This window comes from Scleropages formosus, chromosome 6 (genome assembly GCF_900964775.1).
Source record: "Scleropages formosus chromosome 6, fSclFor1.1, whole genome shotgun sequence".
NCBI lineage: Eukaryota > Metazoa > Chordata > Actinopteri > Osteoglossiformes > Osteoglossidae > Scleropages > Scleropages formosus.
Genome location: NC_041811.1, coordinates 21,817,688 through 22,060,284, shown reverse-complemented (window position 1 = coordinate 22,060,284; position 242,597 = coordinate 21,817,688). Strand labels below are relative to the sequence as shown.

General features: G+C 42.1%; 10 protein-coding genes, 1 long non-coding RNA gene and 107 other non-coding genes across 134 annotated transcripts; 5 read left to right on the top strand and 113 right to left on the bottom strand.

Annotated features, from left to right (window-relative positions):
• The first annotated feature begins 6,024 nt into the window (after positions 1 to 6,024).
• Positions 6,025 to 21,704, top strand: aif1l (allograft inflammatory factor 1-like). The gene is made up of 6 exons (XM_018740460.2): positions 6,025 to 6,186; positions 6,422 to 6,483; positions 11,445 to 11,511; positions 14,183 to 14,224; positions 15,309 to 15,471; positions 19,915 to 21,704. Exons 1-6 carry the CDS (start codon positions 6,162 to 6,164, stop codon positions 20,000 to 20,002), a joined length of 447 nt encoding a protein of 148 aa, XP_018595976.1. The 5' UTR covers positions 6,025 to 6,161; the 3' UTR covers positions 20,003 to 21,704.
• Positions 21,705 to 26,252: 4,548 nt separating this feature from the next.
• Positions 26,253 to 33,711, top strand: cacfd1 (calcium channel flower domain containing 1). Of its 2 annotated transcripts, XM_018740459.2 has the most exons (6): positions 26,253 to 26,686; positions 26,819 to 26,990; positions 27,921 to 27,993; positions 28,152 to 28,277; positions 29,447 to 29,554; positions 30,132 to 33,711. In XM_018740459.2, the coding sequence occupies exons 2-6, from the start codon at positions 26,870 to 26,872 to the stop codon at positions 30,220 to 30,222; spliced, it is 519 nt and encodes a 172-aa protein (XP_018595975.1). In that variant the 5' UTR covers positions 26,253 to 26,686; positions 26,819 to 26,869; the 3' UTR covers positions 30,223 to 33,711. The 2 variants fall into 2 exon arrangements, with proteins under 2 accessions (XP_018595975.1, XP_029108503.1); XM_029252670.1 differs by lacking the exons at positions 26,253 to 26,686; positions 26,819 to 26,990 and having other exon boundaries at positions 27,685 to 27,993.
• Positions 33,712 to 35,012: 1,301 nt separating this feature from the next.
• On the bottom strand, positions 35,013 to 38,637 carry rexo4 (REX4 homolog, 3'-5' exonuclease). The gene is made up of 8 exons (XM_029253169.1): positions 38,165 to 38,637; positions 37,710 to 38,014; positions 36,551 to 36,703; positions 36,264 to 36,457; positions 36,018 to 36,106; positions 35,864 to 35,938; positions 35,689 to 35,763; positions 35,013 to 35,590 (listed from the first exon to the last, which is right to left on the bottom strand). Exons 1-8 carry the CDS (start codon positions 38,399 to 38,401, stop codon positions 35,447 to 35,449), a joined length of 1,272 nt encoding a protein of 423 aa, XP_029109002.1. The 5' UTR covers positions 38,402 to 38,637; the 3' UTR covers positions 35,013 to 35,446.
• A 782-nt stretch (positions 38,638 to 39,419) lies between these two features.
• LOC108927263 (formin-binding protein 1-like) lies at positions 39,420 to 107,245 on the top strand. Of its 10 annotated transcripts, XM_029253165.1 has the most exons (19): positions 61,383 to 61,531; positions 62,675 to 62,790; positions 67,782 to 67,838; positions 68,090 to 68,237; positions 75,350 to 75,412; positions 76,563 to 76,667; positions 80,329 to 80,343; positions 85,032 to 85,160; positions 85,387 to 85,533; positions 85,852 to 86,046; positions 88,220 to 88,408; positions 95,043 to 95,057; positions 95,273 to 95,308; positions 99,201 to 99,310; positions 99,403 to 99,535; positions 101,619 to 101,743; positions 101,874 to 102,016; positions 102,113 to 102,271; positions 104,484 to 107,245. In XM_029253165.1, exons 1-19 carry the CDS (start codon positions 61,490 to 61,492, stop codon positions 104,489 to 104,491), a joined length of 1,935 nt encoding a protein of 644 aa, XP_029108998.1. In that variant the 5' UTR covers positions 61,383 to 61,489; the 3' UTR covers positions 104,492 to 107,245. The 10 variants fall into 10 exon arrangements, with proteins under 10 accessions (XP_029108999.1, XP_029108998.1, XP_018595969.2 ...); XM_029253166.1 differs by lacking the exon at positions 61,383 to 61,531 and adding an exon at positions 39,420 to 39,955 and having other exon boundaries at positions 102,113 to 107,245; XM_018740453.2 differs by lacking the exon at positions 80,329 to 80,343 and having other exon boundaries at positions 88,313 to 88,408; positions 102,113 to 107,245.
• Positions 107,246 to 108,115: 870 nt separating this feature from the next.
• Positions 108,116 to 112,865, bottom strand: tor1 (torsin family 1). 2 transcript variants are annotated; one of them, XM_018740443.2, is made up of 5 exons: positions 112,424 to 112,865; positions 110,128 to 110,393; positions 109,670 to 109,845; positions 109,307 to 109,434; positions 108,116 to 108,994 (listed from the first exon to the last, which is right to left on the bottom strand). In XM_018740443.2, exons 1-5 carry the CDS (start codon positions 112,626 to 112,628, stop codon positions 108,750 to 108,752), a joined length of 1,020 nt encoding a protein of 339 aa, XP_018595959.1. In that variant the 5' UTR covers positions 112,629 to 112,865; the 3' UTR covers positions 108,116 to 108,749. The 2 variants fall into 2 exon arrangements, with proteins under 2 accessions (XP_018595959.1, XP_018595960.1); XM_018740444.2 differs by lacking the exon at positions 112,424 to 112,865 and adding an exon at positions 111,336 to 112,112.
• A 2,331-nt stretch (positions 112,866 to 115,196) lies between these two features.
• trnag-gcc (transfer RNA glycine (anticodon GCC)) lies at positions 115,197 to 115,267 on the bottom strand. Its single transcript has one exon. It is a non-coding gene; the product is annotated as a tRNA-Gly (tRNA).
• Positions 115,268 to 115,487: 220 nt separating this feature from the next.
• On the bottom strand, positions 115,488 to 115,558 carry trnag-ccc (transfer RNA glycine (anticodon CCC)). Its single transcript has one exon. It is a non-coding gene; the product is annotated as a tRNA-Gly (tRNA).
• A 158-nt stretch (positions 115,559 to 115,716) lies between these two features.
• On the bottom strand, positions 115,717 to 115,787 carry trnag-gcc (transfer RNA glycine (anticodon GCC)). The gene has a single exon. It is a non-coding gene; the product is annotated as a tRNA-Gly (tRNA).
• Positions 115,788 to 116,007: 220 nt separating this feature from the next.
• trnag-ccc (transfer RNA glycine (anticodon CCC)) lies at positions 116,008 to 116,078 on the bottom strand. The gene has a single exon. It is a non-coding gene; the product is annotated as a tRNA-Gly (tRNA).
• A 158-nt stretch (positions 116,079 to 116,236) lies between these two features.
• On the bottom strand, positions 116,237 to 116,307 carry trnag-gcc (transfer RNA glycine (anticodon GCC)). The gene has a single exon. It is a non-coding gene; the product is annotated as a tRNA-Gly (tRNA).
• A 220-nt stretch (positions 116,308 to 116,527) lies between these two features.
• On the bottom strand, positions 116,528 to 116,598 carry trnag-ccc (transfer RNA glycine (anticodon CCC)). Its single transcript has one exon. It is a non-coding gene; the product is annotated as a tRNA-Gly (tRNA).
• A 158-nt stretch (positions 116,599 to 116,756) lies between these two features.
• trnag-gcc (transfer RNA glycine (anticodon GCC)) lies at positions 116,757 to 116,827 on the bottom strand. Its single transcript has one exon. It is a non-coding gene; the product is annotated as a tRNA-Gly (tRNA).
• Positions 116,828 to 117,047: 220 nt separating this feature from the next.
• trnag-acc (transfer RNA glycine (anticodon ACC)) lies at positions 117,048 to 117,118 on the bottom strand. The gene has a single exon. It is a non-coding gene; the product is annotated as a tRNA-Gly (tRNA).
• Positions 117,119 to 117,276: 158 nt separating this feature from the next.
• trnag-gcc (transfer RNA glycine (anticodon GCC)) lies at positions 117,277 to 117,347 on the bottom strand. Its single transcript has one exon. It is a non-coding gene; the product is annotated as a tRNA-Gly (tRNA).
• Positions 117,348 to 117,567: 220 nt separating this feature from the next.
• Positions 117,568 to 117,638, bottom strand: trnag-ccc (transfer RNA glycine (anticodon CCC)). The gene has a single exon. It is a non-coding gene; the product is annotated as a tRNA-Gly (tRNA).
• A 206-nt stretch (positions 117,639 to 117,844) lies between these two features.
• On the bottom strand, positions 117,845 to 117,915 carry trnag-ccc (transfer RNA glycine (anticodon CCC)). Its single transcript has one exon. It is a non-coding gene; the product is annotated as a tRNA-Gly (tRNA).
• A 158-nt stretch (positions 117,916 to 118,073) lies between these two features.
• On the bottom strand, positions 118,074 to 118,144 carry trnag-gcc (transfer RNA glycine (anticodon GCC)). The gene has a single exon. It is a non-coding gene; the product is annotated as a tRNA-Gly (tRNA).
• A 220-nt stretch (positions 118,145 to 118,364) lies between these two features.
• On the bottom strand, positions 118,365 to 118,435 carry trnag-acc (transfer RNA glycine (anticodon ACC)). Its single transcript has one exon. It is a non-coding gene; the product is annotated as a tRNA-Gly (tRNA).
• A 158-nt stretch (positions 118,436 to 118,593) lies between these two features.
• Positions 118,594 to 118,664, bottom strand: trnag-gcc (transfer RNA glycine (anticodon GCC)). The gene has a single exon. It is a non-coding gene; the product is annotated as a tRNA-Gly (tRNA).
• A 220-nt stretch (positions 118,665 to 118,884) lies between these two features.
• On the bottom strand, positions 118,885 to 118,955 carry trnag-ccc (transfer RNA glycine (anticodon CCC)). The gene has a single exon. It is a non-coding gene; the product is annotated as a tRNA-Gly (tRNA).
• A 158-nt stretch (positions 118,956 to 119,113) lies between these two features.
• Positions 119,114 to 119,184, bottom strand: trnag-gcc (transfer RNA glycine (anticodon GCC)). Its single transcript has one exon. It is a non-coding gene; the product is annotated as a tRNA-Gly (tRNA).
• Positions 119,185 to 119,405: 221 nt separating this feature from the next.
• trnag-acc (transfer RNA glycine (anticodon ACC)) lies at positions 119,406 to 119,476 on the bottom strand. Its single transcript has one exon. It is a non-coding gene; the product is annotated as a tRNA-Gly (tRNA).
• Positions 119,477 to 119,634: 158 nt separating this feature from the next.
• Positions 119,635 to 119,705, bottom strand: trnag-gcc (transfer RNA glycine (anticodon GCC)). The gene has a single exon. It is a non-coding gene; the product is annotated as a tRNA-Gly (tRNA).
• A 220-nt stretch (positions 119,706 to 119,925) lies between these two features.
• Positions 119,926 to 119,996, bottom strand: trnag-ccc (transfer RNA glycine (anticodon CCC)). The gene has a single exon. It is a non-coding gene; the product is annotated as a tRNA-Gly (tRNA).
• Positions 119,997 to 120,154: 158 nt separating this feature from the next.
• trnag-gcc (transfer RNA glycine (anticodon GCC)) lies at positions 120,155 to 120,225 on the bottom strand. The gene has a single exon. It is a non-coding gene; the product is annotated as a tRNA-Gly (tRNA).
• A 220-nt stretch (positions 120,226 to 120,445) lies between these two features.
• trnag-ccc (transfer RNA glycine (anticodon CCC)) lies at positions 120,446 to 120,516 on the bottom strand. Its single transcript has one exon. It is a non-coding gene; the product is annotated as a tRNA-Gly (tRNA).
• Positions 120,517 to 120,674: 158 nt separating this feature from the next.
• On the bottom strand, positions 120,675 to 120,745 carry trnag-gcc (transfer RNA glycine (anticodon GCC)). The gene has a single exon. It is a non-coding gene; the product is annotated as a tRNA-Gly (tRNA).
• A 206-nt stretch (positions 120,746 to 120,951) lies between these two features.
• On the bottom strand, positions 120,952 to 121,022 carry trnag-ccc (transfer RNA glycine (anticodon CCC)). The gene has a single exon. It is a non-coding gene; the product is annotated as a tRNA-Gly (tRNA).
• Positions 121,023 to 121,180: 158 nt separating this feature from the next.
• On the bottom strand, positions 121,181 to 121,251 carry trnag-ccc (transfer RNA glycine (anticodon CCC)). The gene has a single exon. It is a non-coding gene; the product is annotated as a tRNA-Gly (tRNA).
• A 158-nt stretch (positions 121,252 to 121,409) lies between these two features.
• trnag-gcc (transfer RNA glycine (anticodon GCC)) lies at positions 121,410 to 121,480 on the bottom strand. The gene has a single exon. It is a non-coding gene; the product is annotated as a tRNA-Gly (tRNA).
• A 220-nt stretch (positions 121,481 to 121,700) lies between these two features.
• On the bottom strand, positions 121,701 to 121,771 carry trnag-ccc (transfer RNA glycine (anticodon CCC)). The gene has a single exon. It is a non-coding gene; the product is annotated as a tRNA-Gly (tRNA).
• A 158-nt stretch (positions 121,772 to 121,929) lies between these two features.
• On the bottom strand, positions 121,930 to 122,000 carry trnag-gcc (transfer RNA glycine (anticodon GCC)). The gene has a single exon. It is a non-coding gene; the product is annotated as a tRNA-Gly (tRNA).
• A 220-nt stretch (positions 122,001 to 122,220) lies between these two features.
• On the bottom strand, positions 122,221 to 122,291 carry trnag-ccc (transfer RNA glycine (anticodon CCC)). The gene has a single exon. It is a non-coding gene; the product is annotated as a tRNA-Gly (tRNA).
• A 158-nt stretch (positions 122,292 to 122,449) lies between these two features.
• Positions 122,450 to 122,520, bottom strand: trnag-gcc (transfer RNA glycine (anticodon GCC)). Its single transcript has one exon. It is a non-coding gene; the product is annotated as a tRNA-Gly (tRNA).
• Positions 122,521 to 122,740: 220 nt separating this feature from the next.
• On the bottom strand, positions 122,741 to 122,811 carry trnag-ccc (transfer RNA glycine (anticodon CCC)). Its single transcript has one exon. It is a non-coding gene; the product is annotated as a tRNA-Gly (tRNA).
• A 158-nt stretch (positions 122,812 to 122,969) lies between these two features.
• Positions 122,970 to 123,040, bottom strand: trnag-gcc (transfer RNA glycine (anticodon GCC)). The gene has a single exon. It is a non-coding gene; the product is annotated as a tRNA-Gly (tRNA).
• Positions 123,041 to 123,260: 220 nt separating this feature from the next.
• Positions 123,261 to 123,331, bottom strand: trnag-ccc (transfer RNA glycine (anticodon CCC)). The gene has a single exon. It is a non-coding gene; the product is annotated as a tRNA-Gly (tRNA).
• A 158-nt stretch (positions 123,332 to 123,489) lies between these two features.
• trnag-gcc (transfer RNA glycine (anticodon GCC)) lies at positions 123,490 to 123,560 on the bottom strand. Its single transcript has one exon. It is a non-coding gene; the product is annotated as a tRNA-Gly (tRNA).
• A 220-nt stretch (positions 123,561 to 123,780) lies between these two features.
• On the bottom strand, positions 123,781 to 123,851 carry trnag-acc (transfer RNA glycine (anticodon ACC)). Its single transcript has one exon. It is a non-coding gene; the product is annotated as a tRNA-Gly (tRNA).
• A 158-nt stretch (positions 123,852 to 124,009) lies between these two features.
• Positions 124,010 to 124,080, bottom strand: trnag-gcc (transfer RNA glycine (anticodon GCC)). Its single transcript has one exon. It is a non-coding gene; the product is annotated as a tRNA-Gly (tRNA).
• A 221-nt stretch (positions 124,081 to 124,301) lies between these two features.
• trnag-ccc (transfer RNA glycine (anticodon CCC)) lies at positions 124,302 to 124,372 on the bottom strand. Its single transcript has one exon. It is a non-coding gene; the product is annotated as a tRNA-Gly (tRNA).
• Positions 124,373 to 124,530: 158 nt separating this feature from the next.
• trnag-gcc (transfer RNA glycine (anticodon GCC)) lies at positions 124,531 to 124,601 on the bottom strand. The gene has a single exon. It is a non-coding gene; the product is annotated as a tRNA-Gly (tRNA).
• A 220-nt stretch (positions 124,602 to 124,821) lies between these two features.
• On the bottom strand, positions 124,822 to 124,892 carry trnag-ccc (transfer RNA glycine (anticodon CCC)). Its single transcript has one exon. It is a non-coding gene; the product is annotated as a tRNA-Gly (tRNA).
• Positions 124,893 to 125,050: 158 nt separating this feature from the next.
• Positions 125,051 to 125,121, bottom strand: trnag-gcc (transfer RNA glycine (anticodon GCC)). The gene has a single exon. It is a non-coding gene; the product is annotated as a tRNA-Gly (tRNA).
• Positions 125,122 to 125,342: 221 nt separating this feature from the next.
• On the bottom strand, positions 125,343 to 125,413 carry trnag-ccc (transfer RNA glycine (anticodon CCC)). The gene has a single exon. It is a non-coding gene; the product is annotated as a tRNA-Gly (tRNA).
• A 158-nt stretch (positions 125,414 to 125,571) lies between these two features.
• trnag-gcc (transfer RNA glycine (anticodon GCC)) lies at positions 125,572 to 125,642 on the bottom strand. The gene has a single exon. It is a non-coding gene; the product is annotated as a tRNA-Gly (tRNA).
• A 220-nt stretch (positions 125,643 to 125,862) lies between these two features.
• On the bottom strand, positions 125,863 to 125,933 carry trnag-ccc (transfer RNA glycine (anticodon CCC)). Its single transcript has one exon. It is a non-coding gene; the product is annotated as a tRNA-Gly (tRNA).
• Positions 125,934 to 126,091: 158 nt separating this feature from the next.
• On the bottom strand, positions 126,092 to 126,162 carry trnag-gcc (transfer RNA glycine (anticodon GCC)). Its single transcript has one exon. It is a non-coding gene; the product is annotated as a tRNA-Gly (tRNA).
• Positions 126,163 to 126,383: 221 nt separating this feature from the next.
• On the bottom strand, positions 126,384 to 126,454 carry trnag-ccc (transfer RNA glycine (anticodon CCC)). Its single transcript has one exon. It is a non-coding gene; the product is annotated as a tRNA-Gly (tRNA).
• A 158-nt stretch (positions 126,455 to 126,612) lies between these two features.
• trnag-gcc (transfer RNA glycine (anticodon GCC)) lies at positions 126,613 to 126,683 on the bottom strand. Its single transcript has one exon. It is a non-coding gene; the product is annotated as a tRNA-Gly (tRNA).
• A 206-nt stretch (positions 126,684 to 126,889) lies between these two features.
• On the bottom strand, positions 126,890 to 126,960 carry trnag-ccc (transfer RNA glycine (anticodon CCC)). The gene has a single exon. It is a non-coding gene; the product is annotated as a tRNA-Gly (tRNA).
• Positions 126,961 to 127,118: 158 nt separating this feature from the next.
• On the bottom strand, positions 127,119 to 127,189 carry trnag-gcc (transfer RNA glycine (anticodon GCC)). Its single transcript has one exon. It is a non-coding gene; the product is annotated as a tRNA-Gly (tRNA).
• A 220-nt stretch (positions 127,190 to 127,409) lies between these two features.
• On the bottom strand, positions 127,410 to 127,480 carry trnag-ccc (transfer RNA glycine (anticodon CCC)). The gene has a single exon. It is a non-coding gene; the product is annotated as a tRNA-Gly (tRNA).
• A 159-nt stretch (positions 127,481 to 127,639) lies between these two features.
• Positions 127,640 to 127,710, bottom strand: trnag-gcc (transfer RNA glycine (anticodon GCC)). The gene has a single exon. It is a non-coding gene; the product is annotated as a tRNA-Gly (tRNA).
• A 221-nt stretch (positions 127,711 to 127,931) lies between these two features.
• trnag-ccc (transfer RNA glycine (anticodon CCC)) lies at positions 127,932 to 128,002 on the bottom strand. Its single transcript has one exon. It is a non-coding gene; the product is annotated as a tRNA-Gly (tRNA).
• Positions 128,003 to 128,160: 158 nt separating this feature from the next.
• Positions 128,161 to 128,231, bottom strand: trnag-gcc (transfer RNA glycine (anticodon GCC)). The gene has a single exon. It is a non-coding gene; the product is annotated as a tRNA-Gly (tRNA).
• A 221-nt stretch (positions 128,232 to 128,452) lies between these two features.
• trnag-ccc (transfer RNA glycine (anticodon CCC)) lies at positions 128,453 to 128,523 on the bottom strand. The gene has a single exon. It is a non-coding gene; the product is annotated as a tRNA-Gly (tRNA).
• Positions 128,524 to 128,681: 158 nt separating this feature from the next.
• On the bottom strand, positions 128,682 to 128,752 carry trnag-gcc (transfer RNA glycine (anticodon GCC)). Its single transcript has one exon. It is a non-coding gene; the product is annotated as a tRNA-Gly (tRNA).
• A 222-nt stretch (positions 128,753 to 128,974) lies between these two features.
• Positions 128,975 to 129,045, bottom strand: trnag-ccc (transfer RNA glycine (anticodon CCC)). Its single transcript has one exon. It is a non-coding gene; the product is annotated as a tRNA-Gly (tRNA).
• Positions 129,046 to 129,203: 158 nt separating this feature from the next.
• Positions 129,204 to 129,274, bottom strand: trnag-gcc (transfer RNA glycine (anticodon GCC)). The gene has a single exon. It is a non-coding gene; the product is annotated as a tRNA-Gly (tRNA).
• Positions 129,275 to 129,488: 214 nt separating this feature from the next.
• On the bottom strand, positions 129,489 to 129,559 carry trnag-ccc (transfer RNA glycine (anticodon CCC)). The gene has a single exon. It is a non-coding gene; the product is annotated as a tRNA-Gly (tRNA).
• Positions 129,560 to 129,717: 158 nt separating this feature from the next.
• On the bottom strand, positions 129,718 to 129,788 carry trnag-gcc (transfer RNA glycine (anticodon GCC)). The gene has a single exon. It is a non-coding gene; the product is annotated as a tRNA-Gly (tRNA).
• A 220-nt stretch (positions 129,789 to 130,008) lies between these two features.
• On the bottom strand, positions 130,009 to 130,079 carry trnag-ccc (transfer RNA glycine (anticodon CCC)). Its single transcript has one exon. It is a non-coding gene; the product is annotated as a tRNA-Gly (tRNA).
• Positions 130,080 to 130,237: 158 nt separating this feature from the next.
• On the bottom strand, positions 130,238 to 130,308 carry trnag-gcc (transfer RNA glycine (anticodon GCC)). Its single transcript has one exon. It is a non-coding gene; the product is annotated as a tRNA-Gly (tRNA).
• A 220-nt stretch (positions 130,309 to 130,528) lies between these two features.
• On the bottom strand, positions 130,529 to 130,599 carry trnag-ccc (transfer RNA glycine (anticodon CCC)). The gene has a single exon. It is a non-coding gene; the product is annotated as a tRNA-Gly (tRNA).
• Positions 130,600 to 130,757: 158 nt separating this feature from the next.
• On the bottom strand, positions 130,758 to 130,828 carry trnag-gcc (transfer RNA glycine (anticodon GCC)). The gene has a single exon. It is a non-coding gene; the product is annotated as a tRNA-Gly (tRNA).
• Positions 130,829 to 131,048: 220 nt separating this feature from the next.
• On the bottom strand, positions 131,049 to 131,119 carry trnag-ccc (transfer RNA glycine (anticodon CCC)). The gene has a single exon. It is a non-coding gene; the product is annotated as a tRNA-Gly (tRNA).
• Positions 131,120 to 131,277: 158 nt separating this feature from the next.
• On the bottom strand, positions 131,278 to 131,348 carry trnag-gcc (transfer RNA glycine (anticodon GCC)). Its single transcript has one exon. It is a non-coding gene; the product is annotated as a tRNA-Gly (tRNA).
• Positions 131,349 to 131,568: 220 nt separating this feature from the next.
• Positions 131,569 to 131,639, bottom strand: trnag-ccc (transfer RNA glycine (anticodon CCC)). Its single transcript has one exon. It is a non-coding gene; the product is annotated as a tRNA-Gly (tRNA).
• A 158-nt stretch (positions 131,640 to 131,797) lies between these two features.
• trnag-gcc (transfer RNA glycine (anticodon GCC)) lies at positions 131,798 to 131,868 on the bottom strand. The gene has a single exon. It is a non-coding gene; the product is annotated as a tRNA-Gly (tRNA).
• Positions 131,869 to 132,089: 221 nt separating this feature from the next.
• On the bottom strand, positions 132,090 to 132,160 carry trnag-ccc (transfer RNA glycine (anticodon CCC)). Its single transcript has one exon. It is a non-coding gene; the product is annotated as a tRNA-Gly (tRNA).
• A 158-nt stretch (positions 132,161 to 132,318) lies between these two features.
• Positions 132,319 to 132,389, bottom strand: trnag-gcc (transfer RNA glycine (anticodon GCC)). The gene has a single exon. It is a non-coding gene; the product is annotated as a tRNA-Gly (tRNA).
• A 220-nt stretch (positions 132,390 to 132,609) lies between these two features.
• Positions 132,610 to 132,680, bottom strand: trnag-ccc (transfer RNA glycine (anticodon CCC)). Its single transcript has one exon. It is a non-coding gene; the product is annotated as a tRNA-Gly (tRNA).
• A 159-nt stretch (positions 132,681 to 132,839) lies between these two features.
• Positions 132,840 to 132,910, bottom strand: trnag-gcc (transfer RNA glycine (anticodon GCC)). The gene has a single exon. It is a non-coding gene; the product is annotated as a tRNA-Gly (tRNA).
• A 220-nt stretch (positions 132,911 to 133,130) lies between these two features.
• Positions 133,131 to 133,201, bottom strand: trnag-ccc (transfer RNA glycine (anticodon CCC)). Its single transcript has one exon. It is a non-coding gene; the product is annotated as a tRNA-Gly (tRNA).
• A 158-nt stretch (positions 133,202 to 133,359) lies between these two features.
• Positions 133,360 to 133,430, bottom strand: trnag-gcc (transfer RNA glycine (anticodon GCC)). The gene has a single exon. It is a non-coding gene; the product is annotated as a tRNA-Gly (tRNA).
• A 220-nt stretch (positions 133,431 to 133,650) lies between these two features.
• On the bottom strand, positions 133,651 to 133,721 carry trnag-ccc (transfer RNA glycine (anticodon CCC)). Its single transcript has one exon. It is a non-coding gene; the product is annotated as a tRNA-Gly (tRNA).
• Positions 133,722 to 133,880: 159 nt separating this feature from the next.
• Positions 133,881 to 133,951, bottom strand: trnag-gcc (transfer RNA glycine (anticodon GCC)). The gene has a single exon. It is a non-coding gene; the product is annotated as a tRNA-Gly (tRNA).
• Positions 133,952 to 134,171: 220 nt separating this feature from the next.
• Positions 134,172 to 134,242, bottom strand: trnag-ccc (transfer RNA glycine (anticodon CCC)). The gene has a single exon. It is a non-coding gene; the product is annotated as a tRNA-Gly (tRNA).
• Positions 134,243 to 134,400: 158 nt separating this feature from the next.
• trnag-gcc (transfer RNA glycine (anticodon GCC)) lies at positions 134,401 to 134,471 on the bottom strand. The gene has a single exon. It is a non-coding gene; the product is annotated as a tRNA-Gly (tRNA).
• Positions 134,472 to 134,691: 220 nt separating this feature from the next.
• On the bottom strand, positions 134,692 to 134,762 carry trnag-ccc (transfer RNA glycine (anticodon CCC)). The gene has a single exon. It is a non-coding gene; the product is annotated as a tRNA-Gly (tRNA).
• Positions 134,763 to 134,920: 158 nt separating this feature from the next.
• trnag-gcc (transfer RNA glycine (anticodon GCC)) lies at positions 134,921 to 134,991 on the bottom strand. Its single transcript has one exon. It is a non-coding gene; the product is annotated as a tRNA-Gly (tRNA).
• A 220-nt stretch (positions 134,992 to 135,211) lies between these two features.
• On the bottom strand, positions 135,212 to 135,282 carry trnag-ccc (transfer RNA glycine (anticodon CCC)). The gene has a single exon. It is a non-coding gene; the product is annotated as a tRNA-Gly (tRNA).
• A 159-nt stretch (positions 135,283 to 135,441) lies between these two features.
• Positions 135,442 to 135,512, bottom strand: trnag-gcc (transfer RNA glycine (anticodon GCC)). The gene has a single exon. It is a non-coding gene; the product is annotated as a tRNA-Gly (tRNA).
• Positions 135,513 to 135,729: 217 nt separating this feature from the next.
• Positions 135,730 to 135,800, bottom strand: trnag-ccc (transfer RNA glycine (anticodon CCC)). Its single transcript has one exon. It is a non-coding gene; the product is annotated as a tRNA-Gly (tRNA).
• A 158-nt stretch (positions 135,801 to 135,958) lies between these two features.
• On the bottom strand, positions 135,959 to 136,029 carry trnag-gcc (transfer RNA glycine (anticodon GCC)). Its single transcript has one exon. It is a non-coding gene; the product is annotated as a tRNA-Gly (tRNA).
• A 220-nt stretch (positions 136,030 to 136,249) lies between these two features.
• Positions 136,250 to 136,320, bottom strand: trnag-ccc (transfer RNA glycine (anticodon CCC)). Its single transcript has one exon. It is a non-coding gene; the product is annotated as a tRNA-Gly (tRNA).
• A 157-nt stretch (positions 136,321 to 136,477) lies between these two features.
• trnag-gcc (transfer RNA glycine (anticodon GCC)) lies at positions 136,478 to 136,548 on the bottom strand. Its single transcript has one exon. It is a non-coding gene; the product is annotated as a tRNA-Gly (tRNA).
• Positions 136,549 to 136,768: 220 nt separating this feature from the next.
• Positions 136,769 to 136,839, bottom strand: trnag-ccc (transfer RNA glycine (anticodon CCC)). Its single transcript has one exon. It is a non-coding gene; the product is annotated as a tRNA-Gly (tRNA).
• Positions 136,840 to 136,997: 158 nt separating this feature from the next.
• Positions 136,998 to 137,068, bottom strand: trnag-gcc (transfer RNA glycine (anticodon GCC)). The gene has a single exon. It is a non-coding gene; the product is annotated as a tRNA-Gly (tRNA).
• A 220-nt stretch (positions 137,069 to 137,288) lies between these two features.
• On the bottom strand, positions 137,289 to 137,359 carry trnag-ccc (transfer RNA glycine (anticodon CCC)). Its single transcript has one exon. It is a non-coding gene; the product is annotated as a tRNA-Gly (tRNA).
• A 449-nt stretch (positions 137,360 to 137,808) lies between these two features.
• Positions 137,809 to 137,879, bottom strand: trnag-ccc (transfer RNA glycine (anticodon CCC)). Its single transcript has one exon. It is a non-coding gene; the product is annotated as a tRNA-Gly (tRNA).
• Positions 137,880 to 138,037: 158 nt separating this feature from the next.
• Positions 138,038 to 138,108, bottom strand: trnag-gcc (transfer RNA glycine (anticodon GCC)). Its single transcript has one exon. It is a non-coding gene; the product is annotated as a tRNA-Gly (tRNA).
• A 220-nt stretch (positions 138,109 to 138,328) lies between these two features.
• trnag-ccc (transfer RNA glycine (anticodon CCC)) lies at positions 138,329 to 138,399 on the bottom strand. Its single transcript has one exon. It is a non-coding gene; the product is annotated as a tRNA-Gly (tRNA).
• A 158-nt stretch (positions 138,400 to 138,557) lies between these two features.
• trnag-gcc (transfer RNA glycine (anticodon GCC)) lies at positions 138,558 to 138,628 on the bottom strand. The gene has a single exon. It is a non-coding gene; the product is annotated as a tRNA-Gly (tRNA).
• Positions 138,629 to 138,848: 220 nt separating this feature from the next.
• On the bottom strand, positions 138,849 to 138,919 carry trnag-ccc (transfer RNA glycine (anticodon CCC)). Its single transcript has one exon. It is a non-coding gene; the product is annotated as a tRNA-Gly (tRNA).
• Positions 138,920 to 139,077: 158 nt separating this feature from the next.
• trnag-gcc (transfer RNA glycine (anticodon GCC)) lies at positions 139,078 to 139,148 on the bottom strand. The gene has a single exon. It is a non-coding gene; the product is annotated as a tRNA-Gly (tRNA).
• A 220-nt stretch (positions 139,149 to 139,368) lies between these two features.
• On the bottom strand, positions 139,369 to 139,439 carry trnag-ccc (transfer RNA glycine (anticodon CCC)). Its single transcript has one exon. It is a non-coding gene; the product is annotated as a tRNA-Gly (tRNA).
• A 158-nt stretch (positions 139,440 to 139,597) lies between these two features.
• trnag-gcc (transfer RNA glycine (anticodon GCC)) lies at positions 139,598 to 139,668 on the bottom strand. The gene has a single exon. It is a non-coding gene; the product is annotated as a tRNA-Gly (tRNA).
• A 220-nt stretch (positions 139,669 to 139,888) lies between these two features.
• On the bottom strand, positions 139,889 to 139,959 carry trnag-ccc (transfer RNA glycine (anticodon CCC)). Its single transcript has one exon. It is a non-coding gene; the product is annotated as a tRNA-Gly (tRNA).
• Positions 139,960 to 140,117: 158 nt separating this feature from the next.
• Positions 140,118 to 140,188, bottom strand: trnag-gcc (transfer RNA glycine (anticodon GCC)). Its single transcript has one exon. It is a non-coding gene; the product is annotated as a tRNA-Gly (tRNA).
• Positions 140,189 to 140,408: 220 nt separating this feature from the next.
• Positions 140,409 to 140,479, bottom strand: trnag-ccc (transfer RNA glycine (anticodon CCC)). The gene has a single exon. It is a non-coding gene; the product is annotated as a tRNA-Gly (tRNA).
• Positions 140,480 to 140,637: 158 nt separating this feature from the next.
• Positions 140,638 to 140,708, bottom strand: trnag-gcc (transfer RNA glycine (anticodon GCC)). The gene has a single exon. It is a non-coding gene; the product is annotated as a tRNA-Gly (tRNA).
• Positions 140,709 to 140,930: 222 nt separating this feature from the next.
• Positions 140,931 to 141,001, bottom strand: trnag-ccc (transfer RNA glycine (anticodon CCC)). Its single transcript has one exon. It is a non-coding gene; the product is annotated as a tRNA-Gly (tRNA).
• A 158-nt stretch (positions 141,002 to 141,159) lies between these two features.
• Positions 141,160 to 141,230, bottom strand: trnag-gcc (transfer RNA glycine (anticodon GCC)). Its single transcript has one exon. It is a non-coding gene; the product is annotated as a tRNA-Gly (tRNA).
• Positions 141,231 to 141,450: 220 nt separating this feature from the next.
• On the bottom strand, positions 141,451 to 141,521 carry trnag-gcc (transfer RNA glycine (anticodon GCC)). Its single transcript has one exon. It is a non-coding gene; the product is annotated as a tRNA-Gly (tRNA).
• Positions 141,522 to 141,679: 158 nt separating this feature from the next.
• trnag-gcc (transfer RNA glycine (anticodon GCC)) lies at positions 141,680 to 141,750 on the bottom strand. The gene has a single exon. It is a non-coding gene; the product is annotated as a tRNA-Gly (tRNA).
• Positions 141,751 to 141,970: 220 nt separating this feature from the next.
• On the bottom strand, positions 141,971 to 142,041 carry trnag-ccc (transfer RNA glycine (anticodon CCC)). The gene has a single exon. It is a non-coding gene; the product is annotated as a tRNA-Gly (tRNA).
• Positions 142,042 to 142,199: 158 nt separating this feature from the next.
• Positions 142,200 to 142,270, bottom strand: trnag-gcc (transfer RNA glycine (anticodon GCC)). The gene has a single exon. It is a non-coding gene; the product is annotated as a tRNA-Gly (tRNA).
• Positions 142,271 to 142,490: 220 nt separating this feature from the next.
• Positions 142,491 to 142,561, bottom strand: trnag-ccc (transfer RNA glycine (anticodon CCC)). The gene has a single exon. It is a non-coding gene; the product is annotated as a tRNA-Gly (tRNA).
• A 24,578-nt stretch (positions 142,562 to 167,139) lies between these two features.
• LOC108925094 (uncharacterized) lies at positions 167,140 to 172,843 on the bottom strand. 2 transcript variants are annotated; one of them, XR_001965380.2, is made up of 3 exons: positions 172,436 to 172,843; positions 167,739 to 167,808; positions 167,140 to 167,631 (listed from the first exon to the last, which is right to left on the bottom strand). It is a non-coding gene; the product is annotated as an uncharacterized LOC108925094 (long non-coding RNA). The 2 variants fall into 2 exon arrangements; XR_001965379.2 differs by having other exon boundaries at positions 167,739 to 167,805.
• On the top strand, positions 169,504 to 187,025 carry egfl7 (EGF-like-domain, multiple 7). 2 transcript variants are annotated; one of them, XM_018736840.2, is made up of 9 exons: positions 169,504 to 169,746; positions 178,809 to 178,989; positions 179,102 to 179,227; positions 179,977 to 180,089; positions 180,504 to 180,599; positions 180,823 to 181,014; positions 184,998 to 185,074; positions 185,994 to 186,156; positions 186,789 to 187,025. In XM_018736840.2, the coding sequence occupies exons 2-9, from the start codon at positions 178,910 to 178,912 to the stop codon at positions 186,806 to 186,808; spliced, it is 867 nt and encodes a 288-aa protein (XP_018592356.1). In that variant the 5' UTR covers positions 169,504 to 169,746; positions 178,809 to 178,909; the 3' UTR covers positions 186,809 to 187,025. The 2 variants fall into 2 exon arrangements, with proteins under 2 accessions (XP_018592356.1, XP_018592357.1); XM_018736841.2 differs by lacking the exon at positions 169,504 to 169,746 and adding an exon at positions 172,850 to 172,980.
• Positions 187,026 to 188,039: 1,014 nt separating this feature from the next.
• Positions 188,040 to 206,591, bottom strand: agpat2 (1-acylglycerol-3-phosphate O-acyltransferase 2 (lysophosphatidic acid acyltransferase, beta)). Its single transcript, XM_018736870.2, has 6 exons — positions 206,019 to 206,591; positions 200,319 to 200,452; positions 196,993 to 197,168; positions 196,355 to 196,450; positions 193,257 to 193,329; positions 188,040 to 192,325 (listed from the first exon to the last, which is right to left on the bottom strand). The coding sequence occupies exons 1-6, from the start codon at positions 206,192 to 206,194 to the stop codon at positions 192,168 to 192,170; spliced, it is 813 nt and encodes a 270-aa protein (XP_018592386.1). The 5' UTR covers positions 206,195 to 206,591; the 3' UTR covers positions 188,040 to 192,167.
• Positions 206,592 to 213,207: 6,616 nt separating this feature from the next.
• dipk1b (divergent protein kinase domain 1B) lies at positions 213,208 to 227,096 on the top strand. 4 transcript variants are annotated; one of them, XM_018736820.2, is made up of 5 exons: positions 213,208 to 213,948; positions 219,235 to 219,369; positions 222,793 to 222,900; positions 223,042 to 223,218; positions 223,550 to 227,096. In XM_018736820.2, exons 1-5 carry the CDS (start codon positions 213,880 to 213,882, stop codon positions 224,360 to 224,362), a joined length of 1,302 nt encoding a protein of 433 aa, XP_018592336.1. In that variant the 5' UTR covers positions 213,208 to 213,879; the 3' UTR covers positions 224,363 to 227,096. The 4 variants fall into 4 exon arrangements, 3 of the variants coding, with proteins under 3 accessions (XP_018592336.1, XP_018592337.1, XP_018592335.1); XM_018736821.2 differs by lacking the exon at positions 213,208 to 213,948 and adding an exon at positions 216,692 to 218,396; XR_001965378.2 differs by lacking the exon at positions 213,208 to 213,948 and having other exon boundaries at positions 218,637 to 219,369; positions 223,550 to 224,492; positions 225,113 to 227,096.
• Positions 227,097 to 227,179: 83 nt separating this feature from the next.
• mrps2 (mitochondrial ribosomal protein S2) lies at positions 227,180 to 231,533 on the bottom strand. The gene is made up of 4 exons (XM_018736823.2): positions 231,457 to 231,533; positions 231,022 to 231,153; positions 230,527 to 230,656; positions 227,180 to 230,136 (listed from the first exon to the last, which is right to left on the bottom strand). The coding sequence occupies exons 1-4, from the start codon at positions 231,479 to 231,481 to the stop codon at positions 229,599 to 229,601; spliced, it is 825 nt and encodes a 274-aa protein (XP_018592339.1). The 5' UTR covers positions 231,482 to 231,533; the 3' UTR covers positions 227,180 to 229,598.
• On the bottom strand, positions 227,485 to 227,614 carry LOC114910795 (small nucleolar RNA SNORA17). Its single transcript, XR_003797800.1, has one exon. It is a non-coding gene; the product is annotated as a small nucleolar RNA SNORA17 (small nucleolar RNA).
• LOC114910794 (small nucleolar RNA SNORA17) lies at positions 228,203 to 228,338 on the bottom strand. Its single transcript, XR_003797799.1, has one exon. It is a non-coding gene; the product is annotated as a small nucleolar RNA SNORA17 (small nucleolar RNA).
• A 2,318-nt stretch (positions 231,534 to 233,851) lies between the features above and the next one.
• Positions 233,852 to 241,813, bottom strand: LOC108924958 (protein phosphatase 1 regulatory subunit 26-like). The gene is made up of 2 exons (XM_018736637.2): positions 241,678 to 241,813; positions 233,852 to 239,616 (listed from the first exon to the last, which is right to left on the bottom strand). Exon 2 carries the CDS (start codon positions 239,557 to 239,559, stop codon positions 236,170 to 236,172), a length of 3,390 nt encoding a protein of 1,129 aa, XP_018592153.1. The 5' UTR covers positions 239,560 to 239,616; positions 241,678 to 241,813; the 3' UTR covers positions 233,852 to 236,169.
• Positions 241,814 to 242,597: the final 784 nt, after the last annotated feature.

The window sequence follows — 242,597 nt, the reverse complement described above, 5'->3', positions numbered from 1 at the left end:
GAACAGTACTGTAATGTCTGATAAACTGACGTGAACTGAATGAAAATGAATGAAAAAGATTATGGGAGTGACCTTTATTACTGTCTGGTTCCATCAAGCAAAATATTTGTTTCAGCCTTATATTTTATACATATTTTATAAATGCATATGAATAATTAATAACAAAAACATTAGGGATCATTAATTTGGTGTAACCATTTAATTGATGTAACACACATTTGTGTTCTTGTACTGTTGGTAGAAATTGTCTCAAGGGATTCCAGATTTTAAGAGTAAATCTGTACAGCTTTGGAAATACATCACACCTACAAGAAAAGTCCTGATTCTATGACATCTCATAGTGAATTTCATTTGTTTTGTCTTTACCATTTTTAAAAGCACCAGGTTCTTGGAGGCAAAATAATAGAAATGTCACCTTACTCATCATCTTCTCCGTTTTATCTTGCAATTGCTTCTGTCAGTTAATGTAAGTAACCAAAATAAATTGTCAAACCAAAACATGGTGAGTAGAATGTTGTCATTTTAATAAAAAACATGTAAATATCAATACCCATATGAATAAACCTTAACTGGTAATTGGGAATATCTGTGGTCAAAAATGATTTCTTTTACTATTGCTTACATTTTTGTTCTTATGTATTATTTGCATTACTTACTATAAAAAAATCACTTAGAAACCTGAGGTGTTGGTTTTGATCTTCTCTGGGGAAAAAATACAGCGCAATAAGTAGACAAGTTAAAATAAAATCACATTCAGGCATATAATTTAAGTTTCTCCCAGATAATTGTGTAACTACTTTTCAACAGAGTAAAATTAACTATTGAGCACTGAATTAAACAATGAAAAAAATATGGTTGTTTTCAAGACCACAACATATCTTGTAAAAACATCATTTTATGAATGTGAAAATAAATTACTTAAAATACTTAAGTAAAATGCGTATACTCATTCAGAATTCCATGTGTATACTCATTCGGAAAATTGAATGTTTAACTTTATCAAAATAGACAATAGTATAGTTTGCTATGGAAGAATTGTTTTATTTCAGGCAGTATAGAGTGTTTGGCTGGCTTCAGAGATTATGCACACATAAGAATATTTAATATGGTTATCATTTATATTGTACAGTCCTACAAGATCTGTCTAAAGTTCTTGGTAACGGTACTTGTAAATCTTATCTGCAATATGTTTAAGAGGAACAAGTTTAATCTGGGGCTGTGAAAAGATAAGGAAAAAACATTGTTCTCAGTTCTGTCTAAATGTCTAAATATGGAAACACTGTTGTATGATGTTTTTTACGTATTGAAGTTATACGCTTAACTCTATAACAAAACATACTATTTTGTATTCATAAATTAAAAACAGAATAATATTTTGCCACGTTTGTTAGATAATCTGCACATGATGAATCCAACAACAAGAGGCAAGTGATCATCCCATACATTAAAATAGACCATATATTACACACACACACAAATTGTCTGAACAGCTTGTCCCACACAGGGTCGCAGGGAGCCGGAGCCTAAGCCGGCAACACAGGGCGTAAGGCTGGAGGGGGAGGAGACACACCCAGGACGAGACGCCAGTCCGTCGTAAGGCACCCCAAGTGGGACTTGAGCCCCAGACCCAGCAGAGAGCAGGACCTGGTCCAACCCACTGCGCCACCGCACCCATTTATTATAGTTTCAGCCAATGTTTATAATATTGCCATCCATCATCACTTTTTGTGTTCCTTGGGGTGCCTCCAGAAGAGCATCTAGTGTAGCAGTGTACTGGTCAAAAGGCCTAGGTTTAGATCCCCCATCCTGCTGTAACACCCATGATCAAAGTTCTTATGTTGAGCTGACACAATAAATTTACCCCACTTCAACAGTGAATTTTGGAACACCTGGTCACCTATAGACAGTGACCATTAGCACTGATGTCTCACAGCCCCTGGGTTGTGGATTTGACTCCAGCTCAGTCTATGCAGATTCTCCATGTTTCCCCCATGTCTACGTGGGTTTCCTCTGGGTGCTCTGGTTTCCTCACACAGTCCAAACACATGTACTTTAGGTAAACTGGTGCCTTGAAGTGAGCTCATTGTGTGTGTCAGTGTGGGTCTGAATGAATGAATGAATGTCTCATATCCTGTGCTTCTAGAATAACCTCCAGATCACCATAGCCTTGCACTGGACAATTGGCTACTGGTAATAGCTGGATGGGGAAATTAATGTATTTATGTCCACTTACGCTACTGATTCTGTCTCTTTGTTGTTGTGACCCACTTCTGTTCTGTTGCTTTAGAAAGAAAATAAACTCTAAGTGCCGAGCACAGCAATGTTCCCAAAAAAAAAGCACCTGCATGAGACCATCCATTTTCTAATTCTGTTCTTTTTTTACTAGTGATGGTCGCATTGTCTCAAATACGTTTTTAAATATTGACATTTTATACATAAGGATATACAGTATGCTTGAAAAACAGGTATGATGCACATAAATGAATAATTTCTCTCAGTCTCTGTTAAGGATAATTTCAATAGCTGCACTGATTTAAGATAACTGTTTAAAAGTGGATAAAAACACCATTCCAGAAAAACTGTGTCAGAACATCAGTGACGTCGCTACCTATAAAATTTAAATCAATCAAACAGACTTCATTAAGCATTTTATAAATAGCAGGCTATTCTTGACTGACCTCAATCTCTTCATACTTCTGGTATGTCACTCATGTCAGCAGTTTCGAACTTCCAGGTGATCACGTGACCGTTCTGTCCCTCCTCCTTAGTGCCCTCAATTGTCTTAATTTTATTGTTTATTTTATGTGCCACATATTATCATGCTCCTTTTGAATGCTGTTCACAGTACCCACTGTACTAAATGTTTTGTGAATACCCTTGACTTTTCGAGTTTACTGTGATCCTCTTTGTGGCACCGCGATGTACCGTATTACTGTTCTTGTCCCCAAATACACTGTGTTACTGCAGTCGTTAATTTTTTCATGCCATCTTTTAGTAATGGTGCTAGTAGAAGTGTTCACTACAGGTCACCATTGTCCTTGTGTACAGCCACGTTATCAGTTCACCCTATTGTCATGGTCTGCTCATATGCAATATTTGCATCCTTATTCTTGCCAGCATTTTAGTGGCCCCAGTTCACCAGAGCTGCATGTCTTTGGATTTTGGGAGGAAACCAGAGTACCCAGAGGAAACCAACGCGGACATGGGGAGAACATGCAAACTCCACACAGGCTGAGCCAGATTTGAAGCTTCGCCTGAACAACCCAGGTGCTGTGAGACAGCAGTACCACCCGCTGCACCACTGTGCTGCCCTACTTCCTTTCTGTGTCAAGAATTTTCTTTAATTCTGTCATGGTGCAGCAAGGTGGGCTCTGACACCGAAAGCCATGCTGTCTTAGGTTACATATACTGTAAATAGAAATAAAAACAACATTTCGGTTCCTAGCTTCAGAGAGGATCCTTTAGGCCCACTAGATGGCCTGACTGTAAACTATCTCTCTGCCAGGACTGACTTCCTGGGAAAACAGTAATGACTTCTCTAGTAATCGGGTTTTAAAAATAAAAAACAGCTTTGCATTTTTTGCCAACGCGGGCGGCCCTCGACTTACTGTCGCGTTCCGTTTCGAAATGTCCGCTTCTTCGTAAGTTGAAAATCCCCTGATACTATGAACGATAAAGGATAAATAAACAAACAAGCATGAATGCTCTGTTGCATAATAGGGCTTTGCTATGATTTGTACGTTGCCACGGGTGTGATGGCAGCATTTCCCAAGCCGAGTTATTACCAGAACACTAGAGGAGAAATGGGTGCCGGGTTAATCCAGCCTATTGTGTCACTGCTAAGGAATGTTTTGATTTCCGCTGATTACTACATGTATGTTGTTAGGTACAGAAAACAGACAGAAGATAAACAGGAGATACAAATATTCCTCTGGGGTGGGCAGATCAGTTACGAAGGCCCTTGCTTTGCTATGACGCCAGTGCACTTTGCATGAAGCATAACTTAAAATGTTTTTCATCCAATTTGAATAGACATATTTGGAATAAATTTGAATGGGATGTCTGCCATTCCTGAAATCCATAGGTTCAGAACGGTCTCAGAATATGAAATACCTCAGTAACTGTTGCGGACCTCTGGTGTGAGATGTTAGCCTTGAGACGCATGGTAATTCACATCAGTTCAGTGCATTTTGCACAGCGCTCCTCCCAGCTGATTAAGCAGGAGAAATTCACAAAGGATAGTGCACAGAGCACGGAGCGGGATGCAAGAAGTAGTATTATTAATAACAGAAATGACACAAAGCTGGAAGCATGAATAGAAAAAAATGGATATTGCAGCATAGGGCAGGGATACAGCAGCAGAGTTTTGCTAATTTTCTTCAAGAACAAGATGCTTCATATACAATATCCTACAAGAAATTAATGGAACCTTCCTCTGGTTTTGTGACAACTGAAAAGGGACAGCAGATAGCATCGTGGTTAGAGCTGCCACCTTGCGCTGCAAGGATCAAGGTTTAAATCCCACCTATTACGGGAGAACCCTTCCACAAGGTACTTACGGTACCCTGAATAGCTCCAGTAAAAGCTACCCAGCTGTAAATAAATGTGTAAATCACTGTAAGTGACAGTTTTTGGAGAAAAGTGTCACCTAGGTTCGGTGAATGTAAATATCTCAGCACTGCAGTGACCAGCACAGTTTCTTAACCCCAAAGAACATTTTGGAATAAACAGGGTGAGCAGCAGAACCAGGGCACAGCGCTTTTCACAGTGGACCTTATTAATGGCACTGAATTCTCTGGAGTGCAAATACAGTATATTAAAACCCTACATTTACTTCAGAGCTTCCAAAGGTTTCCAAAGTTTTGAAAGGTTTCCAAAGTTTCCAAATATTTAAGAGAACAGAGAACTAAAGCAGGTTGCATGGGGGCACAGCGGGTAGTGCTGGTGCCTCAAGGCTCATATGTTGCCCAGCTTAGTCTGTGTGGAATTTGCATGAGCTCCTTTGCTGCTCTGGTTTCCTCCCACAGCCTGAGGACATGTGTTTCAGGTGAAACAGCGACTCTGCGTAGCCCTCAGTGTCTGTGTTTGTGAATGTGTGCAAGAGTGGCTGCCCTGCAATGGACTGGCATCCTGCTCGGGGTGTTCCCCCGAGTAGTCTTGCGCCCTGTGCTCTTGGGATAGGCTCCAGCCCACAATGACCCTGTCAAGGACAAGTGATTAACAAAAGTGAGTGAGTATAATTAAAGTGTCATGGGTGGCATGGCAGCACAGCAAGTAGCGCTGCTGTCTCATAGCACCTGGGTGGTGCGAGAGAACATGGGTTCGATCCCTGCTCAGTCTGTGTTGAGTTTGTATGTTCTCCCTGTATCTGTGTGGTTTTCCTCTGGGTGCTCTGGTTTCCTCCCACAGTCTAAAGACATGCTGCACAGGTTCTCTCATAGTGTGTGAGTGACAGAGAGAGTGTATTCCACTGATGCATGGATGAGTGACCCAGTGTAAGTAGTGTATCTAGCAGTGTAAGTCACCATGGTGAATAAGGTGTGTGGGCTGATAACACTACACACACACATTTTCAGAACCGCTTGCCCTATACGGGGTCGCGGGGAACCGGAGCCTACCCGGTAACATAGGGCGTAAGGCCGGAGGGGGAGGGGACACACCCAGGACGGGACGCCAGTCTGTCGCAAGGCACCCCAAGTGGGACTCGAACCTCAGACCCACTGGAGAGCAAGACCTGGTCCAACCCACCGTGCCACCGCACCCCCCTATCTGGTAACACTATATACGTAGAGTTCATTGGAAGTCGCTTTGGAGAAAAGTTTCTGCTAAGTAAATAAATGTAAGTGTCCTTAATATTAAAAGATTTTTACATGTGTTAGTTAAATTCCAGTCTTGGATTTGGACTTGTGAGGAAATTTACCACAGCTGCTCGTGCAGTAACGGTCCAGAAGGCGAGCGGCCTACTTAGGCCCCGTGCTATTTGTTTGCGCAGTTCCACTAGGGGCCGCTAGGGGGCCGCCGAGAGGATATGAGCGGAGCGCGGCGTGGTGGAGCGGAGTAGAAGGGCGCGCAGTTCGCCATCCGGCAGCGGTGCAGAACCTTTGCCTGCGTCCCTCCGAACTGTCCTGTCCCGCTGCGCTGCACCGCGCCTCACCGCCGCCATGCCTTCGCACCAGGACCCACAAGGTAGCGCGTGGAACACGGCACTTGGTCGGGGTTTGGAATCGCGCGGGAGGCGAAACGTGTATTTGCGTTGGAATGCGCGGTATTCAACCGAATGTTCACCCGAGAACGCGCTCGCTCGGGGGTCGCGTTGGGGGGGGTGTGTGCGCGCGTTCTCCACCTAACTGTTCCCGCTGCGCTTTTTTTGGTGATTTCAAAAAATTAATGCATTTTGTTTCTTTTTTTTTTTTTTTTGTAGGGGGGAAGGCGTTTGGATTATTGAAAGCCCAGCAGAGAGAGAAGCTAGAGGAAATTAACAGGGTAAGTTAGTCGTGTGTGTGATTTTTAAAAAAAAGAAAAAATTCAGTAATGGGTTTTGACAGAATTTTGTGTAACTTGTTGAAAAAAGGTGTATTTGTGCGTTGGCCCGTTGCATGTGAGACTGAAAGGTGCGAACAGGGAGGGAGTAGTGTGAGCTGTGGCCCCCCCTCTGGTTGTGCCCATTTAGGTTCTGTAGAATTTCTCACTTATGGGCTGTGGAAGAGGCAGATCCTCTCCTTTAATTTAAATCCGCACCGGTGCCCGCTGCTGTCGGGCCCCTCGCTTGTTGCGTGGCTGTTCCGGCTGCTTTTTGCCCCAGGACTCAGGAGCCAAGACCCTCCCCCGCCCCAGAACCCGGAGGGCCTCTCGAGTCCCGCCGCCCGGCCTGCGTACGCGGGGCCCGGACTCTCCCTTCCCGGTCTCCGGACAAGCGGGAGGACGGGTTGTTTTGGGGATGAAATCACCCCGTTGTGGGGTGTAGTAGTAGTAGTAGTAGTAGTAGTAGTAGTGGTGGTGGTGCGTTAACTACGCCATCTGGAGCTGCTGCTCGGTACCTCGGCCCGCTGCCCATCTCGCACAGACAGAGCCTCATCTGTTCCCCTGCCTGCGAGAACACGCTCGTTGTGGGGTGACTGGGGTTTTGGCCAGAGCAACTTGTGAGTCACTTTTTTTTTCTTTTTTTTTTTTTTTTTCCTTCCTTCTCCAGAGGGAATCGTGTGTGTGTGTGTGTGTGTGTGTCTGTGTCTGTGTGTCCCACATCCTTCCCTTCTTGGATGTGAAGGATTATGGTGGCAACGATCACGCTGTTTGGTTTCGATTATGGAGGCGTGACCTCGTGGTTCGTCTCTCCTGGATACCCCGTTGCCGCTCGGTCGGTTCTGCGGATCCGCGTACAACTAGCCTCCCTGTTCACGTATTGACCAAATCGGGCAAACCGCATGAGCTCCAGCGCCCTTATGATGGCTTGAAACGGATCATCTACTCTGGCTGCACACTAAACAGCAAGGAGAGAAGGAATGCCTGTATAATCACTTTCCTCTGCTTTTACATTCCTTTGCTTGGCAGACTTTTTTTTCCTCCAAAGCGAATGCCAATGAACTCTATGTAGTGTTATCAGCCCACACACCTTATTCACCGTGGTGACTTACACTGCTAGATACACTACTTACAATGAGTCACTCATCCATACACCAGTGTAACACACTGTTTCCCATTCACACACTATGGGTGACTTCTAGTCACCAGACCACCTGAGCAGCCTGACTGTGAACTGTGGGAGGAAAAGGAATAGGGACCCCCCCGGCCGAGAAAACCCATGCAGACACCAGGAAAACTTGACACAGGCTGTGCAGGAATCGAACCCACATCCTCTTGCAGCACGCAGGTGCTGACAGTAACGCTGCTTGCTATGTCACCATGCTGCCTTTCGACAAGCTTGCGTGGCAGTGTCATCTTTAATGTAATGTATACCGAAGTCGAGCAGAAATGCAGGCATTAGACACCTCAGTGTGAAATACAGGGCAGAAATCGTACAGCTACAGCCGTGAATGTGTGTGTGCGGTGTAGATAAAACATGGGAGTTGCTGCATGGGAAAATGTAGCCAAAGGAGAGGAACAACCAGACATCTCAAGGAGAAGGCAGTAATTACATCTTATCTTATGTGTGTGAGTTCCAGGTTGAACTGAAAGGAATAAAAACAAACATCAGACATCTTTGGTAAGTTTGGTTACACATGTAATTGTGGCCTGGATGTAACCGAACCCCCCCCCCCCCCTTTGTTTTGCTTGTTTGACTGGGGTGAGGAACGCGTTGGTTTCAGGCCCGATCAGAGCAGTGTGTCAGGGATCAGTGATCGTTCCCTTAACACACAACATTAGTCAGACTAGTTAAAGAGAACATTATTGACTCTCACCTGTATTCAGCCCAGTGATGTCCCCCACCCCATCACATAACTCTATCCTTGGTATATTTATACAGGACAGCTGGTGGTGTAGTGGTGAGCGCTGCTGCCTTGGGATCCAAAGGTAGCAGGCTCAACCCCTACTTCTGGCTGTAGTACTCTTGAGCAAGGTACTTACCCTAAATTGCTCCAGTAAAATTACCCAGCTGTATGAATGGGTAAATAATTGTAACTTTAATATTGTAAGTCGCTTTGGAGAAAAGCTTCAGATAAATGTAAATGTTGTCAATGATCAGCTTTAGGTTTGCTGGGTCAAACATCTGTTTCTTCCTTTGCAATTTTGAGACTACCGTGGAGTCGCCATCACTAATCTTGAAAAGATTGGCCTTGTTAACCTATCATGTAACTGAAGTGTTGGCGGGTTATCGTTTGCAGTGTGCCAGTGGATGCTGGAATGGCGTGTTGATCACTTGTTGGCTAATAAATTGTGTGGCGTTTGGAGGCATTGCCTTGCAATAAAAAGATGTGGGTTTGAATCCCTCCTCCCTTACGTGTAAGTGTCCCGGACAGAAAACGCTCTTCTGCCTGGTCGGTGGTACCATGTGCAAGACCTCTTGTCTCAAGACCCACTTCTCCCCAATATCTTATGTGCATGATAAGCATGTATGTGAATTCCCCCCCCCCCCCCCAAAAAAAAAACTATATACAGCTACTCCAGTAATATACACAGGTCTATACTTTGGCCTGTGACAAGTTGACTGTACTCAATCACTTATCAATCTTTCCTGTTGATGTAATACGCTTTGGAGAAAGCAATCTACTAAATTAATAAATATAAATGTACCCAGCTGTATAGGTAATTGCAAACATGGTATACAAGCCTAACAGTAAAAGTTGCCTTTCACAAAGGCATCAGCTAGATATGGGTTAATAAGAATACACTTAGGGTTTCTAATAAATCAGGAATTTGGGGTGGGGAAGGGAGTTGTTTGTCTCAGGCAGCACAGAAGAGCAAACTGGCACTGGCTTTGGGGGGGATTTATCATGTCTTTAGCTGTGATTTTCTTTTTACAACATCACTCTCCTGTGGGGGTGCTTCAGCGGTGACTCAGGCACGTTGTTCTCCCTCCTGTTCATGACACGTGGATGTACTCGAATGCCCTTACTAAGCATCTCGTACATCTCCCAGACACTCCGACACTGATGCCAGTCACACCAGCACTCTTGCACCCTTTGCGATCCACCCACACCCACCACATATGGTCAATATCCCCATGTGACTTCATCTTCTTGAGGCAATGAGTCTTTCAGACATTTTCTCATCTGAGCCTGTTATAATTTTGAAAGCATGTGTTGGCTTACCTGATGCAACTATGCTGTTTTACCACTTTATTTTTACTGCTTTTTTTGGTATCAGAACAGCTTAAGCAGCTTTCCCCCCCTCGACTTCATCTGGTCACCTGCTGTCCTGATGGCTGTGATCCTAACACCTCGAGATGGCCTTGTGCATGAGTCTACCCGTAGGAGTCTCCTCAGTCGCCCCCGCTGTCAGTGGGGCGCTGGCAGCTATTGGCACTTAAAGCTTATAGGATAACAAAATTTGAAACCTGCCAAGTCCAGACTCCAAAAACCTCACACCGATCAGTCTCACTCACATTTTTTAGGAAAGTTTTAGCATCTTGCCCCCCTCCCCGACCAGAGATCTCGACACATCTTTGAGAATAAAGAATATGAGGCCTCAGGTCTCAGCTAAAAAGGATTAATTTGCATGTGGCCTAATTAAGTACATGATTGAAGCTTCATCTTGTCTGCAGTTAACTATGCTTGTAAATCTATTGCTCAGACAATCTGTTGGTTCTTTTTTTAAATTTGATTAAGAATAGAATACTTATGAAAGGGAGAGAAATGGTGTACAGTTGGTCCTCTGCTTATGACAGGGTTCCAGTCCAAGAACTTCATCCTAAGTCAGATGCCTTATATGAAACATGGATATTAAAAAAAAAAAAAAAATATGATATGTTGTATAATGGCTTTCACTTATGTCAAACATAACACTGCGAAGTACATTTTGAGTAATGTCTTCACTTTAGTTTCTACATTTGTCTTCTCTTTTTCAGCACTACTGGAATGTTCACTTCTTTCTTTCTAGCCCTTTTAATTTATATATTTCCTTTTAAATACAACAAGAAGGGAATTGTAGACAATTTTTAAACAAAATGCAATCACTTTTTGACATCAAAATACTGAGACCCAAATGATAAGGATTATTTTAAATGGGAGAAAAATGTATTCCCAGCCCATCTGAAACCCCAAAACTTTTTCCCTCAAATATGCCAAAAATGCTGCAAAACATCTGTATAATAAAATGTGCATTTACTGTGGTGTTGGAGTGCTCAGGATAGAGAAAACAGAGGCTTTAACCAATGGCAGTCAACTCATGATTTCAGCATTATGTAAAGTTAGAAAACTTTTCTTGCTAATGGCTCTGCTGTCTCCCCAGCTGTTCCATCAGGAGCAGCTGATCTTGGTTTCTGTAAGGAGGGAAAATTCACCAATTGCTGCCACCATCTCCATAATTAAAGGATACCAACGTACTGGTTAGAGCTGCTACCTTTAGACCCAAATACCGGTGGTTTGAATCTTACCTACTGCTGTAGCACCCGTGAGGTGCTTTCACCAGAATTGTTCTAGTGACATTATCTTGCTTTATAAATGAGTTAGAAGTTGTAGGTAGCTTACCATTGTAAGTCATTTTGGGTAAAGTGACATAAAATGGCATCAGCCACACTAATACGTTGAAATTTTTTACTCAGCAGCAACTGAATGTCCTTCACCTTGATTAGAGTATGTGGCAGTTTTTAGACTGATGAAGGGATGTAGGGGATGTTTCATATTTCTGAAGCTGAGAGATTAACCGCTCTATTAATTATGTAATTTGCTCACTAATGTATTGCATTGTGTAATGCTTTAGCTGTTAAATGTGTGGAACTTTGTCAGCGATATCACAATGATATCTTACTGATATTTTGATGTTCATAAGTTTCTCTGCCTTTTTTGCAGGAGTACCTTGAGGACCAGAAATACAGTGATGAAGAGGACCTGGCTGAAAAGCTGGATTCTTTCAAAAGTAATGTTTGTGTATCTGGCACATAACATGCTGTCCTTCCCAGAATTCCTTCACCCCGGCTCTTCCTTTTATGGTGCAGTTTCAGTTTGCTACAAGGATTGATTGAGTGTATATGGCTAGTATCGCCCTTTAAAATTTAAGCATAAAAAATGAAAAAGATGATGTATCAATAATGGCATGAAGCAGTATAGCTCTATAAGTGGGGCTGATCCTCAACTCTCCTTATACAGTGGCTATTATCCATGACCTAAAAAAATGGGAGAGTATTGTCTGCTGTTCCTATATCCCTCGCTCTGCGACTCGTTTCTTTCAGACATCCGTCCTACTTGTTTACTGCATGTGCCTCTTCCTATTTGTCAAAGGGGAGGCCAGCAGGGGTGGAATCGCTGAACTGCAGCAGCAAAGGAATGTAAGGAAGACTTGAGATTGCGTTGCTCTGTGCATCCTTCCATCCTGTTTATTTTCGAAATCAGGCTCTGGTGAGAATGTGGTTTTAAAGACATGCAGAACACTTACTTGTGCGGTTCAGTCTTGGCACAAAGCGGCATTGTGGGTTTTGGCTAACCCCAAACAACTTGTAGTTTTGGAACCTACAGCTTCTGCAGGAGCCTAAGACTAATATTAAATATGAACATTGTTCATGAGACGGACTTTGCTGGTTTCTGTTTGCCTTCCTAGGCTTGTTACTCTGCAAAGTTTTTAGAATTCTTATTTCGGTCTTCATGTGGACTATTCTTGCCTGGCTTGCTTGTGGGGGTGAAAAATTCCTCAACTAGAATGCCAAGATTGTGAAAAGAAAAGGGTTTTGTTTGTATTTAAAAGATGTAAATTGCGAGTAGGGCCTCCAGACCGCCTCCGCCCCCACCCCGACTTCTGAATGACATGTTTGTGCTGGCCTGACAAACACAAACGTTCATGGCCGTTGTTGCTTTTGCTGCCTTTTGAAGGCACATCTGAGGCTGGGTGGAAAAAGGGGAGAGTAGGAAGCTGCAGTGTTTTTTCTTCTTCCCACCCCGGAAGGAGAGCCAGCATCAGTCTGCTTGCTCTGGATGGGATCTGTCCTATAGGCTCTGCTTTTTTGCACACGAGGGCCACAAATTGGGTAGGGAGCAGAACACACACACACACACACACACACACACACACACACACACACACACAGACCCCTCTTGTGATGGGATAGGGAGGAAATTTGGGACCCTGGTCTCTAGAGTTCATTAACAACGTTGGCATTGTTGCGCTGTGTGGCGTTCACACGGTGTAACAGTTGCAGAGGCTGAGTCCGCCTGGAAACAGTTGACCCTTTGTAACCGGAGAGCAACACGGGTTAATGCAAAGATCTGCCTGAAGTGCCCCACTGTGTGCACTGTTTGCCTGCTCAGCTACACACGTTGTTGTGTGTTACCACATGGTGTCCCACGGGGTAACTCGGCGGGGGGAGAAAAAAATGTAGACTAAACTGCAGTGGCCTTTAAGTGTACAACAAGTACAGGTTGGAGCATGGCTTTCAGTCCATACTTTTTTCCTTCCCACTCATTGTGCAGTTTCCTTATGCTTTATTAGATCGTCATTTTATGTTGATGAAAGTGGGGAAAACTATATTTTAATTTTATATATATAATTTTATAAACATGTCATTTATTATTTTAATGGAATTGTACAAGAAAATTTGCTCCCATAAGCTACTGCATAGTTACTACTTCATCAGGGTTGCATTGAAAAATTCCTTAAAGACTACACAAATCTTCACAGAAATTATTTTAACCTGTTAAAATATTCTGAGGAGAAATTTATTCCTACACTACTTCATATCTTTAATCCTACCATGACAAGGACTAAAGTAGGACTTTTTTTTTTTTTTTTTTTTTTTTTTTTAAATGTCACCTGATATCAAACCTTAGCTGCTTTGTATGTCAATGTGATTATAACTGGTGTAAATTGGTGTAGATTTGTTGGAATAAATAGTGTCTTGCGTAGAATTTGAAAAGATCGCATGTTGGATACAGAGGCATTCCAGTGTCCTCCTCCTACCTCTTATCAAACACTTCCATCGGTGTGCTTCTGTCTTCTGTAACTGAGCTTTCACACAGCTGAGTCAGGGCTGCTCTCATTCTTACGTTACCTGTAGACTGAACTAGGGCGACACTTTCCCCAGCACACTCATTCCCACTGCCCCGTTTTCCCTTGTTGGGTGTTCAGCTGCTGCTTTGGATTCCCAAGAGTTACGGAAGTGCTTACACACACACATGTGCCCATGTGCCTCCTGTGAGCATGCTAGTATGGAGGGGGCAGAGCTTTGTGCCATGAAGCACACCATTATACTGCACCCTTCTCCTTCCTGCATTCCTACTGGTCTCACTCTGGAAGTATGATTTGATGCCACATAATAAGCTTTGCACTGAGTATAGCCACTTGCACACAACTGCCCTTGTGCCCCATCATTGACATTGGTAGCAATTTAATTGGAACACTGATCAGCATGCACCCCCCCCCCAGAAGGTCAGTTCATAAAATCTTTGGAGAGATTTTAGTTGTTTAGGGTTCTTGAATATGACCTATTAGTCAAAATGAGCTTTGAATTTGGCAGTTAATAGGTGTGGCATAATGCAAAACAGTATCTGTTTTTTTCTGGTTTTGTAATTTTTTTTTTTTTTTTTTTTTTTTGTAACAGATAAATATGCTGAATTTGACCTAAATGACCAAGGGGAGATCGGTGAGTACATAGCCACTCTTGAGTGTCTGTTTTATTTCCTGATGCTTTAGTAACTAACACTTGCACTATTCTCAACATTTTCCTTTTAATGGAAAAATTTATGTACACTGGTTTCTCATATTGCATGTATACAAATTTTCAAAGATAAAAACATTTCCCAGGTGGCTTTTTTTTTTTTTAATGGCATTTTCTTAGCTGATCTATTTTCCAAAATGTACAAAATAAGACTGGCAGCTTTTGACAGTTATTAATTGGCAGTAAAACACATCAAAACAGTATGAGTTCTGCTGGGACCATGTTGAACTGTGATCACTGACCAGGTGCCAAATGCTGCATGCTTTTATTGCCATTAAATGGCAGACTGAAGATCATATTTTTATTTTCAGTCATTTTAAATAGGTTTTAATGTTGTCTGAAATTCGCAGTGGGTTGGACCGCAGTCCTGCTCTCCGGTGGGTCTGGGGTTCAAGTCCCGCTTGGGGTGCCTTGCGGCGGACTGGCGTCCCGTCCTGGGTGTGTCCCCTTCCCCCTCCGGCCTTACGCCCTGTGTTGCCGGGTAGGCTCCGGTTCCCCGTGACCCCGTAAGGGACAAGCGGTTCTGAAAATGTGTGTGTGTGTGTGTGTGTGTGTGTGTGTGTGTGTGTGTGTGTGTGTGTGTGTGTGTGTGTGTGTGTGTGTTGTCTGAAATTAGTCAGTTTCTTGTAAAATATTGCGACTTTAACCAAAGCTTTTACCAGTCCTAACTCAAATCAAGAAGGTGTCCATTCTATTGGACCATTTGGATATTGTTAGGAAGTTGTGGAAATGTTTTTAATTTTATTTTTAAGTTAACTGAAGGCTTACAAGGTATTTTTTTTTTTTTTTAAAAATTGTTTGATTTTCAGACAACTAGCAACTAAATTGAGGAACATCTGTCAAACTATTTTTGACTAAATTAATGATGGCTTTGAATTAACAAATTTGAGACACAAATGGACTTCTAGTAGACTAACGCTTGTAAATGATACTGCTGGGGAGGAAATCACAAATTTGAATGCTTTTAATGTTTTACTGTGCTATGTACTGTGTTCTGTTTATATATTAGACATGATGGGGCTGAAGAGGATGATGGAGAAGCTGGGTGTGCCAAAAACCCACCTTGAGATGAAGAAGATGATTGCAGAGGTGACTGGGGGCAGCAGCGACACCATCAACTACCGTGACTTTGTCAAGATGATGCTGGGCAAGCGGTCAGCTGTGCTCAAACTGTGAGTGTTAGGAGTGGGAGGGAAGTAACGAGAGGTCTGCTGCCTCAAGATTGAGGGTGTGTGAGTCTATATACACATTTATATGTGCTACTGTGTGCAGTGGCGCAGTGGGTTGGACTGGGTCCTGCTCTCTGGTGGGTCTGGGGTTCAAGTCCTGTGTGGGATGCCTTGTAATGGACTGGCATCCCATCCTGGGTGTGACCCTTCCCCCTCCAGCCTTTTGCCCTCTGTTGCCAGGTTAGGCTCTGGATCCCCGTGACCCCATATGGGACAAACGGTTTCAGGTGTGTGTGTGTATTTCCACCCAACAAGGCACCTGTTCCCCAATTCCTCCAGCTGCAAAATTGCTGGTAAAGCTATAAGATGCAGAATCTGACTTGACTTTGCTTGCTTGCACCTTGTATCACTTTATGGTGGCAGGGAGGTTTTATGCTGCTCAGAGACTGATGTGGCTGCTGTGCCCCTTTCTCTACAGCTAGAACAGGTGCATCTGGCTAACACTGATTCACTCATCAATGAGAATTTGTTTGCATAAACACCTACAGCAAAAATGATCAAACAGCTTAAGATAGCCGTGATGCTAAGTTGCAGTTTGTTTGCCGCTCGGGGACCACCATCCCTTATGTAAACATTGTGTCCCAGCCAAGCACTGTTTTATTCACCTAATCAGAGCCTTCATGATTGTTGGTTACTTCAGCAAGATGTCTTGGTGTTTCCATACTTAGCTGGCATATGTAGCTGTGGCCTGATTTTTTTTTTTTTTTTTTTTTTTTTTTTTTTTTTTTGACAGCTTATAAATTTCCGTGTATAAAGACTAACAAATACCAGAGAGCTGGCAAGTTTAATAACAAGCTAGTTAATGCCCAGCTTTTCCAAATACCATTTTGACTCTGAGCTTATTTATATTTATTTGTACAGAAGACCTGTCATAGTTTTGTTTGATCTCAGGATAATTAGGGTCAGCTGGTTAGAGCTCTGCTTTTGGACCCAAAGGTTGCAGGTTCAAATCCCATCAACTGTAACCTTGAGCAAGGTACTTACTCTAAAATTACCCAGTTGTATAAATAGTTAAATAATTCTAAGTAGCTTAACATTTTAAGTGACTTTGGAGAAAAGTGTCAGTTAAATGAATAAATGTAATTATTTCCTTTACGATAGGGGGTGCGGTGGCGCAGTGGGTTGGACCGCAGTCCTACTCTCCGGTGGGTCTGGGGTTTGAGTCCCGCTTGGGGTGCCTTGTGACGGACTGGCGTCCCGTCCTGGGTGTGTCCCCTTCCCCCTCCGGCCTTACGCCCTGTGTTACCGGGTTGGCTCCGGTTCCCCGTGACCCCGTAAGGGACAAGCGGTTCTGAAAATGTGTGTGTGTGTGTGTGTGTGTGTGTATGTGTATTTCCTTTACTAATTTAGTTGTTTCAACTGTCTTGGTGTGAGGCTGCAGTACTCATCTGCATAGTTATCCATTTATGGGTACTTTTTTTTTTTTTTTACTGGGACAGTTCAAGGTGAGTACCTTACTCAGGGGTACTACAGCAGGAGAAGGGATTTGAATCTCTAATCTTGTAAAATGTGAGCTATAAACACATAAATCTTCCATAAGATGTAATTAATTTACCTTGGCTCAGTACTTTCACAACAAACCATGTTTATATGACTATGAGGAAGTTACAGGTACTGTCATGTGATACAAGTTACTTTACAGAGATTTTCCTTCAGATTTTAAACTTGTTAAATGGATGTTTGTAGACAGAATCTGGTGAAGCTGAGCTTACTATTGTGGGAGGGGGGAAAACAAGTAAATATAACTTTCTGTTGACTAGAGTTTTGGGTTAGTGTATGAAATTTTGACATTTTGAACAAGACTCTTTGGCACTACTTTTTTTTTTTTTTTTTTTTTTCCCCCCACCATAGTATCTGTGTGGTTACAATAACATAAGTGTCACTGCCCTGACACCTTGCTGTTCCAGTTATTCTTCAGTTCAGTTACTGTGACATTGACACACACATGTACACACACTTGTTCGTAGGCTGCAAATCTTACATTGTATGCAATTTTGTGTCCAAGTCAGCGATAAGCTGCATAGAAGATAAAGCCCAAGAAATCCCTCTATAATCCTAAACCCACTAATCATCATTGCATGGAATACATTTTTCTCTACTTCACTCCTTCAGATCCTTATTTTGTCAGTTGACCTGGAAATTTTAGGACTTCACCATAATCCTGTCTGTAAATAATTTGATCAGAAACAAGTACATTTCCATCTTCCCAGTGCACTAAAACATAATGGAATCCAAGTGTTTTTAAATGCTCTTATTTCATCCCCATGCCCCCATGTCCCCCCTTTCTTTTCTCAGGGCTCTTCATAGTTGGGAGAATTTTATGAAACTTTCAGTGTACATTTCAATGTAGTACAACAGTACATGTTTACTTTCAAAAGTTATCTAATCCAATGTAATGGCTTTTTTCATTAACCTTCAGCATTCTTTAAGGTGAAAGTAACTATTTTATGTGGACAACAGATCCTTTTATTTTGTTCTGCTTGGCATCAGTATGGACAACATCCAACATGGCAACTAAAATCCAGTGCCAGTTTGGTGCTCTTTTTTTGTGTGTGTTTCTCTACCTCCTTAGAGAGGAGAATAACTTTCCAAGGCTCCTATTCCAAGCCTTTCTTATGAAGCACAATGAAGAGAGCAGTAATTAAGAGCATAGTTTGGGTTGGGTATAACAAATGAGTTTTGTAGAGGTGTGTGTGTGTGTGTGTGATTTTCTCTCTTGTTGAAAGAATGAATTCACACAATTATAGTACTTGATTTGTCAGATGAAACCCTGTGGAAAACATGCACAGATTGTACACTGACATAAGTTAATGTTATTTAACTGGTCATGAAGAGATGCAAATGTTAGAAAAATCTGACTTCTGTTTAATGGCAGTGCTAACTTCATTAATAGTTTTCAATGCATTTGAGAAGCAGTAGTTTCCTAACACTGACCTGGTGCTATCCCTCCCTTAATCCACCAAACCTGGGGCTCACTGAAAAAAATGATACCTTCAGTTGCCATGACAATAAGCATAAAAATGACTGCCTTTTAAAAATCCATAAAAATTGATCATTTGAGTCTATAAATCAGTACTTAATTCTGTTTTACAATCTCCTAAACAGCTGTAGTTTCAAGACATCTGTCTTGAACAGCTATCCTAATGGAATATCTTGATTGTATGTGGCTGACCTGAGGATCCTGGCAGTCAGCAGTGGAGGGGTATGGACTGCCTGAGAATGCCAATTAATGAGGCTTTTGAGATGTGGAACTGGCCCACTTGACCCTTTGTGTCCAACTCCATTAAGAGTGACAAGATGGCAGATTTTAGAAGGAAGTGGAAAAAGTGAAAGAAGTCCCCCCCCCCCCCCCCCCCTTCACCCTGGATTATGACCATAGATATCCAAATACTAGTTATGTTGCAGTAATCCCCAGACAGGAGGCCCATTTATCACATTTGAACTTTTATAGGAGGGGTTGCAGTTTATATAGAACTTACTGGGGACAGTTTTGTGAATGGCTGTGGCCTTGGAGGACTTGGTCCTGTAACTTGGAGTGTTTGCTGGGTCCTGGTTTATCTGTAGGGATTAGGACTCTTAGAGGCTTACAGAGGCTAACCCAAAAAGGAAAGTAATGACAGCTGCTACGTGTAGAACGGCTCACCATCTGCACTGTTGTCCAGGGATAAACAGGCAACACCTGGGAGAGGGTTTCATCCTCAGCGGAGTTGAGTCTCTGTTGCTGGATGTGGCAGCTCTTCTGGGTTTCTCATTGCAGCGACTCAGGTTCGTCATGCTTAATCCTATTGTAAGGGCTTCACTTTTCAGGAAGTCTGGTAAAAGAAATTATGGACTATGAGTTTTATTTCTGCTTTTGAAAAGACAAAAAATGATCTGTTGTAAACCCACTAATCTAAAGTACAGTACTCTTACCCCCCAAGTCTGAATGTGTAACTGTGTTATTTTAAATGTGGCTCAATGCGAACTTAATGTCTTTCTCTTCCCCTCCTTTAAATTGCAGATCTGTTTTGTCCCAGGAATATAATGGAGTTGCCCATGTCACATCTTGAATTTCAATGGTGTAACTTTAATTGGAAGCAGGTTATTATAAATGGGTCCAAATACTGCTTGTTCACAAGACCTTGACAAATAATGTGCATTTCTTTCTAGTACTTCCAGCTTTTTTCGTAAAGGGGTTGTATTCTTGTATGCCCCACTGGAGACCTCAACATGCCAGCTGAGGGTTCCATGGTGATCATTGCTGTGCTTCCCTTGGTTAAGCTATGTCAGCATTAACAATTACTCCATTTCTTCTTCTCTGGTTTGCCACAGCACTCCTTCTGTATGACCGTCTTTGAACGTCATCTTCTCTGAGTGACATGTCCTCTTCCTCTCCCTGTCTTCTAGGGTTATGCTTTTTGAGGACAAAGCCAATGGTGCCACCTGTAAGCCAGAAGGACCCCCACCCAAGCGGGACATCGCTAGCCTTCCATAGGGAATGGGCAAATTATGGGTACTTGCGACCTTAGGGACTACCCCAGTGCCCGCCAGTCCAGCCAGTGTCTTTCATCCTGCAGTGTAAATAGCCTTATTGTGAGTCAGGCTTTGGGACTTGAGGAAAACACTAGTACACAGTAGACAAGGAGAGATGACTCTAAGTGTGAAAATTCTATATTTGCTGTGAAAGAGTAATGCCAGTAGGCTTTTTTTATATATATATAATGGGTAAGAACATGTATATATTTATATTAAGGATACAGATGACAAGCTTAATATTTTTTAATTACAGTTCTTAACTCATCTTAAACCAGAGGTAACTGAATATTATTGAAACAATGCTCTCAATTTGAGGGGGTTGAAAAGTTTGCTATTGTGGCATCTCCACCTGAAGGCTGGTGCTGAGAGCAGTTAGACCCAAGTGTGTCTAACAGTGATGTATGTGATGCTTGTGACTGGATGAAGAGTGTTTCGATGAGGCTTTTCCTGCAGAGCTGTCAGCCACCTATACTTCTCTGAGCCTGCATGCATTTTGCTACTCTATACGCTTGAAGTAGGCACTGCTCAGCTTCTCTCGGAACATTCAAGAAGCTTTGCTATTTGAGCAGCGAGAACATGGTAACGCACTGCGCTTAGGTGGTAATCCTCCTCTTTGCAGCACAGGTATTGTTTCCCCATCTGCTGCTGTTTCATTGTGGAAACTGCAGCTGCATTTGTAGATTGTTCTCAGACAGATCACATGAGACATAAAAACCAGTTTTATTTTAACCTCCCCCTCTCATTTGAAAACATCTGAAGAAGCATTTTTCACCTTAGTCTCTCTACCAGAGCTAAAGAAGTAATTTGTTGGATTAAGACCGAGGTAGTGTTGCTATATTTCTCAGATGTGAGAATAAATTATACATTAGTGCAACTATAAGAATGCATTTTAAAGAGAAAACAGGGTATGTTTTGATATTACTACAATGTAAGTGTGAGGCTTGGATCTATACAGTTGATGCTCATTTAAAGTAATGTCACAAATTGGGTTTTTTTTGTGCTGCAAAATTGCTCAGGCACATTTCGGAAGACTGTACTTTGACTTTGTATCTGACTAAAGGTTTGTTCAGCTATTGCAAACCCCAAGTGATAGTGTACCAGCCAGTGCTTCTATTGGTGCGATATTCTTCAGGTAAATTTGTTGCGAGGGGTCGATGTGAAATGTCAGTGATAAGGCTGAAGACGCGTTCTTTCGAAGTGCCTAAAATTGGGAATGCACATTAAAGGTGGGAAAGGATTGACGTAAGCAATATTTTTGTGGCATGTTTTGAATTACTTTTTTATTTTTTTAATGTTTGTCTTTATTTTTATATTTGGAGGGAATGTGATGTGACTTTAATGACATTCCAAAAACTCCTAAACATATAAAGTGAACATTGTCAAGACTGGCGTAGCAAACTGAATCCCTGCCTCAGCAAACCTTTGTTAGTGATGTAGTATTGTGACATTCTTTGCTCTTTCCTTTATCGATTAACCTGTAGAATTTTTAACGCGTGCCTCATGTTACATAAAACACTGAAGTCTGATTTTGTAATTTATTAGACATAGTCTGAAGCTTGTTAGCTTTTTATTTCCATATTAATTTCTCAGTGGGTAGTTTTGCAACCCTGTAAGAAACATCTTTTCTGCAAACACCAAAGGAATTAAAGTTCTTACTGAAACATTGAAGTGTTTATTTTATAGATATATATTTTATATTTCTTGAAGTGATTTGTGATGCAGTATTATGTTTTGTCGGCGACGAGGCTGAAAGGGAAATAAATACTGTGTTCTATGGACTACTGTATGTGTTGTGGTCCAACAGGGAGAAATCAGGTTCTAAGCAGGATGTTCATGCACAAAACAGAACAGGGAACCCTTATTAATCAAGGTTCATACATATATTTAAAAGCAAAGGCATGTTTTGTGCACTTGAGGCCTAGAATATATTTTAGACAACGGCTGTGCTCGCAAGAGCTGTGAGCGAGAGCTACACATTTAAAATGGGCCCTCTTGTCTGATCACCCCCAGTATGCTCTAGGAGCGGGATGCTACAAAAACCTGCAATTGCTTCTGGGAACATGGTTCATGGTCTGTTCTTTAAATGCAATTTTTTAAAGGGATTACACTGCACACAAACACCTATGTGCATTTTGGGAAATACTATACTAGTGACCATGTCAAAGTAAACTGTACAGCTGTAAAATCTTTCATTGATTTAGCATTTGCATTTCTAATAATAAGATTCTGTGCTGTAGGACAGAGGTGTGTGTGTGTGTGTGTGTGTGTGTGTGTCCTTAAATGACTTACTCTTAGCACAGAGCTACAGTGTTCTAAGGTCTAACCAGCCCGAGGGGACTCTCATCCCACTGCACCATGCACCCAGGGTTCCCTGCAATTGGTAGGATGTGACAAGGCATTGTGGGTGACAGGCATGGTAAACAAGCCTGATTGTTGAAGAGAGAGAGAGAGGGTGGAGCGATCACCCTCCTCCAGGGAGGATGGGGGAAGGCGAGGCCAAACGAGGTCACGTTAACAAGTGAAAGTGATGAAAATAAAATGGCTACTGCAGTAACAGAAGGCAACTGATGTGCCAGCAGCAAGTTGGCAACTGTCAGGCCTCCACTTGAGAATGTGGTCCAGGATTCAAGCTAAGGTTTATGAGGTTTTTAATTGGTATCTTCAGCTCTACAACACTTTCCAACCTCGTATTCGGAGGCTCTGTTCTTAGATCCTCTCTGTGGGAATTTTATGAAGTGTAATCTAATGGACAGTAAAGAGAAACTAGCCTTCACTGTATAAAAACCAAGTTTCTGTATTTGCCAAGCATCCCACTTTTTCTGGAGTACTGGGTTCCTCTCAGATCAGAGAAGTATTTCAGCTTTAGAGCTGAAAACTCTTCAAAGGGGTTTAGTTCTTGCATATTTCCAATTTTTTGCTGATAACTTGTACATTTTATGAGGATTTGACTTCGCAAACAAATTTGCTGTGCAAATATCAAGTGATACCCAGTTATGATTCAGAAATGTGTCCAAGGCCCCTTTTTTTCCCTACTAGGCTTTGACAGAGAAACACATTGTGTGACATGTCAGCTGGCTGCTTCATGATAAGGTCAACGCATGTGTGACCCCTAAGTCACCATGTGCTCGCAGGTGGCATTTCTCCTGATGTGGGCAGACGAGAGCTGGTGCTTCCAAAGCATTTTTCTTGGGAAGTGGATCTTGCATATTTTTCCCATTTTAGGCAAAGTCCAGCACCCCTGAGGCTGCCTATTTTTAATGGCCTCCTTCAGGAGCAGAAGGTGCCCTAGTGTAAACAAACACTTGGGTGAAATAAAGTGTGACATGTATTATTATTTACATTAATCCAATGTGACCTACAATTTTTCATATTTACATGGGTAAATGTTTGACTTAAGTGGTTCAGCTGAAGGACCTTGTGAAAGTTACAATAGCACTACTAATCTTTAGGCAACAAGTCACTCCTTGTTTCCCATAATGAAGGTCAGCATTACAGTAATGAGATACTGATGACTAAAAGACAAAGATTTTACACTTGTCATGCTATGATTCACAGCGGTCAGCATGATGGCACAGCTGGTAGCACTGCCACCTCACAGACCCTGGCCTGTTTGGGTGTTGGTTTGAATCCAACTCTTGTCTGTGTGGAGTTTGCATGTTCTCCGTGTGTCTACATGAGTTTCCACCTAGAGTGCAAAGAAAAGCCTTTCGGAAGAGTTGGTGACACTAAATTGCTTGCAGAGAGTGTGTTTGCGATTACCCTGTGATGGACTGTTACGCCACCCATGGTGTAGCCCTTCTAGCGTAGCACCCAGTGACTCTGAGATAGGCTCTGGATCACTGTGACCCTGACAAGCCAAAGTGGTTAACAAAAGTGTGATTCACAGTATTGGACAATGTAGTGGTGCGCTTTGTTGTGCAGATTTTTTTGCTTTGCTTTGCTCTGCTGTGCAGTGCCGCATGAGAATCCGTGACAGGATTCGGGGAAAGGAGAGGTGACCTTATCGCCTGCTGAGTGTGTGCTTACTAGACCGGTTATGCAATTGGCGGGTAAAGAGAGCAGACAGTGAGCGGGAGGTGGAGCTGCGCCGGCTCTTGTTTCCTGACCCCTGGTGACTAATGGCTAAAGCTCTGTGTACTGGACCTGGTGCAAAGGCATATTCGAGAAGCTTACTCTTTGTGCCTGAGCGGCTTTGGCCAGTCTCCTCTGCTTTATACACCGGTACTTGCAGCGTGAAGAGGGGGTGAGCCTTGTGTGAATCATCACTGCCAAAGCCAGAAGAAAAATGCTTCAGGAAATACACAGTAACCATTCAGGTTTTTACAGATGCATGGTAAACGATTTAACTCTTCAGTGCAAAAATCTATGGTACAGACTCATTGCTAGAAGTGATCTTCTGTATCTTATTTTCACTGGTAAAGTATTTAACAGCTGAGTAAAGGATCACTATAAAAGCACACGCTACAACTGCTGTGATTCATCTGAGGAAGGGGGTGATCTGCATTTTGTCTTTGGCCATTAGCCCTTTCAGTTCTTTTAATCTGCTAATAAGAGAAAGATGAGGAGGGTGGCTTCTTCATATGCCCATTAACTGGGCCTTAGAATTACTGTTCTGGTAGCCTCTGGCTGCCCCTGGAGTCTGGGATCTATAGTGTCTTGTGCGACTGCTTCTGAGGTCAATAATCCCATAGTTCTATTTAAATAAACTCCAAGGAATGACGTTAATAAGAGCCAAGATCTCATTCAATGTTTAAAAGGTTAACTGCCAACTCCCAACATCCTTAACGTGTTTTAAAGTCGCTTTATTGATCGGCCCACAATGTTAAACCTTTATACTAACAAAAGCACCCACCTTTCCATGGAGACCAGGCTGATGAATAAGGCAGAGGAATTTTATTCAACAGTCTTTAATTGCAGTGAGAGGTTAATCACAATAAAAGCTTCTGTAAAACTTGAGGTTTTCCTTAGCGCTGGATGTTAAACAATAGGGAGTCTGTTTGATGTCCACCAGAAGTCTTTAACCCAACAGCTCAGGAAAAGGGAGTCAGTCATGAAACAATTGGCCTGAAGCTTATTTACACCGCTGACCTTTCGGTGTGAAAAGACTCTCAGGCCAGAAGGCTGGAATTTTCAGTATTATAATGCTATTTGCTCACTTTGTGTTACATTCACACCTTCAGAGATCTGCAGCTACATAAATGTGTAGAAATGCAATTACTTTTATTTGACCTTTATGACTTCTGGCACGTAAATATAATTTTGAACTATTCCTTTTTCTCAGTTCTGTCTTCATAAACTAAAATGCATATTAACTGAAACAGAAACATCTGCACCGTGTGGGCTACATCTTCAGCTGTATCAAGACGAGAGAAATTTATTTTCTGTAAAATATATATTTAATATTTTTCCTTGTTGAAATCGAGCGGAATGCCAGGTTTTTAGAACTTGGTGCACACATGTAATTAACCTCGAAAAGGCTGGAGCCATTGGTGCAGAACCCAGCTTTGGAACAACACTGCCATCCTCTGACGTGCAAACATTGTCTCCAACAGCTGGTGTCTGACAGCCTTCATCTCGCCACCTCATTTTGTCTGTAAATGCTCCATTATGACTTTCCAGTGAGTTACAGTAAGACATGTTCTGTTACTAGAGCCAGAGTAAACCAATACCCATCTAATTAAGAAAGCGGACGTATGACTTAAAGACAAAAACAAAAATAATTATTTCCTCAATTAAATGCAGCTGTTGCCACAAGTGTACAGTTAAAGTTCACTGGGACAGTGCCAAAATCTGAACAGTAATGTTGTCATTTAACTTTTAAGTATTTTCTGTTGGGTAAATAAAGAGAATTGACTAAAAAATAATCAAGACTCTCACATTTGGTGCTGAATTTCTAGTATAATGAGAATTGATCTACTGTGCAGAGCACTCATTTAAGCACACAACATGAAAAATCTTGTCTTTACATTGCACAGGAATTATTTACAAGAGGAATCAGAACTTGTTAAACTAAAGCTGATGGATTTATTGAATACTAGAATATCACTGTCATCAGTCTACTTTTAATTCACTGCCTAAAGTGTACTGTACTGTTAGTACTGATTTATGAGTTCGTTTGTTCACCAATGTACGCGTAAAAACAATTTGTATTTTCGTGCATAACAAGTCTTTATCACGCATGCGCAGTCATTTATTGTCCCGGATCTGCCCCGTCTACCGGAAGTACTTAGAAACGTAAACATTGACGTATATTGTTTCTGAGTCACCCAGAATGCACCGCAGACCAGGGGTCTTCCCAACAAAGAGAGAACGTTTCTGAAGAAATTAAAAGAAAATCTAAATTACTGTGTCATTTCAGAGTAATACACTACAAGCTACTAGTTTACAATAAACACCTCGACTGACATGCCGTTGCGACTACGTTCGTGCTGTCCATGAACGTGTTCATCATAGAGCGCAGACGACGAGCAGCGTATCGGCGTTTCATTTGTCCGTTTTCTCATACTAGACTTTGCGTACCTTACTAAAAAATAGAGCGGTCAGTCTAACAGGGGAGTAACTTGAGTTTTTGTCACAACTGAAAAATGTCGGCGTAAGTAAGTGCTGTTATCGCTTTGGGGAGAACAGTACCAACAACCGCGGGGTGAGTATTTTGGCTGCTCTTTACGTGGCGGCCTGCTGTACTAAAAAAAAGTAGAGCCGAAACTCTGTTGTATGTCACGTTGCGCTTCGCTTCGGGTACCAACTGCTCTGACGTGCTCTGTGTCTGTCACAGAGAGGCGGTAGTAGACAAGCGCTGCGGCTCGGACGGGTTCGCTGGAGCGCCATGAGCTCCGAGGAGCAGCCAGCGGGCGCCGGCAAGGCCTCGGGCGCCGATCCGCAGGGAGACGGCATGTCGTGGTGGTACCGCTGGCTCTGTAAGATCGCGGGAGTCCTCGGAGGGATCTGTAAGTACGGCGCATGTCCGTCACCAGGCCCTGTGTCTGTGTCTGTACTGTGGAAAAGCCCCGCTCCCGAACAATATCATGTGTGGCGTCATTCAAACGCGTAGAATGTTCTCGATCAGGTGCTCGTGCAGTCAGTTGTACTACTAGTTATTCCGTGCTGCTGGAGATGCGCAGAGAAACATGTGACCTCTCCAGTGGGCATTGATTAATTTGACTCGTTGGCTGGACGGGAGAAAGACAGTAAAAGATTTTAGAAAGTATGTGTTCGAGTAGTTCTCTTAGTGTAGTCTGATGAGTTTGAATTTTTACTTATTGATAAGGCTGATGGCCACATGTGTAGTTTAAGGCAGAGCAGGTCCTCTCTCCAGAGAAGGTGCAAGTTTTTAAGGTATTTAGTGTGTAGATTTGAGTATAGAATAATTGTCCCAGATTTTCTGGACTGTTCAACTTTCCTACACTTCCTTAGACTCATGCAATAAAGCACAGTTCTCGTAGAACTTTGTTTTCTGTCGCTTTCTGGTTATCGCATTATTGTTTGATATTCTTAAATGAATAAATGAATTGCATATTCATATAATTTTTTGGTAATAAGGTGCAGACTCGACTGTAATGACCGTAACGCGTCACACCCGATGCTTGTCTCAAATCCTCTAATCTTCCACATATATTAATTGCGCTATTAAGTGCTTACAAAACAGGTTCACGGAGCAAACGTGAGGGGAAAAATGCCTGATCGCTTTAGAGAGAACTACAGAACTCGACCAGCTACCTGTGAAATACAGCAAGCGCAACAGATCGCATTGAAAGCGGTGTCTGGGTTGGTTTGGGTGTTTAAACCTAGGAAATTCAGACAAGCCGGTGCCGTTCAAAAGTTTTTGAATGAAGTTATCGGAATATCCTTCCGTTGCTCACATTTGCTGTTTCTTCCAGCTTGTGCCATTGCTGGAGTGTGGAACTGTGTCACCGTTAACCCCTTAAATATTGCAGCAGGAGTGTGGATGATGTACGTACAATCATTGGTTTGACTTCTTCTTTGTAATGTGCAGTCATTTCAGTGGAATTGCGTTTACATTTACTTCAGAACACCAGAAATGGTGCGTCTTATGCCCTTTGCTTTGAGTCCCCTGTGCAGTCACAGCGAAGTATCCTCCTGTTTCTCAGCTTGAACGCTTGTGTGCTGTTCCTGTGCGAGGTGCCCTTCTGCTGTCAGTTCGTTGAGTTTGCCAACGCGGTGGCGGCGCGTGCCGACAGACTCAAACCCTGGCAGAAAGCGTTCTTCTACTGTGGGTGAGGGCAGGCTTTCTGCTGTTCCTTTCAAATTTGTCATCTTTAATAGGAAAGGGTGTGACCGTGGTCTTCTGTTCGTGCAGAAGAGTAAAGTCGTTGCATCGGCTGAGGGTTAGATAACACGTTTTCAAATTCAAGTTTATATATATATATAAATAAAAAATATACACACACTCATACTACCTATAAGTGGGTAGCCTACTTATAAACTTTCAGCTAATGCACTTTTTCCCTCTGACAGACTTTTTTAAGAAGTAGTATTTTTTTTCGCAAATAGAAGTAGCCTGCAGTTCAAATTGCTCGCCAGAGCTTCACCTGATCCACAGACAGATAGCTATCATGAATACAAAGTGCTGCCTTAACTTTTGTCAGTACACGCCTCTAGCTCTCTCCCTTGTTCTTTGTTCTACTTTATTTACAACAAGTTATAAATACTTTGCTTGGGAACTCAGAATTTGCAAGCATGTCCTTGCTTGCGATTCACCAGAGGGGAGGGACCGTCGTCGTCTGCCAGCCTGCTCTCCACGAGCTGCTCGGTGGGAGAGACAGTCTATAAGTAATGATGAGCCCCTGGTCCACTTCATGTCATATTCAACTAACTTTTTGAGTAACTATCCAAATCGTGGTCCCAGTTACCTTTGTAAGTAGGGGACCTAGTGTATAGTGAGGGCATTATATAGAATGGTTACGTTTACAAAAATGTACTCAACGTTTATCAGAAGATAAAGACTTGAAGTAAAATATTTATTCATTTGAAATAACTGATCAAAATGAAATAAAATGGCATAGATGTGGTTTATAAACTGATTAAATGGAATTACACAGATTTGTGGGAATTTATTTCTCATTGTTATGGGATTTTGGGTGTTTAGTGACTAATAAGTTATATTGAGACTTCAGGCAGAATTTTAATTGTACCATGAACAGATTGAAAAGACCAATACAGGCCTACTAACTAAAGTCCATTTGAAATGGGGGGGTGGGGGGGCACATGTGGTGGAGCAAGAACCAGAGTTGAGAACCACTGTATTACCTGTAGAACAGTACTGGAATGCTGTTGCACTATGTAAACATATCCCCAAAGCTATCATGGTTTTACATACAGTATGATTATTTTCCCCTATAGTTATGCTTTAAACTTCATGCTTCACTCTTTTTTTTCTGAACAGGATGGCAGTTTTTCCCATTGTCCTAAAACTGTCCTTCACCACGTTGTTTGGCAATGCAATTGCCTTTGCAACAGGAGTTCTATATGGATTGGCATCTCTGGGAAAGAAGTAAGATGTTTATCCTGCTCTGTGTGAAAGAATTGCAAAAATGTTATATAGGAATTGTATCTCCTGAAATATACTTAGTGAGACACTTTAGTGGATATGTATAATGATTTTCAACTAGTGCCAGATTGCCACTTTTCATGATGTTTGCTTTGACCTTTCAGTGCACTGTTAAAATGTAATATATTCAGATTAATTAAAAAAAATCCAAAATCCAACATTGTTTAATGAAAAATGCCAGGTAGTGTACTTTTAGTGTGCATACAAACTACTCTTCATGTGTATTTTTTTTTTTTTTTTTTTTTTTTTTTTTTAAAAAAAAAAAAACATTCCCAACAAAATTGTTGTAATTGACATGCTGGCCCTTCTAGTAGTATTTATACTTTTTAAAAATAATGACAGCACTGTAAAATTGTAGTGAGTCTATATGCAGCACTGCTGTCTGGATAAGGCAACCACAGTTACCATTTTGGGATGATTATTTCTTCTTCATTTCCTTCCTGAGAGCACTATACAAATATAAATTGATTTGAATTACATGTAAACTTAGTGACACCCCCCCTTCACCACTCTCTCCCAGGGGGGATGGTGTGAGCTACGCCCGCCTCCAGCACCAAAAGCAGGGTGATGAGGAGAAGCTGACAGGGACCACAAACTGGGACGGACAGTAATGCGTTTTCCAAAGTCAGGAAGCAAAGTGCACCTTGTCCCTCTCCTCCCAGCACCCAGTCTGAGCTGCTGATGCACAGTCACTTACTCTAGAGTGCATCATGTTGGTTAGTCTTGTCCGTTTTTCTTTTTGGTTTTCATTTTCCAAATACTTTCCCTATTTCTTTTTTATATTTGTGAAACTAGTTTTGTTTCCCCATCTTGTGAAATATGTGCTGATCAGTGACTGAAAGGTATTTAGTTTGAAACAACTTAATTTCTAAAGCAAATTTCATATTTGAAATTGCATGTCATTAACTCATTTTGCATACATTTCTGTGAAATTCAGGTTATCCAAAGACCCTGAAATAGTCATAAGCGGGAAATGTTATATTAACTGGGTATATAACTGGATCTGAAACTAGATACGAATATATTGATTAGAATGACTAATATGATAAAACATTTTAATCATAGTTACTGTCATTTGTAGGTACTGGAAATTGTTCTCGTTGGGCATGTAATCTGAAAGTAAAGGGCAGTGGGAGAGTTCCCTTAAAATGTGCATGGTCAGTTACTTCGAAGCTCATATATGCCCAATATGTTAACTGTTAAATAATGATTTTTGGGTGCATGAATAAAGTAATTTCTGATTATGGAACTTTTAAATGTTTTGCTTGATAAGGTTACTAAACAAAGTGGTGGGAGTGAGTTTAGTGGTTTATACAGACACAACTGAAAAATGAGTTTTATAGCCATTCTGCTTTAAAATTTCAGCTGCTATTGTTTTCTTATAATATATTGCTTAATTATTTAATTGTGGGATGTTTCTGCTTAACCAAGGTGTTGCACAACTTGAATATTTTTGTCCTTGATTCAGGGAATTTTGCCTGTGTGTCTGTTTTCACTGTTCTACAGGATACTGTGTCGTCATGAAATGAATTTAACTATACACTCAAGGTGACGCCTGCCATCCTTCTCCTTACATGTGCAGGTAGCACAGTGGTTAAAGTTGACTTGAAGGTACTCCCTAGTTCTGCTGCAGTACCCCTTACCAACATACTTACCCCGAATGGTTCTAATTAAAATACCCAGCTATATAAATGGAAGAGGTGCTGTAAGCATCAGTGAATAAAACTGAGTTGTACAGGATTGTTTGAATCGTGCAATAGACTACTATACAGTGTTAGCTACCATTTATCTATCTTCTAGAAAAGCAAAATGATCTTAGAGGTTGCAGTGTCTGAATCAGGCTCACTGGAATATGGATGTGCGCCGCATTATCCAGACTTCTCTTTGTAGATTTAATACTTTTAATTTCAGTAATATAATCTAAGCCTTCACTAGCTTTTTAACTTTATATTTTGGGTCTGTCAAAAAGGAATTAATATATAATGGGAGGAGTTTAAATAATGTTGCATACAGCATTTAAATATAGAAGGTAATTTACTTTTGTTGGCTCAAGCAGAGGAATGCCCTGAATCTGGCCAGAGAGTGGAGTTCATGTTAGCAACCCCAAAACACTGAAAGAGTTCAGACATCAGAAGCCTCTTCCATACCTTCGCTTAATAAGAAAACTATGGTAGTGGTTGCTGTGACTGAAATTTGACTTGACAGCACTCACACTACCCTTAGATGATGCAGATGTTGCTAACGCTCCTATAATGTCTTACAATGTTAAAAATGCCACAAATGGGAAAAGTTCTGCACATGTAAGTGTTCAGGATGTTCAGTGTCATCTTTGCCATCTAGTTGACAAACTTGAGTGACTGTCAACTAGATCTCTTGTTTAGATGTACTGCACCTGCAATTGTTTTTTTTTTTTTTTTTTTTTTATGTATCATTGCTATGTAATTTTTGCTCTTTTTGCTTGTCATTATATAGTTACCAGTTAAGGTGCATGACGAATTTTCTACGGCAGAATGTAAGGACAAAACTACAGTGAGGGAAAACATACGTTTACAGAGCCAGTACTCTTGTACCATGTGCATATCTGCTTGGAAAAATCTTTTGATTTCCATAAGGTATTTTTTAGAAGTCGAGTTTGTGTAATGTGCATAACAGCTTTCGAAAACCTTTGTCAAAAAGCTGACACATAATCCAAAGCAGTTACCATGTTCATTACTGATTTACACAAAATTTGTGCTGAAAATTAACAAAATGGACACATACTAGGTACACCTCACAAAGGTGACAGCTTCTTTGCCAACCACTTTGACTAGATATTTCTGTCACTCCAAAATTCTTTGCCTTTCTGTCACAATCAGTGAAAGGTTACTATTTAAACCCCCATTTATTCAGTGTGGAAAATCATATATAGGTAAAATATACATTATGTAATATTTTAACAGCTGAATAAAACTAAAAATGACAAAAGTATTTGTCTCCACAAACTCTTGTTCACTGATTGTTGACCAGTTTATGCCATAAATGTGCAACATCCATCATGCTGCTAATTTAAGCTGTCTTTAAATCTATCATCCAAGTGAGATGTTTGCCTGCTGTGCTTTAATCATCAACACGAGACGACACTGTGGAAACAAGCTGTATTAAGGTGGTCCTACATTCCTATTATGCTTCATGGGTAAATGGTTTGCATTCACTACAGACAGGAATTCCATGAAGAAAAAAAAAACTAGGATGTGTACGAATCTTGGAAAATTCATAACCATTTCTAACATAAGGAGCAAGTGTATACTGATTTTATTGGAAACTGTTATATACTTGTGCAGGGTTGGCAACCCCGAGAAGCGTCTGCTGCAGTTCATGCTGGTTCTGCTTTCACCTGAGCCACTAAAATTATTCAGTTTTGTTTATGATGGAATGTGCTACACAATTTAAAGCACATTAAATGCCCTAGTAAAGGACATGCTATGTAAAAGCAGACAACTCAGTTGTTCAAGTGTTAAAAATAAAAGAATTTTTATTAATTGAAATAGTCAATCTGTTTAATCAGCAAAATGAAAGGTCTTTACTTTCATGACTGCTCTTATTACTCTTGAATTAGCACTAACTTGGTTTAACACTGTTTGAATATGATGGCATGTTTGCACTACTTGTACTCATGTATTCCTTTCAATAAAAGTCCCAATCAATGAATGGTGAGTAAAGAGCTCAGATGGAATGAAAACAATTTCCTACTGCGGGTGAAGACGAGGGGTGCTCACTACTCCAACGGTGGAAAATGATAAAATCAGGGCTTACTACTACTAGTTATGTGTTCCACATAACTGTCAAATAATACTTTACAATAGTTTTATCTTTCATGGCATGAGGATGGTTACAAATCTTTCCCTCTAATTTCAGGTCATTTTGTATAAATCACACACAGTTGGAATTATTCCATGTGCCCTTACGTTGCTGCTGCATGAGTGATACATGCAAAACCACACAGCGATACCCATTTTGGTAGTTTTGTTGTATTTGTTTGAATGCTGAACTGAATTTAACAGTCACTACTGGATTGTTCACTTTTGTTCTTGCATAATAAACTTTGCCTTTGTAAATTATAATACCTGTATATTTATTTCACGACCCACAGCTGCAAGTTACTATTATTGCAAGAGCTCAAACATCCAATACTGTACATTTTTAAGAATTTGACATTTGAGCATGCATAGCATAATTTTTGTGATGTTTTTTAAAACCATATCAAATGTTTTTTTCTTTTTTACATTCTGTAACAAATTCTGTAATCACAAAAATGATGCTATGCATAATACACAGCTACAAAAGCAATCGTTCAGGAAGCAAACTGCAGTGCTAAGCGCGCAGCAAATTAACTCACAAGCTACAAAACTTCGACATCTATAAGTGATTTTTATATTTTACCATTTTTTAAAAAAAAAATTTACAACCCTTCACCTTAGTTAAGACATTATCGTTGTAAGCTGATTTAGTTTGTCACCCTTCTGCTTCCCCGCTTCTACCTGCCTGTATATTTTGTTAGTTTAGCTGTAATGTGTGACTTGTTTCTTCTGTTGAATGTTTTGAAAGATCACTTTAAGGAGGATCGTTGCATTGGCTCCCGGTCGCTTTTAGAGTCGATTATAAAATCCTATTTTTGACCTATAAGGCAGTACATGGCATTGCTCCGGCATACCTTTGTGAGATCATTAATTCTTATATCCCAGGAAGATATCTCCATTCATTAGAAGCAGGTTACCTTAAAGTACCTGTGATCAATAAGACCTCAGTAGGAGGTCGCGCCTTTAGTTATAGAGCACCTAAACTGTGGAATAGTTTACCAGTTACTATCAGAAATGCGCCATCTGTTTGTTTTCAAATCCAGACTAAAGACTTACATGTTCCCTCAGGCATTCCACCTCAAAATGTAATTCCACCTGCCTTGGTTGATTTTTATCACCTTTATAAAAGTGCATATTAAATTTACTTAAGTAACAAATTACTCTGTTCTATCTTCTTGTTGAGCACTACCTCGCTACATAAGACCTGAGGAGACCAGCCAGTGGTGACAGACAAATCCCTTGATGACAGAGGATGATGTCCATCTGCCATGACGAACGAGACATTCCATACTGAGCTGGGGACCCAAGATGCCATTTAGCAACATAATCATTAGTACTTGTTACACTGGCTGACAATTGTTACTTTCTAGAATGCCAAGGAAGGGTGGGCAACCACTGGCCTGTGGACCCCCAGAGGTTTTTTTTCCTCCCTCAACCTTCAGTTGGGAGTTTTTGTTCCTTTCCCCGGTGGCCAGTAAGCATACTTATAGCTCTATAAAAAGTACTGCATTATGGTAGCCATTAGTTGACTCTTCTTTGTTTGTATGTTTTTCTTGCCTTGTGCCTGTGTTAAAGCACTCTGTGTCACTGCGTGAGAAGAGCGCTCTATAAAAATAAATTGAATTGAATCACTTCAGACAAAAAGAGTCAATAGCTAATCTCTGTATTAAGTGTAGTATGTGATTTCTCCCATGGTTTTTGTCTGAAAAATACATATTTAAAATGGATCTCCACAGCCTGAGCACTGCCATTTTCATCTGTTTCCTGGATGCTCCACAGAACAAGACATCCATAAAAATAAACAACAGCACAAGCTCTCAATACATTTCTTCGGTATTCCTGGTCTACAGCAGCTGCAGACTTGTGTATGTTAAGGAGGTGTGGGTACTGGGGTTTGATGTTGCATAGGTTTTGTGTTCCACACAAGTGAAAATGTTTCTCATTATATCATCTCCTGTGTTAGTTACCATGCCAACAAACACTTTTCTTCTATAGATTCTTAACCACTGGATTTATTCCTTGGAAGCCTGGTTTTCCTCTCAAGCATTTCTGGATCTCCATTTTTGTGGCCTTCTTTAATTGACTTCTCCCACTCCTTCTTTACCAGTGTATACAGACGCATTGTTGCCTGGGCATCTTGGACCTGTAAATGTATGACCACATTTTAGGATACACACAAAAACACTTAGAGAAAACACCAAATATTTATCAACTGGACCCAATAAATTCAAAACTTCTTACGGAAGAGTGTTCGCCTTGTTGGACTTTGATGTTGAGAATCTTTTCGCAGAGAAGTTTAAGGGAGGGACGACCACTCTGAGACAGAAAGAGGGGGGGGGGGGGGGGGGGGGAGATAAAACTGGCAATGATTTCAACCAAATCTGCAATTTCTCCCCATCTCCTTCATGCTTCCAACCTTCACAATTGTCTTGAATGGCTTGTACTTCTGGGTGTCACGGATCTTCTTCTTTGGATGATCCAGAAACAGAATCTGTCACAGAAAAAGAAACTCGTTTGCAAACACTGAGCTATGTATAAGCTGCCAAACAAGAATATATAGCAGTACATACCTTGAGGTCATTATGAATAGCATGGCCCACAAGAATTCTTCCCTTTAAAATTTCAGCAACCTCTTTCTGAACAATCTCCACATTTTCACCTGTAGAGGTATATTTAAAAAGGTACGGTCAAGTCCCAGTACAGCCGTATGTATAATATTTCTGGTATACAACTAATCTTTTTAAAACTTTTATTTATAAAAAGACATAGCAGTAGTAATTGATATAGTAAAGTCCAGACACTCCTTTCATACTCACCATGTTCAATGTCCTTTGGACGAATACCGCTAACCTTGGTCCTGTAGTCGGTCACTCTTTCCGTAGGCTTCACGTACTTGTCATAGACACATTTCCCAAACTGGTTCACCAGAGAAACCCGAGCTACTATGCTGTCCTGCCCATCGGGTCCAACTCCAACCATCTCACAGTCCATGGCCACTGCTTTAGTCAGCCTTTGAGATTGTGAAAGGAAAGAAACGTGGAACACGGAACCCTTTTCGAACACAAAAATCACAAATGGCTGATGAACAGAACAACAAACTTACCCATCAAAGGCACCGCTCCGAACAAGTGCCCTTTCTGTAGCCTCGGCATCTGGCTTTTTTATTCCCTGCCGTTTGCGAACTATATCAGCAGCCTCCGCACCCACCGTGGCTTCGATGTCATCTGGGTCGACATCATCAAACCAGATATCCTCTCTGTTGAAGAGTACATTGGAGAAAAAAAATTACACAAACAAACAAAGCCACCAAAAAGGGGTTATGAGACAAACATACAACCACAAACCCCTTGTAGTAAAGAAAACGCAGATTAAGCAAACAGATGGAAAATTATCTTTGAAATATTTACATAGTGTACTTCTTCGTTCAACCTACAACATTAGACAATGATCTATTGATTATAATCGACTCTACAATGATTTACCCCTTTACAGAGTGGGGTGTTCTCACTGTATATATTCACGTTAAGTACCTTGATCAAAGGTACCACAGCATGACTTGCAATGTTAAAACTACCAACAATCACACACACACACACATTGCCTGAAGCCGCTTGCTCCAGGTGGGGTCGCGGTGAGCCGGAGCCCAACCCGGCAACACAGGGCGCAAGGCTGGAAGGGAAGGAGACACACCCAGGATGGGACGCCAGTCTGTCACAAGCCACCCCAAGCGGGACTAGAAGCCCAGACCCGCCGGAGAGCAGGCCCTGGCCAAACCCGCTGCGCCACCGCGCCCGCCACACTACCAAGAATTATTTACCGAGCTATACAGCTGGGTAAATTTTACTGGAGCAACCTACTGCAAGTACCTCACTCAAGGGTACTACAGTCGGAGGTGGCCATTCGCACCCGTGACCTCCGAGTCCAAAAGCTCAAGCAGCTCTAACCACTACACCACCTGCTGTCCCCATTCAGTATTACAGCTGATTGAAACAGGCACCGTGTGTTTAATATTAAGAAACAACACACTGGAGCACACACACACACATTTTCAGAACCGCTTGTCCCATACGGGGTCACGGGGAACCGGAGCCTAAATTATATAAACAACAACAACAGTGGGGAATGTGGAAGCTTCCACATTCCCCACTATTGCTGTTGAACTTGCCCCTCTTCTGCGCTTCAGCAGAAAGGGTTCAAAGAGGGAAGCGATACTGAACAGGAAGAGAGAGAAGCACCGCTCTGGCACTGAGTGTTAGTCCTACTCGGTTGGTTTGCAGTCACTGTCTCCGCCCGGCCGGCTCTTCTTGCCGGGCGGCAAACTCGTCCCTTGTGCCGGCCAGTGGCCCTGGGCGCTCCGTGCAGGAGGCGGGACGCGGCCGGGGGCCCGGGCAGCCGGACCGCCGTTCGCCGCCTTCGCCGCCGTCTTCCGCTTCACGCTCCCCTCGGCGCCTCTCCCACCGCTTCCACCGACTTTGACTTTCTGCTTGGCCGAGCCGAGACCGGCCTCCGTGTCCGCGGTATCCCCGGCGGGGTTCTTGTTGTTGGCGCTCGCCACCAGTTTCAAAGCCTAAGGAACAGCCCGCAATGAGAAAAACGTGAGCAGAACGAATGCAGCATCATCATCATCATCATCATCATCAGCATGGCACACGGGTTTATGATGATTCTGACGGCCACGTTTTGCGAAGTAGACCACGAAGATTAGATTTCTCCTCACCTCTTGAAGCGTTTTCCAATTTGCCGAGAATTGCTGGGAATCCTTCGGTGGAAGAACGTTGTCGTTGTTGTGTGGTGTCGCCGAAACCTTTTTCTTGGCATTCTTCAAATGCCTTTTTTTCTTTTTATTCTTCTTCGCCTTTTTACTTTTCTCGACTTGAGGTGAAGAAGGCTGCTGTGGCATCTTCGCTGTGACAGCGGAATGGGTCCTTTTCGTCTCCAGTGTAGACACCGACATTGATTGTTCTAGAAACTTCTTTCGTTTCGATTCAGCACGATTTTTAACGAAACTTAAACTTTCAGCTCAACATGACATCACAGATAAAACTGTACAGGCCTAGGCCCTAGCGCTCAAAAAGTCAAACAGTACCATATTTCAGGAGCCTAAGTTTATCTTCTATTGAAGTGTTAAAACTGAACTTTACTGTACATAACAAATCTAAGAATAATAAAAACCTCGGGTAAATAAGCACGAACCGTGCACTTAAAAACACGTGAGAGCACGCACTTCCTTGACGTGCATCACTGAAATATGTCTCACGGGAAACACACGGAGAGTCCAAAATTGTAATTCCCTAAAATCAGTGTGGGTTTAATCAAGTGTGTATATGTATTCAAGGTACATGCACCAATACTAACATTAATAACAGCGATAAAACATTAAAAATTGAGGGATTGTCCCGAGAAGCACCTTTTATTAGTCTTGGTTGCGTGATTTGCCCGTGTTCGACAAACATGTACCACCAGGTGGCAGTTTTTCACGACGAAATCACAGATCCCGCGCCTATTTTTAAAACCTAAATATTCGTTCAGTATCACTATGGATATTTTTTATTTAGAGGGTCAGACTTACCGCAACTTCCATTAACATATTTCACGTTTTTAGAAGCACGGCATCTTTCGGTGTAGAGAAAATAAACGAATATATAATAAATGAATATGTTTATTCTTAATATAGATGTGTTCAATTTTCAGGACGAATGATCATGTCGAACTTAGAAGTATGTGTCAAAGGTAACGCTGGAGTCTTTAAATATGATAAGCTTTAATAGTAAACTATGACACAGAGTATATAACATCATATTATGATACAGTACTTTATTTCACGTGCTTTATCCTAAACGCAGGTACTAAAAATAAACAGCATCACACACACTGATATATTATAACTAGAGACGCTGTTCACCTATTTTCCCTTATACCATTTAATAAAGCTATTGTGGATGATGAAAAAAAGACTCTTTTCTAATATATTGAAGCTGGTAAAACCGAATCTCACATGAACTTTGGGCCATTGGGGTGAGATTTCCCCTGAACAATTTCAATTTGCACTGACTGAATGGAAAACGAAGACAACACGGCCAGAATGTCTTCCTGCTGCAATGAAACGCATACATAATACTAAAACAGAAAATATTCAGATATTCAGTATGTCCATATTTTCACTAAAAGCGTGCGTGCTTTCTTCATACAGGACGACCGTTCCTCTACGCTTAACCCCTGTTTTACCTCGCGCTGGGCGCGCGCTCCCGCGCAGCTGTCAGCCACCGAGGCGCGTGCCCGCGCGCGCTGCGCTCCGTTTGAAGATTACGCTGCGGGTCCTGGCCATTTTGTAGCAGACAGAATGAGGAGGTGAGAGAGCTGCGCTGTGGGGGGGAGAGACTGATAACGCGGGACGTGTAGCGCTCAGAGAGTCTTGTGCAAAACACCGACCTGCAGCTCCACTCTGCAAAACCGTGGATTACAACGAGGAAACGGCGCTAGAACCATGAGCTGGGGGACAGAGCTATGGGTAAGTCGCACTCACTCACGCGCATCTTTTGAAATGTGTTAATCATGTTTTAAGAAGGTAACGGTTCAGGAACGTCATTGCGCGAGAGCTCATTGGGAGCGCGCAGCGGCGAAGCTAGCTTGTCCCGTGCCAGTCTTTAGCGCGCGCGTCCTTAGCCGGACTCGGCGCGCGCTGCGCTGGGCTCGCGGGTCACGTAGCTGCTGGAGATGCGTGAAGCGACTAGCTCCTCGCCACATTTCGCCGTTCCTCTGTCAGCGTACACAGTTACGCACCGGTCAAAATTCCCGGGCGATACCCAATATTATGGTTTTCTCAATTTCTGCCTCTACTGTGAATTTGATGCCGAAAATTATTACCTCACAATCCGCCGCGGAAGCAAAACTGGCAATGTTAATTCACAGTTCGACCTGTACTGTCTACATACCGGATAAAAATCGTGTGGATGTAGAAATACAACATGTCTTCGGCATCGCAAATCCAGGCAGTATCAATCATTCAGCCCGTGATGATGTATAATACATATTTATATATACACGCCCAGGAGGATAAGCAGCTTGGATTGTCGCACTGCAAAATCATTGCGAAACTACATGTACTGTGTAACACAGGATATTGCACATATACGACCACAGCACAGCAGTACAAAACTAATTTTAGATTTATAGCTGCACAATTATATGTCGGATGACAGAAAATATGCAGAATAATGATTATGTGACACATGGGGATTGTGGGTGAAATGTAATGGAATGGTAGTGGCTTTGCAAACAGTGTGATGACAGTGAACATAATGATAAAGGAGAGTACATTGATTGAAGAAGAAGAAGAGCCATATTAAAATAAATGTCACAGGCAGTGGCAGTGTGTGTGTGTGTGTGTGTGTGTGTGTGTGTGTGGGGGGGGGGTGGGGGGGGGGAGTGTGTGTCTCCCACACGAAATGGCCTCGCTCAGTCTCACCTGAACCATGGGAGATGCCAGACCAACAGACAGTCCATGTCAAACAGGGTACGGACCACAGGTGTAACAAGGCGAGGGCGGAGGGGACGTGTCCCCCCCAGTCCTCCGTCAGCTTTGATGCCCCCCCCCCCCCCCCCCCCCCCTTTTATTTACTATTGATGATCTTTTTCGGTTGTGCAGAAATTTTGCAATTTATTACACCCAGGTGTGGACCGGTCATTGGGAAGGAAAGCCAGATCTCTTCACATGACTACGCTTTCATCCTGCAAAGTATCAAAGAAACTGCAGTAGAATCTGTTAAATCTTGAGAAGATTTTCAAGCGCAGCTTCAGTATTCTCGGTACGCTTCGTCCGAGGGAATAATGAACTTCTGGGCATCGGTGTTTCTAGGTGTCATTCATTGTCACGTCGCACCGTGAAGCGCAGCCACCGCAGCGGGCGAGTTTGTCCGTTTCACAGGTCTTTTTCACTGCTTTCTCTTTCTGCAGGGCGGGAAGAACTGCGTGACCCGTGCAGCGGTGGCCTTTATGGTCAGCCTCGCTTGTTTGCGTGTCTTCATACTCGAAGTGCATACGTTGGATTTGCCCTATATTATGCGTATGTATATGGTGGTTCAGTGTAGACGGGACAGTCTGGTGGAGGCGAATTCTTGAGCTCTTACTCACGCGCTCCCAGACACGTCTGCTCCGGGCATGTGTCTTAAACTCCGGCCTGGGAATAGAAAGATTAAAGGACTGCCGTTGCTATTTTTACTAATAAGTAGTAAAGGCCAATAAAAATTCTCGGTAACCAAATTAAACTCTTTGAGCTCCTCTGCAAACTGATCAAGTGGTGTGGCTACTGCAATAGAAAATGTGCTACAGACTGAGTAGGAAATTTTGTGGCAGGCATTTGTGTGTGTGTGTGGGGCTTTTTTGCATGGAAACGGGTGTCGGTCCTGTAAATAGAAAATACAGCAGGCTTGACGCAAAGCGTGCAGATCAGAATTTGCATTTCAGGTTGAAACCTGCGAAAGTCTTTTACTTGGAGAATGCAACAGCAAGTTGCGGAAGAGGGGGATTCGTGAATACCTCGTCTGCTCTGCGACGGACACGTCGTGCTGCAGCGTTTCGTTTTCATGTGAAGAGCGTAGTTTGCTCTTGTGGGAAGGGGTTGGTGATGGAATTTTTTTCGCTGCCAGTGATGTTTTGGGGGTGACGTTAATACGACGAATAGACAAGGACAAGCAAAACGCCTGCGTTAATGTTAGAACGTGCAACATTTTGCAAACTGGATGCGTGGTGTTACAAACTTTGAATTGAGACGCGGAGAATATGCTTGTGCTGGACCAAGTGGGACTTGTTTGTGCGAGGCTGACACCGAAACGTCAAAGCGATGATGACAGCGACAGCCGCTCCATCATGAAAAATAACAGGAAGTAAACTGAACTTACCCTTAGTTACTAGCCGCAGTTCTTTGCCATTTAACCCTTACATAGTGACAACTGGTGTGATCTGAGTGGAGGTAGCTGTCAGCAGTTTTGTGTTAGTTAGCGACCTCTTCGTCGGCCCAAAGCTGGTCCTAGGCTCTCCGGAGCAGCACTCGCTTTGTGCATTGACAGTAGCGGTTAAGTGGCTTTAATAGTTTAAAACCTTTCTGCTCCACCGCATCAGTTTTTTTCTTAGCGATCCAAAGGTCTGCCCTGGTTCCCAACTCCCCTAGCTAGATTTTTTTTCCCCCATTTTTTCAGTGTTAGTAAAGTTCTGATTGAGGCCCCTTAATTTTGAACTTTAAATGTCCTGGGCTGCACTGAAGAAGAGCTCTGCCGAGCTGTCAAGCCCAAAGTAAAGCCATCTCTCGCACATTGCGGAGACACCTTGGACTCTTGCCTCAGCTGGCCGGGGTTGAAAAGCGTCTCCGAGAGACACAGTGAAAAATCAGGAGGGAGATGACTAGGACCCAGTGAAATTGCTGAGATGCTGCTATCAGGAAATGCATTTCCTTTGGTGACAACAGTTAAACTGTTACAATTTTTCTCAGTTACACTAATACGTGTTTCCTGAGTGTCGCTTTTTCCTCAAAGCAGTTGAAATAACAGCCCAGACAGTACTACAGTTTAAAAATCAGTTAGGTATTAATTAATTTATTATCAATAACTTGTCCAGTGCAGGGTAGCAGTTGCGATAACTATTTGAAAGTGTCCTTACATACTGTATCCGAAAATATATCCCCAGAAACTTTAAGACCCTGGTTATTGCCTACAAATGCATCAATAGAAATGCTCCCAGCCATCTACAGGACTTGTTCATCTGCTACACCCCAACCAGACTGCTACACTTCTCTGCATCTGCCCGCTTGTTGGTCCCATTCACGAAAGGTAAAGCACAGAGGTTCTCGGCTCTGGCTCCGTTGTGGTGAAACGACCTCCTCCTCTCACGCAGAACTGCCGAATCTCTGTCCACATTTAAAAAGGGTCTTAAAACTCACCTCTTCCAGACTCACTTTGCTCATAATCTCTTAAATTCATGTAAGGAGTGAATGTTTTTTTTTTTGCAATTGCTACAACCGTTTGTCCCGAGCAGGGTCGCGGTGAGCTGGAGCCTACCCGGCAACACTGGGCGCAAGGCCAAAGGAGGAGGGGACGCACCCAGGACGGGATGCCAGTCTGCCGCAAGGCACCCCAGGCGGGACCCCAGACCCACCACATAGCGGGCACAGGCCAAACCCACTGCGCCCCCCCAAGGTGTAAATGTTCATGCACTATAACTTTAAGATCATCCCGGATGAACCTTTACGTAGCTACTCCTGTTATGTAACGTAAATTTTTATATGTATCTTTTTAAAAAAATGACCAGGAGGGTTATCAGAATATTGGTGATTCCTGTTCAAGTTTTATGCAGCTACTCGTTTGATGAACATTGTTTCATATGGTTGAAAGAAACAAACTAATTGCACTTAAGAATCATGCGTCTGCATCTACGTTTCTCTTTCTGCTAATGTAACTCACACATTGTATTTTCCATGAGATGTATGTCGCTTTGGAGAAAAGCGTCCGCTAAATGAATAAATGTAAATGTAAAAGTGACATTTATTACACAAAACTAAATTGCAAATGTACACAAGTTCTGGCTACAAAAATCAGTATACAGCAGCATGACAACATCCTTCTGGAATTACTTTTCGTCTCCATCCTCCTACAGAGAAGCGTTTTCTGTACATGGACCAAAAAAACAGTGTATAAGGCTTTAGACTTAGGTTGTCTTGATCTTCAGCAATAGAACAAAATAGTCTTGTTTATATTAAAGTGAATGTGTACTCTCAAATTAGCCTCAGGAGCTGCATCGCAAAGTCGGGAGCAGCAGTGAGGAAGTGGAGCAGCTGTTCTGTAAGGCTCAGCACTGGGTGGATGGAGGATCACAACTAAGGAACATGAGGAACAGCAGATTTCTTCTAACAGCAGCAGTGCAGGCCAATCTAATGTTCTCATATACATTTACTTTTATACATTTAGCTGATGCTTTTCTCCAAAGTGTTCAGCGTTAAGCTGTTTGCAACGTTTTACCTATATTTATGTATGTATATAGCTGGGTATTTATTTTATAGGTTTTATTCGGAGTAAGCATCTTGTTCAAGGGTTCTGCAGCATAATCCAAGATTCAAACCTGTGTCAGAGTCCAAGGTAGAAGCTTTGTCCACTAAAATGTGGCAAAAAAGTTTGTCAAAAGTTATGGCTTTTGTGGATTTGCTCTAGGGGGTGTGGTGGTGCAGCGGGTTTGGCTGGGTCCTGCTCTCTGGTGGGTCTGGGGTTTGAGTCCCGCTTGGGGTGCCTTGCAACAGACTGGCGTCCCGTCCTGGGTGTGTCCTCTCCCCCGCCAGCCTTTCACCCTATGTTGCCGGGTTAGGCTCCAGTTTGCCGTGACCCCGCTTGGGACAAGCGGCTTCAGCTACTGTGTGTGTGGGTTTGCTCTTAATGTTTCAATACACATGTACTGTTTAACATGACGGAGGGGGCGTGGTGATGCAGTGGGTTGGACCGGGTCCTGCTCTCTGGTGGGTCTGGGGTTCGAGTCCCACTTGGGGTGCCTTGCGGCGGACTGGCGTCCTGTCCTGGGTGTGTCCCCTCCCCCTCCGGCCTTATGCCCTGTGTTGCAGGGTAGGCTCCATGACCCCGTATGGGACGAGCGGTTCCGAAAATGTGTGTGTGTTTAACATGACTGATGTTTTTCGTTTAAAATGATTACTTCACTGTCGGTAACCACTTGTCCAAGTCAGGGTTGCAATGGTCCGGAGTTTGTCCCCGAAACACAGGGCACAAGGCTACCAAAGGTACACCCTGGATGAGAGACCAGTCCATTGAGAAACAAGTTGTGATGTACACATGAATCATTTGCTTTTGGAGTTGTATGTGATAACGTTTGTACCATGGATGTGAATTTTGTGCAGTTGGAACAATTTTGTATTTTCGGCTTTGCAGAATCTTCTTTATCATCAGTACCGCGTGTCACATCTGCTGTAAGCATTTCTGTTTTGAAAAACATCCTGCTTGCTCTTCAGCCTCTGCGGGTTTGGGTGTCCGACCACACTGTCTTTATCGTACTTAGCAATGGAGGAAGAACTTTAGGCTTCAGTGGCGGAAACAGCAAGATTTAAAAGTCTTGTCAGGGTAGGTTCACTACTCAATTGTTCTTTCATCAGAAGTGTTAAAGAATGGCCTAACCGTGGTATTGAAACAGCTGAAACTTTGCCTTTACTTTGCTGGATCAAGAAGTGTGGTAAGACACTGCATCGCACTGCAATACTGTGTTTTTGCAACAGTTGGTTAGCATTGCACCATGAGTGTTCTTCCCTCTTAATTTTTGCAATTCCACATTTGAAGTAGATAATTAACTTAGGTTTTGCCTGGTTTGCTTTATGCAATGCCCTGCTCAGCCGTCAATTTGCCTTCTCAAGGGGGCAAGTTGCTCACTAACCACTTTTTCCCTCTTCTGAGGAAGGAAGAGAGTTGGCATCCGAGCAAAGCCACACTTCCTCCGGCATCAGTAGTAAATTCAGTTGTGACCCGGTTACATGTGCGACATGTACGGATGTTGCCTAATGTGGGCCTTTGTCCATCTTCTCTATCCCTGTACATTTCTTATTACACAAGTAGTGCAATGAATGAAATAGGGGTGACGTTTAAATTGAAAGCACCTTTGTTTACACCTTCCAGCCTCTGGAAAGGTGTAAACAAATTGATTTAAATTCTAGCATCATTGTTATTATTCTCATTTAGCTGATGATGGTCTTCAGCAAGAATGGTGTTAATTCTATTCCTATGTTTCCTATGTTCACACATTGCATTGCTGGCCCCAGCCTGACATAAATATAACTTCACTGGAACTATAAACGGTTAAGTTGCAGATAAGGAGTTTATGTTGATTAAGACAGTTGTTTCCTATAAAACCACCCCTGACAAATGACATGTATCAGTGTTCATAAGTGTCCTCTCATACACTGTATTAATTGTTAAAGCAAAGACTTTATTATTACATGCATTAAGATTCGTGTAACAGAAAGCTTCAGAAAATGGAATCTGTATTGAGGTGATGATGGAATTTTCATTAGACTCTCAGATCAGAATATGGAGAAGTTTCGTTAGACGAGATGTGATTGTAGGGGGTGCGGTGGCGCGGTGGCGCGGTGGGTTGGACCACTGTCCTGCTCTCCGGTGGGTCTGGGGTTCGAGTCCCGCTTGGGGTGCCTTGCGATGGACTGGCGTCCCGTCCTGGATGTGTTCCCTCCCCCTCTGGCCTTACTCCCTGTGTTACTGGGTAGGTTCTGGTTCCCCGCAACCCCGTATGGGACAAGTGGTTCTGAAAATGTGTGTGTGTGTGAGATGTGATTGTTTTACCCTTTTTTGGGGAAATAATAGAGTGAACATTTTGGTTATTCATTTCTCTAACGTATTTTTTCCAACAAAAATCAGCTGGAAAAGGCTGTAATAAGGCCCAACTTGCAGAATCCTAATTTATGAGGAACATAAAACGATATGCATGTTTTTAATGTGCGATTCTCAGAAACAAGTGCGGCAGTTTTCCGTCCCACCGGCAGCCATTCTAAGCCCTTTTGTCCTCTTTCTGTCTTAATTTCAGCAGCACTTGTCTCAGAATAGCTAATTGTTGTTTTGCGCAAGAAACTGTTAAGTAAGGAGGCAAGCACCTTATGTGTTTACCCTCCCTCCTGGCCGTTCGCACAAACACATCCATTGAGGGAATAAGTCAGATGTAAGAAACATGTGATCGCTTCTCTTTAAACTCTGTTTGGAGGAAGAAAGGCCGCTTCATAACTTCAGAACATTTTTACGTGCAATAAATTGCTGTTCTCTTTTTTTTCCAAACCCTGACAGTGAGAATCCATACTCGATAAGATGTTTTAAAAAGCAAAAAATCTGGTTCGCATTCTGAAAGCCCAGGTTTATCTAATGGTAGGAAGTCCCAGTTTAGCCACATTTTTAAAAGCTGGTTTAAGGGATTCGATTCAAGCCTCACACCTAAACTTGCGTCTGTGCGAGATGCGCGTTGTCATATACGGTGTGAAGAGTGACACGTGTTGGTAAACCAGTGGTCTTATGAAAAGGAAGAGACGTTTAGTTTCCCATCTGAAGCGTGTAACTCATGTTCCATGCATGACACGGGGCCGTGAGGTTGAAAGCTGGCTTTGAGTGTTTCACTTCTTAGTGGCTGTCAAAATTCTGAAGAGGATTTCGATCAGGGAACTCACTCCGGGTGTCAGAGAGCCGTGGACGTGTGTAAGATGGAGACACTTGTAAAAGTTCAGCAGCTGAAGGTGAGCTCGATGTTCTGCTTTGTTCTTGTCCTGGCTGCTGCAGTTGACTTTTGACCTTTGTGTCATATCACTTATTCTATATAGGGCAGTTAGGGTATTAATTATAACACAGAAGCATACGTAGCGGGTTCTTGGTATCGGTTTTTTTTTTTTCTTTTGTTTTTGCTTCAATTTCACGGGTGATGTTTTATTAATAGGATGCAGTGGTAAGCTGCATTTTACATTGTAAGCTTTTGTTTTATTAAATAGGGACCTAAATAGTGCAAATGTTTCATTTCGGCTCACTATTCTGGTGCTCTTGAGGTTGTTCCTCCAGGTTTGATTGTATCCTCTGATTTTGTTTGCCATTCACAACACTAGTTGTGATTCTCATTGACTCGTGTGAAAGAATGTTAAACGTTCTTCCTCGACAGACACCGCAAGGAATGCTAACATTTAATTGAAACCACATTCCAGCCACCCCTCCAATAAAGGCCAAGTTACGTCTCTCAAACTGTTTGGATGGGAGAATGTTGTTCTCTCAGGAAAATCGAGGCATGGGTTGTGTGTGCACACTTGTTTGGTCACAAAGTGGACGTCTTCCTCTTCTCTTGGGTGCGATGTTGCTTTATCATGAATGAAAAGAGGATTGACTGCTGCTGCTGCTGGGATGCTTTCCTTGTTTTTCATTCCTCTCCCAGTTATTATCCAGGCATTTCCAGGTCTGCAACCTCATGCATTTCCTGCTCTGACCATGTCCTGCAGGGGGTCATCGGGATCGACATGACGTGTCCCAAGGGGCAATGGGCGGTAAAAGTGTCCTGCCGTGATCAGAGTTATTCACCCACCCGATCACTATGGGTGTTACTCATGTTCCCCTAGGAGGGATCGAACTGTTTTGACTTGGTTCCTCTCTGGTTAGGGTGCTCACTATTTATGTTCCCATAGTTGAGCTTATGGACTTAACCTCACAAGTGAGACAGATGGTCTAGAAGTGTCTAGGCTCGGTGCCAACTGTAAGAAACCATTGCTTGACTTGTTTTAGTTCCTTTATCTTGATCCTTTTGCAGACTTGATGGCTGAGCACAACTAAAAATGAATATGGATATCACAACCAAAGGGCCTTTTAATTAAGTAAGCTTGCATAGTCCCTTTAACAGCTATGGATAATAGCAAAACTGAAACTGGAAGTGAATGGTGCCTGTATTTTTGCAGAAGTGTTTGCCCAAAGTGCATTTCTGCTCCCTCTCTGCTGTTTCCCAGCAACCATAAGAGGTGCAGCGTGAAAAATTTTTTTGAACTGTTAGGCGAAAAACAAAAGTTTAGTTGCATGGTTCGACAAGTCAAGCGACCAACCATCACATAAGCCCAGATGAGTAAAACTAGGCCTTACCGGCATATCATGGTGCCTGATGCACAAATAGTAAAAGATTTGTACGCAGATCCATTTATGAACACTTGTGACATTGGAGAAGTTGATTCAAAGTGAGAGAAACGTGTGCTTTTTCTTGTGATTCCTCTAGTCTGCTGAGGCGCTGCTGTAGATGCATAAAGTGAAGATGGTGCAGTTAAATCTTTGACCTTAAATTCCGTTTCAAGTCTCCTGCTGGAGAAATGATCTATACTATAATTTTATGCTACCCCGAAGCAAAAAAGAGCAAGGGAAAGCATACTGTCATTAGAAGAGGGAATCCACATAAATGAGCGTACTACTCGCTAAATAGCCATCCCTCACTCCATTATCATTAACTTCTTGTTGAGTGCAGGGTCACGGTGGTCTGGAGCCTTTCCTGCAATCATAGGGAGTCAGGCAGGATAAACCCTGGATGAGATGCCAGTCCACTGCAGGGCAACGACACACACACTCATTCATTCATATACTCAAAGTGCAAACCTGAAACGTGTCTTTGAGCTGTGGGAAGAAACCCACACAAACTTGAGGAAGACATGGAGACTCCACACAGACTATGTCAGATGTGGAGCCATGTCAATCCCTCCGGAGGCACCAGTGCTAGCTGCTGCATCATAGGGCCACCTCGCTCATTACATATGTGTTCATTAAATATGTAATTGAACAGGTGTCCATATCTGCAGTACCGGTGTTCTTAGCAGCCCTTTTTTTTACTACCAGTCGATGCCAGTGTCAAGCCAGATACCGTCACAGTGTAATTGTGAAGAATAGCCCATCTTGGGGGTTAATTGTTGTGACTCAGTGGTAATTGAACAGAGCCATCAGAGCTGATTAATTCTGACTTGTCTTTTTCTAATCTGGAATAGTGTGTCTCACTGTTGCAGCTTTAATTTACCATCACGTGGTCCCATAGTCGACACTTGCTGTGCTTCCGCTGTCCAGTATCTATCTGTGACAGTATTATGTGTTTGCTACGCTGAATGAACAGCAATATCTTTTGGCAGGGTTAGATATTCTTTGTTAAATTTCAAGTAATCCTGTTCACTTTCCATGCAAATTTTGTATCCTGAATAAGGATATTTGTTGAAGTTCCTCTATTTTTGGTTAGTTCATTTTTTTTTTTCTCACCTACAGAGAACACACTGGTATTAGTTCCATAAACGTGAAATGGTTTACATGGTTCCTCTTTTTAAAGCCAAATTTTTATTGCACCTTTTAAAACAACGGTTGCGATTCGATTTTTATGAATGATTTTCTATTGCAACCTTTTCTGACATCTTATTGGATATGTTAATGTACAAAATGTACAGCCTATCTGGATAATGAGATGAATCCCTTATGTTTAATATCATTTTATGCGCTATTTAATTCCAGGTCCAGGTTAATAAATGAGTATACATTTAACATTTAGGAACAAGGGGTAACTGTCAACTAATTAGGTTTTTTTTATGATTTCATTTTACTACATCTTGAACAATTAGGCAGAAGTTAAATAATAGTGTACTGGAAAATGAAACATCACTCCAGATATAAGAGATTCTTTTTTGAATTTTTGGTCTTAGACACTGAGAGCTCATTTTAGCCAGATATTCTGTATGCTTTTCCATTATTATTTGTTGTTGTTGTTCTTATTATTATTATTTTGGCATTTAAGTATATTTTGGAAAAATTTATGCAGATATTTTTGATTTTGGACTTTTCCCTTGAGTAGTGGAGACAGAATTCTGTGATTTATCATTCTGCTCTTAGGTTCTTTTTGTAGAGGTTGAAAGATGATTGCTTTAGCACATCAGATATTAAATGTATGTGTAAGAGGAGTGGAGAGTGAGAGATTTCTCTCTGCAGCTTGGCGTGCTGGGAGGGACAAGACGCCAGCCAGACGAGCTGGAGAGGAGGCCCTGGGCAGGAAGTCGTTGCGATTCCTTGATAGGGTGCTGTGCAAATGGGGGGGGGGGGGGCACCGAGGGCCACAAGCACCGGGGAATGGGTGGCTTGAGGAAGAGCGTAACAGGCCGTGTTATTGCTTATCATTTCTTTTCATTTCCTTAAGTGGGGAGAAAAAAAAATAATAACGACTGTAAATCGTGAAGGATGCTTGCAGCAGATACAGGGTGCAGAGAGGCCTTCACTGTTATTCTTCTGCGGCTCCTGCTGGACGTTTTCATCAGTAATTGTCTGAAGCCAAGCAATATTTTCAATATAACTAAACAAGTACACTTCATTTAAACCACATTTTTGTCTATTTTTGGTTAAAATGCACACAGCATTTCTTCACTTGAACAAATCCATCACCTTGAAATAAGTTTGTGTGGAAACAGAGATTTCAGCACTTTGGAAACAGTGATTTTGAGTGTGTTTGAGATACGATTCATTTCCATTATGAATGAAACAAAAACAAACGACGCCCTATTTGGAGAACAGTTTGCTCTCGGTGTACTCCGAGATGACACGTAACACGTAATTTAAGTTTTTTGCCAAATTGTGCACCGGATATAATGCAAAAGTCCGATGACAGATGAACAAAAGAGAGCAAAGTAAGTGCAAGTCGGATTGTGAGGTGGAATGTCCTTGTTAATCCCTGCTTCCATCCTGCCTTATCCCCGAACGGACCGCCTCACATTGGCCTCATCGCATCGCGTTCTCCTAATGGACTGTCCCAGCCAAAAGGTTTCCCAGAAGCACCGCTAGCCTAGCCATTTTAGGCAACAACGTGTGGTGAGAGCAGACTCATGAGAAGTAAACTTGTAGGGGGGCTGTGTGTTGTGTGTGTGTGTGTGTGTGTGTGTGTGTGTGTGTGTGTGTGTGTGTGTGTGTGTGTGTGTGTGCGCGCTCTGTACGAGAGCGGCACTCTTCCCTTCAGCCTTTCTCCTCGCGCTCACCTCTGATGTTTGTCTGTTAACATAATAATAATAAATACAATAATAACAATAATTATCATTTTTATTATTATTTCATTAAAAGTATAGTTATGCTGCTTATCTGCTTTTTTTAGAGCATTTGTATAGCAAATGTCTGAGTAGTTTAAAGAGTTCTACCTAAGGGCACCTTCTAAGACTTGAACCAGAACACACTTCAGGATCTTTTTTTTTTTTTCCTCAAGCATTCTGCTACCTGCTCCCTCCATTGCCTGTAAACTGTTTGGTTTCAACTGCACCCTAATATCTGACTAGCTGTCCATCATTTCGTACCGTTTCCTGCGACCATTTGCCCACCCATCATCATTACCTGCTCGTCCATGCAGGGTCGCGGTGGTCCGCACATTATCCTGGAAGCGCAGGGTGTGAAGGAGGGTACAACCTGGATTGCACGACACTCCATTTCAACGCAATTGCATAGATGCATTTATTAATTCAAGCCCACACACACACGATGGGCAATAATTTATAATCTCCGGTTCATCTGAAACACATGTCTTTGGAGTGTGGGAGGCAACCAGATCACCAAGAGGACACTCGCACCCAGGGAGAACATAGAAACAAGCAAAAGCCAAAGAAAAGCACCACGTCAGGGGGTTAAAGGTCTCGCTGACGTGATGGTTGCAGGTAATCAGCTCCTAATGTGACCGCTGAGCGGCCCGAACAGACGGCAGATGCACAACATGCGCAGTGCAGTTGTCGCCACAGCTCCTTGGAAATTGATGGCAGCTGAAAATACTGCTTCATTTTTCAAGTAGAACATGTCTCAGATGTACCTGTACAACTTTTCCATCCGTCTTTGTCTTCAGTCAGAGTCTCATTTACCCTGAGCAAAGCAACGATCGGAACCGTACCGCGATATTTTATGGGTCGTCCGCGTAAGGTTTTTCATTTTAAATGCATTTTTTTGGCCCTCGTTGACAAAGCACGGAGTGTGAGATTTACATGGCGCCTGCGTGTTGCTGGAGTAGACGGGGAGCAGAGGGTCCCATCAGGAGAGAAATGTTCAGCCCGGCAGCAAAAGCAACCCAGAATAGTGCAGCGAATGGGGCTGTGTTCTTGCTGGAAACAAGCTCCCTTGCACAAATACACGCACATATACACAGGCCCTGGGGGTTAGGGATCGAGAGAATACGGTAAATGGAGAATATACACCCATTCCTCAGAACTGTCAGAGTGAGCTATTAATAAACCTTCCATCCAAGCACACTGTTTATACACAGCATGTGTACTTGTACAGAAATGGCAGGCAAGTTTTAGTTTATTTTTTCTTTTTCTTCGGCTGCGTGTTGTGCCTCGTGTTCCGTCTCGGATGTGTGCACTTCGGTGTGAATGCACTATTGCAAGACTATATAATTTCATATATATGTGGGCGTCATGGTGGCACAGCAAGTAGCGCTGGTGTCTCACAGTGCCTGGGTGCTAGGAAAGGACATGGGTTTGATCCCCATCTGTGTGTAGTTTGTGTGCTCTCCCCGTATCTGAGTGGGTTTCCTCCGGGTGCTCTGGTTTCCTCCCACAGTGAAAAGATAAGCTGTTTAGGTTCACCCATAGCGTGTGAGTGACAGAGAGAGTGTGTTCCACTGATGGATGGATGAGTGACCCATTGTAAGTAGTGTATCTAGCAGTGTAAGTCACCACGGTGAATAAGGTGTGTGGGCTGATAGTAACACTACATGGACTTCGTTGGAAGCTGCTTTGGAGAAAAACATCTGCTAAACATGTAAATGTACAGAAATCACTATGCACATTTTTTCTTTAAGGTTCTGATATAAAATGTGTGTTCATTTTCTCTTCAGAGTGCCCACTACAGTCGTTTACAAGAGTGTGCTTTTTTTTTTCGGTATATTAAATATGTAAATAATTCATTATTACATATAGAGCATCTAGAATTTGGAATAAGTATACACTCTGATCTTTTGACGTTTTGACACTGGACATTAGGGACATTAAGCGTTATATAAAAAATTACCATTTGAAAGACCGTGGTCCCGAAAAACAAACTAAAATCCATGTGGAATTCAAGAACATCGGCTTGCGGCACTAAATCTTGGTGTCCCGAGGCATTAATCGCACAAAACATTCCGATGTTTAATCAGATTAATAACCAAACCAAACTTTCTTAACCTACTCATTCTGTGGGTTTTTAGCAGGTGTGTAGTACATGCTTTATAAATAAAACAGTAATTCTGTTCTTATTCTGCATCATTTAGTCATTCCAGTTGTTATTTATTTATTTATTTATTTATTATCTTTGAAAATGGATACTAGGTTTAGTCTGGCAGTTCGCAAATAGTGTTGTTCAAGTAAACTGTATTTGAGTCATGGGTTTTCTGGTATTCTTTACTTTGATTTTTCAGGTGGATTATAATACACACACACACACACTTTCAGAACCGCTTGTCCCTTGCGGGGTCACAGGGAACCGGAGCCTACCCGGCAACACAGGGCGTAAGGCCAGAGGGGGAAGGGGACACACCCAGGACGGGACGCCAGTCCGCCGCAAGGCACCCCAAGCGGGACTTGAACCCCAGACCCACCGGAGAGCAGGACTGCGGTCCAACCCACTGCGCCACCGCACCCCCTTGGATTATAATATTTTATTATAATTTGTTAGATCTCAATATTCCCGTCCCGAGAAGTGACCTTTTCTAACTTCTTAGACAGTTAGCGTGGTTTTAAAACCTTCCGGAACAACAAATACCTATTCAGTTGTGTCCATTTGAGAAGGAGCTGTGGATGAAGGATGAGGACAAAGAAAGTGAGTTACGCAAACGTGCTTCTTTGCTGCTGTATCTGTTGTTGTCCATGTTAGTTGGACAGATTATAACAAGGTTTAGTTCATCATTTTAAAAATGCTACTAAATGAAAACACTGCTATTTACACAAACATTTTGTGACTGTGATATTTTTCACCAGGAGTATGATTTAATTTTTACACGGTGAGATCACAAAACGTAATGTTCTATATCTGATACTGAAGCCAAAGCTCCTTACTGTACTCTTTCAACTCATCCTATGTATTTCTTTGAAAATCTGGAGCAGTGACAGTTCTTACAGTAATGGTTGGTTCGCATTTTCGTTCAGGACAATATTACGTGTCACATCATGCTCTTAGTACGTGGAGGTAAATTGCATCGATTGTTTGCATCATCTCACCCGCACTAAATATGGGTGTGCGTCTAAAACCGCGTTTAAAATTACAGCGTACAGTTGATTTCCATATGACTTCAGATGGGCTCCTTTTGATAGTTTACAGTGTCGGAAGTGGTGTTTCACTGCCTGTTTTAGCGCCATTCGTTTTGTGCTTCGTGTGAGCTAACTGAAAAAGGCAAAGGATCGTTTTTGGCTGGTGTCCTCCAGTGTTCGTTTCGCAACCTCATCCCTGATCCGCTGTCACTTTGTTGCTGCAGGTACAGTACGATGTTTTTGCCCAACAGATAGATGAAAGAGCTTCCTATATTGCTTGTCTCAAGGGACACCGGATATTTATTGGAACTGACTGGTGCTGCCGCTGGACCAGCTACAGAGATCATTACACTTGCTGATAAATGATCAATAGAGAAGTTTTACTTGTGATAATGTAGCTTCTGCTTGGTTCCTCCCGCACGCCGAAAGTGGGTTAATAAATTCAATAGATGTCAGCTGCTGGAATGAAACTACTGTATGTAGAGTCCATTTGCATGGAATGATTTTGAGGCTAGTAAGTGGCTTTTTTGTGTGAAGGGCCACTGGAGTTCAAGGGGCCTTGCATATCGCAAAGGCAAATGTTTGTGGCCAAAGCTCCAGCCTACCAGGCTCTTTGTCCTGCGGTCCTTTCCGGGAGCCTCCCACCCTCCCCCAGCCCACCAAGGGGTTAAAGACCTCTCTGAAGTCGCATTGTTCCGGTCAGCATGAAGACAAAGATGCTGTGTGTTGCGTAGGGAGCTCAGCATTTCTCACAAATATTTTTCTTAATGGCACAACGCCTACGGGGGGTGTGTGTAAGAGGCACTGAAACTCTGGGAGGGAATCCCAGTGGTGCGGCGCAGTCCGCTCTTCTTATTTTTTCCTTTTTTTACTTGCGCAAATATCAACACTAAGTTGTCAAGGCCTTATTCTTTTTTTCGCCCAACTGTAAAAGGCTTTAGCGGTTTGTAGTGTGACAAATTGCTCTGAGCCTGGTGCAGCGTATTTTACGAGTGACCTTGGTTTGCCTGGGGAATCTGCTGCGGTTTAGCTCAGTATTCATTCCCAGGCTCCCTCAAGTTCAGCCTGCATCTGTTGAAATCCTGGGAAGCGGGCAATGCCTGTTCTTCGCCACCGATAAGTCACCATATGGAACCGTTCCTTGGTCCCGTCTTCAAACTTGGAACATCTGCATCTTCTTAGCCTCTACTTATGTCCTCTCGAAATCTGATTGTAAAGGGCAGGCCGTAGCGGATACTGCGCTTTTACCAAACTTATGAAAATGTTTACGGTGTAACACTCGCTCGTAGACTTGCTGTTCTTGCGACTCGGTCTGAGTACAGACATTTTATAGGTGTCGAGCTTTTTGCCAGCATCGGTGCGTCAGCCTGAGCGAAGGGCTTGTATTCCTGCTTACATTTTCTGGATGTTAACGCTGCTTTTTTACCTGCTCTGATACGTCCAGTTATGAATTGGTGTTTTATTACTTTGATTACTAGAAGTGCTTGCTCAAGATGGACGTGTTTTTTTTTTTTTTTTTCCATGTTCTTAATTTTTTTAGTAGAATATTTAGATTCCCTTTCACGTTGTTTACAGGTCACGTTTGGTGCTCCCAAGTTTCGATGAGTCCATTAGTGCTACTAATGCGAGCGGAGTGTTGTTACCATGGAGACAACAGTGGAATTAATAAAGAAAACTATGAATGGTGAAAAGGGAATACTGGACGAGGAATGTTGCATATGCTGATTATATGGAATTGCTCAGCAACTGGTGCTGTTTGGAATTGTGTCTTTTTTTTATTTCTTTAGCTGACACTTTCGTCCAAAGCAATTTACAGTGTCAAACTTGTATGCATCCATCTCTTATCTAATGGGGTTAATGCTTAATTCTTAAGTTAATTCTTAAATCACCTCATTAGGTGAATTCATGTTGTAAAAAAAGAATATGTCCCCAAACAAAAAATACCACCTAAAATAAATTACAATTCCTAAATAATGGTATTTTTTTTACCCACGTTTAAACAGCAATGTATTTTGTAATTATTCTATTTTCATAATTGTTTCATTCTGTCACTTATGTTTCAGATTTTTAAAACAAGTACTATTAATCGTGTAGGAGAGTGAGGACTGTTAGTGTCACCTTTGGACTTTGATTTATACCCCACAAAAGAAACACTTTTTTAAGTCCTGAAGTTTGAGAGTCATGGGTGAGTGCAGCATCAGAGCTGGCTTCACTTAATGTTTTTTTTTTTTTTTTTTGTTTTCTTTTTTTGGCCCCCCTTCATGCTTCTCTTCCCATTTTATCCTCTTTGTTTTTTTGTATTTTTCTTCTTATTCTGACACTGAGACACCTTTGGCAATTTGTCAAAACCATGTGTGAATTTTCCTGCACTTGACAACAGCCTCTCCTTACAGCAGCGGGAGTGGGATTATATATAATATAAATGTAATTTTAAGAAAAGACGAGTATTTTTACTTGTTATTTTGAGGGAAGTCTGTATTATGAAGCTTTTAAGGATTGCTGCTTAGGGGTAAAAAACTTCTTTGTGTTGCTCATCAGGTGTGGGTCCAAGTTGCCACACCCTCGAAGCGCCTTCCATCTAGTGGTGAGAGTGTGAACTGTGGAATAGGGAGCAGCCAAACATCATTGTTCACTGCTATGTCACATTTTGCCATCCTTTTTAATGATGAACGAGTCAAAAAAAGATCACCAGAGGGTTCAAGTGTTGGATGAAAAAAACAGCCAGTCAACAGCAGCAGACAATCAGTTTTACTGACTGTATGTTTAGTCAGTATTACATTTGTTGCCGTCAGTCATTTGATCCCATTTCTGCCACCATCCCAGCAAGCATGTTTCTTAAGATGAGCACGGTTCTTGATACAGACTCTTTACTCACTTAACTATTAAAAAGCACTTCAAGAGCAAAATGTTACAGCAGTATTATATAGATAGGTGCTTAAAATATTTTTGCAATGATATTGATATGATAGTACATTGTTGGGCAGCCCTTCATCCTATTGTACTGTATTTTTCATGTAACATGACTTTACAATGATAGTGACGTTAGATGAATGTTAAAATAGACATAGTTAGAAATATGTAGGTTTGAAAAAGGCAAATTTATTTTAATGCTTTTCATGTTTTGCAATATTACATTTTTTTGTTCATCCTTGTAATAATCCCAAAGAATATCTGTCTGAAATAACGTTGCTTTGTTTTTGAGAGAAGTGAGGAAGGGCCCAGTACGCTTGGCAAGGCCGCTCTGAAGAGAATCCTGCGGCAGGGATTTGCCCCACACAACTTTTGGAAACTAAATATAGTTTCATGAGATTTCGGAGGAGAGTTATAGGAAATATAACAAGGGCTGGACTTCTGATAAATGGGAGGGTGCTTTGTTCCCTTTGACCTCTTTTCCTGATGTGACAACAGTGGGCTCAGCTGGAGTTTCTTCCCCCAAAAAAACTTCATGATGTTTATAGCCTTGTTATAGCAGTTGCAGTCTAAACGTGTAATCCCGCATGACTTTAGTTGTGTTTTCATTTTTTTATTTTCATAAGTTCCTACAATATAAAAAAGGCAACAAAACCTGCTGTGATTAACAACACTGTTTTCCTCCATATTTGTGGTGAGTCAGAGCCTTTTGCTCAGATGGGTGCCTCACTCTGTTGCTTACTTTTTTCATATAATCTCATGAGGTATAGGTGCTATAACTATGATTACCCCGTCTGTGCGCAGTACAAATACTAGAAGTGAATACCAGAAATGTAAGCAAGCATCACCATGTGTTAAATCATAAAGGAAATGGAATATATTTACTTACTGCTAATTTTTTTTTATTGCAAAATGAACGTGTAACTCGGTTAAAGCAGTATTTTAAAAGGAATATGTCGCTGCTGCTATAGACTTGCTAAGTTTTAAATAGCTGACATTTAATTATTTAATTTCAAATACTTTTGTGCCAGGTTAGGCTCTGACTTGCCGCGACCGTGCTCGAGACAAGCGGTTTCAGCCTCTGTGTGCGTGCGTGCGTTGTGTACTTTCGTAACCAGCTGACATTTTAGCTGTAGTTAGTTAGCAACCTCAAAACCTGCATCTTTCAAGTAGACGATAAAACTAAATATGCTTTGCCCGGAAACTGGATAACTAAATTTGCTTTTGTAACTAAACATTAGTGTTTTTATGTAGCTATTTACGGCATTAATTACATTTTGAATGGAGCTCAACATAGAGTTTAGGAATTTGTAACCCCACAAATAATAGTGCCAGTATATTCATATTTTAACCTACATACAAGTGATTAACGATACTTGAGATGTGTTTTTAGAACAAGTGCAGTATTGTTTGCGTTGTCCCGCATAATTTGTTCGGATTGCATGAACGGGTGTTATGTGTCAGGATGCCTCAGCATGTGTCCTCCATCAACAGGATGTTTTTGTCTGTCCAAAGCAGAAAGAGTAAGCGCTTTTGAAGCAGCAGCTCTCAGACTGACAAGGGATATCAAATTGGTCCCAACATAACATCAGCTTCCTTGTGCGTTAAAACCCCATGTTTATTGTTATGAGTGCAGCGTACCATAGGAGCTTTTCTGGTAACTATCATCGATTTCGGTTGTCATTTTGTGCTCAGTTACCTTCCGACTTTAAATTCAAATCACTTTGACTTGCGCTTTATGTTTGTGAATCTCATCTCCTCAGGTTAAGGTTTAATAATTAATTAAGGTTACCAGCCACCTTTATTCACATATAATGTGCTGTAAATTATACGTTTGACATTTTAAGTTGCACAATTTCATGTTACCCTACTTAACTTTAATTATGCTGTTTAATGTTAGATTTTGTCAAGGGTCAAGGATACAAGGGCTTTCAGTTTAAAACTGAGGCATATAAACTTTTTGACCTGAGTTCAAGGCATTGACCAGTGTCCTGGTGACCAGGACCTCCCCCCTGTGCAGGGACTGGAAGTGGTCCTGATCTGAAACCTACCCACCAAACGGGAGGGATGACGCTGTTCCGACTTGGCAGAATGAGGCCTTAAGAACAGATGGAGTTGGATTTGCGAGATTGCACATTATTACATTACATACATTATTTAGCTAACACTTTTCTCCGAAGCGATTCGCAGCGTTAAGCTACGTACAATTACTGTATTTACCCATTTATACAGCTGCGTAATTTTTACTGAAGCAGTTTAGAGTAATTACCTTGCTGAAGGGTACTACAGCTGGAGGTGAGATTTTAACCTGCAGCCTTTGGGTGCAAAGGCAGCAGTTCGAACCACTATATTGCCAGCTGTTGTATGTTATGAGTTTTTTTTTTTTTTTTTTTTTTTTAATATCTTTTGAGGCAGAGACTGAAAAAGGACACTTTTCCTTTCTTTTTTGCCAGGTGTGTGCTCCCCAGGAAGAGCTTGTTTTTCACTGATTTCAGAACAGCAGCTGAATGTTAATTTTTAAATTATCTTGTATCGTTGGCAGAATGTGTGTGGGTAGTGCTTTAGACAAATTGATGAAGCAGAGCAATGACTTGTTTATTAAAGTTAAAATATGAAATGGCCCGATCAGCGGTTGCCATCTTTACACGTGAGGCTGGAAGAGACCATCTCATATTAGCACCCAGTTGTTATTGTTATTTATTTATTTAGCATTTACCAGATGGACTTAAAATGTTGGGTACTGAGCGACTGCCAATGACTTACCTATTTATATACAGCAGCTGGGTAAATTTTTAGTGGAGTAATTCAGGGTACCGTATGGGAATTCCAACTGCGTTTTTCCATTTCAGGGGAACACCTCAACCACTATGATGTGCATTTCTTTCATTTGTATTAGAATTTGTATTGAAGTTTGTGAAATGTGTATTTGCATTCCCCTCCAAAAGGGATTTTTTTAAGGGATTTTATTTAAAAAAAAAATAGAAAGACTGAATTATTTCTGTTTGAGTTTAGCCTCTTGCTAAACATTTCTCTTTTAGTGTTTGTATCGACCATGAAAATGGAAAGGCCTGAAGCTCTGAGCTTTACGTCAGCAGTAACTCGTAATTGCAGGTGCTTTTCACGATTCTCTGTCTTGCTGCTGTCGGAATGTCGTGTTTTCTGTCTCTATTGGCAGTTTAACTGCTCTATGCTATTGGCTGTGTTCGAACGAGAGCGTTTTCGAGTGCGCTGGTTTTCGCCCACATCCTGTAGGTTTCAATTTGTTTGGACTACATTTTGGTGCTGAAAAGTTTGTTTCCTTTACCTAGCGGAGTTTTGTTTTGTTCAAGTTCTAAAATGTCGAAATAACTGGATTTGACCCGGCAAGAGATGGTTGAGCAGAAAATGGGGCTTTGTTGGAGCTACACCGAGGTGAATTTTTGACAACTATTTCGCTTTTTACTACTACATTGTGGCGCTTGTGTTTCTTGCATCCTGCTGAAATTGTACAGGAAGTGGTGCTGAGACAAGCAGAGGCTGCATCACTGAACAAATTCTTAAAGATGCTTTAATTGTAAGAACTGTTATCTCTGAAAAAGAGAATCATTTTCACCGGTGCGAGCTTCATCTCCATCGTTTCTAAAGAGGTGTTGCCAAACCACAACTGTCAACTGTTTATAACACTTTGGAGCGTAACCATGGGACCCAATAACCTCCAAAAAATTAAAGCGCTCTATTAATTGTGGTTCAAACCAGCAGCGAGACTGAGTAACTGCTCAGACCAGCTATAAGCTTGCGTGGAGTATTTTGTCTCCTAGCAGCATGCATGTTGTTTTTTTTTTTGCTCTTTGTTCTTCTGATATAAAGGATAACCCTTAGACATGACACCTGTTTTTCACACATACAAATTTTACCCGCTCTCTGGGAGATAATAAAAATAGTCAACACCTCATGGATATTTCATGTACTGCAGATAGACATTGTAACCTTCTATTCTTATTTATAATCATAGTATAATATAGAGTAAATAATTTAGAATACTGCTATGGATTTTTTTTGTCAATGTCCTCCAGAATTGAAATAAATGGGAATATTGTTTGCAGTGATGCCAAAGTTGAAGGGAAATGTTGTTTGTCCTCCTGTCTGTTGAAGCAGGTGGCCTGTCTAATCCTTAAACGATTAAACTGTGTGAATTGGTGGTCAGGAAACTGGACACAGATTCAGTGAGCATGTTGACTGAAATGGGAGCGATTGTACAGTAGCAGTGTGCACTTGAGTATCATCCTTTACCTGCGCTTATGGAAATCCCTGTGAATAAATGGAGAATATGAAAGGCACAACCTAAATCCCATTTGATGATGCACTGCATAATGGTTAGTGAGTGTTGTTATGTAATCATATGATTTTGAACAAACTTCTTAACCTTCCTGTATAGCTGATATTCTTGTCATTGCAAAATGGGCACTAATGTACTAAAGTGTTTATTGGAAGTGTTCTGTAAGCAAAATGTTAAACATAAAAAGTTGTACCATCGCAGCATAAAATAACTTATGTTTTCTCTGTTCTGTTTTGCAGGATCAGTTTGAAAACTTGGAAAAGCACACGCAGTGGGGCATTGAGTTCGTCGAGAAATACACCAAATTCGTGAAAGAGAGATCGGAGATTGAACTCAGCTATGCAAAGCAAATTAGGCAAGTGAAAGAAGTACTTTAATTTGGCAGCGGAGAACATTCCTTTACATCATTTGTAATCGGTGGTACGGTTGATAATGTTCGGAGCTGATGCTATATTTCCTATAGTTTTGGTTATGGTTAAGGTATTGTTTTAAGAAGGGAGGAGCTTATACTATGCAGTATGCTAAATGGTGACGAATGTAAAATGGTGATTGCTCTTTTGCGCATCACTGATGTATTAAAGGATCGAGGCCTGATTTACGTAGGTGCCTAAGCTTTCCTTTGCTAGACAATGTGCAGAAAATGAGTTCTGCAGTCACGAGCTCGGCCGAAACAGGAAGTGCAGTGGAAAGAGCGCGTGTTACTATGGTCGCCATGTGTTTGCAGATCTCTGTAGCCATGACCCAAATTTTCCTCCCCTTTGTTTTCTGTTCACCTGACAGCTCTGCAGAATGACCCGGTAGAAAGCGGTGTCCCCTTTGCAGCTCTCCGGGGGTTTTCGTTTAGACCCTACAGCATAATTCCTGTCATCCGTACAGCAAAAAAAAAAAAGAGCTCAGGTCATCTGTTACTCAAATGCAATATACTTTCAGTCTGATTTCTTAAAACTCTCTTATCTAGTTCCAAATGTTTTTACGTTTCATTTGTTAAGGAATGATCGTATAAGAGAATGCAATGTAATTCTAAATAAACTATCTATCAAACTGTCTTTGAAGTGGGTGACAAAGTGTGTGACAGTTTATGCAGTGTGTTTTTTTTTTTCTTTTTTGGCTGGCCCTATGTGCTCTGCTTTTGTTCTAAAATACGTACATATGTCTGATACTTTCAGGTAGCAGTGACCGTTATCAGTTTACTTCAGTAAAAAATACTGCCTTAAATAACCTTGAAGCCTTTCAGTTTCCGTGAAAAGAATGCTCCTTTTACATAAAATTGATGATGTAGGCGTGCCTCTGACCTTAGCTTTCCATTACTGCTTTGTTACCAGCCCAGGACGTTTATGTATTCATTTTACTCCAGAATTTGGTTTCGTGAAGTAATCCTTGGCCTTTTCAGAAACTGTAATCCAGATCTCCGAGTTTCTCCGTCGGCAGCAATTGCTGCAGATCTGCCGTATAACGTGCAGTAAAACAAACGGCAACCGTGGGATCCCACGGCAGATAAACAGCACAGACACTGTCTTACCAGATGTACTCATTTGATCCAGGTTAATTCCTGCTCTGTCTTGCTGGTGAACTATAGCGCGGGCAGAAATGTGAAACGCGCTCTGCGGCGTCTGACTGAAAGCAGACAAGGAGGGATGGACCGAGAGGAAGATTTGCCTAGCAACTGAGAAAACAGCAGGGAGGCTCTGTGGGGGAGGATTCGAATCATTTGCAACTAGGAGGACAAGGCAGAAAAGGGTTTAAGCATAACAGCTCTCTAGGTGCAGTGTTTGTCATATGAGTCACGATGTGTTCATGTCAGACTACAGTATATAGATAGATATACATCATATGCATTCTCTCCGTTTAGGAACAGCAAAATAAAGTCTTTTGTGCGCACATTTTTTGGACTGTGCACGTCACTTGTCTTCCATCCCTGTTTGGCAGAAGGTGCAGTGCCCTTCTGTATCTATAACTTGGCAAATAAACGTGCAGAAAATGCGATGCCAAAGAGGAGAAACAGTAGCCATCGGAGAATGAACAGGTGTAAATGTGCACCTGTGTATGAGGTTAGGAAACTGTATTCATTATGTTCAAATATTGCTAATATTTATTGCGGGCAAGGGTCTTTCTTACACCACTAAAATCGGGAACGCGATCCGGCACGTGATGTTGCTGCGTCAGGACAGGAAGGGAGACACTTTTCTGCCTAGCAACGGAGCAGACGCCAGCTCCGAGCGTGCGTATGGGGGAACGAGGATCTCGGTAACCTGCAACCCGGAGTACCACGTAAATGACAGAGCAGGGCGTGTACCGAATGGCTCGCGAATTTCAGAACTAATGGTGTTTTCTTTACATGTCTGTGGTGTTACCTTAATTTGAATTCAACTTTGACACATGGAGGATTGCCAAGCGCTCTACACCACTCATCCCAGACACTCTCACGGTGTATTTAGTGACGGACAAAAACCGTGTTTAATGGAGCTGCGTATTCTTTGCATGAGTGGAGACTCACAATTTGCTGTACATTTTTCTACCGCAGAGCGCCTGGCAGGATGGAACCTGCTCCATTGGCTGCATGGTTAAATCTTACTGGCTGCCTTGTTACGGGTTGCTGGGTAAACTCCAAGGTGATGATTGCTGGGGGCTGAGTTTCACAGCGAGAGGCAAAATTAGGTCAGCAGCTCAGTGTGTCCGTCGCAACTGCACGGGCGCCCTTTTCCGCCGACCCCTTTCATTTCCACGTATTGCGGAAGAAAAAAAATCAAAATCCTAACATCAACTAGCTGCAGGGGAACAGCGAGTTAAGAATATTTAAACAAGCACAGCTGTCTTTTCCATGTGCGGAAATGAAATTGTGTCGACAGTACTGTCAATGGCGCGGAGAAGGGGAATAACGTGCAACAATGGGCCTAGCAGAGCAAACAGTCAGTGTTATGTGAAAAATTGAGTTGCCCTTGTTGCTGGTAGTTTTTTTTTTTCTCCCATTTAAAAAATATATAGCAGAAGCACTATTTGAGTATGTTTTAGTGTATATTGATGATTTGGTCTTAGTGTATGGTTTTTATTATGTTGTATTTTCGTATATTTTCAATAATGATATATGTAATGATGCCATTATCCACAGTAATATGCTTGTGAGAAAAGGTTTTGGAACTCTTTGCAATTATCTGAATTTCTGCATGGATGTCTCCTAAAGTGTAATCTGATTATTATCTAAGCCATAATAAATAAAGACAGGCTTGTTTAACAAACCATATATACAACATTTCACATGTCCATATCTTTATTAAATAAATGGGTTGAATAGTCAAGTTGATGGAAAACAGTCAACAGTTATTGATGGAAGAAGTATGTGAAAATATACATTTTCTGTGAATTTAGCTATTAGTGGCATGTGCTTTGTTGGCAATAGCCCCAAACAAATGTTTTCTCTAGCTGCTGAATCGGCCTGTGCAACAGTTAGGAGGTATTTTGGCCCATTCCCCTGTTTAAGTTGATGTACATTCTGGGATATATTGCTTAAATGGCCCACTTCACATCATGCCACAACATTTCAATGGGACTGAGGTCAGACTCTGACCTGAATATTTTAAAATAGGGAATTTCTTTGGGTTAATCCTCTGTATTGTTGATTTACTACTGTGTTTTGTAAGATTTTCGTGTTGCGTAACCTAACTTCTTTTGAGTTTTAGACTGCAGACGAAAGACCTGAAATTTAACAGTAGAATTTCCTTATTCAAATTAGAATTCACTGTTCCCTTAAAGATTACAATCTCATAACCCCACAGCATTATACTTCCTCCACCATGCTTCACAGTTGGTGTAAGATGTTTTTTTTTTGTTGTTTTTTTAATTCAAACATAGCATTATGTACATTTACCTAAAAGTTCCACTTTTGTCACATCTGTCCACAGAGCATATCCATGTTAAAGTTATTGTTCTTTAGCAAATTTTAGACAGACAGCAATGTTCTCATGATTAGTGGTTTCCTTCAGTCACTTCCCATGAACATCACTCTTGTTCTATTTGTTTCTTATGGTAGACTTAGGAACATAGATGTTATCAAGAGTAAGAGATGCCTGCAGACCAGAGAGCTCTTGCACTGATCTTTATAGGATGCCACTCCTAAGGAGAGTAGCAACGGTCCTGATTGTTCTCCATTTGTAAACACTCTGCCTGACTGTGGACTGATGGAGGCCCGAGTCTTTAGAAATCCTTTCATAACCCTACCCAGTCTTATGAGCTTCAACAACTGTTCTTCTAAGATCCTCCGAAATCTCTTTTGATTAGACAAATATGACACTTAAACAGAAGTCTGTTATGAAGAGCAGATAACCGGAATTGTGTGGTTTTTTTTTATACAGCAGGGCAGGTAAAACCCTTAAATGAATTGAGTGATATACCTGACTCCCTAACTAGAATACCTGACTCCAATAAGACTGCTTTAAGGTGTCATGTTTGCAGAGGTTAAAATACCTTTTCCATCAGTGACCTTGTTTGTTTAATTCACTTTTTCCCAGTAAAGACATTGCAGTGTAAAATGTTGCGTTGTGATGTTTAAAATGACTATATTATTATAACTTAATAATATAAATAGCTTATGGTGGTTGATTTGATTAATGTAACTTGCATTTTATTAACTACACATTTTATGAGCATGTTATATTTTTATGAACACGTTACCCACAGATTATTCTCAATAGGACTGTAATCCATAGTGGCATATTTACGTACCTAGTTGTTGTCAAGTCTTAACTGGTCAGAAGTTGGTCATCCAACGATGCTGTATTTTGTTTTCATTTCTGATTCAGTTTTTGGGAGTGTTGGTCAATAAGAGGCCACGGTGATGTATGAAATATGGTTTTGGGTCTTATGTGTATGTTTTGACACTTTTACATCATGACTTTTTTTTAATGTATTGCAGGCTAACTGAGGACAAAGTACACTGAAACTTACTCTCACTTTGCCTCCCATGCTCATGATGTCTGGAATTATGTTTCACTCTTAATATATTAGGAGGATTATATATTTGCTGAATTTGGTCAAATGCACTGTGTTATGTTATTTAGAACACTCACTTATTTTAGAACAAAATTGGCAACATAAATCATACGTGTATGTGCTGAATATGTGTTGATTTTATTTTTCTTTATGAGGTTTTATTGGCTTTTGGATACACTCCAGGTCTCTCCTGTCTTGTTTTCAACTTCTTATTAATTTTAGGCTCTTAATTCACTCACCAAGAACCTGGCAGTTCATGCATCTAACTGAAAAAGTTATTTTCACTATCACCTCGTTCTTTTCCTCTTAATCCCCCATGGCTGTAATGTAACAATAAAAAAGGTCCCTTCTGTTTCTTCACAGGAATCTTTCAAAAAAATACCAGCCTAAAAAGAATTCCAAAGAGGAAGAAGAAAACAAGTAAGTCTTCAATCATGCTGTTTGTACATTTGTGTGTAAAGCTATAGTTCAAACCTGTTGAAAGGTTTGTTCTTTTAAGTGAAGACAGTTGTCCATATACAACTGCAGTATAATGTGGTTACGGTGTCCTTTAGGAGTACATATTTTTTTTCTCTGAAATCAGTAAACCCAGGTAAATGGTTTAGGTGGATGTTTCTAATGCCCATGCTTGCTGTCCTCCTGAGATCTAAAGATATCCCCATCTCTGACAGATACTCATCATGTCGGGCCTTCCTGTTAACTCTGAATGAGCTGAATGACTACGCAGGACAGCATGAGGTTATAGCCGAAAATCTCACTTCACAGATCATCGCTGACCTGACACGTTACATTCAGGAGCTGAAGACAGAGAGGAAATCGGTAAGACAGCAAGGCCCTGTTTTTCCTCTTGGCTTTGGCCCCCTAATCTTGTTTCTAAACAGTGTGATACCACAAAGAGCAGTTTCATTATATGGTCTCTGTAAGAAACCACTGAATTGCATGGACCTCATGCAGCCAGTGTTCCCGCCCCTGTGTGCTGCTACCGGCACTCAGCGTACTTTTCTTTTGTTTAAAGAGTATTTCTTTAAAACAAACATTTCATGCAGTAAATGTCATCATAAAAAGCTTTTGTATTCAGCATCAGATGCATAATGAGTCAGTTTATTATGAATTCTGTTGTTATGGTGTTCTAGCATCTAAACACAAACACACACTGGGGACACACCCAGGACGGGACGCCAGTCCGTCACAAGGCACCCCGAGCGGGACTCGAATCCCAGACCCACCGGAGAGCAGGCCTTGGCCAAACCCGCTGTGCCACCACAACCCCCGTTCTAGCATCTAATTAAAAAATAAAAAACAGAGTCCGCTTTATCACTTGGAAGGAAGTACACTTTGCGTAACTCAGAAAGCCAAATGAGAAGTCTTATGTGCACAGGTCTTGTAATTGAGAGTCCACCTTGTAAAGGTACTAACACGAGTCCTCAGGGTAGGGCAGACTGGAATCGATACCATTCCTGCCAGGAGGATAGAAAGGGTAAATGCAACATAGCGGCAGCACTTTATCAACGTTGTTCATCAGCAGAAAAGAGATACTATAAGAAGTTACACGCATATAAGGAAACACTATTTAGCCATCAGCCTTTAATATGCTCCCCTGTATTTTACAAGATATTTCATTATTCAACATTGTCTTACTAAATTGTCTGTCTGCAATTGCTGGTTTCTAATGTAAACATATACGTATATGGGTTATGAAAATAAGGATGAAATGTATACAATGCTGAAAGATAAAGCTAAATTTCATTTGCATTAATGAAACACATTTTCATTTTTTTTTCTCATTTTTCAGAATTCTAGTGAACATCCCTTATTTTTCCCAAAACTGCAGTACAAATGTTTTAAAAAAAAAGTATCAGAGCTGTACAGTGTGCCAGGTTATTCCGAGGAAAAATTCTTCTAGAGTGACATATATCTCAGTACTCAGTACTCACACACACACACACATCAGTATTTTAATGCTGAATTTAATGATAAGGTACAAAAATGCATAACCAAATAACTGAAATAATTTTTTTTTTTTACATACTACAGTCTTTAGCAATTGAAGTTAGCCAGATGCCTCTTGGTCTGTAAACTCCTGTAGTCAGAAAAAGAATTTTCACAAAGTCCGAAAACCCACCACGCTGTGGTTTCCACTGAATAATGAAAGACACTAAAAATGTACCACTTCTCAATAGTCGTTGGCTAGCATTACTATAACCACATAAAACAGTCCAGAACAATAGCATTAAATTGAGTTTTATTGAAATTATTTAAAAGGGGAACAGATGGTGTGCATTGTGCTAAAAGAGGCTAGTTTAATTTAGATTATTTTGGAATTAATCTTAATTTTTTCTCATCGAAAGAAACCAGTATATAGGGTATAAGATATAAGGTGGGGTGCGTACGTGTTCTGTTGCATTGTACTCCCACAGCACAAATACGGACACACGCGCACACAGCTCAAGGAACCCATTCACATGAGTGATTATTTCTGTGGAATTTGAGAGAAACCCAGAGTACACTGAGGAAAAACCCACGCAAACACAGAGTAAATAGTAAAGGAACACTGTTCAGGGCATATTTGTACCTGTAACCATGGAACTTGTGAGATCGTAAACCAGCCACTGAGAATCACTGGGGTTTGATCGTGGAAACTGCCTTTACGTTGCTTTTTGTCCCCCCGTGGAGCTACTATTCGATATGTCCATGGACTGGCAGTATTTGTCATTTATTTATTAGATGTTTTAGACTCCACAATTCAAGTGACATTTGCAAAAAAGCTTCCTTTTTTTTTCCCCTTTTTTTTACTTTTAAAATGTCTGCAGCTTCACCCCAAGTAGTAAAAAGAAGCCAATGAATGGCAATAATAATTGAGGGGAAAACAAAAATAGCAGATTTTAAAACTGAAACAAGTACCAGTTACTTAAATGGAATAAGTGTGGTGTAATGTGAAGAAACAGTTAACAGTTTTGGTTAATTTTGTTTATTTAAATGAAGTTAATTTGGGGTTACTGTTTACAGTGAGCAGTGGCGCAGTGGGTTAGACCACAGTCCTGCTCTCTGGTGGGTCTGGGGTTCAAGTTCTGCTTGGGGTGCCTTGCGACAGACTGGCGTCCTGTCCTGGGTGTGTCCCCTCCCCCTCTGGCCTTATGCCCTGTGTTACTGGGTAGGCTCTGGTTCCCTGTGACCCCATATAGGACAAGTGGTTCTACTACCCTACTTTCAGTTACAATTTATTGAAACTGATATGCAGATTGCCACCACACCCCAGCTTTGCTTCTACTTTGCATTGAAACATGTAAATTAACAATTTTTCCTTTTTGAAAAGTCCAGTAACTGACCTTTTTTGCTTGGATTTTTTAAACCTGGAATTTTTGACCTTTTGGTCAACAGCCTAATTTATTACATTTTATTATAAATGTTAATGTGCTGTCTTCCTCTCTAAAGCAGTTTATGATACTTTCATTACACCTGCCTAAACTTTAACAGTGACTCATACAGAAAAATCAATCTGTTCAGAAAAATGGTAAAAACAAGCACTGCTGAAGGGAGCTGGATTCACTTGACTTGGTCATGAAACTTCTTTCTTTTAAAACAATAAAAAATACTGTCAGAACATTTTGTACTGCTGGACCAGAGCCTCCTGTCTGATTTTCTCATTGTAGAAGCAAATGATAATAATTACTTTAACCGAAATCTTTTTCTTTTTCTTTCTTTCTTTCTTTCTTTCTTTCTTTCTTAGTGAATTATGAAGATTCATCATATTTCTGGCTGTGACCTGGTCATTTCAGGCAGTGACACTATGCCTTAGGCATCCATAGCATATCTCGTTATGAATAATGGGAAGTTTGGGCAATTTCTCAGGTGAATGTTGTTATAACTCCAGATTTTGAAGTTTATGAATATTCAACTGAAGATGTGTTTCAGGTGGATTGGAGACTCTCAATTACCCGTAGTGTGAGTCTGTGAATGATTCCTTGTGTGTGTGCGTGCGTGTCGTCCGCGGCGTATCCTACCTCGTGCTCTAGGCCTCAGACAACTGTGACTCTGCACTGGACAAGCGGTTATTGATAACTGGCTGAATGTATACTTTACTTTTAGCTCAGCGCAGAAACACTGCGTGATGTAAAATATGGCTTTTTCATTGAGGCTCTGAGTCAAGTCAGTGGGCAGGAATGCTCTCTATGCAAGTGCAGATGCTTCACTGGTGTCAAGATTGGCCGGCCTGGGAAGCGTAGAACCCGAGCATATTGTGAGCTCATTGGAAAAAGGAATTCTTGTCCCTCCGCGCAGATGTTTTGCTGGGGTCCGAGCCAATGAGAGACGAGTCAAGAATATCTTAATGGAAAAACACTGTGCGCTGAGTTTAGGAGAGAAAGTGGCAGGGCACAAACCTCTTGTCACAAACAGCTCTGTGTGAATGCGTGGCCCTCGATACATTTCCGTCTGAAAGCATTTCTATGTCTGTCTGTCTGCTCACTTATTTATTGTTTTGCACTGGGTAAACTGTACACCCGTCCAGTCTTCTTTCAGTGAGTTATGGTGCCCTTTTCCTCTATTTGTAAGTTGCATAATTCAGGATGTAGCTGGACCATTATGTAGATGCAGCTAAATTTACGTATTTCTGATGTCTTTTTGTCTTAAAATGAGCACAAGCCTTGAATTTTGTGTCCGAATACGTCAGTACAAAGGCTCCTTTGTAATAATTCTTGTACTGTAAATATCAGTAAATATTAGGCTTTCGGCAAGATTAAAGCAAGCAGGTAATAAATGAACTGACAGATTTTTTTTTTTTTTTAAACGAATGGGTAAGGGGTAGCTGATATCATAGTGGGTAAAGCTGCTGCTTTTGCTCCCTCCAGTCACAGGTTCAAGTCCCATCTCCACCTGTATCGCCCTTAAGCAAGGGACCGACCCTAAGTTGCTCTAGTAAAGTTACGCAGCTATATAGATGGGTAAATATTTGTTTACTCGCTTAACATTGTAAGTTGCTTTGGAGATAAGTATCCACTAAATGAGTAAATGTAAATGTATGCTTAATGGTCCTCCATTTTACTGGCATCCTGTTTGAGGTGTACCACTGCACTGACTTCATACACACCACACAAAGATCTTGTTGCTGTTCTTGGGAAACAATTCAGTTCAGCTCAGTTTATTTTTATAGAGCGCTCATTCAGTGACACAGAGCGCTTTAACACAGGCATAGGGCAAGAAAAACAGATACAAACAAAGAAGACATTTCTCATTACTCAGTCTTATTCATTTAGCTGGACTAAAAGTAGCGTGGGTTTGTCACTTAGATGTGGATTTCTGGAGGGGGCACATCTGTGTCACTTCCTGCTCTGATGTTTCATGGATAACTACCCAAGGACAGCTTTTCATGCTTCCAGAAAAGACTACTGTAAGGAATTTGAGACTCCACTGCCTTCTGCTGAGATTTGGGGTGGCAGAGTGGCCGAGTTTAGCCTCGGAGCACGTGTTGCTTCTCTACGGGAAAAGTCTGAGGTGGTGTCATCTTAGGCTCCGAATGGAGCACCAGGTTAGGGAGACGAAGGGTTTAGAGGTGATATTTGGCTGTCCAGTGTTTGCATTGTGTGGTTAAGGAATTAGATGGCAAATAAAGATTCACAGATCCACATTAAAGCTCACTTACACAAATTGTATGGACTGCACGAAAAGGGATTAATTCTTTCATTCATCTTTTAATTAATTTCAATATGTGTTATGACTTTTGTTGTTTTATAGTGCACAAGTGTAAAGTTTCATCTTAGGAAGAATACTAATAATTGGCAAAATAGACTAACTGTGACTGAAGACTGTACAGCAGCAGAATGTAAATTGCATTCTGAGGAATGAGTGTTTGGGGTTCAGCTGGAGTATTTCAGTAGGCTCCTGGCATCATCTCAGCACTTGCCCACTCCAAGAAATCCAGTCGTTTTTCTGCTTACCTCTTGTGTTGTGTGATGTTAATACCTACAGTGAGTCTGGCACTATAACAAATGGCATATTCTTCCATGGGGTTGGACACTATAGCATTCTAGAAAAAAACATCAAGTAAGTTAGTATACAAAATTTTTTCTTAGTTTTTTAAATATAATGGTTTTCTGGATATTTTCTTACTCTCTGTATGCCTCTGGCTCACATACCTGACCTTTAAAATAATTTCCATGGTGACGAATACTTTCTTGACAAATGTTTTTCAGTGCGACAGTGATTCCACTTCTTCCAGAATTACAAAATGGTAAATTAAATTGGAACTTTGGTCTAATTAACTGGCACCAGAATTTCTCATTGTCCTTTTTACAGTACTTTGTAATTCCATCTCATAGATGCTTTTGGTGGGTAAATGAAACAGATATTATCCCTTCTCTGTGAAACTTTTATAGCCTCTAATGGGACAGGCATTTCACAATGATAGCTGCCATCCATGATAACTGAACAGACAAACCTGTGTTATCCAATAGTGTTGGTACTGCTATTCATCTCCAACCCTTGATATCTTACCCGGATCCAAGACAGATTTTTCTAAAAATTCACAAGCAATTATGTAAGATTTTCCTGGTAGTAAACTGTTCCTACTAAATGTGTCTTTCCACAGTACCGGGAACCAACTGAGAGCATTATGTAACAGCTAAATCTGAAGGAATAAATTATTAAATTTATTACTATAACAGCTTCTATTGTTACAAATATCATTACCATATCTAGTTCTGACCAGTCAGGACCAGTGATCTGACTAAACAGGATGGCCCAGAGTCTTAAAGTAACTTATTAACTGCACATGTGGCACTTTTACCAGTGTCCCTTTTATATGGTTTAAGGTTAAGCAATGTAAATAAGTCATTTGCAGTGATATCTGTTTAGGTGTGAAGTTAGTGGTCATTTTTCCTCTTCCTTCAACCTGTTCAGTTTGCTCCATTAAAGTGGATTTCCATCAGCAGGTGGTTGTCTGTTACTTTGCCAACAGTAATAATAGAGCAAGAGTTCCCCTATGAATTATAGGCTTGCTTTTTCCAAGTCTGGAACTCTATTCCCTCAGAGCACATCAGTGTCCAGAAGCAAACCATGCCTCATACTTCAACATGTCAAATTATTTGCTAAGTTATTTCCATGTGCATACTGTGACAATGTGTGAAGAATCTATGCGTGGCTTTAATAAGTGACTTTAACCTTGGAGCAAATGACCAATGTAATGGTGTAAAGTTTCACTTTGTAAATATTTTCCTGTGAATTGGGAGCATGTGACTCGTCAAGTATTTGCTCCATATTACCTAGGTATAAGAGGGCTAACAGCTGCAATGGTTCCCATTGAATCAGCTCAAAAAGATAAGGCAGCTAACCATCTCTTCAGTGTCTGCCTTCATGTTTTTTAAAGCTCCTTTCAAAAAGGTGTTGTCTGCTTGATATGTGACCTCCATGGACTCTCCTCTGACACAGTACTTGGCATTTATTAAATGTTTTGCAAACACAAATGTAAATGTTAGTTGCAAGAAATCAGGTAGGACACAGCGACAGGAGGCTTGAGGGAAGATCAAAGTCCGAGTGCATTTTTAATTTCTGTGCAAAACAGTCTAAACTCAACACAACCTCTGCATAGGACAGCAGCATTTAGATATGACCATTCAGTTGGTTGGAGTGTTTTCAAGTTCATCCAGATATGAACTTAATGATACGTGAAAAGATGAAGGTACGATACCGAGGTACAAGAAAAGATGTTATGTGACTCTCAAGAAAAAGAAGAATGAGTGTTCCTGCAAATTGTGCTGAAATGGAGTGAATTAAGAATAAGAATGCTGTGTGACTCCTAATAAATGATCTGACATTACTGTACAACTAGCTTCATACAAAGAGAACAAATTTAATCAGTCAAGAAGATGAGTTTTGGTTTATCCTCAAGTGACATGAGATTGTATCTTAACATATTTGTCTCATGCGATTTCTTTCAGCACTTCCACGATGGACGCAAAGCACAGCAACACATTGAGAACTCCTGGAAACAACTGGAATCGGTCAGTGTTCAGTTTTTATTTTCACAACAGAGCTTCGCAGCACAAAGCACCTTGTCCCTCGTTAATTTTCTAAAAACAAAGGGTCCTGTGATTTTGGACACTTCGTAAAAAATGTGTGGGTGGACCTGGCTGGCTCTGATGATGAAAGCAATTCTTGGGTCTGGCTTTGACCTGAAACATCTGAATCTGAGCTGTGTTCATCACATTGTCAGCATCCAAAGACATCAGGAACACCTAACCACTCCTCTGAACAATTTAAAGTTCAAGGTGCTGTGAGTCAGTGCATGAAGTCATGGGTCAGTGAATTGAACTGGTGCTGAATCTGGAGAATTAATAACTACAGTTGGTAGGAGGTGTGGGGCTTAGAGGGGAATGGTTTTAAAGCACACTCACTGTTGTGTAATGCTAGACATCCAGAGATGAGATTAGAGGTAGTGGAGGGTTTCAGTGAACAGGATGTTGGAGGGGAGCCCCACATACCCCAGCCCAGCCACCCCCTGTCCTTGGCTGCATCTGCGTCTCACTGGTGTGGAATGAAGGCCTGGAGGAATCTGGGAATTGCAGATGGATGGACAGAAGGAGTGGCAAATATGTGGAGGAGTGCCACCCCTGAACACTAAAAGGGTTCAGTGTTCCACTCCTTATTTTCTGACTCCCCACTGAGCAAAAGAAACATAGCACACTTGTCCTTGTGTCTTTTCTTGTTCTTCGGACATTTGATTCTTCAATTGGTTCATTGTATGAATAAAAATTAGGGAATCTTGGCTGTGTACACATTATGTAGACACAGAATAATAAACAATGTTTTGATGAGAGTGCAGCAAAGATTCCCATCTGTCATGTATCTAAAAACACTCACTGACTTGTACGCTACTTCAGAGCAATGCAGAAATGGATTGGACTCATTTCCAGGGTTATTTGGAGTCATTGACTGGACAAGGTCTTATGGTGTCAATATGGGACATTGGTAGCAGCAGAGTTGTATAGAGGTCAGGGAAGTGACCACAGAGGTGTATGGTCCACTGCTGGTCCAAATGTCAGAAAGGGCACTTAGAAGAGAAGCTAAAACTTGACAATTTTGGTTTGAACGTGGTCATTTCAGTCCTTGGGGCACCAACAGACACCTTATTCTTCAACTGTTGCCTTTCAGAGTAAACGGCGGTTCGAGAGGGACTGCAAGGAGGCAGACCGAGCACAACAGTACTTTGAGAAGATGGACGCGGACATCAATGTGACCAAGGCAGATGTGGAAAAGGTGAGTCCTGGGCCTAGTTAGGTGTTCTGGCTTTTGTCTCCAGCCAGAATCAGGCCCCCATTGTCAAGCGCATGTAGGACATTGCACGTTGTGGTCTCTTCGCCCAGTTAGCCTACCGCTGTATGAGAGTCACTGTGCTGTGAGAACAGTGCTGAAAATAAACATATCTTCAGTTCTATTTTGAAGGCTATGATTTCCCAGTTTCATTTGATGCAGTAGCGTTAAGATGCTTTAACATGGGTTTGCAGCAAAGGGCAGTTGGGCTCAGTGCTTGGTTATGGCACAGTGCCTCTTTGTTACTGCATCCCACATGTAGACCTGTGTGCTTCTCAGACTGAAAGGGCACATGTGTCTAAGGTCCACCATTGGAACACGGATGTGCTTCTCCCAAATTACAGTAATCACTGCAGGTCCATGCAAGTCTGCTGGGAGACTGAAAGTTAAAATATCCTTTGCTGACTGTTTTAGTTTAAATCCACAAACAAGTTGAAATCATCCTTATCATTATCTTCTGACACTTTGTGTACTATAATTTTACATTTGTGGTGTAATGTTGAGGGCGCGGTGGCGCAGCGGGCTTGGCCGGGTTCCGTTCTCTGGCGGGTCTGGGGTTCAAGTCCTGCTAGAGGTGCCTTGTGACGGACTGGCATCCCATCCTGGGTGTGTCCCCTCCCCCTTCGGCCTTGCACCCTGTGTTGCCGGGTTAGGCTCCAGCTTACCACAACCCAGCAAGAGACAAGCGGCTTCTGTGTGCGTGTGTAATGTTTTTTGCCATGATTGTATGAAACAACTACCTCAGACATCGATAGATAGATAGATATACTTTATTCATCCCACGAGGGAAATTATTATGTTACAGCAGCAGAACACAAGTCAGATAAATACTTGCGATATATAAAAATGTGACCATGAAAACACTTCCTCTGTTTCTTTTTCCGGCACCGTTTATGACTTTTTCCTGTTGCTGTTTCCAATAATGTTTGTGTGGCATTCCTGTAAAAATGAGAACAGCGTTTTAATATATTGTATTCGAAATCAATTGTCATGGGCACCTAAGTATTTCTGTTATACCTCACGTTCTGCCTGAATTGATGAGTGGCTGAACAGCCTAAGGAGCTGTGCCGCACATTGGTGCCACTACTGCAAAGTATAGCTACCAGCGTATTTAGCCTGAATTGTAATGCAGATACTGGGCTCAACAAGGGCACTTTGTATCCGCTTTGGAAGCACAGCCAAAGGAGCCACAATGGCTTCCGTGCAGGAATGCTGCTTTCACAGGGAAGTTGGAGAAATGAGATAACTGCGTTTCCCCCTCTTTCACTGGTGCATTTCATTTAACGCTTCTTTTGAACATTTCTCCCAGCCGGGCCAAAACTATATGCTTCCATTTCCGGGGCAATGTTTTATGTGAGTTGTGTTATTTTAGCTACCTTTATTTAATTTTTTATCCGATTCCTTTATGGTAACTAAGAGAATCAGGAATATACAATATTGTTATAGTACAATAGCAAACACATTGCTATTTATAGTAATAGAGTTTAAATGGCATTGTGGCTGATGCTTCTGTAATCTTGCTGTGTTATTATAACCATAATTTAATTGCTGCTTAATTAGCAACAAAGCTTGGCAGGTAAATGTGAATTTCAGGTATGGCAGACTTCCATGTCTGTAAAGATTTGGGGAAACCCTGATTGTGTAACAGACACCATTACATACCATATCTCTCAAAGTAACTTTGCTTCCAGCTGTACATGGAATCGTGCATGTGTATGGCTATTCACTGCAAAGCAAAACAGATGAACCTGTGCTGTACTTAAATTGGCAAAGGACTCAAACATGATAAGTACAGGACTGACATCATATTGATAAATCTGTGCCTTTACTGACTCCTCCTCCGACATACACAGAGTCAGCAGCTTTTCTCCTCTGCCTGCCAAAGCGATGTGATCTCTGACATGCTCCAGTTGTTTTCCCATAAGAATGTGAACAAAGTGTGCATTTTTAGTGAACAATTGGAGGTCAGGAAGGTTCTCTCTCCGTAAGATGTGGTATGGGCCCTTGTTATATTATTCACTGATGAACTTAATTTTTGCTGAACTTACTTCTTTTCAGTGTGATCTATTGGCAGAAATTTTCTGTATTGTACTGTATGTGTGCAAACATCTGATGATGTGATAAACACGGTAAACAGAAGGTAAATCTTGGTTCTGGCTGGATCACTCCGTTGCCAGATCTCACAGACCGGTACGGCTGAACGTTGACGCTTCGGTGGTACTATCCGGCCTCATTACAGTTGAAGGAACAGCAAACTTCCCACTTGCCATTCCTCTGAAGAAAAGGGTTAGACATGGTTTCGGAAATGTCGTAAACAACTGTGAAGGGGGAAAGTGATGCTTCTGTTCAGTGTAGTCGTAGTTTGACTGTGCAGTTTGTTTATATTTTTTATACAACACTATTCCCCTGCACCTGGCCTCCTGTCGGCTGTTGTTGTACTGTGAAACTGACTTCGCGGACAACTTCTTAATATTCAGTTTAATTTAATGCAGCTGTGGGTGCGCGTCGTGAGCTTGCTTTATAATTTTCCGAACAATGTGGAATTGGGTTTGCTCCGAGGAAAAACAACGAAAAAACTGTTTTTCACCGCCCTGACATTGAGATTTTCCACTGATTCGAGCATCTGTTGTGTTTCTGCATGCTACGCTGTATTATGCACTGAATGTTAGTCATCTTGTTAAATTCATAGTTTCATCTATGAATTTAAAAAAAAGCCATTATATAGCTTGAATACATGCACTTGTTACATTATATTTCTCTGGAATTCACTTTCAAATCCTTAATGAAATGCAAAAAAGTCCATGTCGCATTAACTGTCACTTTTATGTTTTAGTATGAATCTTACATTTGATGATGATAGTTTCCTTCATATGCTGTGAAATAATATGAAACATTTTGCGTTTAGGATTGAATTTTATGCTTTCTCTGACATCTGATCAATTAAGAGGCAATGACTGTCAAATACCTCCTGCAAGAGTTGACTTCTAAAACCAAGTGTACGTCTGTGAACTGTACAAACAGTTCAAAATCATACATTAATACAATTTCAGGTGTTACTGTGAAGTGTGAACTTCATTTAGGTTATTTTAATTATTTTAAAATGACCCTTTGATAGGCGTTAAAAGGATCAAACATTAGAGAAAAACATCCATGGAAACTAGAGGCTTCCCAGGAATCAGAAAACTTCAAAATATCTGTTTTCATTGGCTGTACCTGAAGTTTTATAACTGAAATACATAGCATTCTTTGACTTGTGTTTAATAGTGATTAAGAATACGAAAATAAAAATTAGATGCTAGGTTTGATTAGAAATCAGTGGACATCCTTGTGAAGTTTTATAAGAAACTCAGATTTCCTGTTATTGTCATACAGTAGTGTTTTTTTTTTTTTTTTTTTCTTTCTTTCTAGAAAATTCCCTGATTGTAAAGAAAAAAATTCCTGCACACTTCCAGGCTCAGAATTAGTCGAGTTAACTCACACCACCTTTTGTATAAGTGATGCAGTTTGTTTTTATTAGGCGTCCACCACCTTGATAGTGTATGCTCTGCGACTGAAGGAGTGCCCTGAAGCTAACTTGTATGTTTCTGTCTTCTAACATGCTTTGAAGCGATGTTCCCACAAGGTAGGTTTACTGAGCGTGTTTCATGTTTGTGGGGACCTGTTTATCTGTTCAACGTGCACACACAGTCACACCAAGGCCTGGTCACTCTTCAGTATCAGCATTGTCGTAATGAAACCTGAGTATTGTCACCTGTCTACCATATTAATGCTGGACCTGAGCTGCGTTTACTGTGGTATCTTCCTGGTGAAAGGGAATGAGGGGAAAATGAGTTTCTGCCCTTTTCATTCCAGATTCTTTGATCTTCTGTTTCTCTTCACTGAGCCATGAAGGTGTACTCAGTGATGCTCGAAGTCTAACAATCTTATTTTAATTAGATTGAAGGACAGTTGTACTCATTCCAATCTGATAATGTTCTAAAAGCACATGAAAGGGAAAATATTAAGAACCATAGAAAAAGTTCAAGAAATTCAGTAGGTTTAGGTGCCATAGCATGATTGACAGCATATTCACAAGGTGTAAAATACGGCGTGCGGTAATGTGCCTCTAAAACATTCAGATACAGTATATCTAACCAACCCTGTAAATGGAGTTTTTGTTTCTGCTGACATTATTGACATATTTATGTAGTCTTATTTATGGCTATGGATCACCTATTGCCAGGGAGGATAGCTTAAACTGTGTATGTTAAAAAAGTCCATGTGTTGTCTTATGCTTCCACATCCTTTATATGTGTTTCTCAGTGTATTACATGGGACTTTTCCTACGTTTTTACGTATGTGTCCCCTCTGCATGCCAAGTACATTTATTGTAGAACATCTTTGTGAATCACAGATGTCCTGACATTACAGTTTTGTCCCTAATTTGGTGCCCCAGCCATTTATTCACCCATTCATTTGTACACAATATTTATTTTTATGTGAAACTTCCTCATAAAGCATGAATTTAGCACCATTGCTCCATGTTCTTGCTTCCATGGCTCATCTGTAAATAGGGTATTGAGCTTTTGAATTACAAAGAAAAATTAAGTTCAGGATATTATTGTTAGTAAATCTTTATAAAAGAAATGCATAGGGAGAATTTTTTTTTAGATGTAATTATATTTTCTCCTAGCTTTGTAGCTGTCCCATTAATTGCTTGGGAAGGTTACTACAATTTACCAGATGTCACAGGCTTATGGACAGAGGTGAAAGCCTTGGTTTGATGGTTGTGTTGTGTTTGCTTAATGGTTGAATTAAAATAATTATGATACATTTATTTTTATCCCCCCAGTTCTACAACAATTTAGAAATTAGGGGTTTCTTTTCAGTTTTGGTTTTATACAAACATAAATGTCAGAAATGGAACATTATGCTCCAGGTATTTTCATGGAGATGTGGTCAGTAATCTTTGTTCAAAGGTTTGCATTCCAGCAAAAACCTACTTTCTCATAAACCCATTAACAATGGCTCACCCACATGTCTAGTATTTGTGCCTTTCCTCGTGACACAGCAGCACCTCTGGTTTGGTGAGGAGATTTTGATGGCAAAATGGTGCCTTTTGGGTTATTTTATGTTTCTCCAGTATCAGTACTTTAGGCTGAGTGCATAGTGCAGTCCCGGTGTATTTAATCTGATGATGATTGGCATTGAGGGAGGAGGCTGTGCATCCATCTTCCTTAGTGCTTCGAGTAGAACTATATAAATACTATAGGTGTTTATGGGCTATACTGCTTATGTGTAAATAGATGTCTTTAAAGTGGACTGGGGTTAGGGTTAGTACTTCTTTGAAATCATATCCCAGTCATTCTCTGTCATGTTATTTTCTTACCCTGTTCAACGTGCTGAAATCCTGAAGTGAAACAATTTGATTTGTTCATAACTCCAAGGTTAATTTTACATCTAAGTCACAGTAAGAGTTTGGTAATACAAAATACCCTTGAGTTATTCTCAGGTGATGTTCTGTAAAAGTTTCAGATGTGGCTTTAATAAATAAGATAGTCTGTAAAGGCTTTCTGTTTAATATACTGGCAACAGCTACCAGTCTCTGTGCAGTCAAAGGATCTGGAACATGTCTAAAATGTATCATTCTGATATAGATCACCAACACTCATGCAAAAAAGACACTGTAAACAGTAAACAGCTGTAAGATGTAAACACTTGGTGAGTTGGATTCATCTGGCCCCACACTCCTGTTCCATCTGGTATTTCTTTTACTGCTAGCTACCAACTATACAGGTCATGTTTTCTCCATAACCGAGAGAAATTTTGGAAAATGGATGAAAGAAGAAAATGAAGAACAGCCGAATAAAACGCTATTAAAAATTAACTGGAAAATGTTTGTATTTCTGAAAATAAGTATTTTTGCTAAATGCTGATCCACTTTTGGCAAATATACTTTATCATTACTTTACACATATTGAGAAGCAGGAAAGTATATGTTAAGTTCACTAAAGTCAGCCAGTTCATGATAGTGTGAAAATTAATACTAAAGCATTCAAGTGCTCCTCATAGGTTCCTAAAGTGCTGCTTTAGGGCTGTGCCATGCAGCCCATTGAGTCACCAGCGCACACGCCACTCACTGTTGGTCATACGGGACTCTGCATCACGTGTTGTTCTTTTTACTTTTTAACCACATCCTGCTGATTTCCCACACTGTTCTTCTCTGCATTGCATGGCTAAGCAAGCTGGTGCCTGTCTTCTGGGAGTCCAGTTTTTGGAAGCACATAGGCAGCTTTGTTTAGCGCAGTTTCCTTTGGACTGTTCTTGGAGGATGAGGTTAAGTGTCTTTAGAGCACTCATTTCTGCACTCTAGCATTTTGTCATTAATCGGTTATGCATTTTTCCCCACTTTTATTTTTAAATGCACATTATTTGTATTGTAGTTGCTAATGTTACCCGTTGCATTTCTCTCTCTACTGTTTTCCTACTTTATCTTCCATTAAGTGCTATTAAGACACCCTGTGAATAAGGGTGCTGTGCAAATTGCATTGAATTTAGTTGAACAGGACAACCACTGAAGGCTGCTATCTAATGAACAGTTAATTGCTGTTCTTTTCTCAGTTTAAACATACCTAAAATTATCTTGCAGGTAATTACTGTTTCCCACCGTTATCATTCCCTTCTGATAATTATGTAATTTCCATTGTTTATCGTGCTGTGATATTACTGTAGCTTGTATCCCGCATTACTTATTTGTGCTTTTGAGAGGTGTTGTGTGATGACAGGTATGGCAATAGTATTCCACTATTGTGCTGTTCTTCTTACTGCTTCGATTGACTTTCCTAAACTGCAGGGTATGGGTACTTGATCTGACTAATTAAATATTTTTCATACTCGCAGTGGTTTGACAAATTCACATCTGTAAGGGAGCTTGTTCAGTTTTGTCTTCTGCTGGATTCATACCATTCTCAGTGAAGGATGAAAAGTTGCCACTTTTAGTTTCCCAAATTAGAGGCAATTACCGAAATCTGTATCCTTCTCCAGGCTGAACCTGCAGTTAATTAGATGCTGAACTCCTGGTGACATTGTCCATTGCCTGGCTGCCAGATCTGATGCTGTCCCAGTTTTCAGAGCCTCGTTTCTTCTTAAAGTGAGGGAATCCAGAAGAGCTGTAGTGGTGTGAGAATCACAATACGTCAAGTTGCGTTTCATTAAAGAAATAATCCTGTATTTACTGCTTGGTTATACATTATTATATAACAGTGTTAGTTTTTGCATAAGGTATATGCCTTAAGTAAAATTTCAAGAATCTTGTTTACTTCTTGCGTAATCTGTTTAAGTTTCGTATCGGATCAGGTTTGTAAATCAGTCAGAAGCCACCACAGCTGAAGAGTCCTTCGAAAGCCCAAATATTTCTGGCACATATTTAATCTTTCCTGTTATGACAGTGCTGAGAAGAACGCTGTGGAAATGAAGAAGCTTCAGGGTGCCAGTGGCAGTGCTCTCTTACCTGCAGCCTCAGGCCATACAGATGCTGCGTTACATAAGGTGCATTCAGCCAAATGCCACTGACTGTGTGGTCCAGCTCTTAATGGAACTGTGTTTTAGGGGTCCCCTCAGGACAAGCAGCGCATACTGGTCTTTCTAAAGTTGCCCCAGGCAGCTGGTTTGGTGGTGCGCCTCATGAGGACGTGGCATTCCGATGTGGTTGGACGTATTTGCTGTCTTTTCTCACTGACAAAGGCAGAAGAAGCAGAGTGGGATTGTGGGTGGTTCAAAGAATAAGATTTATGAACTATGCAGCAATACAAACTTAGAGATTTTTTCCCCAGTAATAAAGTTGGCATTTGGTATTTCATTTGTTTCCCTGCACCACATGATTCAGAGATGGAATATACTCTGTGGGGCACAGTGCATATAAACAGTATAAAAACTGAAGTGTTAAAAGTATACACTGTATCTAGTATATAGTATGGACAATGTTCTTTATAAATACATTACGTAATATATTTATTGCTTACATTTAATTCCGTCAAACTGATCTTTTTTTCAAAAGGCTGATATCCCTCATTTCTACATATCCATCAGTTGCTTGCCTCTGAATGAAATGACTCCATCTGGCTGAAAAGCATGACTAGATGTCCACCTCTGTGTTCTGTCCACCTCTCATTTCACCTGCTTTAATCAAGAAATGCCTGCACCCATAGTAACTAGTCAAGTTTGTTGCCACCTGATACTGTGTCTGTCAGCGTTTGTGATCTGTCACGTGATATTGTCGAGAGTTCTCTAGTGTCTAAAACCAGCCTGCCTCTTCACCGATCATCCCTCCAGGCTCGGCAGCAGGCTCAGATGAGACATCAGATGGCAGCAGACAGCAAGAATGAGTACTCAGCCTACCTGCAGAAGTTCAACCAGGAGCAGAATGAGCATTACTACACCCACATACCACAAATCTTTCAGGCAAGAATACAAAGATGTCTAAGAGATGCATTCTGTTGATGAATTACCTAGCACACAGTTAATGACCCTTTGGTCACAAACTCGCAGACATAACTTGGAGATTTCTACAAGGTAGACCCGTGTCAATCTATAAAAATAAAATGACCCAAGTGGAATTGTAGAATGTGTTTTAAATTATATTTTTCCAGTGTCTTAACATCTTGATTTTTTTTTTTTTTTTTTCCAGAGGATCCAAGAGATGGAGGAGCGGCGCATTGAGAAGGTTGGCCAGTGTATGAGGACCTTCGCTGAGGTTGACCGACAAGTGCTACCTATTGTTGGGAAGTGTCTGGATGGCATGACCAAGGCAGCGGAGTCCATTGAACCAAAAAGTGTAAATAGAAGCCTAATATTTGTGAGGCCATTGAATACATGTCAGTTCAAAGCGTTTTATGTACACACAGGAACCAATGTCCTCATCAGATTTTGTCATTACCAGTTTCACAGCAAGAAAAGGTTTTTTTTTTTTTAAGTTGCATAAACAATGTATCGTTTTTTTTAATCTCTCATGTGCAACAATTTATGATATACAATTATCTGCCTGGAAAGAGTACCACTCAACTTGAGTTAATCTAAAATAATGCAAAAGACCTTCACTTAATCCTGCATTATTTTCTTCAGTAGCAATTCACCCACCTTTCCTTCCCCTCAGGATTCAAAGCAGGTTGTAGAAGCATACAAGTCTGGGTTTGAACCTCCCGGAGATGTGGAGTTTGAGGACTACGGGCAAGCGATGAAGAGGACGGCATCAGAGTCCAGCTTGTCCAACTCCCGGGGCGATGCCAAAGTTGAGAAGTCCGGCAACAAGAGCAAAGGCAAACTGTGGCCTTTTATGAAGAAAAACAAGGTAAAGACAGCGTACTCACACCTCTTGGACTCAGTCTCTTCTCACTGGTACAATGTCACCCGGAGATCTCTCCCGCACAGGAACTAACTTAGGTGTCCTTGAGTAGGGTGGTGATGGTCCTTTGTCTTCGGAAGATATCTGAGGCTAGAATGCTGTTGTACTTGGGAAAACATCAGAGTGTTGTGGTATAATGGTCCTGTCGACCTTTTTGTTCGGGCTTACAGTTTTCGCTAGCTCAAAGTTGTATTTTTGTGTTTTGTGGCTGTTGATGTTCTTTTTGTTGTTTTGTATGTTTTTTCTCTTGTTGGTTTTGTTCTTCATGTGTTATTTTGACATTTAATTATTGCCCGTTGCTACAAGTCCCATTTTTATATCTGTGTTTCCATTCGTTCTTTCGATTGTTGGTGTTTTCTTTTTCCTTATGCTGTCGGTTAATTCATGGTCAACCATCGCTCTAATGCACTAATGTTTCCTTCGAGCTCTACCATACACCTCCCCCCAAAAAAACACTACGTATTAATCACCCGGTGCTTCTTTTCAAAACCATTTTCTGCATCACATAAAATTCTCTGTTTTATAACTGTTCATTTCTTCTTTGTAATGTACCTGCAATCCCTTCTCACATTTCCTTGCTTTTTGGAGAAAACTGTCTACTACTAATCACTGGAAGAGCAGGAATACAAACCTGGAAAGTCTCACTAAAATTTTTTTGTCTATTAGCATTTCATTATTACATTTTTTAAATAGAAGACCTACAGTCTGATCTTTGGGATGGCGTTACATCAGACATGTACATGCTGTACTGTTAGTGCTGTTTAATTTTTTCGGCTTATCATTTTAAAGAGGGCTGAACATTAGATTAAGTCTATAAAGGACACTCTTGGACACCGACAAGGTAAAACAGTGTGCCGAATAATATGAGAAAATACTTGGGGTTTGACAGAACAGAAGGCTGTGTAGAAGGTCCAAAAGACAAAGTTTCATTGTGACCAACACCACTCTCAAAGCACAACATAGACCAGTAACTTTTCTCTGCTCCTTTTTTGACAAGGAAAGTTTTGTTGCGGAATCTAATGTTTGCTATGAGCTAATCTGGAACTTAATTCAATTATGAGTCTTACAACCAACTGGAATCAAGAGAATGACCCGAAAACACATATCGCTTATCCATATCAGACCTTGGTCATTTTTTTTGTGTTTGCCCAAACCTTGTTCGAGAGAAAACTGTTTACGTTTATTTACATCGTCATTTATTTATTTAGCAGACACTTTTATCCAGAGCAATAACACAAGAGTATTTCACCAACAGACAGAAAGCCATAGATGCAGACACATGAGTCACGAAGTAGTCAGTTTGTCTGATGTCGCCGGTAAAGCTGGTGTACATTATGAGTGTCTGCGCAACATTTTTAAAATAGGTAACATTCATAGGGACATAACCACGAGTAGCAGCTCATAGAGTTGGTGGGAAATACAAGGGTATTTGCCGCAAATGACAAAATGTAAATTTATGGAGCAAATGGAGATCTGGAGAGAAGTGAGTCTGAAAGATATGTTTTGAGACCCGTTTTGATTGATGTTTCTTTTCCTGCTGATGATGCTGTTGATCTTTTGTTGACATTTTCTTTTCTCTTCGTTGGAAAACGATAGGTTTTTCAGCACTGCTGTGAAGCTTACTCTCAAAGGAGGTTTTGGTAAAATATATATATATAAATATATAAATATATGCCTGGACCGCTTAAATTCCCAGATGCTGCATCATTAATTGTGCCATATGTCATTAAACATTTACCAGCAGTTCTGGATTGTGAAGAATTAAGATTTTGTTCAACTGGCGTATTCCTCCACATATGCAAACTGTCTACTTTTGGACCTTTAATGTCACAAAGGAGCAAAGGGACACTTGCATGGGCATTGTATCAGTTACCTGCTCTGTTTTAGTATCTTGCAATAACATGCTTTTTGCGTTATTTCTCTTCTAACTTTCTTTTGCTGACTTCATTTTAATTGCTAAGGAAAGCAACCTCCCAGCGAATGGAATTCTGGGTTTAATGCTGTTTGTTGTCCTTGTGTTTTGTTTTCTGGCGCCTTATTTACCCCGTGTTCCCTTTTTATCCTTTGTTTTGCTCCGCTCCTCCTCTTCTGCCACTGCTTCATTTCTCCGACTTGGTAGCTTATGTCCCTGTTAGCATCTCCCCGCCAGCCGCCCCCACCCCCTCCCGCCTCCGCCTCACCCTCACCCTCTGCTATTCCCAATGGCCCCCAGTCTCCCAAGCAGCACAAGGAGCATCTCTCACTCCGCCTCAACGATTTCATGACCTCCAAGCCCAAAATGCACTGCTTCCGGAGCCTCAAGCGCGGGGTAAGTCGTCCAGTGAGTGTTTGCGTGTTGCGCTGTTGCTCGCTGTATGATATAGGTACCATGGTGAACCCCCAGTGTAAACCCTGTTTACTTATGCTCTGTTCTACCCATTAAATCAGACAGTTACTTCTTTTTGGGATGATTGGATTCACTTGTATTCATCGCAAAGGCCTATATACTGTAAATGTGCACCTTAAAACAATGTAAATTAAAAAAGATTTGGGAAGTAGGTGAACACTTGTCTTTGGGGGTCCCATTGTTCCTATCATACGACACTCTACTTTTCCACTCTTCCTGTGTCTTACTGCTCCTTGCATGCCTTTGTCTTTGATCAGGAACAAAGTGATTCTTCACGGTGCATTTCCAGCCATCCCTGTATATTTTCTTTAAGCTTAACAGAGACTAACTTTATGGGAAAAGTGGTGTCTCACGATGTTGTGTGGGTGCGTTTTCGCTGTAGATGTTTCGTGACAAACTCGTATCATTAGATGTACGTTGTGTCTGTGGTCTTTCTTTGGAACCTCGGACCCTTTCGGCAGGCACTGACCTTGGCTCTGCAGGAGACCTCCTAACTGTCTGCATTCATATTCTTTGATTTATTCCTCTTTTATTATTATTCTTCTTCTGTTAATAAACAGTTTTAAGGATTTACAGTTAATATTCCGCACTAGGGACATGCAGGACTCAATTTTCAGTTTTCTTACGTTGATTTTTTTTTTTTAAATTATCTTTATTTATCTTTTTATATTCTTTTATGCATAGTGTACAAGTCTTAGTTTCATTTTATAGTATATTTTCCAGTTACACATAATGAACCTCTGTTTTTGCTGTATTGTAATACAAGGACTCCTTAAACAATCCACAATGACATTTTTCACACAAACAGGTCTGTGCCGGAGGCCAAACACAATGACTGAAGCAAAACATGCTTAGAAGTCCTCAGCGTTGCCCGTGCAGGATTATTAACCGCAGACGGCTGGCTCTGTCTGACTGTTCAACACAGGCCTCAGCTTGACCCCAGCATCCTCTGTAGGAGGCCAGACATGAACACCTGAAATCCATTTGCATAAGGCCACTGTTTAGTTCCTTTCCCAAACTATGAAGATGCGAAACAGCCAGTAAGGGTAATGATAGTAGCAAACAGTTTTACAGCATTTTTGCCAAATCTGTAAGCCACATGCAGAGTGGTGAGGCCTTGCTTAATGACTGCATGTGAGAGCCACAACTCTTACCAAAGATCAGTTTGTCCTCCCTCTCAGATGTAAAGATATGTGGCAACAAAATGTGCTCAGGTGTTCTTCGTATGTATTCTTTTAGTATTGAACTGCCAAATATCCTTTTCTTTAAGGCCTGTTAAAACTAGTCTTATATAGTAGTGACAAGAGAAAGAGGACTAAAATGTGGTCTTTTTTAGAAATATGTTGTCTTTTGTTCTTTTTCCCATTATGCAGAAAGTTTAATTGCAGTAGTGGTTGCAGTGAAGCTGTAGAAAATTTATTGTATTAATTCTGCCTGCCTACTTATTTTAGCATCATTTAAACGTCTTTATTTGGACTTCATTTATACTGCCATATTTAGTGCTGTTGGTTTGCATCGTGCAAGTGCTAAATTTTTATTTTTTTTATAAAAGGAAGAAACATTTAACCCTAGAACTCTATTTAAATCTTATTTAAAAATACTGACGTTAAAATGTTCAAAATGTTTCTACTTTAAAAATTTAAGTCTAATTTAAGTCATTTAAGTCACCTAAAATGAGGGCGGTACAGTGGTGCAGTGAGTAGCGTGGTATGGTGGTGTGAGAGAACGTGGACTCTATCCCCTCTCAGTCTGCATGGAGTTTGCATGTTCTCCCCATGTCTGTGTTCTCCCCGTGTCTGGTTTCCTCCCACAGTCCAAAGACATGTCGTTCAGGTGAATTGGTGGCTCTAAATTGCCTGTAGTGTGTGAATGGGTGAGTGAGCATGGGTGTATGTGTACCTACCCTGTGATGGACTGGCATCCTTTCCAGGGTGTACCACCCCTCAGCCTTTTGCCCAGTGGTTCTGGGATAGGTTCTGGACCTCCTTGACCAGGACAAGTGGTTATTGAAATTGGATGGATGCCATTTTTAAATCCCTTCTTATACCAAAAGTCCCAGTATATATTTAAAGTTGTTCAAAAAGCAGCATTTTTTTTTTCCCCATTTGTACCTGTATAAATGCTTGATTTATCATAGCTGGGATTGAAACTCCAGTTGTAGCCTGGAGGCTTAAAAATTTGTCAGGAAGTTGGGGCATAAATTTTCTGCAGCAAAATGGCTATTTCTGTAAGGTGACAGTTTCACAATGGCAGTTTATCAGTAATCTATGTCCATTGTGTCTTGCTCTTTTTTCCTCTAGCTGCGGCTATCAGTGGTGGCACTTTGCTGCTATTCTAGGACAGCGTCTCTGAGATAAGAACGGAGCACAACCACGTTGTCTCACCTTGCAGAGAGGAAGGACTATCTCGCTGCAGGGCGCCGCACATATCCGTCTCACTTCACAAACACCACTTTGTACTTGGTGTCCCATGACTTTAAGACCATTTCTAAAGAGCAAGCATCAAGTCACCGAAGGCGCCGCAGTTATTTTGGTAAAAATCGCAGGAAGAGGGCGCTACTTTTGAAGTGAGAGGTATATTCAGGCTTTCAGAAACAAGATGTAAAACACTTCCCGGTTAAAAGTGCACGAATGCACTTTCACACTTTCAGGTTTTTTCACAATATGTTTACGAGTTTCTTTTAGGCGGACTAGGCCTAAAACACAGTAAGTGCTTTTAGAAGAACTTGGGCTGGTTAGCCTGTTATTTTTGGGCTGTGCAAAAAATGTATGTATTTAGTCGTTTAGCTAGAGCTACCAAAAACTGAAGTATAATTCTGTTCTAATTGCTGAATAATTAAATCTAATAATCCTCCGTCATCCTTGGTTTTTTTTAAATCACTTCATTTTTAAAAGTGCTCCGTACGTTATATAACAAACACAAATAGCATAATAAAATAGACCTAAAAAAGAGATATTATGTAATATCTCCCGATAAAAATAAATCAAATAAATAAATAGTCTTCTCACAGTGTGATTGAGAAAAATTTGTACTTTCTGAGGACTCCGGGGTATTTCTGTGTTTTGAAACTGTGAGAGGATATATGCGAGTGCTAAGTCTTTCTCAACGTATGTTGGAGGGAAGAGCTTTACAGCTTTCGGCTCAAACTTCCGTCACGTCTGAGACAGAGCAAAGGCAGAAATTCAAAGCCGTAACCCTCCTCCCTTTCCATGCTGCTTTGCCCTTGCGTCTTGCTTTCAGTTTTTGCATTTTCAATTCGGATCCCCACCCGTGAAAAGAAAGCAAGGGCGCAGAAAAGAGGACACACTTTTTCCGTTGCTGTTACGAGCTCCTGTCCCACCTGTGGAATGCAGACAAGAACAGAGAGATGAGTTTAGACACACTCTCCTGGGCGGTACCGCTCGGTACGGCCCTAGGTCTCGACCCGCCCGGCTCTCTTCCCTATGCCGGGTGTTATATCGAGCCCCTCCCGACTGAAGCTTACGGTTCCCCGTCTGATCTCGTGCCACGTGCTAGGGATGGCCGAGCCTTTTATCTTTGCGTGCGGGTGTGCCTGTGTTTCTGCCCCAGTGTGTGGGGGTTTTTGTGTGTATGTAGTTATGTCTGTATAGTATGTGTATGAGGATTTTGGTGTGTGTGTGTGTGTGTGTGTGTGTGTGTTCGTTCATGCACAGAGTAGGGATTCTCTTTGTATCGTGTGTCTCTGTATAAGGTTTTTGTGTGTATGCATCGCTGTCCATATGTTAGATTTCTCTGTCAGTGTATCCTGAGGACTATTATGTCTGTATGTACATGGCCTCGTCGGGGTTTCCATACGTGTGCGTGCGTCTCTTGCCGCCGGGGTCAGGGTTCGTCCATTAACCCCGCTGTGTTCTTTTCCGCCGCTGACCCTGCAGCAGTCCGACTGTTCATGCTATTACCAGAAAGAACTCATGAAGAGGACGCTGGGCAGGCCCACGTACGCCTTCGAGGCCAGACAGTATGTTGTAAGTGTGCGTGTGCGTGCGCGCGGCCCCGGGAACAGGGGCCACGCAGGAGCTGCGCAGACACTAACCGCATTCTGAGATGGAAGCTGAAGCGCTGCGGCTTCCTGCCGCACGCTTTACAGGGCAGGCGCAGTCACGCTGGGCCCACACCGGTGACAGTACTCTCAGAGGAGGTGTGCGCAAGAGCTCTGACGCTGCATAAGTCGTGCTGACTTCCTTTTCCTGTTTGAAACTTCTTTATCAATCATTGCCCTTTTACCTTGTCAGTGTATTTCATCTGTAGGACAGTTTTCGTTGCGCTGAAACAGTAAACGGCCCTTCCATCTGTTATAAGGTGTTAGCACCTTGATCCTTCAGAGCAGCTGTGCTGTACTCAGGATCTGCAGCTCGCTTCTTGCACCCTCTACAGCGTTCTTCTCTTTTCAAATCGGTCCTTTAAATGGGGATAGTGTCTGAGGTCGCAGCTGCCAACAGCCACACATGGCACTGTCGCATACCCATCGGGATGACATGCTCATGGGCGTGAGCCTTCTCGCCAGTCCTGTCCTTGCAGCTTGTGGCTCTGTGCTGCCTCCTGCCGCCTACATCTCAGCATTACAGCCAAGGGGTCATTCAGCAAAGTGTCACAAGGGCGGAGGGGGGGAGCAGAATGTGACGTGCAGTCTGTCGTTGTTGCGCGTTCCCCAGTGCCCCTGTAACACTTTGCAATGCGGCCGCAGTCGAACCCTCCCGGTATCTCTGTGCTGGCATCGTCACGTCCGCTGCTCATAAAAGCCCGGCACACCTCCTCCAGTTGTCACCCCGGGGGACTTCTCCGCAAACCTGTCCTTTCAGGACGCGTGCTGATTTCTTGATTCTCCTCGTTGCAGTTGTGGCTGTTCATTTTAAAAATCCAGAGTGTGAAGAGTGAGGAAACGGTAGAACCATAGATATTTGGATATTTGTTATCAGCATGTAGTGGCATCTCCAAATTTACTGTATCAGAATGCTTCCGTTTTAACCGATACTAGTTTTATCGCTTTGGTTTTGATTTTATTGTGCTAAATCACCTGAAGTGAAGTGAACTGAAGTGATTTCTTTTTCCGATTCAGTTGTCACTTTTATCGAAAGTTGCCGTTCAGTTTACCTTAAAATGTAGGCTCTTTTCGTTCGGATGAATTATTTGTTAATTTCTTTATTATCACATTAGTATCACAGGTGTTTGTATTCAAAATGACATACATTGCTGATAGATTCACATTTATCTCATGTATGTGGCTGGATATGTTTCACTGACATAGCTCACCATAGGTAGGCCTGAAGTCTCTGAGCACTATGCAACCTGCTGCTCAGCTACAGTTCTTAACAAATTTCAATGTTTTACAGCTTTTGTTGGGTTTTTGTTGTTTACACATTTTGCTTATTGCAGTTTTACATCATGCTTGCCTTTATATCCACTACACTTATTTGCACATTTCATTTAATAATTTATGGATTTTTGACGGGTTTTTTTTTTTTGGACTTTATAGGGAACATAAATTTTTCATTGTTATTGCTGAAAATCAGGAACGGTTCCATTGTTCAATATGTACAGACGTTCAACAGTAAACTCTGTGTTAGAGCCATGGTCCATTAAGCAGAGTCATTGCTGTGGTCAGGGCTGTGAGTATGCCTGTAGATCGAGAGCCATCATATGTTCCCTCACCTTGCTTCCTTGGCTTTTGTCTACTCACACCCATGAGGTCCCCTTTCACCATTGGGCATGAATGTGTGTGTGTGTGGGGGGGGGGAGCACTTCTGGGCTTGTGGTGGTTCCCTCTTCATCCTCTCCCATCTCACTCATCGCTGAATGACCGGTACCCTGGACTAGTATGCTGGCCTGTGTGTGTCTTCTCTAAAAAGGGGTTAGAGAGTAGAGTTCTCTTCTGCTGAACTTCACTAGATGATGTCAAAAGACAAAAAGTAGCAATTCTCAGCTCTCACTGCTGAAATAGTGCAGATGCCTTCCCATGATCCCCTGCAGGCCGTTCCTTTGGGGGGAGGCGGGATTTCTTTGCCAAAAGTCTTTACCTTTATCTGTACAAACATTCAGTATATTTTTTTTTCATACTATGTACATCTGAAAACTCTTCAATACTTCCTTCAGCCCCGTAGATCACATATCAGATCAGATCTGCATCATGATCAGCCCTCAAGGGCAAACGGGGATTTGGCACTCTTTCGACTACGATGAGTGTGAACAATGACCTAGCACTGCCAGACTTTTTTTTATGGATTAGTGTATATGCTGCAGTATTTTAACATTTCCGGTCAGTTATTACAGTTACGAATTTCATTTCTTCATTTGGAGATTAATTTAAAGCATCAGGCCAATCTGAAGGTAGGAGCCTATAAGTGGGTGTCATGTTGTGGATGTTCTGCAAAAATGTGCTCTTGTATTGGCTTCCAGGCTTTTTTTCATCCTTGACATCCTAACGTGACATGTTGTTCCAGAAATATCTGAGGTCATTTGCTTCTGATGTCAACTTTTATGTTTTTTTTTTTTTTTTTTTTTCCCCCTCTTTTTTATTACTGTGCCTTCTACCGTGAAGCTTTCTCTGAAGCTGGTAAGCAAGACCAAAGCATGCTTCCTTCTTTCATTTACACTTGACTGCAATTGTTGTTTGTTTTGTTTTGTTTTGACTGAATTGAGTTTATTTTACTTACTGTTGTTACGCAAGCATTAATGGCAGACACTTGTTGTTGTCTCCTTCTTTTGTGTTGTTTTTGTGTTTTGTCTTGTCCATGTACCTGTCTGCCCCGTTTGTCTGTGTTCTGTCAGATTACTCTCAATGCTCAGGTCCGGAACCTTATTGAGGTGATCAGCTACCAGTTGCTTTGTTTGCTTTTTTTAATTTCTTAATTTCTTTCACTCGCTTAAGTTAATTATATTTAAATTTCCCAAAAGGACACCAATTAACTGCAGAAGTTCCACTTCGAGATGTTTTTGACAGCGATGCCTTGAGTCATTCACTTGGGGAAATGAACATTTCATGCCAAAATAAACACAATGTTTACACAACTGTATGCTGTTTCTACAGCAAAGCAGAATACTGTCCAGCAAATTCTGAGTTCTATAATATAAACAGTGCTCACAGAAACAAAGTCAGACATCCTGCAGAGTTCTTTACCGTTTCATACGGATGTTTTACTCATTTAATATTCCTGTTAATATCATTCATGCACCGTGAGATATTTATTATTAGTCATTTGTATAGCAGGCTATGTACATGTGATTTTTGATAAATTGTGAATATTAATGGAAATTTTCCAAAGCAAAATGCATATAATAACTTCGAACACAAAATAGTTTCATTCACATTATAAAGCTGCCCTGTTTTGTACTTTAGTTACTGTGAGAAAGTTGCTGTGAAAGTTAATACACTGGTTCCTCATGTTTCAAGCACTTGAGTAACGGAATTTCAAACATATTAACATTTTCCAGTTTTTTACTTACTTCTAGTTGGATTTTTTTCACCATTGTGTTATTAAAAATTTGCCTTTTCTGAAACAAAAGTACCCTGCATTTTTGCTTTTAGCAAACAAAGAAAAAGAAATGGATGCCTTATAGACTTTTTATTTATTATAGCTTAATTTGAGAATTTTAGGGAACCTAACCAGTAAATAAGTGGATTAATTTCTAAATAATGTACAGTAGTTTTAATTGATTGTGACTGGAGTTACCAACACATTGAGTTACGAAAAGGCTTAGTCACAATTTTTTGTAATTTGAGGAGCCAGTGTATTTTTTTTTTCCTTAGGATTTTTTTTAGGAAAGACAAACAGCATTTAACTCATCATCAAAGTATCTTATTTCTACACTGTACTGTTGGAAATATATACATTGTATGCACCTCTCTGATATAGTGGCCCGTGAGACATTCAGCTCTGTTTTACATTAGTTGTAACGCGGTCATGTACTCAACTGCTGAAGTCGTGTCATCTGGCCAGTAGCCCTTTGGCAACGGTTCATTTCCCTCCGTTTGACTGTACATTTCAGGTGACATCGCTTTTTAACTGTCACTGCCCTGTTAAAGATTCTGTCAGAAAAACAGTAAGCAGTAGCAAGAAATTAAAACCTGGACCCTACAAAAAAACAGATCTTTTCAGATAGATGCCAGTATTTTACCAAAGAAATATTGTAAATTGAATAAGCAGATGGATACACAGATCTTTAATTTGCTAATGAAGAAATGTTTTTACCCTTGCATAATTTTAACATATTTACTCTTATGTAAATGATTGGACTTATAAAAGGTGTACAAATCATGTACTATCATTAATCTTAAAAATACCCTACATTTTTAGTTCTGATAATTAATTGCACTTTAAATCAGTAGATATGGGTAATTTTCATAATATTGTAAACCAACATTCTTAAACAAGAGATATTTTGTCATCAGAAAAATAAACAGAATATTTGAATGCATACACAAAGGTAAGTGATTAGTCTTTCTGATAGAATGCATTTTAGAATAAGAATGCATTTTCATTTCTATACTGTAGATTATTTTAGATATGTTTTAGAAATGGACATGCTCTATCACATTTAAAATAATACTGATTTATTTATTGCATGGCTGGTAAGTGTTGCGCTGTGGGGCAAAGAGAAAGGGTAAGATTAACACAGTTGCTTCCTGTATCTCACATGGCTTAATACCAGTACTGTGATGCTCCCTGGTGGTTTCTCGGTGTGCAGAATCTGTCACTGGGGCTCAGCCTCTTCAGTCCTTCTGTTACCATTCAGTCATGGATGTTTTTTTAATTCTCATCTTCCCACCAAATCCATTTTCAGGATGAAGATGGAGTGTGAGTGTTAACTCAGGACCTTCCCTGATTTTTAGTACTGGCCCAACTTAAAAGAAAAGGCTGTAGGATTTCACACTCATTTGCAGATCAGTTAGACTTTTCTAAGTAGTGCCTCCAGGTGATTCTACCATCATTTGAAATTGAAGCCAAATTGTATACTCCTCTCATCCTTTTGAGAAGTTGGATGATTTTCCACTAATATAATGATTATTCAGAGAAATGTCCTTTTTAGTTAAATGTGAAAGTCTTGTACTGTTTCATAAGCTCAAGTTGGACATTTGTGAAAATGTGGCCAGGTCATTTGTGCTTATGAAGGATAGTCACACATTCATAGACACACACCCACGAGTGGTAAATGGTGGTATAAAATGGCTAAAATGTAGGACTGAAGAGGTTCACCTCAGGTTTCCCACAGAGACCTGCTACTGTGTAAGGCTGCAGTATCCCCTTTATGTATCAGGTTCTTCATGGAGGGTCTCTCAGTCTCTGAACTTTTCCAAAATATGGCTGTATAGCAAACCAGGTGATTGCAAGGCAGGACACCAAACACAGGTTTGGTGATGATATTGCAAAAGACATAGGCACTGGTTTCAGGGGCATTATAACAGTAGGGGGAAAAAATACAAAACAAAACTTTTCACAATGACTATAAACTTAAACTAGAGACAAACTAGAAACAGAAAAACACAAAGCTCAGCATGATCAAGGTCAGGGAGGCTGTCTTTCAGTTCTCTTCTCCTTGGTCTCACAGGGAAGAAGTTATATATTGATACAGGTGCATGAGCATTCAAGTAATTTTATTGGCACTACACATTATTTTCATGGGGGTGGGGTATCTTCCCTGTGTTGCCCTGGGTCAACTTTCTGTGGGTTATTTATGAAGATTTACTAAGGTTGAAGCAGTGGCCAGTACTGCAAAATACACTGGCTCTTCATATGAACTTACCAACATATTTGGGACTGGAAAATGATGTCCTGCTACACTTCTGTGTTGTGTTATATAATTGACTGTTTTAAGAAGGTCTTAAGAAAATATTTTGATATATGAGAATACATTATCTCCTCATCTTAAGAAAACTGCTGAAGTCCGACGTCTTGGTCAATAATTTTGTTCATAATTCTAAAGTCAATTTTAACACTAAGCCACTATCAGTAAATTCTTAATAATGCAGAAGTCCCTCAGTTTATTTATAGATTACAATCTGGCTAGAAATATAACAAAAATATTTTTTAAGACTTCATAGTATATTTTTAGCTTCATGCTACATTAAAACTTAAAACATTTAAAATTACTGCAATAAAAATATTTGTCCTCCACAAACTATTGTTCAGTCTCAACTGTTGCGTTTCATCCTATAGCTATGTGCAATGTTTTTGTCATATTGTGATCACCAACAATAGAGACAAACTACATCCTGTCAAACAGTTCAATTAAGTTGGCTCCTATCCCTCCCTCCCTTATTGCCATCTGACAACTTGACAGGTAAACATAAGCTGCTTTCACTCTCCTGTAGACAGAAATGATTGAAAATAGAAAATCAGGAGGAGCCAATGTATTGAAATAGTCTATAACCATATTTACAGTTCTTTACATAATTACATCAGGTTGAGTTTTGTAACATATGTAATTTGTCCTCTTCTGAAGCAAACATGAAAAGAAAATGAAAGAAGGAAATGCTTTTGTTCCACATTTTCGTAGAAATGAGTATTACTATAGCTTTGTCGCTGATTTGCAGCAAAGGCTTTTCAATCTTTTCAGTTTTTTTCTGTAGAAAAAGTAAAGGGGATACGGCACCTAAGGTGTGATAGGTGGTGGTTCTATGTTATTTGCCATGTATAGTGAGGTGTACTGCAGATCCTCCCTCCCTGATGTCTGTACCATTGCTGCGCCACTTCTTCAGGGTTCGGGATCTGAAGATTTCAGTCACCTGCCCCCTGAGCAAAGGAGGAAGAAACTGCAGGCCAAGATTGATGACCTCAGTAAGGACATTGAGAAGGAGATGGACAAAAAGTAAGAGTCTTTTCTTTGAATGAAAGCTCTGAGAGGCACATTGAGTTATTTGATGTTTTACATGTGCACTGACATTTTTATGGCATTTTTAGGGATGCCCTCGTTAAAATGAAGGACGTCTATGTAAAAAACCCTAATTTGGGAGATCCTAACAGCGTAGACCAGCGACTTGCTGAAACCACCCAGAGCATCGAGAAGCTCCAGCTGGAGGCACAGAAATTTGAGGTGTGTCTCATGTTTAGAGGATTTCTCTCTTCAGTGTCATGAAATTTTCCTTCGTTTGCTTGTAGGGACAACAGATGCAAAAGGATCCAAGTCTAAAATGTAACAGAAGCCAAATATAAATTGAACTGAAGTCACACATTTGATAGACCCTAGCTCTCCTTTTACATATCCAGACAAAAAAAAAAAAAAAGACAAAAATATGCAGAAGCGGAGAGTTGCGGATGTGCTTTAGCATCATGTTGTAGCTATGGATGCTGGCAATAGTGAGCATAATTTACAGTACATGTGTAAAAAGGGTTACTTTATAACTAACCAGGGTCTAAAAAGCTGCCCAGATGATAAAGTTTGATTGTACAAATTTAATGAGTCAGTGGTTAGAGCTACTGCCTTTGGACCCAAGGGTTGCAGGTTCAGCTCCCACCTCTGGCTGTGGTGCCCTTGAGCACAGTATGCATGTGTGCAAGGTGCCAAGTCAAATCTGATCCACAGCAACCACTCATGTAGTTTTCAAGGAAGGTCAAAGGAAGGACAGAGGTAGATTGCCAGGTCCTTCCTCTGCATGTTGGTGGGAGGCAAATGCTGGGAGAAGCACAGGGCTGTTGCGCACTCTAAGCAGTACTCGAACTGCAGACCTGCCACCCAGCGAGGCACCGGTCAAACCCGCCACGCCACCACACCCCGCTCTTGCACGTGCTACTTACCCTAAATTTCTCCAGTAAAATTACCCAGCTGTATAAATGAGTAAATAATTGTAAATACCTTAACATTGTAAGTTCCTTTGGAGAAGAGTGTCAGCTAAATGAATAAATATAATGTAATTCCTTCCACAATTAAGGCCCATTACTGCAATGTGGATGAAGGGAAACAAAACAATGCAGTTGTTCATAATCACCATGGTTCTCATACCTGGTTCTACAGGACTGTCAGTGATACAGTTTTTCAATCTTCTTGTCCACAGGTCAGACAGAACTAACTCTTCTCTCAGTGCTGAGGCTCCTTGCAGCGTGAAAGTGTTGCACAATGTTCACACACACACACTCTACTCAGCTTAGAGCCACGGCCAGAGGAAATAAAAAAACCGAGGGTGGTCCAAACTCGCAGTGGGAAATCATGTGGTCAGGAAGAGCCATGGGCAGCGGTTTGACCGTGGGAAGCAGCTATTCTTTTTTTTCCATTTGTAAGAGGCCTGGGAACAGATGGAACAACTCCACGGAGCAGCGTGGTTATAATTACAGTGGTGAAGAAAAGTTGCATCAGCTTAACATTTATTCATTTAGCTGATGCTTTTTTCCAAAGCGACTTATACTGTTAAGCTACTTACCATTATCTACCCATTTATACAACTGGGCAATTTTACTGGAGCAATTTTTTTTTTGTTTGTTTGTTAAATATCTTGCTCAAGGATACTGCAGTAGGTGGTATGACTGGAACCTGCAACTTTTGGGTCCAAAGGCAACAGCGTTAACCACCACTCCACCAGCTGTCCCACATTTTAGGCTTAACTGACCTGCTTGCTTCATTTAATCTTTTCTTGAGTCAGATTTTCAGAATCTCAATGTCTAAATGACCTGAAAGCCGAGAACATCTCAAAAGAGCAGCAGATCTCATCTTTGGACTCTTAAGACATAGGATACAATACATTTTATAGACACTTCTAAATAATTCAGTCATCTCACATGTGTCTGATCACAGTTTACTTTAAGGTGAAATTAAGTATGTATGAATGAAATTTGTTGTTAATATATTAGTGAAGGGCATTATGATAAGCACAAAAACTGTGTGGTCCTGCAGATTTAATCTGCACGCAGTTGTGTAATGTAGCTGTACTCTGAACCCCAATGTGTAAAAACTGGGCTTTCAGAAACCCAGTTGTAAGGTTGCTCTCTCTGGCAAACTGATCAATACTGAAGGGCAATATAAATAAAAGATTAATTTACACTGGGAGGTCCACCCTTTTCTCATATTTTAGAAACAGGCAGTTGAGTGACAGCTGCAGAATACAATAGTTATGTAAGACCCATTGTCTACTGCTAAATTACAACTAAGTGTGTTTGTGTGTGTATGTATGTGTGTGTGCGGCCAGGGATGGCTGGCAGAGGTGGAAGGTAGATTGCCGGTGAAGACCGAGCCACCTCAGAGACAGAGCGGTCTATATGAGACCCAGACCAACACACCCAGCACCAATAACTGTGCTCAAGATCGCGAGAGGTACAGTAGAGGACAGGTTTACAACAAATATATTAAAACCATCACATGCCTGCCTCAGCATCACTGATGCCTTAACCACCGGTAGTGGTCAGGGCCGTTGCTATAGTTACTGTGTGCGTTCCTCCTTGAGCAGCCCGGATGGCAGTTACACCGAGGAGCAGAGTGCTGAGACTCAGGTCAAGGCTTCCACTACCGAGTTCGACGACGAATTCGATGTGGAGGAGGAGACGATGCCTGCCATTGGAACATGCAAAGCACTGTATCCGTTTGAAGGTATCGCTACACGCACTGGCTGCTATTTTCAATCGTTTGTTTGAGGCCACATCCCCTCAGCCATACACACTCTACTCTGTATTTCCCTGCCTACAGGCCGCAACGAGGGCACCATTTCTGTAATGGAGGGGGAGCTGCTCTACGTGATTGAGGAGGACAAGGGTGATGGCTGGACACGTGTGCGTCGAAATGAGGAGGAGGAGGGATATGTGCCCACATCCTACGTCGAGGTTTTTTTGGACACAAATGGCAAAGGTGCTATGACATACATTTAACCGTAGAGATGGGTGGGTGGGACTCCGCTGGGTCCAAACAGGGGGTGGGGGGAGGGGGTGTTTCTGCCTGCAATGGGTGCCTTCTGAAACCTTACTCTGCAGAGCAGGACGTGTCTGCCTCCGCCTCCACTCCCCGTCCACCTTTTTCACTGGGAATGATCCCGAGACTGGAAAGACATTTTCTTACATACACTTACATTGCCTCCTTCCCTGCTGTTTTTATTCTTACAAAAAATGTGTTAATGGCATGGGATAAGGGTCATAGCTGTGCTTGATGAGAGAACAGGTGCTACAGAGGGGGCTGTTCGTGGTAGAGAAGGAACAAGGAACTCTACAGTTGATGCTCTCCTGGAGAACGGCCTTTTGCTCTGCGTTTTGCTTGCTTTGTTTGCATCCTCCAGTCATGGCAGTAAGGGCTCATGGGAGTGACTGGAGCAGGTTAGCATGAATGCTTAGAACACAGAGGAGCCTGAAATTACTTCATGTTCTCTTGACTCCTTTAGTGTTACAGCAAGTTATGGATTCTCAGTCACATTTTTTTTAGTATTTATGGAACCATTAATCAACCAGGGATATGCCCCTTGTGATATAGAATGATTCTCTTTTAATCCAAGGTTATTTCTTCTTCTCATTCGTTATTTCTTCCCATCCAAAAAAACGGTTTGTTTTCGATAGTGATTCTGTGGGTGGAAGGGAACAGCTCACCGAGTAAATATTTTAACGCCAAACGTAGAACTGGTGTGATTTTCAAGTTGTGCTCCACGTATGAGAACACACTGCTTAGTTTTCACTAATGACAGTATTGATTGGGATCATAGTTACAGATGGTCAGCATCAAGCACTCAAAAACAAGATTAGGCTGGCAGCAAAAGTGTGTTATCGATGTACAGTACATGCATTTTCATTTACAAATCATCTATAAATAATACATCGTTAGAAGGTGGTGCCATCACTAAACTGGACAAGTGGTTCATTTGATGCTTGTGAAATGTCTCTACATTCTTTTCTCATGTCCTTGGAAAGCTTCATGATGTGTGAGATCTGAACTTCTTGACACACATTAACAGAATGCATGCCTGTTCGCGCACTTATAAATTATGCAATTTCTAATTTGAATTTCTGCTTTACGAAGAATAAAATTCTGCTTTTTTTTTTTTTGCAGCGGAAGGAATTATACCCTATTAGCTTCTCTCTTTTCAAATAATGTAAATGCTGTTGGTGTCTCTGCATGCTATGGGCAATGTCCTGTTGTATGACACAATATGTTGTGTCCATTTCCATTGACTTTTTAATAAAACATTTTAAATCCTCATTGGCACAGTAGCCAACGGACAAGCATGTCGCTGAAGGACGAGAAGTTTCCGGTTTGACAGCAGCACATGGAAGAGTTTGTCGATAGGGACACACGGATGTGAGAATGTTACTGGCAGAGTCCGACTGTGCTCTGGTCGCTGTGCGAATCCCCAGCAACACCCCCTTTCAACAGCGACCGTGTGTGTGGGATTATGTCAAACCAGTGAGCAATTTCTTAGAAGAGTGGTGGTGTTTTGTGTGCTGTTGAACTTTCAAAAACCATACACGCTTACCATTCCCGTTTTGGGTTCTGATATAAGCCGTGACTTCTGAGAGGTTGAGGGCAGCATCAAAACGACCCATTCAGCCTTCGCTTTGAAGAAAAATTTCCATGGGATGTCCTCCTTCTTTAGCTTGCACACCGCTGATCGTTAATTTTGGAAATAGAGGGTAAATTTTGCGCAAGTAATTTTAAGTGATATGAACTCTGCCATCATCTCATTACCCATTTTCAGCACGCAAATTGAGTGACAAGTTCCTGTTACTAGTTTGACGCGTCTTCCTTTGCATATAATTGGTTTTGCACGATTTGTGTTGATACAAGCTAAAATGTTTTCTGTAACACTTCTAGCTTGTCAGGCTGAGAGAATATATTCAGAAATGCACAAAGATAGTGGGAGTATATTCTTGTTTCAATAAGATTTTGCAGCCGAAATTCCTGTCAATTCTCTATTCCGCCTCATCGACAAGTCCTGCAACTGGTGTTGCCATGTATACAAGCATTTCCTGAAAAAAAGGAATGTGAAGGAAATTTATTTTAACCTTGGCTAAGTTTGTGCATCCTCTCTAACATGTTTTTGTTTTCTCCATTTGTTTTTATTTTATTTTTTGAATTGCAGATTCCTAAAAGTGTGGTGATGGCAAAAGGAATGGCAGGGCAAGTTGCTTCGGAGGGAAACAATCCATCTTCTTTGTAAACCGTCCTTAGGCAGACACGTGGCTGAATGCAAACGGGCGAGATGTTATGACACATTCCAATTTTCAACTTGATGCAGAAATCCATTGAATGTTGCATCTGCAGTTGTACTTGGGAGGAACAAAACAAATAGTAACCAGACTAAATTTAGGACCATTCCTTTATGTATCTATTCACTTATATTGTCTCTGCAAAGCTTGCTTTTTGGTGTACTAACTTGGCTTCCCTTCTTGTATGTGGCGGCTAATGGTTCACCTTCCAAAGGCCTGCCCCAACCCCCCACAAAGCACAACTTGTTGTGGTCAGAGCCAGGACCTGGAGCACACAGATCTTCCACAGGGGGTGGAACTGCAGACGATCCCACTGGCCTTATGGACTGTCGGTCTTCCTAGGCCAGGTTTGGTCATGGGAGTCAATGCTGCATTAGTCCCAGTGCAAAGCACAAAAGAAGGAGCCTTTACTCAAGGCAGAGATTTAGCTCTACAGTTATAGTTGTTTGTCAACAAAGGCTATATTTGTTAGGGTTTTTTCCTATTCACTCATTGCAGTTCAGCAGGTAGCTTTGCGGTCAGATTCGTTGCCTTCGCTCAAAAGACCCAGGTTCAGACAGGTCTTTGGATGCAATACCCAATTGATCAAGTCAAAATTGCCCAGCTATAAAAATGGGTAAATACATTGGAAAAAGCATCAGTTGACTGAATAAATAATAGTAACTATGAAGTAGTGTTAATAGTTGTTAATGAAGTAGCTACTATATGCTACTATAATACTAATTGCCACTGTAAATTAGGATAATGTCAGTTGTCAGCTGCAAAGCAGTTGAGAAAATGTTTATGTTGAATAATGATTATTTATCTGAGTGTAGCGAATGTGTTAGGCACACAGAGGGCAGAGCGAGTACAGTCTGCCTGCACTTCCACTCCCTGTGACAGCTCCTCTCTCTGAGCCCAAGTCCCTCCGCCTGCTGCAGCTACCGGCCCCCGCAAGAGCTGGTCCCTCACAACTCGCTGCTCTGCGACACTTGGGCTCCTGAGCCGCTGCTGTGTCTCCAAGCATGCACACTCCCAGCCCCAACCGCACGCCCCGTCTCCTTGCCTCTGCCAATCCTAGAAAGGGGTCTGCCCTGCCGTTTCAGTTAAACGCATTGCCTGTAAAGTTCTTGTTTCGTTTGCGGCGGTTTGTTTTGTGCCTGCAGTTCACCGTCATCGCGTGTTTTTTTTTTTTTTTTGTCCTGTCTTGTGTTGCTTCTGGCATGACCACTTACATCCGAACCTTGAATTCTGTTCAAGTATCACACTCCAGGTATCAACATTTTTCACCAGGGGACAGAAAAAGATTACGGATCCCAAGACATTTAAATCTGGTAGACATGTATTAACATTGAAGGTCGATTTTATTATATGTATTTATTGGTAATTACTGCTGCATTGTTGAGCGGTGTTGCAGAGCGTGGCTTTGTTGACTCATTTTCTGGATTTAGTCTTTGGTCTACGGTGTAAAGTCCTCCATGTCGATCCAGTAATGACTGAGACACAATCATAAATCTCTTCTTATTTATCTATAGTTGGACTTCATTTCACTATCATCTACATACATGTCTTTTGCCTCAAGTTGTCAATGAATATGAAGTGGCTAAATTGGACATTACTGGATTGTTGGAACTAATTTTATTGGGCACAGTCTAAAATCTGTAATATGTTTGATTAACAAGATGGGGGTTCAGCTTTTTTAATTATTTTAAATAGATTTTTTTTTCTGTGCATGGATGGGACAGTACATTATTGTCAGTCCACACTATCCACATTTAATGTGTTCTGCTGTTTATGGCACATAATGATTAACTTTTTTATAATAATTTTACCTTCTTGCTGGGTTGAAAAGAAAAAAAAAGTTTTTAATCGCTGAGTTTTTACCAGAATCATCATTTGCAAATACCACCAGGTGTAATAAAGAAAACTGAACGGAATTTGTTCCATGACATTTCAGAATAGAATAAGGGCTGTTCAGTAGAAAGTGCAAAGTCTGAAACAGTTACCAAATACCACCTTGAACGTTTGTCCGTTATGTGTGATGCGTTTTTATATTTTTTGAAAAATTTCATAGTGCTGAACAATTAACAGGTTACCGAGTGATCAGTACAAATTAGCTTAAAATAAAAGTTTTTTCAGTGTATCTCTTTGGACAACAACTGATTATTCCAAACTAATGGGCTCATCTAGGTGTCACTGGTTGTTTTTCAAAGCCAAAGATAACTAGAGGGCAATGCAATGTGTCATTTGTAAAGTGAGGCCAAAACACTTGCAATTTTGTCCAGATATCTGCCGTGCTTCTGGGAGGAAACAGTGGAGTTGCACCACTGCAAAGAGATAAGGCTTCACTGCATTTTGGCCTTCTGAGCTCAGACAAGTATCATCTTTTTACATTCCCAACAGGAAGCCTTCAAGAATGCACTGGTGTAGTTTCCTTTTATCCAGACTTGTCCAGAAATGGCTCATCAAAAATACATATTTAATTACAAAAAATTGACCTGTTATATTTTTAAACTTTTTCTGCTTTCCTAAGTAATATTTGGTTTTGTTTTGTAAAGTCTGCTATTTTTTGTTTGTTACATTTGGTATGCTTGTTTCTGAGCACTGAAAACTTTGCATTGTGTTAAATGTGCCAATTAAAACAGTACTGGGGAAACTGCTGTTTTGTTGTGATTCAAGAAAAATCAGCAGGATGGTAGATGAAGGAACATTCTAGGCACGTGAGACAAAATTCACTTTTAGCAATGGCATTGGATTGCAGCTTTTTAAAATTACATTTACTGCTTCTCACAACTAAATATCTAAAATAGAAACAAAACCTTCTGAAGGTGCAATATATAGTGTCATCAATCTGAGAACACTAGAAACCAAATGAGAAAAAAATGAGCTAACAAGACCGAGTAGGAAATTGGTGGACATGCCCACCTGCTCTTCTCCAGCAATTCCCAGGAGATCTTGGGCAGTTAGGGGTTGCTTTGTTTTCACTTATCGTTCCACTTTGTCTCATGCAGGTATTGCCCAAGGTGCTCAGATGTTTCACTGGTACCTTGGTTTCCCCACTAAGGAATTTAGGATGTAGTGATGCTGAACTGTTAATCTTAACCTATTAACCTTAATGACCACACACCTCTAAGTTTGCTTCCCATTGCATTCAACTACATACAATGAACAACTTGATTTAAGGTATAAATCTGGCAAGGACTGTCATATAAAACAAAAGTCTTTAGGCATTTCTGCAAAGGTCAGCTAATCCCAGGAGAAATGAGATCAAATTAATTGGCATTTGTAGTGTAAAACTCAGAGGAAACCTGAAAATAACTTTTAACAATACTTAGTGAAATTGAATCAGTTTAATAACCTTGCACACAGAGTTAAAGCAGCATGCATGCAAAAAGGCACACAAGGAGTCTAACGTGGAACTGTGACTTCATTAAAAAAAGTCACCAACATTTAATAAGACAGTTTGAGAAGGTTTTCCTTTGAATTCTTTTATTATCTAATAACAGCATACATTATCCTCTCTGTTCAAGTTTGATTAACCATGCTAACCAGTCAAATTTGTATTCTAAAATATGACATACAAAACAAGACTTCAAAACAGATGAAGGCAATATCTGGTACTCAAATACCATTGGAATTTGCTTCAGAAAGTTTAAAAAAAAAAAAAAATGGGCAAAAACATTTAAAAAGGGTACAGGTATTTTAACCATACATTTCAAGTTTTAAGGCGTATTAATTCGGAATTGTAATACGAAAATAAGTCACATTACTGTCTGGTATAAAATCGCCATTTTAACCAACGCACATATGATCTGACTTTTGCCATGACTCATTTAAACATATACACCTTTTACATATTTTTGTTATTCAAATCCAGAAAAAAAAGTGTCGTGCTGCACTTCCAATCCCAGAGTTCCAATTAATAGTGCACGTCACAGTAGTGTTCTTTAAAACTCTTCACATTCCCTTCAATAAAATTAGGTCCATCTTTAGATGTGTTCATGCTGTGTCCACCCAGCAAACAGTCTTGCAGAGTAAGTGCAAGCTCCATTTGAGCTCAGAAACTTTCAATGCTGCTCAGCTGCTGGACTGGCCAAGCCCAGCACTGCCAAACAGGCCACTGTAGGGTACAGCAGGGCTACTTCCCCTCCACACTAGCTCTACCTGTAGTACTCCAGCTTACTAGCGATGGTTTTGCAGCCCTTTACAGAGAACACCCTCTCTTCCTTTGGAGAGTAAATCATGTCTTTGGCCACCTCATTTGCCATGTCTTCATCAAGGTTCATTTTCTGAGCTTCCATTTCAGCCAGGGCACACATGCGGACGTGTCGGTACTCCAGAGGTAGGAAGGGGACAAAGAAGTCAATAAGGTTTTTATCAATCAGACTTGTGTGCCAGAATCCACCTGAAGACATAAAAAAGACAAATATTCTGCAGAACATGAAAAGCTCACTAAAAGTAAGTACTGAAAGACGTTATGTTAAAATACAAGAAACACCGATTTTCTTTTCCATTTGTGCAGAACGAAGTCACATTAAGTCTGATAAACATTGCTGCCTGAAGAAAACGTCTTCAGATTTCAGACTTTCAGGAACAATACAACTAGCAGCTTAGTGTAAAAACTTACACTTAAGTTATTTTACGCAGCACAAAAGAGGCAAGCAATTAGAATGAGTGATGAGTGAGCCCAAAGGAGGCAGAGTGAAAGCAGACATACTGTTCTTGTTGTTGAAGACTTCAAGAGACATCGCTCTTTCCAAATCCTTCAACTGAATTTCCTCTCGATCTCTACCAGCTTTCCAGAAGTCCAGGACCACCCGCGTAATGCTCTCACCACCTGCATTGCTGGGAGAATGACCGTAAATGCTTTTACACTCAGCAACTAATCTAAGAATTCACATGTACCTATAAATACCTGCTTCCCTCATAAAAACAAACACGTTCTCATAATTCTGAATTTTCATGTCATTTGTACCATAAAATTCCCACACTGAGCTATCAACTCACACTGACGTGAAGAGCCTTCTGAGAACATTCTGTTTCTCATTCCTCTTGACATTGTTCCTTTATTAAAACTCACCTGAGGAAAACAAAAGTAGCCTGACGATAGGAGACACCATCCAGGTTGTCGTAATAGTCCAAAAAAGGTTTTATACTGTCAATAAGCCCTGGGTGCATTTTGTCCATCTCATCAAAAATGAACATGGAGCGTCCACAAATCGAAACATTCCCTCGGACCCACTCCTGCAGCTGAGCCTATACAGACGACACATAGCAGGACAGGAAGAAATGTTAGCCAACAGGTAGAGTCACTTTTGGTTCTGACATTACGTTCTTACAGGACCCACTGACTGTGGGGCCCAATTCTAAATGAAAAATTGTATTTTTTCTATAGTAATTCAGAGTAAATACCTTAATTAAGACTACTGCAAAGGGGAGGGAAGCAAACCAGGAACATTAATTTTGCAAAGCACTAACTTCTATGCCACTAACTCCAGTGTAATGACAAACAGGGTATAGAAACCCGAGTCTCCTTACTTTATATGTGTTGATTTGACTGGCATGAGGAAAGTGAGCAGTGGCCACAAACTGGTGCACAAAGCCACTCTCCATTCCCCTTCTGAAGATGTTGTTGGCCATGAGCTGACTCACAAAGTTCTTCCCTGTCCCTGTCCAGCCGTGCAGGGACAGGACCAGCGGCTTTTTGGGATTCTTGTTGTTCATAAATCCAGTGAGAGCTTTCACCACCACCCGAGAAGCGATATGCTGGCCAAAAAGCTTCCTTTCCAGATCCACCTGCAGACCTGCAAGGCAGTTTAATGTAAAACCAACATATTTAAGGACAATGGTATTGTACCGGTTGAACAATGTATTTGGTACACTTACACTAAGACTACTGGCTGTAGAAACAACAAAACAAAGTGTGGAAATAGCTATCATATCTTCCCTTTATTAATAGAGAAAATATACAACTACAATAGTATCAATAAAAAAAACAGAAAACTAAGTCAAATGTTTGAACGTTCAATTTAAAATACAGAAAGAATATACCATAATAGTTCAACAGCAGAGTGATGCACTACCAATAGTGTGCACTATACCGTACGCACTTTATATAACTAATAATTACAAATATAAAAACAGTACCCAATATCTCATAATTACTGCAAAACACTTCTGCTGAAGTATTTGGGATGATAAATGAGAGACACATCACACCAAATCATCTGTAATACTATTTTGGTTCGGAGTTATTTTGTTTTTCCACTTCAAGTTTTAAAGTGAGAGATACGTACGGCTTTCCTTTTTAAAACCTTTTTTTATAGCGTTGTTCTTCTTGATGATATTACGGATGATGAAGAGTAACAAGATGTGTGAGGGAAACCTACCAGCCTGTGTGGTACCACACTTAAAAGCAACATATTCTACACACATCACGTTCACAATATTAGCGATAAAAACACCAAGCTCAAGTCACCAAACTCAAACCGACAAAACTGACATCTCGCTAAACCAAGAGTAAGAAGAAGGTCATGTCGACCACTCTAAGAGGGGAAACGAACAGTACATGGGCCACTTCCACTGAAACGCACAGAACACAGTCGGGGAGCGGTGCATTGTGGGAAGAGGACCGAGCGCAGAACACGAGCCGCCCGCGCCCAGCCCAGGGAGAGCAGGGCGGCGATCCGCAAGCGGAGCGGGCGCCTCTAACACACACTGCGCGCTGCCTTGGCTCGCGCACGCACCTGTCGCGTTGAAGTGCAGCCAGTCGTCATTGCACGTCTCTTGGAAATAATTGTATATTTTCCTGCCAAGCAGCGCTCCAGCTGTCACTACGACCGTAGTCGTGAACGGCTCGAACGAGTCCACGCTGCTGAAAACGGCCGGAAAGAGAAGCAGCACAAGAATCCTCCCGCGCATGGCTTTCGTGCGACTTCTAAACGAACATTATTTATGAATTAATACGATTTTACACGTCCGGTATGCGAAGGATAAGCGACCCAAGAGCCGCGAGCGAAAAGCACGAACACTTCCCGGTTCCTCCGCCGTGACGTCACCAGGTCCCGGACGTCATCATTTCACCTCGTATTATTATTATTACTGCTGCTATGACAGAATAACTAAAACATCACATTATTACAACTCTGACAAGTCTTGGTTTAATTACGTTTATCTGTAGAAGATTAACAGAATTTTACATCTTAATACAGCTGGGCTTTTTTTACTGGTGATGTAATTCTGAATTCCCCCAACATATTTTATAACTACCTTTACGCTTTCAAATCAGACTTATGTCGGACAGACAAGTCTGAAAACATTAAAAAAGAAAGAAAAAAAAAACACTTGTAACAAACACACGCTACACGTGTGGCTCCCTCTTACACACAGCTGTCAGAAGAATGTCTCCGTTACAAAGAAAGTCTTTCTTGGATCATGTTTGAGGCACCAATGATGGTTCTTTTGCTAACAATTTTATTCGATTTGTTTTGGACAATCTATTCAATAGACTATTGAACTCAATCTAGAGAATAGTCCTTCGATGCGTTTTTTTTTTTTTTTTTGTTACAAACGAGTCTCGAAATATATTACAATTTCTTAAACAATGCGAATATTCTACATTTATTCATTTAGTTAAACTTATTCATTAACCTCAGAACTCTCTTGGCCGGTATAACTGGACTTGGTTGCGGTTCGTACAATTCGTACTTACAATTATTTGACAGTCGGGCGATTTACTGGTGAAACAAGTGTAAATAACTATTAATACCTTGTGATTACCAGGAGGTGGGACTGGAACCTGCGATCTCCGAAGCCAGGCGTAGTGACGACCCACCTGTCTTGTTGAAGGAGATCCACTCATTTCTGCAGCACTCGTGGAAATAATAGAACACGTTCTGGTAACTGGCCAGGAAGCCCGTGAGCGCGGCCGCCATGCCCACGGCGATGCTCGTGCTGATTGCCTCCATGGCCAGCGCGAGCTGCGCTCCCCACAAGGCCCCCAGCAGCACCAGCGCGGCAGATCGCACGCGAAGTCGCATGATGATCTTCGCGAGGCTGCACGCACAGATCGAAGCCCTGAACGACACTGCAAACTAAAGTTCTACAAAACCAATCTTCTGCCTCACGATCAAAATATATTACTATGAGTTGGAAAGAGACGCCCCGCTGCAGGAAAAAACAAACTAACAACCAAGATTCGGTCAATTAACGAAGCTTAAACTGCAGCAATATGAGCTCATCATACCTGAGCAGCGGAACGCGCACTGTACCGGAAATCGATTCTCTAGCATTTTGGGCCATTGAATATGACGTTGGGGGTCATGTGACATGAAACAAAGATTAGCCGTCAAAATGGAGGAAAGGTCGAGTAACTTACTTAAGTCGAAAGATCTGTTTTATGCTTGTATATAAGCATTTTCTGCGTGATGCCATGTGGCTGATTTCTTAGTCTTCAGAAAGTACAGCATTAAAAAAAGGTTCCAATCATAAATATTAAAACCTAAAGCACATTTGGCAGAGTGATACAGGTGGTTTTTGTTACACTTTACTAAGGCCAAAGTTTAGCAATGAGACGCACTGTGTTCTCTTTAGACTGATTTAATGATTGTGTAATATTCTTCTGCCACATGGACCAACAATGTTGAAAATTAGCTAACATAGTAACTGACTAAATGATGGATGACTGGAAATGTTGGGAACACACACACACACATTTTCTGAACCGTTTGTCCCATACGGGGTTGCAGGGAACCGGAGCCTACCCGGCAACACAGGGCGTAAGGCCGGAGGGGGAGGGGACACACCCAGGATGGGACACCAGTCTATCACAAGGCACCCCAAGCAGGACTCGAATCCCAGACCCACTGGAGAGTAGGACCCGTGGCACTGCGCCACCGTGTTGTGAATATCCAACATCAATACTCGCTTGGTTGAATTCAGAGTTGCATAATGTAGTTTACAGTTCTGTTTTTTAAAAGAGTGCACCTTTAAATCATGTAATCAAAATGATATTTCCATTTAAAGCTGTATAACTTTATGTTCTTAATGCTGCTTTCTTCAAGACCACCCTGTACTTACCTAATGACCTATCATTCTACACTTTCACTGTTTTTTAGTGTTTATTTTTTTAATAAAGAGTTCATGATCCAAGAATTTCAACTTACAATCCTATGTTAAAACAGTATTTAACTATTTTATTTTATTTGAATACAATACTCTTCCAAATTCATGTTAAGTGAAGCTGGTAAAATGTTAGGGTTTGCCTCATAGCCCACATGGGCAGCAGGCAAAAACCCTACCACTAGACTATCAATACTTTTCTGGTTAGCATCTAGTTTTCAGATTCAAGTTCTTAGGACCAGACAGTTGACATTGGTAAAACAGAGAGGTTGCATTAGAAGGGAACTGAACCCAAACCAGGGGGGCGCAGTGGTGCAGTGGTGCAATGGGTTGGACCTGATCCTGCTCTCTGGTGGGTCTGGGGTTTGAGTCCTGCTTGGGGTGGACTGGCATCCTGTGCGTGCCTGCCCGCCCGCCTGCCCGCCTGCCCGCCCACCTGCCTGCCTGCCCATATCCATTACAGAGCAAAGTAGAATTCTACAACTGAACCACCAAGACTTTCCTAGAAACTATCTCTTGAAGTTCCCAGGAACAGCCAACTCAACACACTTCAGTGTATTTCCTTTCATTAGCTGGCTATTGAAGCCAATGTAGGGAAATACATTTCAAGTGGGTAGAATGTTGGACTTTCCCTCTTGAAGTTCTAGTATTAGCAAACTCAAACCTGGAAATCAAACCAAGACCTCACACAGGGAGGTCAAGCATTCTGCCACTGAAGCACCCCTACTTAGTAAATTGTTTTCTGATTCAAGTTCTTAGGAAGAGACAGCTGAAGTTGGTATGATGAAGGGCTTACGTTAGCCAGGGGGGACCCAGCAGCACAGACGAGGTCCTGCTCCCTGGTGGGTCTGAGGTTCAAGTCCTGCTTCGGATGCCTTCCAATGGACTGGCATCCTGTCCTAGGTGTGTCCCTCCCCCTCATGCCCTGAGTTGCCAGGTTAGGCTCCGGCTCCCCCCAACCCTGTATAGGGCAAGTGGTTCAGAAAATGTGTGTGTGTTAGCTGAGGATCAAATCCAGCCCTCTCACATGTAACACCTTTCTAGAGACTATCTACTTCCCCTCTTCATGTTCCCAGGAGCACCTAAGTCAACAAGGGGGGCATTACTGGCCTTGCATTGGTTGGGAATTGAACCCAGGCTGCTCATACGGGAGGCAGTAAGTCTACCAGCGAACCACTAGCAGTTTTCAAAAAGCTATCTACTTCCCCTCTTCATGTTCCCAGGAGAACCTGGGTCAACAGAGTGGCATTACTTGCCTTGCATTGGCTGGGAATCAAACCCAGGCCTCTCGCATGGCAAGCGAGAATTCTACCACTGAACCACCAATGCTACTGGTGCCGAGGGGCAGTTTTCGCATTCAAGTTGGGAGTCAAAACCAGGCCTCTCACATGCAAGAAGTGAACAGGCAACACCTTTCTAGAGACTATCTACTTCCCCTCTTCATGTTCCCAGGAGCACCTAAGTCAACGAGGTGGCATTACTTGCCTTGCATTGGCTGGGAATCGAACCCAGGCCTCTCGCATGGCAAGCGAGAATTCTACCACTGAACCACCAATGCTTCGCTAGACGCCACCGAGTTTTTTGATTCGAGTTCTTAGGTCCGGACAGCTGAAGTTGGTAAAATATGCAGATTGCATCAGTGGGGAATCGAACCCAGGCCTCTCGCATGGGAGGCAGTAAGTCTACCAGTGAACCACTAGCAGTTTTCCAGAAACTATCTACTGCCCCTCTTGATGTTCCCAAGAGCGGCTAACTCAACAGAGTGGCATGACTTTACTTGCATTGGCTGGGAATCGAACCCAGGCCTCTCGCATGGGAAGCGAGAATTCTACCACTGAACTACCAATGCTGCTGGTGCCGAGGGGCAGTTTTCGCATTCAAGTTGGGAGTCAAAACCAGGCCTCTCACATGCAAGAAGTGAACAGGCAACACCTTTCTAGAGACTATCTACTTCCCCTCTTCATGTTCCCAGGAGCACCTAAGTCAACGAGGTGGCATTACTTGCCTTGCATTGGCTGGGAATCGAACCCAGGCCTCTCGCATGGCAAGCGAGAATTCTACCACTGAACCACCAATGCTTCGCTAGACGCCTCCGAGTTTTTTGATTCGAGTTCTTAGGTCCGGACAGCTGAAGTTGGTAAAATATGCAGATTGCATCAGTGGGGAATCAAACCCAGGCCTCTCGCATGGGAGGCAGTAAGTCTACCAGTGAACCACTAGCAGTTTTCCAGAAACTATCTACTGCCCCTCTTGATGTTCCCAAGAGCGGCTAACTCAACAGAGTGGCATGACTTTACTTGCATTGGCTGGGAATCGAACCCAGGCCTCTCGCATGGGAAGCGAGAATTCTACCACTGAACCACCAATGCTACTGGTGCCGAGGGGCAGTTTTCGCATTCAAGTTGGGAGTCAAAACCAGGCCTCTCACATGCAAGAAGTGAACAGGCAACACCTTTCTAGAGACTATCTACTTCCCCTCTTCATGTTCCCAGGAGCACCTAAGTCAACAGAGTGGCATTACTTGCCTTGCATTGGCTGGGAATCGAACCCAGGCCTCTCGCATGGCAAGCAAGAATTCTACCACTGAACCACCAATGCTTCGCTAGACGCCACCGAGTTTTTTGATTCGAGTTCTTAGGTCCAGACAGCTGAAGTTGGTAAAATATGCAGATTGCATCAGTGGGGAATCGAACCCAGGCCTCTCGCATGGGAGGCAGTAAGTCTACCAGTGAACCACTAGCAGTTTTCCAGAAACTATCTACTGCCCCTCTTGATGTTCCCAAGAGCGGCTAACTCAACAGAGTGGCATGACTTTACTTGCATTGGCTGGGAATCGAACCCAGGCCTCTCGCATGGGAAGCGAGAATTCTACCACTGAACTACCAATGCTGCTGGTGCCGAGGGGCAGTTTTCGCATTCAAGTTGGGAGTCAAAACCAGGCCTCTCACATGCAAGAAGTGAACAAGCAACACCTTTCTAGAGACTATCTACTTCCCCTCTTCATGTTCCCAGGAGCACCTAAGTCAACGAGGTGGCATTACTTGCCTTGCATTGGCTGGGAATCGAACCCAGGCCTCTCGCACGGCAAGCGAGAATTCTACCACTGAACCACCAATGCTTCGCTAGACGCCACCGAGTTTTTTGATTCGAGTTCTTAGGTCCGGACAGCTGAAGTTGGTAAAATAGGCAGATTGCATCAGTGGGGAATCGAACCCAGGCCTCTCGCATGGGAGGCAGTAAGTCTACCAGTGAACCACTAGCAGTTTTCCGGAAACTATCTACTGCCCCTCTTGATGTTCCCAAGAGCGGCTAACTCAACAGAGTGGCATGACTTTACTTGCATTGGCTGGGAATCGAACCCAGGCCTCTCGCATGGTAAGCGAGAATTCTACCACTGAACTACCAATGCTACTGGTGCCGAGGGGCAGTTTTCGCATTCAAGTTGGGAGTCAAAACCAGGCCTCTCACATGCAAGAAGTGAACAGGCAACACCTTTCTAGAGACTATCTACTTCCCCTCTTCATGTTCCCAGGAGCACCTAAGTCAACGAGGTGGCATTACTTGCCTTGCATTGGCTGGGAATCGAACCCAGGCCTCTCGCATGGCAAGCGAGAATTCTACCACTGAACCACCAATGCTTCGCTAGACGCCACCGAGTTTTTTGATTCGAGTTCTTAGGTCCGGACAGCTGAAGTTGGTAAAATATGCAGATTGCATCAGTGGGGAATCAAACCCAGGCCTCTCGCATGGGAGGCAGTAAGTCTACCAGTGAACCACTAGCAGTTTTCCAGAAACTATCTACTGCCCCTCTTGATGTTCCCAAGAGCAGCTAACTCAACAGAGTGGCATGACTTTACTTGCATTGGCTGGGAATCGAACCCAGGCCTCTCGCATGGGAAGCGAGAATTCTACCACTGAACCACCAATGCTTCGCTAGACGCCACCGAGTTTTTTGATTCGAGTTCTTAGGTCCGGACAGCTGAAGTTGGTAAAATATGCAGATTGCATCAGTGGGGAATCGAACCCAGGCCTCTCGCATGGGAGGCAGTAAGTCTACCAGTTTTCCAGAAACTATCTACTGCCCCTCTTGATGTTCCCAAGAGCGGCTAACTCAACAGAGTGGCATGACTTTACTTGCATTGGCTGGGAATCGAACCCAGGCCTCTCGCATGGGAAGCGAGAATTCTACCACTGAACTACCAATGCTACTGGTGCCGAGGGGCAGTTTTCGCATTCAAGTTGGGAGTCAAAACCAGGCCTCTCACATGCAAGAAGTGAACAGGCAACACCTTTCTAGAGACTATCTACTTCCCCTCTTCATGTTCCCAGGAGCACCTAAGTCAACGAGGTGGCATTACTTGCCTTGCATTGGCTGGGAATCGAACCCAGGCCTCTCGCATGGCAAGCGAGAATTCTACCACTGAACCACCAATGCTTCGCTAGACGCCACCGAGTTTTTTGATTCGAGTTCTTAGGTCCGGACAGCTGAAGTTGGTAAAATATGCAGATTGCATCAGTGGGGAATCGAACCCAGGCCTCTCGCATGGGAGGCAGTAAGTCTACCAGTGAACCACTAGCAGTTTTCCGGAAACTATCTACTGCCCCTCTTGATGTTCCCAAGAGCGGCTAACTCAACAGAGTGGCATGACTTTACTTGCATTGGCTGGGAATCGAACCCAGGCCTCTCGCATGGTAAGCGAGAATTCTACCACTGAACTACCAATGCTACTGGTGCCGAGGGGCAGTTTTCGCATTCAAGTTGGGAGTCAAAACCAGGCCTCTCACATGCAAGAAGTGAACAAGCAACACCTTTCTAGAGACTATCTACTGCCCCTCTTGATGTTCCCAAGAGCAGCTAACTCAACAGAGTGGCATGACTTTACTTGCATTGGCTGGGAATCGAACCCAGGCCTCTCGCATGGCAAGCGAGAATTCTACCACTGAACCACCAATGCTTCGCTAGACGCCACCGAGTTTTTTGATTCGAGTTCTTAGGTCCGGACAGCTGAAGTTGGTAAAATATTCAGATTGCATCAGTGGGGAATCGAACCCAGGCCTCTCGCATGGGAGGCAGTAAGTCTACCAGTGAACCACTAGCAGTTTTCCGGAAACTATCTACTGCCCCTCTTGATGTTCCCAAGAGCGGCTAACTCAACAGAGTGGCATGACTTTACTTGCATTGGCTGGGAATCGAACCCAGGCCTCTCGCATGGGAAGCGAGAATTCTACCACTGAACTACCAATGCTACTGGTGCCGAGGGGCAGTTTTCGCATTCAAGTTGGGAGTCAAAACCAGGCCTCTCACATGCAAGAAGTGAACAGGCAACACCTTTCTAGAGACTATCTACTTCCCCTCTTCATGTTCCCAGGAGCACCTAAGTCAACGAGGTGGCATTACTTGCCTTGCATTGGCTGGGAATCGAACCCAGGCCTCTCGCATGGCAAGCGAGAATTCTACCACTGAACCACCAATGCTTCGCTAGACGCCACCGAGTTTTTTGATTCGAGTTCTTAGGTCCGGACAGCTGAAGTTGGTAAAATATGCAGATTGCATCAGTGGGGAATCGAACCCAGGCCTCTCGCATGGGAGGCAGTAAGTCTACCAGTGAACCACTAGCAGTTTTCCAGGAAACTATCTACTGCCCCTCTTGATGTTCCCAAGAGCGGCTAACTCAACAGAGTGGCATGACTTTACTTGCATTGGCTGGGAATCGAACCCAGGCCTCTCGCATGGTAAGCGAGAATTCTACCACTGAACTACCAATGCTACTGGTGCCGAGGGGCAGTTTTCGCATTCAAGTTGGGAGTCAAAACCAGGCCTCTCACATGCAAGAAGTGAACAGGCAACACCTTTCTAGAGACTATCTACTTCCCCTCTTCATGTTCCCAGGAGCACCTAAGTCAACGAGGTGGCATTACTTGCCTTGCATTGGCTGGGAATCGAACCCAGGCCTCTCGCATGGCAAGCGAGAATTCTACCACTGAACCACCAATGCTTCGCTAGACGCCACCGAGTTTTTTGATTCGAGTTCTTAGGTCCGGACAGCTGAAGTTGGTAAAATATGCAGATTGCATCAGTGGGGAATCGAACCCAGGCCTCTCGCATGGGAGGCAGTAAGTCTACCAGTGAACCACTAGCAGTTTTCCAGAAACTATCTACTGCCCCTCTTGATGTTCCCAAGAGCGGCTAACTCAACAGAGTGGCATGACTTTACTTGCATTGGCTGGGAATCGAACCCAGGCCTCTCGCATGGGAAGCGAGAATTCTACCACTGAACCACCAATGCTACTGGTGCCGAGGGGCAGTTTTCGCATTCAAGTTGGGAGTCAAAACCAGGCCTCTCACATGCAAGAAGTGAACAGGCAACACCTTTCTAGAGACTATCTACTTCCCCTCTTCATGTTCCCAGGAGCACCTAAGTCAACGAGGTGGCATTACTTGCCTTGCATTGGCTGGGAATCGAACCCAGGCCTCTCGCATGGCAAGCGAGAATTCTACCACTGAACCACCAATGCTTCGCTAGACGCCACCGAGTTTTTTGATTCGAGTTCTTAGGTCCGGACAGCTGAAGTTGGTAAAATATGCAGATTGCATCAGTGGGGAATCGAACCCAGGCCTCTCGCATGGGAGGCAGTAAGTCTACCAGTGAACCACTAGCAGTTTTCCAGAAACTATCTACTGCCCCTCTTGATGTTCCCAAGAGCGGCTAACTCAACAGAGTGGCATGACTTTACTTGCATTGGCTGGGAATCGAACCCAGGCCTCTCGCATGGGAAGCGAGAATTCTACCACTGAACCACCAATGCTACTGGTGCCGAGGGGCAGTTTTCGCATTCAAGTTGGGAGTCAAAACCAGGCCTCTCACATGCAAGAAGTGAACAGGCAACACCTTTCTAGAGACTATCTACTTCCCCTCTTCATGTTCCCAGGAGCACCTAAGTCAACGAGGTGGCATTACTTGCCTTGCATTGGCTGGGAATCGAACCCAGGCCTCTCGCATGGCAAGCGAGAATTCTACCACTGAACCACCAATGCTTCGCTAGACGCCACCGAGTTTTTTGATTCGAGTTCTTAGGTCCGGACAGCTGAAGTTGGTAAAATATGCAGATTGCATCAGTGGGGAATCGAACCCAGGCCTCTCGCATGGGAGGCAGTAAGTCTACCAGTTTTCCAGAAGCTATCTACTGCCCCTCTTGATGTTCCCAAGAGCGGCTAACTCAACAGAGTGGCATGACTTTACTTGCATTGGCTGGGAATCGAACCCAGGCCTCTCGCATGGGAAGCGAGAATTCTACCACTGAACTACCAATGCTACCGGTGCCGAGGGGCAGTTTTCGCATTCAAGTTGGGAGTCAAAACCAGGCCTCTCACATGCAAGAAGTGAACAGGCAACACCTTTCTAGAGACTATCTACTGCCCCTCTTGATGTTCCCAAGAGCGGCTAACTCAACAGAGTGGCATGACTTTACTTGCATTGGCTGGGAATCGAACCCAGGCCTCTCGCATGGGAAGCGAGAATTCTACCACTGAACTACCAATGCTGCTGGTGCCGAGGGGCAGTTTTCGCATTCAAGTTGGGAGTCAAAACCAGGCCTCTCACATGCAAGAAGTGAACAGGCAACACCTTTCTAGAGACTATCTACTTCCCCTCTTCATGTTCCCAGGAGCACCTAAGTCAACGAGGTGGCATTACTTGCCTTGCATTGGCTGGGAATCGAACCCAGGCCTCTCGCATGGCAAGCGAGAATTCTACCACTGAACCACCAATGCTTCGCTAGACGCCACCGAGTTTTTTGATTCGAGTTCTTAGGTCCGGACAGCTGAAGTTGGTAAAATATGCAGATTGCATCAGTGGGGAATCGAACCCAGGCCTCTCGCATGGGAGGCAGTAAGTCTACCAGTGAACCACTAGCAGTTTTCCAGAAACTATCTACTGCCCCTCTTGATGTTCCCAAGAGCGGCTAACTCAACAGAGTGGCATGACTTTACTTGCATTGGCTGGGAATCGAACCCAGGCCTCTCGCATGGGAAGCGAGAATTCTACCACTGAACTACCAATGCTACTGGTGCCGAGGGGCAGTTTTCGCATTCAAGTTGGGAGTCAAAACCAGGCCTCTCACATGCAAGAAGTGAACAGGCAACACCTTTCTAGAGACTATCTACTTCCCCTCTTCATGTTCCCAGGAGCACCTAAGTCAACAGAGTGGCATTACTTGCCTTGCATTGGCTGGGAATCGAACCCAGGCCTCTCGCATGGCAAGCAAGAATTCTACCACTGAACTACCAATGCTTTGCTAGATGCCACCGAGTTTTTTGATTCGAGTTCTTAGGTCCGGACAGCTGAAGTTGGTAAAATATGCAGATTGCATCAGTGGGGAATCGAACCCAGGCCTCTCGCATGGGAGGCAGTAAGTCTACCAGTGAACCACTAGCAGTTTTCCAGAAACTATCTACTGCCCCTCTTGATGTTCCCAAGAGCGGCTAACTCAACAGAGTGGCATGACTTTACTTGCATTGGCTGGGAATCGAACCCAGGCCTCTCGCATGGGAAGCGAGAATTCTACCACTGAACTACCAATGCTACTGGTGCCGAGGGGCAGTTTTCGCATTCAAGTTGGGAGTCAAAACCAGGCCTCTCACATGCAAGAAGTGAACAGGCAACACCTTTCTAGAGACTATCTACTTCCCCTCTTCATGTTCCCAGGAGCACCTAAGTCAACGAGGTGGCATTACTTGCCTTGCATTGGCTGGGAATCGAACCCAGGCCTCTCGCATGGCAAGCGAGAATTCTACCACTGAACCACCAATGCTTCGCTAGACGCCACCGAGTTTTTTGATTCGACTTCTTAGGTCCGGACAGCTGAAGTTGGTAAAATATGCAGATTGCATCAGTGGGGAATCGAACCCAGGCCTCTCGCATGGGAGGCAGTAAGTCTACCAGTGAACCACTAGCAGTTTTCCAGAAGCTATCTACTGCCCCTCTTGATGTTCCCAAGAGCGGCTAACTCAACAGAGTGGCATGACTTTACTTGCATTGGCTGGGAATCGAACCCAGGCCTCTCGCATGGGAAGCGAGAATTCTACCACTGAACCACCAATGCTACTGGTGCCGAGGGGCAGTTTTCGCATTCAAGTTGGGAGTCAAAACCAGGCCTCTCACATGCAAGAAGTGAACAGGCAACACCTTTCTAGAGACTATCTACTTCCCCTCTTCATGTTCCCAGGAGCACCTAAGTCAACGAGGTGGCATTACTTGCCTTGCATTGGCTGGGAATCGAACCCAGGCCTCTCGCATGGCAAGCGAGAATTCTACCACTGAACCACCAATGCTTCGCTAGACGCCACCGAGTTTTTTGATTCGAGTTCTTAGGTCCGGACAGCTGAAGTTGGTAAAATATGCAGATTGCATCAGTGGGGAATCGAACCCAGGCCTCTCGCATGGGAGGCAGTAAGTCTACCAGTGAACCACTAGCAGTTTTCCAGAAGCTATCTACTGCCCCTCTTGATGTTCCCAAGAGCGGCTAACTCAACAGAGTGGCATGACTTTACTTGCATTGGCTGGGAATCGAACCCAGGCCTCTCGCATGGGAAGCGAGAATTCTACCACTGAACCACCAATGCTACTGGTGCCGAGGGGCAGTTTTCGCATTCAAGTTGGGAGTCAAAACCAGGCCTCTCACATGCAAGAAGTGAACAGGCAACACCTTTCTAGAGACTATCTACTTCCCCTCTTCATGTTCCCAGGAGCACCTAAGTCAACGAGGTGGCATTACTTGCCTTGCATTGGCTGGGAATCGAACCCAGGCCTCTCGCATGGCAAGCGAGAATTCTACCACTGAACCACCAATGCTTCGCTAGACGCCACCGAGTTTTTTGATTCGAGTTCTTAGGTCCGGACAGCTGAAGTTGGTAAAATATGCAGATTGCATCAGTGGGGAATCGAACCCAGGCCTCTCGCATGGGAGGCAGTAAGTCTACCAGTGAACCACTAGCAGTTTTCCAGAAACTATCTACTGCCCCTCTTGATGTTCCCAAGAGCGGCTAACTCAACAGAGTGGCATGACTTTACTTGCATTGGCTGGGAATCGAACCCAGGCCTCTCGCATGGTAAGCGAGAATTCTACCACTGAACTACCAATGCTACTGGTGCCGAGGGGCAGTTTTCGCATTCAAGTTGGGAGTCAAAACCAGGCCTCTCACATGCAAGAAGTGAACAGGCAACACCTTTCCAGAGACTATCTACTTCCCCTCTTCATGTTCCCAGGAGCACCTAAGTCAACGAGGTGGCATTACTTGCCTTGCATTGGCTGGGAATCGAACCCAGGCCTCTCGCATGGCAAGCGAGAATTCTACCACTGAACTACCAATGCTTCGCTAGACGCCACCGAGTTTTTTGATTCGAGTTCTTAGGTCCAGACAGCTGAAGTTGGTAAAATATGCAGATTGCATCAGTGGGGAATCGAACCCAGGCCTCTCGCATGGGAGGCAGTAAGTCTACCAGTGAACCACTAGCAGTTTTCCAGGAAACTATCTACTGCCCCTCTTGATGTTCCCAAGAGCGGCTAACTCAACAGAGTGGCATGACTTTACTTGCATTGGCTGGGAATCGAACCCAGGCCTCTCGCATGGGAAGCGAGAATTCTACCACTGAACTACCAATGCTACTGGTGCCGAGGGGCAGTTTTCGCATTCAAGTTGGGAGTCAAAACCAGGCCTCTCACATGCAAGAAGTGAACAGGCAACACCTTTCTAGAGACTATCTACTTCCCCTCTTCATGTTCCCAGGTGCACCTAAGTCAACGAGGTGGCATTACTTGCCTTGCATTGGCTGGGAATCGAACCCAGGCCTCTCGCATGGCAAGCGAGAATTCTACCACTGAACCACCAATGCTTCGCTAGACGCCACCGAGTTTTTTGATTCGAGTTCTTAGGTCCGGACAGCTGAAGTTGGTAAAATATGCAGATTGCATCAGTGGGGAATCGAACCCAGGCCTCTCGCATGGGAGGCAGTAAGTCTACCAGTGAACCACTAGCAGTTTTCCGGAAACTATCTACTGCCCCTCTTGATGTTCCCAAGAGCGGCTAACTCAACAGAGTGGCATGACTTTACTTGCATTGGCTGGGAATCGAACCCAGGCCTCTCGCATGGGAAGCGAGAATTCTACCACTGAACCACCAATGCTACTGGTGCCGAGGGGCAGTTTTCGCATTCAAGTTGGGAGTCAAAACCAGGCCTCTCACATGCAAGAAGTGAACAGGCAACACCTTTCTAGAGACTATCTACTTCCCCTCTTCATGTTCCCAGGAGCACCTAAGTCAACGAGGTGGCATTACTTGCCTTGCATTGGCTGGGAATCGAACCCAGGCCTCTCGCATGGCAAGCGAGAATTCTACCACTGAACCACCAATGCTTCGCTAGACGCCACCGAGTTTTTTGATTCGAGTTCTTAGGTCCAGACAGCTGAAGTTGGTAAAATATGCAGATTGCATCAGTGGGGAATCGAACCCAGGCCTGCTCGCATGGGAGGCAGTAAGTCTACCAGTGAACCACTAGCAGTTTTCCAGAAACTATCTACTGCCCCTCTTGATGTTCCCAAGAGCGGCTAACTCAACAGAGTGGCATGACTTTACTTGCATTGGCTGGGAATCGAACCCAGGCCTCTCGCATGGGAAGCGAGAATTCTACCACTGAACTACCAATGCTACTGGTGCCGAGGGGCAGTTTTCGCATTCAAGTTGGGAGTCAAAACCAGGCCTCTCACATGCAAGAAGTGAACAGGCAACACCTTTCTAGAGACTATCTACTTCCCCTCTTCATGTTCCCAGGAGCACCTAAGTCAACGAGGTGGCATTACTTGCCTTGCATTGGCTGGGAATCGAACCCAGGCCTCTCGCATGGCAAGCGAGAATTCTACCACTGAACCACCAATGCTTCGCTAGACGCCACCGAGTTTTTTGATTCGAGTTCTTAGGTCCAGACAGCTGAAGTTGGTAAAATATGCAGATTGCATCAGTGGGGAATCGAACCCAGGCTGCTCACATGGGAGGCAGTAAGTCTACCAGTGAACCACTAGCAGTTTTCCAGAAACTATCTACTGCCCCTCTTGATGTTCCCAAGAGCGGCTAACTCAACGGAGTGGCATGACTTTACTTGCATTGGCTGGGAATCGAACCCAGGCCTCTCGCATGGGAAGCGAGAATTCTACCACTGAACTACCAATGCTACTGGTGCCGAGGGGCAGTTTTCGCATTCAAGTTGGGAGTCAAAACCAGGCCTCTCACATGCAAGAAGTGAACAGGTAACACCTTTCTAGAGACTATCTACTTCCCCTCTTCATGTTCCCAGGAGCACCTAAGTCAACAGAGTGGCATTACTTGCCTTGCATTGGCTGGGAATCGAACCCAGGCCTCTCGCATGGCAAGCGAGAATTCTACCACTGAACCACCAATGCTTCGCTAGACGCCACCGAGTTTTTTGATTCGACTTCTTAGGTCCGGACAGCTGAAGTTGGTAAAATATGCAGATTGCATCAGTGGGGAATCGAACCCAGGCCTGCTCGCATGGGAGGCAGTAAGTCTACCAGTGAACCACTAGCAGTTTTCCAGAAACTATCTACTGCCCCTCTTGATGTTCCCAAGAGCGGCTAACTCAACAGAGTGGCATGACTTTACTTGCATTGGCTGGGAATCGAACCCAGGCCTCTCGCATGGGAAGCGAGAATTCTACCACTGAACTACCAATGCTACTGGTGCCGAGGGGCAGTTTTCGCATTCAAGTTGGGAGTCAAAACCAGGCCTCTCACATGCAAGAAGTGAACAGGCAACACCTTTCTAGAGACTATCTACTTCCCCTCTTCATGTTCCCAGGAGCACCTAAGTCAACGAGGTGGCATTACTTGCCTTGCATTGGCTGGGAATCGAACCCAGGCCTCTCGCATGGCAAGCGAGAATTCTACCACTGAACCACCAATGCTTCGCTAGACACCACCGAGTTTTTTGATTCGAGTTCTTAGGTCCGGACAGCTGAAGTTGGTAAAATATGCAGATTGCATCAGTGGGGAATCGAACCCAGGCCTCTCGCATGGGAGGCAGTAAGTCTACCAGTTTTCCAGAAACTATCTACTGCCCCTCTTGATGTTCCCAAGAGCGGCTAACTCAACAGAGTGGCATGACTTTACTTGCATTGGCTGGGAATCGAACCCAGGCCTCTCGCATGGGAAGCGAGAATTCTACCACTGAACTACCAATGCTACTGGTACCGAGGGGCAGTTTTCGCATTCAAGTTGGGAGTCAAAACCAGGCCTCTCACATGCAAGAAGTGAACAGGCAACACCTTTCTAGAGACTATCTACTTCCCCTCTTCATGTTCCCAGGAGCACCTAAGTCAACGAGGTGGCATTACTTGCCTTGCATTGGCTGGGAATCGAACCCAGGCCTCTCGCATGGCAAGCGAGAATTCTACCACTGAACCACCAATGCTTCGCTAGACGCCACCGAGTTTTTTGATTCGAGTTCTTAGGTCCGGACAGCTGAAGTTGGTAAAATATGCAGATTGCATCAGTGGGGAATCGAACCCAGGCCTCTCGCATGGGAGGCAGTAAGTCTACCAGTGAACCACTAGCAGTTTTCCAGAAACTATCTACTGCCCCTCTTGATGTTCCCAAGAGCGGCTAACTCAACAGAGTGGCATGACTTTACTTGCATTGGCTGGGAATCGAACCCAGGCCTCTCGCATGGGAAGCGAGAATTCTACCACTGAACTACCAATGCTACTGGTGCCGAGGGGCAGTTTTCGCATTCAAGTTGGGAGTCAAAACCAGGCCTCTCACATGCAAGAAGTGAACAGGCAACACCTTTCTAGAGACTATCTACTTCCCCTCTTCATGTTCCCAGGAGCACCTAAGTCAACGAGGGTGGCATTACTTGCCTTGCATTGGCTGGGAATCGAACCCAGGCCTCTCGCATGGCAAGCGAGAATTCTACCACTGAACCACCAATGCTTCGCTAGACGCCACCGAGTTTTTTGATTCGAGTTCTTAGGTCCGGACAGCTGAAGTTGGTAAAATATGCAGATTGCATCAGTGGGGAATCGAACCCAGGCCTGCTCGCATGGGAGGCAGTAAGTCTACCAGTGAACCACTAGCAGTTTTCCAGAAACTATCTACTGCCCCTCTTGATGTTCCCAAGAGCGGCTAACTCAACAGAGTGGCATGACTTTACTTGCATTGGCTGGGAATCGAACCCAGGCCTCTCGCATGGGAAGCGAGAATTCTACCACTGAACCACCAATGCTACTGGTGCCGAGGGGCAGTTTTCGCATTCAAGTTGGGAGTCAAAACCAGGCCTCTCACATGCAAGAAGTGAACAGGCAACACCTTTCTAGAGACTATCTACTTCCCCTCTTCATGTTCCCAGGAGCACCTAAGTCAACGAGGTGGCATTACTTGCCTTGCATTGGCTGGGAATCGAACCCAGGCCTCTCGCATGGCAAGCGAGAATTCTACCACTGAACCACCAATGCTTCGCTAGACGCCACCGAGTTTTTTGATTCGAGTTCTTAGGTCCGGACAGCTGAAGTTGGTAAAATATGCAGATTGCATCAGTGGGGAATCGAACCCAGGCCTGCTCGCATGGGAGGCAGTAAGTCTACCAGTGAACCACTAGCAGTTTTCCAGAAACTATCTACTGCCCCTCTTGATGTTCCCAAGAGCGGCTAACTCAACAGAGTGGCATGACTTTACTTGCATTGGCTGGGAATCGAACCCAGGCCTCTCGCATGGGAAGCGAGAATTCTACCACTGAACTACCAATGCTACTGGTGCCAAGGGGCAGTTTTCGCATTCAAGTTGGGAGTCAAAACCAGGCCTCTCACATGCAAGAAGTGAACAGGCAACACCTTTCTAGAGACTATCTACTTCCCCTCTTCATGTTCCCAGGAGCACCTAAGTCAACAGGGTGGCATTACTTGCCTTGCATTGGCTGGGAATCGAACCCAGGCCTCTCGCATGGCAAGCGAGAATTCTACCACTGAACCACCAATGCTTCGCTAGACGCCACCGAGTTTTTTGATTCGAGTTCTTAGGTCCAGACAGCTGAAGTTGGTAAAATATGCAGATTGCATCAGTGGGGAATCGAACCCAGGCCTGCTCAGCATGGGAGGCAGTAAGTCTACCAGTGAACCACTAGCAGTTTTCCAGAAACTATCTACTGCCCCTCTTGATGTTCCCAAGAGCGGCTAACTCAACGGAGTGGCATGACTTTACTTGCATTGGCTGGGAATCGAACCCAGGCCTCTCGCATGGGAAGCGAGAATTCTACCACTGAACTACCAATGCTACTGGTGCCGAGGGGCAGTTTTCGCATTCAAGTTGGGAGTCAAAACCAGGCCTCTCACATGCAAGAAGTGAACAGGCAACACCTTTCTAGAGACTATCTACTTCCCCTCTTCATGTTCCCAGGAGCACCTAAGTCAACAGGGTGGCATTACTTGCCTTGCATTGGCTGGGAATCGAACCCAGGCCTCTCGCATGGCAAGCGAGAATTCTACCACTGAACCACCAATGCTTCGCTAGACGCCACCGAGTTTTTTGATTCGAGTTCTTAGGTCCAGACAGCTGAAGTTGGTAAAATATGCAGATTGCATCAGTGGGGAATCGAACCCAGGCCTGCTCACATGGGAGGCAGTAAGTCTACCAGTGAACCACTTTCCAGAAACTATCTACTGCCCCTCTTGATGTTCCCAAGAGCGGCTAACTCAACAGAGTGGCATTACTTTCCTTGCATTGGCTGGGAATCGAACCCAGGCCTCTCGCATGGGAAGCGAGAATTCTACCACTGAACTACCAATGCTACTGGTACCGAGGGGCAGTTTTCGCATTCAAGTTGGGAGTCAAAACCAGGCCTCTCACATGCAAGAAGTGAACAGGCAACACCTTTCTAGAGACTATCTACTTCCCCTCTTCATGTTCCCAGGAGCACCTAAGTCAACGAGGTGGCATTACTTGCCTTGCATTGGCTGGGAATCGAACCCAGGCCTCTCGCATGGCAAGCGAGAATTCTACCACTGAACCACCAATGCTTTGCTAGATGCCACCGAGTTTTTTGATTCGAGTTCTTAGGTCCAGACAGCTGAAGTTGGTAAAATATGCAGATTGCATCAGTGGGGAATCGAACCCAGGCCTCTCGCATGGGAGGCAGTAAGTCTACCAGTGAACCACTAGCAGTTTTCCAGAAACTATCTACTGCCCCTCTTGATGTTCCCAAGAGCGGCTAACTCAACGGAGTGGCATGACTTTACTTGCATTGGCTGGGAATCGAACCCAGGCCTCTCGCATGGGAAGCGAGAATTCTACCACTGAACTACCAATGCTACTGGTGCTGAGGGGCAGTTTTCGCATTCAAGTTGGGAGTCAAAACCAGGCCTCTCACATGCAAGAAGTGAACAGGCAACACCTTTCTAGAGACTATCTACTTCCCCTCTTCATGTTCCCAGGAGCACCTAAGTCAACGAGGTGGCATTACTTGCCTTGCATTGGCTGGGAATCGAACCCAGGCCTCTCGCATGGCAAGCGAGAATTCTACCACTGAACCACCAATGCTTCGCTAGACGCCACCGAGTTTTTTGATTCGAGTTCTTAGGTCCGGACAGCTGAAGTTGGTAAAATATGCAGATTGCATCAGTGGGGAATCAAACCCAGGCCTCTCGCATGGGAGGCAGTAAGTCTACCAGTGAACCACTAGCAGTTTTCCAGAAACTATCTACTGCCCCTCTTGATGTTCCCAAGAGCGGCTAACTCAACAGAGTGGCATGACTTTACTTGCATTGGCTGGGAATCGAACCCAGGCCTCTCGCATGGGAAGCGAGAATTCTACCACTGAACCACCAATGCTACTGGTGCCGAGGGGCAGTTTTCGCATTCAAGTTGGGAGTCAAAACCAGGCCTCTCACATGCAAGAAGTGAACAGGCAACACCTTTCTAGAGACTATCTACTTCCCCTCTTCATGTTCCCAGGAGCACCTAAGTCAACGAGGTGGCATTACTTGCCTTGCATTGGCTGGGAATCGAACCCAGGCCTCTCGCATGGCAAGCGAGAATTCTACCACTGAACCACCAATGCTTCGCTAGACGCCACCGAGTTTTTTGATTCGAGTTCTTAGGTCCGGACAGCTGAAGTTGGTAAAATATGCAGATTGCATCAGTGGGGAATCGAACCCAGGCCTCTCGCATGGGAGGCAGTAAGTCTACCAGTGAACCACTAGCAGTTTTGCAGAAACTATCTACTGCCCCTCTTGATGTTCCCAAGAGCGGCTAACTCAACAGAGTGGCATGACTTTACTTGCATTGGCTGGGAATCGAACCCAGGCCTCTCGCATGGGAAGCGAGAATTCTACCACTGAACCACCAATGCTACTGGTGCCGCGAGGCAGTTTTCGCATTCAAGTTGGGAGTCAAAACCAGGCCTCTCACATGCAAGAAGTGAACAGGCAACACCTTTCTAGAGACTATCTACTTCCCCTCTTCATGTTCCCAGGAGCACCTAAGTCAACGAGGTGGCATTACTTGCCTTGCATTGGCTGGGAATCGAACCCAGGCCTCTCGCATGGCAAGCGAGAATTCTACCACTGAACCACCAATGCTTCGCTAGACGCCACCGAGTTTTTTGATTCGAGTTCTTAGGTCCGGACAGCTGAAGTTGGTAAAATATGCAGATTGCATCAGTGGGGAATCGAACCCAGGCCTCTCGCATGGGAGGCAGTAAGTCTACCAGTGAACCACTAGCAGTTTTCCAGAAACTATCTACTGCCCCTCTTGATGTTCCCAAGAGCGGCTAACTCAACAGAGTGGCATGACTTTACTTGCATTGGCTGGGAATCGAACCCAGGCCTCTCGCATGGGAAGCGAGAATTCTACCACTGAACTACCAATGCTACTGGTGCCGAGGGGCAGTTTTCGCATTCAAGTTGGGAGTCAAAACCAGGCCTCTCACATGCAAGAAGTGAACAGGCAACACCTTTCTAGAGACTATCTACTTCCCCTCTTCATGTTCCCAGGAGCACCTAAGTCAACGAGGTGGCATTACTTGCCTTGCATTGGCTGGGAATCGAACCCAGGCCTCTCGCATGGCAAGCGAGAATTCTACCACTGAACCACCAATGCTTCGCTAGACGCCACCGAGTTTTTTGATTCGAGTTCTTAGGTCCGGACAGCTGAAGTTGGTAAAATATGCAGATTGCATCAGTGGGGAATCGAACCCAGGCCTGCTCGCATGGGAGGCAGTAAGTCTACCAGTGAACCACTAGCAGTTTTCCAGAAACTATCTACTGCCCCTCTTGATGTTCCCAAGAGCGGCTAACTCAACAGAGTGGCATGACTTTACTTGCATTGGCTGGGAATCGAACCCAGGCCTCTCGCATGGGAAGCGAGAATTCTACCACTGAACCACCAATGCTACTGGTGCCGAGGGGCAGTTTTCGCATTCAAGTTGGGAGTCAAAACCAGGCCTCTCACATGCAAGAAGTGAACAGGCAACACCTTTCTAGAGACTATCTACTTCCCCTCTTCATGTTCCCAGGAGCACCTAAGTCAACGAGGTGGCATTACTTGCCTTGCATTGGCTGGGAATCGAACCCAGGCCTCTCGCATGGCAAGCGAGAATTCTACCACTGAACCACCAATGCTTCGCTAGACGCCACCGAGTTTTTTGATTCGAGTTCTTAGGTCCGGACAGCTGAAGTTGGTAAAATATGCAGATTGCATCAGTGGGGAATCGAACCCAGGCCTCTCGCATGGGAGGCAGTAAGTCTACCAGTGAACCACTAGCAGTTTTCCAGAAACTATCTACTGCCCCTCTTGATGTTCCCAAGAGCGGCTAACTCAACAGAGTGGCATGACTTTACTTGCATTGGCTGGGAATCGAACCCAGGCCTCTCGCATGGGAAGCGAGAATTCTACCACTGAACTACCAATGCTACTGGTGCCGAGGGGCAGTTTTCGCATTCAAGTTGGGAGTCAAAACCAGGCCTCTCACATGCAAGAGGTGAACAGGCAACACCTTTCTAGAGACTATCTACTTCCCCTCTTCATGTTCCCAGGAGCACCTAAGTCAACGAGGGTGGCATTACTTGCCTTGCATTGGCTGGGAATCGAACCCAGGCCTCTCGCATGGCAAGCGAGAATTCTACCACTGAACCACCAATGCTTCGCTAGACGCCACCGAGTTTTTTGATTCGAGTTCTTAGGTCCGGACAGCTGAAGTTGGTAAAATATGCAGATTGCATCAGTGGGGAATCGAACCCAGGCCTCTCGCATGGGAGGCAGTAAGTCTACCAGTGAACCACTAGCAGTTTTCCAGAAACTATCTACTGCCCCTCTTGATGTTCCCAAGAGCGGCTAACTCAACAGAGTGGCATGACTTTACTTGCATTGGCTGGGAATCGAACCCAGGCCTCTCGCATGGGAAGCGAGAATTCTACCACTGAACCACCAATGCTACTGGTGCCAAGGGGCAGTTTTCGCATTCAAGTTGGGAGTCAAAACCAGGCCTCTCACATGCAAGAAGTGAACAGGCAACACCTTTCTAGAGACTATCTACTTCCCCTCTTCATGTTCCCAGGAGCACCTAAGTCAACGAGGTGGCATTACTTGCCTTGCATTGGCTGGGAATCGAACCCAGGCCTCTCGCATGGCAAGCGAGAATTCTACCACTGAACCACCAATGCTTCGCTAGACACCACCGAGTTTTTTGATTCGAGTTCTTAGGTCCGGACAGCTGAAGTTGGTAAAATATGCAGATTGCATCAGTGGGGAATCGAACCCAGGCCTCTCGCATGGGAGGCAGTAAGTCTACCAGTGAACCACTAGCAGTTTTCCAGAAACTATCTACTGCCCCTCTTGATGTTCCCAAGAGCGGCTAACTCAACAGAGTGGCATGACTTTACTTGCATTGGCTGGGAATCGAACCCAGGCCTCTCGCATGGGAAGCGAGAATTCTACCACTGAACTACCAATGCTACTGGTACCGAGGGGCAGTTTTCGCATTCAAGTTGGGAGTCAAAACCAGGCCTCTCACATGCAAGAAGTGAACAGGCAACACCTTTCTAGAGACTATCTACTTCCCCTCTTCATGTTCCCAGGAGCACCTAAGTCAACGAGGGTGGCATTACTTGCCTTGCATTGGCTGGGAATCGAACCCAGGCCTCTCGCATGGCAAGCGAGAATTCTACCACTGAACCACCAATGCTTCGCTAGACGCCACCGAGTTTTTTGATTCGAGTTCTTAGGTCCGGACAGCTGAAGTTGGTAAAATATGCAGATTGCATCAGTGGGGAATCGAACCCAGGCCTCTCGCATGGGAGGCAGTAAGTCTACCAGTGAACCACTAGCAGTTTTGCAGAAACTATCTACTGCCCCTCTTGATGTTCCCAAGAGCGGCTAACTCAACAGAGTGGCATGACTTTACTTGCATTGGCTGGGAATCGAACCCAGGCCTCTCGCATGGGAAGCGAGAATTCTACCACTGAACTACCAATGCTACTGGTGCCAAGGGGCAGTTTTCGCATTCAAGTTGGGAGTCAAAACCAGGCCTCTCACATGCAAGAAGTGAACAGGCAACACCTTTCTAGAGACTATCTACTTCCCCTCTTCATGTTCCCAGGAGCACCTAAGTCAACGAGGTGGCATTACTTGCCTTGCATTGGCTGGGAATCGAACCCAGGCCTCTCGCATGGCAAGCGAGAATTCTACCACTGAACCACCAATGCTTCGCTAGACGCCACCGAGTTTTTTGATTCGAGTTCTTAGGTCCAGACAGCTGAAGTTGGTAAAATATGCAGATTGCATCAGTGGGGAATCGAACCCAGGCCTCTCGCATGGGAGGCAGTAAGTCTACCAGTGAACCACTAGCAGTTTTCCAGAAGCTATCTACTGCCCCTCTTGATGTTCCCAAGAGCGGCTAACTCAACAGAGTGGCATGACTTTACTTGCATTGGCTGGGAATCGAACCCAGGCCTCTCGCATGGGAAGCGAGAATTCTACCACTGAACTACCAATGCTACTGGTGCCGAGGGGCAGTTTTCGCATTCAAGTTGGGAGTCAAAACCAGGCCTCTCACATGCAAGAAGTGAACAGGCAACACCTTTCTAGAGACTATCTACTTCCCCTCTTCATGTTCCCAGGAGCACCTAAGTCAACAGGGTGGCATTACTTGCCTTGCATTGGCTGGGAATCGAACCCAGGCCTCTCGCATGGCAAGCGAGAATTCTACCACTGAACCACCAATGCTTCGCCAGACGCCACCGAGTTTTTTGATTCGAGTTCTTAGGTCCAGACAGCTGAAGTTGGTAAAATATGCAGATTGCATCAGTGGGGAATCGAACCCAGGCCTCTCGCATGGGAGGCAGTAAGTCTACCAGTGAACCACTAGCAGTTTTCCAGAAACTATCTACTGCCCCTCTTGATGTTCCCAAGAGCGGCTAACTCAACAGAGTGGCATGACTTTCCTTGCATTGGCTGGGAATCGAACCCAGGCCTCTCGCATGGGAAGCGAGAATTCTACCACTGAACTACCAATGCTACTGGTGCCGAGGGGCAGTTTTCGCATTCAAGTTGGGAGTCAAAACCAGGCCTCTCACATGCAAGAGGTGAACAGGCAACACCTTTCTAGAGACTATCTACTTCCCCTCTTCATGTTCCCAGGAGCACCTAAGTCAACGAGGGTGGCATTACTTGCCTTGCATTGGCTGGGAATCGAACCCAGGCCTCTCGCATGGCAAGCGAGAATTCTACCACTGAACCACCAATGCTTCGCCAGACGCCACCGAGTTTTTTGATTCGAGTTCTTAGGTCCGGACAGCTGAAGTTGGTAAAATATGCAGATTGCATCAGTGGGGAATCGAACCCAGGCCTCTCGCATGGGAGGCAGTAAGTACAGTGAACCACTAGCAGTTTTCCAGAAACTATCTACTGCCCCTCTTGATGTTCCCAAGAGCGGCTAACTCAACAGAGTGGCATGACTTTACTTGCATTGGCTGGGAATCGAACCCAGGCCTCTCGCATGGGAAGCGAGAATTCTACCACTGAACTACCAATGCTACTGGTACCGAGGGGCAGTTTTCGCATTCAAGTTGGGAGTCAAAACCAGGCCTCTCACATGCAAGAAGTGAACAGGCAACACCTTTCTAGAGACTATCTACTTCCCCTCTTTATGTTCCCAGGAGCACCTAAGTCAACGAGGTGGCATTACTTGCCTTGCATTGGCTGGGAATCGAACCCAGGCCTCTCGCATGGCAAGCGAGAATTCTACCACTGAACCACCAATGCTTCGCTAGACGCCACCGAGTTTTTTGATTCGAGTTCTTAGGTCCGGACAGCTGAAGTTGGTAAAATATGCAGATTGCATCAGTGGGGAATCGAACCCAGGCCTCTCGCATGGGAGGCAGTAAGTCTACCAGTGAACCACTAGCAGTTTTCCAGAAACTATCTACTGCCCCTCTTGATGTTCCCAAGAGCGGCTAACTCAACAGAGTGGCATGACTTTACTTGCATTGGCTGGGAATCGAACCCAGGCCTCTCGCATGGGAAGCGAGAATTCTACCACTGAACTACCAATGCTACTGGTGCCGAGGGGCAGTTTTCGCATTCAAGTTGGGAGTCAAAACCAGGCCTCTCACATGCAAGAGGTGAACAGGCAACACCTTTCTAGAGACTATCTACTTCCCCTCTTCATGTTCCAGGAGCACCTAAGTCAACAGGGTGGCATTACTTGCCTTGCATTGGCTGGGAATCGAACCCAGGCCTCTCGCATGGCAAGCGAGAATTCTACCACTGAACCACCAATGCTTCGCCAGACACCACCGAGTTTTTTGATTCGAGTTCTTAGGTCCAGACAGCTGAAGTTGGTAAAATATGCAGATTGCATCAGTGGGGAATCGAACCCAGGCCTCTCACATGGGAGGCAGTAAGTCTACCAGTGAACCACTAGCAGTTTTCCAGAAACTATCTACTGCCCCTCTTGATGTTCCCAAGAGCGGCTAACTCAACGGAGTGGCATGACTTTACTTGCATTGGCTGGGAATCGAACCCAGGCCTCTCGCATGGGAAGCGAGAATTCTACCACTGAACTACCAATGCTACTGGTACCGAGGGGCAGTTTTCGCATTCAAGTTGGGAGTCAAAACCAGGCCTCTCACATGCAAGAAGTGAACAGGCAACACCTTTCTAGAGACTATCTACTTCCCCTCTTCATGTTCCCAGGAGCACCTAAGTCAACGAGGTGGCATTACTTGCCTTGCATTGGCTGGGAATCGAACCCAGGCCTCTCGCATGGCAAGCGAGAATTCTACCACTGAACCACCAATGCTTCGCTAGACGCCACCGAGTTTTTTGATTCGAGTTCTTAGGTCCGGACAGCTGAAGTTGGTAAAATATGCAGATTGCATCAGTGGGGAATCGAACCCAGGCCTCTCGCATGGGAGGCAGTAAGTCTACCAGTGAACCACTAGCAGTTTTCCAGAAACTATCTACTGCCCCTCTTGATGTTCCCAAGAGCGGCTAACTCAACGGAGTGGCATGACTTTACTTGCATTGGCTGGGAATCGAACCCAGGCCTCTCGCATGGGAAGCGAGAATTCTACCACTGAACTACCAATGCTGCTGGTGCCGAGGGGCAGTTTTCGCATTCAAGTTGGGAGTCAAAACCAGGCCTCTCACATGCAAGAAGTGAACAGGTAACACCTTTCTAGAGACTATCTACTTCCCCTCTTCATGTTCCCAGGAGCACCTAAGTCAACAGGGTGGCATTACTTGCCTTGCATTGGCTGGGAATCGAACCCAGGCCTCTCGCATGGCAAGCAAGAATTCTACCACTGAACTACCAATGCTTTGCTAGATGCCACCGAGTTTTTTGATTCGAGTTCTTAGGTCCAGACAGCTGAAGTTGGTAAAATATGCAGATTGCATCAGTGGGGAATCGAACCCAGGCCTCTCGCATGGGAGGCAGTAAGTCTACCAGTGAACCACTAGCAGTTTTCCAGAAGCTATCTACTGCCCCTCTTGATGTTCCCAAGAGCGGCTAACTCAACAGAGTGGCATGACTTTACTTGCATTGGCTGGGAATCGAACCCAGGCCTCTCGCATGGGAAGCGAGAATTCTACCACTGAACCACCAATGCTACTGGTGCCGAGGGGCAGTTTTCGCATTCAAGTTGGGAGTCAAAACCAGGCCTCTCACATGCAAGAAGTGAACAGGCAACACCTTTCTAGAGACTATCTACTGCCCCTCTTCATGTTCCCAAGAGCGCCTAAGTCAACAGGGTGGCATTACTTGCCTTGCATTGGCTGGGAATCGAACCCAGGCCTCTCGCATGGCAAGCGAGAATTCTACCACTGAACCACCAATGCTTCGCTAGACGCCACCGAGTTTTTTGATTCGAGTTCTTAGGTCCGGACAGCTGAAGTTGGTAAAATATGCAGATTGCATCAGTGGGGAATCGAACCCAGGCCTCTCGCATGGGAGGCAGTAAGTCTACCAGTGAACCACTAGCAGTTTTCCAGAAACTATCTACTGCCCCTCTTGATGTTCCCAAGAGCGGCTAACTCAACGGAGTGGCATGACTTTACTTGCATTGGCTGGGAATCGAACCCAGGCCTCTCGCATGGGAAGCGAGAATTCTACCACTGAACTACCAATGCTACTGGTGCCAAGGGGCAGTTTTCGCATTCAAGTTGGGAGTCAAAACCAGGCCTCTCACATGCAAGAAGTGAACAGGCAACACCTTTCTAGAGACTATCTACTTCCCCTCTTCATGTTCCCAGGAGCACCTAAGTCAACGAGGTGGCATTACTTGCCTTGCATTGGCTGGGAATCGAACCCAGGCCTCTCGCATGGCAAGCGAGAATTCTACCACTGAACCACCAATGCTTCGCTAGACGCCACCGAGTTTTTTGATTCGACTTCTTAGGTCCGGACAGCTGAAGTTGGTAAAATATGCAGATTGCATCAGTGGGGAATCGAACCCAGGCCTCTCGCATGGGAGGCAGTAAGTCTACCAGTGAACCACTAGCAGTTTTCCAGAAACTATCTACTGCCCCTCTTGATGTTCCCAAGAGCGGCTAACTCAACAGAGTGGCATGACTTTACTTGCATTGGCTGGGAATCGAACCCAGGCCTCTCGCATGGGAAGCGAGAATTCTACCACTGAACCACCAATGCTACTGGTGCCGAGGGGCAGTTTTCGCATTCAAGTTGGGAGTCAAAACCAGGCCTCTCACATGCAAGAAGTGAACAGGCAACACCTTTCTAGAGACTATCTACTTCCCCTCTTCATGTTCCCAGGAGCACCTAAGTCAACGAGGTGGCATTACTTGCCTTGCATTGGCTGGGAATCGAACCCAGGCCTCTCGCATGGCAAGCGAGAATTCTACCACTGAACCACCAATGCTTCGCTAGACGCCACCGAGTTTTTTGATTCGAGTTCTTAGGTCCAGACAGCTGAAGTTGGTAAAATATGCAGATTGCATCAGTGGGGAATCGAACCCAGGCCTCTCGCATGGGAGGCAGTAAGTCTACCAGTGAACCACTAGCAGTTTTCCAGAAACTATCTACTGCCCCTCTTGATGTTCCCAAGAGCGGCTAACTCAACAGAGTGGCATGACTTTACTTGCATTGGCTGGGAATCGAACCCAGGCCTCTCGCATGGGAAGCGAGAATTCTACCACTGAACTACCAATGCTACTGGTGCCGAGGGGCAGTTTTCGCATTCAAGTTGGGAGTCAAAACCAGGCCTCTCACATGCAAGAGGTGAACAGGCAACACCTTTCTAGAGACTATCTACTTCCCCTCTTCATGTTTCCAGGAGCACCTAAGTCAACAAGGTGGCATTACTTGCCTTGCATTGGCTGGGAATCGAACCCAGGCCTCTCGCATGGCAAGCGAGAATTCTACCACTGAACCACCAATGCTTCGCTAGACACCACCGAGTTTTTTGATTCGAGTTCTTAGGTCCGGACAGCTGAAGTTGGTAAAATATGCAGATTGCATCAGTGGGGAATCGAACCCAGGCCTCTCGCATGGGAGGCAGTAAGTCTACCAGTGAACCACTAGCAGTTTTCCAGAAGCTATCTACTGCCCCTCTTGATGTTCCCAAGAGCGGCTAACTCAACAGAGTGGCATGACTTTACTTGCATTGGCTGGGAATCGAACCCAGGCCTCTCGCATGGGAAGCGAGAATTCTACCACTGAACTACCAATGCTGCTGGTGCCGAGGGGCAGTTTTCGCATTCAAGTTGGGAGTCAAAACCAGGCCTCTCACATGCAAGAAGTGAACAGGCAACACCTTTCTAGAGACTATCTACTTCCCCTCTTCATGTTCCCAGGAGCACCTAAGTCAACGAGGTGGCATTACTTGCCTTGCATTGGCTGGGAATCGAACCCAGGCCTCTCGCATGGCAAGCGAGAATTCTACCACTGAACCACCAATGCTTCGCTAGACGCCACCGAGTTTTTTGATTCGAGTTCTTAGGTCCAGACAGCTGAAGTTGGTAAAATATGCAGATTGCATCAGTGGGGAATCGAACCCAGGCCTCTCGCATGGGAGGCAGTAAGTCTACCAGTGAACCACTAGCAGTTTTCCAGAAACTATCTACTGCCCCTCTTGATGTTCCCAAGAGCGGCTAACTCAACGGAGTGGCATGACTTTACTTGCATTGGCTGGGAATCGAACCCAGGCCTCTCGCATGGGAAGCGAGAATTCTACCACTGAACTACCAATGCTACTGGTGCCGAGGGGCAGTTTTCGCATTCAAGTTGGGAGTCAAAACCAGGCCTCTCACATGCAAGAAGTGAACAGGCAACACCTTTCTAGAGACTATCTACTTCCCCTCTTCATGTTCCCAGGAGCACCTAAGTCAACGAGGTGGCATTACTTGCCTTGCATTGGCTGGGAATCGAACCCAGGCCTCTCGCATGGCAAGCGAGAATTCTACCACTGAACTACCAATGCTTTGCTAGATGCCACCGAGTTTTTTGATTCGAGTTCTTAGGTCCAGGACAGCTGAAGTTGGTAAAATATGCAGATTGCATCAGTGGGGAATCGAACCCAGGCCTGCTCACATGGGAGGCAGTAAGTCTACCAGTGAACCACTAGCAGTTTTCCAGAAACTATCTACTGCCCCTCTTGATGTTCCCAAGAGCGGCTAACTCAACGGAGTGGCATGACTTTACTTGCATTGGCTGGGAATCGAACCCAGGCCTCTCGCATGGGAAGCGAGAATTCTACCACTGAACTACCAATGCTACTGGTGCCAAGGGGCAGTTTTCGCATTCAAGTTGGGAGTCAAAACCAGGCCTCTCACATGCAAGAAGTGAACAGGCAACACCTTTCTAGAGACTATCTACTTCCCCTCTTCATGTTCCCAGGAGCACCTAAGTCAACAGGGTGGCATTACTTGCCTTGCATTGGCTGGGAATCGAACCCAGGCCTCTCGCATGGCAAGCGAGAATTCTACCACTGAACCACCAATGCTTCGCTAGACGCCACCGAGTTTTTTGATTCGAGTTCTTAGGTCCGGACAGCTGAAGTTGGTAAAATATGCAGATTGCATCAGTGGGGAATCGAACCCAGGCCTCTCGCATGGGAGGCAGTAAGTCTACCAGTGAACCACTAGCAGTTTTCCAGAAACTATCTACTGCCCCTCTTGATGTTCCCAAGAGCGGCTAACTCAACAGAGTGGCATGACTTTACTTGCATTGGCTGGGAATCGAACCCAGGCCTCTCGCATGGCAAGCGAGAATTCTACCACTGAACTACCAATGCTACTGGTGCCGAGGGGCAGTTTTCGCATTCAAGTTGGGAGTCAAAACCAGGCCTCTCACATGCAAGAAGTGAACAGGCAACACCTTTCTAGAGACTATCTACTTCCCCTCTTCATGTTCCCAGGAGCACCTAAGTCAACGAGGTGGCATTACTTGCCTTGCATTGGCTGGGAATCGAACCCAGGCCTCTCGCATGGCAAGCGAGAATTCTACCACTGAACCACCAATGCTTCGCTAGACGCCACCGAGTTTTTTGATTCGAGTTCTTAGGTCCGGACAGCTGAAGTTGGTAAAATATGCAGATTGCATCAGTGGGGAATCGAACCCAGGCCTCTCGCATGGGAGGCAGTAAGTCTACCAGTGAACCACTAGCAGTTTTCCAGAAACTATCTACTGCCCCTCTTGATGTTCCCAAGAGCGGCTAACTCAACAGAGTGGCATGACTTTACTTGCATTGGCTGGGAATCGAACCCAGGCCTCTCGCATGGGAAGCGAGAATTCTACCACTGAACTACCAATGCTACTGGTGCCGAGGGGCAGTTTTCGCATTCAAGTTGGGAGTCAAAACCAGGCCTCTCACATGCAAGAGGTGAACAGGCAACACCTTTCTAGAGACTATCTACTTCCCCTCTTCATGTTTCCAGGAGCACCTAAGTCAACAAGGTGGCATTACTTGCCTTGCATTGGCTGGGAATCGAACCCAGGCCTCTCGCATGGCAAGCGAGAATTCTACCACTGAACCACCAATGCTTCGCTAGACGGCACCGAGTTTTTTGATTCGAGTTCTTAGGTCCGGACAGCTGAAGTTGGTAAAATATGCAGATTGCATCAGTGGGGAATCGAACCCAGGCCTCTCGCATGGGAGGCAGTAAGTCTACCAGTGAACCACTAGCAGTTTTCCAGAAGCTATCTACTGCCCCTCTTGATGTTCCCAAGAGCGGCTAACTCAACAGAGTGGCATGACTTTACTTGCATTGGCTGGGAATCGAACCCAGGCCTCTCGCATGGGAAGCGAGAATTCTACCACTGAACCACCAATGCTACTGGTGCCGAGGGGCAGTTTTCGCATTCAAGTTGGGAGTCAAAACCAGGCCTCTCACATGCAAGAAGTGAACAGGCAACACCTTTCTAGAGACTATCTACTTCCCCTCTTCATGTTCCCAGGAGCACCTAAGTCAACGAGGTGGCATTACTTGCCTTGCATTGGCTGGGAATCGAACCCAGGCCTCTCGCATGGGAGGCAGTAAGTCTACCAGTGAACCACTAGCAGTCTTCTAGAAGCTGTCTACCCCCTTCTTGATGTTCCCAAGAGCAGCTAACTCAACAGGCTCATATGCGAGTTTTTTACCCCTGAACCATTCCTGACCAGACAGCTGAACTTCTTTAAATACAGAGCTCAGAGCTTCCCTTGGGTTTGTATTGAACCTTGGATCTTCATCTTGGAAGAGAACACTCTCCGACTACGCTGTTACAGCATATGATTTTTATGGTTGTTATAGTAATTTAATATCACCACTAGGTGACAGGAAAGTGCAACGTCTTCCATTTTTTCCCATTTAATCCCGACTAGAACAGTCACTCAGTGTCACACACTTGTACATGTGTATACATACAGTATATCCCCTGCAGCTGTCTGTTTTATAGTTTGCTCACCTTTCTTTATTAATATAGGCTAAACACTCAGTGTAGACTTTTATTTATTGGAAAATTCTAAAACATGCTCACCCATCTCTTAAATTAAGTGAATAAGATGTAATTATTAATATAAGAGGCAACTAAGACAGACGTCGATAGACAACAACTGGGCTTATGCCAACGAGATTTAGGTAGAGATTATTTGTTGATTTCATACACATATGAATTGGCAGAAACAGATCACACACTGACAATTCTGACTGTGGTAGTTAAGTGTGACAAATTGTCGGTATCGCGGGGCGTAGTGCAGGGTGAGAAGCACAGGCTTTGGCTGGAGCACTGCTGACATGGGATGCTTGTGCTCCCCTTCAGGAACTGGTGATGAGCAACAGCAGGGATTTGTGTGGCGAACTGGTGATGTTGCAGCACTCAGTAAAGCAACTCTTACAAGACCTACAGCTGGTGATGAAACACTGGCAATAAATGCATGGATTAGCTATACTTGACAACTTGAGTATTTATTATTCATCTTATGTTTACATTTATTTAACTGAAGCTTTTCTTAAAAGCAGCTTATGGGGTTAAGCCACATTGATTTACTTATTTGTACAGCTGTGTCATTTTTGCAGCAGCAGTTTAGGGTAAGTACCTTGGTACTAGAAGAGGAGGTGGGTTTTAAACAGGTCTTTTGAGCCTCAAGTCTACAGCTCTACCCGTTGTTTTACCTGCTACTACACTTTTGCCCTTTTTACATTCATGAAGTAAACAAACTTTGCACAGCCCTGAAACTATCATGTATATATATATAGCAGCTGTCTCTTGCATGGACTTTAAGATGGAGATAATGACTCTACATTAACCCTTCAAAGGTTATATACACACTGGGGAGCTCGATATTGAAACGTTTAAGTTCCAAACATTTAAATTACAAGATGTATACTGTACCCACACATTTCATTTTCTGATCCATTTCTCCCAGACAGGGTTGCGGGGAACCAGAGCCTACCCAGCAACACAGGGCGCAAGGCTGCAGGGGGAGGGGACACACCCAGGACGGAATGCCAGTCCGTTGCAAGGCACCCCCAGCAGGACTTGAACCCCAGACCCACCAGAGAACAGGACCCGGTCCAACCCACTGCACCACCGCACCCCCTTTTGTATGTTGGACCCCACACTTGAAAACATTGTCAGTCTGCATTCCTCCAAGAAAGGGGCACTACCCGGGACCCCGTTCATCTTCAGTTTCATTTCTCCTCCAGGCCATGCTGTGAAGCAGTGCTATTTTAAGCAGAACATGAGCTGTTCTATGAAAAACAAATGTTCCCCCATCAGTACTTTCCCCTTGCTGTGAAGCTCTTCATCTCATGTCAGAGGTCACAAGCTTCTGATCCACGAAGAGATCCCCGAACGTCTCTCATGATTAACCCCGACTACTGCCGTGATTACTTACAACGTAGGCAAAGGCCAGGCAATCTTGAGAAAAACTGATTTTCATGTTGATGTCTTGCAGGAGACAGGGAGCAGGTTTGTGGAGAAAAGAAAAGGACTTTTCCTCAAATTCTGCTCTTTTATTCGCATCATGTTTTTAACCCGCAAAGGTAAACAAACATTTATTTTTTCCCTCGGTGGATTCCGTCATCTCCGTCCCACTTCTAACTCACGCAGACATGTAACACAACCTGTGTGTTACACACTCTCCCTGTGGTGGCAAAATGAAGGGTTTAATCAGAAGCTGTGACAGGTGAACAAGAACGGCAAATAAATCAACAGTCGCACAGCGAGGTGAACCCAAGACAGCCCCCTAGTACTCAACCCCTTGAAGGAGCTGAAAAAGCATCTCTGCAGGCTGCTTCGTGGCTGGAGACCAAGAAAAGGCTTTGTTTCTGTTGCGGATTCAGACAGCCCTGCTGGAAGCCTAGTTTAACCGACCAGGGCAAGTGGTATTAATTAAAGCAAGGGCAGAGGGTCCGTACCCTTGGCCCAATCCTCCACCTGGGGGCTATGGCCACAGACGCGGAACAGAACGACTTGCGAGCACAGATAACAGCAAAAGTAAAGCAGATTGGGTTTCCTTTGATACAGCAAGTTTTTCCTGACACGGAAAACTGAGACTGAACTACGGGACACATTTCCATTGCCACTGGCCCCAAAACACATCTGTTACACCATGAATGCCACCAGTTTGGAAATGAAGTGCACTTTTCCTTTTGAAAAGAATTTCACAAACAATTTGTAGTGGATGAAAAGTCAAAGGGGTCATCATGGATACGTGAAAAGTGCATCCTGTTGCACATAATATAACTGTATAAAAGAGCTTTATCATTGTTCTCCAATTAAATGGCTCAGCGGTACCAGAAATGAATGTACTATGTACTGAAAGAACTGAAGAGCCATACTGTTAGTATATTTTACTACACTGCAAATAATCACTAAAAGACCTACATTTTACTCAGATGTTTTCCAAAAACAACACGGATAGTTGGGTTTCTGACAGCTCTGGGGGGTGTAGAGTTTCCGCATTGACAGAATGATTCATCGCAGCATCAAATAATTCTCTTGTTGCCCTCATATATTCTGATTCTTTATAGATCTGAATCAGATGTATGAAGGGCTCCGCCGTTAATAATTCACTTTCTGACTGCACCAAATGCTTTTGTCAAAATATGAGACAAATTTATACAAACTGCCAAGAAAGAGAACACCTGAAAAACTGCACGCACCATATAATGCAAAGAAACATCTTAAAGAATCAATGTAAAGAAATGTTTTAAAAAGCACAGTCCATTTCCGCTCATGCCTCCTGTCCCTGGGGATGCAGCTATGATAACAAGAACACCAGAACCCTCTGAGCCAGACCCAGTCTGTACCTCCCCATCTGCTGGCTATCCTTCTCCTCTGTGCCTCCAAGATCCTGGACCAGTAAATCAACATCTTCACTCTTTCATCACCTGCCCACCCCAGCACATCCACAGTGTGCTTCCTTTGAGTGACCTTCTAACCCCTAACCCCATGTCCCACTGGGCTCTGACCTTCGCTAAATAGGCTGACAAATGCCGGGAATCACCCTCAAAACTGACAGCATTTGTTATTGTGGAGCTTTTCTGAACCTGTTGCTGGTTCACACCTCCACCTGCTCACATTTTTTGCCCATGCTTCCTCTTCCTCTGTGTGTGCTTCTACGATCCCATCGATACAGCCACGCAATGAGAACAACCATCATTGCTTCACTTCTCACATCTTGTGCTGTGTATTGAAAATGTCACTTGTTTCATCACATGGGCTGCATTGAGGAATGACAGCTCTTTTGCACAAGTTCACTCCTAAGTCACATAGAATTCACACACTTTCCAAACCACTTGTTCCATACATGGTCATGGAGAACAGGAGCCTACCCGGCAATACAGGAAGTAAGGCCGGTGGGGGGACACACACCCAGGACCGAACACCAGTCCGTTGCAAGGCACCTCAAGCAGGACTCGAACCCAAGACCCACTACAGAGCAGGACCCGGTCCAACCCACTGTGCCACCACACCCCTGTGAATACATAGAATTCAGATTTTTTAATAATAATCAATTCCAAAGTGAGCTATATGTATTTTGCTGAATACGGTCAATGAGCACATTTAATATTATCAAAGACTTTCCAAAGGTTGATAACCGTCAAGAGTCAAAAAAATCTTTATGTATGAGAACCTGTGTGGTGAATGCACTCCAAACACACTCTCTCTGGGTCTGTCTAGGTCATTCAGAAGTATACGGGTTAAAAATTTATTCTGAAATGGCCTGCTACAAACCAGTTTTGGCCCATCAGTTCGTCCACGTGGGACTTCATCGTACACATCTCATCTTCCCTGTTAATCCCACAGAAAGTCCTTTCAGAAACTGGCAAGACCATGCCTTTACAGTTCTTTCCATGTTCTACTGCAAATTTACCTTGTTTCTCTACGTATCGATTTTCTGCTTCTTTTTCTGCTTTTCATTTTCTTTTCATTTTTCATTTTTACTCCGGTTTGCCACCGAGTTTCTCTAGAGCCTGTGTTCAGGATTCACTATGAAGCTGTTTAAGTTGAAAGAGATGAAACAAAAAGGAATTAGAATACGTACCACCACCCCTGTCCATGGATTGTTCCAAGCGTGTTGGTAAAGAGAGGTCAGCATACTCTCTCTAACCCTTTTCCCCGTTGTTTGCACAGCTCATCCCAATGGCCGTTTTCAGGTGTTTGGATGCATTAGTCTCAAGTTAGGCCACTTCTAAGGTCACATTAACTGGTGGCCACTTTAAAAACAAAGGGAACCTCTTCTGCCATTCCATGGCAATGCCGAGAGCCCTTCAGATGAAACGCATTCCTGTGGAGTCAAGAATGTGAAAATCCTGGGGAGGGGAATTGTTTGCCATTGTGAATATTGTTATATCACATTACATTACTTTATTTCATAACAGAACTACATTCATTATTTTCTCTTTTTAGGCCTTTATTCTGCATTTAGAGTTTACTATTTAGAATATCCTTTCTGGATATGGAAAAACAAGAAATGAAATCCTCAAGGACAGTAATAAACTGGAAAGTGAACAGTAGGAATATGTCCCAAATCTCCAAGTGAAGAAAGAAAAACATTAAAATATTTAATATTTCTAATTGAACACATTGCTTTGTTCAGGTCCAGGAGTTCAGTTTTTCTACTGAATAATTTTAATACTCTTTAATAGCAACAGGGGCAGATCAGTTATTTGGTTTGTATTTATGTCATCTGATGTATTTCAATATTTAAATGTGAATTTCTTCTCTCTAGCTATGTAAGTTGTGTGTGCTTATTTCTATTCATCCAACTTCAGTAACTCAGGCTCTTGTCCTGAGCAGGGTCATGGTGGACAAGAGCCTATCCCAGAATCATTCAACACAAGGCTGAATGCAGAGTGGTAGTACACACCTTGGACAGGATACCAGTCCATTGCAGGGTATCCACGCACACTCGTCCATTCACACCCCAAGGGCAATTCAGCGTCACCAGTCCACCTGAACTGCATGTCCTTCGACTGTGAGAGGAAATCAGAGCACCTAGAAGAAACCCACACAAACACAGGAAGAACATTTAAACTCCACACAAACCAAACACACATTCTATCTCACCACCCATGTGCTGTGAGGCAGCAGCACTACTTGTTGCGCCACCGCATGTGCTTATTTGATAAAAATATTATTTATCTTATAAATTCTTATTACTGTTGTCCTTTATATATTAAATACAAGTTATATATTCCACACATCTACAAAAGTAACAAGCAGGAAGACTTTAGTGTTGAAAAGTTTTTTGCTATTATACAAAAAAATTTCTTTGTGCTATTATACACACACACACTTTCTGAACTGCTTGTCCCATACAGGGTCGTGGGGAACTGGAGCCTAACCCACTAACTCAGGGTGTAAGGAGGAGGGGACACACCCAGGATGGGATGCCAGTCCATTACAAGGCACCCCAAGCAGGATTCGAACCCCAGACCCACCAGAAAGCAGGACCCGGTACAACCCACTGCACCGCACCACCACACCCCCTTGCTATTATATAAATGATCTACATTTAGTAAAAATAACACGTTTGGCTCGAAGCAATCTTGGAAGCTGAAATGATTTAGATCCAGGTCTGCCAGTTTTGTAAAGGTTCATGTGTCACCACAAATATTATTTTTTTATCAGAATTTTATAGATCTTCCGTGACTAAGTTACTGCTTATAAACTTGTACTGCTTATAAAAAATATTGACAAATTCAAGGATAGCATGTTGCTTAACTGCTTCCAGCTTCACTTTCATATCTTTTCCTGGCTATGCTCATCAACTTGAATTTCTGCACTGCTTCTGCTTTTGGCATGGTGGCTCAGGAGGGTGTTCAAGTGCCTCTCCTGAGTTGAAAACCATGCCAGTGAGTGGTATGAGTCAATTGATGTCCCTTCCATTCAGTGTTGTAAGTCACTTTGGACTAGAGATACTTGCTAAACATTAATTGATGATCATTCTTCAGCATTTTTGAGAAAAGTGTCTGCAAAATGAATCAATGTACAGTAAATATAATGTGGATGCTCAGTATATTTCTTCTGTGTATAGATGAAATTAAACATTCTCAGCAACTTTCATACAATCCCAAAACACAACAGAACATTTATAATAACATCATGCGACACAGTGCCAAACAAATCAATTTTATTTTGTGGGTTTTGTTCAAGATTTAAAACTCAGAAGGGGTACAAACCTCAGGGAACATATTTTCTCCCAAGGGATTAAGAATGCCACAGAAAGCAACACAGATGTTTTCCAGACCTTGAGCATTGAATCAGTCCATAGATTCTCTCAGCTTTTCCTACATCACCAGTGATTTTTATACACTACATGAATTAATGCAAAATTTCCCACAGTAAAAGATTAACCGTAACTGAGACACCTTTGATGCAGTCTGTGAATTTTAACATGTACAGTTATATATAAATGCTTGAGTTCAAGATAGATTCTGAGCAAAAATATTCCTAAGAGGTAAAATAAAAAAAAACTTTTTGAAGCAAAGAGAATCTCGAAATCTGTATAATCAGCAACGTGCTGACAAAAGTTGTCTCTGAGGACCTTTAACCATATGGATTGGGCCTCAAGACTATAGATGGGAATCAAATACACTGAATTATTTCTTGTCTTCATGTTACAAAGTAATGGGCCTCTTTTCATCTTGGTTGCATCTCCCACCTTGGTCTCATGGGACTGTGAAGCGCGTCCACCTCTTTGACTGGGTGAGGTCAGCCTACAGGCATTCCCACCTCCGCAGAGTTTCAAAGCACCTCTGGCACAAAATAAACTGCTTATTATCGATTCATTTTGGTTGATACTTTTCTCCAAGAAACTTGTAATGCTGCATTTTTATATTAAGCTACTTTTACTTATTTGCATGGTAAGCACCTTGATCCAGTACAGGTCCTTGTTTAGTTATTTATCTTATTTATCCTCTGAGGTGACTTAAAAGATACTTATGCAAAATTACTCCAGTAAAAGAATACCCAGCTGTATAAATGGGTAAAAAAATTGTAGAAGGCCACACACTGTAAGTCATTTTGGAGAAAAGCATGCACAAAATACATTAATGTAAATTAAGCTAATTACAATATACCCCAATTACCCCATTTGTGCAGTGGGGTAATTCTTACTGCAGCAACTCTGGGTTAGAACCTTTCTCAAGGGTCCTACAGCATGAGGTGGGATTCCTTCCTGGGTCCTTCAAGTGCAACGTAGCAGCTCTGACCGCACAATACTACCCTACTGGCCCTCACACACATGCCCTATACACACAGGAAAGTCCAAGAGCACCATCCTTTCGGGGGACCATTCGGAGAGTAATGAAACATTTACATCCCTGTTTTGAACAGTTGTTTGGGTGCCTTGCAATGGACATGCGTCCCCTCCCCCTCCAGCCTTACGCCCTGGGTTAGGCTCCGGCTTGCCGCGACCCCAGTTGCGACAAGCGGTTTCAGTCACTGTGTGTGTGTGTGTGTGTGTATCTTACGCAAGGTGGAGGGAGGTTGAACTGCCCAATTATTGGCTACAAGTCTGTGTCTTTTGGCACTATACTGCAGCGTTCACTATTACACTGCAGTCCCGTTACTATTTTTGACGTGAGATACTATATATCACACACAAACAAAATGGATCCACTGGAAAAAAACTGGCTACACACCATTTTCCTTATACAGCCACACTGGTCTAGAGATTAGGCTTCAAGAGGGCTGTGAAGTACAGGCTTGTGCTTTGAAAAGAGCTAACTAAATGAAAGCGTCTGCTAAATAAATAAATAAAAATGATGAGTAAAAAATACGCATTCCATTATGCTTTTAATATCTATGACACAATTCTATTAGAAGAGTATCATGTTTCAGCATAATAAATTCAATGTAAAACTCCCTCTGAATGTATTTATCTACATTTTTCTAGGAGGGCTTGTTTAGCTTTCATCAGATTCCTGTAGTGATCCGTATTCTGGATAAAGTTAAGAACCTTTGTTTCAAAAAGAATCTGAGCAACAGAAGAAAGAAGGAAGAATGTCAAATGGCTTCTTAGAGCTATGATTTTTTCAGTTGTGGTTATTTGTAAAGAATTCTCCAACATTCGTCAGGGTCTAGCATTCAAGCTAAATGTTGTTCCGCCTACAGAGAGCCTACCGAGGGCTCTGAAAACATGTAAGGCTGATTGATGGAGGTGTTTACTATCCACTGCACAGGGTACTACCAGGAAGGAAGTCTCCATTAGACCCAGATAACACACATCTGTTCTCAAATGCTCTCATTAGCTGCATTTGCTTTCCCCCTTGTGACTTAAACCTGTCCTTCATCGTGCCCATCTGTGCTGTGTATGTGTACTAATATGTGACTTGTGCTGTCTGTGTTTTCATGGTGCTACATGATTTTAGAACTTTTAGCCCATAAATGCAGCATATACTTCGTCTCTGTTTCATAGAGGTGCATCGATGTAAATGCCGCAGCAAATTATGCACTGTCACTTAGTGACAAACCTCTTTGGCAACACTATGAAGACTGTTAATAAAATGAAACTGATGTGTAATACCATACTAATATGCAGCTGACTGATGAGATGTGATGTTCTGGATTGTTGGCCTGAGGTTCTGGTTACATGTATGATCTCACATCCCCAAAAACCCCTTAGAGATGAAAGGAACAAGAGGCCCTCTTCTCCTTCCTGTCTGTGATCTCCATCAGTTCCTGCCAGGTCCCAAAGGTCTTGATGATTCTTCACTCTCACACTGCAAAGACAGAGGCCATCCCACCGTCTCCAAATGCAAAATAAGGAAGAAATAAAGAATAATGTGCTGGAAATTTGAAAGGAAATGGCTCGGAAATGACATTTCATGAGTCAACACATCCCACCTTATTGGAGGGATAGGGGAAAGAGCAGGAAGAGGAGAAAGATAGAAACCATCCATAACTTCAGTAGGTGAATGAGAGGTGATGAACCAAAGGAACTCTGACTGTAGTGTGGTACATGAGTCCTGATCAAAGAGGATGTGGTAGGCAAGCATGTGGGTATATTAAATGAACATTGACATACCATCTGTCTGCAGTTCCAATGAGAGGACATGCAATACTATATACAGCCAGTGAAAAACATCTAGGACTAGTTGAGAGCTGGCAAATGTTCACACATCACATGCCAGAGTTATTCAGTTTGATCCTGAAGAGGTTTCCCAGCTCTCCTTACACTACTCAATGCACAGACAATAAACTAGCCAAGTTCAATCAAAACAGTAGGTTGGAAAAAGGTGTATACTCCTGTGTTGGAATCAAAACCTCATGGACTTAGACCTCCACCACCGTAGTAAAATCCTCACATTATATGCTTTATCCTTTTTGGCATTTCCATAGTCCTGTAACGTTAAAAACCACTATTAAAAGTCTTAGCCTCAGATAGCAGCTTCTCACATATGCCACATAAATGATTACACATGGATATTCCAAGCTTTTCTAACTCCCCAGTTCTGAGCAGATGTTCTTCAGATATGATCCTTCCAATGAGACAAATAAACATGTTTTAAATGTAAACAATAGTCTTCATTAATTTTCTCAGTGGTAAAATTTTCATAACAATATATGCTTTATAGAATATCCTACTTAGTGTTTTGGGGGTTTGCTGAGTCCTGAATCAATGAAAGAGTCTTGCTTGGATCACAAAGACATATTCATCATGCTCTCAATGGTGTGTTTCAGCCAGATTCCATAAGTTTGAGCTTGTTCTTCAATGAAAACCTTTCTCTTGGACCACCCACAGTTTATTGGCTATGCCTTCAGCATGCTGACATGGAAATTTTAACTCCCTAGATATCAGGGTTCAGAATGACTGCATCCTACACATTACATTCCCATACTGTTGTAAAGCTGACCTGTGAATATTCTGAACAACTCCTTGGTGTCTCTTAAACATCCGGGAATTTATTGTTTGTTATTTCAGTTTTTAATTTGGCAGTAATAGAATAAGAGTAAACATTTAGCGATATTCTCTGTCATTTAAATAAACCAGCGCAGTGAAATGCTTTTTGTGGTATAACTGAAAATGGAAAACAAAAAGTGTCTCGGGGCCATGAATTCCTTGAGTAAATCTAAATATATGCTAAATTATTTAAAGATGCTTAATTTGGCGTGATGTGCTTCTCTTTATGCTCTCTTCCAGCAGTGCCAGTAGTAAGAGTTAAGAAGTTATTCTGTCTGTGCTAAAATTTTACACTGCAATTTTAACAAGATCATCTGATTATCAGGAAGGACATTTTCTGGAAATTATGCATGTTTTTGTTTATGTTGCACATCCTTTTTTTTAAGTAAATCATTCAGCAAATAAAGGTTTCGGAAGGTGCAATTACAATGCCAGCTGATGCCATTTCTTAAATACCTTTACATGGATCTTGGTGACCCTAGTTATAGAATCAGCTGTTAAGAAGGAGCAGACAGTATGTTATCCTAGTAGTTATAAAATCATGTTGCTGTTATAACATAAACTGTTTCAGTAAAACAAAATATTTAAATGCAAGTTCTAACTACTCCTCAGGAGGATGGGAGGATATTTGCAAGGTGTCGAGAAGGAGACCAGCAGGGTGCTACTTTGACATCCACAAAGGAGACTAGCAGGTGCAGATAATCCCTATGGGATTTTCACATCATGGTGCTGAACATGCAAACAGCTGGTATTGAAGGTCACAGGAGCACATCCATAACTCTGTCTGCATGGTCTCAACTGATAATTTATGGGCGCATCCCTCGTTTAGCCACCTCTGTTATCTACCTGCAAACCATATTTTTGCAATTCCACCCAACTTTGTTCCAGATGCAAAACAAGGGGCGCATGGAATTTTGGTTAGGTTGCCTTTCCCAGGCAACCCATGGGCTAGAAGGGAATCACCAAGGGTAAAGATAGAGAAGCTCCTGTGAGCAAGCAGCCCACTGCTTTCTCAGTCTGCCTTTTGTACTTCACCACCTAATTCCACTGCTTCCTAAAGTCATCACAGACCTAGTATGCATTTTTTACGTGCTCCACGATTGAAAGGTTCCCTAGGATTAGCAATATTTGCCTTCCAGAAGTTATTTCAAGGCTTGGTTTGTGTATATTGTCTAATTCTCTTGTGTGAAAAACAACTTTTTATACTAAAGACCTACAGTGCTGGAGCTATTGATAACTACTAATTTAAGGTAATAGAACTGTTCCCAGCTATTTACAGGTCTTGATCAACCGCTACACCCCAGCTAGACCCCTTTGCTCATCTACTTATGTTCGCTTGGTGGTCCTACGCACGAAAGGTAAAGAGCGAAGGTTCTCGGTTCTGGCTCCGTTGTGGTGGAACGACCTTCCCCTCTCACTCATAACTGCAGAAACTCTGTCTACATTCAAGAAGGGTCTGAAAACTCACCTTTTCCGGACCCATTTTGCCCAAGATCTCTCTAGCTCGTGTACCATAACTTCATGATCATCACCAGACAAAGCCTTTATTCAGTCACTACTCCAGCATTGTTTTTGCTTGCTTGTGTATCTTATAATATTACTAAAAAAATAAATTAAAAAATTGGTAGGAGGGTATCAGGATTTGTCTATCCTGTGTTTCGTGCACCTACTTGAACGATGAACCTCGGTGCAGCAAGTGGTAGACAACAAACTAGGTTTACTTGAGTCACATGTCAGTAGTTATGTCTCTCTTAATGTAATGCATAAATTTTATTTTTGCTGAGATGTACGTCACTTTGGACAAAAGCGTCTGCTAAATGAATAAATGTAAATGTAAATGTAAGGTAGCATCACATAATTTCAGATGCAAACATGGGTAATATGAGTTAACAATGATTGGTCATTTTATGTAAGTTATCCATATGGTTGTGGAATTTCATATAACAAGATAAGTTGACTATCTTGCTAATCAATACATTATGTTGTTAATCCCAACTTGCAAGTAGCAATCAGTTTTAGAGAACTCTTAAGAAGTTTCCATGAAATGGTCTGCTCTCCCATAATGCAATGCTTTGTAGTTTACTTGACCACCATATCTATAACATTACTGAAGACTAAATGCTCATTTAAATTTTAAAGTAAAGAACTAGGAGAGATGTCAGATGTCTTTGCCCTTCCTTTGGGCAAACTTATTCAGAAAAATTTCACAAGATTTAATAACCAAGTCTTTGAAAATAATGGAAGCCATTGGGTAGAAAATGGGAGTGTAGCTAATTCTTTCACACGTACTAAATACATCATTTCAATATCAAACAAAATGTTAACATCTTCATCTGTTATCTATCTTTTATCTAAATATGTACAAAGAAAGTAAAAGGCAGCACTGTGTTGCGGTGATACTCTCAACATCAGACTGGCCTGAAGGTCCTGATACACCTAAGGACACTAAGATCTGAAACCAAACTGTAAATCAGTAGGAGGTTATGGGAGGTCAACTGGAGTCAGCTTAGAGCTCCTCCTGTTTACCTCCACTATCTTCAAAAAGGCACTTCTAAGTAAAGAACATTTCATTTATAAGCTTTATTGTTGGGTTTTAGTTCATGAATGTTTAGGGTTCATCATAATAACCTGAGAAGCTAAAACAAATATTTCCTCTGGTGTAATGTTTGGAAAAAACAAGTTGATTTAGCTAAGGGAAATTAATTCTGAGCAGGAACATCAGGAAGTCTATCTGAAATCAACATTTGCTCAAAACTTGTTTCATTCTACCCACTCACTTCTTGTCATCATAAACTAAACTGTTCCAGATAAACACAGTTTTATAATATTTGGCATTTACTAATTCTGAGGGATCAAACTCAAAAAGAATTAAAAGAATGAGGGAGATGGTATTGCCTGATAAGTCTACGAAGACAAAAAACCTTTAAAGCACAAAACAACATTGCAGCATAGCAAAAAAGAACACACACACACACACACACACACATTTTCAGAACCGCTTGTCCCATACGGGGTCACGGGGAACCGGAGCCTACCCGGTAACACAGGGCGTAAGGCCGGAGGGGGAAGGGACACACCCAGGACGGGACGCCAGTCCGTCGCAAGGCACCCCAAGCGGGACTCGAACCCCAGACCCACTGAAGAGCAGGACCAGGTCCAACCCACTGCGCCACTGCACCCCCCCAAAAAAGAACATCTAAACAAATAAATCAGTAAAATTTGTAGTATTTTTTAAGTTCTTACCAGTATTCCACATATTTGTCCATTTATAAGGTGATGTCACTGACCAGTATAAATATTTTAAGGCTGAAAAACAACTATTTCCAAGTGTGCTGTCTCAGTGCCTGTATTGTGATGGCAGGTCAAGCTGTTAAATCCAGAAAGAGCAACCACTCTTCTTCAGCACATACCACCACACATGCTGGGAAGCAGAACACTTAAAGTGGATTCAAATGTACACTAGTGATAACCATATCATAATCTATAGCAAACTGGGTTCTTTTCTTTTGGAAAGGAACCAAGGTAACGAGAGTTATATTATTTATTTTGTGTCGTATCGATTCTAACCCTGAAACCCAAGAACCCAAGGAAGATTGATGGTAGTTTCAGTAAGAGGTGCACAATTTTTTACTTAAATTATGTTTATCTGTAAAATTATTTGTGAAATAATGCTTTTATTAACCATTCTGTCAGCCTCTTCTGTTTCATGTTATTAAACTCCATTTCACCTGATTTGTGTCATGATATGTAGATTATTCTAGAAACTGGAACAAAGGGAGATTGAATGGCTGTGAACAAACTGAGCCTTTTTGTCCGTTGACACAGTAACTCAATCGTCTTTAAGAGAAAAATACACATACTGTCACTGATAATCTTTAAAAAGGATTCATCTTTTATTTATTGCTTAAAGTTGCTTTTAGACATAATGAATTGAGGAGAGGAAGGGACCAAAAGCATCCTTCAGTTAACCACGTTGCAATTGCCACTTTGTGATTGATAGTTCTGATTGATAGCTGCAGCCCGCTGTGTGGTGGGTCTGGGGTTTGAGTCCTGCTTGGGGTGCCTTGCGGCAGACTGGCGTCCCGTCTGGGGTGTGTCCCCTCCCCACCTTCACCGCAACCCCGCTCGGGACAATCAGTTGTGGACATTGTGTGTGTGAGTTCATGCTGTTTGATATTAGGAGTTTCATCCTCTGCATACAATTCTTGAAGGAATTTTACAGGAAAGGGGTCTTAGAGTCATGGATTCCTCTTCCATGAAAGCAAAAAAGGACTTTGCACCATGATTACTGAAACAATGCGGTCCTGAAAAAGCTTCAACCAGCTGTTTTGACAGTCTGGAGTTCTTCTGGAATAATTGTGGCTGCAGCTGTGTTACGTTCACTAAAATTCAAATTGAGAAAAAAGAATAAAATTATGTTGTCTCTACAAATTCCTGTTCGATTCAGATTGTTGACTGATTCACCACATAAACATGTTTGCTATTGGTCACTAACACTCCCCAAAAAAAGACTAAAAAAGCAGAAACTAGCTGTTGAACCGAGTTGAATAACAGTCACGCTCCAAGATACGCCCTTTGGAGTTACAAAAATTTTACTTTACAGCGAATTTCATCTAGTACCTCCACTTTGGCTTATGAGGCATTTCTCTGCATTTTTGCAGAGTGAACTTGGATTTCATACATATCCTGATAGCTGAGTAGCGCAACACATCTAGACACATACATACATTGGATTTAGCAGTTATTTTTCTACAAAATAACATACAATGATTGTTATGCATTATTTAGCTGATAACTTTATTAAAGGTGACAAACTTTTACATATACAACAGTGAATCACCTTTCCTTCTATTCACCAGATCAATGTAACACACACACACACACACAAGGGCCAGTTTAGTGTTACCAACTTCCCTAAAACACATATTTGGGGGAAAGCAGAAGAAACATGGAAGAACATGCAGACTCCATAGATTCTGAGCGGAGATCAAACTCCCATTGAATCGTACAGCTAGAGAACATGTCAGCTTGTTTTCAATGGAAATAAAATGAAAAACGTTTGCACCTTTGCAAATTTGTAATTTGTCACTGTATAATAGCAATCATTGTCATAACTATTATTTTAAAAATTCAGAACATAACTTCTCTAAGTGATTACTGCAGTTCAGAAGTTCTCAGAAATTCGTGAGGTCCGAAGCTTCAGATTGAAACCATTTGTTAGAATGAATATATTTGTTGCAAGAGTGTGTCCACTATTAATCAGGCACCTTGCACAACAACTCGCCGGCCTTTCTGCTCAACACAGATGTGTTTAACCATGTTCCACATGCAAGGACCGTGAAAAGTACACCCACCTTTGACACACATATGCACACACACAGTCCAGTCTCTAAAACAACAGACTGGGCCTCATTGTGTACACAAATACAGTTACACCTGTGACCCACAATAAATCTATCATATGCTACAGTTGTACACATGTATGCAGCTCTATGTTTCAGCTGTATATTAAAACCTCCTCCTAAACTCTTGTAACGTTGACTGAAAGCCCTCAAATCTTAGAATTTTCATTGTTTCATTGCTCATTACATACACAGTATGCGACAAAGTGAAACACGAGCAGAAGGATTTGAATTCAATTTATTTTTATATTATTTTTTCTATATTTTTTACTTTAAATTTTATATGCATTTTTATAAAGCTGATAAACAACCAAGGTAGGTGAAATTACATTTCGAGGTGGAATGCCTGAGTGAACATGTTCCACTGGTAATAGATGAATAATGTCTTGGGATCATATGACTGAGATAATAGTGAGTACATTCCATGCTGCAGGCTGAGGTTTATGACAAATGGAGAAAAAGTGTGACAGAAGTTTTTTGCCTAAAGAAAATCAATAGCTCCCCAAGGTTATGTTATGCCAGTGTAAATCCTAGCTTACATTCACCTTTGAACTGCTGTAAGACCACTACAGTATTTGTTTAAAGTCCCTTTCAATGGCAAACTGTTAAAAACCCTTCAGTGGATTACTACATTCCGCTGCTATAAAAAAGCTGTGCTTCTTTTGTTACAGTCAACATTTACCCTCTTCTACTGCTGACAACACTAAAGGCCGAGAACAATTTGACATTCATTGAAAGCTTATGTAGTTTAGTTTCCTTATGCATGCCATAGTAGTCAGCAGACTTCCCGGAAAATATAACATGTGGGTTTAAACGCAGCGATAATACTGTAGTTTCCATCACTCTAGTCAAATGTCTAGAAACCTACATGAAAAATTAACCTTCACCACCCCATGACCTCATGTCCTTCTGACCACCACTGGTTGCTCACTCAATAAAAAAAGGTCTGTGGTATGAGACTCTGACACTGATTAACAAGTGAGTTAAATTTATCACGAAACATCTTACAGTGAATACTTTGTTCTCCCCTCACCCTTTGTGACCACTTATTACTACATTTACATTTATTTATTTAACAGACACTTTTCTTCAAAGCACCTTCCAATGAGCTCTGCATAATGTTATGAACCCACACACCTTTTTCACCATGGTGATTTACACTGCTAGGTACACTACTTACAATGGGTCACTAATCCACACATCAGTGGAACACACTGTCTCTGTCACTCACACACTATGGATAAGCCTGAACAGCATGTCTTTAGACTGTGAGAGGAAACCAGAGCACCCCAAGGAAACCCAGACACAGGAAGAACATGCAAACTACACACAAACTGAGCAGGGATCAAACCCATATCCTCTTGCACCACCCAGGCACTGTGAGAGAGCAGGGCTACTTGCTGAAGTGTTTATGAAAGACACCTTCTGGTCCCACAGGTATTACATAAAGGACCAAGTTCGTCCCAAAAGAGCAAAAATTTTATGTTATATACACTTAATGAATACAGTTGAAAAAAGGTTGCCATTTGGTTCCCAGGCTGCGTCATTCACAAGTGGCAAATATTGATGCAGATTTTAAGTCATGTCCATGCCACATATCATACTGACACACATTTTCACGTGAGTCATGGCTCTGAAACACACACTAAGGAGACAATGATCCACTTGAGGGAGAAACATCTCTTCGGTGCCACTCCATGCCTCTTCTGTTGACTTGGTCTGGGGAGAAGACTTCCTTCCCTCTTACCTCAGCACAACATTCCTTCCAAACATGGCTCACATTAGTCTATTGCTGGTTTCCAAGACTAAACTGTCAAATCTTTGACCAGAAAACAGTAGAGCTGAATTTTATAGTATGCTGGCTACCTACATGTATGAATGTACAATTTTACCAAGTCATTTCCTTGAAATGTAGTGTATCCTTTCTGTTTTTTCTTTTTTTCAGTTTCAAATTGTTCTCTGCATGTGCCGCTGTGCAAACTTTTAAACAGAAACAGAGTACGGTTAGTAAGTTATTTGCCATGTCTACCAACAACCTTCAATTGCTTCGGTTTAGCTAAAGGCAGCTGAGCTTGCTTTTTTGTAATTTGGTCTTTCTTTTTTTTTCAGGGGATCACAACATTTAAAAATTTAGATACTGGCTACATGGGTTTAAAAGTCTTGGTGGTGTACATACACTTAATCTTGTTGCTAAACTTCCAACACGTACAGCAGGAAGTTCTCTGCCTGTTTTTCCCTGTAACTGGCAGAACAAGGGGGTGTGCGGGGTGTGGCTGATGTGGAGTGATGAGAAAGACTTGAGAAAGCAGTTATTTGGTGGGGCTATCGAGAGGAGTGTGTTCACAGAGCTAGGGCTGCAGGCCCAGATAAATGTGTAGGGACGGCTTACATCACTTCCACCCTTTGTTCTAGACATTATTATGAAGGCCAGGAATGTAATTCTTGTAGAGGGGCTGAAGAAGGAATTCAAAACAAGTCCATTGACTCTGCACAGTGCGAGCAGGAAAAAGGTATTTTTGAATTTGTGTTTGTGCATAAGAATGCATGGGTTCCTGAACCACACCCTCTCACATATCCTGTAGCAGCCCCTTGCCCCTTCTCTTGGAGAGGCACAGTGTCCCATCAAGCCAACAGCCTCCCGCAGTCACATGGAGCGTCTTTCAAATGAAGCAGGCTGGTCCGAATAAAAATTAAATCACTCACTGCCACAAAATTACACAACTGGCACAGGTACTGGTCCATGGCATATTGGTAAGTGATAAAAGTAATTGGTCATTTTTTCGGAAACGCTAAATTTAAGCCGCAGTCTTGGTTATGTATTATGAGTGCCAGCAAGTGCTACTGATGAGTACAGTTTTCTCCCATTGACTTGACACCATCAGTGCTTTATTGACACAGTTGTGACAGACATTGTACTCATCAGCATCTTCCATGTTTCAGAGGTAAAATCATACCATTGTATTGTCAGATTCATTCAGTCCTATAAATTGTACTGTCAGATTCATTCGGCCCTATAAATTTCTTTAGTAAAACCTCAGCGAAATTGGGAAATCGTAAGCTTTTGTATATGTTTTCCATGCAGTTAGAACAATTTTCCAATCGGTGTAACTATGGCCCAGTGTTCATTGGGCCATTTAGACATCACTGGAAGAGCACAATTTAGGACTACCCCCTCCTCACCACTGTAATTACCTCTATTTAACTTCTTGACTCTGGAAGAGAATGTCAGCTCAAATATTTACATGTGACTGATACCTGCCAGGTTTATTGTTTTCTTCACCTATGGTGGACCACAGGCAACATTAGTTTCCTCTTCCCCTAGGACTTCATCAGGAAAAAAGACCAACATTTTGACCTTACACATTTTCCTGACTGGCTGCCACTCAAAACATATTATCGTTATGTTGTTAAAGGCTGTGAGAATTTTAAGAGCCCAGCTTGACTCATAAAAATATTATCAGTCCAACAAGGTGGGGCTGGGGGAGTACATGGAATAGAAAAGGCAATTTGTGAGCCTTATTTTTTCAAGGCCTGCTACTGAGCTTGGGTTTACTCTGGTCAACATGAGGCATTTTTCCTTTTTGTGTTTGTCTGTGAACATCTCATAATGACTGGAAAGCAGAAAAAATGCTAAACACTGAGATCTTGTCCAAACTGCTTGTACAGCAGGAAATTTTGAAGATTGTTTCACCATCATCTAAATGACTTGGTCCACTTTCCCTATGATATACTAAAATAAATGAGGCTATTGTGCATGCAGTGTTTGCTTGACTTGATCAAAAATCTTCAAGAGGCTTCCACAAGTGATCTGCACTTTTCTAAGAAAACTAATCAAGATGGTAGATCACATAAACACAGAAAACAAGCTTGGGGTCAAGAGTATACGGTGAGTTTTTTACCTTCACTCATGTCCAAACTGTTCATATTTCAATTATTTTTTTCCGAAAAAATTGTAACAAATTGTAGCCAATGAACTGCCAGTTCAGCTGTCTCTTGTTAGAATTACAGAACAGCTGCAATAATATGTTTTTGTGCAAAAAAAAAAGCTGTATGAAATCCATGTATAAACCTCCCAAACAGCTGACAGAGTCATAGCATGAATACAAACAATAAAGTGTTAATGCATGGAAGCAAACCACAATGAATTATTACTTTTATGTTCATGTACATACACATTGTCTTAAACCACTGGCCCCAAACAGGGGTTACAGCAAGCCAGAGCCTAACCTGGCAACACATGTGTCCGGAAGTGGGGTCGTGGGGAGCCGGAGCCCAGCCCCGCAGCACAGGGCGTAAGGCTGGAGAGGGATGGGGGCACACCCAGGACGGGACACCAGTCCATCACAAGGCACCCCAAGCGGGGCTTGAATCCCAGACCCACTGGAGAGCAGAACCCAGTCAAACCCGCTGCACCACCGCACCATTGAACCCCTTACTATGCTCATGTACTCCCATATTGGGTAATCCCTGCACATGCTGGTGACGGCCTGGTGCTGAAACACATCCATGTCTCAATTTCAAATTAATGTCCACATTATAATAAACAAATACAGCCACAACTGTGAGTGTTGGCCTTGATATACTCTCATTCAGTTTGTATAGAGGTTCAGCATCTGTCAGAATAATCTTCTCCTGGACATTTCTGGTGAGTATGCATTAAATTTTCTAATTCCATTATAGAGAGCTTATAAAATAAACATGCTGTCTGAAACAGCACTCACAAAATATGGCACAGAATTGTCTAAGTGTCATCGCAAATTTAGCAGGCAGAGAGTGAAAATTTGATATTTGATATTAAACAAACAAATCACATTTTCTTTTGTCCTCTGACCTACACTGAAATGTTACTGAAACCTCCTTCTTTACTTGACGACTGTTCTCAAGAAATGTATTTGGCATCAGAAGAAAAAAATATCAGTCTCGACAATAAAATTCCTAGTGAATGCAACATTAGCAACTGCATTAGTTGTGGGCTATTTCTGTGATTTGGATCTCCCTTTTTCTACTGCCAAGGCACAGCTGGCAAAAAATATGAGTCATATTAGGCTGTGTAAATGGGAAAAGTTTGGAATTAAAAATCTGTTTGACAGAAACAAAATTGTAGCACCACAGAATTAATGAACTGCCACAGTAGTATAGTATGCTAGTTCATGTTTCAAAATCTGAATCAAACAACATTTAGCATCTTTCAGAGTGTTGGTGTTGAAACTTGAAGTACAAAATCTGCTACACCGGGCTCTTGGAACACTTGTACAATCAAATATGTATACAGTGGTGCTTGAAAATTTGTAAACCCTTTACAATTTTCTCTGTTTCTGCATAAATATGACCTAAAACCAGATCAGATTTTCACAAAAGTCCTGAATCTACATAAAGAGCACCCAGTTGAACATGTATAATGTTCTAATGATCTAGAGTTACATATCCGTCTGTGGCAAAAGTATGTGAACCTTTGCTTTCAATAACAGGTGTGATCCGCTTTTGCAGCAATAACTGCAGCTAAATGTTTCTGGTAACTGCTGATCAGTTCTGCAGATTGGTTTGGAGGAATTTCAGTCTATCCCTCCTTATAGAACAGATTCAGCTCAGGGATGTCGGTGGGTTCCCTCCAATGAACTGACCACTGCAGGTCCTTCTACAATATTTATATAGGATTATGGAAATGCTGGATTCGAGGACTTTGACAAGGCCATTCCAAAACATGAACTTTCTTCTGCTTTAACCATTCTTTTGTAGAACAACTTGTGTGTTTAGGGTCGTTGTCTTGCTTCATGATCCACTTTCTCTTGAATTTCAGTTCATGGGTAGATACCCTTACATTTTCCTGCAGAATTTGTTGGTACAATTCAGAATTCATAATTCCATCAATGATGGCAAGCCGTCCTGGTCCGGGGACAGTAAAGCAGACCCAAACCATGATACTGCCACTGCCATGTTTCACAGATGGCATAAGGTTCTTATTTTGGAATGCAGTGTTTGCCTTTTGCCAAACATAACACTTCTCATTCAAGCCAAAAAGTTCTATTTTGGTCTCATCCATCCACAGAACATTCTTCCAATAGCCTTCTGGCTTATCCACATGGTCTTTATCAAACTGTAGATGGGCAGGCAATGTTCATTCTGGAGAGTAGTGGCTTTCTCTTTGCAACCCTGCCATGCACTTCATTGCTGTTTAGTGTTCCCCTGATGGCAGACTCATGAACACTGACCATCAATGCAAGAGAGGCCTTTAGTTTCTTAGACATTACCCTGTGTTTCTTTGTGACCTCCTGAACTTTATTACACGCCCTGGTCTTGGTGTGATCTTTGCTGGTCAAGCACTCCAGGGCAGAGTAGCAACGGTGTTAAATTTCCTCCATTTGTACACAATTTGCCTGACAGTGGACTGGTGGAATTCAAATTTTTTAAAAATGGTTTTGTCAATTTTCTAGCCTGGTAAGGATCAACAACTCTTTTTCTAAAGTCCTCAGAAATCTCCTTCATTCAAGTAATGACACACTTCCACAAACCTGTCTTGTGAAGGTCAGACTTTAATAATGAAGCCCCAGGTTTCTGTTCTTTAAATATGGTAGGGCCTCCCTTACTCACACCTGATTGTCATCCCATTGATTGAAACACATCTCTAATTTCCCCTTCAAATTAACTCATAATTCTATAGGCTCACATACTTTTGCCACACACAGATATGCAACATTGGATCATTTTCCTCAGTAAATAAATGAACAAGTATAATGTTTTGTCTCATTTGTTTAATTGAGTTCTTTTTATCTAGTTTTGGGATTTGTGTGAAAATCTGCTCAAGTTTTAGGTCATATTTATTAAGAAATATATAATATTCTAAAGGATTCACAAACTTTCAGGCAGTACTGTAAAAGCAATAAAAAGCAAGGAACAATTAGGTAGTGTTAAATGTTTGAGTGCGTTTCCTCTCTGAAAGTAAAAACAGAAGAAGGAAGCAAAGTAGTCAAAAGATCTTGGACCTCATGGGTGAGCCGGCTTCACATCTTCAAAATTCAAAGAAATCAGATTCGTTTGAGTCGAGCAGCCATATTCTGAGTCTTGGTTATGCCTTTTTATGGTGAAAAGGAAGGGTCAGTTGTGCCACGTCTGGATCACCATGGTGGAAATCTTGTCAGCAGTCTGAGCTCAGCAAGGATGTGTGACTGGGTGGGGGTGTTCCTTTATATAATCTCTAGAGTACAGATGTTAGAGATGTGCCGACCTTGTGGCTGACGTTGAGTATACGCCACCAGCTGTAGTAATGACAGCTGACTGGTGGGAAAATACTGCATTATTCATACTTCTTAAAACTTGTGAACAATATCTACAGCAAGTGAACAAAATGGGTTCATTGGGATACAGAACAGTTCTCTGACATGTATGCCCAGACTTTGATTTTTGCCTAAAAGTAAAACTCTAATAAGTCCCTGAGCCATGCTTGTATGAGTCCCAGTGACCCACTAACTTTGGGTCAGCTACACATCAAGACAAGGTGGCTTTTAATAGGGTGTTGCTTCTGAATCATTTCAGGCATGTTCCACAGTCTTCTGTGCTTCTCCAGAAATTACTAAGAGTCTCAAAGGTTAGATCTGGACAAAGTAGAGGCTATGGAAGCAGATCCTCCAAAAATATAATGTAGAGGCCTTTTTAACAACAGAACGTGAATACCACAGCAAGGAGAGTCTGGGCAAAAACAACCCAAAATGCATGAAAATGCCTTTTTCTTCTGAAGGCAGTGCAGAAGAACCTCCAACATGCCTTCCTACCCCAAAGCCCTCCAAAGAAACACGTGATGGTCGGAGAACTTGTCTTACAAAATATTTTCTATGAATGGATGTGTACATATACAGAATCGCCACAGCCGAAAGAACAACAATTGTCCAAAGGCTGGAATCCAGCAGGAAGAGCTTCTGGCACTTCTACATTGGTGTGGGGCACATGTTTCTGGTATGGTCTGTGTGCCCTCTTTCCACAAGTAGTCAAGAGTCAGTACAATGCAGCAAGTTAGTGCTCTGAAAACTCATGCGCATCTCATGGTGCATTTCTGTTCAGCCCTTTTTCAGCACTTTGGTTCATGGGTCAGATCTTGATGAAAAGAGGCTGGATGAATAGGAGGAGGTAACAGCCCATTTTCCGTGGCCTTCAGAATTGCTGGACCATGGTCCCATGTCGGTAGGGGTGTTTACGACAGGGGTTTCCGTCTGTGTCAAGCTTCCGGAACTGAAAGAACCCCTAGTAGAAGACCAGTGTCAGTTTCCTGCAGAACTCATCCAAACCTTGCTAATTCCAAACCACATCATATCGAGTTTGTGGACAATAGTGACCCTAAATCTTAGGGCGACACTGCAGTGTGTAACTTTTGCCCTTTCTTATTTTTTTAATGGATAGTTCTCTCAAAATTACTTTTTTAGATAGGACTGTGTCTCTCATCTTGCTTCACTACTCCCTTTTAAAGAAAAAAAATCTCATCTTTCAAATTTGCCTTTTTGGTGTAAATCAGATGATGTTTTTAAAAAACACAAAAGACATCACCCATGTGTGCACACATTTCAAAAGCCAAAAACAATCAACCTGAATATTTTTGCAATCTTAGCATAGTTTAACATTTATTTTCATCATCGTGATACACTGTAACAAGCTCTTTTCTGAAATATCTTATTTGTGAACACACATTTGGAGAAATCAAAATAAACACAATCATGTGTGTCCAAACAGAGCACAGATGTTCCCTATGGGATGTCCCCAGAACCTGGCTTTGTTATGAATGACAATAATATTTATCAATACTGGAAACCCTTGCAATAAATCCTTTTTTTGGAACAGCTATTGTCTCTGAATGAGAGAACCGATCTTCATGCTTTCTGGCAGTGGAAAGAGCTGTTCTAGAGGTTTCAGTCAAACAGTTATGTGCTTATGTCTCGGCTGGGTCATTGCTGCTGGCCTTTCAGAATTCTATTGGGTCTCCTTTGACGTAGGTCCGCTTCCTTTGCAAGTAAGATTTTCATTGTTTGAAGGGACCAGACTCCAAAATCTCTCTCCTCCAGCCACTTCCTTCTTCCTCTCTGACAGGAAATTCTGCAGCAGCTCTTTTTTCTGGGCCAAATCTGCAAAATAGAGTTCAGAATTACACAGCGGGGGCCTGGTGTTCCAGAAAAAAAGATTCCTTGAGAAGAAAGACAGCTGAGCCGGTGTCAACGCCCTTGAGGCTGACCTGTGCTGACTGTCACCTCCAGACTCAGGCCAGAGGTTTCTCATGGTGCCGGATCACGTAGACCGCTCTGCTATCACCGCAAAAACAGCAAGAGGGATGGAACTTGTGGTCAATTATTGAAATGTCATGCAGATAGATAGAATGTGCACATTATGGAAGCGCAAATGACTCTTGAGAAAAAAACACTAACCCAATATACACCATATCTTTAAACAGTCAGGAATCATAAATGGAAAACAAAAAAGTAAAAAAAAAAAAATTACCACGTTCAATAAATGTTAAGTCAAATCTCATTCTTTTAATGCCTAGCACTGTTTTAATTTTTGACATTTACTAAATACTTATCTTTTACATGCAAATTCCTCAGGTAATTTAGCTTTCAATTCAGCTTTTAAAACACACACACACACACACACACACACACACACACACACACACTTTCAGAACCGCTTGTCCCATATGGCATCGCAGGGAGCCGGAGCCTACCCGGCAACATAGGGCGTAAGGCTGGAGGGGGAGGGGACACACCCAGGATGGGACACCAGTCTGCCGCAAGGCACCCCAAGCAGGACTTGAACCCCAGACTCACCAGAGAGCAGGACCCCGTCCAACCCACTGCGCCACCACACCCCCCTCTTTTAAGACAATACATTTTAATTTTCTTTTACATTACATTTTATTTAAAATTCACTTTTATTTTATTTCAATTCATGTTTTGTCATTGTACACTCCAGACATATGAAATGCCTGCATGCAAATATAGAATTGCAAACAAAGTAAATCTATCATCTTTGGGTAAGTGCCATGCATTCCTAAAACATTTGTTGACTCTGTAACCCCAGTAACAAGACTTTGTTGTGATTACTGATTAGAGGTTTATCTGGCGCACAGTCAGACCAATGTGGACTAAAAAAAATCATAAGTATATAAAAGCTTCATGAAGTTGCATGGGTTTCCTCCTGACTTGATGTTCGCTGGGAGGTGCAATTGTGCAGAGGTACCTTAATTTTTGTGCTAAACTGCTAAATGATACTTTAGCATTTCAAAAACCGATAAATCAAATAGAAATAAACACTGTCACTGCATAAACCAGCTGCGGTAGATTGTTTTTATGCAGCTATTTCAGTATCTCCATCATCATACAGCTGGTTGTTGTTAAAGCACAGCTAAAGATTTCTAAACAGCAGCTATTGCATGAGGTGTATTATTGTGGGATTTTTTACACTTACGCTTGACTGTCAGACTCCTCTCTAAACAGGACCTGTGCTGCTGTGCCGCTAACCAAGATAATTACTTCTGCTAATAACAGAGTAAACACTGCATATATATGTTCATATTGATGTGTACTCTGTATAATAATAATCATTTGAAAACAAGGCCTTTACTGGACAGAAATGAGAGCTATACTTGAATAAGAGAGTACAGTTTTGGCCTTTACATAAATTAAACTTATTCTAATCCACACTTTACAAAAATATCAGAAAAAAAATCTTGGCATAACTGTAATAGATTGCAATAATTTGTTGAATTTTTTAAAAATTATTGCATAATTTCAATGCACAAGTATCCAAAGTCCTTAAAAATAATAATAAAAGTCTTTTTTCGCAGAAAGTTCCATGCCAGAAAGTGTGGTATTAAATTCTGAAAACTTGATTCATTAAGCAGTTTGAGCAGGATGGCGCTTGTTTGTTCTGCAGAGGAGGTTTTATCAGCATGAAACACACACAGGAATTCCGGTTTGGGATTGTCCGTCCAATTCCTGACTTCCACAGGAAATCTCGCATAAAAAGCAACCGAAAAACGCCCAAAGGCATTTCATTTCTTTCCAGCCAGTTCACAGGGCACATCGAGAAATTAACCGTGTGTTGTAACCACCTAAAAAATTTGGGATGGGGTTAAAAGTAATTCAAGCAATGGAAAAACATGGTAAAACTCCTGTCAAGTGGTTGATGTCTATGGCTGCAGCTTTTGGCAAGACTTGAACCTCGCACGAGGTCAGACTGACACGGTAGGCACAAAATTATATCTTTACCGGGAAAAATTGTTTTTTTAAATTTTTACATGCATGTGTCATTATTACTGATAATAATATACCGGTAATGTGAAATAACGTCTTATGTTCAGTGTAGTGCACAACACTTCAAATTTTCAACTGTAAAGCCAACACTGACACAAGCAGTTTCAAGATGGGTCATTACAATGTTCTCCATCAAATGGTGCTGTTCTCCAGCTGGTATATATATATATATATATATACACACACACACACACACATTTTCAGAACCGCTTGTCCCTTACGGGGTCACGGGGAACCGGAGCCTACCCGGCAACACAGGGCGTAAGGCCGGAGGGGGAGGGGACACACCCAGGACGGGACGCCAGTCCGTCGCAAGGCACCCCAAGTGGGACTCGAACCCCAGACCCACCGGACAGCAGGACCGCGGTCCAACCCACCGCGCCACCGCACCCCCTCTCATATATATATATATATATATATATATATATATATATTACAATAAATCTATGAGATGTATTTGCTTAAACTTTCCTGTTCTTTGAAGAAACTAGTCTTAATAAGTAAATATTACCATTTACTAAGTTTAATGTTCAGGACTGAAATCACTAGAGTTTTCAGATCCAAACTCAAGAGCACTATGATGGCTCAAGTGTGGCCAGTGTCATCTTTAATGCTGTGGTGTGCTGGGGGGGCATCTCTTGTGGTGAGGACCATAGACTCAACAAGTTTGTGAAGAAACGGGTTCTATCATGGCTTTGACCCCCGAGGCAATGGCGGCAGAGGCAGAGGCCAGGATGAGGAGGAAGTTAGTGTTCATTATGGACAATAGATCACATCCCCTCCATAGAGGTGCTTTCGGGGCTCTGTTAGCTTCTCAACACAGAGAAACAGGAAAGGACCTTGTGTTGGACTTATTTAACCATTTAATCATCTGTTGCAACTGTAATTTGTAATTGTCTACTCGCTTAATTATTTTAACTGTTGTTTCTAATTATTTGCTATTTATATATTCTGTTTGAGTATGAGGTGCACCTTGTTAAGTGTCACATGTTAAAAACTTTAATGAAGTACCTGTCCTATTTATGCTATCCTATCCTATGCCATATCCTATGCTATGCTATTCTGTCCAGCCCTGTCAAATGCGCCACGTAGAGAAGAACAAGAAGCGTGTGGTACAAGACTCTGCTGTTGTGGGTATTATTATGTGAGCAGACACACAGCATGAGGACTTCCGGTTGTACAGCGGAGCAGCGGTGTCGCAGGCAACGCTGTCCGTCTGTCCGTCCTACTGTACGCGCGCGCGCGCGCGCGCCTCTCCGTCAGCGCGATAAGGGAGCAGCGGACGAGGAGCGGGAACACACGCCCTGATAGGCCTCCCGGAGGACTCCTAATGGCTCCGCTACACACAGAGGGCGGGGACGTGAGCTCCGATAAGGAAGCCGCACATTTAAACAGATGGCAGCTGATGCGACCCAGTAACGATGTGTAAGCACGTCCGGGCTGGGACGCCGGTCCCACGCGGAGCGTGCAGTGCGCGAACCTTTGTTTTTCAAAAGGCGGCACCGCGGCGACGAAAGGAAATGAAAGGAACCAATCGGAACACAGAGATTTTTTTTTTTTTTTTTTTTGGTAATATAGTTGCATAATCCATAGTCCTATATCAGCGCTACAAAGTATACTTTAGTGACGCTGTGTACAGGCGTTTAATTCCAGTTACATACAGTTTCTTTACCCCCCCCCCCCCACACACACACACACACTTCAGTTTACAGGATTTTGGATTTCACACGCCTCCCGACGGCTGAGCCATTTACTAACATTATTCATTCAGATATACGCGTCAAAATGATTATTAATCGAAATATAACTGACACTGTTGTCCAAGACTTTAGTAGTGGACACACAAAAGTACAGTAAAATACCTAAAGCCGTAAACCTATCAGTGCAGAACTGAGTGTAGCGTCTCTCTCTCTTTCTCTCTCTCTCTCTCTCTCTCTCTCACACACACACACTCTACTAGCTACGAGTGCAGGTAGACAATCACACAGAACTATAGGGTATTTAGTGAAGGGAAGTTGTTTTGTTAGCTGAGTGGCGATAACTAATAGTCTAATGTGGAGTCCTGAAGTAACTGTCCATTTTAATGGGATTTCACGACATTTTTTCATAAATGCCAATCAATCATTGGTATCACTGGGGGTTCAGGAACGCATACCGTCCGTTGAAACTAATGGTAACGAGAGTTCAAATAGAAGTATGTCTAATTCCGTGTCAAATACAGGAATATTGGACAAACGTGTTCTTGTATGAATTTATTGTACAAACTTGCGCACGCGAAGGTCGTGGTTCGAATCCTACTAGTGCTGGTGATATAGCCTCGACCCTGAATACATAAGAACACCCTGTACTAAATGGGCAAAGTTAATACGTTTAACTTTATTTATTTAGTAAACACTTCACTCCAAAGCGACGTGCATCATGTCAGAGAGAACAATACATGATGAGTGCATTTGTTTTGTAATAAAAACGATGTCTAGTCATGACATCGGTCGGTGTTCGACATTTTTCAGTAAAGTACGCAGCGTCTTATGAAATTATTGGAATGTATGCTTTATTTATGAACACAACACAGTGAGGTAGTCGGGAGTAGGGTGCGACGAAAATAATGTTGTGTACTCACCGCAGGAGTGTTGGGTATTCAGCCTCACCTCGAACCTGCGCCGCGCTGCTGTCTGAGCTCGTTCTGCTCTTTCGTGTTACGATCTAGCTCCCGGTTCGAGAAGTACATCATAGTCACACGCGGTGGCTGTAGACTTGGAGTCCAAATGCGAGCGAAATGCCGGTGCTGGTGGCGATCAGCGCTGGGTGTGTGGAGTACCATCCTGGCCCGATGGGTGGAGTAGTGAGGTAGGCTGGGACCCCCCGCGAACTCTCGTATCTTCTGCAAAAAAGTGTGCTGAGAGGCTGCAAACGGGAATATTAAAAAAAAAAAAGAAAGAAAGAAGGGACTATCTGAGCTCTTTGCCTGGGAAGTTGGAAAGAAGGAGCGGGGAGGAAGGGATACCGTGTTTTCGCTCAGCGTTTGTTGGTTTGCAGAGTTTGCCGCCGCATTTGCGACACGCAGCGCGAGCGCTTCACCTTTTATGTTTATTCTCATCTCCGTGGAGGCGCCGTTTCTGGAATTAAAGTTACACCACCAGCCTCACAGAGATCAGCGCTGCCCGAGTGAGTTTCATGTATCATTTCTTCAAAAACTGCATTCTGATATTTATCTCTGACAGGGATGCCAGAGACTTGTTGTTGAAAAAAAATAGCTGTAATTACTACTCGCTATTTGAAACTGTGAAATTTTTTACTCTGTTTAATTCATATTTGACTCTGTAGCAGCAGAGGAGAAAATTCTTGATAAATTTTTGCTAATATTTTGACTTGTGATTTACTTTATGGGCACTGATGCACTAGAAGGTGATGAAATTCATTCATAGTTGTCGGTGGTGTCCGGAGTGGTAAGAGAATCGAGGTAAACTCATGCTCGGCGAGAAAAAACGTGCATGTATTTTATTAATGACGTGCCCGGTGAAACAGCGCCCCCTGATGACTGAGTCCTGCCTGCAAATTCCAGCTGTGCATTTACATTTACATTTACATTTATTCATTTAGCAGACGCTTTGGTCCAAAGCGACGGACATCTCAGCAAAAGTAGAATTTATGCATTACATTACGAGAAAGAGACATAGCTCAGACCTGCTTAACCCAGAAGTTACTCATTCGATAAATTGCATGTTGTTTTTAGTGTAGGCCTATGCACTTATAATATTTATATCTGTATCTTATATTGTATAATATTGTATCTTATACTAAACAAAAAAAATTGGTGGGAGAGTATCGAGATTTGTCTATCCTGTGTTTTATGCACCTACTTGAACGATGAACCCCGGTGCAGCAAGTGGAAGGTAACAAACTAGGCTTACTTGAGTCACATGTTTATGCAAGCATAAAGGATTATAATGTATACTTTCTTGTGTCACTGCTTAATTTTTATCTCTGCATTGCCATCCATTGCTGTTTTTTGCAAACATCAGCAGAATTAAAGAAAGATTTATTAGTTCAGAGCAGAGGAGGTTTCACACAGTCCTTAGTAGTTTGGCCAATGTAATATTTTTTCTTCATGTTCTGTAGTTTTAATTGACAATGTGTTCAGTATCCATTATTTCAGCAATTTGTTCATTGAACTTTTGGGAAACTGGCATGATGGCTGCAGGTTAAACATGGGTTCGAAACAGGATCAGTCTGTGTAGAGCTTCTGTGTTTCTCCCATGCTTGTGTGGGTTTCCTCCCACAGTCGAAAGACATGTTTCAGGTGGACTGGTAGCTCTAAACTTCAAATATTGCATGTGTGTGTGATTGCCCTTTGATGAATTGTACACCCTGCCTCAGACGCTATGCTTCTAGGATAGGCTCCGAACCAACATGACCCTGCACTGGACAAGCAGTTAATAATAATGGATGGGTGTAACATCATTACATGCTATTCTCTAATTTAGTTTCATTCTTTATAATCCTAATAGAAAATAATATAATTTAGTAATTTATGCTGGAATCTGAGGGGAATTAAGAGAAAAAGACAATTTCATTGTCATCACAGAGTTGGGGACTTTTGTCCATTGTTGATCAAAGTACAGTTCCCTGGTTCCATGAAAATGACCCTTCAGTTGGCAGTTGGCAAGTCTACCCAGCAACCTGAGTGTTTAATAAAACCCCATCCCAGTGCCATTACCAATGAACGGCAGACCCTTCATGTAACACAGCCGCTGTTCTTAACACATTCCTGATAGATTTCCATTTTCCACAAGTTGAATGGGCCTGAGTTGTTCTGTTTCAGCAGTTCAGGGATCAGTCTTGTTGAACAATCTGCTGGGCTTGGCCTCGCTCTGCTGTTTATTTGTGATTTTTTGTCTTGAGGGATGAAAGGATCCAAACACAAACAGTTCCAGCTCAATGCTTCCATTGGTGTCTAAAGTACAGAAGAAAGGCAACCAATCTCATGGTTTTATAAAGTAAACCAGAACGACTAGTGTAGGTAAACCTGCCTTTCTATTGCATGAATTCAAACAAGAAATAGACCACCCGGCTAGCAATGTTAGTCTGGAGTAAAACCAAACTACTTTAATAAATTTTCTTTCTTCAAGTAAGACAAAGCTCAACACACAGTGCTCTTTGATACAAATGCATACATGGTTGACTAATTCTTGTAAATGACTCGAGAGCAAAAAAATATGGCACATTAACACACATGAAATCAAAGACCTAGGGATTTTGTCTTAATTAGATTATTATTTGGTAAAAGGGTGATTTTGAAATCAGGTGCATAGGTTCGGAGGCACCTGACAGTATGAGAATGACTATTTATATTACAGTGATTTAATTATGTTTTTCAGTGATGTCCATGTTGACGTTGCGCAATCACAGCAGACTGAGTGGAACTCTCTGCTCCTAGTAAGCAGTCCTGTCGGAAGGAACTCCTCCTCCTCCTCACTTTTCACCTGGGGGTGGTGTTGGGGCTGGGGTGCTGGAATAGGAGTAGAGTGACTCTTGCTGAGCCGTACCATGCCATGTTCTTCCCCGGCAAGGATCCGATCCCTTCCAGCTGTCCATACTCCCAGGCTGACCCTTGGACGACAGCAAATTTTGAATGGGATCTGACCGGATTGGCCCTGCCCCCCCCCCCATTGGCAGAGGGCCAACAACAAATCAAAGCAGCATGAAGCTATTTTTTCTTGCTCAGCCACCATACAGCTTCTGCTCAGAGGGTACAGGTTGAGTATCATATTTACAGAGGTGCTTCCTGAAGCCCGTTGGTTTATCTCTCAACAGTATATCCCCACCACTCCAGATGCTGCATGAGAAGTACTCAGGTTCAAGTCATACAGAGCAGTCGTGAAATGTCAGCTCTATAAAACTGCTGTGCAAATGTGCACTTTTCTAGCACAGCTGTTTTTTTAATCTCACAATACCTGGCTATTCTCTTCAGAGAAAATGCTTACCATTAGTTAGAAATGTTCACTCTCTCGCTCATCTTTGTTAACTGCTTGTCCAAGTCAGGGTTACAGCGGTCAGGAGCCTATCCCAGAATCACTGGGGCCTAGGTTTGGAGGGGCGCAGTCTGGATGGGACACCAGTCCTTTGCAGATTAACAAGGAATTAGGTGGTAATTGCAGATTAGCTGGATTATAGAGGAAGGAGTTAAGAGGCAGGTAACAAAGTCACCCCTGGTTTTTGTGGAGCTGGAAAAACAGCTGGAAATCCCATTGTGCCTCATGGGAACGAAGCAGAGACTCTGATTCCCTCTTGTTCTTCAGGCAGCCACAGTTCTTTCTTAATGACAAAGGTGGTGTTTTTGTTTACAATGGAGAATCATGCAGCTAATAAACATCCTTTTTTCCCTTTCCATCCCCATTATAGTTTGACTGTTTCCAATTAGTGCTCACCAGATGGCATTCAAGGTAGAGCGCAGGTTCCTCAAACTCGCTCCTCAGACTCTTGGCCAAGACTCTTGGGTTTCTTACATTCTTCATACATGCCATACAGCAGCACTCAGACGATACAGCCCCCAGTTATAGATGTCTCTCTTTGCAGATGATGGGTAACCTGCAGGCACTTGGCAGGTCTGCAGGAGGTACTTATAAGATGCTCATGACCTGAGAGGAATCAGACCCTGCCTCCTTTGGGAGAACAAAGCCTGTTGCACAATCCCAGCGCAAAAAACCTCCAGCTGCATTGTCTCACATGTAAGAGCCTATAGTGACAGCAACTGACAGTGCCAAAGATTTGATTTGAAAGATTTCACTCGATAAGAAAAATGGAAACAGAACATATACAATATTAGATTTCCTGAATTCCATTCTTAAGCAGGTAGTCAGTCAGGTCCTTATTATTATAAAAAAACAACTTAATGTAAACCATTTGGCACCAGGAAAATCACAAAATTGTTCCACATTTGAAACTGCAAACTATGCTTTGTTTTGTCCTTTCAATTTCTGCACCCACATTTAAATACCTCAAATCAAATGGCCTCTGGGGCTGACAGTAATTTATTGATACAGTGAAAAACGGTAGAATACGAGCAAAAAAAAGAGCGTGAAGGGTCATTTAAAAAATCAAAGTGAATGCACATGATGGATGAAATATTTAAATTCAGTACAATCCTGCAAATTCTTAAGCAACTGAGGAGAGATTTAGGGAATATGACAACATTTGGGGTAAGGGAAAACCTTCATGTATTTATTTTTTTGAAAGACTGAGAGGCAAATGTTCATTCAAGATGGCATTATCCCATAATTAAATCCCGCAAAGGGCCAGTTGGGGCCTGGCTGAAATTTCCCACCAGTCTCGTGAGACCTCCACAGCTACACTTGGAGTGAATGACTGTTGATGGTGCCTCTTTCCCCAACGAGAGGACTATCGTGGTAATGACACAGCATCACACGGTGCCTGGATTTACAATGATCTCTGCTGGGAGTTTATGTCGACCCAGCAGATGTGCCTGCCCATCTAAACCCTGACATCACCCTGCAGAACCATAGACTGGGTCCTGCGTTGAAAACAGGAGCAGTAAACCTCTTCTAAAGGTTTTAACTGGCAAACCGTAACCACCTTATAGATAATTTGCATTTATAGTGATTCAGCTTTTGCTGATTTAAATTTTGGAATCCACGTGAAGGAGTCAGATGTTAACCATTCATAAATTTGCCATTACTATGTTGCAGTTACAGGGTTGTTACTATAATCAGTTCAAGATGGGGGGGCTTGGCATACAAAAGTCATAGAATTAGGGATTACTTCAGCTATCAGATATGTAGCAAAAACACACACACACACACACACACACACACACACACACACACACACACACTGGCTGAAGCCACTTGTCCCAAGCGGGGTCGAGGTGAGCCGGAGCCTAACCCGGCAACACAGGGCGCAAGGCTGGAGGGGGAGGGGACACGCCCAGGACGGGACACCAGTCCATCATAAGGCACCCCAAGCGGGACTGGAACCCCAGACCCACCAGAGAGCAGGACTTGGTCAAACCTGCTGCACCACCATGCCCCCCACTGTAGCAAAAACAGGACAGCGTAAATGCTGAAAATCCTAAATTCTTCATTTGCAGTTAAACATAATGGATAACAGAAAGTCTTTGGTAATTGATCCCACATTTTAATAATGCAAACAAAGGTTTTATCTGCTTTGTGTCAGCCTTCCTCCCGTTGTCTCTGTGTGGGTGACGATAGAAGGGGCTCATCCACGGGAAGACGGCTGCCTAGACTTTCCCATGCTTTTTTCATGATGCAAAAGTGTTAAATCCATTCTTATCACAATCCCAAAAGCAACTTGCAGTCGTGGAAAGTGTGGAGGAGGAAAGCAAAGCTTATGGTTTAAGTCAGATGCCTGCAGTGTTGGGAAATGTCTGATTTTCTGGGGCTGTCACTGGTGTAGATTCTTGTTATTAACACTGTCTCTAGATGAGTTGTGTGAGGAGCCACTGGAAATTGTCTCTGCTTTCCCTAAAGGCAGGACAGTGTTGATCCTGTATTCTTGTCTACATTACTGTCCCATTCCAGCCACACTCAGCCACATTAGTTTCTAACAGTGACGTAACACATCGAGGCGTTCAGTGCACGCAATGTTGGCTCACGAAGACCACACCACCGCCACTTGTCACAACTCACGATACATGTGTGGACTTGAATGCAAAGTACTTACTTTGATGGAAGATGAAGTTAAAGTGGTCTGACCCAACTGTCAGAATGAAACTTGGCATTTCTGACATTTTACCCCATAATAAGTACTCATTCATTCATTCATTATGAATAACTGCTTGATCGGTCACAGAGGTCCAGAGCTTATTGCAGAAGCACGAGGCGTGAAGCAGGGTACAATCTGGACAGGACACAAGTACATTTCGGGCCCATAATTATGGTCAACAAAAAATCTGATAATTTTAAGAATAATTTGGTAATGCAAATTGTTCAGTTTTTCTCTCTTTGAATTACCAGGTGACCAGAGCGTTTTCCTCAAAATCGATGTGAGACACAGACACTAGCCTGGTTCGGAAACATCCCCGACTGAGGAGAAGGAGAGGGAGAGGCAGGCAGAGATGTACTCAGCAATCCTTCTTCTGCCTTCCCTGCTCATCCTCCCTGTTACGACCGTGCCGCATGTCATCACTTTCCATGGGTAATACACCCCTCTTTCGCTGTTTACCTGGTGTTTTAATTATGGACAAAGGAGAATGAGTGAAGAAAATCCAAACTAACTCCCAGTGGATTTTGACTTTACTCAAATGCAGGCGCAGAGTGTGTGTCAGGGAGAGCTCCCAGCTCAACACTGTTTTCTACACTGAGTCCTTCGTCCAGCCCGTCCACAAGCCTTATATCACTCTTTGTCAGGGACATCGACTCTGCAGCACGTACAAGTAAGCCCACATTCGCCCTCTGTAAGGTGCAAGGACATGCTGTCCTCACAGTTTATTTTTATTGAGTTGTTTGTCTGACCTGTTCCCTGTTCCAAAACCTTTGCACGAGACAGAGCCATGGGTACGGGTCGGGAGTAGGGCAAGACGCTCAAAGTGGGGGAATGATGGGGGCCAGCTTGTTTCCTCGGGGGTTCATTTAGTCAGATCCAGGACTGAGTCATGGCGGCAAGGATTTTCACAGAACCTAAGCACTTGTACAGCTACGGGAAATGAAGTGCTGGCCCACAGAGACCACAAAGCCTGTTTACCTTGGCCAAGTCGATTTTTGGGCTTACGGTGCTCTGCCTCTCATATACAACACTCCCCAAATAGCGTAGACTTTCCTGACTTCTTCCTACATGGAGCTTCTTACCCAAACTGGGGCTCATGGTACTCATTAATTCATGAGGCCAATCTGCGGTGGGCTCTCTTAGTGTCTTCTGACAGTCCATAGTTTGTTCTGCGTGCTTATTGTAGAGGATTCCAGGAAACATCTAGATGGTGCTCAGTCTCTGCCGTAGGAGAAACCATAGTGTCCTGTCCCTTTTTGCGATCAGCTTACTTTCCCAGCTGCAACAAACATAGGTCCCAGTTCGTATCAATGACCGGTGTGGTCCGTCCCAGCCGGCTCTCACGTTCCTTGAGTGGAAAAAGAAAGACTGGCGAAACAGCTGTATCCCGCAGGGTAACCCACATCTCTTTTCCAACAGGACGTTGTACAGGGTGTCATACCGCCAGGCGAGCCAAAGTGTTCCGGTACCACACACCTATTCGCAGTGCTGCCCAGGCTGGCGAAGGTTTCACTCACACAGCTGTAATCAAGGTAAGAGCAGCGACCACAATGGAGTCCTCGTACCAATCGTCAGTCTTACTGTTTCAGAGAAGTTAGAACTTTCCTTGCATCAAAATGTGAGCTAAAGAAATTGATGGATTTCCTCTGGGCACAGTACCCCTTGAACAGTTATTTATAGTGTTCATTTATAGTGGAACTTATTTATTTTGCAGCTACAGCAGAGTTAATGTCTGAAGGCAGCGTTTGGCCTTCCTTTCAGATGTTTTCAGTCATTCAAGAAGACGTGAAGTACTTGTACGTAATTTCATAGTACCACAGAGCTGAAATGGCAAGCTGTATTTTTAGCTGGACACATTCTGCTGGACTCAGCGCAATGTTTTCCTAAATAACAGCAAGTGAGCTGAGCTGAGCCGTTGCGCGCTTTCTTTTCCCATTGTGAAACAGCGGTGTGCGCGCAGGCTTGTGCAAACGGGGGTACCTGCATGAGGCCCAATCACTGTGCCTGTCCTATGGGGTGGACAGGAACACACTGTCAGAGAGGTACGGAGCAGAAGCGCCTTCGAGTGTTTAACTTCCTTTACGGAATTTATAACACCAGACTGTTTTTTTTACCCACTGGTTGCTAAACTTTAGCGGTGCAGGCAAAGTACGAACTTGTTTGTTTGTGTTATACAATCATCGGCAATGGTTACGTTCACTAATATCAATAATACGCACCTGAAAATATTGCAACACTTCATATCACCTTGCTGCTCTTTCTCAGATGTGGATGAGTGCAGCAGTTCACACGCGTGTTCTCAGCTGTGCCTCAACACAGCGGGCAGCTACCAGTGTGGCTGTGAGGAAGGCTACCAGCTGGCTGGGGATGGCCACTCCTGTCACACCATTCCTTCACCTGCCAGCCCAGCTGCTCCTCCCAGACCAGGTCAGGTCACACCCTCCATCCGTGATTCAGGTAAGCAACCTCTTGGACCTCTTTAGTCATGCTAATGGACAACAGAGCAGATGATTACCAATGCAGGGTAAAAATACTACAGGGGAGGATGAATATGCTGAAAAGACCTGAAATGTTTTCCATGTTAGTCAGTGATTGCAGCAACCCCATGGGCTTTTAATGACTAGTACTAACCTCTGATGCTTGTGGTGGACTGAGCAGTTGTCTCCACTCTCGCCCATCTGAAGAACCATGCAGAGAAAGGTCTTTGTGGCTTCTCCAAATTGCTGGCATTTCCATGCCAAGAACACTGCTACCCAAGGCAAGAACAGAGGGAGGCTCATATCCTGACTGTTTCCCAGCAGGCCCTTCTTCTGGGGATTCCATGGTGAATTAGAATGCTTGGCCACAGTCTCTGGAGTCTTCCTTCCCACATGACCAAAAATGCAAGTGAAAACTTTGACCACAGGTTTCTTGACTGAGTCTCCAAAACAACTTCTCTTTCTAGGGTCTCTATTTTTCACACTCAAGAGCTATAGAAATTTTAAAACAAACAAGCACATTAATGCCCAGTAGAGCCTTAATATTTAACTGAGTAAGAAGAAACACTAATCCGAGACTTCAAAAACACTTGAATAAATCTGTTTTTAGATTAACAGTTTTTTATGCTTTCGTACTTTCCCTGTATTTACACCTTAAAATAGTTTTCTCGCATTGTCTTTTACTTTCAACTTTCATCCTGTATTCTCATCAGAATACCCAGGAAGGGTGGGCAGCTACTGGCACCAGGACACTCAGAGGTTTATTTTATCCCTCTTCTCCATAGTTGGGAGATTTTTGTTTTCCTCTCATCAGCTACCAGATGACTTACTTATCCAACTTTGCATTACGCTCGTGGGTAACTTTCCTGTTCGCATCTATTGTTCAGGGCTCTGTGCCACTGTGCTGAGTTATACTGGTTATGAGAACTTTGTAAAAATAAACTGAAATTGAAACTGAGAAACACCCTATCACGTTAGCCCTTTACCGTCACAATACACGGATGACATGTATCTGTCATGGGCGGCCGAGAGAACCGGAACGGCAGGACCCAAGTGCGGAGTCGTTCATTTGGATTCAGGGGATCAGGCAAGTTCTCAGTGTCAGGGACAGGCGAATGGTCGGTCGGTCGGCGGTTGGGGTTAGAGCGGGGGTCCATGGGCGAGGTCAGCAGACGAAGCGAAGAGTCGGTTGATCGGCGGTCGGCGTTGAAACGAAGATCCGTGGATGTGGTCGGGAAACAAGGCAAAGGGATGAAAACCAGAGGACGAGAACTGAGAACAAGGGTTGAGTGTGCACTGGACGTCACGAAGGAGGGCGGTTGTCTCTGACGAGATTCCACAAAGGTGTGGGAGCTGAGAAGGGTCTTTTAAAGGGTGGACAGTTAATCAGGTGCTGGAGCAGAGTCCAGTGCTGTCGGTTGAGTTGTGGACGTTGACGTGGACGTGACAGTATCATACTCTGCAATCTGTGGTCTGTCCAGCAAGACCAATATGATCATGTGTGTGAACTACAGTTGACAGCCTACTCAATTTCTCCTTCTTATACTGCACCTTCACTGCCTGAAACACCTACTTTAGACACTACGAGCAGCTCTTTCCTTACTCTATTTAACACTAGAATTTTCTCCACCTGGGTCTTCAAAAAGCAAGTAAATATATTTGTATTCTTTTATGAAACCACATTTCACTTCCAAAATAGAAGACGTCAAGATCACTGCCAGCTGCACGGTCCATTATTACTTTTGGTACGCGCTATGCCGCTCTCAACTCGTACCGTGAGTAATAATGCACTGTGGCAGGCACCATCGCCGATGGGTCCATTCCCAGCTGTAAGTTCCTTGTTTTGTGGGTCAGGATCACACATCACACTGGTATTTTTGGAGGGGGCTCAATGCTTCACGTCCTGGGTGTGAGCTTGCCAGCGCTCTTGACGTTCACTGGTGCTTACAGTTCCTGCTACTTGCAATGACTGTAGCAGATTGGGTTGAAGGTTCATCCTTTCCTGCATTTGTTTTAGCATTTAACACCCCCAAAGCATTGGAACAACTTGGAATTTCATTTTTGTGTTGGACATATTTATTTTGACTGTTGACAGAGTTTCATATGTAATTCTGGATGTTACATGGGGGCAGCTAGTAGTGTAGTGGTTAGAGTTGTTGCCTTTGGACTGCAGAGGCTTGAATCCCACCTCCAGCTGTAGTAATCCTAAGCAAGGCACTTACCCTGAATTGCTCCAGTAAAATTAGTCAACTGTATAAATAGATAACTGTAAGTAGCTTAACACTGTAAGTCACTTTGGAGAAAAGCATAAGCTAAATAATCAATGTAAATAAACAGTATATGGTGTCAGCAAGATGGTCACTGCTGACACGGCAACACTTGTGCACATCTTCCAAACTCTATGTATTCCTCCAAGGGAAACTACAATGGACGAGACTAATTAAAGCACTTTTATTCTTTTTCAGCAAATTTCTTTATCTAATACAACTTACGGTGTCAGGATTGGTACAGTACAGTGTATAAATAATGCAGTGTTCTGTAAATTTTTAATATACCTTATATGAAATCTACTTTTCCACCCCAGGCATGATTCATTATTAAAATACATCAGGAAACCTACTTGTTTAATCTCACTAAAACCAAGTGGACTGGATGCAAAAACTGCAGAAGACTGTTGAGAATGGGAGATTAATCACAGGGTTACCAAAGACAGCATTACCAACCTCAGCTTTAGTATCTTGACTTGTGGGTGCTGTGAAGAATCATAAGGTGTTCTTCTGTGGTTTATTTTTCAGATTTTAATTCCTAAAATGCCACAGAATGGATATAGAGACACTATAGGCAGGATGCAACATAGTTTACAAGGGTACTTGTAAAAATATATTCTATGGAAAAAAAAATGTAGGTCATGAAGCAGAAAAAAATGTCATACTTGAAACATTTCATGATCATGTTAGGTATCAGAAGTTGGAGTTTTCTTTCTCTATAAATTGGTTGAGGTTTATTCTTCCTTCAGCACTGAGAGCAGACAGAACAACGGGTGTGTATGAACCCAGAATGACACAAAATATGCTCACTCTTTACCTCATTGTGTACTGCTGATACTAAAAATACGAGAAGGCCAGTACCTTCAGCCAAAGTGACTGTTTCTGAAAAAATAAAGCAGGTTACCATGGAAATCATGTTAACGAGAACAAAGCATGTGAAGACAGAGCTTCCCCGACACCCCCTCCACCCCCATACTCCCACTTTTTCTTTGGCTGGGGTACTCTGTTCTCATTCTTGCTCCACCAAACTTGTTTGCAGGGGGTGGCCTTTCCACCCTTGTCTCACTCACCTCCAACATCTGGGAGACATTGCAGAGCTTTGAATAGTTAGATTTCCACAGTCTGCATGCAGCTTCTCCTCATCACCATAAAGACTCTGCCGGACACAGCAGACCGTGGGGACAGTCGGTGATGTTTGAGGCAAAGCCAGCAGACATAACACAGATCTGACTGACTAAAAAAGGCACAGTGGCCTGTATTACTATAAACAGTAATGCAATTTGTTGTTCTTTTCTTTGCCTAGTATTTGGCTTTCAGTGATTTTGAGATGTGACCATTATGAGACCTGTCATCACAGTTATTCCAAGTCTGCAATTACAGCTCTGGGTCCCCAGCTGATTAGCTCTGAGATCCCACTTGGCTATTAATCATTTTGAAAAGGGAAGCTCAATTGACCATATCATTGCAGTTCTCAGAAATTTTTGAGAAACTGAATGAAAACTGCACTGTAAGAAATAAATCCATCCACTGCCAACATCCAGTTGTACAACACAGCTGCCCAGCGGTCAGGGGCCTATCTCTATAGCACAGGCCATGAGCCGGGGCTGAGGTTCTAGGGGAAGCCAGTGGGGGAAAAAAACATAAACGAATAAATATTCAAGAGAGGTAACGTGGTATGCTACACTTTGTATTAAAGGTGGAAAGGTGGCACTTGTTGATGACATGACAGAGGAAGTGCAGAACCTGAAGAACAGAGTCGAGCTACTGGAACAGGTAGGCTCCTTGTTCCGGATTTCCAGACAATGCTCCCAGGATTGTGGGTTGAAATCTGAGCCCTGCACTCCCTGTGCTGAGTTTGTGTTTGGACATATTTGTACTCAGTTTCCTCCTACAAATCTGAAAACATGTAGTTAAGGCAAACTAGCAATTTTGTACCCGCAGTGTGCGACTATCGGTCAATGGTGTTTGACATCTGCTGGTTTCTGAGATCACCATGATGTCTAGTGGATAAGCAGTTACTATACTGGATTACTGGAATGGTTGCAGGGATTACTGAAAAAAATTATTTGGCAAATGACTGCTGGTTTAAGATTTTAAAATATCTCATTCACATGTACTGTATGTTATAAAACCTTTTAGGTAGTCGGTAGCCTGAAAAATAATTTTATTTGAACAGAAAAAAGATGTCACTTTTAAATAAGCTCTATGGGAATTAAACTATTCATTCATATTATAGAAAATTAATAATTGTGGATGTAACTAATACCACTGTCCAGCAGAGAGGCAGCACATCTGCCAGAGGGGAGCAAAATATAACTGTTCCAGAACCATGTATTTTTCAAAATGCAGCCTAAGTGTTAGAGCAATAGATTACAGCTAAAATAACACATTTGCTCAATGCCACAAACACATTGTGCAGATATTAAATATTACAAATCTCCCATCTCCCCTGCAAAACACTGCCATAATTCCTATATTGCATCATAAAAACATGGCTTAGTTTAAGACAGTATCAATGCAGTTAAGTGTTGTAATCAAAATGTTGCTGGCTTATGTACCAGCACTTTTGTTAACCTTGAGAAATGTTTCTGAAATATTACAATTGGACCTTACCAATAAAATAATTAAATATCCCAGTACGAAAACACTATCGCAAGTAACACGATTACACTGTACCCCTTCCCCTCCACAGAAGCTGCAACTGGCTCTGGCTCCTTTTAACAGCCTCTTCCCACTGTCACTGGATGAAAGCGTCGCTGAAAGGAGCAGCTTCCTCTCCCACTCCTTCCAGCAGCTAGACCGCATTGACTCGCTCAGCGAGCAGATTGGCTTCCTGGAGGAACGGCTCGGCACCTGTGAGCAGCCCATCCACTGCATCCCATCACCTTGTGTCTCTTTGGTCCGCCGTACTTTGTCCTTTTAGATGTTCTTGATTCCATAACTGTGTGCTGACCCACACGTACCCGTAGGCTGCAGGACATAGTGGTTTGCGTTCAAGCTGAGCTTTTAATTTAAATTGTTACAGCAAACACACTGCCATTTTAAATTTCAGCATGAAATAAGATTGTTATAGATTAAAATGTTTACCCAGAGAAACTATTCCATGATAATTAACTTAAATGAAGGTATTGCATTAATGGAGTTGGCAAAAAAATGTATAGGTGCTCCAGATTAAACACCCAATAGCTGTATTCATTTCAAACTGATGCTGTTGAACAGGTGAAAAGAGAATTACTTTACACTGGTTTAACCAAGTTAATAAAAGTTGAGAAAGGTCTAGACCATGGTGTGGAATACTCATTAAGGAAGAGGATTCCTGCAGAGGCCTGCGACTGTACTCTTTAACCAGAAACCTTATTTTCTGGGGACTGTAAAATTGGCCACAGTAGTAGGCTACGTCAGCCACGGATAAATGTGTCTTAAGTATAAATGAGGCGTGATCTAAAAATCGAATTCTCAAAAGCTTATGTGCTTTTTCATACTACAGGTTCCTGTCAAGAAAATTAGACATAGTAACCACAATGACTCGGATCAAAAGAAGTGGGGAAGACAACATTTCCAACATGGCACATGAAATCCAAGCAGGACTTCAGTGTTCTAATCCTTGACCCACGAAAAGGGAACATGCCATATTCACCATTTCCATGCCAGCTAAAGAAAAACCCAACATGTTAAGTATTTATTTTCTGATTAGCAGGCACAAGTTTTTTTTTTTTTTTTAAATGCAAATACTACATAAATCTTTCATTCATTCACCAAAGTTAGGATTGTAACACTTGTCTCCTTCCAGGCCATGCTTTCTAGTCAGTACTGTTATGTGATGAAAGGGTACTGGGCTGTAATAGTTATGTAAAGAAGCAACAGTATACAAGAGAACCCAGTGCAACTCAAGTCAAATGATTTCTACAGAATTTTTAGGCAAAGTTACTTGAAATAACTTTATACTTATATATGCAAGGTATAATTGCTTGTGCTTCCATAGAAACAATAGATCCATTTCAACCATCTTTTTATAATAAAATTTTGCCAATAAAATTTACAAGTCTGTGTGGTGTTTCTTGATTCCACTTCAGCAAGAGAAGCATGAAGGGAAATCTGAAAATGGCAAAGTTAGGTTACATTAAAATTACATGCAAAGTGACACACATTGTTTTGATATTGAGGTAATAGATGTTTATCCTTTTGTAAATGCATTACCAGTGTATTTCCCCATAATTAAAATACCACTAAAATGAACAAAAATAAAGAAATGGGAGTATGCAACATTCAAATAGGAAAAACAATGTTTATTATTTTTCCAAGGCATTCTTAAATAGGCTTAAACAGATTTTGTGAAATCAAGACCATTCAATGGGTTTACATATAACCAGATTCACTATGGGTCTGTACATCACAAAGGTATGTACATGTACTGGGCCATACACACAAAAGGTTCTTCACTTCAAATGCAGACACTCCTGACAATTTTACCTAAAGCTACCACAAACTGTACACTTTTAATAGCTTTGGTGAACTTTGTAGCACAGTTTGTCAATTTACCATATCAGAACATTCATTTCTTTTTGTCTTGGTCAAAATAAACAAGTGCTTTGCCAACATAAATCTACATTGCTACTAAATCTGATCTGTCAGGGTTTACTGGTACCCTTTGTAATAGTAAATGCAATCTGTAGACAAAAGTATCAGTTGCTGTAACAGTCAAAAAATGTAATTTGTAGATTAGATGGCGCTATAACCACACAAGCAATGCAGTCCATCCACACAGCTGTGACAGTATTTAAAAGATGAACTAAAGGTATATGTAATTCTTGGGGGAAAAAAAAAAAAAAATGCAGATCACCAGACTGACTATAAACACTGCTACCATTTTAATTATCTTGGGCAATAAAACTTGCAAATTAGATAAGACTTGCAGTCATCGTACAAGCAGGTCAGTGAATGTCACACCACCGTCCTCATCTACATGGCTTTAGCAGCCATTTCGTCTCCAATGTGACAATGAAAATCAGAGGCCACAAACCAAATATATACAGATTTTATTTTATTTTTTTTTTTTTTTAAAAAAAGGTAATTTAAAGACCAAAAAAAAAAAAAAAAAAAAAAAGATTAAGCAGCTACCTTGGAGACACTTGGTGAGGCAGGAATACTTTTCCCAAATGCAGTTACAAACAAAAAGTGGTTTGACTGAATGTGTCATCTGGTGCAAAGTACAGCCACACAGTGCATATGACTTCAAGCATAGACCACTGCTGACTCTGTGAAAGCTCATGGAGTGAGTTGGGATCTTTCCTACAAATATGCTGCAAAATATTCAGAAACACAGGCGCACTTTGCTCCAGGATATAGGTTTGAAGCCAGTAAAACACATTGGAAAGTAGGTATTTATGCAACAGTAGAGCTACCATATAGGCTCAAAACACTGCATGTGTCATATGGCCTGTGCTGTACATGTGACAACAGATGCCTGAGAAATGTAAGCATGCTGCACACTGACTGGCTGCAAACTAGCCACTTCCTTATGACCCCTCGCTGAAGTCTGTACAGGTGTCCAGCACATTTACTATGCTTTAATGGCCCTGAACTTTTGATGTTTGTTGTTCATTTCTCAGTGCCAGTGTCATTTATGAATTATGAATTGACAAGCATCAATTCATACATAAAAACTAACAAATCCAAAACATGGCCTATACAGCTTGAAAATTTTGCAGTTAACACCCATTTTGTCATTAAAAGATGTGGAGTAATTAATCGCTAACAAATATACGTTAACCAATGGCCCGTTTTTGGTTTAACCAATTAAAAATTGTCAGTGCTTTCTTCACGCAATTTTTTCCTAATACACAGTTAGGGCAACACAAAAGAGCAATCTAAATAGCATAAAATTATTCAACAATAAAAATGTCCAAATGAGAAAAGGTAATTTGAAAATCACTAAATAGTTCAGAACACATAAAGGATGAAATACTGAATTTACTAGAACGCAAAATGATTTTGTCATTACAAAGAAACCTAAAAAAGCCAAATTATCTACCTACCGTATAGGACAGTTGATGTTCTGACAGCATGCAATCTCTGGTCAGTTCTTCAGGCATGCTTGGCCACGGCAAGACGAGGGAAGGATGAGGGGTCCAAAGTACATAATGTCATTACTAACCTATTAAACCTTCTCCCCACAGCATATAAGACAATACCTGCCCTGCTGACACCCACCTGACTTGTAAATTAGTTCAAATGACAGCATTTTTTTCCATTTAGCTTTGAGTCCATGCTCTACTTGGCTGTCTGAACTAACCAAGCATATCACACCATAACAGAACTAATCATAGGACAGTTACCAGTATGTAAAATATGCAATTATATGATTTGGAAAAGTGTGGCTGCCTGCAGTGTTTGTAAAAGTTCAAATGCATAAATGACATTTTAAAAAATGTTAACTAGGTGTTATTCATTTAAATCTGCAAGCTTTCACTACCTAGTACCAAAGGAACGCAATTATGAAGTCAGTTGGTGCGCCTCTACAGTGATGTCATTGCCAAATTTTAGACATTTTTGTAACAAATTTCTTAAGTCAGCCTTGTAATGCACAATACATAGCGTTGTACAATTACAAAAACTGATGTCTGTATACATTGTTATATTGTATGCATTTTTACCCATGATTAAAACCAACAATGCTCAACTGCCCACAATCATGAAAGCACATCAGAAATCAAATCAAACAACTTATTTTAAAAAGATCAACAGAAAAGTGGAAACACCAGGTGAAAGTAGGAAACATGTAACTACTTCTGGTGATGTTTCACAGAAAACCCAGCAATTTACTGCTTTTTTTTGTAGAATTAAACTTTCACTAAACAAGGACAACTAAGTCCAGGTGCCAAAAATTACATGACAGTATCAACCTTCGTTTAGTAAGCTAGCTGCTAAGATTAACTAGGCCAATTAAAAAAAAAAAAAAAAGTGATTCAGGTAGTGAACTATTTATTTACTCTTTGCCCATAATTGATTTAAGTAGCTTGGCAACACTACAAACACTATCACGTCAAGAATTGCAAGGAAAGGTTCAACCATAATTTAAAGCTACTAAGGTATTCTCTAAAAATTCTGAATGACAATTTTTCCAACCAGATTGTCCTCTAAGACTTCCATAAGATCCTCCTTTTTCAAAATCAAATTTAAAAATGTAGCAATTACACTGATATTTCAATTACCTTCCAATAACACCTTTAAAATATATTTTTCACTATAGTATAAAAGTCAGTCAAATGGTTGTATTTTCCATTAAATTCTCATCACTGCAATAGTATTTTTTCTCAGCTTCATTTTCCACATTGAGGTTCAGTGTCACAAAACATTCAGATTAGACCAAGGCTTTAATCAAATTTAAAATAAAAATTTACTTCTGGCTGTTGTTTCCTTACTATGACCTTCTTCCTCTTCCTTTCTATAAGAAAATATTCTCCATAAGATTTTCCATTGTGCCCAAAACTTTTTGCTTCCAATGGAATCACTAGTTAGTGTTTGGGCTCACCATTTTCCTTCACGTACTTCGGTTGGTCTCAGTGTAAGTACAGAGAACTTAACTTGGACTCATGATTTCGAAGCAAAAACTTAACTAAGGAACAGGTTAGAACGGGTTATTTCCCTGTTTATGAAAACTGGGGCAGATCTCTTTTCGGAATGCATTCCATTTTGTGACTTGATCTCACCCACTAATTAAATGAACATAAAAGATTAAACATTCTGATAAGTGAAGCTTTAACCAGACAACTTTCAATTATGCTTTACGTGATTTGCATGAGATTTTTATAAAGCACCTGAAACAAAAAGCTTAACATGGCACACCATGAGTCTCGACTCTGGAACAGTCATTTGTTGTACAATGAAAATTGCAATTGCACTCAGAATTACCTTTGACACATGTGACATGTTCACTGTTAGGGCTAATCTAGGAGGAGAAAAAACTCTTACTTAAAAAGCACTGAATATATAAAACTAACTACAGGAGTTCAGAAAACACAGTCGCTGAGGACTACATGCAGAATCTTACTAGAAACTGTCAAAAAGGAATATGTTACAGGAACAATGCACAACATTGTATTAATACCTGTTTCTCTTAACACACTGACACTAGTGGTAATCTAGTTGGATAAACATCAAAGAGTTATGATAGGAAGAAGAATGGTTAATTGGTCATTACCTCTGACACCTTTGGCCACTTCCTCAAATCCTGTCATCTCTTTAAAAGATGTCAATATCTCAAATGTACACTTGGAAGTGATAAGGAGATGAAACCAAAAAACATTATTGACTAATAACATATAAAACTGACACTTGTTTAAACACTATGACAGTGGGAAAACAAAAGAACACACACAGCCACTAACAAAAGGAGAAACAAAAATTTTGGGTAGACCGATTTGAAGGCATGCATGACAAGCATGCATACATAAGTCCTAAAATCTGAGACCACTAAGCAACAGTGGTTCCCCCAACTGGGATCAGAGCAAGGCTGACAACTGCACCTCAGACCTGCCTCTCACAGAACACTGTTGGTTTCAAAGACCACCGCTTCTACCCTTTCTTTAACTCATATTAGGGTTCCAACTCCTACCTGCCCACTGCCCACCCTCTCACCAACTGTCAATGTCTACAAAAATAAACAGGCACGTCAGCAAACACTGCGCATGACTGCACCTTCTAGCATGCCACGATTGCACCTGTGCAGAGGATGGGAAATTGTAGCATTTTGCCATTACCTTCACAAGTGAGAAGTCTACTTTTTCCAAAACACTTGTAACTGCACTGCCTTTATGCATTAGGGGTAAGGGGGAGGAGATCGAGTGTGAGGCAGTAGCTGAAACGCTCAGTGACCTGACGGCCCATTGTTCTGAGTAGCTGCTCCCGAGATCTCAATGAACGCAGAACGCATGAGGTCATAGGATTTGTCGGAGAGTGCGGTCACATCATCTGACGTCATTCCCTTAGTTTCAATCTTTGGGAGGATCTTCAATCTGACAGTTCCTTAAGACAATGACAAAAGAAAAATGAATTCAGCTAAATTCATTAAAATTGGCTTAACAATCAGTATACACTATGAAACATAAAAGAGCTTCAGTCCTGCGAAGCAAAACTACGAAAAAGTGTTCAAAAAAAAAAAAAAAAAAAAAAAAAAATTTCATACAGAACAGCAAGCAGTTAATTTAATCTTCTGTTTTGCTGAATTCCATAGAACTCTTCAGGAAACATCAAGATGATATGAGTTTTTGTTGACTTGACTAACAACTAAAGTGTACTCTGAATGTTAAAATTTTGCAACTGGTCTGAGAGGTGAAGAAATTAAGAGCTCTACAGTTAACTAAAGCAAAACGCAAAAGGCCAAAATTTTGAGTTACTCATCATGAAAACAATTACTTAAGATCTACTTCACAATATTTTCCATGGGACTCTAAGCTGACAACTAAAAAGGAAACTATCAGAGATTACAGATGCTCTTTCACGTAAACCATTAAGACAGGGAATGGCCATCTACTGCTGTGGCCCAGATCTTCACAAAGAAGGCTTTGAGGATACAGAGTTCATTTGGCACATATGCAAATGAGGACCAAGTTAAGATGCAAAGATAGTTCTCTTAATATTTCGTGAGGGTTCCCTCAGCTATTTCCACTAGAAGAACCACAAGTTACCATGTTACCAAAGATATCCACTGTTAGTGGGTTACACTAGTTAGCAAAGAGGAGTGTGAACAAAGCACTGCAACAAGTCACAAGATTTCAAACAAACCAGTGAATCAACAACTGTATATCCAACACTGGAAAAATGCTAATTGTAGTTTCAATGATTAATTTCTCTTACAAAGGAGAGAAATTAATCTTAAAATCTGGAATGCTGTTTGCAAAATACAATATAAAATTACTCTGCATAACTGGTGCAAGAGAAGAAAGAAAATTCATACCAGATTTAAACTGCTTTTCTTTTCGTAAGTAGAAGTTACTGTAGGAGGAGAACACTATTGGTATGATAGGGGCCTGCGGAGAGAGAACAGATGAAAGGTTAGATATAAGGGTATGAAGCAGATATAGCCAGAATAGTGTACCAGACAGAGGCCTCTGAGGATTATATACAGATTTAAGTGACTGTAACAAAGCTCACAAGTTCCACTGTGTAGCTGTACTAGAAGACCCTGCCTGCTGCCCTCCTCCACCCTGACCGGGAATCAAAAGCCAGGGAAACACCCATCCAGCCATCAGCAATAAGCATTTGTTCAATACAGGGTTACAGAGTCCCATAGTCTATTCTGGAGACAACATGGACAACCCCCGGATGGAACACCAGCCTGTTGTCATCACACGCGCGCACACTACAGGCAATTCAGAATCGCCAATTAACCTAAAATACATGTCTTTAGACTGCAGGAGGAAACTGTACCACTTAGACGAAACACACACAAGTAGTGAGAACATGTAAACTCTACAAAAAGTGAGGGAGATTTGAACTCATGCTCCAACATACAGCCTGAGAGCTGTAAGGTAGTAGTGCTACCCACTGCACCAGCATGCCAGCAGCCAAAGGAACCATTCTCAGGAAGAGGAGGGGGAAAAAAAAAAAAAAAAAAAAAAAAAAAAAAACATAACCTGGGGAAACACAAATTCCAAAGATTAGCAGGATACGTCTCACTCAGAACTAATAATAGCAAGTGAAGTTCTCACGCTAACAAAGTCAGGTCTAGTAGAACCATCATCCCAGGATTTGCTTGGCAAAATCTCCAACTCCCACTCCCAGGGGTACCCCTGTTTAAATCTGGCTCTCTCTGGGATTTGCACACATTAGTCTTGGCACAACCCAGTGCATCACTGAGCAAGTCTTGGGACTGGGGGTGCTTGGTTTTGGTAGCGTATTGCCGCCAGCTGAGGTCAGTTCCCAAGCCTGAAGGGACAGTGCATGTGCTCAGACAGAATAAACCCTGGGCTCTGCCCTGCATTACCTCAGTGTTTTCCCAACACTTTGGACCATCTTTGCCCGGGAGTTCACAGAAGCATATTAGAAGCTTGTTCAAAGGGGTCAGCAGCTGGAGGATATCCCTGTCGTGGATGGTCCCAGAGAGATCTACTGTGGTTTATGGCTCCTGTAGACATCCATCCTCTATTACTTCGTAAGGGAGGCGATTTGGCGCAATTCACTCCCATTGCTGAGCAATATCGAACCACAAAACTCTGTCATTCGCACAGAGAATTGCATACAAAGGAAGACAGCACCACAGTGTTGGACAGCATTAGATTTCTTCGAGAAACTGACAAGAATACCAATAATGAAAATATTCATTTAAATCCCAAACTTTCAAAATATTTTTAACTCTACACAGATACACAGGGACCTCAAAGAAGTGTGTCAAAGCAGCCTTTCTTTCACTGACTGACTTCTGACTCTCCTCCCCATCCCCTTACAGATGAATTCAGTCTTCAACTTTTAGACAATTTTCCCATCCTCATAAAAAAAAAAAAAACCCAGCAGATTCAATTTCTAGAAAAGCTGAATACAAACACAAGATGCTATTCAACTATACTGGACAAGATCCTGCTTTTTTAAATAATTTTATAGTACAGAAATACAGTGAAGAATCAAAGTAATTCATTTCCACTGTATAATTCATGGCTTTATGTACACTCCAAAATTAACAAGTTAAAACAAAGCAGCGGCAGCAGCACTAATAAAATTCCCCCTCTTGTTCCACCAATAACATAAGAAGTGCTTGCCCAAAAAGTGCAAACCCACAGAGAAATACAAAGTGGGATATTTCAGCAGTAACAAGACCAAGGTTTTCTGCACTCATGAGGAAAGAGTTTACTTTGTCATAACATTTTTGGAATCAAATGCTGAAAAAGCATAATCACTGTTAACCATCAACTTATAACATTTAGTAATTTACATTACTCATTAATTCATTTAGCAGACTCTCTTGTCCAAAGTGACATACATCTCAGAGAACACAAAGTGCATTACATTAACAATGATCTCCAATAATAAAGAAAAAGTGGAAGTATTCGGGAGAAACAGGCAGAGTGTAGTGTCTGCATATTAACTCAAGAACCACTGGTCTTAGTTACAGTAAAAGGCAGATGAGGGCAAGTAGCAGGAGACTGGAGTTGTTACACCTCCCCATTAGAATAAGAAACTAAAATTTCACTGACGTTTCAGGATGGTGCCCCATCCCCTAAACCTCCAGCAGAGAGTGAGGGGGAGGGGTACTGTCTTCTTGATTAGAGTGCAGGCCACATCAGCGCTGTGGAATGCACCACTGCGTTTTCAGGAGGTAAATCCAGCCAGCTGCCTGACACACAAGTCCAAGTGGGGGGGGGCCCACGTAGCGCTCTGTAGTGTAGAAGACTTGCCGTCCTCCCCCGCAGATGCATGCAACAGGGTTACCTCAAATCCCCAGGTCAGCAATTTCAGCAGGTGCTACCATTAAGCTACATTTACTTTCATTGTGATTAATTAAAACGTGCCAAAGCTGAAATGGTGCGAGACCAGTAGACTTTCTTGAAAAAAGGAGGGGGGGGGGAGAGAGGGGGGGAAAAAAAAAAAAAAAAAAAAAAGCACTAGCACTATAGTAAAACTAAATGAACTCCAGCTGATTTAACTTGGCAGCTTATACTTTGTATGAAAAGATTTGAGAAACGATAATTGTTTCTTTGATGCAGGTTTCTTGAAGGTTACTGCATTTTTCCGCTATTACTGTGAGCCCTGTGCAGTTTGTACATTAATGTAGTGGTTGCTAGCACCTCCTAGTGTTCTTTGTGTAAACTGTATGGAAACAAGAGTCCAGGGCAGGGAAACTGTAGGATCCATGGGGTCTCAAAAAAGACTTAATGATTACAACTAAAAGTGCAGTTCCCAGTACTGCAGCCCTCCACATACAGAACTAGGCAATCTTAAATTTATACATCCTGAAAAGGGATAAAACATGGAAAAAAAGGGAAGAACTGGGGTACAGCTCAGCTGACAATATCCAACTCATCTTGTAAACTGAAGTTTACCCTTGAGCCCATAGCTCACCTGTGCCTGTATCGCCAGGTGGAATGCTCCCTTCTTAAAGGGCAGCAGGTCACCTTTCTGGTTACGTGTGCCTTCAGGGAACACCCACAGGCGAATCTGCAAGGGGAGCACAGCACATTCTATCACGCAACTGGAAGACAATACAGAAGAAGTGGTTACAACAGCTAATGCTACTTGTGAAGCAAGAAATATAACGTTTGAGTACAAATGTTGGAAGTAGTCCATGAGGACTTCCGCTAAAAAGTCATAGAAAGAAATCAGCCAAAATGCTTTCATATCTCATTTGTAGCAGCTCCCAGAATTAAAAGACACCTGTGGGTTGCTTTGAGCAGTCTGTCCAATTCAACCCATACAGGTATTGCCCAGAGGTGCTCAAAGTTTTCACTGACCCTATATAACAGCAGAGCAAAGAGCTAAATGCACAACAATGTTACACTGAAATAGTGAATGTGGAAAATCATATAAGGAGGTGAAGTACAGCAAACAGAAAGAATTCTAAAAATTTGTATTAAACGGTACAATCCTGAAAGATCTATCAAAGATTAAAACTCCATAAGAAAAGTTATTTCAGTTCATTTATTTACTGCCCATGAACACAGAGCTTTCAGTGGCATACAATGAGAAGAGGGTGCTGTCACCTGCTCATGCAGCATGGTCTTTGCTGTTTCGGCCATCACACTCTTGGCATCGCTGGTCTTTTTACGGTTGATGAAAACGATGCCGCCCAGCCAGCACACAATTCCAACTGTTCCAGCATACACCAGCTCCTTCTTGGCAATCATGGTACAGCGGTCAGGGAGGATCTCCATCATGCCTGAAGGATTTAGGGAAAATCAGAAAATATTGAAGCAAAAGCTATTCCAGCACAGACTGAAACCAAAACTAAAGTTTCCTAGAGCATAGTCACCTACACCCAAGCAACAATGACCATGGACAAAAGGTATGCAGCCTTGATCTTGGAACTGAAGATGGTTCTGGCTTCTGTTTCACTTAAACATTAACTCATTCAATTATTATAGCCAATAATAAAATTACCTAATGTGCTCACTGTAACTTTTTGAAAAACCTTGGAAGAACAAAAAAGATAGATGTTTAAGTGAAATCTTTTCCATGGCAGTAAAGTCACAGTACCTTTCATTGCAACATCCTATACAAGTACTACTGCAGCAACCAGAAATCACAAACTGTATCATGTAGGAACCCATTAGAATCTTCCCAAAAGATGTCTTTTAATAGCACACCACATTTAAACCAAAATAGCAGCTATGACCTGAAAAACCTTAAACTCATGGCACAGCTGAAGGGACCTTTTGACTTTCACTTACTCCTGAACTTGGAGCTTCCAATTTTTAACATATTAAAGAACATATGGGAACTGCTGAATTTATTTTTTCCCCAGCAAGAGGACTTCCTAGAAGTGCCCAGAACTACCCAAAAAGGAGAAAACACTGAACTCACTCCTATGCAACCCTGATTGTCAGTGTAAACATGTGCCATGAAAAGGTTTATAGAAGAAACACTGAAATGTGTTCACGCCTGCATAATACATGATTTTATTCTACTAAAACACTTATGGACTTGAGATTGCTTCCATAATCCTTCCATAAAAGAACTGGTTGAATGGCTGCTGAACAAACTGAAAAACCTTTACATACTACCAAACATGTATCCCAGGTAACTTTGCAGGAATTCAATTTTTTCCTGTTTAGTCACTAAATAAAATTACTAAATATAAAGAGAGTTCATCAACTGTCATTAACAGTTAAGATGTGCTAACTTGGTACTTCACCACATTAACTTTCAAATATGATTTATGCTACAGCTGGCACAAGCATAAATAATGTTGTGTGGCATTATATAAATTGTCTCTTGGACACTATTCCATTTAGATGGCAGCACTGCCTTCATAAGAGTATATAAATGTGAATAAAATTCAGTGCTTGTATTTTTCACATTTCAAGGGCAAAGTATTTATGTCTGACAGTTTTTTTTTTTTTTTTCCCTGGGAACTAAACCAGTTTGAAATGATGAACACTGCTAGAAAAATCTATTTCAAACATGTTGGCAAATGCAAGTTAAGGAAGGATGCAATGCAATTCACCTTCTAATACCAAAAGAGTAGTGTTTCCTATCATCAGCCGTTGCAGGGCTGCAACCAAACGTACAAGCGGAGCGTATGTTGTCTCTTTCAAAGTAGGTCAGAGATTTGATGCGGCTCCATCCCTTCAAATGAGGCCGCACACCATGCACACCAGAATTGAGAACACAAATTAAAGCTTTCATAGCACTGACAAACATCTGCAGCAGATGTAACTGCACCGCGAAACCAAATATCACTGAAACTGAACCATGAATGGGAGGGCATCCAAAATTACCTTTACTGCATCAACCTTAGACCTTCTAATCATTTTCTATCCCTCAGCGTCCAACACGTAGTTTCACTTTCAGTCCTACAGATGAGGTGCATAGCTTCAACCACAGATCAAGAACCAGAAGTTCCCACAGTTTGAACCTTCATGCCTATAAGAGACTAAACATGAAGAAACTCAGTCAGAATGACAGTTTCTCCAGTAATAATACTGCAAAGTTGTAAGCGTTCCTTATAAACTGCCGAAGTACCTTCAGCCACCTCCTTGCTAAACGTTCAGTTGGGGCCATTACCACTGTAATGTTCACCTTCCTACTGGAGCAAAGCTAAAATGGGTGTTGAAAGGTCAGAGTGATGGTGGAACAATGTCACAGCCACCTTCATGTTTTCTGCACCCAGAATGTTTCTAACAGCAAACACAGCATAATTTTAGACTCTAGCGTGGGTAAGAGCACTGGACAAGAAAATCTCATTAGGCCAAGTCTTCCCAACCTACAGCTGCAATGTTGAGGCTTGTCCCAAAACAGACTATGATCACTTATTTCATGCAAATCCTGGACTGAAAAGGGTTTTCCCTTCACAGCTGCAGAGAGTGTGATCCTGTTCCTCCTACTGAAGGATTTATTAGGGATACATGAAAGTTTTATTCAAACAACCCAGCACACTTCTAGGTAAACATAATGAACAAGCACTATGGATACTAATCTGTCACCGCAAATCTAGCTGGTACAGGAAGTGGATTACATTATGGTCATCCTTTAGTGGGAAAAAACCAAATAGCAGTAAATGAACCAAGTCACATGTACTTTCATCTGGGGCAATTTCATCCACACCAGCACTATCACAATTCTAAAACTCCATGTAAATTGTTTAAATTAAAAAAAAAAAAAAAAAAAAAAAAAAAAATAAGGCATAAAACTTTCAAATGTAGTTATGCACCCCCAAAGTAAAACAGAGAAATCAGCTTTCAAGCTTGAAAACTGTAGGAACTAGGGATAGTCAGAAAACTAAATTTGGCATTAACTTGAATTAAATTGAAGACTGTCACTGTACTGCTGTGAAATACAACAAAATTACAGTGGTACTCCCAACTTTGTTTACTGAAATATTTACCAAACAAAAGAAAACATTTTTTGGAAGTGACATCAGCAAGTTCCACCACCGCTTACCATTTCTATAAATGAAGGATTATCGACCACAATGTTGATCAAATTAATTTCCAAATGATGTGAGCTACACATGGCTGTAACACCACACGACATGCATACCTCACACAGATTTAGACATATGTATTGGATGCATATATTACCTTAAATTACACCCTAACAAATAACTTGAAATACTGACCTTTGTTAAATTTTTTTTCCCCCACTTTCAAAGTGTAATAACCAATCAGTGCTTGAAATTGGATAAGATCACACATACCAGCCCACAAAGTGAGCTCGAGACCCCTGATTGTTATAACAGAGAAACCATGGGAGGTCCTGACTGAGACCATCATCCATCGTACAGTGGAACTATGGAGTTCAGTAAAACTTTGTTGTCGGTCGATGTAACCATATAGGCAGCATTTTGAAGACTATAGCAAGTACACACCCAAGACATCCAGGGAGCTCTGGTGGTTTGAGATAATTACGTAGGGCCCCTCAGTCTGCAGGTGCTCCCAGCCGCTGACCTCGAACCTCAGGCCAAGGAAGTACTTTACATGTCGTACCAGGAAGCGAATAACCCTGTAAATCAAAGACAAATGACAATATTAAACTGTTACTGTGCGCTTCCTTAAAACTGGGAAAGTAGATTGCCCTCTTCATGTTTATTGCCAAAACAGTAATGGCTTTGTAAACACAATGATTAGAATAATTATGAGTAAGAGATTAAACAGAGTGACCATATTTGTTGATGCAAACAACATTTTATCTTTTCAAATTAAAAATTATGTACAAATGACTTCCAAATAGATTTTTTAAATTACAATTCCAGCCTGATCAGTCACGATAAAAAAAAAAATGGCTCTCATAAGACTGGATTTCTACACATGATCTTCAACTTGACAGGACTCAGACCACAGACATCTCTGTTTAAAGCATGAAGAAGAGCTCTATTGCTCTGTTGTGTGTTATTTTCACTACGTATACATAAAATAGATTTTTGTCATCTCTAACTGTTGTCATTGTTCTTCTGAGTTTGAAATGTTGTCTGTCTCACTTGAAAAGAATCTGGAAATATTTGTGGCCAGAGTTCAACCATTTTAAGCTGTGTGATGCATTACATTCAATTCAATTTATTTTTATAGAACACTCTTCTCACGCAGTGACACAGAGCGATTTAACACAGGTATAAGGCAAGAAAAACAAATACATCAGATAAGAAACAAAGACGACAGCTGACTAATGACCACCATAATACAGTACTTTTATAAAGCTGTAAGTATGCCTACTGGCCATGGAGGAAAGGAACAAAAACCAACTGAAAAATCGAGGGAGAAAAAACCCATGGGGGTCCAAGGGCCAGTGGCTGCCCAACCCTCCTGGGCATTCTAGATTAAGTAACAATTCTAAGGCAGTTAAAAAGTAATAATGAAATTGTTGCTATATGGTATTTTGAATCCCCAGCTCAGCATGGAACATCTCGTCCATCATGGCAGTTGGTAATATAGTACCTTACAGTAACATAACATTATAGTATTACAATCTTATTTTCTGACAATGCAGAAAGAAGCAAAAATGATAAATGCCCATAAAACTAACGATGTGTCACAAAAAAAAAAAAAAGAAACCTACCAATGGACAAACACAAATCAGCAGACAGTCAAAGGCCTGCTGCAGAAGAATACTGATTACTCTTCAGGGTTGACTGCAATGTGGTTTCTGGCACTAAATCAATCCAGTAAAATTAGTAGTCATCAATACTGTCTCTGTGACCAGCAATCCATAGGCACATAGAGTATGTAGATTTCATCTGACCTAGGAAATCAGGTATTAATACATATATGAACCATAACAACACAGTAAGGCAGAATGAATGGATTTAAAAAAAAAAAAAAAAAAAAAAAACTGGCATTTTCTCATTTTAAATGCTATATATTCTAAAACTATCATCAGATGTACACTCCAGAGAAAATACATAAAGGTGTAAAGATTTTCACGTTTGAAGTGTAAGATACAATTGTAATGTGTTCAAACAGCAGCCTAAAGGTATAATCTATCAGCATTTGTCTGCATGTAAATTACAGGCAGGTCTACTGTTCAGATTCAGTGAAGTTTCCATTTTTTCATCGTAGCTCGGTTAAACTAAACAAGTGCAGCTTCAAGTATCTTTCAATTAAACCGTAAAAAGTATGACAAACCTGGATAAAGCATTCAAATTATATCAAAAGATATATCAAACCCATTACCGAACTTTTATAAATTTTATACTACATTAAAATCAGGCTAATGTAGGTAAAACATTTTAAGATATCATTAAAACCAAAAAATAAAAATAGAACAGAAATAGAAGCGCAAACACAAAATTCTGATTTCCCGAACTGCCAGTAGAGATAGCAAAACAAAATCTAGAGTGCTCAGCGCAAGTCTAAAGTTCCCATTCAGCGCACTGGCAGTATTTTCCCACTGTCAGGGAGATCATTTTGTTTGGACAGTGTAATGGGGACACAGAGCAGAGGATTTAAACCATTATAGAGGAAAGTTTACTTTGTCTTGCTCCAGGACATTTGCCCTGCATTCCACTCATAACACAAGTCAGGCAGAGGAACACAAGTCAGTCAGAGGACAGTGAATCTTGCACCGTGGAATTCCTCATTAAATCAATTTGACTTAAATGTGGGTTTTTTTTTTAAAAAAAAAAAAAGGGCCTGAAGACTCAGGAATATAAACCTGGTAGTGGCATCTGTAATAATATTTCCCCAATACTCTAACTAGTGTTTCTGGACCTTGCACAGAGCCCTGGCTTTACAAGTTATGAAATTATAGTATGACCCTTTCATAGTTTCGCAACACTCAGCCGATCATTACTGTGCACTCCAGTGGAAACCCTTTTCTAAGTGGATCTTTAAAACTGTACATGCTACAATGCTGAACGCAAATACACCTTATAGAGAACATTGTGCTTTTAAATGATACCATATGTTTGGGTGTGGGGCTTGGACAATTTCCCTGAGTCTCAGAATAAACAAAACTATACAATCACACATTGTGGGCCCACAGCCACACTGAACACCACTGCATCAGGAATTAATGGCAGGGTTCTTCAACTATTAACATGCTATATTTGGAAAATTTGCAATGGACTGGCATCCCGTCTGGGATGTGTCCCCTCCCCCTCCAACCTTGGACCCTGTGTTGCCGGGTTAGTTTCCGGTTTGCCGTGACCCCACTTGGGACAAGTGGTTTCAGCCTGTGTGTGTGTGTAATGTTCTTTGCCATGACTGTGTGAAACAACTACTTAAAACTACTTCAGACATCAATGTGACCATGAAAACAATTCCCCTGTTTCTTTTTCCGGTACTGTTCATGACTTTTTCCTGTTGTGTGTGTATTTGAAAAATGTATTAAAATCATGGCTTTAAACTGCTTACAGTTGTTACCATAATTAGAGATAAACATGAAATTATCCATCTATTCATTAATCTATCATCATTAACTGCTTGTCCAATGCAAGACTGCAGTGGTCTGGACTCCATCCTGGAGGCACAGCTGTCAGTCAATTTATACATGTACACTAGTTATCTGGAGGTGATACAAGTTACATTAAAAGAGTTTCACAGGGAAGAAAGAAAAAAAACTACCATAGCATCATCCTTGCTTTTGTAACCTGTGTGTATTTATTTAAAAAACACTCATTTGATATTCTCATTTAAAGGATTCTGATAAACTATGAAGAAAGACTGTGGACTACATTGTTGTAAAGACAAGCCTGATGATACATCATTGGCAGAGGACATTAAACAGTCATTATCCAGAACAAAAACAAGTTAAAGCTACTGGTGTCAGACCAACTATGTTTGAAAGAATGTCCTTGACAGGAGCAGTCATCAGTCATGACAGCTCCCAAAATGCTGGAACACAAAGTAGCAAAAGTGACTGATGTATTAAGATGACACTGGCATTTTTGCAAGATAAATGTTTGCTGTACATACATACAGAGCTTTGCAAATTACCACCAATATAAAAAAACAGAACATACTGTATTTCATTACCCAAAATAATGTACTGCAACATTTCTTCACTTGACAATCTACACACTGACATGTGTCACTGTTGTGGAATATTTCTAAAATTATACCTTCTCTAAGTTTCACTGTGCATCATATTGGCTATTTAAAGAACAACCAACCGGGTGGGACACAACTGGCCTGATAAGCAGGGAGATCATACAAATTTAATAAGCACCGCAATCAGAGAAAAGCAAAATTTCTTCATTATGTAAATGTATTACATGTGAACAGAGTAAATGGAGTAAAGAACACTATGGACACATCCTGGATGTATTTGACTTTGTTTCAGCTTCAAACAGGCAACCCTCAAAATAAAAAAAAAAATAAAAAAAAGAGGCAGGGGATTTCAGGACGTGAACACTGCTTCTGAACACAACTGAATGATCCCACATGGACCCTTTCCCAGGAGGCGCTCACGATACCCCTAGATACCCCCCTCAGCATCTCAGTGACACAAACTGTAAAACGATGACAGGTGGTAAATGTGCTAATGTATAAATAACTGTATGGAGAATTGGTGTTTTGACATTTCCATTGGGTTTGAGAAATTGGTGTGTGTGAAGATACATTTAATTTGCACACGCCTTTCTCCAAAGTGAAATACAATGATCATTATTTACATTTACACATATTGATTTAGCTTAGGGTTTTGCTTCTGGAATTTTTTATTTTTAAACTTCCTAGGATTTTAGCTGACACCTCTGTCCAAGGTGACTTACGGTATTAGATGCAGTACCCTAAACCTCCATGCTCCCATCAGTAGATCAGTCTAACGAACGGCGTCCGCGCGCGCGCGCACACACACACACACACACACACACACGCCAATTAGATTCCCTAATTCACCCCACACACTTCTTGGGACTGTAAGAAGAAACCCACGCAGGCACTAAGAGATGCGAAGTTCTCACAGCACCGTTCGAACCCACATCCAATCGCACAGCCCAGCAGGAAGATTGGCTCTTTTACCAGCTCATGTCCCACGTCTGTCTTTCGCCAACAGATTAACAGTAAAGGTACCATGTCAGCGTGCGAAAACTCCAGTGTTTGGTACCACAACCCAAGGTGGGAGCAAAATTAAAAAGCTGCATGATTATAACAGTGATTATTTTCTTTAAAAAAAAAAAATACATTTGAGTTTATAAAGTTTTTCCACTCTTTTCGAATACAACAAACGTTCACTACTTAACCGAATGCCACGCAAACACACAACATTCGCGGAATAAAATCGGAGGGAATTTCGACTTTCTTCGAGCACATGATGATTCGCTCGAGTCGAGGTTCTTCTAGAAAGAGCCTCTGTCGTCAAACAGCGGCGCCCGTTATTTTATAATCAGGCTCGTTTTTTTCATTCGCGGCGACACTTGCTGTCTCTGGAAACGCGGGAAAAGCACGTGTACTTACGCGTTTTTTTTTTTTTCTTATTTTTAAGAAATTCGCACAAAAGAGGTGCTACTGCTGGAAACCCTGGAATCCAGTGGAAAATGTGACACTTCGATCGGGATCTGAGGAGAACCGGTCGTGAGCTCCTCTCCGGACGCGGGACACCGACTGCTTAGCAGCTGAGTGGGGCTGTCGACACGACACCTTATTAACTACTTAACTTTAGGGTTACCAAAACGTCCAGTCTGCTATTCTTAACCCACTCAGGGCCGGATGGGGCCCCGGCCGGAGCGCGGGACCGCACCACTCCGCCACCAGCCTGGACACATCACTCACACACATCATGTGTCCAGGAACTGTCTGTGTGTACTGTGTGGTGGTTAAGTGTTTGAAAATAAACAAACTACAAAATACTATTTATTTCCTCATGATCACTCAGGTCACCTTGCACGGATGATTTATTTTAATAATTCCTCATTAATGCCTCGGACGAAGAGCAACAGGGAGGAACTATTTTCACTGCCCGGGCCGAGTCGTGTAACCCAGTCCAGTCGCTAGCTGAGCAACACTCGCGTCGCGCACGTCAACTTTGACAAAGACATGATTGAAACGTCTCGCATTCACTTTGGGCTGCTAAGCAAAATTGCACTTTCCTCTCGGGGATGTTTGTCGTCTTAAATTCCGCACCGGCCACTCACCGCATGTTCTCCACGTCTCTGCCGCCGCTCTTGAGCACGCAGATGGGGATGGCCACCACGGCCAGGATCATCATCCACGCCACGTAGAAGCACTTCTTGAAGTAGAACACGAAGGTACTGCTGGTCCACAGGAGCAGCGGGACCAGCAGGAAGCCCAGCACCCACAGGGGCTCCATCCCGAGCCGCCACGGCCGACTACTGGAGCACCGCAGCCCGGACACACATCACAGCTCCCCCTGCCCACGGCGCTGGAGCTCCCACCTTCCACACACGCAGCCCCCTTTTTTTCTGACGATAACCACAGCAGCAGCGCGAGGAGATCTCGTGAGGCCGAACGGGGAATCCAGTAGGCTATCCGCGCAGCGCGAGAGCAGATGTTCTTCCACGTCCGTCCGCCAGAGGAAATACGCTACGCGGGGAGGGAAAAAAAAAGAGGGAGAGAAAAAAAGAAAAGAAACTCGATTTTTCTTTTATTTCCGGTTCTTGTACTACTTCTTGTAGTTCTCTTAACGAAGGAAGGGGGCGCTGTGTGGTACTGTGTTCTTCCTCTTATTCGGTTTTAACCACGGCGACCTGCAGAATGAGTTGAAGTACGATACGTCAGAATACAACAAAGCGCCTTTAAACCGGAAATTAAAGGAATGCGACGACGACCTCCGTTCGGCTTACTGGAACCCGAACAATGCTCTGTCACGGTCATGGTCGTAATTATTTTGTGTTCAGTTGGGGTCTTCGTGATTTAGAGTGCTGGATGGACCGCAGAAGCTACTTATAATTCTCTACACAATAGAGCAAGGTCACATACGACACATGCGTACAGTGAGTCACACACTGACTGAGGGGCACCAGGCATGTATGATACACTCACCCACTTTTTGCCTTTGTCCTGAGCAGGGTTGTGGTGGGCTGGAGCCTATCCCAAAATCACTAGGCATAAGGCTGCGCGGGGTACACCCTGGGCCGGGCATCAGGCCATTGCAGGGTATACGCTCACCTATTCGTGCAGCACGGGCAATTCGGTGTCACCAGTCCACCTCAAGTGCACATCTTTGGACGGTGGGAGGAAACCCATGTGGGCATGGGGTGGACATGTAAAGTCCACACTGGTGGAGCAGGATTTGAACCTATGCGCAAACAACCCTGGCTGTTTCTCTTATCTGATTTTCTCAGCCTTGGATGTGGATATGAAAATGGAAAAAAGAAAAAAAAAAAAAAGTTTTTTTTTTTTAAATTTCTCAATAATCACAAAGAAGCAATCAAATCTCCAAAGAGGTTTGGCAACATCCCTCTATTAAGTGAAAACAGGAGTCAGTACATCAGATTACAGTGGGTTGTGGTTAACAGGATTAATTGTTTTAATCCAAAAGTGTAATCCAGTTTTGTCTTCATCCTCTTAACTGATAAAATTAAAGACAGACGGGGATTTGAGATTGCTTTCTCAAACAAATCTGTGTTCTCTTACCTTTATATATATTTGTAATGTACATTTGTTTCTATTTACATATATTTATACTTCTATTTCTAACTATATATATGCCACGTGAAATGTTTTCAATGCATATTTGTAGTGATGTTAAAATTTAATTATTCAGTAGTTCATTTTTACATGGTGTTACAGGAGAGAGAAAACAGGGAAAAGAGTTCAGACACAACCTCAGACACATAACCTCTATAAGTGAAGTCAGAATAAAAGCTACTACAAGGGACTTCCTGGTGGAACCACTGAATTAAAAACTATGTACTACATACAGTTTTACTGGGGTAATCCATTGCTATGGATACAATGTATTATTTAATTCAATACCTTCACACACAAACTTGAGAATATCTAGAAATAATCACTTTTATGAATAAACTGTCCAAGTTGTGCAATTAAATGTTTTGTCTCAGACAATACTAAACAGTATTAAGGTGTATGGATTACTGTTGCTGTAAAATGAGTATACAGAAAATTTGTTATGAAATGGTTAATTAGGTGCTCCAAAGGTACAAAATTTGGGTTCTTGTTGATCAACTGTATCGGCGCTACTGTGCCCTTGTACATAAAGTGTGTTATGTCACAGAAAAAGGCTAAAGTTGTTGGTGTCAGCCTCTCGACAGACTACTGGCAAAGTTTAAGTTTCAGTCAGTTATCCCAGTTTTTATTGTTTCCTTTGTCAGTTTTGATGGAACAATTGGCAACAAAAATGTTTTCACAACTTGTTGTGTATAGTTAATTCCTTCCCTGGGGCCTGCGATGTCAGACCCTCATATGACACAGTTACTGTAATCCTTAAAAGAATTTTAACATCCATTGAAGACAATATCGTGACAGCCCCACTAGCATCTGGCTATTGATGTATCACAACTATGATAGTCATATTATTTACTTGCCATTTTTGTCCAAGGCTATTTAGAGTACTTGATACGCCATAAAGGCTACTTTCAACTATCTACTCATCCACACAATAGAGCAAGGTCACACAAACATTCATTCAACCAAAATTTTAAGTGAGACTTTGATGCATGTATAGATGTGTTCTATAGCAAAGTATTTCTAGCGTTACAATTTCCGTAGTTTAATGTTAAATTTGATACCATAAAACACCTATAAATCATACTGTATGAATGTCATATTACTAATAATTTATACAATTAAAACAGAATTTCACTGCTACAGAAATACATTCTTGTGAACAATTTCAGTATGAAATTTAACATTACATTACAGAAATTTTAAATGCCCTATAACAATCAGTCAAGCTGTTTTTGACCTGTTTCTGTCTTTAAATGCAATATTGTTTTTAAAAACCTCTACACTGACTGTATTTGTTCAGTATTGATTAGCATCAAAAGTTATGTCACTGAAAAGAAAAATATTGAGAAATAATGTAATAAACTCTCATTATCGTATAAATCTGTCTTGTTCCTGACTTTCCAGTGCAGCTGTCATTTGGTGTTGCGAGGTGAAGGGAGTGAACAGGGTAATTACAATGAGTCAGCAAAATTGAAATCGCTGAAGACAAGGTTCCTTGTACCCCCCTGCCGAAAATCATGTTGTTATTGATTCTTCTCCCAGGATGAAACTTAGATTCAGGTTTGTTGACCTCAGAAGCAAGGTTTGTTTGCAAAAATGCAGGACTGGAACATGGTTTCAGAAAAAGACAAAATAATTGGCCAACAGGAGGTAGAAAGTCAAACTTCGGGCCAGTGGTCTTTTTTATTAAAACGCAAGAAAACAACACAAATTAAATGAAATCTTTCACAACCTCCACAAAAGTGAGAAATAGCACAAAACAGGATACAAGAAACCTCCCAAAATTCCACCCAGGCAGCAGCACACACAATGTCTTTATCTTCACTCAAGTTCTGTGTTCAGCTAAACGCAAAGGTTAATCAAAAAAGGATCTGTAGTTCTCTAGCCCGGGTAATCCACCTGATCCTTCTGCAAATGAGTGTCTCCCTGGTCCTTGTATCTCTCTGTCCATGTCATTCAGCACCTTCTCACTGTGAACCGGTGGCTGAAATAGACAATCGGAAGCTATGGTGATCATATGTCACAGTTGTCTCCTACCAGGGAAAAATGGAAAATTAAATTCCTCATGTTTTATTGTTCAGCATAGTTTCAGCACTGTTAATTGTAACATGAAATAGTAGCCATCATATTTACGGGTGGGAACTCACAATTTTGTGCCTGATGAGGACTGAATCATTTTCATGATTGTGGTTTATATTTTAAATGCATTAAAATAACTTGAGTGAGGCAGTAGACTGGTAAACAAGAGTAGAACTGTGCTTGAGACCTGGGGATCGAAAAATTCCTTGTCATGGAAAAATTGCCATAAGCATTTCCATGCTGACAGTGTCCTGTCCAAACACGTGCAATATTTGGCCTTGTTGACCTCCAAACTGACAAGAACTTAAAGCTGGCATAGTTGCTCAATGAGCCTCTGAGTGTCTGTTTGTCACCATGGTGACTCAGGCATTTCTGCTCTTAGACAGTGATGTATCAAGGCTGTCTGAAAATGATCAGATTCCCAGTGCCCTTCTCACCTCTATGAATAATAAATATACTATTCTTGGATGTAAAGCACACCCAAGGATCCGCTGAATTTAGAGAATATTTTGTTTCCACAGAAATGCAATTAACTCCCAGCAGACTAAAGAACATAAGACATGGCCCCAAATCAATTTTATTAGAAGAAGCTTACGAAAATAAAATAACCTCAGAGAAAGACTAAGCTTAATGTGGACAGAGGCTGCAGGCACATCAGTCGAGTATCAGTGACCCTTCACCCATGCAGTGTCTCCATTCAGTTAGAATTAACACTAAACACATTAGTGTTAAACATGCAGCTCCAACTCATCCCTGCAATATTAATGTCACTTTGTGGAGGAATACCAGAGGACCAGATACAACTAGAATGTGCATGCTATTCTGTCAATGACATAAAGTTGACTTTATGTCATTGACAGAAAGAACTGATTCTGGCCATGTTATTTAATTCATCCAGATGGTACTTTATTCAGCTTCATATTCTTTAAAAGCTGAGTACACAGTTGAGTAAAACATACATAACTTGCTATCTTAATGATTTACACACTAAGATATTATTCGCAAGCAGTTTAGGCTAAGTACCTTTTTCAATGTTTACTCCAAGTGTTCTTGTGTGTATTTTGTTTTTGATGCTAGAATCTGTAAAGGGTTAACAGGTTTGATTCCATTAAGAGAAATTGTCTGTTAATGTGACTATTATCTTATTCTTTATAAATATTTTTTTGAAGTAAATACACACCACCACTTCTATGCAAATCTTCTACTTGTCTGGTTGTGGGACTCAGTATGAAAAGCATAGCATTTGATGACAGCACACATAAATGCACAACTATACCCACTAACATTGCGTCATGTCAGAGAAAGAGCAGATGTGAAACAGCCCATTGGAGCCTGAAGGATTAGCAGCAGAGAGACACTGAGAGGCAAAGCCACATTCACCACAGCAGTTAAATCTCAGAACTGGATCCTATATTCTTCAGAGTTTCTCACCGTATGCCAGATCCATAAACACAGTGGTGGCAAACCAGTTCACTTCTATCCCTTCTCCTTTCTTGTAATTGGAAAGATAAGCCTTGTTTTCACATACCTAAACAACTCAACCATAATATCATTACAAAAAAGATACTAGCAGCTCTCTCGTCTTTATTCTGAGGGCATTATTATGATAAACAGAATGAAAAACTGTTTGTTCTTTCTCATTCTGTGTTTCTGAATTGTCCATATTGGATTCACACCTGATATACTACATTGCTCATGTAATATTGGATGTCTTGAGCAAAACAGGATGACAGCACACATATGTACACAAAGGAGACTCTCTAAATAATATATGGCACAGTTTTCCCAGTACTGAACACTGGTTGCAGCTAACCCTTGTGTGCACAGCAGCAAATCCTTTGCAAGATGAATGAGAGTCCAGAATTTGACAAATATTGTTTATTTTCAGTCAAATTTATTCTAACAGTTGTATATCCAGATCGGTGTTGCTGGTCATATGCGAATAAATAATTTACTTGTGTGGCGTGTCCTCAAAGACGCATGCGAAGTGAAAAATTTCTTCATAGCGACTTGCTTCTCCGATTGACTGCAGCACGGCTTTAAGGTGGACATGCATTATGGCTGGAGATCTCAGTCCAACCATGTCTGTAAACACAAACTGGAGTTCAAAGGCTCATTCCTCCATGTTTCTAGTCCACTGGAGTAAAACAAATGATCATACTGTTCCAGCCACTGGAGCAGCACAGTTAAAGACCTTCAGAAATATTTAGCCTCAGTTTGGGTAATTTCACAGTAATGTGGGTCAGAATTGTTCTTTGCCTTAAACCCCCCCCCCCCTTACATGTTTGGATTTGTAGGAGTTATATGGTCAAGGAATTACAAGGTAAAAAAATGTATATATGAGAATCTTAAGAACATTATATGCATTGGAAATTCCCCCCATTCTTATAGTGTACTCGAGGAGTGACCAGCAGGGTGTGATTTTGGTGTTTGTAGGTTCTTTCACTCTGAAATATGCCAAAAGAGGGGTAAATACCAACTGAATTTTGTTGATTAACACAATAATATGTTAATCAACATATTTGTTGAATATGTACGCCCTGTGTTGCCGGGTAGGTTCCGGTTCCCCGTGACCCCCGTATGGGACAAGCGGTTCTGAAAATGTGTGTGTGTGTGTGTTATATAACATCCTAATTCTAAACCATCTGACTGATAGAGAAGCTGAAGAAACATAATTTTGAAAGGTAAATTTAAGTTGCATTAAATTTCTGTCTCCCCCTTTTTCCTTATTTTCCCTAATGTTCTTTGCTTGTTAAATTTTTTCCCTCTTTCATACTTGCCAGAATTTCCTAGCCCCCCGGCACTGGCGACCAGATTAAGGTGCTGCTTCTAAATCACACAAACTGTCAGACTGACATGGTTGTGTCACATTACTTATGCGCTCCAGGCCAGCCATGTGTGGAAGGTCTGGCTTTGTCTTTTGTCTGGAGGACATCCCAGATCACACTGGAGCCCACAGCACTGGCCTTCAAGCCTTCCTGTTACTGAACAGGGCAGGTGGGTCAGAGGGTGGATCGACTGGCCAGGAGATGAACCCCGAGAACACGGAGTGGAAATTGAAACTATTGGACCTGGAAAGCAGAACAGCCATTATTTTTGCACCTTATGGATTTTTTTTACGCCTCATTCTAATTAAATATTGAAAGAAAACAAATTAATAACAACTACAGTTTGATACATTTGTCACAGTCAGGAGCAACTAATCAATAAATTCCCAGAACCAAGAGGAACACAATCAAAGGAAGTTCAGTGACCAATTGGTATCTTCCTTATATCCTCCACAAACATAGATGACTTTAGAATGGGGATGTTTATGGATATTTATAATGTAACAAAATGCTAACTAGATTACAGGACTGCAGCAAAAGTCGTTAAAAAAAAGAGTTCAAGTGACGTGGAAAAATAATCATCCTTTAAATGAAGTACTCGCTGAAGTGCCCGTAGAGATGACACACCGTACATATTGACTGCGCCTTCAATCATGTTAAGTGAAGGCGCACGAAGTCTTTCCTACACGAGCGCAAATTTATGTCGGCAGGCCAAAATGAACCCTTTCTTTAAACGCCGCTTCCCCTTTAATTGGGGCTTATCCGTTTCTCCGAAGCACAGCAGTTGCATTACTGGGCTTGTGCGGTGTCGGTCTTGGTTGTAGCTGCTACCTGTATTTATTTAATAATAAAAAAAGACGGCGCGTGCGTATGGAAAGTGATGGGTATCGTTAAAGCTTCTCGGAGAGCAACAAAAAAAGGACCACCGGCGCTGACTACCGTTCGGGCATGATGATTGAATCGTTGCAGCCCTCCGTCGTCGAATAATTAGGAGTGTTGTCATCCTAGTGTTTGCTCCCGGCTAAGCCTAATGTAACTAGAGTACATTTTCAGTGTTATTGTTGTTATTTTTTACGGCGCATTTCGGCGCTTGCTGGGGAAGTACGAAGCGCTGCGCGTTCTTTCCGCAGCAGAGGTTTTGAAAATTCGGGCAGCCGGCTTGACCCGCGGAGGGAGAGACTCGTTCGTTGAGTGCTCGTTGGCTTTTTGCGATCAGTGTCCTTATATATGTTTTGTTATTTTGTTTTACGCGAAATTTTTCACTGCTAACGCACGCCCCCGGACGTAGCTACTAGGTCGGACGTACTGAGGAAACCCCCGCGTCCCGTTGAGATGCTCCGCGAGCGCAACGGCGCGTGGACGCGCGGCTCGCGAGGACCGAAGGTGCGCTGATGTCAGTCATTTGCGTTTGCGCGCGCGCGTCCTGCACTCCGCACCTATGAGGATGACCAGCTTACGACGACTTGTGCATTTGGTACTTTTCTGCCCTTTGTCCAAAGGGGTACAGGTAAAAAAATAAATAAATAAATAAAATATATAATATATGTACAGTTTTTGTCTGGACAGCCTCCTAAATGGTTTATTATTATTATTATTATTATTATTATTATTATTAAGACGACTCATTTGTCCAAGTCGACTTGCAGATAATGAACTTTACAGTAATTTACCATAGATCAGGGTACACTTACTGCATCAATGCAGGGTAAGTGTATCCATCAAGGGTAGTACAGCAGGATTGGAATTTCAACAAGGAACCTTTAAATTACAAGACTAGAACACTAATCATTAGGTCAGCATGCATACTTAAATAATTCAGACATACACATGTCATATGTATTTTGCATGCATAAGTCAGTTATTTAAAAACGTTGGTCCCCTACTTACAAACATAACTGGGACCAAGAGTTTGCTTGCTCCTCATAGTTTGTCAGTCAGATGAAATAGAGCAGGTGAGGGTATTGTTGTCAGTTTTATGTGCAGCTACTCATGTAATGTGCACCAGCAGAAATGGCAGTACTGGATAAATTGATTGTGCTTCTGAAATATTGTGTGTCTATCTGTTGTGAAACGCACTCCTTTACCCTTGAGTTTTATGTCACGTTGGAGAAAGGCATTTGCTAAATGAACAAAATGTAAATGTCAGCATCCTCGACATCCTTGCAGGCTGGGAGGCAAGAGCGGGATTTTTCAGGCGGCAGCAGTGATGTTGAAATTTGAAAAATTTTGTTTTGTTGAAATGTTTGATTCAAAAAAACCAGTACACTTCTCACTTCCTTGTGTTTTATGTTTTCTGTGGACCACCTGAAAAAGAAACTCAGTGAGATGAAACTTTATTATTGCTGGAATATCATTAATGAAAAATTATCTCTAACCCTGAAAAGTGGCTTAAGTGCTTAGTGGAAACTCCAACTAGGATTGCAGGCATTTAGTAACCAACAACTCGAGTGAGGAGTGACAACAGAAGGTTATAGTGAAGCATTGTGTAATCTGCCTTATGTATTTTTTTAAAAATGTGTTTAAATAACTGGTTGTTGTGTTTAGTCACAGTGTAGTTCTTACAAAGAAATCTGATGATTTCACTAGTCTTTCCATAGCAGTTTTCTTCAGCAACCAGCAGCCTGGGTGGACATTTCATTAATAGTTAATAGTAATTGTTGCTGAGAAGTTTGTAATCTCACAACCAGTGTGATTAATGTAACCAGTAATGCATTGTTCATTAAGTATAGCTCTTATACAGGATACATGTATATTTGCTGTCTGTATCAAGTGTTGTAACTTATTGGTTTACAGGATCCATGAATCTGTGAACATAACAAAGGAAGACAAAATTTCCATTTGCACACACAGTAAAGATTTATAAGATGGAGATACTGTTAAAATTTTGTAGGTCAGCTGACACTTCTTGCCAAAGTAACCTTCATTTTACAAATTTAGATATCAGTTTCAGGCTAAGCATATTTTCCAATGGTACAAAAGCAGGGCAACCTTTTGAAGAAGCAGAAATGTTACTTTTTAATGAAGAGCATTACGTTGACGTCATCCGATACGTGAAATGAGTATCAGTAGGTAATGATCAAATTCTTCTCATTTATAAAGAACCTTTATGAAGCATTAACTCTTATTTCCACTCCAAGAGAGCTAACCTTATACGTGAAATATTTGATTGGTTAAAGAATCAATTTACATGTTTAACCTTTCATTTCAGTTTGCTTTCCTTTAAACTGAACAAATCTGATATTTGGGAGAAACCCTTTCAAACCCTATTTTCCAGCAGTATGTTTGTCTGTTTCAGTTGTAGTTTAAATATTAAGCAGCCTACAGTTATTTTACCCATTTATAGAGCAGGATAACTGTTTTGCTGGAGCAGTCTGGGGTAGGTACCTTTCTGGAGAATATGACATCAAGGGGTGGGATTCGATCCTGTAACCTCAAGAGTCCAAATGCAGCCACTCCAACCATTATGCCACCTGCTGGCCCTTTCCTGCTATGGTCACTTGTTGTACTCATGCAGTGACATTCAGGGGCACTCAGCAGCCTTTTCCCAATTACCTGCTTTTGTCTGATTCGGAGACTCCGAGATACATGATACTAACCCGAGGAGGTATGTTTACTGTTACCCTTGTGGGTAAAATACATTTCCAGAAAGTGCTGTAAATTCACGTCATTATTAACTATGATTTCATGCATACATATTTTGCAGTTGAGTTTGATGCACATTACACATGGCTGGCAAATCTTTTATTTTGCATTCAAGTAAAATCAGCCTGAACTTAATTTTGCCAAGGTTGTGCATGTACTGATGATTTTTCTATAGCTACAGTAAGAAGAGCTGCTCTAACTGGCTTGTAATTAATAGATGATTAAGTGTTTGATAGTCCAAGTAAGTGAACTTGACTACAATGTTGGTGTACCGTCTCCTGTTTTGCACGAGAGTTTAAATGCTGTTAAACATTCTCTTAGCATTATTCTAAAAAAAAAAAAAATCGTATTATTGTAATTCTTAGGGGGTGCGGTGGCGCAGTGGGTTGGACCGCAGTCCTGCTCTCCGGTGGGTCTGGGGTTCAAGTCCTGCTTGGGGTGCCTTGCGGCGGACTGGCGTCCCGTCCTGGGTGTGTCCCCTTCCCCCTCCGGCCTTACGCCCTGTGTTGCCGGGTAGGCTCCGGTTCCCCGTGACCCCGTAAGGGACAAGCGGTTCCGAAAATGTGTGTGTGTGTGTGTGTGTAATTCTTCTCAAAAATCAGGTATGAGGCTACATTCCTATAGGGAAGAGCCTTTTTGCCACATTTGTAAAATTGCATAATTATTGTTTGAAATGGAAGTGGACTGTCGCTGTGCTTGCGGTTGGAATCGGTAGTTATGGTCAGCATGTGTTACTAACAGGTTCTTGGCTGTGGGTTTGAATCTAGCTCAGTCTGTGTGGAGTTTGCATGTAATAAAAATAGAGGTAGAAGCAGTATAACACTTTGCCTTTGAGCTCACTGTTCCATTTTTGAATCTTTTTGGCTAAATTCTCCAAGGGGATAACTAACTCATTGAATGATGTGTTGGAGTGTTTCCCTGATGGTCTTTACCCCAGAGGAGTGTCAGTCCTGCATGCATAAAGTAATGACTGGTCATAAGACATCTTAACCTTCAACAAAGTCAAGTAACAAAACCTATTCATCTTTTGTACTTGTGGTGGAGGTTCAAATTCACCCTCTTAGTATTTTTCATTAATTTCACTCTCAGATTGGAATGGAAGGGAGAGTGCGTGAAGTGGTCTGAACAGACATTTTGGAATGTGTGAAATTGGATTTGTCTAATAGAAGCAGCTATAATTTCAAATGCTGGCCGTATGAGAAGAGCACAATGGCACCCCTTCCCTTTGAACTACTGCTGATGTTGATTTTTCTGTCAGATCGGGATTTGGTTTAGTTTATTTTGAATATGAGTAGTTGTTGTCTGCCTCTTGTGTTCTGCATGTGTCTAGGATTAATTGGTTTATCTGTCACCATATCACTACCCTGGCTGGTTAAAGTGGCCGAATTCACTTTGTCCAAACTTAATTATGAGGCAGACCGAGAGGCCGTGATTAGATTTTCTTCGGGATCGCGTAGCACTGCGCCGGCCTGGGGGCATCTCTCAGAAGGATATTGGTGCGCTAGAAAATGAATTGCTTGTAACAGAGGAACTATTTGTTATGTTGACTTGAAGCCTGGTTGATTTAATAGCTTCCCTGGTGGGAATTGGGTCTGGTTTCCCAGATAACTGGAATCTGAAAATGGGTCACATCTTTCAGGTGCTGGAGTCCATCAACACTGCGAGCTGGGTGTTATTACGTTATTTAATTTGTTCACGGATGGTCATTTTTGCAGCAACTCACACATCTCTACTTTTATACTGTATGCTGCATTTAAGCATTTTCTTCAAGGTACCACTGCAGCTCCCCCACGTTGTGCTTGCAATTTCAAAGCGAAACTTTCCAGAAGTCTTTCTTGCACCAAGCAGAAAATGATCAGAATTAGGTTTGTTGGGGAAATAAACAACCTGCTACCATTTCTCTTGCACGTTGCTGGACATGCAAGATAAAGCCAAGGTAAATAACAGTAAGGTGCGACCTTGCGACAATATTTTATAGATGTTAAACAGTTAATGACTCATTTATGTTGACAGTGCAGTGTTTCCATGTTTCTTGAAATCGATCCCTCGGAGAAAGTAGGCTGCGCAGGATGATGATCCAAAGGATACATCTAGTTCTCTGAGGAGGGTGGGGGAGTTTTTTGCAGTTTACAACTGAATTGGTTAACTTAATATTCCTGGGGGCAGCAGGTGGCATAGTGCTTAAAGCCATCCTCTGAATGGAATCCTTATTCTTCCTCTAGCTCCCTTGAGCAAGGTACTCAACACTGAACTGCTCCAATAAAGATGTACCAGCTGTGTAAATTGGTGAAACATTTTCACTAGCTGAACACAGTAAGTTGCTTGGTGGGGGGGGGGGGCATCTGCTAAATGGATAAATAATTTTTGTTCAATTACTCATGCATTGTTCTAAGTTACTTGACTTATAATTTTAAACCTGACAGTATATTTAGCATATAATTTAACCTGTATGAATTGTAGGCCAGAATAGAAAAACTAGGAACCTGTTCAAATCGCTTCTGAGCTGCTTTATGCTTTTTTTTTTTTTTTTTTTTTTCCCCCCCCCTTTCTTTTCCTTGAGGTTACCATTTACATGTGTTGTTCCTTGGGGGACTGAACTAAATATACATTGTTTTGGATGTGACTTTTGAACTCCCCCTCTAGAGGATTTGTTTAAAATTTATTATTTTGACTTCTGAAAACTGCTTAGGGGGGAAACAACACCCCGCATTATGAATGTATATAAAGCAGGGGAGGAAGAGCCGTCAGTGGTTTCAAGTTTGGATGGAGGGGATTATCTCTTTTTAATGAGTATTTATTGTGCATATGTCCTTGGTTCCTTGCTTATTAAAAAAATATTGTTTTTGATCCTCTGAGTTGGAAATCACGTCCTGGTGTCCCATATTTTACCAAAGGTCGGATTAAAATATGTAGCCTTTGGGTAAAGATGGTTTGTGTTGCGAAGAGGGTAAACTAGGTTGAAAAAGGTTTTCAGTTTATTACCCATTTTATTTATGAAGCATTTAAAATAAAACTTAGAAAGAGCGCACCATTATTTCTCAAGAATAGATAGTATGTGCTTATGCATGTTGATCCCTTGTCCCACAACACTCTGGTTATAATCTGTCTCTGCTTGAACCCTGGCTTCCTTCTCTCACCTTGTACCTTACAGGGTCGCCTCCCAGCCATTAAAGTGAAGTACCTCTTTTTGGCATGGCTTGGTGTTCTGGTGGGGAGCTGGGTCATCTACATGCACTACTCCTCCTACTCGGAGCTCTGCCGCGGTCACGTGTGTCAGATGGTCATTGTAAGTAACCCTCATTTTTCACTGTGGTCCCCCAAACTGTCACATAGCGCTGTGACCTTTAAAGTGAGTTCCTTATTATGCAACATGTAGCTTTCATTGCTGCTTAGAGGACAGAAATGAAATACATAAATAGTAGGTTTAGACTTTTTCATGATTATTAGAAGATTGTTCAGTCACAGAAGTCAAGGGAAACTGCAGAATTCCTTTCTATGTTCAAGAAGGGTCTCAAAAGGCATCTGTCTGGACCCACTTCTCTCTGGATCTCCTAACTGCATTAGAAACTTGAATTACACCTTGTCACAATCCTCTCTGTATTTCCTATCAATTCTGTATGCAGCTGCTTGTCAAGTGTGTGACCACTAAAATGGTGGCATCGAACACACTGACTTTGCATCTGTAGCTTTTTGTCTGATGATGAAATGCACTTTTGTTTACTCTCGGGTATATGTCATGTTTTAGAGAAAAACATTAACTGTAAAGGTAAAGCTCTAATGTCTTACCGTCTTCCAACATGCTTCTTAATTTTACATTTCAGTTTTACATTCATGTATGTGGCAGATGCTGTTTTTTCCCAAGCAACATATAACCCAAGGTAAAAAAAAAAAAAAAAAAAAAAAGTTCATTCAACAATAGGTAAAGAGCTTCCAAGATGTACAGTATTCAAAGTTCATCTGCTTGTCTGAGACTATTTTTGCTGATAAGCATTCCTTCTGTACCAGCTTATAGAAATGAGAATCAAACAGCAAATACATAGATAATCCTAGCAGATGGTGATGGACTCGTTTACAAAATTGTCATCAGATTAGGAGGTACATGAGTCTGAGAGATGTTTTCTCATCTTGCTTGAAGGTTACAAGGGATTCAGCAGTAGTGAGAGACAGATTTTGTTCTGATAGACTTTCAATTCTGTATTTGATCTGAGTGTAGTAAGCAAATGGCTGGAGGTGAAGGAGCATTACTGCTCTTGTTGGGGTGTAGGGATTGATCAGTTGATATTAATATAATCTATAACTAGTTACACATTACTTTTTGATATGTTAGTACTGGTGATCTAGCGAGTACTGGAACACTTTAAAGTAAATCAAGAAAGTACTAGAAAACTTCAATCACTTAGCTTTACATTTATTCATTGAACAGGAGCTTTTCTCTAAAGAGACTTGCAAAGAGTACTACGTAGTATTTAGATGACACCTTTTTCCCTTAAGGTGACTTACTGCCCTAGATACACTGCAGTACACCACTTACAGCCAATCAGTCATCTATACACCAGAGCAACTCTCTCTCACACACACATTATGGGCAATTTCAAGTCACTAGTTCACTTGGAACATGTCTTTGAATGGTGGGAAGAAACCAGAGCACCCAGAGGAAACCCACATGAACACAGGGAGAATATGCAAACTGCAGACAGACTGAGCTGGGATTGAACTCAGGTCCTCTTGCGCTGTCCGAATACTGTGATAAAGCAACGATACTTGCTGTGCCATCGTGCCGCCCCAGGTTTTCTCAAGACGCCAGTTTTCTTGAAATTTTTTTAAAATGAACATCATATCAGTACTTGTCTGGGTATTTTTGCAGATAAATCTGTTGTCACGTGTATGGTGGGTTTCTGTTTTTCTATTTTTGAAATTAAATGAAATGTTCTTGTTTAGACATTCAGCCATTGAATGTCAGGTGAGAGGGCCTTGGTGTTGGCTTCCTGTCGACTACAGCTGATGTAACTGCTGGTATGTGAGGCTGCAAAGAGGCCGTTATTACAGACAGGCTGTGCACCCCACTGCTTCTGCATTAGAGATTTAGAACAGTCTAGCCCTTGCCAGGCTACAGCTCACGTTTCCCCAGATTTAATAATAATATTTGGCGGAGGACGAAAGTAGCTCTTGAAGCTGCAGTTCTGGGACCCTTTTCCTGGTTACAGCGGGGAAGACGGCTGTAACTCTTGACTAGGCCTCCAGCCACGGCAGTGTTTGTCAGCTGGGAGCAAAATCCTCACAGGGTGGTTATTTTTGTCACTTTACAGCAAGGCATCTGTGTGAAGTGCTTTGGATGCGCTCACACTATGCACTCGAACAACAAATGGATGTGTAAATTGACAGCTCCAGTTACTGGGTCACATTACAAACTATACAGATGCAATTGTGTTTTCCTGGCCCTGTGGGTAAGGTTGCAAACCTGTGTTTCCTGCTGTAATATTTCTGGTACAACCCAGTGTGAGATTTCAGTTATGTGAAGAATGATACAACAATCATTTGTAATGAAAATGGATCGATCTTATTCATTATATGTTTTGTATACTAAATGGTTTCTGTTGTTGTTGTTGAGTTCCTTATCAGGCTTAGCTAAGATTTTGATTTACGTGTTACACATTTCTATAACTGTATTGCTTGTTTGGAAAGGTTAATACGTACGCACGTTTTATTAATATCTGAACAAGTGAATTAAAATATTTAACATGTCAGTAGCCCAGAAGTCCCACACAGGTTAGTAAAACTATTCTCTAAGTGAAATACATTCACCTCTTGGCTTTTTTAGTTGGATGCAAATGTTACGTATATTTGCTGCAGTGCGTTCTTAGAAAATTGACACCGCTACACTCGCAGGTGATGGTGTAGCGCTCGGGGCCGTCACCTTAGAATTACACGAGCTAGATTCGAATCCACAGTCCCTCTGTAGTATCCTTGAGCAAGGTACTTACCCTGAACTGCTCCAGGAAAAATTACCCAGCCGTCTTAAGAGCGCATCCCATATTTTTGTCCGCAGAAGGTGAACGTGGATCACTGCCAATACCTCAAATCCCAAAACAAGCGTACGCTCATCCTAAAACGCACAGAGGAAGGACGACAGGAATGATGGCGAGAGAACAGAGCCAGAGGAGAAGTCAGGAGCTCATCTGAAATGATGGTTAACCAAAGATCTCTGCAGAAAACCTGTTCCCTCTGGACTGGTTGCCAGTTTAGACTGATCTTTATTTATTTATTTTTTTTTAATCAAACAGCCTGATATTTCGCAGTACTGATTGTGCACCTGGCCCCCTGGTGGTGTGTGAGAAATATTTTGACAGTGGAAGCCATTTTTTGTTCTTGAATGTATGTATAAAATATAGAATGTGACAAGTGTAACGTCTGAAAGAGAATATGTACAAGGAGAGCACCAGCAGTATCCAGATACTTTGTGTATTAGAAAAAGGACACCCCATAACATTTATATGCTGTGGTTTTGCTCTGTTCTGGTTACTGTATTCTATTAATTATGGGTTGACTGAGGGAGATTTGTTGGCCCTCGGCTCCGGATCATCACGGTGTTGCAGCCATCTTTATCCCGCACTCACCGATGTTTAGAACTAACAGGATGCAGTTAATAATGATTGCTCAAAATACGGCCGGTTGTGTTGTCGCTGGCTTCACACCTTCCCTCCTCCGCCAGTGTGATCACTACAAGAGGGGCATTATTTCTGGATCATCCTGCAAGTCCCTGTGTGAGGAGAGCACATTGAAGCTGCAGCGATGTTTGTCTTCCTCACCCACTCATCAGGTATGTAGTAGAAGCACTTGTGTGTATTGCAGAAGACATCTACCAAGCACACACTATGCAAGCTGAGAAGTGAAAATAAAAGCTAAAATAAGGATTTACAACATGTCCCAGTGTCAAGTTCTGGAACCGCTTATCTTGCAGGTTTACAGTGGCGTTTGGAAGGAGAAGTCAGTGATTATAAAATGTGGCATTGAGGACAACTCAAGGGGTGATGGGAGTCCAGACTCCCTGGTTCGACAAGAGATGACCCTCTTTGACAAACCAACCCGGGGCACCTCCATGGATGAGTTCCGGCAAATGCTGCACAATTTCCTTAAGGTTCTATTTCATTAAGAATTTAAAAAAAAAAAAAATCGCACGCAACTTCTCCTGTATTGATTGTAGTAGTATTTTCAGTTTGATGGATGAGCTTCCAGACTGAAGTTTTGCTCCGTGGTTACACAAGGGGGTATTAGGGGAAGTGAATATAGCACTTGTATCGCTGCAGTGCCAAGTGTTCCTTTCGTACACAACGTAGTAGGTAAAGTAACTTGCATGATTATAGCTTTCAGAGACAAGTCAGTCATTTAGTGTTTAAGGGATTCATTCAAATTCATCTCGGAAGTATGTATCTATTTCACAAAGAATGTTTTTGTCTCATACCCTGCAGGCAAACTTGGGGGAGCACCCCTCTCTGGGAGCCCTAGTAGGGCTTGTCATTAACCTGGCTGATGTGAACAAAGATGGGAAGGTCTCTCTGGCTGAGGCAAAGTCTGTGTGGGCATTGCTCCAGGTCAATGAATTCCTCCTTATGATGGCACTGCAGGAGAAGGAGCACACCCCAAAGCTACTTGGCTTCTGTGGGGACCTCTATGTAACAGAGCTTGTGGGCCACAGCGCCCTCTACAGGCTGGAGGTTCCCAGCTACCTACAGCCCCTCGTCCCCATAGCCCTAAGCACTACTCTGAACCAGTGGCTGGCCCCGGCCTGGCCCCGTCGCGCTCGCATCACAATCGGGCTGCTGGAGTTCGTGGAAGAGATTTTTCACGGATCCTACGGCAGTTTCCTCATGTGTGACGCTAGCCCTCGGCACGTGGGCTACAATGGAAAGTACGACTGCAAAATGGCTGATCTGCGCAGCGTGGCGTCTGAGACTGCGGTACGCAGCTATCTGAAAGGCCGCCAGTGCGAGACCAACAGCGACTGCACCTATGGCAAAGACTGCACTGCCACCTGCGACAAATTGGTGAAACAGTGCAATACAGAGGTAGTGCAGCCCAATCTAGCCAAGGTGTGCCGGCTACTCCAGGACTACCTCCTCTTTGGTTCTCCACCAGACCTGCGTGTGGATTTGGAAAAACAGCTGCGCACCTGTGTAACCCTCAGTGGCCTTGCCAGCCAGATAGAGGTCCATCATTCCCTTGTTCTTAACAACCTCAAGACCCTACTGTGGAAAAAGATCTCCAACACCAAATATTCCTGAAGATGCTCAAAGAGCTGAGGGACAATTCTGATGATTCAGATGATTGAGCTCCTTTTTCTCTGAAGGTACTTTTTGTATCACTGGAAAACACACAAAACTCTTCTGAATCAATGAACCAGGAATTAAAACGGTTAGTTGGGGGCATTGTTAAACCTTTACCCTAAATTAAATTTATACCAAAATTGAACGACTGTTAAATTTCCAACCTTTAATATTTATTGTTCAGGTCCTTTGAGTTATAGAGAACATATAATACACAGAGTCCCCTCTAAGTTCTCCTGCTCTAGTCAGTAGGTGTCTGTAGGTTGTGTGCATTCAGTTGTTGTGATGTCTGCGTGGCCATAAGATTGTTGGTTCTCCTTGGGATACAGCAGACTTCTGTTATTAAAAGCACTGATGGGTAAGCTTTGGGGGGGGGGGAATGCTGCATCACTAATACTGGTAACCTGGTGAAATGGTTGGAAAAGGAGAAGAATAAATGTGAATGGTCAGTTTTGCATTCTGGGTTCTGTCTTTAGACTGCTGTAGATAAACCCAGAACTTTCACTGGACCAGCTAGTCTAGTATGTTAGAAATAATTACCCAAAGCATGAATCTTTTTAGAGACTAAAAGAAGTTTTGCATAAAGTCTGTTGGCATTCCTTTAATGCTGAGAGTTTTGCCTTTCTACTCAGCCCTAAACCTATAGGACACTGGTGCCTCATATTACAGATGTTTGAAATTGCAAACATTTTACACTTTATTTTTCAGGAATATTTAATCGTGGTGGTCCAGAGCCTGTACTGGCAACCTGTTAGAAGGTGAAGGAGGGCACTTGCACATTCTACAGGCAAGTGAGTCACCAGTTCACCTAAAACACTGCTTTGGACTGTAGGAGGAAACCCACACCGGTTCAAAACCATATCTGAATACACAGCCAAGGAGCTGTGAGGCACAAGTGCTACTCTTTCCACTTTCCAAACCATGTAGAGAGGCCAGTATAGAGTATATGTTGATAATTTACTTATTGTAGGTACAAACCCAATAATGCATGTGATTTGTTTATGGAAATAAGTTTCATCCTGTACAAGCTTTAAGCCACTGTTAGTGCCCCCCCCCCCCAACTGTTCTGAGCCATAAAATATTGTGTATTGTACATGTCACTCAGGGCAAAATTCCTTGGGCATTATGGTTATGTTTAAAAATTACTAACAGCATTTGCTGCATGGAAGAATAACCCTTTTGTTAATGTAGGCTTGATAGGTCAACTTACCAGTTTAAGTACATTTTGAGTTGTAGACAGTCCATGTGTTAGGTCTACAGTATAACCATTAAAAATCTGGCATAACAGTTGAATTTGTTAGAAACAGCTGATACCCCATGCAGGTAAACTATTAAAGATGAAATGTACTTTGCGTAGTTATGCATGGCTATGATGTAGCACATTGGCTGTGTTTTATATAAGACAATCAGGCAAGTTTTTTTCCCTCCCCTGTCAAATTCTAATGAGCAATGCAAGCAGTGCTTTTTGGTTAAAACTAGTCAGGTACCCACTGTAAGCAAAGGATGTAATATTTGTTTTTCTTAGTTTGTTCTCGCCAAATTCTAGTCACAAATGCACAGCCTACCTAGAAGATGGCATAAGGATCTCAGAATGGGCTTAATTTAATCCATTACTAGCTGTCTGAACATGCAAGAGATGATTTATGGAAGGAGGACTAATACTACTAGTCTTTAGGGTAAAGGGTTTGTGCTCCCCAGTCAGCCTCAAAAGTCAGTTCACCTATTTAAGTAACAATATAGTGCTTCAAGTTAGTCAGAAAAATTACATTTCAGTGACCAGAACTATACACCCTTGGTTTTAAGGGGTGCATCTTTAACCTTTTCATATTGCACAGTTGATCTCTTTGTAAAAACAGGCATCTTATCTATTGCTACAGCAAGTCTTAAGTCTGAATTCAAAGTAACTCAAATTTAGTGGAGAGAGTTTGCTATCTCCTGTGCACATTATACAGATTATTCAGATGAATCTAGGTCTTGCACCAGTTGGTCAGAATGCATAACTGCTTAAATGTAAAGCGAGTATGAAATGAAGGTCTGGAAACAGATTACTTGAACCTTTTATTAGAACATTCACATTACAATATTTCAAACAAATTAAGCTACTTTTAAATTTTGAAACTGATCCCAGTTTCTTCTTTCACATTAACCTGTTCTCACCTGAACGAGCTGGTTGGCAGGTTGCCACATCCTAAATGTCTCACGTCAAGTCAGCTGGCTGTAATTCTGGCTAGTGAGTCAAAGTACCTTCTTGTCCATGGATCTAATAAAAAGTATTAAACATTATCCACAAGGATCTTGATTGTTCCATTTCTAATTGTCAATCTCTACAGCATTCACAACTCAATGTTTTCCTTACATTGGTTTGTACATCCAGCATTTATTTCAAATGGAGCAGTGTACAACTCATATTTTGGGTCTTAGAGTTACAGGGTATGTTTATGGGAAACATTACCAATACCAATTTGCCAGAAAGACTATAGGAAGTTGTTTTTGAACTCATAGGTGACAATCCTTCTTAGGATCTTACAGCAGAAACCCAAATGACTATTAAATACTGAAGGCATAATATGACTAAATGAGTTTTCCATGAAAACTTCACACTTCATTGTACAGGTTTTGGGACTGGCTTCCTACTTATTTTACTTGATGATAGTACTATTAAATTAAAAGTAATCAGAATTACAGGTGAACAGCTGCCCTGGTTGTACATTAGACTTTTACTAAGTGCACCATTTCAACAGCGGACCTTGAGTAGTTACTGGCTTTACTAGTTTACCTAGAAACCCTTGTCGTCTTGACTTCAAGGCAGGAAAGAGCCCATTCAAACTTATCTATCTGTTGGAAAGACCTGAATGAATACAGGATTTCCAGGAAACTAAAGTCAATGGAAACCTGCAGTGTTCATTACTTCATATCCATCAACCCAAATGCAGCCCTTTGCTATCATTAAGATTAAGATTCTTATTAAAGCAAAATGAAGTGCCTCTAGCAGATCACAGGTCAATGCATCAATCAAGTTTTACCCACACAAAACCTAACCACTGTTATTTACACAGCAAAGAATGTTATCCACATAACACCCTATAGGGCTACAAGTCATTCTGAGCCCCCCACTGTATTCTGGGAACTGAGCGTAGTTAGAGCCCTTTGCTGTTTGCCACAGACAGACACAGATGCAACAGCAATGGCACTGTAAGACTGAGTGGCAATCAAATCATTATTGCAGCATTGAACTTACCTTTTCTATTTTGTGCAGATGAAAATAATAAGTGTGCATAAGCCACTGTCCCTTGGGTCCAATGGCTGAAGGGAAGAATATCACATCAGAAAGGAATATAACACGAAGGGCTATAACATCCAGTGAGACTGAAATGAGCAAACTGAACTGCTCCACCCAGTTATACTTAAACGTGTTAAGAGACAGGAATGACAGATTGGACCCTATTTGGCCACACACCACCTCTGAAGTCCACTGCAGGACAACCAGACCATTTATAGCCCGTTTCTGTTTGCCCTCTTATGGCACAACGGTTGCATCTGAGCCGGGGTTACGTCTCAAAGGGCAAAATCTGACTTTATTTAAATGAAAACCCACCGTAGTAAAACGTCACCAATCAGTGCGGCTGACTGCAGATCACGGCGTACTTACGTGCACTTGTCAAAACGTACCACAAAATGAAAATCCCTCCTTCTGTTCTGCAGCCGTCACCTCCACCCCTGAACAACAAAGACAGCAGTTTAAATCCTCCTGAAATTAGTCCAAAATCCTAAAATGTCACCTTTTCCCTCCTCAGTCTCAGTGTGGGACTATCAATCATTCCAAGTGCCCACTCATCTTGGGAACCAAGAGCAGACATAGTCCTTCTTTGCTCTCTGCCAGCTAATGACACAGGGACGACACGTGGAGCCGCCCTGCAACGCCTCTAGTGGCAGTACTACCACATTGCCTCAGCTCGCCTTCGGACCAATCTAAATCTCCCTGCGCTTAAGTGAGAGAATTATTTTTTCTTCAGGTTGCTCCGACACGATACATGCACAAAACAAGTCCGTATAAAATAACCAGTTGTGCTTTCTCTGGCAAAATTAAGCATATGTACATAAATGTCGACAACTGTGACGTGCGTGCGACCCTGAATCTCGTTTCCGACTCGCGACTGTTATGAACTTAGTTAGAATCGCTTAGATATTCTAAAAGAACGAAAAACCAGAACGCGTCTGTAAACGTGAAAGTTTGTTTTACCCACTTTCTTTGTGTTCGAAATACCCCTATTTTCGCTTCGTCACGAAAGCCAGCCCCATGTCACGGGTCAACACACTCACCTCTTCCCGAGCCAAGCACACAAAAAGGACGGCTCTTTTGTCGCATTAGTATATATACTGAAGGGAAGTACGGAATCTCGGATGGACAAACTGTACCATACGTCATTTTCAATCGATGCGCTGCAGACTGGCACACTATCAAATCACAACGTTTACAAGATATTAACATTTCTTCATGATTCTTTTAGTTGCGTTTTATTTAATTACCAGTTTCTAAAAAGTTATCTTTGTAGTAGAATGAAAATGACCAGTTTAACTGCTATGCCCAGAATATCATATGACTGTAAAGCTGCTTCAGTTCAATTTATTTCCACAATGTTTAGCACTTGTCTTTGAATGAGCAGTGGGGATTCTATTGCCAATAAGAGGCATACTTTAATCAATCTTTATATAACTAGAAGTTGTAAAAATAATAAACTGTCATGCAAAATAATTTGTCCTTTATTACAGCTATAGCCAAGATTTTACCCTAGCTAGCAAATAAATCAAGGTACATGGTTTCCCCACATCCATCCAGTTTCAGTATCCACTTATTCACTTAAGAGTCATCGAGGAAGTCTAACTGAGGAAGCATAGGGTGGAAGGTAGGGTACACCCTGGATGGGATGTCAGTCCACTGCAGGTCAATCAAACTCAGTCACATTTCAGCATTTAATAACTGCAATGTATTTACATATAGTATAGGAAACAAAGGAACTGGATACAGACATGTTGGACTTACAATATCTGCAATAGGTGTTGTTGTGGATAAGGTTTAAGATCACCTGGGACCTGCTTTCCATCTGAGATACTGAATATAGAACAAGGCTCTCCTGATATTGAGTACAAGATAACTGTACATAAATTTGAGCTCTGCAAAGTAGTCCATTGCTCTTCAGGAGCTTGAGCCTTTGACGCCATACAGCAAATTCATTTGCTTCCGTTTGTCCTTGGCCCGGTTGATGGTCATCTTGAAGAGCTTACAGTAGAGCTCAACTGAAGATGGAGAATCATCATTTCCAGGGATGGGGAAGGTCACCAGGCTGGGGTTGCAGTTGGAGTCGACCACACCCACAGTGGGAATGTTCATTTTTGCTGCATCCCGGATGGCTACATGCTGCTGAAAGACATTGTTTAGGGTGGAGAGGAAGATGATGAGGTCAGGGAGACGCACCCCTGGGCCATACTGGATTGGGGCATTGGTGAGCAGGCCACCTCGCCAATAGCGGGTGTGGGCGTACTCCCCGCAGTCCTGCGCTGTGCACTCCACAAGGTGGCAAAACTGCCTCCGTCGACTGACAAAAAGGATTACTCCACCACGGTACGCCACGTGAGCAGTGAAGTTAAGCGCTTGCTGAAGGAGTTCCATTGTCTGATCCAAATCAATAATGTCTTGTTCCAGCCGACAGCCAAACAGATAAGGTTCCATTAGCCTGGAGATGAATGTATAAGAACAATAACAGTTCTGAGTCAAACTTTTTCACATGAATGCAAATTGAACCGTGCATTTAAGATATGCGTTATCTGCTTAACAATTTGCACACTTTTCCATTTACTGAGGCAGCTCAGAGTAAGTGCCTTTAATCAAAAGTCCAGTAGGAAGACCTATAGTGGAATATGATTCAGCAACCTAGTATAATTTCCTAAACATGCACTCTCCATAGAATATTCAATCGACTTCATGTAAACTGTCATCAGTACTGCTTTTTTATATATGTACTCTCCCTGACCAACATAGGGAATATATGGAAATAAGTAAGAAGTACAATTCTGATTGAAAAGCAACTGAAGGTACAGATGTGCCAGATCTGACCACACGGTACCTATGTCTGCAGCCCTTTTTGTGACCAAGATGAACCCTGGCTTCAAATAAATCCTTCAGGGAAAAGAGTTCTGATAAATGGAAGAAATCGGGGTGCTTTAACGGTTCGGTGAGGACCTTGTTGTTTCCAGCTGCATAGAATACATACAGCAGAAAACTGGTTAGAAAGGAAGAAATGATAATATCATCTTATTGCACAATTGTTACTATAATCCTTTATTAAATTTTTTTCCAAGATGCTATACACATACAGCATTAAAAAAGCAACATTACAGTGATTTGCCCATACAGCAGGGAAAATATGCTAAATACACTGCACCAGTACTGGATTATAAGTCCTTAGATCGAGAATACCAGCAGGATTGGGATTCAAACACCACTGATTTAGCCACTAGACTATTCTACCTGCACACCAAATTATTCAGTTGCATCTTCTGATAAGTAATAGTGGCAGGAGCTGCTGGATGGACTGTGAATGTCATCAGTGAACACTTACAGAGGCTGTCACTGCTGGTCATCGTCTGAGCAACTGCTGCAGTCGAGTACAGTTGGCCGTTGACATAGCCGCGGTTAGACAACCTAGATGCCAAAACTGGCAGAAGCCTTGGACAGTTGAGTCCCGAGAGCGCTGAAATAAACACAAAACCAGAATTTTTAACTTCAAAAAGACACAAAGAGTGGCGCTAAGAATAATACCCCACAATCCGCATAAATTAATATGCAAGAGGATGAATCATGTCATGTCACCTCTGCCACACAAAAAAAAGATACACTGTGCAGCTGGCACAATGAGCAATGTGACATTAAATAAGTACATCATCAATGCACACTGTGAAAAATGTCTTAAATTTCAATCATAAGTAAAATATTGTGGCACGTGCATGTTTTTTTTTTTTTTTTTTAGAACAAAAAGGGAACAACTCAGTCTCACCTTTCAAAAATGCTCCCGCCGCCATGCTTGCTCCCTTCGCCACCCCAAGGCAATCGATAGCTAGGGATGATGGGAGTTGAAGTTCTTAGTCCACCTAGATCTCGCGCTATGTGTACACAATTTCTTTCGCTGTAAACTACACTTCCCTCGGAACGTCGGGGTCTCCAGGTCAAAAGTCGTATTCAATTAACTTTATTCACCGGACAGCCGCGAAGCAGGCAGGGGCAAGAGGTTCGTGAAAGTGAGCGAATAACCATATGGCTGCTAGAGTCCCGAGCTGCCAAGGTATTAATTTTTGAAGATACAAACATTCCAGTTTATTATTAAAATTTGAGCCTACTCAAACAGTAAAGGTGACTTTCACCTTTCTTTTCCAGTGGTTTAGCCTAGGTTTACTCTCGCCTCAGACGCCTGGCTGTTGCCCAAGTGCACCCATCAGCCTGTATTTTTCCATCCTCTCCACCACTGGTCACTGAACACAGTGGACCCTTAAACCTCCTCAATACTAACATCGCTGAGCTGCAGCTGGTTCAGTTTGCACCACTCACCAGGTTCTTGTTCTCGTTCTCCTGACTCTCCCAGCACGCCTGAAAAATTGCTATGTTGGCAGAGAACATCTGCAGATGACGACTCCGTATTGCACTGAAAGGTGAACAGGAAAGAAGATGCACTGTCCCTTGTGGGGCTCCAGTGGTGCACGTGACCATGTCGAACACACACACACACACACACACACATCATCATCAGCCTAACCAGCTGTGGTCTGTCACAGTGCGTGAGTCCACCTATAAAGAGCGAAGCACTGAACACGCCGAACAAATCGAAGAACCAGGTCCGCACAGTGCTGCTTGCCTTTAGCAGGTAAACGATGACGTCCGCTCCAACGGCATTAAATGACAGTTTGTGAAGGTTAATAAAACAAAGCTAAGAAAATCCACAGAAAAATTCAGAACGTAGTGTTATTTATTTTTATTTGTGGATACTATAAAGATGTCCTTACATACTTGAGTATTGCTGAATTTTCTATAAATCCCCTTAAGTATAGTGGAAAACAGAATACTAACAAGACATCAAATGTACTTAACCAATGAATACTACATTTATGTGCTTACTTAAAATGCTCATCAGCTACCCTGGCTATTCACACTTTTCAGGTCCATTACATTCAAACACTAAATGAATGCTGGATATTCTTGCTTAAAACCAGAAAAAGTGACAAAGTAGACATGTTATATCTAGTGTCCGTACTGATTGACTTTTAAGACACATATATTGAAAGCTGAACATAAGAAATGGGTAGGTTCATAAGACAGACATACAAATTTGAATGCCTCATAATATTTCATACCTGTTGACATTTATGATATTGGGAGCTTCTAAATATTTCAGTGGCAATGGTACACTTTAAGATGATTTAATATTTTCTATTTAATGCTCATTTACAGCATCAGATAGTTCTACACAACAGTGAACTTACAGTAGTGTAATGGTAATTTATAGATTTTCCAAATTTTTTCATTTGGTTCTGTTGATGATAATGGACAGAAAAATATTGCATTAATTTCATTATAGACATAATTCACATACAGATATTAGAGGTAGCTGTGTTTGAAACAATGTCATTTCATGTTGGATAAATGATCAGAAGTTTAACTAGCTCTAGGTGTGTTGTATGCGATACATTTTTTTCCCAGCATATTCAAAAAAGAAAGAAAAAAAACCCAGCTTAATTTATGTAGAGTCTGTATTCTACCTGAGATGGCTTTGGTTTCCACCGGGTGCTCCGATTTCCTCCCGCAGTCCGAAGACATGCTGTTCAGGTGAATTGGCAGCACTAAATTGCCCATAGTGTGTGACTAGGTCGGTTTGTGTGTGGCTACCCTGGTATAGAGTGGCATCCTGTCCAGGGTGTACCCCTTCTACCTTATGTCTCATGATTCCAGGAGAGCAAGACAGGGTCAGCACCACCAAAACCCAGATCAGGACAAGTTGTTAATGAAAATGGATGGATTCTGACCAAACATTTTACTACAACTAAAACATTTTAATAAAACTGGCCAGATTAATTGCATGCACAGTTACATAGTCACTGAGAAAGAGAGCATTGACGTTCTTGTAATTTCACTCTTTATTCAACAGCTGCACTTTAAAGATACAGATTTTATTTCCTCCTCAGAAAAAAGGAGGAAAAGCTTTTTTTTGCAAAATATTTATGAAAACTGGCAATGCACAGCATGGTCAGTAAAGTTTTTATCTTCTCTTTTGTATAAACAAAAATAAATAACATTATTTTCACATTAGAAATTCAGAAAACCTTTGCCAAAGACATTGCACAACGAAATGACAATTCAGTTACAAAGTGATAATGAAAACTGACATGTTGAAATAGTGAGAGGTTAATTTATCTCACGTACCAGGAGCTACTACTTATAAATCAATTTCAATGGCAATAAATTGAAGTAAATTACTTTTTCTATTATGCTTGGAGGGAAAGAAGCAAAACATACAGGGCAGTACTGACAAACTGGTGGAAAACATAAAAAGAGCTGTAAAACAGACCTCTGCTAGTGGGCATTACTTTTACCTGCTCAAAAAAATATTTCTGATACTATTTTTTAGTATCCACCAAGAATATAGTCATTCTGTAAAAAGTGCAGAAATTGTGTGCAGTACTAGTGGGAATGTGAAATGTCTTTTTACTCAGCTGCAGGTATAAAAAAAATTAAAAATTCTGATGAAAGGCACTCAAAGAAAAAAAAAAAAATCCACTCAAGAGTTTACCATACCTTTAGCCATCCGTTACAAGTATGGAATCTCAACATGTTTAATTGTGTTTGCTAAATCGGTATAAACAAACAGGTTCCCCCGAAAAAAACTATGACTCATGCTGGAAAAACCAACTGTCCCATGAAGTATCATTTTAACATTGTAAAAAAAAAATCTTTAAAAACTACTGCAGTTACAGCACAAAGTATTCCACTTGTATTTGAAAAGGGAGCATGTGTCAAAATAAAACAAATTGCCTCCTAAATTACTTTGCAAGTGAAATTTTGCAAGCTGTAACTGTTCTGACACAATCTTGTTTGATAGAAGATTTTCAGTTCCCTGTAAATTGAAACAGCTGCACATCTCAAAAACACAATTTGAGTAAAATTATTTTTAGATATAGTCAAATGGCCACTAACGAAATGCAGTTTGGCACCTGTTGAGCCACAATGCACTTGCATATGAAAACGAAGAGAGCAACACTGGTAGACAGAAGTCATTGAGCAAGCCTCCACAACAAAAACTTCACACACACACACAAAAAAAAAAAAAAAAAAAAACAGCTGACATATCCACCTTGCAGAACTATGGAAATTCAGCAATGGTGGAATATATATATATGTCAATCAGTCATGGGATGGTTCTTAAGCAGCCAACATCTGGATGCTGTTGTCTCTGCTGATGAACCCAACATTTGCATGAATTAAGATTTGTTTTGTTTGGGTAAACAATCTTCTACATCAGATACCTGCAATATGTCCAACCCAAGAGATTTATACAGCAACTGAATTTTCTGTGTTTCATCAGAAATGTTTAATTTGAATTTGCCAGTCAGTTAAACAACGTATTCTGAAAATCTCTATCATAAGCAAAGATAAACTAACTGGTCCTGTAAACTTCGAAAACTATTTTGAGCTGCTCAAGCTACTGTACACTTGTAACCTCTGTAAAGACAAGAATACTACAGACAAAATCAAACACCCAAACAATTCAATAAAGGCATGATTGTTTTATATCAAAATAAAAATGATGTAAAAAAGACAGTCATTATAACAATATTTGAACAAAAAGCAAGATGGTAGTTCAGTATCAAAAAAAGTTCTTTACAGAAAAAGTGGCACCCACTCCTGAACCTTTTACAAGGATAAAAATAAAGGAAAAAGAAAAAAAAAAAAAATGTTTCAGAATGGTTTAGCACTAAAGTTGCATGCTGTTGTTCTGTGGTAAAATGTACAATGTATGCTTTGAATTTTACTGCAAAATTTTGTGTTATTGTGATAAACATATTTCTTTATTCTATATAAAAATGTATCTCTAGATTGGTAAATGTCCAATGTCAAAGACCAGAAGGCTCTTAAGACTAATTTTTTGGACTGCAATATTTCACTCAGCCAAACAGAATTATTATATTTTACTGTATCTTTGAAGAGGATGTGTATGAAAAAATTGGAAGGATAATTTGAGCTACTGTGGAGGTGGAATGCAAACCAGCACAGGAACAGGCCTCCAAGAATTTTTTTAAAAGTGTGATGCAGATCTTATTTTAAACACTCTGCAAAAATTATTATTATTGGTCAAGTGCAGTGGTAGTGTGACTTGTGTATGACAGTGATCAATGTCTTTCTACATAATTAACAAAAATGCATGACAAGCACTACTCATTGAAAAGAACTACTGGCTCTTGATGTCTTTATACGTATCAAGACACAAATGAATAAAAAAAAAGATTATTTACAGCCATGTTAAAGTTATTTGTGTTTAAATAGCTCTAGAAATGTACAAACATAGAAAAAAAAATTGTACTACACTTCTAAATTAAGATCCCTTGCAATCTAACTGTGAAAGTGCCGAAGTACACATACATCTTAAAGGAGGGCATTCAAAAATGACCATGAGAGAAACACCTAAAATAATGATGCATTACAAAATAAGAGACAAGATCCATACTCATAATCTATGATGCTGACTCGTCTGTTCCGACCACTGATTACCACTTGTTCTTCCCTCCGATTCAAAATCTCTCTCATCTACCTTTTCTTCCCTTCCTTCCCTCACCTGTGCTCGTTTCTCCGTCTTCCTGCCTACCATTTCTCCCATGGGACATGTCCCATCTTCACCCCTACCGAGATTCTTGACCTGTATGTGACCAGCCCTGTGCGCTGCAGGTTCGATGAATGACATGCAATCTTTCTTGGTGTGTACTGCATTTTCTGACGTGGTGGAGGCTGCAGGTTGCTCCCGGCAACTGTCTTTTGCTGGCTGGTGCTTGTAATGTTTGACTTGCAATTGGGCAGAAATGAGCTCGGGATTTGGTGGGAAAATGGTTAAGGCCATTTCTGGACTCTGGGCACAAGGGTTTCCTAATTTTTGCCTGCTCACAATAGAGTCAACCATTGTTGGGGAGACAGCCTCTGTGGACAAAACACTTTTAGCTTGGTGTCTGTTCACTACTCTGTGCAAATCGGATTTGTCAGTCACGCTGACTTCCAATTCTTTCTCAGGGCAGAGCGGGCTGCTGTGGAACGGGTTCTCACACTGCGACTGGAACACCTCAGTCTCCCTTGGGGAAATTATCTGGTTTACGTGTTTACTGTCTGTGTTAGAACTTGGGCTAATACAAGAATTCTCAATCGATTTGCACTTTTCTCCATCTGGCCCAACATTCTGAATGTTGATTTCTACCGAGTTTACGTCACTGTTCATCAGTGTTTTATCAGCCTCCCTTGGCCCACCTGTTTGATAATCCTTATTAGATTTAGTAGTACAGAAGTTTGATGGAGAACTCGGCAGACTGTCACCTCTGTGATAACCTGGCTGTAGAGAGCCATCACTCTGAGGGAGGCAGGAGTACAGAGCTGGTGTATTAGGTGAAACCTCAGCCTGCTGAGCTTCAACAACTCCAGTCCTTGTTACTGCAAAATCAGTACTGTTGAGACTATTGTCCCTGATCTCTGGAGTACTTGTCCTCACTGTTGACTCTTTGGCTTTTTCAGCCAAGAACTTCCTGATCTCCTGCTCAATGCTGTCATCGCTGTCTACAGAGCTGCTGTCTTCCTCCGCCTGGGTAATACCTCCAATATGATCATCTGCTTCAAAAGTTGGCTCCACGTGGCCAAATAATTTTGCTGTTTTATCAGTATTTTGCTGCTTTGGATTGTTTTTGCCCACCTTGCATTTGTCAGTTACAGTATGTTTGGGCAATTCTTTACAATTTTTTAAGTTGCGACTTATAAATGTCTTGGGGTTGGTACTGCTATTATCAATGACAATTTTCTTTCTCTCAGATTCAGCCTCATGGGATGATTCTGATGCCCACAGGTTAGCCCTTTTTCTTGGTTTCAGTTTCTTCTCTCTTGACTTCTTCTTCACTTTTCGCTTGGTCTTCAGGAGGTCTTTAATTGCCTGGTCCAAATCTTCATCACTGTCCAATGAGCTGCTCTTCTCTCCGCTCTGTCTCTCTGTCCATGATAAACATTCTGCTATTTCATTTTTAGATCTGGATAAATTCAAGGCTCCTTCATTAGTTCCTGGAACCTTTAAATCATTATAGTTGTCATGAGTGCTTTTTTGGTGAATATTTTGCTCAATTTCTATACTGGTGGTTGTGGTCACATCAGTTGGGATACAAGGCTCTGTGAAGCTGTCTAATGCTTGGGTGCTACGGATTTGGTCACAAGAGAATCTTGTGAGAGGTAAAAGAGAGTCTTTTACCTTATAGTCAACCCAGTTTTTGCTAGCTTTCAGACTATCCTCCTTGCGCTTCCTTTTACGAGATAAGGAAGATTTTACTTTCTTGTTCTGGGAAAGTTCAAGCTTATTTTGCAGGATCTCATCTACCTCTTTGTTATTATACTTTGTGTCAGGGTACTGCTTGTGCATCTGAGCCTTTGATTCCAGGAACTTCCTGATCTCCTGTTCAATGCCATCATCGCTATCAACAGAGCTTTCATCACTTTTCTTACCAGACAAATTGAAGCAGTCCTCAGCAGGCACAGAAGGGGGCTGTGCAAAGGTGGTTAAAAAAGTTGTGTTGTGAAAGGCTTCAGGCATGACAGCTTTAGAAATATCCAGTATTGCTTCGGCACACATCAGTTCAGCTGTTGTGTTTGCCTTCAGCGGAGCCGGGGTTTGAGGCTGCAAAAGGCCTGTGTTATTTGAAGACACCTCAATACCTATGGTGTCATGATTGTCCAATGGTGGGCTGAAGCTGTGTCTCACAGTTACAGGTGAGGGCAAAGCAGATTTAGAGAACTTCTCAGTTTTCTTTTTCTTTATGGAGACCTTCTGCTTTTTGATGGCTTGGCTGCTGGACTGACCAGAACCCTGCATGGCAGCCTTAGCTCCTTTGGTAGGTTTAGACAGAGAAGCCTTAAAAGATTTTGTGGTGTTTTCACATTTTTCTTTTTGCTTCTCCAGCTGGTAATGACGAATGGCTTCCTCAATCCCATCATCACTGCTGGACTCAGATTCCTCTTTGGTTTGAAAAACTTTGGATGGATTTCTGGAGTCTCTGTGTTTCTTTATTTTTTCCAGCTGAAAGTGCCAAATGGCCTCCTCAATGCCATCGTCACTACTAGACTCTGGCAAAACTTCCTCTTCTTTGACTATGACAGGGTGTTCAACTCTGTCAGAATGGAAATTCAGGTCAATGGGACTTTTTACCATCCGGGCATCTGTATCTTTACAAGACAAACCACTTCCTTCATTCTTTTCCTTTTGGACAGGTTTTTTCTCACTAATTATTGAGTGGTTGGCTTTCAAACTTTTTGGGACAAGGTTACTTGCAGTTAGAATTTTATTGCTGTTTGAATATTTAGGTGTTTCTGAAGAAGTAAGATTTCTCCTCAACTGCTTAGACACCTGTAGTGGACTTGAATTCAACTTCATGTTCTGTTTGTGATCACCCTTTTCCTTTAAATACTCCTGAATTGCTTCCTCAATTCCTCTGTCTACTGAGTCATCGCTGTCCGAATCCTGGCTTTGGGGTTCTACCTTTATTGCCTCGATCTTTTGTTTCTGTTGTCTGACACCACCCGGTGCACCCGTCTGTGTGGCCTTGTGTACAGCATAGTTTGCCTTGCCATTGTAGCCAGGGCCTTGGGCCTCGCCCACTTGTAGAGTTCCATTGTTCTCATCATTCATGTTGAGAGTGGACTGGGTGCTTCTCAGGCTGTCAATAATCATCTGGACCTCATCAGGGAGTGGTTTATCAGTGGCAGAAATGCTGCTGCTGCTGGCGTCACCAAAGCACAAAGGAAGGCTAAAGGTTCTAGCTGGACCATAAGGTCTCCATTCTGTATGCATTGCAGCTACAGGTGGGACATTCTTCAGGAACATTCTAATGTGCTCGTGCAGGATGTAGTCAAGAGCGATGACTTTGGTCACATTCACATCCTGAAAAACAGCAACAACAATGAACATTACAAATATGGATAATTATATTTAAATATACATTTTTAGGCCTATATTCATTACATTTTATAGCAGAGGTATTGCACTATAGCAACACACTAAGGAACTTAGAATTCAGTGAACTTATGACTAAAAGCGAATTACTACAAAATCTACAGAGGGCCCGTGTAGTAAATCTATCTGAAATCTAACAAATATTTAACAAATTCATAGAGATTTATTTTGTTACTCTTATGGTTCTGAGTGTTCTCAAAAGGCAATGCTATCATACTGATTCTTAATTAGCTCTGCTGCATGAAGCAAGTCATGGAGAGATTAACTGGCAGTGGGTTTTGTTTTTACATTGATTGAATACAGACGGGAGCACGGTGGCACAGAGGGTTTGGCCTGTGCCTGCTCTCTAGTAGGTCTGGGGTTCGAGCCCTGTTTGGGGTGCCTTGCGGCGCACTGGCATCTCGTCCGGGGTGTGCCCCTCGCACCCTGTGTTACCGGGCTAGGCTCTGGCTCGCCGTGACCCCGCTCGGGACAAAGAGTTTCAGTCAATGCGTGTGTGTGTGTGAATACAGACACAGCTTAGTACATTAAAACAGGAGAAGAAAAATGAAAGCATTTATACATCTGAACACCCTCCATCAAAAGGGCATATTTAAGGTCAACTCAGGGTAAACTAGATCCAGAAGAATACAATACAGACTAATAGAAATCTGTACCTTGAAAATATAGGTTGTTTTAAAAATGGAGTTCTCATTGACTTTTATGAGATATCAACAATATACAATTATTTATCCAACATTACTAATACATGAAGTGGCCTGTTCTCTGTTGACTATTCACAAGCCCACACAGTAAAAAATAAATAAATAAAAAATCAAAACCATTGCATGTATTGTATATTGTAAACAGCTGCCAGGGCATTTTAAGCAGTTCCTGGAAATACTGGAAAAATAAACAACGGGCAGTATGTAAACAATTTAAGAATGTAGAGAAGTGTTAAGTTGGTGGATGAGTTCACTTCATCCCGACGAGTACGCTGCTGTGTTACACATTAGAGGACAGGACCTATTTATCAACGAAACCTCAGGAGGGTTTGTGAGGAAACCCTACAGGAATGTGAGGAAAAGACATTCTTTGTTTCTAATGTGTACTGACGCGAAACTACCTGACGAGCAGGTGTACAGGAAGGAGACTGACCGCCGCGAGCCGCCCGCTACCGCCGCCTCAAGTCCGGGACACAGACAGGCGAAGCAGCATAACACACCACACACACCACAGCCATTCTGTTAAAATTTGGAAAGGAAAGAAAAAAAAAATATGGCCAAACTCTTACACACTTAACTATGCGGGCGCCCAAGTGAACGGGACTATTTATGATGCAACCCAAGTTTGGTCATTTCAGGAAAAGGTTAATGGCCGAAATATGCACTTCGTTTACGCGCCGGCCGGACAACAAAAACAGGGAAATATCTGACAAGAAAAGCGAAGTACGCCTTTTGAACGCGCGGCTCGATGGAGCTTGAGTGTCTCGCGAACACCGCGCGCCGCGGTCTGTGCTCCTTCCAGCCCAGTCAGTGCTCCAGTACGCCTATGCCGTGAGCCATCTTGCCGCCAGCCTCGCTAGGCAGTAGTGTTTTCGCAGACGCTGCCTGCCGCGCGGCTGTCGCAGCGGCACCCGAGGACGCGCCGTGTCTTAGTCTCTAGCGGCTCAGAGCGCGCCGACGCCCGGCCACAGCCGCTAAGAGACACCGCAGCGGAACCGGCGCTCGGCGGCGAACCGGCCACCACGCACGCGTTCCCGCCGCTCGCTCACGGCACCCTTTCCGAGCTCTAACGTCTAACGGCTGTTAAGGACCTTTTAAATAAACTAACAAATTAACGCCCCACAAAAGTTACCAAGGGGTAGTGCATTGTGTGCAGAAATAAAACCCTTCTCCCTTACGGGCCTCGGCTCTGGCAGCCGGCAATTCTCTGCAGTTTTTCCTCACTCCTCCATATTTATTATTAACGTGTTTTTGAAAATACGAAATAAAATACGCAAGTAAGTACCTGATTGCAGTTCGCTCGGCCTCCGTGTGCCCGTCGTTCCTAATGTTTTCTTCGTAAAATGTTTAATTCCACCGATTTCAAGTATCCTCGCACACGCAGGGGTCGCGGACGCGCGCACCGTGCACGACTCTGTACACGCGCGGCCGGCCCACTCGTGCCGGGGGGCTCCGTTAAAGGCGCAGCTGATGTACTTCGCCTCATGTCGCTACTGCGTGATATTGTGATTCCTAATCAATCTTTTTCTTTGACAGTTTTTTTAACCATTGCATCATAACTTGCATTTAAAAACTATACAGTACTGGTTGTACATTACAGTCATGAACGGCAACGAAATATAAAATTAAAAACAGCCATAAGTTATAAAGCTGTAAAGATGTGAAAAGCGACATTATTGATTATTAATTTCTTGCAAATTCACTATGCATTAATTGATTTTACTGATTGCGATTAGAATTTGGGCACACATTTTTTTTTTTTTTGTTTTCTTTATCAAAAATCCTATAAATCAATAATTTATTGTCGTGCTATTTGGTCAGTTTGATAACTAAAAAGTTAGTAATGGAGAAAAAAACACCCATGAAAGCTTACCTTCAACAGACACTAACTTAGTTTGCCAGAAAAGTATGATATTACACTTACCATTGGGTAGTGATGAGGGCTGCGGCCTTCCATCTTAACTTCCTCATTTTGAACCCCTATCCTGCCTAGTTCCTTTGTTCAAAGTACCTATGCTGACACAGTAATATTACCCAGCTGTGTGAGTGGGTAAATTATTGTAAAGTTGATTATCTTACATTGTGAATCACATTGGGTAAATGTAGCAGCCAAATAATTACTAATCATAAGAAGTAACATTGCAATGACTGCAATATCGTTGACAACAAAATATGAGTTGATTGAAAGATCTGTCATTCAGAGTC

Excerpts from the sequence above, each read along its gene's own strand:
- aif1l (XM_018740460.2), top strand. The coding sequence starts at position 6,162 with ATGCCTTCGCACCAGGACCCACAAG. Across the intron at positions 11,512-14,182 it reads AAAGCTGGATTCTTTCAAAA|ATAAATATGCTGAATTTGAC; the intron begins GTAATGTTTGTG and ends TTTTTGTAACAG. Across the intron at positions 15,472-19,914 it reads CGGTCAGCTGTGCTCAAACT|GGTTATGCTTTTTGAGGACA; the intron begins GTGAGTGTTAGG and ends CCTGTCTTCTAG.
- cacfd1 (XM_029252670.1), top strand. The coding sequence starts at position 27,716 with ATGCCTGATCGCTTTAGAGAGAACTACAGAACTCGACCAGCTACCTGT. Across the intron at positions 28,278-29,446 it reads AAAGCGTTCTTCTACTGTGG|GATGGCAGTTTTTCCCATTG; the intron begins GTGAGGGCAGGC and ends TTTTCTGAACAG. Across the intron at positions 29,555-30,131 it reads TTGGCATCTCTGGGAAAGAA|GGGGGATGGTGTGAGCTACG; the intron begins GTAAGATGTTTA and ends ACTCTCTCCCAG.
- rexo4 (XM_029253169.1), bottom strand. The coding sequence starts at position 38,401 with ATGTCGGTGTCTACACTGGAGACGAAAAGGACCCATTCCGCTGTCACA. Across the intron at positions 36,107-36,263 it reads TCCAAAGGACATTGAACATG|GTGAAAATGTGGAGATTGTT; the intron begins GTGAGTATGAAA and ends ATACCTCTACAG. Across the intron at positions 35,939-36,017 it reads CTATTCATAATGACCTCAAG|ATTCTGTTTCTGGATCATCC; the intron begins GTATGTACTGCT and ends TTTCTGTGACAG.
- LOC108927263 (XM_029253165.1), top strand. The coding sequence starts at position 61,490 with ATGGTTGAGCAGAAAATGGGGCTTTGTTGGAGCTACACCGAG. Across the intron at positions 62,791-67,781 it reads AGCTATGCAAAGCAAATTAG|GAATCTTTCAAAAAAATACC; the intron begins GCAAGTGAAAGA and ends GTTTCTTCACAG. Across the intron at positions 67,839-68,089 it reads AAAGAGGAAGAAGAAAACAA|ATACTCATCATGTCGGGCCT; the intron begins GTAAGTCTTCAA and ends CATCTCTGACAG.
- tor1 (XM_018740443.2), bottom strand. The coding sequence starts at position 112,628 with ATGCGACTTCGCGTGCGATCTGCCGCGCTGGTGCTGCTGGGGGCCTTG. Across the intron at positions 110,394-112,423 it reads GATCTCCTTCAACAAGACAG|GTCTGCAGGTGGATCTGGAA; the intron begins GTGGGTCGTCAC and ends ACTGCCTTGCAG. Across the intron at positions 109,846-110,127 it reads GTCAAATCAACACATATAAA|GCTCAGCTGCAGGAGTGGGT; the intron begins GTAAGGAGACTC and ends TCGTCTGTATAG.
- egfl7 (XM_018736840.2), top strand. The coding sequence starts at position 178,910 with ATGTACTCAGCAATCCTTCTTCTGCCTTCCCTGCTCATCCTCCCTGTT. Across the intron at positions 180,090-180,503 it reads CTCACACAGCTGTAATCAAG|CGGTGTGCGCGCAGGCTTGT; the intron begins GTAAGAGCAGCG and ends ATTGTGAAACAG. Across the intron at positions 185,075-185,993 it reads GAGTCGAGCTACTGGAACAG|AAGCTGCAACTGGCTCTGGC; the intron begins GTAGGCTCCTTG and ends TCCCCTCCACAG.
- agpat2 (XM_018736870.2), bottom strand. The coding sequence starts at position 206,194 with ATGGAGCCCCTGTGGGTGCTGGGCTTCCTGCTGGTCCCGCTGCTCCTG. Across the intron at positions 196,451-196,992 it reads AGACCATGCTGCATGAGCAG|ATTCGCCTGTGGGTGTTCCC; the intron begins GTGACAGCACCC and ends CTCCCCTTGCAG. Across the intron at positions 193,330-196,354 it reads ACCTGGCGATACAGGCACAG|GCCCCTATCATACCAATAGT; the intron begins GTGAGCTATGGG and ends CTCTCTCCGCAG.
- dipk1b (XM_018736819.2), top strand. The coding sequence starts at position 219,145 with ATGCATGTTGATCCCTTGTCCCACAACACTCTGGTTATAATCTGTCTC. Across the intron at positions 222,901-223,041 it reads CTTCCTCACCCACTCATCAG|GTTTACAGTGGCGTTTGGAA; the intron begins GTATGTAGTAGA and ends CTTATCTTGCAG. Across the intron at positions 223,219-223,549 it reads TGCTGCACAATTTCCTTAAG|GCAAACTTGGGGGAGCACCC; the intron begins GTTCTATTTCAT and ends CATACCCTGCAG.
- mrps2 (XM_018736823.2), bottom strand. The coding sequence starts at position 231,481 with ATGGCGGCGGGAGCATTTTTGAAAG. Across the intron at positions 231,154-231,456 it reads GGCGGGAGCATTTTTGAAAG|CGCTCTCGGGACTCAACTGT; the intron begins GTGAGACTGAGT and ends TGTTTATTTCAG. Across the intron at positions 230,657-231,021 it reads GACCAGCAGTGACAGCCTCT|CTGGAAACAACAAGGTCCTC; the intron begins GTAAGTGTTCAC and ends TATTCTATGCAG.
- LOC108924958 (XM_018736637.2), bottom strand. The coding sequence starts at position 239,559 with ATGTTCCTGAAGAATGTCCCACCTGTAGCTGCAATGCATACAGAATGG.